Below are 221,419 nucleotides of genomic sequence, written 5' to 3'. Positions count from 1 at the left end.
GGAAGGGCTGAGGACCAGAAAGGATCACTTTCAGCATTAGGGCTGAAAGAAAGAAACAATTTCAGACCCTCCTCCACCACAGTTCCAGTTATCAGAAGTCTGTCTGTCTGTAAGGATTTACATAGTAAATAACTCCTAGTTTTGTCTCTGACCATTAAGTACCAGTGTTATTGCCCTTGGGGAGCACTTAATGTTTCCATCTATTTTAATTTCATATCATTTTGCACTGGTTCTTTAGAAATGCAATTTCATGCATTGCTTTGTTTCAGTCAATACCATCTAGACAAATTGAAGTCACTACAAACACAAGCTCCTTAAAGGTAATAATGGCCTGAGATGAAAAGAAAATATTTGACTGCTTCACATGCTTGAGCAGGAAGGAATTGAAAGGACCACTACCAGCATCAGACAACTTCACCATTTAGTTTTATATTTGAAGAGTTTGATTATGTTTTGTTGTCAAACTCTTGCAGCTCAATTCAGTACAGTTTTTTACCAATATACAGTGCACTTCAAAGCTGCTGGTGCAATTGCTTCTGTTTAGATGGTGCCCTTTAATCAACACAAGATCTCACACTACAGACAGCATATGTGGAACTCACTGAAAGCCTTGCCAAATCAGAACCTTCACAGGCTCTAAAAGAACAGGCTTCCCCGTGACTGGAAAATAATAGAAATCATAAAGCTTCCTTAATTAGTGCATTCAGTTTTGGTGCCATCTAAAGACTGAAGCATGTAAGTCTCCATGTTTAAAATTAGTTCTACAAGACAGAGAGGAATCACTGTAGTGCAAAAGCAGAACTAGGAAAGATGAGACAGGAGGAAATGGAACAGCAAAAACGACCATGGCACTAATGATTATGGCTAATAACAAGATGTTGCAAGAGCTAAATTGTCCAGAGAGAGAAACTCTGTGTGTGTGTGTGTGTGTGTGTGTGTGTATGTATGAGAGGGCATGGGACTAGAATCAAAAGGGTGAACTAAATCTCAGTGATGCTGAGCAAGGTTTTTAATATAAATAACTTCTTAAATGAAGTTTGTCTTATAGTCTGTTTAGTCATTACGATATGTCTGTTCACAAGTTTGAGATTTTTTTCTTAAATTAATTCACCATTTGAAATTGTATCTGAAAATTTGTTAATTAGTTCAAGTGATCTACAGTTCATTCATAAGCTGTTTTTTGGAAAAATTCAGTACCTAAAATTGTGCTGGTTTTGTATCGATTTTTAGATAGGTTAATATGCTTTTCTCTCCCTAGATGCTGTGCCTCATTAATTGCTAACACTGGTTTTCAAAGGCAGAATCTATAAAAAATTTAAAATTCACTGTCTGGGGGAAAAAAAAATCACACTCCAGCTAAAATTCATGATAAAATGTAAAGAATGAAATTTTTCCTTTTACCAAGATTTCTGTGGGCACATATGCTCCTGGGAACTCTGGCCTCCAGCTTCCCTCAGGATAACATGGCAAGGGACAATGACAACAACATCCTAAAAGAACAGAGGGCTTGCAAACATCAGAGAAAAGGACTAGAGAAATCAAAATGAAGGATACATGTGTGGGAAAAGCAGCAGTTTGAGCCTATATCCCTTGACATGACAGATATTTCAGACGGATATTTTGCATTAATTGAAGAGATATCCCAAGCAAGGACAATCCCAGAAAATTAATTTGAAATCCCAAATGTTGACAGCAAGTTGACTAAAGAATCCCTTAAATGTTTGATATTGCTATGGTGTTAATGAGTGGAGGTATCTTTAGTTTAGATGGTGCATTTCTTTGCACAAAAGAAGGATGGACCATCCTGCTAATGTGGTAAATCTCTAAATCCCACAATATTTGGGATAATGAGAACTACACAGATACTACAGCACGTGACTGCAGCTGCTGCTGTTGCATTTTATTGAGTAATATCTAAGGAGGACAAATTAACTTCCTGCACATATTTGAAGATCAGAGTTGAAAAAGGACAGGGTAAATGGTATCTAAATATAACATGTCTGTATGGTGCTAAGCTAAGTGAGTCAGAGAATCCAACTGCAACACAGTGAGGACTCACACATGCCATACATCTTAAATACATAACAGGTCAGTTCCCTGATCAAGCTGCTCAGATGGATCTAAAATGTGAAGTATAATTTTAAAAATTAGTTTCTAATTGTGGAATCTGCCAAGCCAAAGGACAGAATTGCCAGTAAAGGAGCAGAACCCACAATTTTGAGATACAGCCATTCAGTTTGATAGTTGCTCTGCACAGAGCAGCTACAGTGAAGGTGATTTGGTCTTTTCCATGTAGAAATATGATTTTCTATCTGCCAGTGTTAGGGAAAAAAAGAAACTTCTGTTTTCCTAATAATAATCCACTCTTTCAAATTCTATTTCTATAGCAACATTTATGACTCCCAGAGAATGCGACAGCATCTCCACTCCACTTTGTGCCTCTTCTTCAAACAACACTTCCTCTGCTTGGCAACTCTTTCTAAAACTTATTGCTTCCTTATCAATGGTAAATCCAGATCCATCACTGCTGCTGTAGGTTATGGCAGCAGTGGACTATGGCAGCATCAGGCTGGACTCTGAAATCCATGGAGGCAGGACTAACAACAGGCAATAATTTAAATTAATTGAGATTTCCCTCCTCATCTGGAAACAACTCAGGGAAAACATAAACCTTGTCATGTTTGAAGGACGGCTTAATACTACACTCCTAAATGAGACATGACTGAGTCTTAATCCCACTGAGTGAAACTTGACCTGTTTGTATTAATGGTTTAATATTATCTTTAATATTTCCCCCACTCCAAATCCTATGTGCATCATTTACATGGGATTTTTAAATGGCAAAGCAAAATCCATTTGGAGAGACATTTTCCCATTTTAATAACATTTTCACAGCTAAGTCAGTCACTGCTGCAAGCTCAGCCTCCCTTTTCTGCAGTGATCAAAATTAAATGCCAGCTGATGTCCTGGGAGGTTACAGACCGAGCCAAGCACAGCAAGATGCTGTGGTAGGTATTGATGCTCTCAGTGAATCCCATCACTACTTATTCATGTGCTTTGCTGTAATTCAACACCATGTTCTTACAGAAATTACAGGATCCTAGTCCAGCAATTTTTCCTGAGGGAGTTTCTTTATACTTGAAGACCAGGCTTCAATCCACCTCACTTCAGCCTCTCCATTTCTCAGTGCCAAGTTAGAGCCTGCCTCTGCAGTGGGTCAGGTGAAGAAGTGACCCTGAAGTTAACACAGGAACTTAGAGGTAAAGATGGGCATTCTTTCCTGTCAGGAACCTAAAAAGCAGATGTCAAATTCAGGCTTTGCTGTTGTTTGGACAAACTCAATTATAAAACTTCTGTTTTTCAAGAAGGAGCAGAATGTAACTTCCTTTATTTCTCCTCCCCACAGAACAGGTCTCTACCTGTCTCTGCTGTAAGGAGCTGAAAGGAGAACCAGAAACACCAGAGTGCAATCTCCCTAAGTCATGTTCAGCACTGCCTGGCTTAACCACAGCTGGCCAGGATTCATCCAAATAACCACTGGGGACTCTTAGCACCAGCCATGTCTTTTTACAGGTAAGGTCCTTCTTCCTAAATGCTGTGATCAAATACATTATGCTCATTTCCTAAGGATAATAGCCCACAACACCAAACAATTCAGGAACCCGTGCCATCAAGACCTATGGACTTGGATTGGCAGACAGTATACACATGTTCTTCTGAGGATGCCAGAGGAAAACAGCCTCACTTGCAGAAGCAGGAAATACTCTCATTTCAGGGGTTGTTCCACAGCTACTATCTCCTCTCCACCCACAAGAATATCTGTCTTCTTAAAAATCTGAGCCTCAGCCTCTACACCTCTATAAAAGAGAGTGGTGGCTGTGAGAGTAATGTTTAAGTGAGAGTCACCCACAGTGTTTTACGGGACTATAAACCATTAAAAAAAAACAAAACAAAACAAAACAACACAAATGTGCAGGATCACTGTATAATAAAAGACCTTTCATTCTGTCTGAGGTATGAAATGGATCAGAGGTCACAAGTGTTTTAATTGTGAGGGCATACAGAATCCTTTGTCATCCATTCTGTGCTGCAGTTATAGGTGATCACAGGACAACCAAAAATAATTGAGGGCGCAAAGTGGCAATGTTATAATTCCTACTTAGGCTCAGATTTTGAAACAATAAATTTTGTTGGCAGGTTGCAAGTGGACAAAGTTATGGGAAGTGATATTTTATATCTAGTAGCTTTCTAAGTTTATGCCAATTTTATTGGGTGATGATTGGGCTCAGTCTCAGTAACCCTGTCTTCAGACAAGAGGCAGAAGAACTAAGGAAATGTGCTACCATGTTTTAGCATTTGCTAGTAACATTCTGTGATTGGGACTATTATAGGATCTGAACTAGTCTTGCTTTGCACCTTGCACAAGGCATTCATGCTTGAACAAAGAACATACAAAATGCTACTCTTTGGATTTGGCAGCATGTTATAGGCATTTGGCACAAACATAAATTTCAGTGTAAAGTGCAAGGCAGCAAAGAATCCAATCTCATTCACTCCACAACGAAAAGAGGGGGAAAAAAGAAGAGTGTTTTGCACTTACTTAATGATAAAATTTGCCAGGTCTGAAGAATCTTTTTTTTTTTTTCAACTTTCCTATCAGCCTTGCTTTTAAAATTGAAAGAATGGTACCTGAAGGCAGCTAATAGCTAACAGGGTCAATCTCAGCAGTAGTATTTGAATGAGGAGATGAAAGAAGTCTAAAGGGAATGAAATCTCCAGACACAGAACCGTGATCCTTTTGGGAATCATTCCCATAGGGCCACTTAGCAACAGGCCACCATCCAAGCACAACACCCTTGAGAGCAGAAGAAAAACTTTCTGCTTTGTATCTTGCCCTCTCTGTTGAAAATACTGTTTTCAGCTTATACCCTGGGGAGTCAGAGCCTCATCAGGAAGAAATAAAGCTGGTCAGTCTGGGAGTGATTGTGTCTCATGTTCTGCAAAGGCACACATTTCTCTTATCCCCAGGAAGAAAATTGCCTCATTTTATATTCAGATTCAAATGTACTGAAATTATAAGCAGTTGAATAATTGCGTTCAACATGACGCACTAGGTCTGACCTTAATAAGACAGCCTGGTGTCCTTAACTGTTATGGGGCTGGCTCCTTCCATTTGAGGACCTGGGGATCATTTCCACATTCTCCCTCCAGTAAAAATAAGTTATGTGCTTCTTGCATCATGTCCATGTGCTCTGCGTTACCCAGGGGCTAAAGCAGTAACTCATTCAGTTCTGTTGTGTTTGGGTGCTGGCTTGGCCAGTGCCACTAACATAGGTACAAGGAAAGTAAACATTTACTTAGAGGGAGGAATAGACACAGCTGTGGTGTTATTTTTAACCTTTAATATTTTGGTACTGAATGTTAGCAATTCTAGAAGAAGCTGTGTCTCCTCTGATGCAATCAATTGGCTGTGAATGTTGATGACTCCACTGAAGTAAGGACATACCTCTTTGACAAAGGTATTTGGTATCAAAACCTGTCACAGACCAAAATCTACCAGCTTCTTCACTTCTGACCTCCAGGTCACATTGGTATTCCAGTGCTACCCCCACATATCTCTACCAGTGCTGCTCAGTCATGACCTACAGCCCCTACTATTGTAGCACCAAGCACCCCACATGATGCAGACAACTCATTTTTCTGATGGGATTGGTGTAACAGAAAACCATTACACAAGTTGGAATCGCTTGCCCTTGTTCGCAAACCTCCCTGTACTTAGAAGGTGGAAAGCTGCAGGATGGGAGGGAGTGGGAGGAACAGATCTGTCCAGGACATATCCTTTGTAACCTGCAGATGTGGTTTTTAATCCCTCTTTTCCTTGGGGATCAGTTAATCAAAAGTACATAAGAGATGAATATCAACATCTCAGCTTTCTGCTCAGTAACAGGAGCAGCTGGAGAGAAATGTGTGGATATAACTTCGATCTAATGACTATGTGCCAATTCTGCTCCCCAGAGAGGTGCATACATGAAAGCTTGGTTGAGAGCTTGCCCCCCATCCCCTCACACCCCCTTTCCTTTTACAGACAAGGAATTAAAGTTTTTGCAACTAAATATTGAAAAACAGGTTATTACAGTGCTTTCTTCCAGAACTTATGCAAACATTGCTTATTTACCATTTCAGCTTTCCATATAATCTTGGATTTCTTCAAACCAAAGGCATGAGATATGCCTTAAAACCCAAATTTCTACTTGTTAGGTCTAAAAGGAGGCACTCTAGCATTTCCTTCACAGGAAGGATAACATTGCAAATGCTTGAAAGGTGCTCAGAGGATGTGGTTATAGATGTTGTTCAGTATGAGGAGATGCAAAAGGAACTGACTCGTGTCTTTATTGAGAAATTGCATGTGTATGCGTCAGACCAGGAGATTTGGAGAAAATAATTCTGTGCTGTTTTCTCAAGTCTGTCCTTGGTCTTTTAGGTGATGGTGGAAAAAGCATTTTTCTTCTCTGTATATCCATTTCTCCAGCCATAGGATGGGAACAATGCTACTGACCTTAGGGCTAAGGAGATTGGGAAAGCTGAATTCACTCTCGTGTAGAATGCTTCACAATTTGCATCACAGATCATGGGTTAGAATTAACATTGTGTCATTGTCCTGGTGCAACCCCATTGCAGCTGATTTTGAGCCTCTCATATTCCAGTGTTAAAGCAAGAACAGCAAAAGTCAGTCTTGCTTTAACCAGCCTTGAGCAAACTCTGCCTGCACTTTCTGGTATACACACCTTGGAAAAGGATGACATGGCTCACTGGAGCCCTAGTGTCAAGGACAACCACACAACACAGGGTTGCCTCTGCAACAGTGACAAGCTGTAGCACCTTTTGCATGAAGCCCAATCCCTGCTCGGTGAGCTCTACAAAACAAACTGCAAACAAAAACAAAGGCTACAAGAGAACCCAAAACCTCTGTCATACCTTTGTCCTCCAGAGCTTCCCTGGGTCACCTAGCAGAAGTCCCTCAGTGCCTACGATCTGCCTTGGAGAGCCTGGCAGGATGGCAGACACCTCATGGCAGTGTTGCAGGTCAGGGACTTGTGTTCCCTTCCCTGTAGAAAGCCTCTGGCAGTAATTTTCCAAGCTTTAGTGTATTCTTTGTCTCTGAGGAAGATCCATAGTCTGAAGTTGGAGAAGGTCTCCTACACGGCAGGAATTGGTCAGTGCCCTGCTGCTTCCCAGTGACAGGGAATTTGCTCCTTGTCCTATTTTGCATGGCCTCAGCATTTATAGTCTGTAGCCTGCTCTTTACAGTGCCACCATGAAAATGTCTGTATAAATGTGAATTTCAATAGCCATTATACTCCCAGCAGCAGCAATCGCGTTCGGTGCCTCAGAGCCTGCTAATCTGTAGTAGTCATGAGGTTACTTATCTCCTGCTCTTTTCAAATATCTCGGCAGTGGATACAAAAGGGAAATGGCAGGAGCTATTCTTCTCTGGAGTCTGAGAGGGGTTTTTTTTCCTTTTTTTTTTTTAATGCTGTACTGTTTCTACATTACCAAGCATCACATTCAAAACCAAAGTTTGCAAGAGAGATAAGAGATGGAAATCTCCCAAGTTTCTGCTGGTGTAAAGCTCTCAGCCCACAAGGGCAGAAAGCTGCAGGTTCCAGACTGCTTAGCTGTCTATTAACTAATTAAAGCATGGTGATCTGAGAGCTTTGAAAGATTTAGTTCAGGTCCTCCTTGGGGTCATTTTTAGCTCCACTACCTATTTGCTGCTGAATCCTCAGCTCCAGCCTACAGGTGTTGAGCTACAAAAGGATGCTTGGAGAGGGGTGCTCTTAGCCATGGACTTAGGCATTGTTAAAAGGAAAAGAGAGATGTGGCTCCACAGAAACTTCTAGTGAGGATATTGAGAGCTAAAAATGTGCAAAAAAAAAAAAAAGATGAAAAAAATTTATCATTTGGATTGGATTTAGAATGCTGTCGCTATGCCTCTTGTGGTGAAAAATTTGGGATGCTGATTCACTTAACGTCTACCACTGCTGACAACGTTGAAGCCATTTCAGCAACCAAAAACTAGGCAAGAGCTGTCCCTTAGAGCCAGTCCTCATCCTTTTTTATGTCCCTATATGGAGCGTCACAGGGTAATAGAGCACTGGGAGATCTCACTGTGTGGCCAACTGTGACTAAAACAATGCCACAAAAAAAGAATTAAGGCACAAGCTCCATGATTAACCAGCTAGGCTGGACACACTGTTTAATAGAAACTGAGGAAAATTCTCTAATGTAGGATGAAGTGTCCCAGACAAGATCAGAGGTCTGCCAGGTGGAAATCCAGCTGTCGAGCTGGGTCTACAAAAACAAAGGAAGGTGCTGGACTTGCACTTCCAAGCACATCTGAGTAGAGCTGGGTCCTGCAAATGAAGAACAATTGAATCAACTAAGGTAAGATATAAAGTATAGCAGCTGTGAAGCAATGAGGAGGGTGCTGAAGGTGCTCAGCAAAGAGCCTCAAAAGATGGGGATGATCTGGTCCTCCTGAGGAGATGGTAATAATACAACTTTATTTTCTGCATATAGCAATTAAGATACTTAACAGTTCTTTCCATTCAACTTTAATAATTTTGTAAACAACCGACCCTTAATCAATTCACAATAATGAAATCTTCATATTTGTTGTCCATCACTCAGGCTTTGTAACAAAGGGATAGAACAGGATTTTCTTCTTTCCTGCTGCCCAGAGCCCCAGAAAATTCAGTAAAGGACAATATTGAGCTCTTTGGGAGGTATCTTTATTTCCTGCTGGATTTCTGCAGGCACAGTCATATAAAAAAATAATCAAGACAAGGCAAAATAAAAGTAAAGAACAAGGCCTGGCAATCTAAGATAAACTGTGCTCTTTTTGCCATTGATCACCTCAATTCCATGCTTTTATTCCTAGTCAAATTGAAGAAAGAAATAGCTTAAGGATTTCAGAGAAAATAAACTAAATATTGTATACTTGAAAAAAAAAAACTATCTCAAAAGCCATGGGCCAGGATCAGAGAAATTAAGTTGAATTAAAATCTGGCTTTCTTCTCTCCTCTTCCACTCCCCCACTGAACTGAAAATCTTCTGCCATCACCTGCTCATGGAAAGGCAAAGGCTTCAGGCACCTGTCTTTTTCTGTGCCAGAATCATTGTAATTACATGAGCAACCACCATTATAGTAAAGAAGTCTTTTTCTTCAATGAGTCTGCCTGTTGGTCCAGCCTGGAAGGAGCATACTTTTGGTGTCTTTCCTTGAGGATCCACACACATGGCCCACTGCAACTTGGCTGCTAGTAGCTTTTCCTGCCTCATAGGGATAGATATCCAGGCGGAAGAAAGTAAATGAGAGAGTGCCCAAGGTGCCCCATAACATGATTAGGTTTGCCTTCTGAATTATTGCTGCCACAAGCTAATGAACATTGCTCCCCCAAGTTTCTCTCACAAAGACAGAAAACTCACTTAGTTTAACAGGATTTTCCACATGCCTGTTGTTATGGGTACAGGCTATGCAAGTCAAAAATGAAAAATATTTTCATGGTTTGAAGCAGCTGCACAAAAGTAATTAAAAAAAAAAAAGAGAGAAGCTGTTACAGAAAACAGGAGATGCAATGAATGAGCTCAGATTTGCATTCAGACTTTACCTCAGATCCTCAAAGGCACAGAAATTCTAGGTGATCTTTGCAGCAGGATTCCTTGACATCTTCTGGAGGTTCAAGTGCATGAATACGATTTTGTGGTATATATGTATGAGTATGTATATGTGGTAGGAATGTGTATTTATGTGCTCATTATTTATGTGAACTCTGGCAGGGGTGTGTGTACATATATTCAGGGCTTACTCTTTGAGCTGGGGTTGTTTAGCCTGGAGAGAAGGAGGCTCAGGGGTGAACTTACTGCTTTTACAGCTACCTGACAGGAGGCTGTAGAAAAGAGGGGATTGGCTTCTTCTTTAAGGTAACAAGTGACAGGATGAGAGAAAATGGCCTGAAGTTGCACTAGAGAAGGTTTAGATTGGATATGAAAAAATTTCTTCATCGAACAGGTTGTCAAGCTTCAGAACAGGCTCTCCAGGGATGGAGGTTCGAGTCACCATCCTTGGAAGTATTTAAAAGTCATGTAGATGTGGCACTTAGGGACATGGCTTAGTGATAGACTTTGCAGTGCTGGGTTAATGGCTAGACTCAAAGATCTTAAAGCTCTTTTCACATCTAAATGATTCCATGACTCTGTGATTCTAAACCCATTTTCTGGTGTTTACTTAAGCAAATAATAATCCAGTTGTACTTACAGCACTTTGCAGCCAGAACACTTGGGGCACTGCAGAACAACAATAGAAATGCCTCAGAACACAATACAAACACAGTATTAAAAACATCTTATAATTCAAATAAAGCATGCTGAGTTCCTGAGAGGCAAAGCCATGGAGATGTCAGAAGGGAATAAATATGTGGTTACAATGGTTTTGTTTCAAAGCACACTGTGAGAGAATGTGGTTTAGATGGATTTAGCAGAGAAGTGGTGGTGGGGTGAATTCCTTGCACCAGAGTCCTCTCTGACAAAGACTGACTTTAAAAGCTGAGCTGTGTCTGGTGCTGACACAAAGTCAAATTAAGCTTGAAGGAAGCAAGCCTGAGTTATTGCAAGGATCAGCGCTGTAAAGGGCTTTCAATGAGCAGTATCAGCATGTGACAGTCACTCTGCTCCAGAGGAAGCAGCCATGGTGCTGAACACAGGGCATGTGAAATTTAATCTTTGCAGTCTTCACCTACTAGTGCAGATTGAGGGACTGACCTCCTAACCGATGTGGGAGCCATGTGAAGAAACAAGGAATGACACTGTGACCCCAAAGGTGAGGGCTGCTAAATAAACAGCAAAACCTGTGTTTTGTACCTGTGGCCCATTCCAGGTACAAAATAAAACCCCCCACCCTTCTCTTTTATTTCCCTCCCATAGATTACACAGAGAAACACAGGTCAGCCCACAGGGAGCACCATCTTCCCTGCTCAGCTGTCAAGGAGACCCAGCAAATACCAGCAGAGCAGTTGTTTTTCCTCCCATGCAATATCTCTGAACACAGCACAGAGATACAAAGGCAGCAGAAGTCTTGCAAACAAGAACCTCATGATTTGTTGAGAGCCTTTTCCAAGGCTAGTACTATGCAATGGGAGCTGCATCTGGTGATAAGCTCCTGCCTCCAAGGCTACTGAAAGCTAAATAAGCCCATGTTTGTTTGTTGTGCAGCAAGCAGAGCTCTAAGCTGGATGCTGCCCAGTGCTTTCCCCATTTAAATCGGGGAGTTCCTGCTCAGATGCCAAATGTTAGAGCTGCCTTTGAGTGCTTGACATTGATTTCAATGGGATACAATTGCTGAAGCTTGATTCTCACTGAACAAAATGAAGGACCTCAAGCAAAGTTGTGCCTGGTGGAGCCGAGCTTGGTGTAGCAAGAGAAAGGAGGAACACTGCCCTCTGGCTTTTCACCTCTTTGGAATAGGCATTTTTCATGCCCAGACTCCCATAGTATTCCAGGAAAAATGCCAGGAAGCTCTCAAAGGAGCTTAGAGTCAGGGCTGAGCCCTGCTGGGGGTGTGCACAGTAAACTAGAAATAGTGCTGGGAGGCAAGAGTACTTGAGAGGGGAAACATGGTAACCAGGAAAGCACCAACACTGCAGTGGAGCAGAGCTCAAGGAGGTGGCAGGAGTCCATGGATCATGTTGGTTGTCTCAACTGTTATTGCAGCAAAAGATCCCATGACCATCTTTCTGACTGTCTTGACAAGTGTCTGCCAGAGGCCCACCCTGTCAGAGACCTGATGCAGTGTAAAAATAAACCCTGTGCTTTTATTTAATCCTACTGACATAAACACAATCACGAATTTCACATGGCAATTCAATCACAAATGTGACATCCATATTTTCACTCTAATTTAAAGAACATTGAATGATCTTGGCCCAAGCTTGAATTTAATATAAGTAGGTAGGAAAGGAGCCTTCAGTGTATAAACAAAATTACTTGTTTGCTTTATCAGAATAGCACAGAATACAAATTAGTTACCAATATTTGTACACACTTAGACAATGAGTGCTTGGGCTCTTGGAGTCTCCTCCCAAGAAAAGGAGAAAAAAGACACTGTTCTACCACCTTTGTGTTCCCTCCAGCAGCTGTCCCTGTGTGATGGCTAGGAGGTGGGTCTGGCTGGGATAGGCCATACTGGAATTTTTTCTCTTTTACAATGACACCACCTGCAATGTCTAATTGTTACCTGAAATGTAGGGTGTTGTGTATCTCAGGTGCAGTGCTCAGTCTGCACTCTCAATGAAGTCATTGGGGGCTAAGAGGATGAGAGCTTTAGGTAATATTGAATCAAGAATCAGAGTCATTACTGATTTTCTTCAGTCTGTGCCTTATCTGGAGAAGTTCCTTTGGCAATAAATCCAGCATCCCTGCAAGACTTGGAGCCAGAGATTTCAAGCTGACCCACCCAAATCTAAATTTATTAAGCAGGACCATGTAAGAACAGCCACAGCAGCTCTGTCATTGTAAGGTTAAACGTTTGAAATCTAATATATGAAAGAAGGTGAAACACCAGGATGTATTGGGCCAAATGGTATAATTAACCCCCAAAGGAGGACTGAATTCCACATGTCCAGAATCTCTTAAGTGCTACTTTTCTCTCCAGAGACCTCCCATTATGCTGCCTCATGTATTATTAGTGACATTAGACCTATATCTATGGCCTCTCTCCCTGTCACAGTCCCTACACATCACACAGACATTGTCCTTTCCTCCTTCATAAGGAATGACATTTTTGACATCACCCTATGAGCAAGGAGTAAAGAAACAACAAAGCAGCAAGCTATTGCAGGATGAAAATGCACAGATCCACCTAGTTAGCGATCTGAGAGTTTTACAGGCAGGCAATGTAGGTTTCTTCTTCAGATGAAAGGAAAAAGGATACATGTAAGAAAGAGTCTCTCCCAGTCCAGGGTACCTGGTGAGAAAGCGACTGAGTGTTCAGAAACTTCCAAAGTTCATTTCATTCCTTTAGGGCACAGTTACACTTTTGGGTGTTTGAATTAAAAAACCTCCTGGGGCTTCCTTGTTCATTTTGAGAAACTCCTTTCTTATGTGGAACACTTCCCTTGGACGTATGGGTATGAGGAAGTGTAGAAAATGTGCAGCCTAGGAGAAAAGTCTGGAAAGGCCAGCTATTCTAGGCATAGGTTTGAAGATGCTGAAAGAGACACTGAGGCCACATCTGCCTTCCTGTTCTATTATTCTCTTTTTTCCCCTTCATTTTTGCCTGAAAAGTACTTGAGGATAATAATCAGCAGTAACACAAATAGCAGAAAATGACAGATACCTAGACACTAATAAAGGAGATGCTTTTCTGGGTTTGGTCTGGGATCCATAACAGTGTTGGAAGGTACTGAAGAACCTGACTGCCACATTGGTCCGATCTCTGTGTTAGTTTCTCCCTTTAGTTTTCCTTGGTGCCAGCACTATGTCTTTACAGCAATGTTATATGTAAAGGAACAAAAAAAGCATCTAGTGGCTGCCCAATTTTGTGAGGTTCTAGCTCAGTTTTAAATCAGTCTTTCCTCAAGCTCCTTCTGGAGAAAGAGCTGAATGATGATTAAATAAGGGGCACGTACAAAGGAAATTGATAGAATATGAAATATTTCTCCTGGAATTTTGTTCATTCTTCACCCATTACCCTCTATTTATGTACAAACAGGTGAAAGGATGCTACAAATATGTTCCAACCTAGACAAAGTAAAATTGATGGAGACTACAGATGCCAGAGCAAATGAGTTCTCTGAGGGCTCAGAAACAAACTCTCTGACATATCCACTCAATATTCATTGAAATGAGCTCAGGAAACTTTGCTCAGTTAAAGACTGGCTGCGGGGGAAAGCAGATCCAAGCTGAACTCTGCATAAGTGTTTTTCTGGATGCCTAAGATCTAAGTCAAAAGAGACATTATTGTGCAAGGGATGCAATACATTATAATGACATCTTCCAGAAGTGATGTTCTGAAGCTCTCTGGATTAATAATGCTCATCTTTCACAGTTATACCTGTGCAGTGTTAACATCTGTACAGCTGGCTGAGTAGCAGAGCTGTACCTGGAAATGCGGATTCCCATGGAGAAAGAAGACTTTTGACCCTGTGAGTCAGTGAATAACGATTAGGACACATTCTCTTCCTAGTGACATTAAATCTGGAATAAATCCATGGAATTCATTGAAACTTCAGTTTTACAGTAGTATAGACTATTTTAGCTTATTTAGTTGTGATACTGTAGACTTACATTGACAAAATCATATATCTTGTGTCCATTTCATTTGGATAGAGGAAACTACAGATGACTAGAGTCAGCACTTCTCATCACTTCCTCAGACTCCTCATAAAAGCTCCAGAACAGGCATGACTTGACCAGGTTAAGCAAACCTGCATTGTCATACTAAACAATGCCTTCCCACACAGTACCGAGTCATATTGATGGTACCACTGCAATAACACCTTACATTTCTGTAGTACCTTTCATCCCAAAGGAGCCAGTGAGGGAACCGGTTTACATGTTTTGGTGGAATGCTTTGACTCTCCTTTGTTGCCTATGAGCTTATTAATTAAAGATATTTTCATAACCAGCACTTGCAGCCTGTTCTGCTTCCCACTGCTGCAAAGTCTTTTTCTGAAGCCTACGCAGCTCAGCCTGAAGCTCTGGAAGGCCACATCACCCTCTGACCACCCAGCAAACAAGTCCAACTGAAGCTGTGAATGAATGTGAAAGGCTGTCAAAGAGCCTCACTTTGCAGGTGAAAATCAGCAAAATCTCACTGCCCTATATAGTGAGGCATGAGGTGGTTCATAAATCTTACAACAACGGATAAATGGCAAGGCCTATTGAATGCAAAACTGGATGAAGCACACACAGAGACTTATCAGCCTTAAGAGAGAATCTAGGTCAGATGGGCACCAAGCAAAAGCTGAGCATTATTGTCATGTTGCATTCTCAGGTTATGCCATGAATATTTAACACAGAGAGGAAAATCTCTCCTTTACCTCTGCTTTTGGTAATAGCTCTCATGACACTGAAGGCAAAACATCGTTTAAGTGAATTTGATAACTAACTCTGGAAATAAGGGAATTAGAGCCATTAGTAAATCTTTTCACCTCAGAATCTAAACAAACAGGATCAAATTGCTATCTGGTGTGATGTAATTGAATTCCATGGATTTACAACCACTGATGAATTTTAGCCAATAAAGAGAAGAATGTAAATATTTTATTCTGATACTTGTGACATCATAAAGCTAATATAGCTATGCAATGAAGGAAGATTTCTAAGCACATTTGTCTAATTTAGTTCTCACTTATAATGGAAAGTAATTAAATACATTCCATGGAATTGGAAAAAAACAGAAAAGAGTGCTGAAGAATGTCACTTCATTCGTGGGACTGAGACATATTTTGTTGTTTCCTACTGTTTATCTTTAATTCTGCAAGCAGGAGTTCACATTTATGTTCAGCTATCAGCTGCCAACCTGCAGCCCATTGGAAGATGTATGTCACTTCCAGAAGGATCTTAATAAACACCACCAGTGGAGAGGCATTTCACACTTGGCAGTTCTTCTGTCAGAGCAAGACATAACTTCAAATTATTTCCATGTCCATTCTGCAAGTATTTGTGGAAGACAACTAACACCCAGAAGATAATACTTAGGGAAGACACAAGTTGGAGAGGACTCATTGGTTTCATTCGGGGAGAGCACACCTCAGCAAGCTCAGGGGTGACACTTGTCTGACCATAGCTATGCTATACCATAAAATGGAAATTTCCTTGCAATGAAGAGCTCAGTGCTGCTATCAGCATTCCATGGCCCTGGGGTGCCAATGCCAAACCTCTCTCAACCACATCATGGTGGGCAGAGCATCTGCAGGGAGAGACAGGGCCCAGACATGTGCTTACATTGCATAGAGAGGTTAAAGGCACATCCGTCAGCCTCCATAGGAGCCTGCTTCTGTAACAGTGTAGGTGATAGTCTTCTGTTTCCCTAGGAAACTCTGCAAGTTGCCAGAGATACTCCAGCTTAAGAATAAGGCCATAAAGCTCATACAGGAATCAAGTGGAGGAAAGTGGTAGCACTCACCTGAGTGCTACCTGCATCCCTTTGGGCTGTGGTCCCACTGCCTTGTTTATCTGGCAATGTTCCTCTCTCCCCAGTTTCTCATCTCTTTATCACCTTCCTCTACTTCTTGGACACGAGGGAGAATGGGATGATAGCAAACAGAGAAAACAGGATGCCTGACTCACAAGCAGGCAGCAGAAACTGAGGTAAGTATGGGTGTTTGCATTCCCTCCCCAATGGAGTGGCAAAGGCACAAGGAAAGGTGTGCATCCACAGAATCTCAGGAAAGGTGTGCATACAAGCAGTGCTTTTAAGGGAAGGTATGACTGAGAATGTGTCCCCACAGTACCACAAGGTTGTAGCAGGTCCTGAGAAATAGGAGCTCTGCAATTCTGGACATGTATCCCAGAGGGTTTTTTTCCTTTTCTGCTTGTCGCCATGGATATCACTACATCAGTACACTGCAAGTTCACTGCTCCCAGCTACTGCCAGCTGGTAACTACCAAGTTTGGGGACACACTCACACTCACACTTACACTCTCTCTCTCTCGCTCTTTCTCTCTCTTTCTCTGAGAGTGTGTAGCTCCTATCACTCCCAACAACACAACAACACTTTGACAATAAGGGTGTTGTGATTTTTTCCTGTTCTAAGAAAATCTATCCATTGGCTTCCCCAGCTCATGAGACATTTTTCCAGAGCACTTCTACAAGGAGTGCTCCATTCTATCAAGAGTTAACATGGAATGCCTATTTTATATATATATTTGAAAGGCTGACGAAGGCATGACAAAGCTGGAGGCTACTGAGCAATATCTGTTCCTGTGAAGTGTGAACCTACTGTATTTTTTTGCCCCATAGCTTAACCTAGTTCTGAGCCTCACTGGCTGGTGGAAAGGTGAAGTGCAGGGTCTTTGGACATGGTAAGATCAGCAAATTTCAGAAAGTCATGGCTCAAAGGTGTGGGTGGTTTTGCATTTCTTCTTTAAGCCCAGATGCTAACCATGCTAAAATGCAAGTTTATTATGCAGCCTGGCAAGATTTCAGCGATTTTATTGAAAGGGCATTTTGTTATGTTTATTAGATTTGTCAAAAAGGCATTTTATGGTGTTTATGAGATAGCATATAAATTTATGAAACTGTAACATTTTTGTCAAAAATAGCCTTTCCTGGAAATCAAATAATACAAGTAGTAAAACCTCCCATCAGAAAAATCCAGGCAAAATTTTCCATCAGGCAAGTTACAGACTCAACCACAGAACAATCTGTGAAATTCTGTCAATAAAATCCATGCTGTAAAGCAGTAGAAAAGATGCTGGGTGCATGCAGGAAGGCTGCAATGCTCCCAACTGGGTGCAGATGTGGCCATTCTGTCTGATGTCCTTGCCTGACTACAAGTGAGGGGCCATATGCTGGTTTTGCTGCCCTAGCTTTTGCAGAGGGAAGGAACAAGCTTCTGGCTTGTGTTTGGCTTTGAGTTGTGTACTGCTGTCCATAATAATCAGTTGTCCCTCTGCTTTCCAGTACATGGCTGGCTGGAGTTGATATAGAGCACAGGAATGACCCTGAAGCTCATGCTCCACCAGCTCTCTGCTCTGTCTTCACTCCAGAAGCCCCTTCTGCAGGGTTTTTTTTTCTTTGCTGCTGTTGCTTTTCATTTACCACTGCTCATTTCTGTCTCCCTGCCACACCCCTTTCAAGTAAAAAGCTGTCTTGTCTTTCTGCTCAGAGAGCTCCCTTCTGCTACTCATTTTTTTCTTTTGTTCATCTGCAATACCATCAAGATGATGTGAAACGCTTGATCTCTTCCCTTTTCTTTCTTATTTAGGAGGTCAATTTGGCACTCTGCAACTGATGCTCTCCCCTTTCTTGGAGACTGTGATGTGGCAGCAGCACAGGCTGAGAAACAGATTAAGCCCTTACTGTGTCAGCTGGGATCTTGATCACAGCCATGACAACTTTTCCAAAATGACGATTTTGGAATGCCATTCCTAAGTCTCTCTCCCAGGCAGGGGAAGGTGTAGCAACAAAAAAAATTCAATTTTTCCAAGGAACCCTAAAAAGTTGGAAAGGTGGTGGGGATGACAGGCGTTGGGAAGTTAGGCAGAAGAAATCCATGCACTAAAGAGCTGAAAGAGTAGGGATGGGGAGGGAATGAAGTCAGTCCTTCCTATGTGTCAAGGCACACTGTTCTTATGCTGGAGAAGTTCATCCTGCCATGAATCATAGAATCATAGCATTTTTGAGCTTGGAAAAGACCTTTAAGAGTCCAACTGTTAACCTAGTACTGCCAAATCCACTGCTAAAACACATCCCTAGTTCTGCACTTACATTTACAGCTTGCTCCATGATATATCAAAATGAAACAGACCTAATACTCATACAGACTTAATATCTAATAACCACTACTAGAATACTGGAAGAAATAAAAAACTAAATGCAATGAAAGCTTGCAATTTCTAGCTTGTACTTTTTGCACTGTTTTTATGTATTCTAATTTACACAGTGAAAATGCTGTAAATGTACTATTCCTAGAGTGACTGTTGTCTTTTAAACAGTTGCTTTTCAAAACACACATGAAATTTTGGTATTGGAAAAGCAAAAAGAGTGTTGCAACTACAGTATTTCAATTTCACTTTAAAAAAAAATATTATTAAATAAGACCTTGGAGGGCATAGAAGGGACGTATTTGAAAGCAGAACACAGACAAGGGAGATGTGACCACTTTGTATAGCCAAAGAGTCCTGTCACAGGTGTGGCATCACTTCATCAATCACCCTTGGGGATCTGCTTTGTCTTGCGCTCTTGGTGAGGAGCTGCAGCACCGCCTTGCTTGCTGTTCTCCCTCATTCCACTAGGCGACACGTTCAAAGCACAATGCCAAGTTGGGTTCTGCAATAACCTTACTAGACCTAAACTCTGATGATGCCAAGAGTGTGACTGTGACTGTGACCAGCCAAAGGGTATTTAATCTCCTTCCATTTCCACACATCCTGCTTTGGGAAATATACCTCATAAAATGCCATTGGAGCAGAAAGCTGACAGTGTCCATCAAATAGCAAAGTGTGTTGTTTATTGCCCAAGCTCTCCCCAGCTGAAGTATCAGTAGACTTGGATGCCCCCATTAAGTATTTATTCATCTGAAAGTGCTGCACTGTCATTAGTTTGATGGAGGTGGAGGCATATGTCACAGTGATTGGCCTAGAAAGTATGAAAATGCAAAAGGCTGGGAGAATGGGGATGGTAAGTAAGTGACAGTGTGCAATTACTATGCAAATTTGAGAGGAATGATCATCACCAAACAAAACTTGCTTGGTCTGGATGCTGCTTTCAGCAGAGTTAGAATCCACAACCCAATTTGACTGAAGAAACTGCCTAATTCTATTGGCCTAAAATAACATCTACTGCAGGGCTCTCAGAACACATTTGTGTCACTTCCCTCATCCCTCCCTCTGTAATCCCAAGATACACCTGAACACAAAGCCTACCACCACCGTATTGAGAACTCTCTTACTGTAGCTGTATGGCAAACTTATGCTGTGTTTAAGGAGCATCCTTGTCCTGGTCTGTCCTGGGATTTTGTTTTGGGTTTTTTTCCACAGCAAAAAAGTCCTAGATTTACAGGAATTTTACAGTTTTGTAGTCTTTATAGTTAGGATAAGAGTCCTCTCTTCCACCAGCATGGGTTACATCAGACCAGCTTCTGTGCCAAATATTAGACACAAAACCTTGGGGAAGAATTTGGTACATGAGACATTGATAGAGACCTTGTTTACAGACTCAGAGTTTTTCTCCCATTTTTGCCAGTTTTATACTATCCTTGTTGCAATGATCTATATCCTAAGCACATCCTTCTCCATCATTTTGGTATATACTTCTCTGTCTCCAGGTCACACTAGGCATGTCTGATCAGCCTGCTTTTCCTGGGTGTATGAGGACCTATGAATCCTGGATGACTCCTCATGTGCTGTGGAAGGAGATTGTGAGATGTCAAATAGTATATGAGATTTTGAGTATGTATTCACAGGCTATACTTTTGGGTACATGCACCATTAGCTGAATCCCATTATCTTGGTCCTTGATCCAGCAAGAGCCTACAGGTAAGCAGATGAATCAACCCCAGCATGAAGCAATATCATATGTGATATCAGCAAGAGGCCAGGTAGAAAAGTTCAAAGTATAGATATGTCCACACAAAACTTAATACACCAGAGCTCATCCAAAGATTTTTGCACAAGCCACTTTTTAAATAAATCCAGTGTATCAAAAGTGAACATTGACTTGCTGTAGTTCACTGTGTGAATTCAAAGTGTTTCAGGTTTGTAAGAAGAGGGTAGTACAAAAGCACAAATAGAATAAGCTGGCCATTAGGTAGCATTTGTCGTGTGGCTGTGAATAACTGAGGAAAGCACGTGAGCAGCACATACGAGAGAGACACAAAAGAAAGGAGGATCAGAGGGAATGTTAGAGCTTCTTCCTCTTCAGAATTTATTTAACCCCCTGACTGCTCATCTGTTTAATTTTCAAAAAAGAGATTACTGAAAGACCTCCATGGTTCTTGGATGATACATTAAGGATACCTTAACTCAGCACTTTGGGCTGGTACCCTTTGGACAGAATATGGCCTTGGCATAATCCCAGTGCCTTCCACCAAGATGCCCCACATTACAACAGTGCTGACTTTGCCCTCTCTTCCTCAGGCCACATAACCCCGCTTGGTAGCTATGAAAGGAATGTATGAAGCAGAAATGAAATAGAAGGAACGGTATGACTGCAGCTTCATGAATTTTAGTCCAGTCCAAATCAACTTGGAAAGATTTCTAGGCAAGCTTTTTAAGTCAGGGAATATTAAGGCATCAGGTTTTTAAAGTCTATCAGCACTGACACTGATTTAGTATTTTCTGTATCACTTTAAACACCAGGATTCACAGACAATCTGTCAGGATTTTCAGAGGAGCCTGTCCAAGCACTTTGAGGTCACAGATGCCTTTGAAACCAGATGTCCTTAATATCTGAATGTTGTTAGCAGGTCAGAAGAGTTTCTTGTCCACTGGCAACCTCACTTTGCCTCCAGTAACCTGATATGGATTACTTGACGAAGGAGAAGTTGCTTTTTACATGGAGGCAGCTATTGCCGTGCCTGGTGCAGACCTGAGATCGCCCGAGGTTTGGAGCATTGTTTACTGTGGGAACAACTCTACTGCACTGTTCATTAAGGCCTTTGGAAACAAACAAATGGGTGAAAAAAAAAGGATGGCTCTGAGGGGCTCGATCACCCCTCCCCAGTGCAGTTTGCATGCCTCATGATGGGATGGGAGTGAGTATCTGTCAGCTGAGTCCCACTTTCCTTTTCCTTCCACCTGTTCTGCCCCAGATGGGTTTGCATACTTTCTCTGAGTCTGTGGAATCCCCTGTCTGCACACCACGAAGCCCTTGATGCTCCTCTAAGATAAGCAGAGCGGCTATGTGAGAGACTGGATGGGTTCCAAACTACTCCCTGGGCAGCCCAGAGCAGATCAGCTTGTGGCTGAGCAGCTGGCAGCATTCAAAATACCTGGGCTCCCCCAAGCCAGGGCCTTGAGTTCCAGCAGGGCCAATTCAGCCAGCTATTCCCAGTTACCCAACTGCACTCCACGCACCTTCCTGTCTCTGATGTTTTAGATAAGCCATCACATCCCGAGGCTCTGCCTGCTTAGTATGCCTGCAACACTTTTTGTAGCACTCTTGGTGAAAGCTGGGTTTTCCCCAATGATTCTGGGTAATGTTTGCACCAGGAATTATCCAAATACCTAGCTGACAGGAATCCTGGACCTTCTGGGGAGTAAATTTTCTGGGGAGGTATTCAATAGATAAGATATTCTGCTATGTATATATCAATATTTACAATTTCTCGGACCAAATCTGGAGTCTCACTGAATAATTGGAAGAAAACACACATATTTTGACAGTGCTATGTAAGCACTTTGGGCCTCATTTCTAATTTATAATGTGCTTTGGGATTAAAGGTGTCCTATAAATGTAAGATAATTATTAGCAACAGTATCTCTGCAAGTCCCAAAACAGTCAGCTAGGAACAGATACAGGGTATTCTGCATGTTTGTCAAACCAAACATAACCACTGTAGGAGAGTATTTCTTGTCTTTTATTAGAATGAAGCTGAGAAACCATATGAACAAACATGATTAAAAACACCTTCTGGATTACATGTACCCCTGATTGCTCTTGCAAGCCAGATATCAAATTTTGCATTGTTTTCTAGGGGTTGATTTTTACTCTATAGTCTTGATCTGATTTTACAGTCAGCATTACTTCAAGCTTATTACATTTGTAACACAATACAAATACAACACCATTAATTTAATTTTATTTACATTTCAGAGTTATTCAGCTGGAATAAATTGAGAACAATTTGATTGAAGCTGTCCTGCAGGACTGACTTTAGGCACATTCAGCAGGAGTGCTTTATAAATAATGGCAGCATTTAGTACACAAAAGACACTCTCTTGAACTGGAGGATTTGCAGGAGTCATTATCCAATGAGGGAAAAGCAACATTGCCTCAGAACAGAGCTAAGCTGAACACTTCTCTGGAGCGCACTTTTCATGCATGTGCCTTCAGAAGAGACCATGGGTGGAGAGCATGATGACCACATACACATAACTCCTACAAAAAGCAGTTCCTAGCTTTTGTGTTTCACTGACACAGAAGCATCAGGACTCAGCTAAACTGTTTAAGTGATGGCAAAGGAATAAGGAAATCAAAGTTTGTTTTGTAGTGCCCCTTAGAAGTCCCAGTCAATGATGGGGAAGCTGCTGTAAAGACACTTTGCAGAACCAAAAGACCATCCCTACCTTCCAGGTGTATGTAAAGGGCGGCATGTGCATCTGGGCAGATAGGGCAGAGGGTGGTTTGATCTGAGTCCTCTTTGTCAGTGTGATGGAGAGTGGCCACACCACTGGCAAGCTTCTCATAGGCAGCATAGTAAAGAGGGGTTTTCAGCTGAGATTTGGAAAGATAATGAGGGTATTTTACTGCTGTTTACCAAGATTCCTCCCAATAGCAGCAAGGAAAAATGTCCAGAAGTTGTTCCTATAAAAATGTTAACAAGTGAGAAATAGAGACTGACAGAATGATGAGAAGGAGATGACATTGTCATAGAAAAGGAGAGCTCTTTGGCAGGGTGGGAAGGGGCTTGACAGGAAAGATAAATAGCTTGTGTTTGATGGAGTAAAGAAGAGGACTGTAGTAGTGAGGAACAAAGAATGTGTAAAATCCTCAAACTGATGGATCAGGAAGATGATCTTTATAGCAGTATTTTGCAGGGATGTGCACAGACTGAAAATACACTTGGCAAGACCAAAGAGAAGGACAAAATGCAAGACAATTGAATTTTAGCCAGGTTCGGTAAGGCCATCTGAAGATTTTTAATGGGAAGACTAGACTACTAGTAGCATCTGTCTTATCTTGCCTGGAAGTGAAAGGAAGAGTTTTGAAACAATTTTTCCTTCTGATTATCACTGGGTTTTGTTCCAACTTCCAAAAGCCTGCAGCATCCATGAGACACTCCCATCACATCTGTGGGTCGACACAGAATCACAGAATTGTTCAGGTTGGAAAATACCTTCAAGATCATGCATCAAGTCCAGCCATTAACCTAACACTGTGAAGTCTAACACTAAAGCATGTCCTTAAGTGCCACATCTACACATCTTTCAAGTAAGTTTGGGGATGATGATTCCATCACTTCTCCGGGCAGCCTGTTCCAATTCTTGACAACCCACTTGGTGAAGGTTGTAGGATCATTGGTGTCCTGCTACCTCTCTTGTTGATCTCATGTAAGCCCTGAATGAGAGTTGGAAGATATTACAGTTAGAACAGGTAAGTGAGATTTGTTGGTGTTGATTTGTTGGTGTCTAATAGGTGGGCGCTCAAGGTCAATCCTCTTATGGAACTAGCAGAAGAAAAAAGGGATTTTGTTTCAGACCACTGAGATTTTTGTGAACTGTCAGTGAGACATCTGATTATGAAGAAACAGAATTGCCATGCTATACCAAATAAATGGACCATACACTTTAATAATCCTGCTGTGCTAGTGCCTATAGAAACAATTCAGATTAAGTTCAAGGAACCTAACAGAGAGCAAGTAGGGAATGACTTGCCAAAAGGGGAAGTTTCTTTTTAATTCTTATCAGTTAGAAACTAGCCTCGGCCCTGAAGCAAGAGGGCTTATATCCTGCCATAACAAAAGAAAATGTGTATTCTATTTAATGAGAACATCCCCAATTACATTATCCATATAAATGTCTAATCCCTTTATTTAAATCCTACTAATCTCTTAGGCTTAATGTTATCTTATGGGAATGAGCTAATTAGGCATTGTATAAAATGTATTTCCTTTTAACAGTTTTATATTTGCTGCCTTAAATTTCCATTGAATGGTCTCTTGTCCTTGTATTCTGGGAGCATGGACAGGAGCATCTTCTTTTCCTTCTTTCTACCACCCACATTTTTCACATCCCAGTCAGGGACCTCCTCTCTGATGTACAACTTCCACTGTCTCCAGACATTCCCCAGTCAAACACCATATTCAGCTTGTTTTGCAGTTTCTGCCACTTGTATCTGAGAGCCTTATTCAGTATCTTTACCAAACAGAAACCAGAGCAGGGCAAGGGGATTGTGCCATTGACCCAACCAAGAGCATTACCATGTTTGCAGGCTGGTTTGGCCCATACTCTGAATAGACTGATATTCTCTGCATATTTGAACACCCCACTATGCCTTGAGCAGGAGAACCCACTGCACCCTCCCTTGTTGTATCCCAGTTCCTTTTCTGAGGCATTTTCTGGGTGCTCTCCACCACTCCTTCCAGAGGCACTGTCCTATGTCTGCTCATGCAGGGTGCCTCTGCCATTGCTCCAGTCTCCTCAATATGTGAGGAGGCTCCATGGCAGTGTCCAATCCACCCCTAAAATCTCACTTTGCCTTCCCTTTTCCAAACAGTTAAATACTAGCCATGGCAGGGATTGAGGAGGTGCCTTGCTGCCAAACTTTACCAACTTTAAAATGGAACGCTTATTCCTATGCTTTGTTTCCAGCCCTTTTGCAGGTGTTTGATGCTTCCTGCTCTCACCTTTACCCACCTTGCCTTTTTAACAGCATCTTTGGGGGAAGGGGGTTGATACATGTTTTTAAATGACGGAATAAAATCTGACAATTTGTTCACACCCTGTACAACCCTGCAGTGGTAGTGGAGCCATGATAGTAAAGCTTAGTTGTTGCTAGACTATAAAGAGCCAGCAAGGAGCAAAATATAGAAATTGTGAAAGATTTCTATATTCTGGATTCAGTACAATATTTCTTCTGGCACTCATCCAAGCTTCTCCACATTGATTTTTTTTTTTTTTTAGAGCTTATACAGGAAGCCAAAAAACCTTTACTTTGAACGCAGAAGTAAACTGATCACAAGCCAAAGATGAGTCTTCTCTCTGCAGCTATCTGAACCATTATACCAGCATTTATTAAGTGCCTTTATTTTTCTGGTTTTAATCTGCAGTGTGCTGACAGCTTCAGAAAGATCTTTCCTAATGGACTTTAATAGTGATGCAGCGCTAAACTTATATAGCACCTGCCACACCAAGGCATCCCAGTAGACTTCCCAAATAATAGAGTTTAAAGCTTCTGCTTTCACAAGCCAAAGGCAAGGCTCAAGAGAACAAAATTAAGTTTAGCTTTTAAAATATTGACAAACTTGACATTATTAATTTCAAGAGGTGAATTCATCACTGTTGGAATCGATTGCAAGGGAGAAACCAGGGGAGGATCAGCAGAGACAGTATTGGTCAGCTCACAACCACACACCAGCGTGGGAACCCAGGAATGAAAACCTTCTTTCAGTGTGCAACAATTGCATGTTTACAGCTGTTTAGCCCACTGCAATTAAAATCAGTCATCCACAAAAGCAACAAGAAATCTGGAGTTGGACTTGCTCTATGTCTTTTCGAGCTTTCATGCAGCACCTTCTATACAATGGTCTCAGAGCATCATACAACTATTAAGAGGTTACACCTCCCTGAGAGGAAAACCATTATAAGTATTGCAAACCAAGACACATACAGATCAAGCGATCTGTGCAAATTAATTCATAGTAGTACTAATAGCAGAAAAGCAGGAACTCAGGTTCTCAGATTCCCCATCTACCCCTTAGTCAACAATGCTTCCTGAAACTCCAAGAGACTGGTGTGTTCCATGAAGGACTTCCCTTTCACTTTGATCCTAATCCAAAGAATGGCTGTTTAGGTGCTATTAAGGCTAAGATAATGTTAATAATTGTAGCTTTTAACTGGTAAAAAGCAGATGTCATTTCCTTTCTTCAATAGGATCTCATGCTTTGAAAGTCAAGAAAGCAGTAGAAGAATCAGACCTTGTGTTTTCTGAGCAGACCTGTCTTTCAGGAACAAATGAAACAAGTTGGAAACATTTTGCAGACCACCTGAAGAAAGAATACAAGGAGATGCTGAAATGTTTAGAACATTTATGAACACATTTGAACAGATCCTGGTAAGAGATTTTACCTCATTTCAACAGAATAGGAAAACTATTTCCTAGCTGTCGGCATGAGCTAATGAAAACTGCTTCTGAACTCTAACTGCAAAGTTCAACACAGGTCACACTTTCAGGTAGGAAATAGGGCACATGCTTACTTAGCATTACAACTAATATATACTTACTTTTTGGTTCCATATCTTTCAACGTTAAATGTATCTTCAAATGATTACACTTACTTTCTTATTCTTAAGTTACTTACATGTCTAATAAATCTGAGCACCAATCAGTGCATCAAGTTACAAGTTTCCATTTGAAACTCCTGAAATATTTTTTTTATAATGGCAATAATTGTTTTTGATTCAGACAGCATAAGTAACCGCATCTAATAGATATTATGCAGAACTGAGCTTGGAATAAGGCATTTTTATTTTTCTACTGTAAGAATGTCCTCTGATTTTCAAACCATTCTCAGTGATGTTGCTGCCAGGCAAGAGGTGACATGTAAAATCAGCCACTGGAAGGAAATGGTATGACTGGGCAAAAAGTATGCACAAAAAAAGGCAAAAAGAGCTCTTTTCTGAAAGAGAAAGCTTATAACCAAACTCAATGGGAAAAAAAGAATGGTCTGGGGATTCAAACTATTCCTATCATCCCGTATGGGAATTCCACCCTTCTCCAAGGTCATTCTCACTTTCTGCCTCCTATGAAGTCCATTTACAATCATTTTTTGAGTGTTTATTAAAGGTGTGAAAAGGGGAAATATCTCTGACTGAGCTATGTCTATCTAGGAACCGATTTGCACCTTGCACCTAATTCACAAATCTGCAGCATCACTTCTTTACACCTATGAGCAGAGCATCTGACTGGAAACCAAAATGCTAACCTGGTGCCCTTGGTCTCTCCTACATTTTTTTTGGTGTTGGGAGAGTACAGCTGGGTAAGTCAGATAACAAATATCAAAGGCCCAGTTCTGTCACTTAGGAAAATAGGGAAGTACTGTCAGTGCTATCCAATGAAGAAGGTACATCTTTGGGTTAAACAGATCCAAAATATGAAGTATTAGTGGATTTGGATGAGAAAATGATGAAGAGATCTATTATCCCAAATGCCTAAGCCCCACAAAGCCACAGCATAAAACATGAAGCACAATGCACAGCCAAGCTCCCCTTGGTTCATGCATTAGCCTGCACGAGCTGGGAAAGAGGCAGAATAAGAAAAGAAAGTGTATGCTACCTTTCATATCCAAAGCTGGGGCAAATAGTTATCAAGAAGCAGTTGATGCTATAACTGATAAAGGAGGAGATCAGTCTAGGATGGGTCATGGAGCAAAGGATCAGAGAGCAGAGGGGAGAAAGGATATCTAGAGGTATTATATGGGACTGCCATGTCTAATTGGGTGGGCCTTCGTGAGAGATGCTCCCCCCAGGCAGGGAGTTTGGTGGGGGACTCAGAAGCAGCTTTAGCATCTTGCAGGGAGAAAAATGGATGATCACAGCTTTTTGCTTGGTTTTATGCAGGGTTGGCATGGCATGGGACAACAACAGAGGGGAGAGGAAGTTTAGTAAGTGGGTACTTCAGCCTGGGGCTTTTAGGGGTTTTGTACCTGTGGAGGATCTTATGTGTTTCATTCAGGAGCCCAGTACTGCTGGGCACTGTCACAACATAAACGACAAAGGCAGTTCTGCCTTGATAAAGTTACCAACCAGGAACAGGGAGCCCAGACCAGATCAATATATAATGTGGGAGTCATCGGAAAACCAGCTGCTTAACCAATGTCTAACAGCCTGTCACCAGAAATAGAATACAGGAGACTAATACGGGTGGAAGAGATTCTGCAGTAAATAATTATGGATTAAGCTACAACTAAATGCTTGTAGTTTGCCTCTCATCCATTTTTGTACTACCTTACCTATGGCTGCAGTCTTCATGCATTTTATTTCAGCCTCCAGAAAAAAAGAAAGCTAGCCATAGACCTTCTTGTAGGGGTATAAATTAGAGCCTAGGTTTCAGTGTAAGATGAACCCAAACTGGACACAGCTGAAACCTAGACAGCAGAGTTTAATTTTAGTAGTCCTTCAATGCCATCACATCTCCTAAGCCTGTATTTTCCAGACTCTCTATGGCCCCTCCTTTTCCTCCAGCTTACTAGAAGCTGCCGGCTTGTTTCTAGCAAAGCTCAAACCCAAAATATCACAACATTCTCCATTGCTTCACTGCTCAGGTGTCTTCAACAGCCTGAAAAGATGAATGGACTGCTTGCTGGGCTCAGTCCTGGGTGCTCACTGGTGACAGAGGGGGAAAGAATGTGATTTGGGTAAGCACAGACTGACACTTTCATGAAACAAACATGGGAAGATGGCAAAGGAAAGGCTTGGGCAGATGTATGTCTTGCTTTGGGGCAGGTTAAATACAAATAGACCATCTCACTATCTGCTTTACAAGGCAATGTACTGCAACAGCAAGAGCTGCCATGAGGCTTTCCCAGAGCAAGGTGACTGACAAGGCACATGGACAAGTGTTGATACAGGATCAAAGCAGAGAGAGCAGAGTCCTTGTGAGAGCCCTTGGCAACAGGAGAACCAAAAAAACAAGAATAGACCTTGGGAGAGATTGTGTGATTAAGTGGAGCTGGACATAATTGTGTTTTAAAGATCTCCTGGGGAATGGGCTCAGAATAAACACAGAAGCAGAGTTGGATCTGTAGTACTGTATAAAGCAACTGATGCATTTTTTAGCATAAGACAGGAAATGGAGGACCATAGTCTACATGAGTAAATTTCTTTATAGCAGGTCAGTGTGCTGTTAGCCAGATGTGCTGATACCAGTGGTGCAACATTGTCCCACACAGGCCCTTGCAAGTCCCAGAGCTACACTGAATGAAAAAATTGACAGGAATACTAGTCTCCAAAGGTTATTGTTCACAGCCTGCTATTTGGGAATAATGCAGAAAGCTGGAGAAGAAATAATTTTTTAATAATTTCCTGGTTCTTGGTTTCAACACTACGTGGATATTGACCCCAGTTATTCCTTATTCTCCTTATTCTCCTTATTCTTGACTGGATGCTTACCTTTTTTTTTTTTTTTTTACAGAGGACAGACTTCAACAGCTGCCAGCTAGCTCTCCCTATTCATTCATATGATGATCAGTCAACAGGTGCTGAAATCTGCTGCCCATGCATGTGTGCAAACTAGCAAAGCTTTGAACCCCTTGCTTGAGAAGTCTCCTGATCTTCTCACAGATGTTGTGCAGATGCACTGTGCTACAGTAAAGATAAGCTGCATCCAGTGGGATTTGCTAGTAGCATGGCCATGCCTTCAGTGCACCAGATGTGTGCACTGGCAGCAGCTCAGAATATATAAACCACCTGCTCCAAGGTACTTCGATTTCAGCATTTAACTTCTGGGACCAGAGCAATTCAGTCTGATTTTCTTTAAAATGTGATACGCAGCTTGCAGTTTCAGCAGTACAGAGTCCCTTGCCCGGTTGTTGTAGCGCTTTTCCCCAGTGCAGCCAATGGCCAGGTGAAAGACCCTGAGTGTGAGAGCAGCTATCTCCCTCTCTGCAGTAAATCAGCATTGCCAGAAAGTGCTGGAATACAAGTGAGAGGGTCACAGTGTGTGGCCTTCTGGAAGTAGGCAGGTGATGGGCCCATCCCAGAAATGCAGGGAGGCACCACTGAGAATGAGTAATGGCTGTCAACACCTATTCCCAATCATGCTCCTGAAGGACTTGAGCCACCTTCTGATCCCAGAAGTGAATAACCTTACTTGATAACAAAAGAAGGTAACAACACTACTTCACTAACAGGCACAGGCAGCTCACACCTCAGAACTGTTGTCTATAAATTGCCATCAAAAGGTGGTAGAAATTCCTGAATAGGGTTTTTCAAGATTTTCTTTTACCAGGAAAGCAGAAAGCTTTCTTCCCTAGTGAACTGATTAGGCCTGCACTGACACAGTCTTAATCCAGCCTTGACTATGAATAACAGAATCAGAAAACAAAGGAGTTTGTCCCAGATCCCATTTTGAGGTGTTGAACTGTCACATTTTTTCAGAAACTGAAGTCATTACAGACAAAGCTACTGTGCCAGCTTTTCCCTTGGTCTTATTAAACCTCTCATGTTAACCACTGCTGGGGGGTTAATAAAGAAATGAGTAAGCTCAGCAGGTAACACAAGTGACAGTCCCAGCAACACAGACAAGCTTCAGGAGGCTAATTATGACAGTAAGGTCTTAAGGATCCCTGCTCAGAAGTCTCTCTGTTCTTGTATTGGCTCCTAAGAGCTCTGTGATAACTTCCCTTTTCCTATCCTCCTGTTACTCTTTTTTCCATTGCTATGGTTTCTGCCTGTGGTATTTCACTGAACTATTTTAAGCTTGTTAACCATTGACCTGCCCCATGTTCCACCTCTTCCCATCAGCAGCCTTCAAGACGTACCCTGTAAGCTGTCCTTCTGTTGAAAAGTTGTCTGCAAAATGCACAATGCAATAATCCTCCTGAAACCCATATGTAAACCCCAACAGTGATTTATTCTCTCTCTCCCACATGCATAGGGCTAGTCCAGATATACATGCTCACCCAGTGTTTCATTCCTGTGCCAGCGCTCAGCTCCACATCCGAGTGTAGGTATTTGCACTGATCTTCTAACCAGACTCTTACTCCACTAACATCCTCAGTGTCCTACAAATCTACATATTTGGAGCTCATACCGGCCAGACTTGCTGCTGAAGTTGAAGATGCGTTTGGGAAACTAGAAGGGCAAGTGGACCTTCAGAAAGTGAAGAAGCTGCAGTGAGTCCATTTCCATCTCCTCTCCCTGCTCCAAGACCTTTACCTCCCTCACCCACACACAAACACTGACAGCCACTTTCCCTGCCACCTGCTTGTAAGAAGTCCTCTCTCTCGCAGGAGCTGTGTGACTCTGGGACCATCTATGTACTTGGTGTGTTACAGGCTATGCAATCTGGGATGGAGAGCCTCAAAGACTTTGGGATAAGGCTTGCCATGCCTGCTGCTGTGGGTAGGAAAAGGATGGCTACTCCTTGTGTTATGGAGAGATACCATCTCTTGTCCCTCCACCCAGCAGTAGCCCCACACTGTACAGCCCATCCCTCCTTCTGCACATCAACAGAGCTGTGCAGGAGCAAAGTAAGGAGTTTCACAGCTGCCCACAGAGGGGTTTGTGGTCATGAAGTTCAGGTCCTGCAGCTTGTCTCTCATCCAGTCTGCTCTCCACTTTCTGTCCCAGCTACAACGTTGTTGCACAGATCAATTTCTCTCTCTTGCAGCTGGGCCAAGGTTTCTCACCATGGCTGGTATCTTGTCAGAAGCATCTGCCTAACTACTGCTTCACTTCCAAATTCTGAATCCTAACTCCCCCAGTTCCCTGGAAACCATTCTTTCATGGCTTGCTGCTCTGATTTCTTACCTGTTGCTTTGCTGTCTAGGTTCTCCTCAAATTTCTTGCCTCACTGAAACAAAATGTGGTATCCTGGCTCTAGCAGTAGCCTGTTGGAGTGAAATGCTTTACAGCTTGACGGAGGATGGTTCAGAAATCCCCTGTTGAGTTGCTAAGGAAAATTCAAAGCCTCAGCATTCTCCTTACTCACCTTCAACGAGTACTGTTTCCTCACTCTCTGGCAAATACACCAGCTCCTCCAAACTGGAGTAGCAGTTCTCCCTGTCAGGTAAAAGACCCTTTCAGATCTCAGTGTTTTCAGCCTAGGGAGAGGAGAGCAGAGCACATTGCCCCAGGCGTGTTACTGAAAGAGGAGGACAGGATTCTCCAGCAACTCCTCACCAATTTGCCTCCTCTTCAGCATCTGTCTGAAACCAGAGGCTGCTGTCCTGGTCTGTGGAGGACTAAGCTGCTCAGGGCCACTACCTCCTCCAACTTTTCCTGCTTGCATTCTGACATCACCTTGATGTGACAGGCAGAGTGGGAAACACTTGGGGCTCTCTGCAGGTGTGACTCCCAGCCTTGGGTCAGAAGGTGGCACATATTTAACAGGGTTTAACAGAAGGTTTGAGGACCACCACAAGCACTGGTCAGCCCAGCAGATGCTGCTGCATAGCATGATAGTTGTGGTTGGCTGCAGAGTGTTCCTGCCCACCAGCCTGCAAGTCCACCTGGAGTCTGCCAAGTCACTTACAGCCCACAGCTGGGGAAATGCATCTCCGAGGAAAGGCAAGGGAACTGAGCACAAATGTGGTAGCTCAGTTATACAGCATAAAGGAAAGCTGCCAGTGTGCACACAGCAGGAGAAACTGTGCCATGGGTACAACTGTTAACACTTTAAACTTGTTTTATAACAGCATCAGACAAATTTGAAACAGCTGCTCTGTATGCTCTTCATTTCCAGTGGCAATGTGGTTTGGTTTTTTTACTTGCTGTAAAAGAAATTGGTGCTGCTGCTGTTTACAAAATTACCCGAGCTGCACTTATGACTTCTAACTTCTGATCTTGCTGTGATCACATGGATACCATAAACGGCAGGATCAGGATTTGCTCTGCTAACACTGGTGCCACAGCCCTGAAAAAGCTAAATGCTGGATACATTATGGAGGGGAGCAGGCAGGGGCAGCAAGGGGGAACTGTGGGCTCTCATTTCACATTCTCTAAGACCTTTTGTCATTGAACTACCAAACACTTTCTCATGCCGCCAAGCAATTAAGCCTCCCTGACACTGGAGTGTTTATGAGGGAATTACTGCTCATCTCAGCCATGCTCAGAAACACCAGGTCAGAAGTCAGAGAATTAATAAACCTATTGAGGTGCCAAGAAATACGTTCAGCTGCCGAGTCCCTGGGGCTGACATCTTCAGAGCAGTGGAGGAAAGAGCAGAAATAGCTTGTATTCAAACAGATTATCAGGGGCAGCCACCTTCCAATCTAATGAAGGGTGCACTATTTCATATTTATACAAGAGTTTTATAATCTTCTTTATCTGCGCTGTAGTAGGACCCAGAAGACCTAGGTGCAGACAAGATCCCTTTGCACAAGGCATTATGAAAATGCTGAAGACCGGTAAAGAAAACAGAAGAAAAATATAAATACTACTAACATTCTACCTTTCCATTTCACCATATTCTTTTGGCCTAAGCTGCTTTTTCAAATGCAAGGACATGTATAGTGCTTCACTTATTTTTATCCATGTAATTTATAAACCAAGCAGCTGCAGCAAGGATGATTTGGGATACCACTGTTAAGCAAACCTGGACACTGTGGCAGAGGAAGCAGGTCCTGGCAGGTGCTTCTAGGAGCACCCAAGGCATGAGTTCTGCAAGATAGCACAGACTCTGCATCGGTTGCTATATTGGGAGTTGAGTAATGTAAATGCTCTGACTAGATCTGCAGGTGTTTTTTTGTGTGACCCAAGGCAGCTTGTTTCGCTTTCCAAAGCTGCTTTCCTTCTGGTAAAATTGCTGTAACAATGCTTACTTTTTTTTTCTTTTTTTCTTTTTTTTTTTTTTAAGTACTGCACATCATTTGCTAAAAAGAACATTCAAAGGCTAAGAATGGTCTTCGCTGAGTCTGACATCCAGCACCAGGAAATGCCTACTACAAATTCAGTGTCATTACAGATTCATGAGTCTCATGGTTTCTAATAATAATGAAAGTCTCACTCATATAGAACATAGAACCATTGCATCACTTAGGTTGGAAAAGACCTTTAAGATCATTGTGTTCACTGTTAGCCCAGCACTGCTGCTAAGCCGTGTCCCAAAGTGCCACATCTACATGTCTTTTAACATCTGCAGGTTTATTTTTCAGTGATTTCAGTATTAGTTGCTGTCACCCCACTGTGTGAGGTCACTACTCACTTTTGTTTTCTAGGCATCTTCACTCCTTTTACTAAATCATGTCTAATATTCTGATTTTTTTTTTATTTGAAGTATTTTATCTGGCATTTTTAGACTAGCCTAGAATGTTTGTTTAATTGCACTCCAATTTTTCCATTTGTGCTTTTTTCAAAGTGCCCTGGATTACATAAGGGACAGGAAGGGGAAGTAATACATGTGTGAAAAAAATAAAAGTATTATTAATTGCCTCTGTGTTAGTCATAATAATGCAAATTGCAACTGGTTAAGAATTTTCTCTTTGACCTTGGACCCTCCATCCAGCCATTAATTGCAAAGAAATGGCACTCTCTCAGTGACAGTAATAGCAATAGCAGCAATTTTTCATTTCTAAAAACACCATCCAATAAAGATTCCTCTACCAGAGTGCCCATGAGATTATTGTTTCCATTTGAGAAAATGAAACTGAAGCACAGACAGACTTAAAATAACCAGAAGAATGTCAACGTCCCGACTCCAAATTCTGTGCTGTAACTATTTAAACTTGTCCTTTAGTTTTCAAGCTTATGTTTTATGTTTTAAAAAGACCCAGCTCCAAAAACCTTCTAATATGCATGACTCATAAATTGTTAATTCATGAATTTATGGCTGTAATTAAGTTTTCTTTTTTTTTCTTTTCTTTGTCAACACAAGCAATGTTGAGACCCCAGATGAGCTCAGCTTGCCTTCTTTAATCCGGAGACTTCCTTCAAGCAGCCAAGAAAACTGAGTTGGATTCACTGAGGCTCAAGCCAGAGGCTAAGGTGCGGGCACTTCTCTCTTCAGACAGCTTGCACTGACACCTAACTTAAACTAAATGAATAAGCAAATGTTGAGGCATTCAGCTGGATCACACCCTGCTAGGCCAGGTGCATACAAAACTCAAGGTATGCACTTCAAATGGAGAAAATGAGATGAGCTATGCAGCGAAGAGCAGGCATTTGAAAGCCTGGCAGCCTCAGTCCTGATTCAGCCAGCCTTTGGCACAGTTCAGTCACCTTTTCTGGGGTCAGATCTATGTTGCTAACTTGCTGCAGGTTAATGCCTTCATGGTCTGTAGCCCATGCCCTGGGTTCTAGTGAATCATCATAATGGTTCACTTTTATCGTTTGCTATGGCTAGAGCTCAGATATGTCCTCTTCACTGCCCTTTCTCACATGCTCATTTTATGTCTCAGCTTCAGTACAGGTTTGAACAAGAATGATCTTCCAAAAGAAAAGATTTCACTAAGAATATCTGCTTACTGAAGGGGAATAAAACATGGTGATTATTTCAATCAGTTCAAGAGTCTCTCAAACAGACTGGCATCACGAGTCACTTTTATCATTTTATGGTAATTTAGATCTTAAGATGAGAAGGAAGATGTACAATACTTGTGACACTCTCCACCTGCTCCACTTTATGGTTGTGCATATGTATCTCAGTCAGGCAATCATGTTTATACTAAAATAAACCACCCCCAAATGTTCTGATTATGTACAGGTACAACCTTTTCTAGAATACTGAAAAAGGAATAAAAAGGGAGCACTTGAGAAACAATGGTATTTAACTGATGCTTCTAAATTTGGTGGAGTTTTGCCTCCTGATTCTGTGAGGTCTATTACCTCATCTAATTCTGCAATGGGGCCTTGCTGAGAATGAGATAGAAGCACCCTCAGTGAGAGGTTAAAATCAGACTTTACCATGAGAACATTTTCTGCTTATGTCCTAAGCATTTCTGTCCTTAGAGACGTCTCTTTGAATTTTTTACTAAATTCCGTGTGTCCTGATAGCAAATACCTTCTATTTTTGTTGACAATTTTAAACAAGAATGTATGGTTATAATCTCTCCCCCAATGGCCAGACAGTAAATATTAGATTTTTCAAGTATTTCAGTGTCTGCAGCCTGTATTTTGGCTGCTTTTCTCCGTATTCTCTGAATTGTCTGTAAAAATATGCCTGGAGAATAGCTGCAGGGTCACTAGAGTTTCATTAAAAAGGATTAGCACCTTTCCAATCCCTTTCATGCATTCAGATACACAGAAGTAAATTTGTACGAGCTGTTTGTCTTGCTATGTATGTAGAGTGTTGCTCACTACTCCTGGCATCACTCTTCTCCAAATTACATTCCCATCACTCAGTAGGTTTTTCCCCCCACCTAAAGCACGTTTACAATGCATATTTGCTTCCAAAGGCTGAAACATGACTTGCTGTATCTGGACCATTTGATGGCTTTCTGCATAGAAACATTCCCAACCCTGTCCAACTAAAATGCTGCATATCTCTCCAAATGTTTCCTAAGCACTGTTGTCCGTGGGTGCTTGTACATTGTTGAGAAAGCATCCAGGGCTCTGGATAAAAAACGCCAGAGAAAATGTCAGCACTGAAACTCCTCAGGGGCCAGAGGCCTGGCTCAAGAGATCTGTTGAGGGAGACCCTGCACACTGAATGGAGATTGCAATGCCCTGTTCATGACTGCATTAATTTAAAATCAGCTGAACCAGTTTTCTCCCTGCCAGCCTCTAAAGAAGCATTGCTTCAGCTGTACTTCCCCTTGCTGCCACATTTCAACACAAAAACAGACTTTCTGGTGGTTCCAAATGGATGGATATGATTAGCAGACACATGACACAAATCGAAACATTAAAGAGTTTAGAAAATTAGGTACAGATTAACACACTGGATTTTCAGGAAACAACACTGAACTAATACCTTGGTAATTTTCTGTTATTTAAACAAAGAAGGAAATAACCGCAAATACACAAAACCAGTGCTGCAGAAGTCATATTAAAAAAACCCCAAAACTGGCCAAATACATTATTACAAGCATAGCATGAAATTAAAGCACATGGTCCCCTCTTCTCTGTTCCACAGTATTTAACTGCACTATACTCCTGAAGTCTATCATGTATGTGGGTCCCTGAGATAATTCTTCCTTAGAGCATTAGTAGTAGCCAGAGTTAGTTGTCTGTGTATCTTCATTGGCATCACACTTAATTTATGTTTCCTTCATGTAATAACGTTGTCCCTGAATTCATGCTTTTCTTGTACTTAACTTCGGAGTGAATTACCACACCTTGCAGGATTTTTAATGATCTGAGCAGCTTGGAAAACTGGAATTTAGACATTACCCTAATATAACTTTACAAAATCATAAAATCATAGAATGGCCTGGATTGGAAGGGACCTTAAAGATAGGTCACCTAATTCCAATCCCCCTGCCATGGGCAGGGACACTTTTCACTACACCAAATTGCTCCAAGCTCCATCCAAGCTGGCCTTTAACACTCCCAGGGATGGAGCATCCAGGGTTTGGGCAACCTGTTCCTGGGCCTCACTACTCTCACAGCTGAAAATTTTTTCCTATTATCTAATCTAAATCTACTCTCTGTCAGTTTAAAGTCATTCCCCCTTGTCCTTTCACTACATGCCCATATAAACAGACTCTCTTCATCTTTCTTGTAAGCTCCCTTCACGTACTGAAAGGCAAGGTTTATTTGAAATTACACAAGAGCATGGAGGAGAGAGAACGCTTCTCTATGGCATTTGTAATAGTTGAAAGCTAACTCAGTATGAGCTTACCTCAATAGCAATTACAGACATAAAGCCTATTAGGTCATCTTTAAAAAGCTACTCCTTATCTGAGGGGAGTTTACAGCCTCTGGTAGTAGTACATGTAGCCAGCACGTAAGAGACCATTTCAGTTTCCAGCTGACTTAGTGGCTTAAAGGGCTGAGTTAACAAGGCCAGGGCTGGTTTTCTGAAAATCCTCACTTCTCTTGGTACCCTCAGCAGGGTTGCCTCAGCAGCTCAGCTTTGTCCTCAGAGAGCTTTGCCAAGAGGCAGCTGGGCTGCTTCAGTGCACAGGGTGGTCTGCAGCCACAGACACTCTAGAGAGGGCACAGAGTTACATCAGTGGGGAGTCAGACAACCCCAGACTAGAATGGTTTGGTAAAATCACCATCACTGGTAAACTGTCACAAACCAGCCTCTTCACAAGATGTCTGTTTACATGATTTCAGTTAAATCCCAAGTTTTTCATAAAAGGTTTTAAACGTATGTATATGTATTTTGTTATTGCTTGTCTTCTGTCATGAATTAATTTGACAGAAAATGCTTTAGGAAGCTTAATACTATAGTTAACATATCTTTAACAGAATCAATTATTGTTCACAAAGATCCACATACTCTGAACTTTGTTAAGAATGTTTATTATTTTGAAAGATTAATAATCTTGGGTTTAAGAGCAAAGCAAAAATCAAAGTATGAGATGGGCAACAGCAGTCAGGAGTAGATCAAAATTCCACCTTCATTAATGCCACTCCAGTATTTTTCCACTCAACATTTTCCACTCAGATCCGAAATTTCAAATGGGGGATCAGCAGTATTTCCATTTCATAGACAAAACCAAAGTACAGGGAGTGCAAGGCTGTAATTTGCTCAACACTATTGGCTAAACCAGTACCAGAAGTACAATCCCCATTACTCAGCCCCCAGCTCCAGATGCTGGAAAATCCACTCTCCTTTCCTGTCCGTCAAAGGGCGCCAGCCAGTCATGACTGTGCCCGCTGCGCTCTTCCCTCCCTGCCCTAACTTACCTCTCGCAGGTGCCAGAGAATGGGGCCAGAGCAGCCTGCCTTCTCCCGGCTCCAGCCAGCCCACAGCTCCGTGTTTACCACAGGCGAGGAGACCCCCGCGACAGGCACCTACAGGGCTTTATTTCGGACACAGGGAAACCGAGGACGAACATCTACAGAACAAGAAGGCAAACAGAAGGCCAGACGTGCCCCGCGGGGCCCTCCAGAGCTCCCTCCAAACAGAGCGCAGAGGAAGCAAGTCCCTGTCCTCCCCCTGCACCGCACCGAACCCCCAGAGCCGCCCAGCCGCCGGGGAGAGCTCCTGAGCGCGCACAGCCGGCCCAGCCCGGCACACGGCACTGGCAGCGACCAGCACCAGTGAAAGATATCGCTATCCCCCCCGGCGGAGCAGCCCCGGCACAGCGGGAGCCCGGCCCGGGCGGCGGTAGCTCGGGACGCTGCCGGCCCGATCCCCCGGGACTCGCTCCCTCCGACCCACTTCCGCGTCGGAGCGCCCTCTGCGCATGTGCGAGCGGCACCGGCACCCCTACCCCGCCGGCCGGCCTTGCCCGTACCACTGTGCATCCAACGGATGGGTAGAGGCAAAAGAGGGCAGCAGCTCCGGGCAGCTCTGCGGGCCTCATCTCTGCCTGAGACTCCTCACTGAGAATCCTGTTCTCTTCTTAAGCCTATGGGTGCCCTCCAAACCCGCTTCTCACCCAGTTCCCGCACTCGATCTACCCCAACTTCCCCCGGGAATGTGCTGTGGTACATGCCGCTCCCAGCTGATTCGGTGGCTTGACGAAACCATCGCGCTCAGGACGGGGGGAGCCGCGGTGCCAGAGGGGGACACGCATTGTTGCGCCAGGGGCCGAACGGCGCTCCGGGGAGGGGAGCGCGCGCCGCTGCGGCACCGGGGCGGTCACCGGCACGGGCGGGCGGGCGCCGCCGCCGCACGGAGCTCCGCGTCCCCGTGTCGCCGCGTCTCCGCTCCCCTCCCACCGGCAGGGCGCGGCCAGGCCCCCCCGCGCCCTCCCCTCCGCCGCCTCCCCGGTGGTGCCGCCCGGCTCCAGCTGACCGGCCTGGAATCCCGGCCGGGAGCCGCGCGCCCCCCGCCCGCCGCCGCCCCGCGCCCCGGCCCCACCATGGGAGACGCCGGCAGCGAGCGCAGCAAGGCGCCCAGCCTGCCCCCGCGCTGCCCCTGCGGCTTCTGGGGGTGAGCCGGGCCCGGGGCTGGGCTGGGGCGGACGGGGACGGAGGGGGGCGGGCGGCCGGCCAGGCGAAGGGCGAGGCGGCGGGGGGCCGCGGCCGGGCGGGGGGGACGGGCCGGGTCTGACCCCCGGCTCGGGCCCGGCTCGGGGGTCGAGCCCGCAGCTCGCCGCGGGGTGGGGGCGGCTGCGAGCCCCTGCCGGGTGGGCCGCTGGGGTTCCCCCCCTCGGAAGAGGGATGTTCCCCTGGCTGTGGGTGCCGTGTCCCGGGGGCCTGGGCCGCGGTGTCGGCGGCGTCTCCCGGCTTCAGGCAGCGAGTGCCCCGCGGGGAGGTGGCTGCGGGGGGGAGGGGGTGCCGAGGCCGCCCATGGCCCCCCCGCCGCCCGGGCACCGCGGCCTTCCCGGCAGCCCGGCGGGGGAGGCCCGAGCGCTTCCCCAGGCGCGCAGGGTTCCCGGAGAGGCCGCCCCTCCGCTGGGGCTGCGGGCTGCGCTCCGGGGCCGGCCTCCAGCTCCTCCGAGGCGCAGTGAGCAATGCGGGCCCCGGGTGCCCCGCCGGCTGTCCCTGACACATCCTGCCCTGTGCCCGGGAACGGCGAGCTGGCGCTGCAATTCACACAGGGCAGCGCAACTATTGAAGGAAAAAGGCGAAGGACAAAAACATACTGCTTTCTCCACCTTATGAAAGCGAGGTGGTTCATAATAGATAAGGCCCTTGTTAGCTGTTGGCTGATACCCTTTTAGGAAGAAGGAAGTAGGGGTCATTCCTGTTTGCTAAAGGTGAAAAAAAAGAGTAAACCTGTTCGTTCGTAAACTACTACTTCTGGGGTCGTGTCTGTTGAAGATATTTCTGTTACTGATTTATTTTTAAAATCAGATGTACCATGGGAGATGTCATTCTGGCAGATACACGTCGTCGTAAAGTGTCTTTAGTGTCGATCACAGCAACGTTAGTCCCTAATGTTCTTATTTATGGAAAATTCAAAGAATATGTGACTAAATAGACTTTTGAGGGCCCACCGGAGATTTACACTTGTCTGTGATTGTACCTTCTTGGGATTTATGTCATGCAGTTTAAGGTACTCTGGGGAAGTGGAGGCTGAGAGAAAAGAGATGCAATAAGAGTGATTTAGTGATGTCACTGTACATTTGGTTGGTTTATTGAAGTGGCAGGATTTTAAATGAAATCCCATTTTTGAGTTATAAAAGAAGCCTGAATTGCAACAAATGTCATGGCCCTGTTGGGAGTGATCTTGCAGGACATTATAAATACATAGTAAATTATTTTGCTTATTTTTGTTTTGTTAGGCTTCCATATTTGGGTCTCATATGTTTTGTAAAGTAATGGAGAACAAGTTTTGCTATCTCTAATACAGTGCACTGACTTCTGTAATGTGATACTTATGGGAGAATTGTAGAAAGTTGGAAGTGAACTTTTTCTTTGGGCTCAATTTCTTGGCTAGTTCAGTGTGTTTTGATAATGAGAAGAAAATCTGGTGCTTTGTGTTCAAGGATCTGCTTAATGGTTACAGGAGGCTCTCAAGAAAACCCATTGCTTTTAAAGCTCATTTTTTTTAACATTCTGCTATTGCACAAGCAGGTACCAAATAGTATTTTTTTGCCCTCCCCTTTTTTTTTCCCTTCAGAGTGCCATCCATGCAGGGGTATTTTTGCATGATAACTTTAAAAGACAGCACTGTGGAACAAAACCTTTGCTTTTTCCACCAATACCGTGAATGAATTAGTCTGTTTTTCAGTCTCTTTAAGTGTCTGCCAGGTGCATTTCTATACACAGTGGCAAACTACATATCTATTTTTGCACTTTAAAAAACTGTGCTGTCAGTTTCCAGAGTTGATTGCTGTACTTCTCAGTCCTGAAAAAGCTTAAGTGTCTACATGACCTTATTTACCTAGGCCTTGCAAGTGCTTGAACAGATTGTCTGGTAAATCAGTGCAGATGTGCCTTTCCATTGAAGTTGCATTGTCAGGAGTTCCTAAGGGGTTACAGTTTTATGCCAGCTTTCTGAAGAAAGTAAGTCATGATAGTAAAAAGACTTACCTTTGTCTGAAGTTGAAATTCTGCTGCTCTAGTTGTCAGCTAGGGTTATGACCAGCAACGTGTCTTAAGACAGCACCTTATCTGTGACTTTAATGCCATCTTATGTCTGTCAGGTCACGTTTTGGAACAACAGGGCCAGGACATTTAAAGCTATGAAATGTTTTGAAACTTGTAATTTAATGTAGTAGTTTTCATTAAATTTGTAAATAATGTAGAGGAACAGTATTGCTTTATGTTTCCTGCTCTCTATCAATGCAATGGTTGAGAACCCTTTCACAGTTCTTCTTGAGTGAGCCCAAGCCATGTAGGCAGCATAACAATTCTGTGTCTGGGGGTCACACAATGAGGTCTAGATTTTATAAAGTATAAAAGATCATGATTTTTAAAAAAATCTGCTTAGCCAGAACTGTTTGTAGTAAGATGCATACTTTTTGCAGTAAACCGCAATGACAGGAAACATTAAGGAAAATCCAGAAAGAAGTATTAAAATTGAAGTAAGCTGTGGGTGACTGTGCTGAAGCTTGCCTATTGGTTGAACAGGGATAGAAGTAGCTACAGGGACACATGTTGATAGTGGTGGCATGCAAAGAGATTACAGGAGCAGACAAGTGTGTGCTGTTGCACTGAAGTTGGAGGGGTTCTTTTTTTAAAAGACTTGGGTTTATAGTAGAAATTCAGATCCTCTAGGTTTCAAGAATCTCTAGAGACTGGAAAACTTCTAAACTCTTGATGTTTCAAGATCTAAGAGACTGAAAAATGAACAGCTGAAAGAAGAGACTTCTGAATGAGGCTGTTAAAGAGCTTCTGAAATACCTGCTTCAGGTCAACAGCTAACATTTGCTTCAGCCTTTTGTTGAAGATCATGGAATCCATCCTTAAATCTGCTGACTTGCCCTTCTTTTTAGAATCTCCAGTCTGTCATTTCTGCTCAAATGAAGTTTAAATGGAGTACTGAAATTATCTTTGTATTTTATAAAATAATTTCAGTTACCCAGATAATCTCAATTGAGAAAGATCATCAATATTCATGTCATTTATGAAAAATTCACACAACTTAGTGTTTGGAAATATTTTGCTCTCCTTTCTCCCTATTTTCATATCTTCAACTTCAGTCGGTAGCAGCTATCTCACTATTTATTGGAATAGTTTTAGTGTACAAAGATTGGAAAGAGTTCAGTACACACATTTTTATTTTAGGTTACTTCATCTAAAGTGTGCTGTACTTCTGATTATTATGACCTGGAAAAATTCTTTCTTATTTTCCTGGTTAACAGACCCAAGAATCATACAATCATGTAATGTTTCTTTTTTCTTAGACTACTGGATTTCAGAAGCCTTTCACTTATGTTACATATGAGCTCGAGGTTGAAGATTTTATAAATATATGAAAATATTACTGGAGGTATTATATTCCAGTTAAGCCTTTTTGCTTATTGTAGATGAGGCTGATTCTTTAATGACCTATATGTTGGCAATTTCTCTTTGGCTTTTAAAGGACTCTGTGAAGGTTTCATTTGTGTGTAGCTCATCAGAGGGCTGGGGATACTTCTGTTAAATGGTTATATGCATAGAAGAGGCTTGTAAGCTGATGGAAGCACCTACTGTCAAAGGAATATGTCAGAGACGGTAGTACTTTAATAATTCTGTTTGCACTGTAGTGACTGCTGCTTATCTTACTTATTGTCCAGACTGATACCATACCACTGCATTTAGCGCCTTAGAAAAGAAGGGAATATGTTAATAGATGTAAAACAAATTAATTCCATTCTTGAAATGGTGGCAGCCAGCAGGAAGTTGATTGAAAACACAGTGTGATTAGTTTCATCTCATCTTAGTTCTGGCAACTCTTTGGTACTGTAGTCAGCTAAAACTGATGGCAATATTATTTGAGAATATGCCAGCAGGGGTTTTGCAGGATGTTACCATTTGCTCTGCCTTTTTCTGACACTGCATGCATCGTGTGTGATGAGACATTGTGCCCCAAGCATTCTGTGCAGGTCCAATTTTTGAGTCTGGATTTTCCAGTCACTTATGTATCATCAGGTCCTTGCCATGCCAATCTGCCTCTTTTCTCAGTTTTGTTTGCTAAAATTAAACATTTGATCAAACGGTGAATCATTTAACATAAGCATGATGAGTTTGTGACTGTATGTCACCAAAGCTTGCTTTTAGCTTCTAAACAAACAATGGTTATATATATTCCATTTAGAAGCATCTTCTCTGGGTAGTCTTATCTTAACTTTTTTTTTTTTTTTTTTTGGTGATTACAGCTGTTCTTTCCATAGGAACTCTCAATATTCCTCTTTAATAAACACTGTCCTTTTAATAAACACTGTCTAATCTCATAGGCAGTGTAGGTCATCATAAATGCATAATATCTCCCTAAACCTAATTTTGCCTTAATCATTGTTGCAACCTCACATGGATGTTCCTAACTGAGGCTTGAGTAAACTGTTGAAATACGTACCTTTCCCTCTGAGAATTTGTTTTCACTGGGCTTATATCAGGCTGTGCTTCAGCCAGGCTTTCACCGACTGGCACTTTGGATCAGTTGTGGGAGTAAGCAATGAATTTGTCAGTTTATGTGAGACAACATACTCTATTTTGCTCTTAGGTTAAGACTAAAAATATTTGAACATTGTATTTTTTTAATATTATGCATGAAATTATTTAATGCTCCATCACATACTTGAGGTAAAATAACTTGAAGCAGTTTATGTTTAAGGCCAGCGTTAACTGCCGTAATAATGCGTCTACTGGTGTGTTGCACAAAGAGAAATGACAAATTATTTAACTGAGAAACAAGGAGTCTGATGAGAATCTGATTTATTTACAACTTTGCTGTGAAGTGCTACAGAGTATGTTAAGGGGTATTGGAGAGACACTGAAATGATTGGCTTGGATCTTAATTTTAGACGATGTTCAGAATTACGAGACGTAGAGAAACTTCTTTCTGAAGAGAGAGTGGTGGTGAGGAATTGAGCTTTTTCATGTTCCCTGTTGGAATAAAAATAAGCAGGATAAAGAATGGTAAATTGTGATTTCCCTCAGTCATAATGTAACTAGAAGGACATTAAACTAAAGTCAAAAGAAAAAAATTTTTTCCACCTTTTGGTACAGTGAGGGCTGGCTTCTTGGAACTGCAGTTGCAAGGTACCACATTTTTGCTAAGTTTTCCATTTGCTGTAGAAGCTTACCTTGTGAAGTGGGGGTTATTGGCACTCGAAGTAAAAGCAGATGAACTGGATTTAATACTTTAACTGTAATAAGCTCTTTTCTAGGAATGTGAAAACAATGCTTTCTTTTGCAGTACTTAATAGAATAGACAAAACAGAAAGGAGATTTTGTTATTTAATGAAAACCAGCTGTTCTGGATCAGACCAAAGATACATCCAGCCCTGTTTCTGATTTGGGTGATAAGTGATGCTGAGAGAATAAGCATAAGGACAGAGCAAGCATGCAGTGATGCTTATCTTGGTATACCTCCTTTGCTTCTGGCAGTCTGACATAAGGTTGTCCTCTGTTTTATAGATTTATAGCTTAGTAGGTCTTACCTATTTTTCAGTAAGTTTGCATAATGAATTGGTGAGGCCATATGTACTCTTGACCCTTACAGTGTCCTGCAGGAAGACGTTCCATAATTTAACCATCTCTCTGTGGGAAAAAAAAAATTAATTGATTTTGTTTCTTTTAAACTTGCTGTGTGATAATTCTAAGGATTGAATAAACTCAAACAGCTGGTGTATGAGGGCGTTTTATTTAAGAAGATCCAAAAGTAGGCCTGCTTGATTAAAAATGTCTGTTAACTTAGTGCAGCCAGAATTTGAGGAAAAAGCTCTCTTTGCTTAAACCATGGATTTATTCAAAATCTGTATATAAAATGTTTTGTAAATATTTTCTAATTTTAAATGGGTGCTGTGTTAATTGTAGACAGGTGTATCCAGCACCTTTTAATCTAAATGTAACTTCCTCATCACTCAGAATCACATTCACTGTCGTAGCTGCTGTTCTTACAAGTGGAACAAACAAGGGAGAAGTAGATTGTCCTCCTTTTTGAAACTTGGAGGTGTTAAAAATTACTGTGTCTAGGTAACCTTCCAGATTTCTGTCTTCCTGTGTGACATAACCTTCTTCATAAATTCTATAAACTGATTAGTCAAAGCTATTACAATTTGGGCAGTGCTGACAATTATTCCACATTTAGTACTATGAAGTATCTGTCTTAATGCTAATTAGTGAAATGTTCAAATGTTGTATGGCACCAGAGATGTGTTTTGTATAATGCTTCATTTTGCTGAAGATGCTTTGGGTTCTCAGAAGTTTCTAATTGTAAGCCCAGTCAGTTAGAGGATTATAAGTATCAGTTTGGGGAAAATGGTGCTGCTGATTTTAATTCCATTAATCTCAAACCATTTACCACTTCTGTGGAAATTTGGTGTTAATGTTGTTGCTGCATGTTGGACAGCTGTTGGAAGTCTCAAATTGGTGGAAGCCTCATGACTCAGTATTTCTTTTAAGGTGTTGAAATCAGTGATGCAAAACATTAATGAGAGAGAATGGTCCTTGACTGATGTATTTATTGGAGATGCCTGGTTTTGACTTGAATGTTTTCACTAACATGCTATGCCATTACTGGGTTTTAATTTTTTTTTTTTTTAATTAGAAGCTACTGTATATAAAGAGACACAGGCTTTCTTTAGAGCCAGTTGGTAAAAATAATGAATGTGATATACTTTCTCAGCCAATTAGTGCTTATATTCTTTGAAGTTAAAAATGTAATTGTGTTCATGTGTCTCCTCAAATATGCAACCTTGATTGACATAATTAACATTGAACTTCAAAAGTTAGGACAAATGTCTTGTGAATGTTGTTGGACAGTATTTGATCTTGATTATGTTGAAACCCTTATTTGGGTTAAGATAAACTTCATATTTTTTGCTTTAGGCTGGTAAATTGTGTTGATATTTTCTCCCTTTTTCCTCCTTTTTTAACTAAAATGGTAGAAATCTTTCCTTTCTGTTTTGTACATGCAGGGCTCACTAGGATGGGGGTCCCTTCTTTTGGAAGAAGAATTGAAAATAGGCAGTAGCTGCAGCATGAATCAACTTCTCTCGATGACAGATCTGTGAAGAAATGTAGAGTAGCTGCAGATATTAAAATGGCATCTCCTCAGGACACTGAGAAGGCTACATAACAAAATACTGTTGAGGACACCATATGCAGTGAATAATAAATGGTTCTGAAAAACGAAACCTTTGTGTGAATGACCACAATGGTTTCAGGCTGTGGAGATGACATTAATGTACAGAAGTAGTGTGTTGGTATTTTTAGGTTCTGCAAAAATGCTCAACTATTATCTTCTAATTCAAGATTTTGATGTAAAGCTATTTTTGTAGTAGAGATTGATCTTTTGTTTGAATTGATGAAAAATTTATGTGCTCAATGAGTGTGGGGGTTAAACTTCTATTCTTTTTTTAACACTTTTCTTTTAAATCTTGAAAATCAAACAGTGTATGGTAATGCATAGCGCCATTAACTCTAAGTTATTCCTTACCTGTACTCAGGAAAACATCGTAGTTGAAGAGTTGCAGTATTCCATGAGTTGGAGAGGGAAGATGTTTGCAGTTGTGTGTTCAGTTTGTGTTTATAGCATCTGACTAGTAACATTGTGCTAAGTGCAGTACTTGCCTGCACAGAGAAGTTGTATTAGAAAATTGCTGATGGATTTTTACACTTAATCTGTCATCTGGAGTCTTCCCTGCAGCAGAGAATGCTCCTCCACGTTCTTTATGAAAGACTTGTAGTATCCTGTTCAATTCCATCTGTTTAATCTGGTCGCCATATGCAAGCTCTGAACTTGAAAAATGTAAGTCAATGCAAGGAAGATAAATTTCAGTTTCTAAATATTGTAGTATTTTTATTAGTGTTTCAAGGAAATTTATTTCTAATATTACTTTCATCAGCGTAATGTCCTTTAATAAATGTACTTTGGCTAGTGTTGGATTTCCAGTGTTTGTATGGTGTAAATTAGAGACTAACTGGAAGTAATGAAAAATTTTGAATGCAGATAAAAACTGGTTTTCCTAAAATAATTTTAATAAGCAGTCAAACAGAGAAAAATAGTTCAATTGATGATTACTGTCTTTAGTTTTTGGCTCTTTAGATTATATAGTGTCTCATGTTGGGTGAGTTGTTTATTTGAAGGCCTGTGTTAGTAATGTATATATTTAACTTCTGCTTTGTTGAATCTACTATTTAAGTTGAAAGTCCTATTTAAATCCTAACCATCTAGGGAAGGGGGAGGACAAAGGAGCACAATACTAGATTTGAAGCAGTGTTTAAAAATACGAAAAGCAGGCTGGTTTTGTGATAACCACCTAATTGTGCCCTTGGAAAAGCAGAATCCAAAGTCATGTCCTCATTGACTTCATTGCTAAAACACAACCGTCCTTCACAATATGACTGTGATGGGCATTAACTCTGTCACCAGAACAGCAGCATTTTTATTTTTAATTATATATTTAGAGGTGTCTCAGAGGAAGTTGCATATATAAAACAGGCAAAATGCTGTCATTTAGCAAGAGTCCCGCAGTATTGGAAATTGTATTGTCCTCTAACTATTGATTAGATGCTATTTTGGTCCAAGATAATGTCAATATTAAGGAGTCTGGCTTTTTGATAACTCAGTTAACTGTTTTTGAAACTTTTCTTTAACAAATATCTGCTGTTACTCAGTGGAATGCTGTTTTGAGCTGAAGGAAGAAGAGTTTTAGGTTGGGTATTGCTGACACCAGTTTGCTGGCCGAGGCATTAGTAATGCTTGTTCATTGCTTAATGTCCTAGTGTTACCTTTTCCTTAGTAATCTCCTTCAGTGAGCTAATGGATTGGTAATGGTTTTCAAAATTGTCCAGGTGTTAACAAATGCTTGCTTATTCATGCAGACAGGTTTCAAATGCTCCCCTGAATTGTTAACATGTTCATCAATTTAAAATCTATTAATTTCTATTTTTAGAATAAACTTCTGACTGTGCACTTCTGTGAAGGAATTAAAGCATTTCTCGTATAGCATGTTTCTATAATGAAGGTTCTGTTCAATTTTAATATGCAAGCATGTTAGTGTAATTATTCCATTTTTAATGGGAAAAATATGGAAAGCATCATAATTTAAATTTTTTAAATGCCCAGAATTTTACAAAATTTAAAATACATTTAAAATTATTTGGAAAAGCTGAAATCTTGGGGTTTTTTGGGGGTTTTTTTGTTTGTTTTTTTAATTACAGGGATGTATGGATGAACCATCATTTGTGCTATAACTTTAACAGAGCTTTCAGGAGATATACTCATTACCTTCCCTAGGTGTTGGCTCATTTTTTAACTTTTGAAAGAAAGCAATTAACAATAATATTTGAACAGTTCAAATGTATTTTTCTTGGCATTGAGGCTTTGTGATTAATACTTCTTGGCAAAGTAATTGAAATTAAACTTGCTTTGGAAATAATAATTAAGATGGAGCAAGTTGACTCATTTAAGAAAGTGGACTGACTCTGCTGTTTGTAACTCCTGGTGTTGTCAAATACATGGAGTGTTTGTGATACTTTAATATATCTATATAAGAGTATAATCTTTTCCAGAATTGGTTAGATGTTAGAATGCCACTGTATGTAGTGTTGAATGTCACTATATATTCTTCTCTTATTTTGACTGCAGTTGGTTAGCAGTGGTTTTATTTTGGACACTGAATGTGTTCCTGTTTAACTTTCTCTTGGGTACTGCAATTACGAATACTTAGACATTGTGCTCTAATGCTGATTTTTTTTTTTTTTTTAATAAATCTAACATTTATTACGAGACTTTAGAGACTATAAACCCATAAAGATATGGGTAGTAGCATGTTCCCTGTTTAATAAAAGTCCTCTTCTTGGCATTTAAGTTTGGAAAGCATTTTTTGCTACTTCTGCTGCTGATACACTGTGTGACAGTCAGTTCGTGCTTTTCTCTGCCTGTTTTCATTCGTGAATCATATATTCCTTTTCATTTAATTCTGCAGTGCTTTAGGAACCTTGAATGAAAGACTTTTTAGCAAGGAGTATTTAGGGCTTTTCATTTCGAAACAGGTGTTTGCTTTAAATCAGAACTTGCTCTAGGACAATATTGACCCATTGACATGTTGTTTCCCAGGTGGTTCGTCTAGAAGGAAGTGTTTGTGGTGGGTGGAGGAAATCTCTTTCAATCAGAAGAGTTGCTATGCAATTAGAAGAGCAAGAACTGCCTGCATTACACATCTGCGAGTCTCAGGTGGTTTTGCAGCACTCTCTTGATGAAGATAGGACCCCATTATTATCCATTATTCTGTGATGCAGTCTCTCCTTTGACTATTAATGTTCTTGTGTGACTAATTCAGGAAAGACCAGAAATCTTTCTGGTGAATAATTAACACTTCCTGTTCTGCTCAAGTGACTTGCAAAGGCAGATTCAAAAGGTAAAAACAAAACTACAGTGATCTGTATTACAGTGATGTATGTTATTATATAGTAAATTGATGCATTGTATCATACTGAAAATTCCATCACTCAGTGGTATTACAGGTTAGAATTCAGTTACCTGAGCTGAAGTGCAACCAAAATTCAGATAACAGAAAGTACTGCTTGGTTTTGAAGCTGCTGTAATTGAAATCCCAAAGTAAACAGAACTAGACCAGTGCTTTGAGAAAATTAGGTCTGCAGCTTTCAGAGGTTATAATTTTAAAATTTTTTTTGGTTGCTTTCTGTGTTCCCCCCCACCCTTCTGATCAAGTTTCCATTACACTTCTAGATGCCATTGAGACAGAAAGTGATTTAGCTGCTTTCTCATTAGCATTCTTTTTGAACTTATTATTTCAGTTTGCTGATTCAGTAGTGGCTTTCTGACTTCTGCTAGCAAGGTGGTTGTTGCAAACATGTATACAGAAGAGATGTTCTTTTTTTTTTTTAGTATTTTTGAGAGCTATTTAGAAAATGGACAGATTTAAGGAATCTGACACAAATGGAAGCTTCAAGGCATTGTATTCTTTGAGTGTCGATGAAGGCAATTACAGAAGAGGGCATGGGAAATGCTGATCATGATCCTCATCTTGGTATTATTAGCTGGTTAATCAGTGGTGCTTTACTTTCTTTTGCTTAGTTTTCTTGTCCCTCTTCATTATGCAGGACAAATTCTGAAGGTAAATGTTACATTTTTAGTAGCACAGCCAGTGCTTAATTTGGTGAAAGTAAACCAGCTTTGGAGGCACCGGCTTTTCTTCAATGTATGGGAAAGCCAATCTACTTTCCCTGAGTAGAATATACTTACATATACATACATATTACCTCTGTCCCCAAAATCAATCTTGCCCATACCCTTAGGTCATCATGGTTGCAGCAATGACATGAAAGACAAGTGTCTTCTACCAGCCAGGACAGGTGGTCTGATTTAATGTTTCTGTATTATTTTTCTGCTCTTTATGTGTGGATGTTGTTCCCTGTTTCTGTTGAACCCCTGTTTCTGGCATGATACATAGCAAACACTGAATGTGGTATTCTCCTTACCACAAAAGATTGAACTGTTCAGTTTGTACCACCTAGAGAAAACTAGAGGTTTTTAAATCACTTTGAATCTAGTTGAATTAGGCAAGTGTAAACATTTTCTTTGAATGGGTATAGCTAGCATTTTACTTTCCCAAAACAGAGCAAAATCATCTCCTTGAATTGACTGGAGAAAAATGATGCTTAGCTGAAAATCCAAAATTGTCATCTGCTAGTCTACTGTTTGCCGGGGGTAGGATGTTGAGTAAAAGTTTCGGGAAGTAAGAGGGCAAGAAAACAATGTACATGAAATTAATAATTTACATAATCGCTATTCATTGCTTTAATAGTTGAAGACACTTTTTTTTTTTTAAGTTCTATTGCCAGTCACTAAGTTTCCCAGAATTCTGTCATGCATTAGTGTAAATGGAGAGTGAAAAAAGATTGTGGGCTCCTTTCCGAAGGGGTCTTCCATGTATAAAGGATGCAGCTGAAGAAAGTGCGCAATTTTGTGATTATAAGCTTGAAGTTAGGCAGAGTCATGGAAACATTGATTTTTATTTTACTTGTAGACTGGATGATTGAATTATGGGCTGATACTCCTGCTTGCCTAATTTTTAAAATGCATTTTAACTCCTGCTTGATTTAGGATTCAGCCTTAGTTTGACGTAGTTAATGAAGCAGTAGAGTTGCAGTTTGCAGGTGCAGCCTGTCACAGTGGTTAGGTGGTTAAAACTTGCTTGTTGCTCTTGTGTACTGAGAAGGTTACGCATAGCTTGGACGAGAGTTCAGGATGAGGTAAGGTTTCTGGGCTCATTTGCGTTACTTGTTGTTAATGATCACTCTGCTTGCTTACTGTGCTTTTGCCTGAGATTACCTTCAGAGATGCCTAAATAGCTGCTCTAACGAAAGAGCCTTTGCTGTTTGCATGCATGCAAATAAAATATTTAACTTGGCCCCGATTTCCCACTGTCAGAATTAGATGAAGTGTACTGATTGTGATTTATTCCCTCAGTCTCCATTATTAGAGGAAAATAAGAAGTTGAGGCTTGTTCCCGCACTTTCTCCATGTTATCCAAAATAGGAAAATGATGAGACTAGTATAATGGTTTCTGTGAGTGCTGTGATACCCTTGTTTTTGTTCATGTAAATAAATCTAGCTTGTCTACTTTAAACACTTAGAAAGTAGTAAAAGCTACCTTGTGAAAATGACAGCTGTGAAGATTAGAGTTTACATTTACATTTATCTGGATCACTGAAGATGGAAAAGCCAAAATACCACTCTGTGTAAAGGTTTCCTTCCCCTGTCATAGGATGAAAGATGTGGGATGAAGAAGGATTTTTTTTTTTTTTTGCACTAGATGTTTGAAACCCTTGAACTTTAAAGCAAAATGTGCATTCTCAATTCTTTTTACCCTGGTAATTGAAATGCATTTGCCTGAGACCTGGGAAGTGTGGTGTGTGAAATAGGAGAAAGGCACAATGCATTAAATAGGGGGTCTCATCCCACCTTCACATCTGACTGACTCCCTTTCTAGAAAGTGCTGTTCCCTGACCTGTCAGCCACTGAAGGGCACATGCAGCATCTCATTTCTTCCATTTCCCATGGAGAGATGACCAGTGCAAACCCAGTGAAGGAGAGTGAGGTGCCTGTACCGCTGGTCTGTGCTGCCTTCTGTAGTAGCTGAGATCTTACCTGGAGGGCTTTCACCTGAATGGCAGTGGAATAAGAGCTCCTGACTCAGCTTCCAAGGCACAGTGTGAGAAAGCCTGTTCTGTTCTCAGTCATCTACACACAAGAATAAATTTAGGCTGGCAAAACTTTAAAGGAGATAGGAAGGGGGGAGGGTAAAGAATGATCACATTCTGATTATTCCTTTAGTTCCCTTGTTGCCTTTAAATCTGCCAGATGCAAAAGAAAACCTAGGTATTTTTATTTTTGTGAACGAAAGAATATAATAGTTTTGGGTGACCTTGTTCTGTCTGTCCCCCAGCCATTAAATTTTAGTTCTGCTGCACTTGCATAAAGGCTTTAGTTATAAATTTATAAGGAAAATGTCAAGTGGCTAGTCACAAAATTTGATCTATCTTATGTAGACACTGCAGACTTCTCTACATACTGCTTAAAACTCTAGGAAAAAAAACTCACTGCTTATGTGCAATTGAATTATGACAGCAAGACACATTATAGAATGTGCACCAATGCATTTTATAATTTTGCTTTAGGTCTTGAGGGAGTCACTAGGACATTGGAGGGTAAGGTTTAAGGTGTTTGAGAGATCCTGATAATTTATTTACTTAAAAGAGGCTGCTGATGGGCTTTACGTAGTTTAGAAGTACTTCTCTTCAATTAATTGTATGAATTAGCAGAACTTGCATGTTTAAAACACAAAAGTGGCCTGATGCAGATCAGTCTAGTTAAATTTGGGGGTTTGGATTGGTGGGTCACTGATCAGCTCAGCAGATTTGGTTATGTCAAAGTTGTTTCCAAACGAGACTTACTGCTGTTGATAGCACATTTGATGATTGACCTAAACACTTAACTAACCCCCTCTGTGATTTAGCATGCAGAGTGCTTACTTAGTTGCATTTCTCATTAGTTAGATGCTGAGAGGAAATGAGATTAGCAGGTTTTATTTATGTTTTGGCAGATTATTGTATAACACTTTCTTGTACTGCTGCATTGCTAAGATGATAAATAGGAAACGCTGGGTTTTTCAAAAAAGAAAAGCTTCTGTTTGTTTCTTTGAACTTAATGTGATTTGTTACTCTTTGCAAGTGATAGCCATGTACATCCTGCTTCTCAGAGCTGCCACAGAGAGATTGAAATGTAAGATAAATACATTTTTCGTTAATACTTCTACTAAACCTAAACTTGGAACAGCAATAACATGACAGTAGTTACTTGTACTTTAGGGGCACAAAGGGTTCCCTAAACTGGAAAAATAATTTATCAAGTTGACATTATGCAGAATTGTCAACTGTTAATAAATCAGTGTGTTTTGCACTAGAAAAGATCAAAATCTGAAAATGGAATTGCTTTCCAAAGCAACTAAAAAAAGTGTGATACTACATCGATCAGTAAGTACCTTGGCTAATAGAGATACAAATGAGTTCAGCTACAAAAGCATAAAGTTGGGAAAAATGCAGAGGAGATTGCAAGTGAAATTGTTATCCTACTGCAAACATTAAGGGAGATTTGTGAATAGAAGGGTGTATGAGTAAGGCAGTATGATCTCTACTGGGTATGTCACTTGGTACTTACAGAATCAAAATTTGCATGATGACTGTGTAAGTGCAGAGGTTAGGGTTGCTTGCACATTGTACAATCTGTGAGTAGTCATTTGTGCTCAGTTTCAGAGAAAGCACAGAATTTTTTGTTGCAGTGGATGGGTACTATCAAACTCCATGTTTGGGAGACAAACAGTAAGAAAGAACTCAAACTTTTATTTTCCCTCTCATGTCATTAAGAGGAGTGAGGATAGTGCTGAAGGGCATAAGGTTGAAAGAGATTTGTGAGAAAAACGGCTAAAATTTCTCTCTGCACCTTGGAGCATGAAAATGGAAAAATTACTTTACACTGATAGAAATCATGAATCAGTGGGTATTTTCATTCTAGAGAGTGTTACAGTCTCATCTTCTGGGTTTCTTTTGCTTAGGTTGTTTTTGTACACTTTCAGATATTGAAAAGCTTAAGACTGATGTAAACACAGTTGAATTCTGATATAGAATCATAGGGTCTGTTGTATTTTTTTTCCTTGTGAAACTTGAGTTTTGATTGTTTTCCTGGGAGGGCCTTTTCTGTACTTAGAAATGTCCTGAAACATGATAAAACAAAAAAGAACTCATTATCTTTCATGAGTAACAAAGCATAGTTCTTGTAACTGAGTGTCCTTCACTGAAAATCTAAATATAATAAATGATTTCAAAGCATTTAAATGACTTGTGTGTTAAAGGCACTCAGGAGCCTTTAAAAATGTTGCATTACCATCTATACTTACGTAATGTGATCAAACAGTGATTGTAGGTTTGTAGGACTGAATCCAGAGCCAGAACTGTGGTGGAAATCTTAGTGGGGTGATTTAGTTCAGTAGCAGAGTCAGTGTTTGATAGGCTTAGGTATGATTTGGTTAGGTAAGTTCATTTAAAATGTAGTTGTGCAGTCCATTTCTTCTAGAAAACGTGTAAGTTTAATATTGAACCAACTTTTAACAACTCTGAAAGGAGTTACGTGTTGGAATAAATAACACAGTTTTACATTTTAATCTTTTCCCCAGCTGGCAATGCAACAGAGCAAAAATGGTTGTATATGCAATCTGTAGTTCACATTCAGTTTTGTACTAAAATTCAGAACATTTAAATGAAGGAATGCCATGAAATAAGGTAACTAACCATAGCTCTGTCCCTAGTTTGTACATCTGAAAATAAGTAATAAGTACATGGTGACATTAATACCTTTGAGTATCAATGTGAAATGTTTTTCTACGGCTATGGACAGGAGTGTGGTTATTTTCATTGTAGTTTCACAATAACTATTTAGTAATTTTGGAATGCAGGGTTTTTTACTTCTTACTGGTTACTCTTTTATGTATTTAATTATTGGCAGAAATTGTCTTGTGTGTGTACAGAGATATAAATGTTTTCCCCATTAATAAGATGCATCACTCCACAGTAACTTACTATTGTTTCTGATCACAAACTGTTTTGGAAGAAGTATTTTATCAGCATTATGTTCACATTCTATTTATGACTATTTTGTTTGACAGACCTCGTAGCAGTGTACCAAAGTTTTGAATCATTTGACCTATTTACAGTTTTGAGTTGGAAATTACTTCAGGTATTTTTTGTGCTTCAGAAAGATACAGTAATTTTTCTTTGCAGAAGTTGCAGATTTATTGCATGAGTATGTTTAGAACCTGCAAGATTGTCCACAAGTTTGAGGGAAAAATTTGGAAATCCTAAATGTAGTAGGTCCATTCTCCTATTTCATTTTAACTCCTGCACAAGTTTCTCTGCAGTCTCATTGAGCAATATGTTTAAGTAACTCATGGAATCTGGCAGCCCTGGTAGCAATAGGATTTTTCCCAAACAGAGCAATCAAATAGATTGTCTGAAGTAGGAGACAAGATGGGATTACTCAACACATTGACTAGTGTAGGGGGAACAATTTAGATGATGGTAATGGAAAAAACAGCATTTAAAATATACTTAAGTTCAGGTATCCTGATCATCACGTCTTCAAATTCCTATACTTCCTTGTAAATTCAGAGGAGAGATGGCAGGGCAAAGAGACAAGGACAATAGCTGTCATTAGTCTGCATGTTTAACATTCAATCCTGTGAACTTAAAAGGTGTTCGGAATATTTTTGCTTTTACCAACAGTGTTTGCCCTAATACATGCACCTAAAGAATCCCCTCTAGTTTCAGTGAGATGTGTGTGGATACCTGCACTGGGTAAGAAATAGTCCCTGAGACCAGACAAGCTGGAAGCTCTGACATTCCAGGGTGTGGTGTTTAATTCAGTACTGTTTCAAAGCTTCAATAACTTGTAAGATGACTAGCAATGAAAAAAAACTGCATTACTCCATCCACACAAATTCTGCTTTTGTAATTGCATAATATAAAGCTTTCATACAACATAGCTTTTATGGAGAAGGCTAGTGTTTTTGGAAGTGTTCTGCCTTCTCCTAACCAGCCTCTGAATTATTTGAGACATTTCTATAAAATCAAACAGCTTTTTTTTCTTATTATGCTATAAATGCCAGAAGTACAGCTGCACTGACCTTCAGCAGTATAATGGTAAGATAAAATTTTTCAAAACCTTTGGGCCTCATATGTAAGTGCATTGCTTTGTACATCAGGGAAACTTCACTGAAGAGTGAAGACCAGAGTACTCAACTGAGTATTCCAATTCACAGGATTTTGGTTTTTTTAAAGCTTAGATTTAATATTTCTATTCCAACTGAAAGTGATGATTCAAAATAAGATGCTTACTTTTAGTGAACAAAAAGCAGAACAAGGAAAGACAGATATGACAGTCTGTCCCATTGGCAGCTAAGAAGTAAGAGGCAGGTAGTTCAAAAACTTTTTTTTTTCTTTGGACCATTTTGTCACTATTATTGAGGAGGCTTCTGGATGTTGTGCTCTGGGCTGAAATGTTCACCCTGTATTACAGGAACAAATCCTGCCCCATTTGCGTGACCAGTTTTAGTATAGGTGTTATAAAGGAAAAATGAAACCTGCAGTGCAGTTGTGGTTCTCTTGTACAGTAGCAAAAATACAAAACTGAATATAACTTTTATTCTTCTGAAACCACAAGCAGTGATGGTTGTTGTGTCTGATGGGTCAACTATGAAAGTGAATTAGTTAAATGCAAGCTAGAATTGTATTTGCATCTTGAAGCTTTAGGAAAGTGTAAGTCACTGATTCACAGATAGTAATAAAATGTAAGTTTCATAGCAAAAATAGCATAAGCTAGCTGGGGAAATGGGAGGATCTGTGGATTTTTTGGTACCTTTTTTGGGTGGTTGTTTTTGATTTCTTTTCCCTGTTTTTTCCCCCTCAGAATAAGTATTGTAACAGGGAAGAACGTTGTTTCATAATTTTAAGGCATTTTATTTCAAATTTGACGGTTTGAAGAACCCTGTGGTTTTTGATGTATGTTTAGAAAGTTGTCTAGTGAAAGTTATTTCCAAGCAATGTATCTTTATATTATTTTGTACTCTTACATTGTGAAAATCAAGAGTGCTTGAGCTTACTGTTTCTAGTCAATTTAGTGTTTCCAGACAGCACATGTCACAAGCCATAAACTGACAACATTAACAGTATACTAATACAAATAAACTTCTTGTTTTTTATCTATCTATCTATCTATCTATAGATACGTAGTTCCATCTCAGTTGGAGTATGGTGCTAGTAATGCCAACATAGTGGATTCAATCCCCATATGGGCCATTCACTTGCAGTTGGACTTGGTGATCCTTGTGGTTTCCTTCCAATTCAGACTATTCTGTGATTCTGTGATGTACATATATATATATATCTATATATATGTATCTGTATCTATCTTGCAAATATTGAAGCTATAGACCTTAGTGCTTTCTTATTAACTTGAACATTTAATCTGTTGTATCTGACTTTAGCAAAGAAGCTCTGATATCTTTATTTAAACTTTGAGATAGGGGGAAACAAAATTCCTTGTGTGATGCATAGAAAATCAAAAGCTTTATCAATGTTAAGAAAGCCTGATAATCACAGTTCTCAGATGACCTGCAAGGGAAATTTGTAGGAAAATAAAATTCTGGAGCCTGAAGCCCCAGCAATTTGTAAATACTAAGCCACTTACATTTTTAAAAAGGGATTACTGAAAGCAAGTGTCCCACTTGCTTTTTTTCTGTTACTGTTTTAACCTTTATAGAGACACTTAAAGACTTTGAAATTTATCAGTAGAACTGGTGGGAGTGTCAGACTACTTTGTTTTTTCTGCTGAAGTTACTAAAGTCTCAAGAGCAGAAGTGGTCTGCAAACCTTTACTGAGGGAGCAGGAAGTGAGTTGAAATTATAATTTTATTCACTTTGGCATTGCTCAAGCATTTTGTGAATTACTCTCTTATTCTATTTAAATATAGTAAATATTCAGATTTGTTTTTATGTATTCTTTCCTTGGTGATAATATCTCCCAATGTGTTCATTCTCTCACCTTCTGATTTGCTAGTTTTATTGTGCCAAACAGAGAAGCAGGAAAAAATAGACCAGGATTCTTGCAATACATTGTAAAAAGGAGGCAAACAGGTAAATTTTTGTGTAATTGCTCATATTTTCTATACTGGGTAAATTTTCTGGGTTTTGCATATGTGATACTGGATCGTGTAATATGGTAAGTTGTAGAATTTGTCCTGTTTCCTTTAATATAGTATTCAGCATTTTCCCTTTTAATAACACAAAAGACTACCATATCAATAAATGAATTTGACTAGTGAATCCTAATTTTAATGAGTGGTATTTCTTCGCTGTAGATTTGTTTGCAGACATTGGCATTTGCTGTCTAAATTATCATATAGTAGTGCCCACTGCAGATGGCATTCACTGCAGCCTTGCAATACAAGTGTAAGCAGGTTGTAACTTGGATTTTGTAGAGCTGATTTTCTTGAACTTGCTCTAAGTCCTGTTGTGACTCACCCATTGGTACTGAAGTGTGGTAGCCTGCTTCTGTAATACATTTCCTTTATACATTAAATTCTCTTTAGTGTTTCTAGCAGTTCAGCTGATGCAGTGTTTACAACAGCAGAAACCCTTGTGTGTTGATAGTTTGAGTTGTAAAATGTTTCACAGATGTTAGAGTACCTAGAGAATTATAAACGTTCAGTGCAAACTAGCAGAGACCCAGAGTGTGGATTTTGTAACACAGCAGACAAGGCACTATGCTAACTGCTGCCTGTGTGGGTACTTTTCTGTGATGCCACATCATTTTAGGGGTGCTGGGTACAACACATGGATGTTGGACTGTGGTATATTTGAAAGTATATAGAGTCATAATATTTTTTTTTAATAAATAGTAAATTTGATTTTCTGACCTTGGTTATGTGTGAAGGCTAAGGGGAAGTGAGCCTCATCTAAAAGATGAGCAGTCTCTCTCCAACTTCCTTTGCTGTTTTTCTTTTGCCATGTCTGATCTTTTTCATTTTTTTTTTTTTAATTTCTCCAGGCTTTTTAAGCCAAGAGCTAAACTGAGATTTGGAGTCCGGTCCACTTTCCCTTAGTAGGTCAATTAGATACATTGGAACAATTTGCCAGTTCTTCATAGGATGTGCTCAAGAAAAGACAGGTGGAATATTTACTATTAAATAATAGCATGTTTTAGTGAACACTGTGGGATGCAGCTGGTCTTCCTTAGACATGCTTTCAACTTAACCCATACCTAGCTCATACCATAAATGTCTCTCAGGAAAGTGATTTTAAGAACGCTTAAGAATTATATTTACAAGGTATTTTCTAAGTTGTCTGTAGTTACATAGGTATCACAACATCTGTGTTATTTCTTTTTCTTCCAATTCATCCTAATACCTTTAAGAAAATAAAGATTTAACTTCTGATTAGAGAGTATTGTTGTTGTAGATCCGACTGGCTTCTCAGGTGGTAGTCAAGTACATAAGTAATAGAGTTTGATGTTCTTCCTACTGGTTTTAGTTTAACAAATCCTAGGAGTCTCCAGGTTTTATGGGTGGTAGCTGGAAGTTAGCCCATGTGTAAGTGACTGGAATATCCTTGTAGTAGATTGTGAGCAGTGCAAATTGACAGCATAAGGAATGATTTGTTCTGTGTCAGGGATAACAGCAGCAGCATTTGCAGTGATGAGTGTGAGTTAAAATTATTTTCAAATAGTGAGTCCTTTAAGCCTGAGATGATAGGCTGCATGGGGAAAGATATCTGAAAGGTATCTGTGAATCTGTTCTTTTCCCCTGATGCTTTCTCTACTTCTGTGAGTACAGATGCTCATACTGGAAAACAGGGGATTGATTTGCAGGCATGCTGCAGTTAAACATGCAGAGAGAACAGTTCTTGGTCACAGAAACAAAACAACTGAGGACTCTGACAACATCCCCAGCACTTGGATATTTTTAGTAAGAATGTTTTATTGGGATAGCTATGTTAACTACCCAGTATGAAAACTGGGAAACACACTGCTGTTGCTTCCTTTTATGTAATATTTTGAAAATGTATAAAAAATTGAGATGTGAAAATAGGAAACTCAGAATAATCTATCATAAAAATGCCAGTGTTGCATTAGGACATTGTGACACTTGTCTGACAGGTCCAATTTGGCATGAGTGGTTTTGGTCTGGGTTGGTTTTTGTGTACTGTGCTCATTCTGTTTCAGTTCTTACGGATGGTACCTCATGGTGTTGACTTCCTCATCAATGCCATGGCAGTAGAAGTGACCATAAAGCTGCAAAAGAGAATGGAAAGATTATATTAGTGTGTTTAAAAGAAAAACGGAAAAACATCTGTGTAATTATTGACATTTACATATTAAGACTCAAAATACTTGAAATGTATACTTTTGATGGTTTCATTATTTACAGAGAAAGTTAAATGTGCAAACATTTGTGCAGTAAGCTTTCCTATTACAGAGTTCTCCTTTATGGGGTGTTTGTTTGAAGAGTTTGTTTTCTCTGTGGAAGAAATTAATAAACATAGGCTGGCAATATGCCAGCTTTATGCAGTCAGGTTCATGATAACTTGAATTAATATGTCATAAAAGAAAATAGCGAAGACTGGAATACTGTCCACTAAAAGAATGCGTATGGTGCTGTTCATCCCTGTTTTGAAAAAGATTTACTACAGTAACTTAGTAAACTTAGTTTTTCTGTAGTAGAACCAAATTGTATTGCTGCAATTACAGAAAGACCAGTAGCCAGACCTATAAGGTAACTGTAATTAATAAGAAGATTTAATATAATTATAATTCAGTATTTGCTCTTATATCAGAGATAGGCAGGTTTTAAATCTGTATTTAGCAAGAAAATTCTTTTTTCCTCTCTCTAGAATTGTAGTGGAGTATTTAAGATGCTTTTTTTTTTGCCTGATGAATCTCGGAGTACAATTTCTTTTGTAATTCTCTTGGAAATCAGGCATTTGCAATTAGAATGCTGAAACAAGCAAGACATGGACACTGTGGTGCATTATATTATTTTAAATTTGGGTCCTGTTTCTTTCAGCCACAAATTCTGGACACTATGGCTCAAGTGATTTGAGCTCAGGATGTTTATTACAATCCATATTTTAATGTGTAGTTCTTTAGCCCAGTTAAATTTATTTTAAGTATTTTTCTATTCAAAGTAAATTTGAGAAGAGTTTTAAAATAACATAGCTGGATAAAGTAGAGTTTAGGCAGCTGTTCCTCCTGGGCACATGAATAATAGGATTTGAGCAAAGGAGCACATTTGCTTGCAGTTCAGCTGGTGAACTCTACCACTTTGTTGACTCATTAACTTTCAAAAATCCCTTACTTGAAAAAAAAAAATGGCTTTGAGCAGCATTCCCTGGGTCAAGCTCTGGTCTTGGAAATTGCGTTGAAAATGTAGGGAGCAGCTGAGATTTTCAGACATTAAAATATCTACCATGTTCAGTGTTTTAATTACAGCTTAAAAAACCCTCAAAACCGACCGACCAAACCCCCCAAAATAATGCTCCCCTCCACAACCTATTCGGTCTTTCAAGCACTTCCATTTCATTCTGGATTTCTTAATTGTGTGGATTTCCATACCCCCTTACCCCCCACTTTGGAATTTATTATTTAAGGGACTGATTTGGAATGTTTCATAGAGCATACACTGTTCATAACAAGTGAAGGGTCTTGGGGCTGGAGGCAGTTTCCATGGCCAACATCCACTGTTTCTTAGAAACTCCCGAGAAGGCAACTTTGCACTGAGCACTGGGGGCACATGTGGGAAATGCACGCTGCTTCTATGTTCAGATTCATGTATTGCTTTGTGTAAGTCTTCATTATTATCAGCCTGATTCTTGCTTATAGTGTTTTGGGGTTTTTTTAAAGGCTTGTTTGATTTTTGAAGTGGTGTTGCCAAACATGTTTGTATTGGTTTGTTCCTTAACTCTTCGGTGTTCTAAATTTTACCTGATTTATTTAGGCTTTTTCAGACACTTCAGAAGTTGAATGTTTAACACAGAAGCATCATGAAGGAATTATTTATAAGCAGTTTTATGCTGGTTAGAAATGCTGTAATTGTTGAAATTATGCTGAACTCTGACTTTGTTAGAAAACTCCGAAGTTACATATGAGAGGATATCTCTTCTCAAGGTTCAATATCCAAAGTGTTGCTCTGAGCCAAGACTTTGTATAAAAGTTTTGGTGAAAATACTAGTTGGTAACATTTCTGCAGTATAGCAAGAGGGTTGCTCTCTATTTCTTTACTCTGGGATGGTACTTTTGAGGGTGGGAGCCTCTGTTCATTGCCTGATAGATGCAAAATCTGGTATAGGCTTCCACCTGAGAGCTGTTAGGAAATTAGCCAAAATTTTGGGGTGACCAAGATGAACATTCAAACCTGCTTGTTCTAAGAGTAAGGTACTCCTGGGTGGTTCATTCCACTTTTAAAAGTGACTTTTTATGTGGGTTTTTTTCCTACTTTATTTCTCTTATTTTTCTTCTATTGTAACAGCAGGGCAGTATTGTTTTCTGATAGGTAAATCTGCTTTCAGGAATATTTTGTTCAGTTAAGTGGCAAATTGCTCCTAGTGTAGGCACAATCTTAATACAATTCATTTCAAATTCCCAAGGAGGAGCTGAAGTACTCTTAATTTCTAAAACAGGATCATGAGACATGGCTATATTTTCACACCTGAGAACTGAAAATGTCTGCATGTGGTAAATCAGGTGTAGAGACAGCACTGACCAGAGTAAGAGCCACGTTGCTTCTTGACTATACAATTGGGTATGAGACAGGCTAGGGTGGAAGAAAGTAAATTTCCCATAGTGAACATCCATCTAAACTTTTGGGGACTAATGAAACTCGTTTTAAATGGGGAGAAGGAAAAATGCCCATTAACTTCCATACTGGTAGCTTCTTTCAGACATGTTAATGATCAATGTAATAAGATAGGATTGCAGGCACCTTGTCAAAATGTTAAGCTGCTTTTCAAGAAGTGCCACAATTCTGCCGTGGCATGCAGTTCTAGAAGGGCTTGATAACCAAGAGCTGGGAAGGACCGTAAAAGGGGGTTTGTCACTCATTCACAAAATATTGCAGCTTTTTCAGGTTGTCTAGGCAAGTGAGTTATCCTCCTGGACAACCAGCTCATTAGCAAATAGGACATAGCTCTTTACTCATGTCAGAATAGTAATGCTCTCTTGCTTTCTCAGAGGGATACTCCTTCCTCTTTGTTTTGGCTGCTTTATTTCTGAGCCTAGCTCCCTGTGCTTTTTAACTTACAGAAATGAATAGTCAAAATAATAATTGGGTCTCTGACTCATCCTGTCAGATCTTTTGCATATAGTGCTGCTTCAAGTGCCTTCTCTTATGTTTGGGATGGTCAACACTTGAAACTCCTTTTTGCTTGAGTAATGTTTGACACAAAATGTAGAGATCTGCAACAAAGTACTTTATTTTAAAGTTCTGTTGTTCTGCTAGCTTTTAGGAGAATACATATGGCACAATACTTTGACCAGACTTTATTAGTGTGATTTGTTTGTACTAATGCACAGCAGCATTTTTAGACCAGTTTACATAACTTGTCCTTTTAAACATTACTTGACATGAACACTGCAGTTTTGGAAATACTTCACAAATCTGTTCCACTTTCCCCCCCACCAAGCATTCAAAAGTTTTAACCATTGTAAGCCATTATAATGGCAGGCATTTTAAAGTATACTTCTGCCATAGAAAAATAACTTTGATTAAAAAAATGTAATGCTGCTCTATGGATTTGTGTAGAGAAGAGACATACTGGGCTTAAAATGAGCAAAAATCAAACATTTTCCTACTTTCTATGCTAAATCTGGCAGTTCAGGTCAGGAAGTATTTTAGGAGGGTTTCCTGGCAACATTTGATATGTAATTAGCCATACCATTAAGTCAGGGGACAAAACAGTTTTTTTGTTGAGGTTTCTTCCAGCTGCTTTTGTTTTCTAAAAATGTTTTACTATTTAGTATCTATTTACTGATCCTGTGGTAAAAGAAATAATAGAAATGGAATAAATTTTTGAGTGTTGCTTATCAGCAGAGCATTTATTGGAGTGTCTGATCTGAAGGAAGAGATAAAGTTAATATCTCATATTGTAAACCTCAGGAGGATGATTGTGTTGTCATAGGGCAATGTTAGTTATTATCTGCAATATACAGAAAAATAATATCCTTGAGAAATTGGTGGAAGGTGGGTAGATCACAACTTCCAAGTTTTATTCCTACTTCATTAAAGGTCTCTTCAGCTTTCTTAGAATCCCAACCTTTTAATTATCCTTTAAATAGTAGGCTGCACTTCTTCTTGAAAAAGATTTGTCTGAGGAATGTTTGGTATATGATTTAGCTGCTGAGATTTTTTTTTTAAGCATAGAGTTTTATATTTGTGGGAATGTGAACCACTTAGCTTTAACCGGAGGGCAACAACATTTTAAGATCAGTTAGAAACCCAGATGAATCATCTAAGTTCTCACAACCTGTCTTAGCTAGTTTAGATGCACTGGATTCTTTTGCAGTTTATTTTAAGAATTGTTGGAGAAGGCTTTCAGTGAAAACTCTTATCAGTGTTTTTGTGTGTTTTGTGAGACTAAGCTGCTTTACTGTGTATTTTCCACATTCTCCTTTCTTACACTTGTGTATTTGTGCTCTTTTCCAGACTAATTGTCAACTGAGCACTTCAATGTCTTTATATATTTAAAACATAAAAAGTCTTTCAGTCATAGAGTTTTAAAAAGATGCTTTAGTGTACCCATTGGAAATAATATTTTAGGATCCAGCTACTTCATTGGGCTACATCAGCATATCTTTTAAGTGTGGAAAGGTGCCAGAAGGGCATTGCACTAGCACACTGTAATGTTCAGAAAGTTTGCCCTCCCTTTCATTTCCAATTGAGGTAAGAACATGTGGCTCACTAATTGAAGCATCATTTTCAGCAGGTTACCAAAAATCTGTAGATGATAAGCAACATTTAAATTGTTTGTGGTGCAAATAAGTTATCCAAAGCCAGAATACTGATGTTTTTAAAAGAAAACCTCCTATAGTAGTTGTAATAATAAAAAATGTTATTGATAACACTTTTCTAATTGAACTAGAATTCTTAACAGTGAGCATATAGAACAGCTAATGAAGTAGAAGATATTGAATGCATTTTTGGGATATTTAATTTCAGATTTTAGTTCACTTAAAATTCTGTTTCTGAATGCATGTGACTGTTGTTGCCAAGTTCTCTGTAGGTCCACCTGCATTTGCCATGCTCCACTGCTGCTCTTTTATTTGAAAGGAATTTAGCATACATGATTCATGAAGAATAATTTAACTACTTCAGTTTGAAAATATGAATAATTGTTTAAACTGCCAAAAAAACTTGCCTGTATTCTCTTAACAAGATCATAAATTACAGAGGACCTATAAATATCAAATATGCAGCTTATATGAAATCAGTGCGGTGACTTCTGATATAGACAAGTAAAATTTCTTTCTTCAGAAACTAGTGTACAGGATATATAGAACTTTCAAAGGACAACTGAGGATCTTATTAACACAGCCTAATTAACCTCCCTCCTATACAAGGTAAAGTGTTAGATGCTCTAAATGAATGATGAAAAGTGTCAGGGAAATACAGAATTGGATCGATTTTCTTTTAATAATAAATAATCCTTCTAATTTATTTGGATGAAAGTAAATGTGAGTGCTATGGTTTTGCCAGGATTCGGTTCAGAGTGAATTCTTAGCAGAGTTCTAAGGCTTTGAAAATTGCTTTCTAATGGAAATGGTGACAGATCATTAACTACAGTAGTATAAATGCATTGATTTAACATATGTATAGCCATCCTAAGTTGCAAAATGGATGACATTGTATGTGCTGAGTATGTAGGGAGTATCTTTGTAGTTTTATTTAATTAATTACATGATTCATACTATGTTAATCTTTCTCAAACATACAGCCCCTGACAGTGTTGGACAGGTATCATTCAGGGGCTGAGATACATGTCTACTGTAGTGACACTGTGATCCCACTGTAATTGCTGTACTGGAAGGGGACCAAGAAGTGTTTAACATGTTGCATTTAATCACCAGTGCTATTACAGTGACACTGAAGTAGATACATTTTCCTGCTACCAAGTCATAGCAACTTCTGAATCATAACAAACCATTACTAGATATGCTGGAAGGCCTTGTTTCCAGTAAAAATGCAGAACCTGGGATTTTTTAGTCATACTTAATTAGCATCCGTGGCTTTCATATCTTTAAAAATAAACCTCTAATGCATACATGCTATATGGAAGCATTTTTTCTCCAAAATCCTTTTTCTTCCATCATCAAAAGACAGATGAACAAAAATTAGTTTCAAAAGTTATGATTATTCTAGTGTTGGTTTTCAAGCATTGAGAATACATACCTGTAGTAGAATCTTTATTTATTTTTATTCTGCAGCTGCACAATTCTTGTCTTTGATGAGCATCTAATACTACTAGTTCACCATTACCTTAAGAAGTCTAGGTGGCGTGCTAATACAGGTGAAACTGATATTTTGTATTGCCCTTTGGCACTTTTGTAGAGTAAAGCTAGTATTAGCTTTTAGTGTTTCTGGTCTGCTTTTGATTTGTCATCTTAAAGATGGGATGGCGAAGCTATGAAGCACCTGACCATCTGCCGGAAAATGGAGGATTTTGTTACAAAACCTTCATTATTTATTAGGTGTGCTTACCTAAGTGTCTTGGCAGAAGGTTGTTTTTGGAGTCAGAGTATCTTTAGTATCAGTCAAATTTTGGTATGTGTCTTTTTAACTCTGACTGTACAAAATTTCCACATGTAACTTGTCCTTGAATCTTCAGATTGAGAGTGTCTCTTGATTCTGTTTATTGTGATCAGCTACTGTGCATCTAACAGTTGTGTCTTTGAGATTTATGGCAAGAATTCAGTTGCATTCTCTGAACATGGTTTTGTATTGATAGTCATTTACTGGGAGAGGGGGAAGGAAAACCAAACTTCCGGTGAAGACAGAATAGAATGTACTTTGATTTGGATGGTACCTCACAATGATATACAGTAAAATTATAGGGAATAAAAGGAATAATTAGTAGTTTAGAGCAGAAAATTAAGTTTATGAGATCAAGTGCTCTTAGTGGAGCAGATAAGGCCACTCCACACCTTAGCAAGAATGTACTGGCAGTACCATATGAAAATGGAATCAGGGAAGCAATCTCTTCAGTTTTCTTAGTTACATATTGATTGTAGTACAGGATATGAGCATGTATAGGATCTGAAGTGTTTGATTTTTGCTATTTAATGCCTCTTGCTGAGTCTCAGTTTGTATTATGCACCTTTAACTGGAGATGTAGATGTGCATCTCACTGAGGTTGGGACCTTATGGTGGTCTGTCTGCCTGTCTGTCTGCATGCTCAAATAGTTCCCTTTGCTGGGGCTATTTGTGGGCACAATAGCACAAGGGATGATGGTGTGGAGAACCTCAAATGTGCATTTTATTTTTACCCTTACATATGATTTATTTCCTGCCTAAAGTATAAATATTTTAGAACTTCCAGGATTTCCCATTTCTGTATATGTCTTACTCTTTCAAAGTCCCTATGTCATTGCTACTGTTTTCATGGCCATGTTGTTAAGGGATTTTTTTCTTTGGCAGCAGAGGCAGTTTTAATGCCCACACCTTTACTGAACCCTGCAGAACTGTTGCATGCAATCATTCTGTAGCCTCTGGGGTGTTCCAGCTGGCATGAAGTATCCTCTGCCTTTAACTTAGTCTGCCACTTAACCTTCTGAGCTTGCTTCACCTTGTGGTTTCCAATCTACATAACAATTTCGTGTCACTCTTTAGTTAAATGGTTTCTTTTTGACAGATGGAAGTACCTTCAAAAAGAGTTTAACTTTTTATTCTGCCTCAGCGATAATGCCATTCTGTTTGACTTGATTTATCTATAAATATGAATGTCTTTCTGAGCACCATCTTAAATTATGTACAAGTGGAGATTATAAATTACCAGTATAAAACTGACTTTTTAGGGATATTGTACATATAAAATGTATACTGTGAGTAATTCTGGATTAGGTGCTGTTCAGCATGAAGCTGACTTTCATAAAGGGAAATCTAGGAATTACTATAATATGTGCAGTTAAAAACCATGGTGATTTGATATCTGATTCAAAAGCATATCCCAAACCAGCTGTGTCAAAAGGGTGTAGGAGTGTTGGGTGTCAGCCTAAAGACTTAGAGTCTAAAATATGCAATTCTCATTGCCAGGACTAACTTTGAATTCTAGCTTTGCTGTCCCTTATTCACCATTACAGTCATGATTTTGCTATGTGTTCCTAGAAACAGGAATTATGCCTTCCCTTAAAGTCATCTATGACCATCTTTTTCCTACGAAGTGGAAACAGAGGGCTAGCTATGTCGTGATCTGGGCTGTTTGATATTTCAGAACTAAGAGTGTTTCAAATAAAATTATCTCTAGAAATAACAGGTATTGCAGGTGTATGATATATTTGAGATGGCTGTCAGGAACAAAGGACTTTTTCCATTTTCATGTTCCTCCCTGATAGCCTTAGCTTCCAGTGAATTCTGGAGTTGCTGAGAAATAATTAATGTAAACCAGTGATTTGGTTAACAAGATGTGCTTCATGAGAGAACAGCAACATGCAGGTTTGCTTGATTTTAAATCTGGTGAGTGAACCCTTGCCTGCTGAAAAGAAGAGATCCTAGCAATGAGAGGAGGGATTTGCAGTGTAGCAAAAAGCTGTCAAACATTTTACTTGACAGACAGTGACATGACTTTTGGATAATACCTAATAAATTTGATGTATATAAACTGCCTAATGCATTTTCTTTTTAAAACTTTTGCTCTAATTAAGTATTGCATTTTCAAAAAGAAGCTGATTGTTAATCAATGCTGTTACTCTGTCTCTGCTGTTTTCTTAGTTCTAGTTTAATATTGATGTACCTGCACTCAAGTGACTGTGCAAAAGAAACTGAGAAAAATACCGCTCAAGGTTCAGGTTCTCATCAAATGTAGCAGCCTTCAGACTGACTTGGATGCCTTGAAAAGGCGTATACAAGGATGTATGAGAAAGTAATCCTTGAAACTGCAACAGTGTTACTTGGCTTACAAGGTCACTTGTCCAATAGTGCTGTCCTTTCAGTAAATTTGAGGGGATTTTGCGTGTTAGAAGTACACGACAGCCTTTTTTTGTCTTTTTCACAGAGCTCTATGTTGTGTTTGCTTCTGTGTTTTCCATCGTTGGTGTGCTGATAAGTAAATAGTATATGAGGCTTTGGATTGATATGTAACAGCTGAGATGGTCGATTATGCCACTGAAAACATTTGTCATTGCCCGTTCCAATACCATCAATATGAACCAGCTGAACTCTGCCTTTCTTTTTCTTTGCTGCCCCTGTGGTTTAATGGCTTTGCAGAGAAGGTCCTGCCTGGCATATTGAGCTGCTCCAGAAGGTCTAACCCATAAGCAGTGAGTACTGAACTGCAGCACACTGATGCTGTAGGTGTTTACTCACCATGCTGGTTTTAATTGCAGTTCTCTTGAAGGTAGATAATCTGTGCAGAGCATCAACATAGATACTGAATCTTTGGGTATCTACCAATCTGATGATATATTGGTATGGCTCCAAGTGCTGTTCTGCTTTTCTTTTCCTGGGAATTAACTTTTCTCCTGTGCACATACTGTTTGCATTTAAATGTAGCTTTCATGTGTCCATGGCTCTTGCTATAGCTGGCAAATGCTTTTGTCTCAAATCTGCAGTGATATGTGTTCTTATAGAATTTTTGAGCCTGACGTGAACTAGCTTTCAGATGTGCTTGAATTGAAAAGCAGCTGTAATGTTTTGAAGTGACTTTGTGACTTATACTAAGATGTGGTTGACCAAGCCTGGATTTACTTCGTTACTTGAAAGTCATTCAAAGTAACCATCTGCAAACTCATGGAAGGGGGAAAAAAATCTATAATTCTGATACATGTTCATTTGTGATATAATTGCTTTGAAAATATTGTTAAATTTTTTGTCTCAAGATAACAAGAAGTTTTTAATAATTTATGTGTTATTAGACACAGATCTCGTCTCAAAATTCCATTCCTGTTTGGCTGGAGATAGAAAACAACTGTTTTGGTAGTCTTAGTTGTTTCTGTGTATGCATATTTCTAAAGATAAAAGTGCAGCTAATTTGGCTAAATTATGTGTTCCAGGTGGAGGCTGCCCTGAGGAGGTAAAAAAGGTCTTATGGGCATGGACAGTTATGATACAACTGTGCCTGTTAATAGGTACTTTCAGACCTGTCCAGGATGGCGTTAATGCCTGTAAATAATGGCAGAGCTGATTCAGGAATGCTGAAGAAATCAAATATTGGGCAGTGTGCACAGAAACTGCATTGTTCTTACCTAAAGATACTGTAACATATAGAGAACTTTTGAGAATATTCTCCAGGTTACTTTGTAAAGAAGTTGTGATTTTAGAAGAGAACTTTCTGTAAACTGGGGGAAACATAGTATATTGCTTTGGGTATTTTCATGGGAGCTCTAGAGAGGTCTATAACCCTAATTTTTTTCTTTTTTTCCTTTTTTTCTTTCCTTTTTTTTTTTTTTTTTTCCTCCATGAGGCAGCTGAATTTCTGAGATTTGAACTCTTGTGGCATAATTGCATAAACACCTTGTAGACATCTGGGAGGCATAAGATATTGCTCCTGTTCTCCTGCTGCTTTTCTCCCAGCTGAAGGTTGCTGCTCTCAAAGCTGAGCTCCCCTTGTGGATCATATGAACCATCCTAGCCCATGTCAGTGCAAAGTCAGTCAGGCTATTTTAAATTACTGCTGGATGCAGCTGAGGGTAGTAATGAACAGCTTGAGGTAATAACTACTTAAGCCATTCCAGCTAGACTTCCAAGAGCACATCTGTCTGTGTTCTTATAAGTACAATACTTTAATCTCTCCATTGCTGTATTGTATTCGGGATTTGTCAGGACTGCAGAACTGTTGCCAAGAGGAGTCTAATATTCAAGTGGAATGTATTGGTGCTTCCTGTCTATCATTATTATCACATTGCAGTAGAAAGATTTGAATGATGAAAGTGTAACATATACATTGAATGGTAAAGTAAATTTATTTTCATATGTGAGGTAAACGTGTGGAAGTCATGTTTTGATAACTCTTGGAAAGAGATTACCATATAAAGTCTTTTCCCATACTCTGATTCTAGTTCAGCCACTTCCAGCCGCTTACATTTGATTCCTAGCTGTTTAAGTTCTTACCTTTTCTGTGCCCTTGCTTCATTCCCCCAAAAACTTCTCTGTATTGATTAGATATATAATAAATTTTTTAGCTCTATTTTTTTTTATTTTTTGCCCCAGGTCCAGCAAGACTATGAATCTCTGTTCCAAATGCTTTGCTGGTAAGTGCAGTAAAAGGTTTTGTGTTTCCGTTAGATTATTGAAACCACATTGTTGGCATCTCCGTTCAGATTTTTGCATGGATATCTCTTCCTTCAGTGTGTATATGTAATCAGATTTTCCTCTCTTTGGTGCTTAATTTAGTTGCTAATCAAGCACCTCTTGTGTAAATGTACCCATCAAACCTTGTTCTTGAAGTTCAAGGTAAATCCTTGAACTGCAGAGCTCCATTGCCAGCACAGCTTCTGTAGAGATGAGGTGGTTTCCACAGTGAATAAGTCTGAATTGCAATTTGGATTTTTGTGGGATTTATTTTATAGTAACCTCTGATATATAGAATTGATAAAAAGATTAAAAATCGGTATAGAACACCTTGTTCCATTTCTTTTAACTTTCCACCCTTAAAAATTAAATCATCTGTAACTCATCAGTAGGCTGTTCTAATTACTGCGTATTATTTTCTTATTGTAAGGTCATTGCTATTGTGTAAAATCTTAGGAATTGTTATTGACCTTTTTCTGTTAGCAGCTTCTAGCTTCACCTTTATGAATTAATTTTTTGGGTATTATTTATTATTTTAAACTTAATTGTAATTAAAGTCCTGTCATAGGTCATGATTTTTAGTTGCTTTAGGGCAACAGATAAAATTATAAAAGGTTCAGCATTTTTTTTAAACTTTAAGGCTTTGTTTAGAATTTTTAAAACAAAAAATGAATTTTGACTTTTAGATATCAGATACTGGGTTCAGCATCACTTCATTAAACATGCACATGAGAAATAAAGATTGTCAAAAGGTTGTTTAGTAAAATGTATTTCTCTGGCTGTTTTCCAAAGCCATGGGTCACTGGAAAGGGTATATTGAAGAACTTGTAAGTAATTTCTTGTACTCTTTCCCTACTGACCACAGTTACAAACAGGTCTTTGATTTGACTCAGTATGACTGTTATGTTCATATTAGTACTGTAAACAACTTGTGTTTGTGTACTCAGCAATGCAGGCATTCTGATTCTGAGACATCAAAACAGCCCATCCCTCATTTGCTGAGTTTAGCAGAGTACCCAACACTTCACAGCCAGCAGACCATTTTGGTTTTTACTGGTTTGCATTTTGTTCGTTTGTATGTTTGTAATTTTGTTTCTTTTTGACAAGAAGAAAAGTTCTTGGCTTCTATTCTGTAATTCTTCTGGAATGCCATTACTTATGATAAAGTTAATTTTTCTCTGTTGTAAAATTACGAGACTTCATGTGATTGGCGGGGTGGGGATGGAAGAGCTTATGTTTTTAAATTTTCAAGGTGTTCTTTAGAGCCTGTTTATTTTAATGACATAAATCTTTGGAAGAGTTTAGTGACTTCAAAAGCTACTACTGGTTGGAATAAAACAAGGTACTATAGAAAAAGACATTTAGATCTTAACTAGGGTTCCTTCGGCAAGTACTGTTGAAATAACCAGTTGTGTTGGAGTCATAACTCAAAACATCTCAGTGTTTTAATTTCAACATAAAAGTGTTTTTCTATTTTTTCTTTTTTTTTTCCTGATGTTACTGAAATATTTTTAGCGTATTTTTTTATACTGGGTTTCTAGCTACTTATTGATACAGAAAGTTGTATACTCTTTTTTCTGTGAATTTAACCACCACAGCAAGATTTTAGGCAAGTAAGGTGTTGAAATACGTTTCTCACTATTTCAGGCACTCCAGAGAAAGGATGTGACAAAAGGTTCCTCTTTGTTCTCTTTTAATATGGCAGGTTATTTATGCAAATGTATTGAAGCAGAGGGAAGATTTCAAAATATTATTTCTCTTGACCATTATTTCCTTTTTCTTTTATTTCAGAAAAAAGAAATCCACACAACGAAAAAGGTTAGTAACACTTTAAATTACTTTTTTGTTACCTTTTTCTTTTTTTTTTTTTTTACTTTTTTCCAGAGGGAACACCTAGAATCCAGTCTTCTTTAAAAAAAAAAAAAAATTTGAGACACACACAGCAGGAAAGACCCTTACATTTGTGCAAGCATTCCTTTTTTATGCATATCAGGGGAGAAGGGCAACAAGTCAGCAAGGGATGAAACTGTTGTGTTTACAGTGCAGTATGAGTTATTCATGGAGCCTTCCTATCTTAGCAGGTTTTTTCAGACTTTCTGAACTACCTACAAGTTTGTAAATTCATGATCATGAAGTCTTTGCTTCTGCATTTCCTGGCTTCCCCATTGTTCTGGTTCTTCCAGGACAGGGTTAATTTTTGCAGTCGCCAAGAGCAGGCCTGGCTAGGACACAGAGGTTATTCTGTACCTCCTCTCCTCATTGCCAGGGGTAAGGGACGGGAACACTTTTCCAGGGAGAAGGGGTTGCTTTCCAGTCAGGAACACTTGGCAGAGGGAGTGGTTGGATAATGCCAGTTCTGAGCATTCTGCATGTAAACCACTTACCTCTCTCGTCACATTTTTGTTATTAATATTGTTGCTGTTACTGTTAGTTTTGTTATCTCATTGCTGTTTCCAATAAATTGTTATTATCTCAACCCACGATCTTTACATGTTGTACCTCCAGTTCTCCTGTCCAGCCTGCCACAAGGGGAGGGGGAAGTGAGGAAGTGGCTTGTGGTTTGGAGTTTCAGTGGGACACTAAATTCAGGAATACCATTCCTAAACCAACACCCATCCCTTGGTGGAAAAATGGTCATAGTCTGACATCCATCATATTAATTAGCAAATAATTGCATCAAAGGGTAATGTCAGTTTGCCTTATTGTTTGACCAAATGCTTCTGATTTCTATATTTATTATCAAAATTAATGCACTGAATTTTCACTCACATTTGTCCAAAGATGAGACAAACAGCAAAAGTAACCAGATTATATAGCAGGGAGACTGTCATTCCTTGTTTTGGCTATCTTTTTTTACTTTTTTTTACATTAAACATGGGAATACTGATTACAAGTTACTGCAGAGATGAAGTTGTTCATTTTCTATGGCAAGAATGAGCTGGGTGCTGCACAGATACATGCAACCCTTTGCCTGTAAGTGCCCAATGTTTTCACCTAGATCCAAAAAGTTCACTAAGCTCTTCTGTACAACTACAAAATTAGTGTTCATTTGCCACAAACTCGTTCTTAGCTTGCACATAAGGGTTGATAAATTCTGTAGAAGAGCTTGAAGTTAGCTACCCTCTTCAGCTGTCTTTGCATCCTCTTCGCACCATCTGCCTGTTCCAAGAAGGAATACCTGACTTGTTTTACATAAACCCTGTGGAAATGTTCAAGGGCTTCTCTGAAATAATTGCAAGTTAATTGTACTTCTGCAAAGTACTTCACAACATTGTCTCCAATTCAGTGCTGACCATGTGTTATCAATGCCTCAAAGTCTCCAGATATTGTACAAGTGTAACCCTGCATATTGAAGTGCTTCAAATAAATATGCTCTTTAGATGGTTAAGACATAGTTGCTTCAGACTTCCCATGCATCCAGAACACAAATGCAGTAAAGTGGTGTGGGTTTGGGAGTTTTTTTTGGGAGTTGTTTTCTGGTCAGAATATAGGCTGGTAAATAAAAAAAATACAAATTTATGGCTAGAGTATCTCTCTTAGTGACACCACATCTTCCACTAATGCTGCAGCCTTCTTTCAATATGGTGATCTGTGAATTCTGAATGATTAAAATACAGGACAGTGATGAGAGAAAATTTTCAAAGGTACTCTTTATTAACCTTTCTTTGCTCCCATTAGGTTTATGGAAGTTTTAATATCAATTTCAGGTAGGGACCTTGTTTGAGTACTTTTGAAATGCCACTTTATAAAATAGGATCTTTCAGGCAGGAATTCTGCATTCATGGAAACAACACCTGGTACCTCAAGAATTCAGTTTTAATTGGAACCTCTGGGAACAGTTACAGAACAAACTATTACAGAGTAAGAACAAAAATTTTAAGAGAAAATATGGTAAAACTGTGTTTTCTACTTACCTCACCCCCCAAAAATGCAGTCTGCCTTCAATCCATTCGATTGTGAGCCTAGAAGGCTTAATTTGTATTATGTTCCTATCAGCATTGGAAAGAGAGGTACAGAAGTGGATTTCAGCTTGTTCAATAGTGTGTGAAGCTGAAGGTAAGTGCAGCATTGGATGGTTTGGTGGAGAGATGCAATTGGAAAACAGGAAGACTATAAAATATGATTGGAGTATCCATGAATTTGTGAATCAAAATCATAGGCATTCTGTCTGAAAGTGTAATTGAAACTTCTAGAGGTGGGTGTTCATCTCTTAATCTAGCTGTGCAGTATTTATATTCATATTGTGTGAAGTACTAGATCAGCATCACTGAAATTGAGAAGATAACTCAACCATATGACCCAAGAATTGTCTGACTTTTAGGGGTTTCAATTCATAGTTCGGTCTTCTTTCTGGATTGAAATAAAACACACTTTTTTTATATACTGTATTCTTGATGAGTAAAAAATTACAGATTTTAAATCTTCATTATACAAGCAGAAAATCAGTATTGCTGGAACCGCATATGTATTTTCAATACATATGCTTAACTCCATGCTAGGTTATTATGAATTTTTTTAACTTTGATAGTATCTTTTGTGTTCCTGAATTGAAAAGATCTAATAAGAGGTGAAAAAGAAAAATAGGCATTAATATGTACTGTATATTGTCTGACTCTAGAAGTATCAGGTTATTCACCTATTGCCTGAACTCAGATGACTGACTATAGAGTTATTTCATATTTTTGCATATCTTAACCTTCCTGCATTGTTGAGCAGACCTTTATTTTGTCATACTTAAATCACACACAGTTTTTGGAGCTTACAGAATAGGGAGTTTTTTGTGTCTCAGAGTTATTGAATAGTACAATTTTCTTTTCTCAGTTTTTGTGAATCTTGGGAGCTCTTTAGAACTTGTCTGTTACTGCTGCCACGTCTGGCAGTAATAACTCCTATTGTAAGCATAAGCTGGCAAAAATAGCGTTGCTGCCTAAATGGATTTTGCTGTTAATTAACTGCTCATTTGTTCCTTCATCAAGCTTTCAGTTTTCTTACTGGAAACCCTTCAAGCAGGTGCATCGTGCACATTGCTAGTTCAAATTATGCTTTTTCTGCTGTACCCTATTGTATGATAAATGATAAATTATGCTTCATTCAGCCCTTCTGCTCATAAAGTTTTCAGTCCTAAAAGAATGATGACAAATCTGTTATGTTTGTATTTTTCATATGCTTGTAGTTTCCAATGTGAGTCCACAAGTTTTAGTACTTTTTTAGAAAAGCAGCAAGAAATGTTTCCAGAAGTTTGAAAATGTCTCTAAGAACTAGTTTTCTTTACCACTACACAAGACTTTTTTTTTTCAGTATGGTATTCCCTTTGTTGGCTCCTAATAGAAGCCAGTGTCTCAATATGTTGCTTTCATTAGGTTAGAGTTTGCTGCTGTATTCATGTCTCTCGTTGTATTTGCGAGTACATGGACTGCTTGCAGTAAAAAATGGCTCTCTCTGGCTAGAGCTTGAAAGTAGTCAAGCTTCATCTTTAACTTTTATTACACAGTCAGGCTTGCAGCTAAATATTTCTTTAGAAGACTGTATGGCTTCTACAGTGGCAACAAAAATGCTTGTAACGTCTAGAGTTCCTACTAGTAGAGAACTGTAACATTTCAGATATAACCATAGATACTGTTTGGCATACATTCAATTTCTTTATACACAAAGAATTTCTAAATGGGTAAGCTTGGTAGAAAAAAGATGTCTTAGCATAATTAGTAAACTTGAAACATGAGATGCATGCTAAGCTTGAAAAAGGGACTCACCATGAAATGGAATTAAGAAAAAAATTGGACAAACTACTTCAGTTGTTTATAAGCTTGATTTGCACTGCTGACCCCAATCATTCCTTTTAGTCTGTTAGTATGCAATATTCTTTGGCTTTAAAAAAATGTAAAAATCTGAGTAGTAGCTCTGTTTGGATTGTTAGAACAGGGCAATATTTTGTGGAAGAGTTGGGAAGGGTTTTCAGTTGACTCCTATTACCCTAACCTTTATTAAAGCTTCAGAGGAGAGATAGAAATTAATAGAAAATTAATTTATTCAAGTACAGTTGTATGATGTGAGCTTAGGACTAATCATTTTACCTTTGTTTAAAGTAAACATCAACCAAATCATCCAGCATATTTGTACTACACCTTCCTAGGTCTCAGTATATACAGGAGAATTGGAAATTTGGGAGAGAGGGATCCCTGAAACTTTCTAGTCTTGTTGGAGTTAAGTACAGATCACATGTTGAATGAAGTTTGTAAAACATTACTCGAGGGGTCCATGTCTACACTGTCATGGCATGGAAGCTGCAGAGTGCAGTGCTCCTATGTTGCTTTGTGTCAGTCCTGATATGATTTGGTTATGCATTATGTAAGAAGGTGTTAAAGATGCTGTGTGGAAGGCACAACCTTAATTTTCCTGGGACCTGGCTGTGTGAAGGCATTGTGTGCACAGCAGTGCAGTGAAGGGTGTCAACAGAGCCAGTGGCTCAGCTGCTGGTTTGGTGTGCTCAATTATTTTTTCCTTTTTCATCCTCCTTTATCTTGCCCTGTATGAAATAGTGGGAAGGGGCAAGCACTGATGGAGGACAGAGCCATGAAGTTTCTGTGCAATTGTTAGTGGAAGAAAGAGAAATTCTTTCAGAGCTGTCACTCAAATATTGTGCATTGAGGTAGGACAGATTTTTCTTTTTCTCTTTTCTTCTTTCTGTCTACTTTAAGTTAGTGGGGCATTATCCCATCACACAACTGTGTCTTTTCACTAACACAGTCTAGTAAAATTGAATGCCTTTTAATTAATAACTATTATCATTTTACAGTAAATCAATCTTATCAGCAAACTACCCTGTAGGACATTAGTGGCTGTTGGATTGTGTCTTGCAAAATTTAGTCTAGTCGGCTAGGGCTCATTTGTTAAAAATATAAATTACACTCAAGCAAAAATACGACCTTTTCTCAGTACAGGCTACCCGAAAAGACTACCAAATAGTCCTAATTGACTATTTTCTCTGTCTTGACAAGACATCACTGATATTTTTTCACGTGTTTTCTTCGGGGATCGCCAGTCCCATTTTATAGATTGATCTACAAGCAAGGAAAAGAGCTCAAACCCTTTTTTTTCTCAGATTTGTATTTTAGTTTTTCATAGGTCTGTTTTCTACTATTTTTTTCTTTATGGTAAAGCCAGTTTCTTTCTCTTTTCTTAGTATCTTGTTCCCCTTAAACTCATAACTTCCAAATGACTCAAAACGCCAGCTGTAATTTGGTCTCTTGTGTATGTGTTCTCTGTTGATGTAAAAAAAATATTTAGAAATATGACTTAATTCCCATGATGCTTGCACTTTGCCAGCATGAAAGTGGGGTTACCTATTGTGGATGTGCAAGCTATGGGTTTAATTTATTTAACTTTTTTATTACTCCGTTCTCTTATATATGTGAGCATAAGATAGAAGATGGAATGCTTTCCCTTTTTTTTTTTTTTCCCCTAATTTAGCCATTTGCTTGATTTATGGAAAAGTCTGTGCTCTGTTTTGTGTATTTTCTCGTTTGGAACCCTTCTACAATTTATAGAGACACTAGTGATTTGTTCCTTAGCCTCCCTGTGGAGTTTGTTCCATATTACAATCTAATTCCATGTCCGTGTCGTGCACTCCTGAGCTGTTAATTTGTACATTTCGATGCAGTTTGTTTCATCGTGTTTTTGTAATCCAAACTGAATCTAACGAGCTATGTGCTTTGGGGACCCAGCCTTGCCTTGCCAATTAGAACAAGTGGTTACTGAGAGAGAGCATGTTTTAAATAAAACATGGCACCTCTTCGTGGGACCAGCAGCCCTCAGGGAATAAAAAGAGGATATTTAACTCTTTCTGTCTGAGAAGAGAGGGCAGTATCAGTGAGTGCATTTTAGAAACATTTCATTCATTCCTTGGAGAAGTATTATGCAGATTCATGTTTTGTCTTTTAAATAAAATGTAGTTTGCCATTGGAGATGTGTTAGGCGCTACTGCCTGCAGAGTATTTAGGAATGCACAAGGATATCTGTTTGAGCTGACTGCGTGTTTTCTAGAATTCTAATTGCTAGCGCTACATCAGAATTGTACAGGACTACCAGCTAACCTTTCTCTTTCCCCTTGTACTGCTACACAAGAGGCTGAGGTAGAACAGGAGGAGTGCCAGATGGTAAAAGAGCTGATTTCAAAGGGTATTTTACAACAGAAGGAATCTAGAAATAACATTTATTTAATTAGGGTGCTAAGGTTATGTGCGAGGTGACCAAGAGGAGGTTACCAGTTTGAGGTAACAGAGAAGATACGTGTTTATGATCGATATTTAGGATCACTGAAGAAATTTCCTAGCATTCTACTGATCTGCAGGCTAACTAAACTTCCTGGTGAATTCAAGCAAGACACAACAATGATTTTGGAAGTTAACTCTAATTTACAATTCTTTCTTGCATTCCACCCCAGCATTTCCTTTTCTCTCTTACTACAATTAATTTGTACATCTACATGCATGAGCATCTCCAAATGGAGGTAGTTACTGTCCAACAGCAAGTCTTAGCTAAGGACAGTGAGAGAGAATGCAGGTGAACAGTCATGCTGTTTAATTCAGACAACATTTCAGCAGTCCTTGCATACACAAGCAAGGCAAGACCAAGAAAGACCTCCCTTGTGAAAACCTTTTTGTTCAGCTAGTTGTAAGGGAAGTACAACTTCCCTTTTTTGCTAAGGTGATTTAAGCTGTTAGGGAAGCAGGTGTATGGGACAAATGTGATCTGGATAATAGAACAAAATGTAAGTGATGACTTTTAATTTCTTTATCCATTTCATATAAAAGAAATGTGATCTAGCAGCTAGACAGGTAGCTATGCTCCTGACTTGATTTCCTTTTCACAATCAATGAGGATTTCTTTGTGATGCTAGACAAGTTGGGTTTTTTTTGTCTTGCAGTTCTGTTCCTCATCAGTCACTGAGAGATTATAGTATTTCCTGCTCATTTTGGACAACCTGATTTTGGACTTTTCCTTTTATACCCTTGAGGAATGTGTGCAGTTAGGGACCTTTTGTTCTTTTATTTTGTCTTAGCCTGCAGAAGTCTTAAGCAAAATTCTGGTATTTCAGTTCTTTTCTGTATCTGTCTTTTCTGCAGTTGCATTTCTGTTCTTCATCTTCTTGACTCTTTATCTTCAGTCCAGTTTGTTTCTCCTCTTAAAATAAATGAAATCATATTGTGCTGCTACAATTAATGCATACCATTTCTTTTAAAACTTTTAATGCTTTTTCTTATGGAGCTTGCAAACATGGCAGTCATTGTTTATTCATACCAGTCTTCTCATATGTATTGCAAAACTTGTATGTTCTCACAAAGTTAGTCACCAGAGGGCAAACTGCTCATGCAGATTTAGTCAATACAACTATAACTTTGTGCTTTTGTTAGAAAAACCAAACCATCTGTGACTGAGTTTACATGTAGTATTAATTAAATGGAAAATATAATGACTGTTGTCTTTAGAGATACAGAAGTTAGAATTTTATGTTGAATGAGATGGAATTTTTAAAAGGTAAAATTTAAACTGTTGGGCTAATTTTCAAATATTGGGAGAAAAAGCACCCTTCTAAATAATCCTTTTCCTTCACATTAAGTATCCCTTACTAAATAAGTGATTAAATAGCAGTTAACTGTTAGTCCAGGAGAAAATAGTAGCTTAAAACAGTTTTCAGCAGGAATGTCTCTATCATTAATTTTCAGTAGATGAATCTCTATTATGGGGGCAGGTGTGCATGTGTAATCTTATGCTGGAGATCCAGATAAGGCCTTTCTTGAAGAGTTAGCTGAAAAACTGCATCTGTAGGACGTAAACCTACAAGGTTTTGTTCCTTTCCTTTACAGAAAGTGTGGGCGGTTGACTGAATCTGGCACTGAAGAGTTAAGGAATAACAATACAGGTTATGGTGCTGGAATAATTAATCCAATCTGTATGTATGCATTGTAACTCTCTGTTAATCATGATGAAGGGATCAGGGTCCAGGAAAGCACAAGATTACTGGCCTAATCTCCTGGTTTAAATCACAAGTCAGTAAATATCATCTAGGTAAGCTCTGTGTGCTGAAAATTTCTCCTTTAAACAGCTTCTCTTTCTTGATGTGAGGATGCTGGGGGGTTCTGAATGCACCATGGTCACTAGTATTTCTAAAGAATAGTCCCCCTTACTATTAAGTAATACTAAGGTATGCCTTCTTAATTGCACCATTATAGGGATGACATTTGCACATTGAGCTGAATAGAGAATAATTATTTTCTTTAGAGAATTTCTATAAAGAACTCATTAGCCCCCTAGTGCTTCAAGAAAACAAGTAATTTACCATCTTGACATTTGTGTGAGTCAGAGGTGGTGATATTCTTGTTCACTATACATAGATAAGAATCTAAAGCACAAATGTCAAACATCTACAGATATTGGATATCAGCTTTGAGAAGTCTTGGAACTGCAGTCCTTTCTTAATCTCCCTTCCCCAAGACATAAAATTTTTGATGCTTTAAGCATTAAAATACACATCTCCCTACCTCTGTGGAACTACAAGGATATTTAATGCTTCTTCTAGTGAACCTAAGAATAACTTTGAACATCCTGAAAATAAACACGAGGAACTTTAAAAAGTCATGTCTAAATTCTGTAGCAGAGAAAGTAGGTAGAATTTTTTTTTCTTTGATTTTTCTTTGGAATTTTCCTTGGGGTTAGAAAAAAGTTAAGTGCAGAAAGGATCTTTGCTTTCTGTAAAATTCCAATTGCACGTTTTGCATTGTCTTCCATTCTATCCAGTAAGCAAGTTAAGGGTCCTCTAAAAGAGAAGTTCTTTGACTGCATGCATTGTGAAAATAATTTAAAATAAATAAAGAGGTCAGATCACAAGTGTAAAAAATTGATTAGATCAGGCACTTCCTTTTTTCAGACTGCTTAACTTTTCAAGCTTAGTGTAGGATTTTGCCACCCTGTAATGCCACCCCCAATCTTCTAGTATAAATAAATGCAGTTATGTGGAACTGTTGACTATTACTGGGCCAAAGTATTTGGAAACCATGAATCAGGAGCGTTGATTCTGAGCTGTTGGGCCACAATCAGGTTGGACCCAAATGCTGTGTCTCAGCTGATCAGAAATGCTGAAGCTGAACAAGCAACCTAACTGTAGTCTTCTATAGAGTCCATCTTCCGAGATTGCTCTTTTCTTGCTGCAACAAAAACAGCTCTAGTAATAGTCTTCAGAACATAATGCAAGATTTTTTTCTCTCCTCTATGCATTAAGGTTTCTCATCAGACAAATGTGGAGGGAGGCTCTGGTTTGTATATTTTTAACTACTAATGTTATCCACACCATAGCTGTTTATTACTTGAATAAGTGAAAACATGAATTTCATGATGTGCAAGGTTAATGATCTCAGTGTATTAGGAGGAACCTTGGAGCTTTCTAAACTTTTATTTTGTGTTTATGTACATTTATCTACATTACTGGTTCAGCAACATTGGTAGCATTTTTGTTTGGTTTCAGCTTCTAAATAACTAGAGGTTTTGTATTTTGGGATTGGGGCATTTCTGCCCCACTCTGTGGAGATGTAAATGGAGAGCAAATTATGAGCAGACAGTAGATGTCTTGGGGGATTGGTAAGCATTAGACATGACCACAAGTAAAGTTATGCATCTCAAATACTTTAGTGTTGCTTGAAGTGGACATGGTATTCACTGGAAGTTGTTTGCGGTGAGCTCAATTAGCAATAAAGGACTCATTTCTTTGTAGGTAATTCTGTAAGTTATAGGCTTTGTTCTTTTAACAGAAGGCTGTGGGATTTTGCCTTCTGTTTTGTGTTTTGCTTCAGAATAGGAAAAAAAAACAACTTTCAACACTTTAGAGGGTGTCTGTGGAGGTAAATACCAGTCTGGCTCATTTCCAGGCTGAGAAGGTTATATATTGTGCTATTTACCATTGTGTTCCAGCAATGTTTAGTATAGTATTACTGCCCTTCGTAGGCAAGCTTTCGTTCTTCTCTGTTGACATGTCCTGCCCTGCAATATGTGAAGAAATAGGAAGTTGATCCCAGTGTAGGTGAATGCAGTCTTTTACCATGACATTTTCTGTGCCTCAGCAAAGCCTCTGCACAGCTTCAAGTGCTCAGCAGAACTGCTGAAACGCTTTGAGCAGCAATTTGAAAACTAGATTTTTGACAATACTGGCTTCCTTTTTTTTTCTTGATACTGACTAATACCTAGAGAAAACTGGGATAGGTGTAAATAATCCTAACAATTCAGAAGCATGTAATGAGTGTTGACATGTACTCAATTGACAGAGATAAGTTAATGTTTAGAAATAGCTCAAACATTATTCTTCATTCTGCCCTGCTTCTGTTAGTATCCATAATTATTATTTTTAAAGAGTGAAAATTATTGTATAACTGGAAACTTTTGATTGTAAAGGTTTAATTTAAGATAGACATAGGAGTCACTTGTTTTGATAATTAGCACATGAAAATCATAGTTCATATGTGACTGCAGCTAGTTGGAGGTAACTGGATGAGTTCCAGTATATTTTCTTTTTTTTCCTAAATGAACTCTCGAATCTCTGCACAACTGAATTGCAAAAAAGAGAATTTCCTAATCTAAAATCAAGATTCCTGGTAATGTTCTCAAAATCAATATATCTAATAGCTGTGGATAGCAGTAGGTCTCCAGTGCATTTCAGTCCTTTTCCGCCCCCCTCATTCCCTTTTTTTTTTTTTTTTTACCTTTCTTTGAAAGAGCCCCGGTGTGCTTTAGTTGAGGAAAAATATATAGGAATATTCATGGAGTAGATTTAGAAATGCAGAGTGCTGAAAGCTTTTGTAACAGAACCTGTTTTTCTTGGTAGTCACTAAATGAACTTTTCTTCATGTAAAGGTCAGATTTCATGTATTTGTTCCTACTTGAGCTCATTTTTGACAGAATGAAAGCTATTTTTCTCCTGATTTATAAGATATTTACTGTGAGTTAGTACTGCATAAATGTCTGACATTGTGAGCAGCACTGTGTACTGCTGACCATGCCGTGGTGAAAGAAATTTTAAGATACTCGTGGCCTTTTCTGTGGGTACTGTAACAAAGCAGAGAATGTCCATTTACAGGGAAGCAGAAGTAATTACTTCAACTTGAAACTGTTTTCCCTTTCACATAGCAAGCTGCAGTAACTCCCTGCAGATAGAATGGTCACTTGTGACTCCATCCACACACCTGGGCCTGAGAAATTAGTTGTTCCGTGGGTTACAAGGAATGAAAACTTATGGCTTACTCATTTTCAGCTTCTGAAAATGATGTTGTCAGTAGGACTTTAGAGTGTATCTTCATTTAGGAGACTTCAGAAAATAATTAAAGTGCTAAACTTTGTATACTATTATTGCAACTTGTTCTTTAGTTAGACTTAGCAAGGTATTCAAATACCAGTCTAGCTACTTTATATTAAAAAAGAAAAGCTAAGCAGATAATTGTATTGATGTGATGACACAATATATAAAAATTGAAGACGATTTCTGTGAAGAAGTTTTTACTAACATTTTATTATCATAAAAGCAGTCATTTTTACTAACAATAGTAGTGCCTCTAAATAAATACAAAGCATTTGAGGTAACTTGTTACTCAACTAAGTATTCAATTTTAAGTTCCTGTATTTGTGAACTTTCTATGAAATTCAGTTTGCTGTATTGCTAAACTATGAACAGATAAATGAGCTAGAAAACAGGAAGTGTCCAACAAGCAGGACAAATACTAAGCTTAATTATTTTGTAAATATGTGTAGATAGCCCTTAGTTTTTATAGTTAACAAAAATAAGTTCTAAATTTCATTATTAAATGTGAATATTATTAAATGTGTTTGAAGAATCAGTCTTTAAACATGTTCACCAATTTATAAAACATTTTGGTTAAAATCAGTCCCTTGTAAACCAGAATTAGAATAACAGTTTCTAAGTTTAAAATCTGACAACTTTCTAGTGCTGCCAGGTTAGGACCTATTTCTTCCATTTCTCCTTTCTTAGTGAAACTCAAAGGAATTAAGGCCCTGAAAATTGAAGAAAATTATAAGCTACTGTGCGATTGTGTTCCTGAGCAGGTGAAGAAATCCCATGTTCTGTGTTCTCCTTCAGGTTTGAGGCTGAGTAGCTGTAGAACCTGTGTAAGCAACTAACTGCAGGGGTTGAGATGTTTGCTGGTTTCTACCCAGCCTTTCTTTTTGCTTAGCCACGAGGATGCTTTGGCTTCTAGACTGTCAGTGGAAGCCCTTTAGCTTGGCATATGTCTGGGCCACGTTCTTCCCTCTCTGGTTCCCCATTCTCCGAAAGACTTGGGTGGACTGAGAAGTTTCAGTGGCATGGCATTTACTGTGTCCAAACCAGACATTTTTTGTCCCCTCCTTGTGTTAGAGAATTCTTCTTTCCTTTTATATTGTGCCTTATAATTGCATTCAGCAAGGTACTGTATTAGAGTAAGGACACAGGCACCTTTACAAAACACTTGATTCATGCATAACTGGCTTATTGAAGATAGTTTCCTGAGTTTTGACTGTACTTGCAGGTTCCAGTTGTTTGAGTAAAATTAGTATCAAAATACTGTTGTGGCTTTTTTGGACTCTCCTGTTTTGGCTCTCTAGGTGCACAGCTTTCTTCACTGAAACATTTCAATTGTAGTATTTAGTATCACTTATTAAACAGAGGCTTAATATGGAGTTGCATTCCATGGTTAACTGCAATTCATTTTCTGCCTTTTACTCAAGGGAAAGCAAGTAGGAGACTTCCTGCCTCTTTCCCCAATTTTACTGCTGGTTAGGGAAACAGAAACTATAAAAGCTTCTTTTTCCACTATGTAAGTTTGTGCAGCAAGGTATTAACAATTTTTCAGTTGTGCCTTGGCCTATTAGCAGGAATATACAGTGGTACAATTTGTTGAAAATTTTATGCCTTCATGATCTACTGTAGAATAGTATCCTTCTGCAGTGTTATTAAGTCATTTTTCATCTCCTCTTAAATTAATGTTGACATTCTATTACTGGATTTGTTCTTGTCTTCAGTTTGGAACATAACGGAAAAAATCTTACTGCTGGTACATTAAAATTAATTGTTTAAGTACTTTGCTTGAAGTAGAACTCAGCTAGAAAGATTATAATGTAAAATCAATGTGTGATTTAGTTTTGCTTTCATGTATGAAAAAATGCTTTTAAAGCATTGAGGGCATCAGGAGAATGAAGAAGATAAGGATGAGAGGAAATCACAGTGAGGAAAGGACAAACTGTGGAAGAGGAGATGCTTGTGTCCATCCATGGCAGTATTACAAAGCATAACAACTCTTCAGAGTTCTGCCTTTAGTGAGCATTGTAATGCCTCTTCAATAACTGCTTTGTGAAGCTGTTTGGTGATGTGAATTTCGTGCAATATATGGAGAGGTGGGAAAGCTGTTTGAAATTAAATGTCAGTCCTAGTGGTTAGGTTTGGTTTGTTTGCTTTGAACAGAGCTTTTTTGCAAAACTGGGTGCAGGTTTGGAGCTGGCATTTTGCAAGTGCTTTCACTATAGATTTTTGCTCTGATGCAGCTCAGGTCAGCCTTAACTAGAAGTTATTGATAAGGAATTTCTGTTTGCCTGTGGAAGATAAACAGGCTTTATAATCCCTTTTCTATTGAATACTTCGTAAAATTTCAGAATACTTCAGATGACGCATTTGCTTTTAACTTCATCAAAGAGATAGATCCATATAGATAGAGCTGGAGTGCTCAGCATAACCAAAAAGAGGTTGGTGATGTGGAAAGAAATTCTTTGTTTTGCTTATAAGATAATTTAGCCATCCTACTTGAAGGCTTACAGTCCACAGACAAAGCTTAGACATAAATGTAGATGAGCTGGTATTTGACAAGGGTGGAGTACAAACTTCTGCCTAGAGGGGTGATGGGTACAAGGAAACCACTCAACAGTTTTACAACAGCAAAGAGTGAGTGGCAAATAATTCACCAATTAACAGCCCTAGACAAAAACATTCAATTTTCTGATACTTTTTAAGCTGGGCATTTCAGAATGTGCTGCATTCCTTAGGCGCAAATGGTGATTTACTCCTAGTGTTTTGTACTTGTGGTGTTTTGTCCTAGTGGGATGGCCACCACGTGGCAGCTAGGAAGAAGAAAATAGTCTTTGGTTTGTTCTGTGAGACAGTTGTGGTTTTCCAGGAGTTTTTCTAGTGTCCTACTTGATCTTTTGTAGAGTGACACTAGAGTCATGTAAGGTGTATTCTTTTGATACTTTTGGTTAATGTCTTCAAGTTATATTCAACTGGCTGAGTTATAAAATGAAATTTTCTTTACATTGTATTTAATAGTTTTGTGCCTAAGACCTTTTATAACTGGTGCAAACTGCTGGTTTTAACCATGAGTTAGAAGTAGAGTCATGCAATGGATGGAATGGTAGGTTGAGATAGAAAATTTAGAATTAGAGTTAGTTTTTTTTTTGGCTGATGCTCCTGAAATTTAGATCATGAAAGCAGTAGTTGGAAACTTTTCTACTGAAAGCCCAAGTTGTGTGTCTCATCTGGTGGGACTGACTCTTGCTGTAATGATACTTACGAAAATAAAATAGGGAAGTAAAATCAGTTTGATCACCTAGTCCATCTGCTGATGATACAGGGTTTCTGGTATACTTTCTTGGCACATGATGTGGGCTAGAGAAATTGTTTTGAGGATTAAAGGCAAATATGTTCAAGGAATTGTTTCATCTTTTCAAAGAACAAAGAGAAAATGCTCATTTCACTGATGTCTACTGAATGAAATACCAAAAGGAATTGAAATACATATACTTGAAATCTGAGTATTGCTCTGCAAATACAAAAAAAAAAAAAAATGTGGTCAAACAGTATGTTTTTGCTGTTGAGCTAGATTTTCTCCTAGGGGATTTTATAAAGGTTTTAAAATAAAAAGGTTTGTCAATATGTTAGTGTAGCAATAATGCACAAAACACAAGTTTCTAGGGTTAAAATAAGTTAGAGGTAACACTGATTTTTATTTTTTATATTTTTCCTTTTAATCATCCTCCTTCCTTCTGAGAAGCGAGACTTTCACGGAATGTCAGGTGTAGCTTGGCACCCAATAGACATGAAGAATCTGATGCATGTACCTTACTTTGGACTTGTCTTCTTTCAAAAATTCTTACAATGCTGGCAGTCTAACTTAGCTTTTTCTAACTTGGCCTCATAGGCTATGGGTCCTGCCTTAAAAGGTACTCATGACTAATCCCAACTTAGAATGTATCATCATTACCTTCATATTTTTTTAAAGGTTTGTATGAGAGTTCGTATTATTCTGTTTGATCTACAGAAATACACAAAGGAAAATGGAGAATCTGAACAGAAAAATCTTCATCTAATGAGGGACTGGGCTTGGGACCTCTGTGTTCCAGACAGCAATAGTCTGTACTGCCAGGTCTGCAGTTGTCTGCTGGAAACAGATCCCTTAAACTAGACAGTTCTTTGTCATGTCCCTCCACCTTTTTTGTTTTCTGGTTTAATTCAGAAGATGACACATCTGTGAGTGTGGAAATACCTTACAGAATGCAGTACAAAGTGGTTAAAGGGAAGCATCTGTATCTCTGATAGCTTTCTGAGAAGCAGTTTTAATCCCTAGGGTGCAATACATTGCCTGTCTTGTATGATCCGTGGAAAGTGTTCCTTTCACATCAGGCATTCTCTGGTAACCTTTCTAAATTCTTGAAATCGAACCCATGGTGTTCAAGAATTGTAAAACCAATATTATGAAGGTTCTTTGAGAGGCAGATGTGCATTAACATTTTAAGCAGTGTGCACCTACTGTTTTTCACTGAGAGAAAATAAGGGAAACCTTAACAATTTTTATACTTTGTTAATGTGGTAAGTCATTTGTGATAATGCTTCCCCATCATCCTTTTCCACGTAGATATAAATGGTAAATGTGAACTGCATTTTTGAAGAATTTTTCTGCATCTGTGCTGTCTGGTGTTTAAATTGTTTGGGCCTTTTCTTTTAACTCTTGTAATGAGATTTCAAAACTGTTTTAGTTTCTGACCGAGGCTTTCAGATATGTTCACGCTTGAAATGTACTGAGCTATGAGTAAATATTTTTTTTTCTATGTGTATGCTTATTACTTTTCCAAAGAAACTGAAAATTATTCTTAACTCTAACCTGGCAATTGTATTGTGTGCATGATATGTGACTGCTTCGTGATTAAAAATTCAGAGTAAGGTTAATTTACTAGGTACTGACAGACAAATTGTGAAAGGTATAGTAGCTAACTGGAAAAGAATCTGTAGAGAAACTGTGCTCCCTTTTGAAAATCTTTAATATTTAATTTTAATTTTACTTCAATAGCTTGTATCTATCTCCCCTGGACATTCCGGGGGAATTGCAGCTGTAGCTTATCTTCTGCCAGTAGCCAGCAAAGTGAATCTACAGAGCTCTATCCACAGGACTAAGGAGATGAGAGAATTGTGTAAAATAAAGATAAAAGTTTAAGAATTTATATTGAATCTTAGGATTCAATATAAACATATTGACAAAAATTTCAGTTTGTTTATTTTTATCAGGCCAGTATTTCACACCATTCCTGTCAAATTTCTCAGAAGCATTAAACAATAGTACTGTATTCACTTACACTGGGTTGGCAGCTGGGTTGGAGACTCACACTACTCTCTTGGAGCCTAGCAAGGCTATGCAGTAATTAGTAAATTTAAAAACAGTTGAGTCTGCATGAGTTGGTGGTGCCATGTGATACCACTGGTGATGAAAAGTTATTACAAAGCCTGAAAAAATTCTTTACTCCCTAGTGCTCTAGTCACTATAATAAATGTTCTAGGTCATCTTCATTAAAATGAAAAAGAATGGATGCAAATTTCAATTTTGTTTTACCATGGCAGTAGTGTTTATGGAATTTCATTGTGTGGATGTTTTAATATTTAGGCAATTGGTTATGTAATTTCTGTGTGCTTCAGTCAAAGATAGAGCTGTGTACTGTATGAATAAAAGCGAGGCACAGAGTAGACTTCTTTAACATTGAAAGGGGGAGAGAGGACAGGTGCTTCATCCAGCTCAGTCTGAGTCACCCTGCTTACAGACCATTCTTTTACTGGCATAGTTCCTTGAGGATTCGTCTTATCTGAGGTTGTGATCCTCAGCAAGTAGTATAGAAAAGGGAAATACATAGCTGAATAGACTGTATGGAAAAAGTAGAAGATTCCTTTTTGAAAGGATGAGTTCTGATTCCTCTTCTCACCATAAGCCCATGTGGGCTTTTAAGGGGAGTTTCTTGCATGATGTTGGGGAGCGAGACAAGTTTTGATGACAAATGTGTGTTTGGTTTGAAATACCACCTTACAAAGAACTGCCTCTTTATGCCTGGATGTAGAATTTTCTCTCTTCCTTTTTAACTTCTGGTGTCACAGAGAGGAACAAATGTGAACACATTTATGACAAAATGTGAATACAGGTTACAGCAGGGCTCAGAACTTGTTGAAGTTTTTTACTCATGAGGTAAAACCTGGAATGGTGTGAGTAAAAGTGTTCAGCTAATGCTCCTGAAGTATAAGCATGTACACATCAGGTTTTTTCTTTCTCTTGATCAGCTGGCCCTATATATAGCATATTTTGGATTTGTTGTAAGCTGCTTTAAAAAGGATTGTTCGTTCTTTCTGAGCAGAAGCTCCTTTAGTAAGTGTTCAGTTTTTCTTGCATTCATCAAAGCAAGACGGGGAATTCCCAGAGAGGTGGAAGTGCAGAACTCAGTCTGGGTGGCACTGGGGAGGGAAGGGTTTTCTGCCTGAGACTGTAAAAGGCATGCTTGTCCTGTAAAACCATGTAGGGTGTAATAGCTTCTGGAGATGGTGGCAAACCATTGAAACTGTTGCTGGGTTTTCTTCTTAGGGCAAAATGTATTGGTTTTTAACTCTGAGAGCAACTTCTTTCCGAAGACTTTTCATTTGTCATGATTTGATGAAATAGATTTTTTTCAGGTTTCCAGATTAGATTATATGATTGTGGCTGTCATAGGAGAGACAAGGAAGACTATATGCCTGTGTGCACAGCCATTTATTTATATTAGTATCCTTTATAGTTACATAAGTTTCTCAGACACTGAGAGCCCTCTGTTTTGGCTGTTTCCATAGAAATAAGTGACAATTATCCCAATCTCAATAGAAAGAGGATGTAGTCCTCGTTTCAAGTTTCATTCCTTTCTAGGAGTAACTACTGGAACATTTTGTTCTTGTTACCTATCATTGTCCTCTGCAGTAATGAGAATGTTTTATCAGAAAAATACCTTTTAATCTACTTTATAACTCATTTCTACCAACGTATATGAAACACTTGACAGAATAACACATGTTCACCTCTTACTGGACAGACTTTTGCAAGAGGACATTCTCTACTTTATGCATATTCTGTGCATAGTTTATTTTATTTCCCTGGTAGAATGCTCATTAAATATGTAAGGACGTAATGCATCTGTTTAAAAAGGGAGGGGAAAATACGTTCAGCATGGCTTGAAATGTGCCCTCTGCTGCCTCAATAGTTCTCAATAAAAAATTTTCTATTGCTGATAGTGAGATAAGAATTGATCAGCTGTGTTATGTTTGATAGTGAATGAATGGGAGAGCGAGAGGTGAAAACCGAAAAGGGAAGATGGAGGCACCATAATGCTGGAGACGTTACTAAAATAATACTGGTTCTATTGATGCACTGTCCTGTGTTGGGGCCACAGTGGAAGCTATTGACTCTTGCAGAGATTCCATTAACCAAATTTTTCTCAATTTAGGAAGCTTCTTAGTAGAAATTTAGTTTGTTAACCTGACACAGACTTTTTCCTTTGCCTTTATTGCATTGGTTTAGAAAAATTAATTTGTATCAGATTCTTTATTCTGAGTTTTAGTTCAAGTTCTTAGAAATAAATCTTTATTTCCATAGCTTTAGACAAATTAAACTAGAAATTTCCTCAGTGAGTTTTGTTTGGTGCTGTCTCTAGCATGCATTATTCTGCTGTGTGTGAATGTACATCTGTGCTGCTAACAGGTTTTCCCTTCTGGAAGGTGTAATTCAGATGTGGAATATAGAAAACGTATATTATAAAAGTGTTAAGTTAAACAGTAAAGGGAAGAAAAAGCAATTCTCGTTTGCTTAAGAACATCAACATACAGTAAAGTTGGACTTTCATTCTCTCTATGAAAGTCTTCTATCTGCAGATGTAGAAAGGCACAGTTTAAAGCAGTTTTCCCATTTATAATGATAATTTCATTAAAATTATACATTTTACTTTTTGGTTTTAATAGCAGACTACAATTGCACTAAATTGCACTACTTTGATAGCTTTTAAATGTATTTCATAGTATTTAAATATTCTAATATACATGGTTTCCATTTGGTTTTTTCCATTCTCCTTTTACACGGCCCTGAATTTCTAATTTAAATTATTCCTAAATTTTTTTTTCTTCATTTCATATATGGTACTTGTCTTTGCTGTATTGATTGCACAATACAAAAATTTCAGCAGATAAGAATTGCTATAAGAAGTTAAGAATTACCAGAACTTTATGGTTATAAAATTCTGTTTCAAAAGTAAAATTTTCATTAGTTGAAAGATGAGAATAGCGATGGAAAAGAGGATATCAGTCACTGTCACCACAAATGCAATAAATCTCAAAGCAAGACGGTAGCTCTGGAGAGTAATAATAATGAAGCTATGCCTTCCATTTACTAATCTAAACAAAACTAATGTATGGTTAGTATTAATTACATCTATGCAATATTTTCTATGTGAGGAGAAGAAAACAAATGTTTTATAAATACACTTCCTTTAATTTATCAGTTGCCATACCGTAGTATTGAGTGTAGAATATGGGCTAGTATACATTTGGTCCCAAAGTGTAAACACACATAAATACTTGCATTGGCGAAAGGCTTCAATCTTACACTTATACTGCATTGGTGAAAGGCTTCAATCTTACACTTATACTCCATATACTTTTAATATTTGTCATTATTAACAAAACAAAAATGAGAGTTAGTTTTCAGTTTCATGGATGTGAAACAAAATTCCACATAAAATTAATTTTTAAAGGAAAATGTTTGTAAACAAAAGGGTAACGTGTTAAAATTAATGAGAAATTAAATAATATTACATGGTGTCATTAAGAAAAATCCAGAGATATTGTCTGTTAATACTAAAGTCATCTTTATTACGGAATGTTGTAGGGATTGCAAAAACCTATGCCCAGTGTGTTTAATGTATGTCTATTTGTATTTAAATAGCTACAGAATAATGCTTCCAAGCTGTTGGCAGCTCTTCATGTTAATGTTTTACTCAGCAAGAGCTCAGGCATTCTCTTAATTCTCTGTGGCATTGTATGATCTTCTAGTGGATACTGTGTTCCAGCCCAGCTACTTGTCTGCTCTAAATACAGTGTTTTCACAGTGTCCTTGAATGCTGATTGTATTGGCTCAATTGAGACATTTTCTAATGAATTTACCTTCTTAGTGTGGGTTATTGTTTTGTATATAGTTTTCCTTATTGTAATGCCTGAGATTAAGCAAGCAATCTGATTAGCATCTGCTAAAGGTGGTTTGTTCTTTCTTTCCCCAAGGTAATTCCTGTAGGCTTGTTACTAAATATGTTCCTTTATTCTCTGCTCTATATTCATGTCGGTGAAAGCTACATCACCAGAATGTACCTTGCCTTCAGAGAAGATACTGATAACATTTGCAGTGGGTTAATTTCTGTAAGAATCCATTACACAGATTTGAATTGACCATGGGGAAATCTGTGCTATGCAGGTGAGCTTCACCCTTGCTTTAGGCAATTTGTGGTATGTTCTGCATGGTTCTCTTCAGATGTCTTCTAGTAACATGTTGGCAGATAACTCTTATCACAAAGATAAGATCTGACGTCTCACCTGAAATTCCTCTCTGAGAAGCCAGGATAAAGGTTTGGACAGGTTCCATGTCCTACTAGCTGTATGATGATGATGACTGCTATATTCAGCACTAGTTGTAGTTCCCTGAGGGTTTGGACTATCAGCATTGCTGTAGAGCATCCAGGGTAGGACAAAGCTGAATGTAATTCATGCTAGATCATCACCATCAGCTGGGCTGCAGCTTCCCTTACAGCAACCATTTCTTAGAGATCTCTATCTTAGAGATCATAGTTAGCTGTAGGTTATGGGTATTTATAGGCAGTTGTCTCCTGTGATTTTTACATTGATTTGATGTTCCATATGTCATCCAAGTCTTTTGTTTGTTTCTGTTCTCAAACAGTAGCATCAGGAATACAGTCTTAGTACTGCAGATAACACTATCTGCAATTAATAAGCATTGCTTTATATTGAGAGGGATTCTTGTCGTTGGTCAGACTTCTGTGTATTTCACAGAATTACAGAATGCTTGAGGTCAGAAGGGACCACTGGAGGTCATCTGATCCAAGCTCCCAGCTCAAGCAGGGCCACCTACAGCTGCTTGCCCAGAACCATGTTCTGATGGTTTTGAACAGCTCCAAGGATGGGGACTCTGCAGCCTGCCTGGGCAACCTGTGCCAGTGTTCAGTCATTGTCATAGTGATAGGTATTCACAAGATCACAGGATATATGGATTTGGAAGAGACCCACAAGGATCACTGAGTCCAACTCCTGGCCCTGCAAAGGACAATCCACAAGAATCACACCATGCGCCCAAGAGTATTGTCCAAATGTTTCTTGAACTGTCAGGCAGCTGCTGTGACCACTTCTAGGAAGCCTGTTTCATTGCCCAGCCAACCCCTGGGTGAAGAACCTTTTTTTAATATCCAGCCTAAACCTCCCCTGACATAACTTCAGGCCATTTCCTCAGGTCCTGTGTTTCTTCATATTTGGATAGAGGCTCCTGTGTTTCAGTTTGTGCCCATTGCCCATATTTGAAAGAATGTAGTTGTCAGGGAAGGAGCAAGATGAGCAAGTAGTCTAATACCCTTGCCATTCCAAAGTAAATATTTGTGAAGAAGGAAGGAAAATATAATTAGATTTTTAATAGTTCAGATTGCTTCAAGGAATATTTATTGCTTCCTTGGGCTACTGTGTGTTGAAGTCATTATATGGGAAGAATATGTTTAGAAGTTCTGTTTGCTTTGACACGGTCATGTATCTAAATGCATAATGGTATTACTGGCTGAATAGATCTTTGAATTCCTATTCTATGCTGCATAACAGTATTCCATTTCGCTTAACTTTTGTGTCTTAAAGTTCAGTCAAGAACAGGTGTAATTCCTGAAAATGATGAATGCAGTTTGTTGTTTCTTTACAGTCCAGGTGTTAAATGTCACATTATAGGAAGCACAGGAGAATTTTTGCTTCTCACCTCCCAAAATTTGAAGCAGGAGTAGTTTTAATGAGAACAAACAACTTTTCATCCTGTATGCTGTTTACAAGGATCGTAATACATTAATTAAAGTAACTAGGTTAGCTGTAATGATGGATTTCAGAAATCATCTTAATTTGCATACAATTATTATTATATACAAAGTAAAGAATTTGTAGTTTGTCATGTGGCAAGCAATTGCTTTGGGTAAAATCAGTATTCAGTCAAGTTCTATTTTATTTTTTCCTGGCAGAGAATTAAAAACAGTGTCCTAGTGTTATGTATTGTCATATCCAGGAGCTATTGAAGCAATTTAATAAGAATAGGTGAAAGTTGTTTAATATAAATTGCATACAACAGGCACAGATACCAACCATGTGAAACAGTACTTCAGTCTTTTTGTCTCCTTCTTGGGCTGACCAGGATTCTCAGTTCATGGGTTCTCATAACTGTTTAATAGCACCTTAATCTGTGTGCTTTTTTTTTTCCCCTAGTATCCATTAATTCCATGGTGTTTGTCATAAAGGAACAGTAAGGTAGATGACTGACCCTCCAAGTAAGTGATGCTCCAAGTCACTTATAAAAGATGTAACTCTAAAATTTTACACTAGAAGAGCAGCTAAAATAATTTTAGGTTTGTATTTGAGTGAATTTGAAAGGTAAGGTTAATCCTCAGCATTGTGGATACCAAGTACTTTATACCGTGTTTCCAGTAGAGAAGAGTTTAATGAACCTTCAGGTAGTATTTAATAACTGAGAATGTAAGTTAAATTGACCAGCTGTTACATGTCTTTGCATTTGCTGCAGTGGCATGTGGGATGGTGGGGAAATTTCACACTCATTTTGTTTCAGATTGTTCTAATTGTTTCTTTTTCATGCAAAGCATGAAAAGGCTCTCACAATTAAGAGAATGCCCTCTCTAAATTAAATGTAAACCCAGAGGTTTAATCAAACTAAGTCCCAAAATACATTCACTTGTCTTCATTGTGATGCCTTGGAGGGCTGGCATATTACTGCATAACAGATTTGAAACAGAACTTCATTGCAAATGATGCCTGAGGGGCCTACTGAGTTGCCTTTGTCTCATTCCTTGACTGATTGGCTCTGGTTAGAAGATTGCAGAGATTGCAGTTTGTTCTGGATTGCCTGCCATGGGGTAGTTGAATAATAAACTGCCCAGTTCTTAAAAATCCTGGTAATTTGCTTTTAAATGTGTTTTCTGGAGGTGTTTGAGGTCACAGGACTAACTAGAGACTCTCAGGAAGAAATCAACAGCAAATGGTATGCAGAAGAGTTTTGTCCATGTAAAAAATATGGGGATGAAGGTGTTAATTTCAGAGTCTCTAAATAATTACAAAGTGGTCCCATCCCTTGGCAGCTCTTGTATTCTTCGATGGACAGCAGAAAGGTTGCACCATATGCTAACGGAATAAATAGCACTTCCTCATTATGGGAAGCTGTAGCATCTCAGTGTCGGCTGATTTGAAAAATGTCCAGAATGAAGTCACGTACCATAAATGAGGGTCCTCTTGAGTAGCTGATTACTAACTGTTATTCAGGAACACTTTCTAAAATCAAAGTTGCTTCAGGGATTAACGTGTTAGTTGAAGAGTGCCCTCAAGCTGATATATATTGGAGGGAAAAATCAATGTTCTAGCTACAAAGTCTCTTTGGAAGTGTTATAATGAAAATGGTGTTCACTTCTTCCCTGTACCTGGAATTAAATGGAAACCTGTCCATATAGGGATGTGTGTGTATATATATATTTATATATATAAACACTGTGAGCATAGTTTATCTTATCCCATATTAAACTTGAGTTACTAATCATACAAATGCATGCAATTGAACTATATAAGGGACTGATGTCTACAGAATCTAGCCTTGGCAAAAATGGAATTTTAATTTTCAGTAGTTTCTCTTCCTTAAAAATCATCTGTATGGTTTTGATTGCTTTATAATTGAGAGAATACTGTTTTTTTGGGAACTAAGCATTTATTTTCTGTTTTTCTGTATCAAATAATTAAAAGGAGTAAGACAGCAGTAAAAACAAAGCCCACATTCTTGGTAAAGTATTAAATAATTCTTGGGAACTGTTTTAAACTAGTGATTTTGGTCAGATAATTGGCTGTATGATATAGTAAAATAATCCTAAAATAATTGTCATCTGTATTTGGTTCAGAAACACTGAAGCTGCTACAAGGAAAAGCATGTTACTGGTTTTCGGTGGGAAAAAAAAATTATCCTTCATTTAAGAATGTCAATTACTACATGTGTTTACCTAAGCATAATTTTATTGCTGTAATCTCTTCCCTGACCTCCACCACAGTGTATCCACATGATCTATGAGTGACTTGTTACATAGCTTTAAAAATATTAAATTCTGGCCCTGTGTGTTCCCTGTGGGCATGTACTCCAAGCAGTGCAGGGTAGCACTGCCACTAGGTAAGCACTGATGGTGGGTGCTGTGAAGTGTTAATCGCTGTCTGATTCTAAAGGAGAGCTGATGATTGTATTAACCATAATAAAATTATTTCCTTCCTGAATGAGGAATAGAAGGTGTTTCTGCAGGGTCAAGGTGTGTGCAAGTTCTACAAGTAGGGAAGACCATGCTACATTTCTTAAGCTGGGCCCTGATATTGCAGTTGTTCCATTACCTATTTTATCTTCTGCCTAGGCAGAATTTTGGTGTAAAAGTACCTTGGATTTATTGTACTTAAATTTTTTAAATGAACAAAAATATCAATTACCAAGGAATACCAAAAATTATCAAGGACCTGAGATAACATCTGTCAGTCCTTTATTTTAAATTCTCTTTTGATGGAAAGTGATAGGAATAAACTATCAGGTTTGTCTGCTTTTTTTTCCCCCTGATAGAAGACATTTTAGTGCTCCAAGATCTGCCTTTTAGGGGTTTCTATTAGAACAAAGCATTGCTTATACTGCTTGTCAGTGCCTTAAGGTAAATTGCCATTGATTGTTTCTCACTTGTTATTGAACGTTTCCTTTACTGTACATTAATGTCATAGTAATAGAAATGAGTGGGAAAGCAGCTGCATCATGTGCCTTCCAACACAATGAACAAACATCATTGGTAAAAGCTGTGTTTATTTTAATGTCTTTTTTGTCATGCAATGGGGAAAATACTTGCTTATGTCCAGTGTACAAATGACAGAAGCAGTGTCCTATATATTCACTTTTGCACACACTAGTATTTGTTAGTTATAGATGATATTTCACAGTCTGTCTCTGTGGTGTAGTATCTCTTCCAAAACACAGCCTTACATCTGCTGAGAGCAGGACTTGTCTCGCAGCTCACCAAATGCAGCTCAAAATATGCTGCTGTTGATAATAACAGGTGGAACAGTTTAACACTTTTAAATCTCTATTTTACATCTGTTGGTTTTGCAGCAGCCTGCCAAAGCAGGTTTCTGTGCTTTGAGACCTCTGTCATGGTCCTGTAAATTCATTATTCCATTTAGGAAATTTCAGCTTCCTCATCTGTCCCCAGGCTTCCTATTACTAATGTGATAAATATTTGGGTGATTAACAAAAGCTTGTAAACTCTTCTGCTTCCCTTACTTGAATTTTCAATTTTGCATTATGCTGGTTGCCAATACATTTCACCAACTATGAAGAATAACAAATTCTAAAATTTCTGTCTCTGCTAAAGAAAATGTGTCCTGCATGCTTTCTATTCCAAAGTTTTTTCCCAGGAGACAGAATTTCTAATTAGAGTGACAGCCAGCACTGGACTTACTGCTAGTATGGTAATGAATATGCATGTGTTCAAGAGATTATTGTTTTCACTCACTACTAGCTTCTAATTCTCTTGCTTCCCATGTGTATCCTTTTGGCTTGGACAGTACAAAGTTTTTGAGAGCAGGAATGACTTTACAGTTGAGGAACTGAGATGTTTATCTTGGGTTCTGCTGTAAACTTCAGAGTGTTGCATCTCTTAATTTCCATCTCTAAACTGTTCAAAATGCTTTTTGTTGACTGTATCTATTGGACTTTGCATTGATACCTGGGACACACATTTTGAATCTTTCCATTCTGACTTCCATCACCTAACGTATCAACGTTTGTTGAGCTCAGATGAGTAAAACAGTTGTAGTAACGGAAGTACTGTACCATACCCTGTGAGAAGATTCTTGGGTATCCCAGGCTGACAATTAAATGAGGACATCTGTGGTTTGTAACTCCTGTGGACATGGAAAAAACGAGTGGGGAAGTCATTCTCACTGTTCTGGATATAAGGATAATAAAACGCCAATGTTTGCAACAGTTCTCCTAAACATAAAAAAATATGTTGTATCCAGATTCAGAATAGTTAGAAAATTGTGACTTCATTTTCACAACAGTAAGTAACACTTCCAAAATCAACCAAAACGACAGGGTACTTCTGAGAAATAAAACCCAAGCCATGAGTGTTATACACATAATAGTTCTGAAGTTCCACTTACACAAGTTTGTGTACATTAGTTTTCAGTATGTAAAATAAATAGTGGGCTAATATTGATGACTTTTATTATGGGTTTTGTGGACAAGGAAATAGGAGTAATGGAAAAATAAGCTGGTTTTCCTGCATGGCTTTTATTTAGTTAGGCTGTCTTTCCATTACAGAGCTCCTTCAGCTGGTGTTTGAAGTTGTTTATTAGTGTGCCCAGCCAGCCATGGATTCAGTGCTTTAAAAATACAGTCTGAGAGCTTGATCTGCTTAGTTCCACTATATCAATGTTCCTGTTTTTGAGAACACTTTATTGCCTCTTTTCACTTTGTGCATACAGGGATTCAAGATAAATTCTGAAATGTATATTTATCCTTTTTCTACCATCTCCTGACAATGCAGAAGTAATAGGAGGAAAACAAAATTCCACATCTTTGTAAGAATTGCCTAATCTGAAAGCAAGAGCAGAAAATCACATGACTTCTCAGAAGCTGTGGAGCTCACTGCTGAAATTTCTCCTAGTGTTGTTCTTGGGGTTGAACAGATGACAGGGTACAGGTTTCTCAGCAGACTGTGAAGTGACACTATGATGTGTTCAATTCTTTTTTTTATATCAAAGATAAAACCGTCCTCTAGAGACATCATGTAATGTTCCCAGTTACTACTTTTTCTGTATATCCCTTTTAGAAGGCTTATACTGTCTACTGACTTAATAGCTTCTTTTATTTAGTATCTTTTGCACTCTAAACGTAATTTTTTCAGATTTTGCTTTGGACATCATCTTATAGGTCATATAGAATTAGACACATGGTATAAATTGCTTTATTAGAATTTATGTATTCCTTTCCACATTCTTGCCTGTCAGACAGTAACCATGCTCTCAAAGAAGTGCTTCAGTTACTGAGTTGTCCAGTTCGCTCTGTAGAGTTCTCAGCCTTGTTTTTATTTTGTTAAGTTTGTCTATATTTGCACCAGTCTGACACCCCTCTCAGTGGCAGGTTCCAGGCTCAGTTTGGAAGTTTCATCTGAAGCTGTATGTGATCAAGCTTTCTGTGTTTAGATGATTGAAGTCATGGTAGCTGAAATTAAACTCACTTCATAGAGATTCAATATGGACTGGTTTGGGTAAACTGAATTAGAAAGCCTCATTTGATATTTCCCTCTCTGGATGTGGTGGTTTTGGCCATGCAATGGAATGAAGTAGGGGCAAGATAACCCATCAAATGCAAACATCTGGATGAGTTCTGTATTTCAGTATATTTCACCACCTCACAAATAGCTTTGAGACCTCGAGGGAGGGAGTAATTACACATAGGTTAGCATAGATGGGTATAGGAAATTAATAAACTAATCACAAACTAAGGATATATTGTGAAATTGTCTGACAGTCAATTTAGGAATAACTAGAGATGTCTTGATTTTGTCATCTCTGTGTCCTAGAAAAAGGGAATCAGTGCTAATGGCATGATTTTACATATTTTTGACAGGGCAATGCTTAGAGGTGCTTCCAACTGAAGTAATGTGGTAGTGAAAGCTGAAAGATAAAAATAATTTTTTAAATTTATTAATTGCCAAGAAAAGTCCAGGAATATAATGGAAATGACACTGAGTTGCATTGCATTCAGAATCTTGTCTGGAGTGGGAGGTCTGCAGGACTTTTACTAAGAAAAATAGCAAAAAAATTATCTAGAACACAAAATGCACAACTGTCTAGTAGCTGATAACAAAGGGAGACTTATTTTTGACCCTTGTTGGTAACTGATCTGCCTTGAGCTGGAAGATTTAATTTATAATATATTTGTTCTTTCAGATGAAAGCATTGTCATTGTTCCCTCTTCTAAATCTGTCCAAAACGTTAGCTCCCACGATACCTCTAGTAAAGACGCACCTGACTACAAAGAAAAGAATTCTGTTCTTTAGCTAAAAAAATGGAAGAAGGAACAATTGTGGAAGATGTGTGGTTGCATTTAGTATGTTTATTACAAATGCTTGACTGTGTCAGACAGACAGTAGTATTTGCTGATGGTTTGGAGAGTTACTTCTAAATGACAATATATTGAAAATCTTATTTGAGATTGTTATAACAAAAGATAAGAGGTATTCAAAAGTTTTGCTGTTAGGAAGTTGATAGAGCTGCATGGAGGGGAGGGGAAAAAGTCTAGGGTGTTGGCATACTAACTCCTAGTGTGGAACCATTCGTTGATATTGAAATATATATGCCTCTATGGGTTGAGGGTATAAGAAGTTGCCCGCAAAGCTGCTGAAGCAAAGGTAACTACATTACTTGATTTTGGAGCCATTTTCAGATACTGAGAGCACAACTGCTCTGAAAATTTATCACTGCTTACTCTACAGATACATGAAACTAAAGCCAGGGTTTCAAGTACATTTCTTCTGTGATTGATACAGTTTCAAGGACTCTGTTGTTTGTTTCCTCCTCACTCACCCCCAGTTCTTCTGTGTAAATTGGGGTGGAAACTAAGTGGTGCTGATGAGAATAAAAACAAAATTGCAACAAAAATGTGCAGCTCTTTGAGATGAGAGGAGGTGTTGTATTTTTCCCACATTCTTTAATTTCTGGTGCGGTTTATCACACTGGTGTAGCACAGTTGCCTGAGGAACATGCAGGGGAAAGCTGCTTAAACTGCCACAGCTGTTGAAAGAAATGTTTTCTGAACTTTGGCATGTTTATCTCTTCAAAATGAAATTTTTAAATGATGCCGTCATCTCGTTTTAGATACAATTTGGTTGGAAACTAATTAGGGTATTTTTGCATTGGACAGAATTTCAGACTTCTGGCTCACGCAGATAATAGGGTGGGATAGGTTTAGGAATTTTTTTTCCTGTTTGAGGAATAAAATCATCCTCAACTAGAGATTAGATGAACTGTCTTAGAAAAATTACTTTTTAAAAGTGAAGGGAGTTCTATTTTTGCTAAGCACAAAACTCTTTTTCTTATTGCAGCATTATATGCTGTTTAGTTTTGTTTTTTTTAAATTTTACATAAGGGAGTATGACAAGGCTTTCCATTAGCTGTATAATTCTAAAACTTAAGGAAATACTGTTAAAATATTCGGGTGCTTGTAGCTTTTGGTGTACAGATGGCTCAAAGACAAGATCTGGAGGAAGAGAGTTGTGGATTTACAGGTCACTTCAGATTTGTGTTGGGAAATGTCATATCCCAGAAAACAGACAGCCGGATATTTTCCTTATTTTTGTTATTGCAAGGAAGTCATGCACTTGAAATTTCATTGCTCTGCAGTAAGAAGTATGCTCTCATTGCCACAGAAAGTTGCTTAAAAATACTAATGAAGAGGAGGATTGCCCTTTATCCTAGATCATAAAATAGTTTAGTTTGATCTTTTACTCACCATAAAGATGGAATCCCAAAGAAATGTTACAGAAGACTGAATTTGTGATTTCATTATGGTATTTGAAGTCTTCTGTAATTCTCATTTTATACACTTTTCATACACTTTTCTGCACTCTTGGCTTTGTGTGTTCTCTTTTGTTTACAACCTGCCTTGTATGGTAGAACAGCAGCCTTGACTTGTTTGAGCAGCTGTTTATTACTGCAATATGAATAGATAAACAATTGGGTGGGGTTTTTTTGTATTTAAGCATATAGAAAGGTTTCGTGGTGTTTGGGGTTTTTTAATTTGTGTTTTGAGATTTTTTTTTAATCATTGTTTGTAGGTTTTCCTCTTTTATTTTCCAATGCCAGTAATTGGTATAATTCAATATGCTGGTTTGCTTTTCTGTCAGTAATAGGTCTGACAGTGGCTGAGGTTTGCTTTTTGAAATGGTCACAATGTGCGAGAGAGACTATGATTTCTATTACAGCCACGTTCTGAAGTGTCTGAAGGAAACATGATGTGGTGGCAGTGTTATTAACATGAAAACCTCCTTTTAACTCAAGCAATTCTGTGACATGCTCTGTCCCGGCAACTTAGAGGTTTGTACAAAAGCATTTGCTTTGCAAAGCAGAGGCAATGGTTTCTGCACTGAAGCAACTAGGCTAAATAAAATGACTTGTGAAATTAAAGACTGCCATCTCCTTTAAGAAATGCATCTTCTCGTTTTCCTTCTTCCAACCCTTATACAGCCTTATATTGTCCAGATTGCTGTGGGTCCCTTTGTTAAATGAGCTTTGCATCTCAGTTAATTTTCTGCCAGTATCACTTTAGGCTGACGACTGTGGGTGTTTGTGTATCCATTAAGCACACTGCCAGGACATGTCCACCACTTGCCACCTCTCCCATTAAATGGCTGTCAGCAGGTCTACAGAGCTGCTTTCTTGCTTTGCATTAATTGCTGCAACTCAGTAGATGCAGTGAAAAGCACCTATAAACAAAGAGCACAATTCATCTTGAATTTTTAAAAAGTAAATAGAAATGCCATGAGCAGTTAAGTCATATTTCATATATAGTCATATCAATATGATTAGCAGGAAAGAAGTGTCACTTCTTTTCAAATTTTCTTTTTTCAACTAACCTTTCTCCTTGAGCTCCGACCTCCAGAAGGAAAATACTGCAAATCTAAACAAGTGTATGTCAGCAGATTCTTGCATAAGACTGTCTTGTTGAAGTTGTATATAATCCCATGCTGAGATTTATAATGGGTTCTGAAATGAAAATCTGTTAGAATTAGATCAAACATTATCCCACCTGAGATAAGCAGTGCGGGGAAGTTTAATGACTTTCCCATGAAAGTCAGTATATAGATGGTCTATTGGTATAAGGCTTTTCAAGAAATGTACTAAAATGCAGAAGGTGTGCTAGCTTAATTTAATGGGCTGCAGCTAGTTTGCTGCATATTAATATAGGGTATTTTTTTTTTAGACTAAGAAATTCTGATTCTAGTTCTTAAGACAAAGAATCCTTTTTTGGGTGTAAATTCCTTTGTACTACTTGAAGCAGTAAAAACAACAGTAAATAATTAAGGAGTGAAGCAGTAATTTTGTATATCCAAGCTCTTATTAAAATATTACTTTGGAAATCTACTGCTGAATGTGTGTGGGAGGCCAGTGCAAGATGTGGGAAAACTGAAGTGTATTGACTGGAGGTGTGAAGTTGAATCTCGAGATTATCTCTGAGAAAAATTTATGTGAGGCTTTACTATGCTTAGCCCTGTGCTCAGAGGCTTCAGACGTAAATTAATTTTAATTTAAGATTCTGGAGCATCCTTTTTATATTAATTTTGAGAACAAATCATTGTGTTGATGAGTTTACAAGCTAATGTGACATAATCAGCATATGGAAGAAACTGAAAGAAGTTAGTGACTTGTGCAACATCACCCAGAACACCAGTGTTGGAGAGCTGAGTAGCTCCCAAGTGCTTTGATACAAATAAATATCCTCCATGCTGGGTGGCACAGTCTTCTAAAAATTACTAAAAGTTTTTCGTTCAGCTTTCTGTGTCTTCTCACACTGTGCAGGACTGTGAATTTTTCACCCAATGATGTTCTCTTCAGAATCTTTGTGTTTTATACATTTGGCTGAGTATTGTTGAATTGGTCTTTTGGGGATTGTTCAGTGCAGCTTTTCAAGCAGCCAGCTCAGGGAACTATTGGTTGATCAGCCTTACCTCTCCTGACAAACCTGTTGGTGGTAAGCTGCCCACTTGCATGGGTCACAGAGTATTGGTGAAATAAGCATTTTTAAACATTTTTAGATCTCATTTAATAATTGAGATCTTCAGTACCTTCTCTCATAGAAATTTATGTTCTCTGTTTTATCCCTATGCCATATTTCTTTTTACCAAACATCCCTGTGCTCTGTACAAACAGAGATCTATAAATCTAATCCTGATACAGGAATAAAATCAACATTGTCAGCAGATACTTTCTATTCCAAGTAGTTTCTAGGCCATTTGAAGGCAGCAGTATAAAATAATGGTCAGCATCTGATTTAAATACTTTGAGTTCCTTTCTGCTCTTTAGTAATCATTGAATTGTTGCTGATAAAATGCTGATGATTATGAAAATTCAAAAAACAAATCAACAGCCAAAAACAAAATACAGAAAAAATGCTTCTTGAAATGCTTATGTTCAACTTTCCTGTTTTGTGCTTCAAATTTTCTTGTAAACTCTAAACTTTTTTGTGGTTTGTTACTGCCTCTCAAAAATATTTGGAGTGCCTACTGCTCCATCCTGCCCAGCATTAGTTAAAATTAAATCAGCTCTAAGGCATGACTGTATAACATTTTATGCAGGATTCTTTACCGTGTGTCACTGTATATTTTGATCATTTTCTCACTGCTGGAAAAGTATGATATTTTCATACTGACAGTTCCCTTGTTCTTTTGCCAGGGGTAAAATCTTGCACAGGCTATGGAAGTGATTTTTTGTTTGAAAGGTTTTGGGGAAGGGATGGGACTATGCAGGTAGAAGTGTGTATATGTTGCATGTTAGGACAACACATAAAAAACATACTTGGCATATGCAGAGAAATTAATTGAGCTGTTAGTGGTTCATTGTCCTGAGGGAGCTCGTTGCAGATTTTAGTGAACAATTTGCCTCCTCCATTTCACCTATCTGATTTTTCTAGTAAAAATAAAGTAGTCTGTTACTCCAGAGATGTCAGCCACTATGTCAGTGCCCTCTCTAGCAGAACACTTTTAAACCTGGGTATTTTGAATATGATCCCAACAATTTTGGGACCCATATGAAAAGTAAAGACCTATTTAATCTCACAACACCCTCTGGGTTTTAAGCAGATGTGCCTATGTGTATCCACAGCTGTGTTTCAGTGTATACTTAGAAAACATTCACAAAATCAAACCAGGATTATCTGCCACTGAGATGGGAAAAATTCCTTCAGCCAGGAGAAAATAACAGCAGTAACTATTGTTTCCCATTGATGAAGTCCATTGGAGGTGAAAGCAGAACTCTTTAAGTGCAATCAAATTGTCCATTAGGAATGAAAAAGTCACATTTTCAAAAGCAACTTTTAGATTTCTTTACACGGAAAATGGTAGAATGCAGTTTTGTGAGGACTATTAGACGAGTAGTCATTTAGGGTCTCATATTTTTTATTTACTTTTAATGTGGTGATATATAGGTGTAGATGTAGGTATGTGCACCCACTAATTATCTAAGAAACTAAGTCTGTAAAGTAATATTAAAAAGTAAGAAATGCAAGTAGGAAAAGAAAAGGATCTAAAGATGTGGGATAAGTTCGGAATTTCCCAAATGAAATGACTTTACTACCCTAAACAAAATTATTTAATTTTCCTTCCATGTCTGATTTGTAAAATGTGTGTTTACGAGGAATCAGTAACATTTAAATTTCTGAGATAAAAATTCAGGTCAGAGTACCGTGTAAACACAAATAGTGATCCTTGCACTAAATAATAAACCATCTCAACAAGCAGCAAAAAATAGTTTTAATATTTTCTTTTATTCCAGACTTTTACCCCTGACCCTGTAAGCTGAGGCCTGATACATATTCAGGGCTATGTAGTGATTACATATGTTCAGAATTTCATGGGGGCTTGAAAGAAGTTTTGAACTCTGGAAGATTTGAGCAAGAAAAATTAAGACTTTAACACTTAACATAGAAATAGCAAACCGTAAAATTACAAATGTGTTAATCAAAGATTTTTGAGACTCTAGTACTGGGAAGCAAACTACTTCACAAGAACAAGGATTTGTTCCATGTTGAAAAGGTACTAATTCAAGTTAAACCTTTCTTTGGTTAGATACTCGTAAAGGGATTCTGATGAGTGTTTAAATGGTGCCTGACACAGATCCCTTTATTTACTGCTTATAACTTGGAAATTGGTGGTCAAATCTTAAAGTATTGACGTCAAATGTCAGACACATTTAGTAAGTTGTTTGCTCCGAGAATTTTATCAGTAGAATAGCAATCCTTGTGTGTTTTCCAGACTGCTTTTCTTCCCCTTTCCACCTTTTTCATCAGACAATAACTCAGCAAGTGCTGTGAACCTGTTATGGCTGTTGTTAAATGTAAATGTCAAAAGATGTTCTGAAGAGTTATGTTGCTCTCAAATTCCGGAAATCTGCAGGTGAACAGTGTAAGTCATGAGACAGTGAATGGCAAATGGGAAGTTACTGTATTCTTTTGAGTCTGGTGCAATAAAGAGAACAGAAATAAAATGCATTTTGGAGGTGTGGTTTTCTTCAACTTTCTTAAAGTTCCATTATAGAGTTCTTTGCCACATAATGTCCTAAAGCATAATTTTTGTATATAAAACGCTTTGAAAGTGTATATTCTTTTAATTAAATCAATAAAATATCAATGAACATACCAGGGATTAAAATCTTGGTGGAATTCTATAACTACCTCAATTTATATTATAATGGGTGAAGTCACAGAAAATCAATATGAAGTTCTAAAGAAGAAAATTTTTCACAGCTGTCTGCTTTTGTAATATTTATACAAAAGACTGCTGTTAGTGGAGACTATACAAGTAATAGAAAATACTGAAGGAAAAGGTTTGTTAATCAGCAAAAAGTAAGATGACATGAAGTCAGCAAAAATAATTAAAGTAGCAGAAGTTTCTGAAACCAAATGCAAGTTGTCTCTCACTTCTTCATTGCTCTTGCTTCTTTTCACTTCTGAGAAAATTCAAGTATTGCATTTGAATATGGATTTGTATTTTTGAAAGGGCAGAGTAGCATCACTTGTAATTCTAGCTGATGTATTTACTAAGAATGTGGTTTGACAGTATGCTGTGTATCAGAGTCTCTGATAATAACTGCCTGTCATGGCATTCGATTAAAATAGCGTGATGTTTCTTGATTTTCAGGATTTTTTTTTTTGTCATTGTCTTGTCTTTTTACAACATGTTGCTTAGAAGAAGCAGTGTTGTGCTGGCTAGGGAGCACAGTAATTGTTACCTTCTTGCTCAGTAAAGCCCTAATTAGTGTGAATGAGCATGAAAAATAGATACTAAAATACAGTAGATAAAGGTAATACTGTGCCACAAGAGAAAAGCTTTCTTCATTCTAACCAAATTCTGGCATATTTAAAGTATTAAGAGGATTAAAGGGGTGAATTAAACAGTTGTGCTCTCACACAGTATTTGCATTTGAAAAGAGGGACTATGTGGTAGAGTTTAGACAAGGAAATGGGTCCCAGCCTGCTCAAGGTCTCTGCAGGGACAATAGAAATGATAATGGACCTACTGGGTTTCCTCACAAAAGTTTTTCTTACCACATCATTTTTAGGAGAGCAGCAGTAATGGATAAACATCATTAGATTTAAGATAGATTTATTGATGTATTTTGTTACAAAGTGAACTAACCAAACTAAATTACTTACTAAAATAATTTAGTGAGTGTTTGGTGTATATATATATATTTCTGTAACAATTTTGAATCTTGATTAACATAGAACTATTGAGTGCTTTCTTACAGATGACAAATTATTGGTTTTTAAAAATGCAGTATGTAAATTGCATGCTCTTACTGCAATATCTCTTTTTTATTTTTATTTTCTGATAAAATTACTTTCTGATGCATGATACCTAAGAAGTGTCTTTTCTGTCATGGTATAGCTAATCAATCTCTGGTTATTCTCTTTTCTCACATTATATTTAGTTGCTGAATGGAATCTCAAATAAATATATTTTGGTTGCACTTACAGTTTTAATTGGACAAAATATGCTATCATCTCTGCTGCTTTTTCATTTATATTTACAGATTTCTAATCACTCCATAATTCAATTATTCATCTGTCTGTTGTGTTTTTAAGCAAACCTCATAAGTTGTTGTTATATACTCTGGACATTTTCAAGAAACAGCAACTGATCTTATTTGGATAAATATATATTCTAGTGTTCTTTACTCTTCTGATGCGAGTTCTAGTTCTTTATATTAGGTATTATTTCCAGAAATACGTTGCTTGCATATTGGATATTGTTTTTTTCCTAAACAAGTCATGTAACCTCTCATTTAAAACTTTCAGAAATTCATAGCTGTGGACTTTACATGTCTGACTCCTTCTGGAAAACTGAGCAAGTGTAGGTCCCAAGAAACTTCCAGACATCAATGATAGATCCATGACATAATACACTGTAGAGAGTTTATCTCTTCTTGTGAAAAATTCTAAAACTTTGTAAGCAAGACAAAAGTCAGCAGAGTAGTTTTAGCTTGGCACTTCTGGATCACTCTCATTTGAACTTCAATTAGGCAGTAATTTTGTATTAATGTAGAGAGGCTGTGCTACCAACCTCTATTTTTAAAAGCAGACATCTTTGAAGATATTTTAGTAATAATCAGGCATCCAGGTGGAAAGCTACAGCCTTCTGTTCACCACATGAGATTTGATGAAAGCCTTTCATTCTGCTGTCATTGAACAGGTAAAGAAGATAATAGAAACTTTCCTTCTCGGCATTGGACTAGCAGGCTGAGCTTTGTTTCCCTAAAGAAACTATGAAAATGAGTTGAGAATAGCAGAAGGATAGCTCTGTACCTTTACTTAACTTTCAGATCTTCTTAAACATGATACTTCTGGCATGCTCTGCTTTGACAGGATTCAGCTACATTGGAACTGCTTTGCATTTGCCTGGCGTTAGCATGTTTTGTGCAAGCAGCAGGTTAAGAATAAAGTCACTCTAACTTGCTTCTAGCTGTGGGGTTTTTTTCCCTTGTGCTTGATAACAGAAGTAAGAGAATGGCTGAAGAAAGTAGAATTATGCTCACATGAAAAAATAATGCAAATATGACCTACAATGGTTGTAACTTCCTTTCTGTATAATGTCTTTAAGATATCATTTTCTTGGGGACGTTATCAAAAAGGAGGAAAAGGAAAATGTGGGAAGTGTCCATCAGTGTAACATCTGATACTTCTCCCTGAAAATAAGTGTTAAAAGGAAGACATGTATCACTAAGATGAAATACCTTTTACATCACTGCAAGAAGCCTGGAAGGCAGCTAATGCAGAAAATCATAAGCTTGAGTCTTGGGTTTAGAAGCTGGTGACAACGTCATTCCTGGGCATGTACAATTACCACTTTCCACTGGCCAATGTCTGCCTCAGTCTTTAGCATGACTGAAACAGAAAGCTTGAGAATCCAGCATTGCAATAATTTGACAGGCAAGCCTGTTTCTAGCTGTCTTTGTGGCTGTAAGGCTTTTTAGAAAGTCATTACTCTTCTGCTACTTAATCTTGATGTGAAAACTAGTCTGAAAATACTTAAGATCAGTGCCATGTCTTCAACATGAGGGACTGCTGCAGATTTTCAGACTGATGCAGTTAATTCTCATGGCATTGCAAATCAATGCAATTGTGTGGTTTTCTTGTAAAGCAAGTTCGATGGGAAATACTGACTGTGTAGATCATCTTTAAATTGACCAGAGAGCATAAGAGTCACGTTTCTAAAAGTCCTTTTTTGAGGGAGTTCGGAGAAGGAAAGAGATTTCAGGTTTGATTAAAAAAAAAAAGAGTGAGAGAAAGTAACTTGAGAATCAGACAGTGGTGATTTTTCCATACATTATAATGAGCTGCTTCAGGATCCTCTGGAAAAGGAGAGCAAAAGTCAGAGACTGAAAAGCTCTTCATGTCATCTGTGGCATTACATCATTTAAAGTTATGTTAGTCACTTTGCTGTTTGCAAAATAACAAGCTACTTAAGTAATGTGTAATGTTTTTAAAGATGTTTTAAGTGCTGTTTCTTTTCAGAAGGACTGGGTGATCTCCTTTCCAAAAATAGTTTTTAAAAACAGGTTTGTTTGTCTAGAAGGGTTAAGATGATTAAGTAAGATAAAGTGGCAAGCCTTACAATTTGCAAGCAAAATTACCATTTTCAGAATTTTCGTATTAATCGATTTGTGGCATTGAGTTGTTCACACAGTATACAATTAGGAACTGTGTTATTTCCTTGCTAATTTCTGTTGGTCTTTCCTCAGCTTCATTTTTGCTACAACATTGCTTGCTCTCTTCAAACTGTTTCCTGTGCACAAGTGAGCAATTCCTAAATAATTAATCAATTTGAATTAAAGGATGTTTGCACAGGGCCAGCCCAAGCTATGACTAGTCAGCACCCTATCATCAGTAGTGACCACAGTGCCAGGCTAAGCAAATAGGGCAAACTGTTCTCAAAATTTCTAAAAATACTCACTAAAGAAATCCTTCCTAAATTTGAAAGGAATGTTGGCTTCCTGACTTTGTCATGCATCTCCAGCATGAAATTGGGCTAGTAACTTAATTTTCCTCATACACAGCTTTTCTCTATCTCTAAAGACAGTTGGATACCCTTAGAAAATGGTTATGAAAATGTAGCTAACAACACTGAAAGTGTGTTTGATAATGCTGAAAAGATCTCTCAACAGTAAGTGCAAATTTAAGCTTCAGTCAGATAGCATGGGACATTGTTCACTCTAAATGATGTGCAGTTCAATGTAAAGCAGCTTGAAATAATCCAGTTGAACATATTACAGGAGCTTGGGTTTCATCTGCCTCCTCTTCCACTGTGGTCTCTTCTGGACTACTAATTTATTTGTCTCTGTTTCTAAAAAATGCTTTTAAATGTGCAAATTTGAATCTTCTAACTTAAGTAACATCACAATGAGAACTCAATTTGGTGATAATCTAATAAAGCAGAATTCAACTTGGGACAGACCAGGCAAAGCAGAAGTAGTACAGCTGTTATTGTAAATGTCTGTAAAACATAAAAATTAGTGTTCTTGCTTAACTTAAATATGAGGTCTTGAAATCTTGTAATTGCAAGTTCAGCTTCTGTAATCACACTGTTTATCTCCGATGCAGCTGACACATTCTAATATAGCCTGGGGAATTTGGAAATGAAGGAATAAGCAGGAAGCCACACCAGTGTTGCAGTCAGGATTGAGTTATGTTCTGAACTGGAAACGGGAGGAGATTAGAGATTGGAGTCCCAGAGTGTGTTGTAGAGGTCACAAATTAATTAGCAAGGGAGTATGTTGATGGAATTGAATATATGGGTTTCATATCAGAGGGTTTGTAGTGCTAATGTGTTCTTAGTCATTGCTGAATTTGGCAGGAAGAAGATAGGGCATAACCAGCAGCTCTCTTGAGTCTGTGAAATCGCGTGTAGGAGATTTGCAGATGATTTGCCTTTATGAAACAAGATTTAAGATTCAGACTTTGAGTTCCTGTGGAATATCAGTGCAGTTAGCATGCAGGTCTACAAATTAATTTTGTAATTAAAAGTCATGATGGAGAAAACATGCATTAACTTTGAATTTAGTTCTAGGAAAAGAAAAATGCAAAATTTAGGCTGTGGATTGATGTAATTACCTGAAATCCGTTCATTTTGCTTCTGCTTTCAGTTGAGCTGCCACTATTATTTGCTGTGAATATTAATATATTAATGTTTACAGAAACCTTGGACAACTAATAGACAGATGTTCCCTGAAGTTGTCTTCCAGAATATCTAGTGTAGTCTATTTTTTATTTGAATAAACATATAAAACATCTTTTTGTGTTTGTAACTATAGTGTTTCTAGAAATAACCCAAGCCTATAGAATGAATAAAATTAATGGTTCCATTCTTCCTGTCCCATGTAGAAAAAGAATTTCTTTTTTTCATTTTTACCTATGCTAAATTTATTTAGCATATATTTTTATATATAGGCATAAAAATATATTTGGTCTTATATCTGTCACTGTGGTCCTAATATATGATTGTGAGATTAAAATCTGTCCTTCAGAAGAGTAACTTCTGAAGTTGTTTGCCTCAGATATTTTAATGTACAAACAATTAGGGAGCATTGAAATGTTACCTTACAGCAGTTTAGATGAGAAAGAACACTGGAACATCAGCCACAGAGTATTACAAGTTAGATTTACTATCACTGTTCCCAGGCAAAGTCCATTTGATGGGTAAAACTTTGCTCCCCGTTTTTTCTTAGATACTTTTCTGTTTCTCCAGCAAGATCAGATTTAACACTGGAGGTTCTCCTGATAAGAGTTACCATCTAGTGTTCATTTATTGTAGAACTTGCAGACTTCCATTAGAAATAGTCAATGCAAAGGATGATAAATTTCTTTTCCTGAAGACTGGATTTGGTGTACCCTGTATTTGAATTGATAAACGCAGGACATCCTAGTTCTCTATTTTTCATCTACATTTCTATTTGCTGGGTTTGAGTGTTGCAAGTATTAGAAGTTCAGCTCCATAGGAAACACAAAACTCGTCTTGTGTTTTGTTTCCCAGACACAAGGTGTTTGTTTTTATTACTAAGGCAGATTAGGTGAAACCATTGGAAAGCAAGATGGCTGGGTTGTGGGATCAAATTTTTTTTTTTTTCTGTGCGTAGCTGAGTTGGTCACTGTAGTCAGAAGCAGCAGGTATTTCAAGAGAGCAGTTTAAGTACTGTGTATGGCAGTAGGTTTTTTTCCTAGTGTGGGCACTCTGAATCTTTTTACAGAGGTGTTTGCCTCAGTCTACACAAGCTTGCCCCAGAATTAAATTCTTGCAATTAGACATTGTTGGTACCACTCCTTTGTTTCTAAGAAAGCTCCATTACTGGTTATTCCCACAGATTTATACAGCAGAATATACAAAAATGAAGTTAAATCAGTCTTGCTTCTGCAACTACATCTCTTTTTCACCTACTTAATTTAACATTTATCTTTCAAGTTTGATAATGGGCTGCACTGATTCTGTGGAAGATAGCAAGGTGTATTACTTCTCTTTGTTTTTTGGTTGGTTTTTTGTTAGTGTTTTTTTTTTTTTTTTGTTTGGCTGGGTTTTGTTGATGTTTTGTTTGTTTATTTTTGGTTTTTTGTTGGTTGGTTTTTTTCTTCCCACTGAAGAAAGTAGAAGTAGTTTCAGTTTTGGAAGAAAATTCTGTACTGCTCCCCAGTCATATGGGAGGTATGCATTTCTGTTGTCTTTGTGTTATGGGTCAGAAGGAGGGTCAAGGGCAAGGGTTTTGTTGATTGAGATGGAAACAATGGATTTAGTTACCAAGTTGCTTCTGTTAAACAGATAGTCAAATTTGCCACAGCAAATAGTATTTGGTCTAAAATTGATATACATAACAAGAGACTCTTCAAAGTGTCTTTACAGAAATAAGGAAGCTTTTTCCTAGTGGAGGTGATTAGAATAGAAATCAGTGTGCAGGAAAGTAAAGTTTTGGGAAATGCAGCCTAGTAGAACACCTCCCTCTGGTGGTAGACATCACATAGTTAAGTCTGCTGTGTCCCAGTGAACTGGAACCTTCATGGCAGGGAATGCCTCTGCCACCGAAGAGCTAGGAGAATGTTTTAAAAAGGTCGTTGAATTGCATATATGGTTTCCTGCCACTGTAGCTCTTTGGGTATGATGGGGGAGATTTGGGCTGCTTGACTCTGTTTATTCTGAGTTAGTTAATTCATGTTTTCTCCTCCCCTCTTGCTGCTGGGATCAGTTGCATTGTACCATTTTTGCTGAGCTATATAAATAGGCTCTATGGATGTTGGTGCTTTAAGCAGGTAATCAAAGTAGCATGCACAAAACAACTCACACCTTCTAGCAATCCTTTGGCTCCTTCTGAAAATTTAATTAATCTTTTAGTTTATTCATATTTAGCTGTTTGGTCTGAATTTTATGTGCCAGCCCTCAGTTAGTTTCCAAAGTAATGTCTCTAATTACTTGTACTTGAAACACAATTAGCCACTCTAACTGGAGGAGAAGAGTCGCTCTTAGCTGTTATTTTGTAGGGTATTAATGCCAAGAAACAGATTATTTCAAAGATTTTTTTTTTTTTATAAGCTGTTCAGGGATGGGTTCAGTCTTTCAGTCAGTGACGTGTGCTCCCAAAGAGGCTGTAGAATTGTTATTTCTAGCTCTGTTTAGGCATAACAAGAATGCTTTAAAAGGCATCTTGAAGGCATGTTTTAGTTCCTTGCTTTTCACACCCATTACACTTCAGAAAGTGTAGCAAATTAGCTGAATGTATGAGAATAACATTTTCCATCCTTGTTTTCCTTTCTGTGTAGTAAGCATTTTATGATGATTTTTCCTGTTGTTCTTTAACAGCATAGTAAAAACTTCTCTTATCCCCTCCATCCAAGCTGAACAGTCAAAATGGTTTTAGCTTTGTTTTATATGTCATTAATAGAAGAACCTGTGAAACCTTGTAAATCTTCTCCAAGGCTCCAGCTGAAAAGCTAAAAATCTGGGGCCTTTCCATAACTGTGATGCTGTTAATCTCGTAGAAACAGAACTTTGAACATGGAGGAGCTACAGAAGCTTGTTTTTATGTGCAGGATCCCAACATTACCAGCATTTAATGAATGTATTGTTCAAGGTCAGCATGTCACTGCTCTGATGTGCAGTTTTATACTTTGCTATTGAAGACTCCCCTTTAAGGGATTCCACACCTATTGTGCCAAATAACAATCATTTGAAAGCCAGAGCTCTGGAAACACCACTGATGCAAGGCTACTTTTCCATATCTCCATTAACTTGCAAGTGATAGCTCAGGAAGTCAGATCACACCAAATGACAAATCATGGATATGAAAAGCAAAAGGATTATTTTCTTACACCTCTTTTCATTGAACTTTGTCTTAATATGGAGATAAAGACAGACAAGAGTGGGTGTTTTAGGCAATTTCAGCAATGATCCTTCAGCACTGACAGGCAGAAGGATCACTTCATCATCATAAGAGATGCTTTTTAGTTCTCATGTCTTTGTTATATAAAAATAAGGTGAATTAAGGAGAAGTGTATTTATCTGTGTTTTCCACTGGAGGGACAGGAATGCAACATTCTGAGGAGAGCCATTTTTCCTTTCCTTTTCCACACTTCTCTGGTTTCTTTGCATTAAAAGAAGCATTAATATTGAAATAGTCAGCATTTATAAGAAAAAAACACTTAAAAATCCATGAACTTAGATATTAACTCAATAGATTACATGTTTTTGCGGACGTCTGGTACCGATTTCAAGTGTTCAGATGTGCTCCAGCTATTTTCTTTGGGACTAATTGGCTAATAATGAAAATAGATGTTGTCTTTGACTTGAATTCAATGTTTCTAATGCCTTCTTCTAAAAGACAATTTTAATAAGAAAAAAAAAGAAGCTTTTATTAACTCAAAACTTCAGCATGCTTTGTTGCTCACAGAGAGGCCTAAGCAATTTTTATTTTATGTAGGCATTTGGCGCCTGCACATATTCATGTTTTTGTTCCCGAAGGACTGGAAAAGAAATATATATATTTAAACTTTACTGAAAACAAGCATGATATGCTTAAGTTTGGGTTTGGTTTCTGAGCCATGGTGTTCCATAGTCAAAACGTAATGTAACACAGTGGTTTGTGACAACCACAGCTAGGGAGAGTTTGCAGTGTTTGAGGTTTTGGATTCATAAACCTAAATCAGCTTTTCTTTTCTTGGTCCTTGAACTCCTGCTTTTTTGTTTGTTTGTTGGGTTTTTTTGTTATTGGCAGGTTGAACACTACTCTTCTGCATTTCTATATATATTGTAAGAGTTTTAGTATTGGTAGTTATTAGGGTACCTTGACTGAAGACTGAAGGGAGGGAACTGATGAGTGATTTACTGTTAAGAAAGGTATAATCTGCTGCAGAGGCCTTTTGTCCCTTGTGAAAATCCTGACAATTTATGGCATAGTCAAACATTTGGGAGTGCTTGAACCATAAATGTGACTATTATTGACAGAAAATGAGGCAAATGTACACTTTAATTGGAACCACATAAATTAGACTGGAGGAATTAATTAAAAAATAATAGACATGTGTCTTGAAATTTGAAGGTTCTCTCTAGATATTGGAAAGGGCATGGTAAGGTGACTTGAAAGATAGCTCCAGTACAAGAAAAGCTAATTGAAACATTTCTTTTATTAAAATAATAGTTTCCATGTGTCCAGAATAAGTATGAGTTGTATTTAAATTCTATCAGTTAACAATTCAATTTTCAAGATCTCTCATTTATTATAAACGCACCTTGAGAAGTTCACTTCATTAGTTTGTTTCACAGGACTCACTGCGGTTGCAAAGTGCTTGGTTTATGGGTTCATGGATCAGTTTCCTCCCCTAGAACAAATGTTTCTCTCCCTTTAGGAGCATAAATTTTGATGTCTCATCACTCTGAATTTAGTTCAAGTTTGGACATTTACTAATCTGTTTCATTTCATAAAAGGATACTAATACTAAAAGAATTCTAGTGATAAAGATATGGAAGTTTAAGGGAATAATAGAGCTGCATTTTTATAGGTTGTATGCCGCTATTAGTCAGTTTTAAGCTTACAATTTTGAGCATTTTCTAGAACTGGCTGTTGTAAAATGCCCATGTCATACGTTTTCCAAGTTGTCTTTGAGAGTAAATTCTATAGATCACAGCTTTTGGATGTTTTCCCCAGTACTGTTTTTAAAAGTACCGTAGGAAAATTTTTATATATTTAATTCTTTTATATCTCCACTGTATTACCCTCAGATCATGTTAAATGTTTGTTCATCTTAAGTACCAGATGGATCTTCAAATGGCTGTAGCATTTTACTTTTCCTGGCTGTTAAATGGTGGAATTTCTTGTCGTGTTTCTTGGAGTTGGTAGAATTGTTGTGATTGCCGCCTTTAGCAGAGGAGCATGTAAGAGTCATCAGCAAGCTGCCCACTCGGTGTCTTACTACTACTCCATTCTGGTGTATGTCCTTCCTAATGAATACCCACTCTACACATCATTGGAAAAGAATATATTTCTTGCAGTCATGATGGAGTGGTTGCTTTGTCTTCCACAGTTACTTGAATTTCATGCTTTACCCTTGCATTAGACTGTTACCAATACCCTTTGATAGAGATTCAAGAATCCATAGATGGTCAATTAGTTGGGTATTAAATTGTCTTCATGTCATAGTTTTACCAGGTGCAGGTAGCTCTCGATTGGTTTTAGGTATTGCAATGTAACAGTACCTTCATGTAGTGCTTTCTCACTGTATGTATGAAAATTATCACTGAAATTTATCTGTAATAAATTAAAGTATCGGTGCTAACTATGGACCTCTGAGGGATTCTCCAACAGGAAATATAAAGTGGATTGTTAAAATAGAAGTTTACTCTTTATGGCTTCAGCACTTCAGATCTTGCAACGACAGTCAATAATATTTATTCTTTTTTATGGTGGTGAATTTTATGGAATCATGAAATTTTAGTTGAAATAATGTAAGCTTGCTGCTTTAAGTAACAATGGGAAACGTGACACAAGGGTATAGAAGCTTTCAGTGACCTTGTTCCTGGTCTGTACTGAAATAGCTACAGTATGCAAATTGTTATTATCAGGCAGAGCAAGGAGTGTTTATTCTGTGGGGAAGCCACTCTCAGGGGATACTTTCTAGATGATAATGAAATTCCTATTTCATCAATTTAGGATTTCACAACTGCTTTGGAAATGGTAGGATCATATGCTGTAAAAATGGCAATTTTTTTCATGTCTGTCATGCCATATATTATAAGCCTGCTTTAGATTCTTTAGTTGCTTTAGATTCTTTTATACAAATCTTCATTTTCTTTCCTTAAAAACATGTCTGCATATGTATTAATGACCTGGATCTTAAGTTGGAGGTCATCTGTAACAATGTTATGCTTGTTGTCTTGCTAGTCTTCATTTATTAGCTATTCATGAATTTTCTTAATAAATAATAGGCAAAATCTGGTAGTCAAATCTAGAGCTTCCTGTGTAGCTTTGGGGAAGAATCATTTTATTGAGCCAAGGGAAATAAGGTCTGTTATGGAATGTCATCTTTCAGCAAGGAGTGTCTTTTCTTGGAGAGAAAACTGGCTCAAAACACATTGTCATCAGATGTCCTAGGGAGAGCCCCCCCACCTCCCACCCCTCAAAAACTCAACCAACCAAAACAAAAAAACCCACAACAAAAAAACACCAAACTAAAACTCAAAAATATTGATGCATCTGAAAAGTTTTACAAATAAGGTGTTGTTACATAACTTGATACTAAATTCCTGAGTGATAAATACATGTATTTGCACCTGTTTTCTCACTGTTTGCTACTCTTGCAGATGCATCCTTTTTATTTCACCATTTTTAGTACTTGTCTGCTTATTTAAAAAGACAATGAAATGCTTGTGAAAAACTCAGTGTATGCAATATGCAAAGCTCAGTGTTATTTGAAACTCTTACTAATGATGTGTTGCAGTTTTTAACACATCAGTATAGCAGTATAGCAATCATAAAGGATAACTAAGCATAAAGAATTCATTTCAGTTTTTCTTTGTGAAGAAAAGCTGAAAAAAAGGAAAAATGTTGTATTTATGAATAAAACCCCTAAGAGCTTAATAGCTTTCCTCCACCATATGTGCTCATAATTCTAAATAAAGTTCATTTTTATAGCAAATCACCTTTCTAGTATTTTTGCTGTTTGTTAATTCTCTCAGTACTTTGTACTGTGGAAGTGATGAGGTCTGCTGATAGCTCATATGAAAATATACTGCAATTGTTATTTTGTACTCTCCAGCCTAATATATTTTATTTATATATTTAGAAATATAAATTAGTACAATTATTTCTTACCTCTGATTTCTTTTTATGACTTTGTTTGTCATCTTTTTATGCAAATGCTTGTGCACATCCTACGGTGCATTCCCCTAATAGTAGGATATCTGTGTTTATTCTGTAAGTGGGCTAATGCATCTTTCTGTCTGTGTGTTATTTAAAAAGCAAAAACCTAAAAACTCTAAGTGGAGTTTTATTGCCAATCCATTATTAGAGCTCTAGATTGCATTCAAGTATGTACTGAAAGTGAAGGTTTTATCCATTTCACCTTAATTTATTATGCAAAAAGTAGTTATGTATGAATGACACTTGAAATGCCTTCAGTAAGCTATGAACCAGAGAAGTCAGTGAAGAGTTCTCAATAAATAAATAAAATCTTCAGGACTTCTAGTACTACTCCCTGGCCATATGTGAACCATTTCTCCAGACACATGAAGAAAAAAAAAAAAAAAAGATGCGGTAACTTAAAGATTTCACAGTAGCAGTTTCAATGTCATAACATTTGTGTTACTTCCCATAGAGTACTCTCAGAAAGCAGTTTCTTTTAAGTGTGGAGCTGTTTTCTGAGTAGGCTGCAGCAAGTCTGTTACGTGCATTGGGATCCTAATGGACTAGAGACATTTGATGTTATATTAACATTAATTTATGCTCTGTAAAAGAACAAGGTGCTCTGGGAATAAAAAACAATGCAGATTGTACATTTAATGCAGTGTAAGGAGCAAACACTGTCCAAATAACCTTTCTGCTAGTTCACATTGCTAATTTATGGGAACTGTAGGATGGAAGAGTAAGGAAGTGTAATATTTCCTATCAGTCAAAGTAATTACTTTAAAGACTCTGATTTTCTCCACTTAGCATGCTGTTTACTCTGACACCTCTTCTATAATATATTTTAATGAACTTACTTCTTTTTAATGAAAACATCTGTTATAGGTCAGGAACAGTTTGTAATTTAAACACTTAAAATAACCCAAAGAGAGATTTTTTGAGATGGTGCGATTTCTTATACCATAGCATGAGTGCAAATGAGGAAACAATCTGGCTTAGTATTAAGTCATTTCATGTAATATTTTGACATGACTGTCTTTTTCAGAAGAAATGCTTTGTGACATTTGGCTGATATTGTTCATTGTCACCTTTACCTTAAGTTTCAACTGATCGTAATCACAGAAGTTACCAGAAGCTGTGATGGGTCCTTTCCTGCATAGTCACAGAGTCCTCAGTTAAGCAAAAGTTGAGGACTCAAGAATTTCTTAGGTATTTTGTTGGATATTGATGGCTATAGAAGTTAGCTAAGTACTGGAATTGGGACTGTCTGATTTTTTGTGTCACAGAATTGGGTATTTTAGGTGCTGGAAGGGTTTGGGTGTTCTGAATATTTGTTCTTCAGGCAATGGGTGAAACGAACATGCTGGGAAGAGGGGCTCTTTTGGATTGCTTACCCTAACCTGGTAACAGTAACTGGACAAGTGAACTTGGAATTTTTAGGGCTGTGCAGAAGGTATGATTTTGTGTGGCAACTCTGGTTTTATGGGTTAGAGTCAGAAGGTGTAAAGGTAGTGGCTTTTATTATTAATATTATTTTATTAATAAAAATGGGCAAAAGGTTGTCCTGCAAAAGAACTTCCTACCTGAAGTCTGGAAACAAATGCAGCTTCTTGCCTTTCTTTTAGTCTAAGCTATTAGAATCCAATGTATATGTAGAATATGAAGTGTTTGTATGTCTGTCTATTCACATAGTAGTTGTTTTGTTTACAAAGGAATACTAAGCAACAAAACAAAAGTAACACTCTTAGTATTAACATCCAGTGCATGAGAGCTCTGACTGAGATATTCTGTTCTTGCTCAACAATTTGAGATACTGGGTGTAGCCCTTCAACTCAACAAAGAAAAAGGATTTTGGAGCTTCAAGACTGACAGCTACTTATTCCTGGCAGCTTCTCTGCCATGCAGTAATAGCTTATTGAATGCACTTTGTGCATTTTAGTGATAGACCTTTCCTTCTACTATTCCCCCATGCAGGAAATTGCAAATTTTCATGTCTTATTTTGATGCTGACTCCACCATATAGTTAACAAGGGGATACTTTGCAGTTTAACAAAAAAAACCCAAAACACCCACCAGAGACACCTCAAAAAACCCCAAACCAACCAACCAGAATCCAAAAACCAAAATCACCAAACCTGAATGCAGTGGAGAAAGGGAGACAATGTGAAGAAGAGAAAGAAAACATCTCTTCTGACAAATGGAGAAGGTTTCTTTTAGAAGTCGCAAAGATGCATTTCATAAACTAGGAAAGGACAATGTGGGTTTTATGGATTTTTGGTCACCCTTGTTCATTTTGGCACAGATTTTGCTAGTATAGTGAAAGTCTCAGTAAAAATGAAAAAAAAAAATTAAAGTGTTTCTCATGCCTTTCCAATTAAATTGGAACTTCTGCAAATGGTGATTAGTGTCTTGCCAACTCATTCTGGTTTTTCCTTGTTGAGATTATTAGGCGAGGTCATTGTTCTGTCAACAGAATTTCATTCTGATTTTAATCGGAATAAAACTTGCCTTTCAAAACTTGCCAGGGTCTTGCCTGTATCATGTGTGTGTTTTTGTTTTATTTGTTAAGCAGTTAAGGCTTAGCTGGATTTATTCAGGCACAGCTCTCCTGGAAATATTGCCAACTTTTATGGTGCCTGCAGGGAGAGCAAGGTGATCTGCAAGTTATTTGTGTTAATGAGAGTCCTGGCTGACAGAAGCCAAATGCCCTCCCTAATACCTGCAAGAAATACAAGGCAGCTTCAGTTACAGTTCTTGTGTTTCGGGTACTTGGGATCATCAGTCTTAAGACTTTTCTCAAGTACTCTTGTCTGTAATGAAGTTGTTAAAACAGGGGCAGGAGTTGTTCTTGGGTTCCACTCAACTGAGCTGGCTAAAACTTTTTTGAAAGTAAATTGATCTGCAATCTGAGTAAAAGTTCTGAACAGGAGGTTGTGGGTTCGTGGAGGCAAAGAGCATTTCACTGCCATGGTGGATTTTGCTGCTGTGGCAGCTCTGAACTGTTAAAATTGCTGCAGCTGCCTGATCGTGGCTGGTGCAAAAGAGTATTTGAAGCTTTCTTGTTTGTACAAACACATAAATGAAATCCAGAAGCCAGATTTGGTTTAAACTTCGTTAATAACCAGTGAGACCTGAGTAGCACATTTTCCTAAGTCCTCTAACTGTTCATCCCTGACAAAAAGCATCCCACTGGTTTTTCAGAGCTAAATTGTGGAGGATGATTTCCTGTCTGCCACCTCCTTCCTCCTCCTCCTCCCTGGCTTTGAGCTTGTTCCTCTCCAATATGGACTTCTGGCTGACTCTTCCACAGCAGAAGTTAAGGCTTAATTTTTCTGGCAAATCACTTAAATCCTAAATCAGCATTAGGGACTGTTTGACTGTAGTGCTTCCCAATCCCAGTGAGTCATGTTGGCAACCTGTGTTTCTAACACATCATCATCTGTAATTATTTATAGACTCCTCTGTTTTCTTCTCTGTCATGACATAATAGTGAGCAACCAAATATTGATTTATCTATGTATTTGTGTACTGAATAAATTCTACAAGTGTATGTAATTTTTAAAAAATGTACTTAGATACCAAGTGGTGGTGCACTTCATCTTCAACTGTCTCTTTATGAGGAAGAAGTGAGACAGATAGATGTTAAGCAAACCAAAACCCACTTGGCTGGGAGGTATGCTTCCCAGAGGCAGAGTGTGCCAGACTGAAATTCAGTGGTGCCGCTAGTAGGAAGCAAGACTAATGCTATAATCAGGTATCAGGACTGCAGACTGGGGAAGAACCTTTCTGTGGGGAAATTTGCGCTTGAAAATATTTCCCCTCAATCCTGAATGTGGTTTGGAGGCAAGGTAAGCCTGAGGGTGGCATCTGTCAAATACATGGCATTTGGGCAATGGGGGCTGTTTGGAGACAAGTGTGACTTGGCACTTACTGACACAAAAAAAGGGAAAAAAAAATCTTTGAAGCCAAGTCATTTGTATATTTAATGTATTTTTTATTATTGTAATATTAAATGTATATTAGTGACTTACTTTCCATACCTAGTTCTCTGCTCTTATATCAATGGGCAACTTTTAGTACCAATGTTGGAGTAAGTGAAGGGAGGAGAAAACACCCCAACAATTCCCCCTGCACACACATAAAAACATTCTCTCTCTCAAGTCCCCGTCAAACCAGTGGTGCAAAGGCAATCCCTCACCGGCTCCCCATGCTAACCTGGAACTGTAGCTGTCTACACTGGCTTTGCCAGAACTGTTACTAGTGGGATTTTATGTAATGGCAGGGAGAAGTGTGACGTTTCCATTGTGCTGTATTACATGCCTTGGTTCTTGCCTTGCTGGATGTTTACTCCTTTATGTTTCTGTACATGCTTTGTATGAACCCTTTTAAAAATTATATCATGTGCTGTGGTAAGCTTTGAATGCTGTTGGATGGCTGGGGAAACAAGACCTTCGTGAGGTTCTGAAAAGGTTTTTTTCTCCAACAAATAATTTTTAAGGTATTTTAAGTCTGAAGTAAAATTTGGAGGCTGCTGTTTGTGTTTATCAAAATGATGATACCTCTGACAGTGTTTTGGGCTTATTTTTATTACGTAGGGTTTTTTACATAAAATTTGCTAATTAGACTGAACAAGTGTGATGACATAAAAAATCTTGGTTTTAATAGATTTCCAGAAGAAACAGCCAGACGATGACTCTACTCCCAGCACAAGCAACAGCCAGTCAGATTTGTTCTCTGGGGAAACAAACAGTGACAACAGCAATACCTCTCTAACCACGCAGGCCGCTAACTCCAACCAGCAACTTTTGACAGAACTGAATGTAACTTCACCGAGCAAAGAGGAATGTAAGTGCACGAGTCCTAAGTAAAAGCAAAGGAGGCATAAACATTTTGCTTTGTTCTCAGGCTTATGTTTCACTGATTCCCTCTGGAAATAAATGGCCTGGCTTTTGAGGTGAAGGGAAAGTTTAGAAGCTACTCATAAAATAGACATTGATAACTTTCACTGAAGAACAAATAGGAGTTTTAAACTAACTTTGCAGCTATTTGAACTGCAGGAAACAATTTAATTGTGAGAAACTCCTCACATTAGTGGTAAATTTGTATGTATATTCTAGCATCAACACCAATATCTTGCGGAATTTGCCTTTTAAACATGTTGATTTTTAATTACTGCAGTTGCACATAACCCTGACTGTAGCGCACGTTTGTCTAGACTGCTGCTTGCATAAAACTTCTCACGTGTGGTAATTCATCTATTCTTTCATGACCTATCTTTTGTCTATATTGAACAGTCAGGCAAAAATGCTCCCTGAAGGTAAGTTAGAATGCTTAGCAGACACAGTGAGATAAAATTGGTTTTTAAATTATTTTAAACCTCTACTGAGTTTTAAATTCTGCATTCTACAAACTAAGTTCCGATGTGTAATTTGTAGTTTCGTTTTTCTCCAATTGTAGCTTTATTTTAGAAGGTACTCTACGGAGAGAAACCCTCTTGAGCTGAGATTACTTTAGGTAGTGACCAGTAAATAGATCTATGTGACCAGCACAGGTCTTTCTCGTGAGAACATTTTGCTGTGCTTTATAAACAAAGATAAAGTTTGAATGTTTTTGCAAACAGGGTCTCGAGACTTGGGCAGTTCAGGCCTGGCCAATTAGGCCTGGGGGGAGGTTTTTGACTGACCAGTCTGGGTCACCTGTGAGAAGTCTATATATATGGAAATCAAAATAATAAATTTTTCTTTTTCTTGCCCGAGAACCTGGGTTTCTACTTCTTTGCTAGCGGCTCAACAGCGACAGATCTACATATTGCAGAAAAATGTTTGTTTATCAGTAGAAAATTTGCAAGAGCTACTCTGGTTTTTTAACATTTAAACAACCTTTGGAAATAATGATGTTGACAAAGCACTAGTACTAAAAGATCTTGCTTTCAGTTGTGTTAACTATTTGCATAGGATGGTTTTGCTGAGTTGCCAGAGTATTTATTCGGTTTAGAGGTGTGAAGAGTTTTCAATTGTACAGATTGGCTGTGGACAAAGCATAAAATACCATTTTAGGATTCTGGTAGCTTATTAGACTAACTTACGTAAAACGTTTAAACTATGGTGTTTTTATCTACCTGAGAATATTGTCAGAAATACAAGTGTTCGAATGGGAATGTTCTGTAACAAGTTCTGGTAATAACACTAAACTTGGCACATAACTCTTGTCACTGCTTCGTATACACAGTTGCTGCTGACCACCCTACCATCTCTTCCTTCCTCTGTTCAGTGCTTCTTCAGGGGAAACCTGTAGCCTGCTGTAAAAACAAGGCCTTAAAACAAGCTTCCTGGGGAATTCAGAAAAACACATTATACTTCAGCAGCACATTTGGGCCTTCACAGTGCAGGGGACTTCTATACCCCTGCTTGTTTATTAGCCAGCATTAGGGGTGCTTCTGTAGTGCTTACTGGGTCAGCTATTCTGAAAATTTGTTCAGGTAGAAATGAAATTGTGTTATGACAAAGTGTTTCTTTTGTGGCTGAGAAAGATTTGATAAGTGGGAAGGTGATTACAGGGATGGGAAAGAAATTAAATAGTGTCCTTCATCCTGAATTGCTGCGAGCTTGTGAACATACACTGAATGTGATGGATATTGGACAGCACAGCCTGCAGAGCATTTGAAAATACTGCCTATTAAAAAAATATCTTTTTATGACTTCCTGCTGGGGTGTTTTTAAGTGAAATACAGTGGAGAGATTTATTTACAGCTCTGCTTTCTCTCACATCCCCACTACCTCTTGAATGAAGCTTAATATCATTTATCAGAAATAATTATATTCAGATGGAGATTTTCTGATGGATAATGACCTCATTGTGCAAGGTTCTTTCCTTTAATGAAGAATGCCCAAACTTAAACATCTTTCTTATTTCAGTTCGAGGGTGTCTTTTTCTGTGCAATATTTATTTATTTTGCAGCATATTCTGTAAAGCATGCACTGCTCTTAGTACAGCTGCATTCTTCAAAGACTGGTATTTTTCACTGCCATGTGATGACGTACAGCTATGTTCTGTTCTGAATAGAACTGTGGTAATTCACCAGAAATCAATTGTATAGGATCACTGTGGTAATCCCTATCCGAGTATGGAAAAATTTTTCTAATCAGGAAGGATCCTCATGTTTCATTCTACTCACCTCTCTTTCCTTTCAAGATTTTGAGGAGAGTCCTTCATCAAGGCATTTGCTGCAGAATTTGAGTCCACAGGGTAAACAGAGGGGACAAAATTGAAGCAAGTCATTTAGCCAGTTAAAGTCATTCATGTTACAACAACTGAGGAAAACCATAGAAATCTCATGTGGTAAGATTAATATTCTGTATCAGAGAAAGTGTAGGGGTTTTGTACTTATTTTTAAATACCCATTTCCTCTTTTAACACAGAATGAATGATATAGGAGAAAAGTTCCTTAGACTGTATTTTGCAGGAGTTCAGTTTGACAGTATACAAGTATTCATGTGGTTTTGTGTTACTGTTTGTTTATTTGGTTGGTTGGTTTGTTTAATTTTATGTGAGAGTTGCATTTGCATTCCTGAGTGTCTTACAGACACAACCAGGTTGCAGTGACTTTCCATCTCCTGCCACCCTCAGTTCTGCAGAGCTACCTACCACAGTGGCTGCTTTGCATATTAATATCTCTCCCTCTTGTAGGTAAAGGGTAGTTCTCAATATTGTATTTACAGTCAATGAAAATGTGTTAAAGATTTATACCCAGAAACAGTGACAGAACATCAGTACTTTTTTCCCCCCCTTTCACATGTGTTTGATTTTTTTAATGAAATATTACTGGTCACTGATTTTTAAAAAATACGGTTGAAAATGGCAGGGGGGGAATTATATGGAATTCTTTTTTTTTTTTTTTCCCTCCACATATGCTTCTTAAGTTGCCTGTTTCTAACCAAAACCTTTAGGTCTCAGTTGCGGTAAATTTTCTGAAATGAACATGCAGACAAAGAGTAATACTGATGTTGATATAGCTCTACTTAGTCTAGATATGCACAGATTTTACTGATCCATTTCTTACCAGGTAGCTAAATCAGTCTAACTTTTGTTCTGCTGCTGCTTTATGTGCAGATAAGTTTCATCTGTTCTCATTTTTCCTTCCATCTCGTCCTTTCATTTAGGAGCTCCTAATGGTAGTTATTTCAGCATCAGTCACTATATCAGCCAGTTGCTCTATCAAAGATTTCCTTTTCATATTGGGTGGGCAAGGTTTTTGAGTTTTTTTAGCAGACAAGAAAAAAATGGATTTGACAATGGCCCTCACTTCTCTCTGTCCCTACCTTCAGCCACCAACATTCTTAAAAAAAAAAAAAGCTTATTAAGCGAGGTTCTATGTATTTTGATAATGAAAAGGTCACACTGCACATGGAATAATTTTGCTTAGTTTCAGGCCTTCAGTGCTTTCTTTGGGGCTGTCACATTTTTCTGTCACTGTATGAGCAGAGCTGAAGCTGCTTCTGTGCAGGTTTGAAATTAACTGTGCTGTTACGTGACAGGAGAAATGTCAATGTGAAGAACACTGACTCTGGCAGCTTGATCAGATTTGGTATTTCAATAGTTTCTAGCTTAGGTTGACAGGATTTTATTTTAATTGTGTACTTAACTTTTTTTGGCCTTCTTGAATAGCAAGAACTACAGTTGAAAAAGGACAAAAGGAATATCTGATGATTCTAGAAGAGTTAAATGCTCTTCGTTCCTACGTTGAAGAATTTATAAGAAGATAAACAAAGATCTGAGCTACTGCTGTGAATGTCAGAAAAGACACTGGAGATTTCAGCCCAGAAAGATGGTGATGATCACTGACCACACCTTACCTCTCTGTGTGCTGAATTTTAGATGCCCAAATACAAAGGTATTTCAAAACTGGATGTCTGTAAATTTTGGCTAGTTTTTGTATACCCTTCAGAGTTTGAGCCATTGCACATCAAACTGAGTGTTTAAAACATCTTTATCTCATACACTTAAATTTGCAGGATAAGGTTAGAAGAATGCTTTATAACATTGTTTATTTTATTAAGCATTTGTGTGCACTGGAAGCACTGAAATACCCCCAGTTATGAAGTAATTCTGGTGAAGTTAATGTACATTAAGTGTACTAGTCCTGAGACAAAGATGCAGTAGGCTTCTAGAAAAGATACCTGGCAGAAAGGTGAGAGATTGTTTTTCCTACTGTACCTATTGGATTTTTATACTCTGAATTTCATTGCTTGTTGAAGCATGACTGTGTAAAAAGCCACATAGGCTATAGCACTCAAAAAGTAATGGTGTTTTTTCTCTTTGGAATAAAATAAAAATATATGTCATTTTTTTCAACATTTTATGAAAAATGGATAAACAAGTGCATTCTTTCTTTGCATCTTTCTTGTTGAATGGCCTTTTCTCTGACACTGTGCAAAAGGTTTCTACCAATTTATAACGGCTTCATGGTTTTTGCATTTTGCCTGGGTTTGAGTACAGTCCTAGATGACAGCTTTTCTATGTATGCTCTGAAAATACTTCATATTTTGAATTATTATGATGATATCCTTAAGTGCAATTTGTGCTTTTTAAGTAAGGACAGTGATTTTTAAAATGACAGTTGTTCTTGGATGTTATTCATTGCGTACTTTTGTAAATGCGCTGACTTTGAGAATTCAGCTGCTTGTTGCAGTAGGAGTCAGTTTTGTACATCCTGTCTTGGTTTGTTTTGGTTTTGGTTTGAATTTTTGGGGGGAGGGTGGGGGTGGGGGCTGTATTTTTGTTTTGTTTTGGGTTTGGTTTGGTTTTTTCCTGATTTAGTCATTGGGGAACTTTTTTTTCTGCCTCATCCCTGACTGAAAGCTGCATGCATACCCACTTCTCTTAAGTATTAAATGTATTAACAGACCAAGCTAGCTGCCTGGTTTTGTCTTGCTTATCACAATTGATTGTAGAAAGTAATTTGCTTTATTGTTGATAACCTGATTTATTCTCATACCAATTTCAACATTTTTCTCTGATTCAAAAGACTGCAGTAACTGGTAAAATAGTGCTGGGCTACAGCGAAGCCTACCTGACCCACATGACTCAGAATTAAACTTGTACCCAAACGTAACTGAAAAGACCTGCAGCTGGGTGATGGTGAATAATTCTAATTTGCTTTATCTACTCACAAGATTGTCATGTGTTCTTTCTCATTGTGATCAATTTTGTGTCTTGTATCTAAGCAAGAGGGGACACACCTCTAATACAGACTATGCACCTGGCTGTTTCTTGATGTTATAGGCATCTTTGGGTTTCTGTGCCACAGAATAAGTGCTATTTTCTAAGGCTTTTGCTTTTATTAAATTAGATAGTAGTAAAAGTTGTTTTTCATCATAAGGGATTTTTTATTTTTAGCCTTGTTTTCATTAGAAGCTATTTACACGTAGTGTTTTGGTACTGTTTTTAATGTTAATTTTAACTAACTCAGTTTTTTGATTGGATTATCATTAATCTGGTTTTTTTAAGGTTTATCACAAAATACATATATTTTAGTATCAATGCACTTTTTTTCTGGGAATTTGTAAGAATGCTTTCAAATATAAAACCATATTGAGTTGTGGGCTATTTGAGTTGGCTTTTGAGAAATGCCACTAGTATTAGGTGCCAGTACAGGACATAAATGCAGCTAGAAATTTGAATAAAACAGTGTCTAGAAGTGTCATCTTCATAATTTTTTCTTCAATTAAAATATTTCTCTAAGTTTGATCTATTCCCTAAAGTCTCAGTTTCATATAAAGAACATATCTGCATTTTCTAACAGCTTAAGCAAAGACCTGGTACATAGATTTATGAAATGAACACTTCTTTCCACATCTGTGGCATGATAATTTTGAAACATAATGAAGACCAGGGAAGTAATACCACTGTTAATTGTTCCTTCTGATTTATAGTCGCTTCACATTGCAGAGTAGACAGTGTAGCCTAGGGTCCCATTTATTAGAGTGAAAGGACCCCATGGAACTCGAAACAGAAACACAGTCACATAAGAAAAATGTGGGTTAGAGCTGCACAGCTATTGAGGTTAAATAAAATTGTTTATAAAAATGTAATTTAACTGCTGGTTTCAAAAGCACATTTTACAGTTCAACTTACACCTATAAAGTAGGGGAATATCACATGTGTTACTGAGGAAAAACAGATAACAAAGTGAGACAATAGTAGGGTAGAAGATGGAATCTGAATCCTGCCTCCCTTTACTTCATTATAGTTGTAAACTTTGCTATGCATTCTGCAACAAAGCAGTCCAGGTTTCATTTCCTTCTCTGAAAGCTTCATGTAGACAAAAATCCACAAAAGTACCCAAAAGCATATTTGTAAAACTAGATTTTAAAAGGGTTTGTTGGTTTTTTTTTTTTTGTGATATAATCCTCTTACATGTTTAGTAATCATATCACTTAAAAGATCATGCGTCTTGCCCATTCTGCAGTGAATAAGTAGTGCTTAGGTGTTGTAAAGTTCTTTTGCCTTTTTTTCTTAAAGGTAACATATTCTGTTTATGCAGAGTGAGCGTAGAGATTTATGTTCCCATTTGTTTATGAATTAGTTCTCATAATCAGTGACTGTCTTCAAACTCAGTTGTGTAGATTAATTAGATTATGTCACTCCCAATTCAGGAAATGTACAACTAGGGTACAGGTTTGGACAGGTTTCCCAAGGTGGCTTCTTTCCTGTATTGCAAATAGCCATGACATTTTTCCTGTCCTGGCTAGAGCGCTGCTGTCCAAGGAAATTCAGCTCTTACTTATTACCCTCTTCCAGCCTGTTGCATTTAAGGGATCAGTGTGGCTTATCTGGGAAGGAATCATCACAGTACCAAAACCCCAAAATGGAGTTCCTCGGTCCTTATGTTGCTGTGATCAAATGTTACTGAGTTTTCAGGCTCCTGCCCTTGTTTTTCATGTTTGTTTGTTATCTGGCTTGCAGTTTTTGTGGTACCTGAAATTGTTTCAATGTATTACCGTAATTTAGACTTTTTACTCATGTGCTAACTTAGTTTTGCTCCATTCTGCATCTCTTTCTCTGCTCAGTAAGTGCTTACAAGTGCTGTCCAAATCCACCTGATGTATGTACTCTGGGCACAAACTTAGTGCTTTGTCAAGCAGCAAGAAGAGGGGTTTAAACATACTAATATTTAACTTTTTACCTGCACAGGAGGTTCTGACTGAGTGGAGTCACTTCACTTTATAGACTGCAGGAAGGGGAAACAAGTTGCCCTGACTCAGGGATGTCCTCAGAACAAATGCTGCTTGGCAGCAGTTATTGTAGCTCAGGAAGGGAGGTGGACAGTGCAGAAGAGAATTCTAAAAGACAGTTTAATCACAGAGAATGTAGAATAGTCTACAATAGTAATACTAGAAATATTAATGTATCCATAGAAATATAAGCAATATGTAGAATTTTACTACTTTGGATAGTTAATAGAGAAATTGGGTTTGAACCTGTTTTTCCAAATTGATGTATTTCAATACCATTAACAGCAAGTTACAGAAAGCTATGGATGTCAGAAGCCAAAAATGTTTCAACGCCATTAGCAAGACCATTTGTATCAATATGTGATAAGGTTTGAGTTAAAGGATCTTGTCTTGTCCTTTATTAATTCTATATTTAAATTTGCACACTTGGGGATTCTCAAAATTCTCACAATTCTAGTTTCTTCAGTATTTTTAGTATTTTTGCATTTACAGTTTTCTTCTCTCGGGTTTACCTTATCTCAGGGCAGTGGCTGCCTTTGTTTGAAAGAGGAGTTGCAAATGTCAGAAACCATACACTGGAAAAAATAGGAGCTGAAGCTGTTGTTAAATCTGTTAATTGGATATAGAGCAGAAAGATATTTCTGTTCTTCCATTTTAATGTCTTGTTTGTGCTATGCAGAAAGAGGTCTTGTGGGTTATGTCAGAAGCTAGATGTGTGGCCTTTCACTGTGCACTGAAGTGTTTTATGTAGCACAGTTAAATAAGCTTGAAAAACTTACTTTTTTTGCAATGAAATGCAGGTATATCCTGGATCATGCAAAGTTATAAGCCTTTCTTTGTGAATAGCCAAGATGGACTGGTGTTCTATTGTTATCTGACTTCCCTTTACTTTCTCACACACAGAATTTTTATCAAAGCTGTGAGAAATACACTGTCCTGTTTCAAACAGTACAAAGATGCCTGAATTAGCAGTTATGTATACCAAAAGATTCCACGTAATGACTTCCACATAGAACTGCACAGTCAAGCCCATAGTACTGAATTATGCATGACATTTTTAATGGTGGAACAAAAAGAGTAGCAGAAGGAAATGCTGCAAAGTACATGCTGCTTTCACTGGTTATTAGGCACTAGTGTACATGCATGCAAATCCCAAGATACTCTTTATTGAAACTCTGGTGCTGTGCTATACAAATCAAAGCTGTATGAAAGCCATACCTAATGAGGGAAGAATAAATAACAGAAAAACTCTGACACAGGGAAGTGCAAAATGAATACCAACTTACTGTACTTTAGAGAGGGAGAAATAAAGTTCTTATATTTGGCTGGATGCTGAAAGTATCAGCTAGTGTAAATATTTACTGTACAATAATTGAAAGGATTAGTCTTATTTGTTAGTCCACAATGATGATGCCTCTAACTGTCTATTCAGTGAAAACTGGGAGAATGTAACTAAAATTATTTACAGAAGAGCTGCTGCATTTTAAGAGGCAGCTGCGTCTAAAGTCAGTTCATTGAAATTCCATATCCTGTTGAATTTACTGCTTACACAAATTCAATATTGAAACTAAATAACTTGGTGTCTGAAAGTCGAGACTGAATTAACAGACCTGCACTGTAGTTTTTTTGAATATCCAGAAGGTTTCACTAGAAAACTTGGTAAGGATTCTGTTTCAGGATTGATTTGATTCTCAAATGCACCAAACCCTAGACTAGGCAATTTTTGAACCTTTTACAATAATAGATCAAGATAACTTTTCCTAGGGCAGAATATAAAAAAATTAAAAATACTGTGTTGTAAAAAATTCTTGCTGCTTACTTGACCATTTCTGGTTGTTGTGAAGAGGTTGTTGCTTGCCAGTGCTGTCAGGCCTGAAGCCAACACCACCTTGGTGATACCAGGATACTTGATCCATCCATCCAGGATGCTTTATTGTTGGCTAGGAAAAGACCCACCCCAGGACTCTCAGTCCTCCTCCCAGCAAAAGCAAGCTTGTCTCTCTCACACATGCAGACTTGACCCTGCAGAGAGGTCTCGGTCACTCCCCTCCACACCTCTGGAGTTCAGCCGTTTCTCACCAGCTCCCTCCTTACCAAGGTTCAGAATCCACCAGAGCATTGCAACACTGTCTGTAACATCTGCCACCTGCTTATGCTGTTGCCTGTCTCAAACAGCAATGTCTTGTGTCATGGTTGGTAGTTTCCCATGTCCTGATGCTTTGCTTAACCTCAGACCAGGCCCTAATGAGGAACTTCGGTGTTTGCCTGCAGGCCAAGAACTGACTCCTTGGCCCTTTTAACCACCCCGTAAAAGATTACCTGGAGGGACTTCTTGGGAGAATTAAAAACTCAAGAAGTTTATTGCTCATTCTCTGGAAAACTGGGAATGTAAAACTCTGTTCCCAAGTGGAGTTTACTAAAATCAAATGCCTCTCACATCTTTTGCCCCTCAGCTGCAGGTTTTTTTTTCAGTGTTACAGTGCTATGAGTTTTGCAGGGTAGACAAAGTTGCCTGAGACCTGATACTTAGTGGAAAAGAGAAATGAAGGAAAACTTTAGGGGGAGCATTCCAGAGAGAAGCAAAAAGAAACAATTTACTAACAGGCCAGGCTTGAAAATACATGAAAAGATAAAAACGTTGTCATAGTCACAGTGCTGCTCTCCAGATACTCAAAGACTGGGAAAAAAAAAAAAAAAAGGAAAAAGTATTTTTCAGTGCATGAAGACTTTTTGGTAAAGGTTATCCTGTTACACTAAGCTCTGTTGTATTGCCAGCAAAGTATTACTGTATCACCAGCAGCTTAGCACGAACTTGATTGTTGGTATTTTGATAGCCAAACTCTAGTAGGTCTAACTCAACTTCAGGCTCTCTAACATCTTCCCATTTATAATATCCAATTTTCAAAGCTATGATGTGTTATTACCACTGGTAATGCTACTGTCAATTCGTCTTGGCTTCCTTGCACAATTTCTTTTATTTATTTATTTTTACTGCAAGTCACTGAGTACACTGAATTGGTTGCTATTTTAACAAGATCTCTGGAGAACTCCTCAATGATAATGCATGTTAAGAAAAAAAGCCAGAATGCAATTTAATACCAAGCAGATACCAGATGTGTGGGCAAGAGTCCAGAGCTAAAAAACCTTAAAAACATGGAAAGAGTTTGTTAGCATATGCTTGTGCCACACTTTGAGCACATAATGAGAACAAGATAAGAGGCAAAGTCATTATCTCACTGGAGTCAGTAACCAGGTTTGGTATCAGAGAAGTGATCACTTCGTCCCTTGTGTTACTTGTCGGTTACTTGGATACATTTGTAGCATTGCAATTTCACTGTGTGTTTTCCTAAAAATGCCTCTTGAAATATTTATAAAGTATATTTTAATAGTATAACTTTGTCCCAACTTTTCATCTATTTTTTTGCCACCAGTCATATTCAGATTCATCTGGGAAAGAAATAGTGAGAGTAGTAGACTATTTCCATATATGCTGTCCAAAGACAAGTGCTCCTCAGTGTTTTATGTTCCTAAGTATAATCTTGATGTGGTTGTAAATGTTAAATATATGTGGTATTTTGAGACATACAATCTTATCTGTTTCCAGGTGGGCCATGCACAGGTACAGCTCATGCCTCGTTAACCACACCAACCAAAAGATCTTGCGACTCAGGTATGTGTTTTTTGGGATCAAGAAATTAGGTTTTGCATTATATTTAGCAGTTACAGTTTAATAGTAAAGGCTAATAACGATACCTGGTAAATGACAAATGAAAATAAATATTGTTGCTTCGCTGACAGAAATGTATATGTAAAAGGATTAGTGTGGCTGATAGTTCATCTGAGAATCCTGTTAAACATAATTCTATTAATACACTCTGTTTTCAGTTAATCTTTGTAAAAACAAGACATACAGGAATAATCAGTATAAGTCTAATGATTTTGACAGTGTTCTGGAAATCCTGCCCTTGAAATGCAAACTATTGAGTAGAAAACTCTGTTCAAAGTACATTGACTTTCCCTGATTGAAGATGCAGTGAAAACAGCTGATGTTTGCATTGAGACTAAATTTCACCTGCTTTGGGTCCTTCTGATGCCTTTATTTCTACATGCAGGAAATAGATGGATAATGTCTCACAGTGCTGGTATTAGTTGTGACTTATTAGGTCATTGCCAGGCTGAAGTCACTGCTTCTGCATCAGATTTGTCCTGAAGAATGGTGTGTGCACTCATTCAGTCAGGCAGCCAAGTTACCTGCATTGGCTCAGGTCTTCTTCAGGCTTTGGTTTTGTGTGGCTTAAGGAGAATTCACACGATCCTTTGCACTGCTAGAATGCGTAACCTCCTGTGGAGTGGTGGGTGTGTAGGTAGTGGTAATATTCTAGCAGTCTGTGTTTCCAAAATAATTTTTGCCTATATTTGCTTTTATGTGCAGGTATTCCTGTTTGAGTAAGGGTCCTTGCTCTTTAATGAGTTCAAGGGAAATTTCCTCTGAAGTCATTCTTTCAAAAAGTTGTCAACAAGCTGAACTATAGTTATTTCATAGGTGGGTGTTGTTAGCTTGCAGCAGATGTGTGAAGATACAAGTTGGTTTGTTCTGCCATGAAGAAGGTTACAGGGAAGCTGCATTACCTTGCACTTGGTACAGGTGCAGACTGCTAAAGTAACACATGGTAATCTGTGACAATGCTGTGAGTGTTGTTTGCCAAAGAACTCTCTAAGTTTGGAAATAGGAGATAGTTCTCCAGAACAGGAAGATTGGGTTTTCTTTTCTGTGTAGCCATGAAGGTGTACTTAAACAAGATGGAATGTTTGCCACTATATCCCTTGCAAACTAGTCTGCTTTGCTCATGGAATTACTAAATTGTGTTTTCTTTATAGGCTAGCTGTTGTAATGTTTAACTGGTTTTCATGGCAGAGTAATTTAAAAGCTTTCTATGGTGCTACAGATACAGTAAACTGAGAGTACTGTTGGAAAATTTTTGTGTGTGTGCTTAGCAAAAAGAAATGCAGGTTCATTATTTGGAGTGTCAAATGGCAACAGTAAAAGCTCCTTGGAGTAAAGCAGATGAAGCTATGAGACATACTGAAAAATGGTTGACTAACTTTACTTAGTAGTTCTCTTATTTTTGATTTGTGCTCTTGTACATGCTTGTATGTGTTTTATTTAGTGTGTTTTGCAAGAAAATGAGGAGATGACCTTAATTTGATACCACAACTTTATTCTTCAGTGAACTAAATCTACTGATTTTGTATTACCTCAGTTTCTCCTGAGGTTCTTATATTATTTGCTCAGTAATCTACATATTATCTTTATAGTCCCTTTCACGAATAAACCTGTTACCAGGAGTTAGTTTTCTTCTCCAGATCTTGAATTTTCAGCAAACTTTCATTTTTTAAATAAATTACCATGTTGTCAAGGAATTTATAAGAAAACACTAGCTACAAAATATTACCCAGAAGTGCTGTGGCATCTTCAGGCATGAGCAGCATACCATGTAGGTGAACATTTGTCATGGTTTAACCACAAGGCCAAAACATAGCCTCGTTAGCTACTGTGAAGAAAATCAACTCTATCCTGGCCAAAACCAGCACATTCTTTCACACTGGAACCACTTCAGCTAGGAAGCTACTTAAGTGGTGCAAGCAATGTTTGTCAACACTACACATTGCACATAAGTCTATTTTCTGTAAGCATTCTACATTCCTTCTGCTTTGAAGAGCTTTGAGGAAAGAATTTTGCGTTTTATCTGTATAACTTCACCCTTCAAGCGTAGTTTTTCCCTAAAGTTCCCTAAGTCAGCGTTTGAGAAAATTAGAAATTCGACCTACTTATCTTATATGTAAGTTGCCATCAGGATATTAAGGAAGACACAAACCTTTCATATTTTATCAGCATGAATGTAACAATTGAAGAAAGATCAAAACAATAAATCTGCCAAGGCACAGGAAAAGTTCTCTTGCAGAAGAAGGTTTTACCTAATGCATTTGTCAACCTGCATGCTGTAGGAGCTGTTTTGATAAAAAATAGTATTATGACAGCAAATAGTGGGGTTTTTCCTCCTGTTCACCAGAATCTTCAATGTGGTAAAAAGTATTTCTATTCCTGTGTACCCACAGGGCAAGGATTATAATGAAAAGAATGAATAAAGCCTTGCAATCATTAGTTGGATGATGCCTCAAAGGCTTTTGAGAGCTGGCAGTCTGAAGATTTTGCAGGAAGAAAGATGGGACTTCATGGCCCAGTGTATAGGTTCTTATGTATTTTGATTTGTTTCTTAATGGTTGGGTAATGTGATGATTGATGGCAGGTACTGCAAGGCTTGCTCTCATCTGCAGGGCATCCACATCCCATTTGTATCAGGTACCTGTGTTGGGAAAGTGCAGTACCAAGTGGCATATTACTCTTGTTTTTCTGCTCTACAACTTTAATGATGATTTACTACACAACTCTAAACAGCCAGATTTTATAACATTTTCATGCAGCTTAAAGAAACCTGGGGAAAAAATCAATGGAACTCTGAGTACGCTCAGTTAATTTTTAATTGTGCAGTAGAGGAGGTGGTAGAAACAGGCAGATAAAAATGTGGTGATGATACAATCAATTCATACATTATATCCATAAAGTTGGTGAGGTTTTAAGTATTTTATTTCTCAGTAACAGTTCATGAGAAATGTGCGTCTGTCATATTTTGTGTAGTTACATGTGTAGATAGCTCACATTTTAGGAGAATATCTGTCATAGATTGATGTGGTAGTGTTTATATTGTACAAGATGAGTATCTGTCTCTTTGCTCTATGTGTTTTCTAGTTTAAAATTTGGGTCTAAAAGATGGAAATAATTCTTTCACTGGTTCAGTAGAGTGATTAAGCAGGGCTGTGGTCCTTTTTGGAGTTTCGAATTTACTGATGTTCTTCCACTAAGACGCTTGTTTGTAACAGTGCCAGGAGTCCAAACGCTTTGAGGCTGAACCTGCACAATTGAGAGGACAACCTTTGAGGAGTTATAGGAAGGTCAAGTTGTGGAAATAGAAGTACACAGATTTTCAGCCAGAGCCAAAACCACGAAATCATTGCATTGATATGATCATTTTTTTAATTAACTCTATGTGTTGAGTAAGGACAAAAGGACCTCATACACCACTAATTAGATTTGCTTTTTTAATTGCTCTAAAAGTGTTAAGCTCCTGAGCAAAAAATACACAAAAGATTATTGAAGGAGGTTTTATAGCATTATATGCTTTATAGCATTAAACCAACTTTGAGGTATGTTTTTCATTGGTGTTCCAAGGGACTATTAAGGTGTTCTTTCGTATTTGACTTCTGGAGGGCATTGTGTTGAAATTCAGCTTTCTTGGAGCTCTCTCACCAACAGGAAAGTGATGATAGAACAGCCTTTGAGCGGCATAATAAATCACCCAGCCCTAGCAATAATAGTGCCCGTTAGGGATGCTCTTCCTCCCCCCTCCACTCAGTTTCCAGCTGTACTAATAGAACAGCACATCAAGCAAGGCTGTAAATAAAAGTTACAACCTAATAGGTGAGTGCTGAAGTGGAACGGACGGGAGCTGAGGCATGGAGGCCTTATTGCTGCTCATCAGCAATTACAAACAGGATGAAGTGTCTGGGACTGGCACTGATGCGGCAGGAGCTGATAGAGGCTGGGAGATGACACTGTACCATGATCAGATGATGTATGTTGATGGGTTTTTACTGCCTCAGCTTATTGCCTATTTCTGTGACATGCTGGATTATCTGTTCCGTGCTCCCATATCTATCTGGATGGATTGGTTTCTTCTCCTGGTTATCTAAGAGCCTGCTCAAAGTGTTATGATTATTGTAGATTAAAATTCTCCTAATGGTAAGGATCATAATAGTCATAGCTGTAAACAAAATTAAGGACTTGCTCTAATTGTATGATTTATTTCTGCTGTACCTTTCTCAGCTTTAAGAAGCTACCCTTGTTCATTAAAAATAGTGGATATGGTTCACCTGAACATTCTTTTACACTGAAGGCATCCCATGCATTTTAGACTAATTGAGTTAGTTGGAGAATCCAAAGTGATGGGTTTGGGGTCAATACATCAAAACGTTTGTTAAAAGTCAGCTACAGCTGTGATGATCCTTGCCTCTGAGTTCAAAAACTTCAGCTATTCCTGGAAGGTTTATAAGAGCTTGTTAACACACAATAATTGGTAAGATTTTTTGTTGCTGTTAAAATGTCTTTCTTGATTTTTATCTATCACAGTCTAGCACTTTTCTGTGCTAGACATCTAAATCATCTCTTCACTAAACTGCAGTGAAAAAAAGCCTTGAATTTTAGTCCATATTTGCTTTGATCTAAAGAAAAGTTTTGCAAGCATCTTTATAGTTCATACATTAATCACTCATGCTGTTTACTTTTGAAGAGAATTTTCTTCCAAGTAGTGGAAAAAACACAGCATTGAGAAATGAAAAGGCGTGCAGCAGCAAGGCAGAATATGAAAACGGTGACTCCTATCCCTGTCTATTCAGTACAGCCAGGATAAAATAAATGGATTATTTTTCTATAATCTTACAGTATTAGGACAAGAATACTTTTATCTACCTGTGTTAAAAGACACTAAACTGAGATGAACAGAAACTTTCAACAGTATTACTTTGAAATTAACTTTCATATTTAGTGGCTTCTAGGTGTAGCATTTTTTTACATTGATCACCAAGTGAGGATCTAGATAGCTGAAGTGGCCAAAGAGATGGAAAAATGTATCATGGCTGTGAGAACCCTCTTTCACATGCTGAATTCCAGATACCTAAGAGGTAGTGTTTTAAAGATGTTTGTAAAACATGCCAGTAATTCTTATGTAAGATTAACTCATTCTTTTTTTCAGTCTGTTGAAGTCATTCTTGAAAGGACTGTTGGCCTTAAGAAATAAAATAACCGTTGTGGAATAAGAGAAATAGATGAGCATGCTTAATAATGTTTCCCATTTTGTAACAATGTATTTGCCAAAACCACACTAACTCAGATCAGTTCTCTTAAAAGCATGTAAGGCAGTCAAACATGATCTCCAAGAAGGAAAACCCCTGGGTTTAAGAACAGCTTTAATAATTAATAATAAATGGTAATAAAAGGAAAATAGCAAAAAGGAGAGAGAAATAAAACCCAAGAAAAACAAGTGATGCAAATGAAAAACAACTTCTTGCCACCAGCTTTTGCCAGCCAGTTCCTGAGCAGCAGCCCCTGGCCAGCTTTCCCCCCAGTTCATGTGCTGATCATGACATCATAAGATATGGAATGTCCCTTTGAACAGTGGGTTAGCTGTGCGGGCTGTGTCCCCTCCCAGCTTCTTGTGCTCTCCAGCCCTTCTCACTGGTGTGGTGAGGTGAGAGGCTGAAAAGCCCTTTACTCTGTGTTTGTTCTGCCTAGCAACATCTAAAACATCACTGTGTTATTAACGTTATTCTCATCCCAGAGTCAATGCACAGCACTGTACTAGCTGCTAGGAAGAAAATTATTCTAGTGGAAACCAGGACACTACTTTGTGCAGAAAGTGTGATTCGGTGTATGTTGGTGTGAGTGGCAGAAATGTGCAGTAATTCAGGTAGATTTTGGTTATTCAGAGGTTCGTAGGTTATAAGAACCAACCATTTTTTCCCTTGTGGGGAGGAAAAAGCCCCAGCCCAGTGAAATAAAAGTAAAAAGCAATAATCAAAATCTATCTGAGGATGGGGAATAAGGGCCTCCTGGCCCATATGACCTCCCAGCAGGTGCTGACACACACCTCTGTGTACCTCATAGTACTCGCAGCTGTCTGAGGTAAGTTCAAGTTCAACATCCTAACAGAGAGAATGTCCTCCAAATACTTAAAACTGTTATTCCCACTGTCTTTATTTATCCTCTCAAATCACCCAAATTCATCTTCTTTTATCGTTTGTGCAGTTCAGATAAGCCCTTGAAACTTCCTTTTTCTTTCTTCACCAAATAACCCCTTTAAGACTTTCTGGTTTTGTGTAAATCCATTCCTCAGCTTTCACTTGTCTTTATCTCTTTTTGCTGCTATTAATTCAAATTTTTCATCTGTTTTCATTTCCATATTCTGAATCCCATCATGAAAAATAACAACTTTGAAGAAAATGTACTTAGGTCAATAGGACAGGATGATCTCTTGAGAGGAGTTCACATTGAATTGTCAGCCAATAGGAAAATAATTTTGAATGTCAAACTAAAGGTAGTAGATGATAGGAGTAAACACTGTCTGGATTAACTGTGTTAGGAACAGTATAGTTGGCTGATTAAGGGCAGAGATTTTTCCTCTCTAGCTGGCACTGGAACAGGTACTCACAAAGGCTGTGAAGTCTTAATCTTTGAAAATTTCTGAAAAATGGGCTGGACCAGGCTCTGAGCAGCCTGATCCAGCTTCTTTGATGTTTTACTCTGCATCAAGCAGGAGGCTGGACTACATGACTTCCAGAAATCCGTTCCAACCTAATTTTTTCAGTGACAGTAAGGGAAAAAAAAATATGATCTGAGTGATTAGAGATATTTAGTCTAACCTCAGTAGCATTCATAGCACTTAATGAGAACTGAGGTCTGGAAGTACCAGCAAGCATTTAGTGCCTCAGGCACTGCAGAGAAGAGCCAGGAGAGAGGGAGACTCTTGGGTGAGGGAGTTGGTCAGTGCAAAGTGAAGAGCTGGAACAACAGTCCATACAGCAGTGTTGGGCCATGAGCAGGACAAAAGACCTCTGCTTTGGTAAATTAGACTGTCCTGTCCTGAAAATCAGGTGCTGCTGCCCTCAACATTTTCTCACCACATTTTCTCTATGGGCTGATGTTTTTCAGTCTGGTTGGTGAAATTGTTGCCAAATACAAAACTATGCATTTAAAAGGTCATTGTCTTTTAAAATTCAGATACTACCATATCTTTTTACCAAAGTCTTAGGGAATTAGGACAAAGGATTTGTGATCGATTTGTTGAAACAGAAGAGTAAATACTTTGTTCTTTATGTATATTTTGCTTAAAATGAAACAACTTTACTGTGATTGTTTTCTAATTGTTTCATGCCATGTATAGTTTTCAGAACTCTCAGTTGTGGTCAGAACACAGACCACTCTGTAGTCAATTAAGTGACCTTTGACAGTAGGTACATAGTTACTATTGAAGAATATACATTTATTACTCTTACTTAACATTATGCTCCCAACAGCTTTCAATTCCTTGTTTTATTACCAGAGACTGCTGAAAGAATTGCATCTCATAACTTTAAACAAAGCACATCTCCATTAATTTTAAGGGTAAAAAAATCACAATTGTGCGTCTTGCATTTCTCACCTGTGCTCTGCTGGAACAGGATCTGGTGAGCCTAGGGTTTGCTTTAGTTTTGACAGTGTGGAGAATGTCATGAAGAATAGTTGAGATAATTAACTTTGAAGACCTGACTCCTGTCAGGCTGAAGAATTGAATTGATTTTACCTCAGCATTCAGCACCCTGATCTGATCTGTACAGATCAGGTAGCTTCCTTACAGGTATGCTTTAGCAAATGAGACACATAATATTAAATTTATAATTTTAAATCTGTACTTTATTGCTCTGGAGATTTTTTTAAATGAAGTTAAGCGTTAAATAACTGGAAATGTATTTGAAACAAATAGCCACTTACATTTATATTTGTTTGTTTGTTTACTATTTTAAAACACATGTAAGCTGCAGGGAGCTAATTCATGATCCAGTTCCTGCTGTACTTTTTGATGTGAGGGCAGTGCCCCAAAAATTTCATCTGACTGTTGGTGAAGGTCTCTGTTCTGACTAATTCTTTCAGTGAGCATCAGACAGCTTCTAATTACAAGTTTTCAGTATTTTTATTTAGATGATTGTTTTCATAAGGACTTTAAAGATGTATGAAGGTAATTTTAGAGTCTTTTGGAAGTATTCTTTAGTCTGTTGAAAATACACAGGGGAAAGTGTATCTTCCTACAAAGTGTGGAATTTATTGGCATGATAGTTCAGGGAACATAGAAGTTACGCCTTTTCCCTATTTCTGTTCCAAATTATTTCCATAACATGAAATTTGAGGAATAACTAATGAGACCAACATATTGGAGCAAAAGAGGATTGAAAATGAGGTGGCTGTAAGATACAAGACAGTGCATGTCCTGTTCCATCCTCCAAGTTTCATTGATCTATTCTGCCTCTCCTTGGTCTTTGGTTCAGGCTAGTGTAGAAGCTTCCCAAACATCTTTCCAAAGAGTAAGAAGTGACTAGTAAACCAACCTGACTTCTGATGGATTGTAGGCACCAATCAGGTCTACAGGAATTGCGTCCTATGCCAGGGCTGGTTGTTTCCCCCCACCCCCAAAAAATTGCTAGAAAAAGTAACACACTCAAAATACAAACCAATGCTTAAGCTTTATTTAAAATAATGGAATTAAAACCAAGTGTACTTCGAAGATGGATTAGTTGTACATTTCAGTACCTACTCACAATACATTCAGGAAAAGTTTTATCAAAATACATGGGCTCTAAGGGTTTTTTCCTTGACATTAATCAGGTACAATCCTTGGTAATGTAGTCTCTCATTGCAAGATTTCTGTTGCTAATGACATCACTGAGGTACTGCGGTTAAAGACAAATCAGTTTTTTGAAAGATAAATATTGATAAGTATTTTTTTCACTGCTAGAAGGCAAGAGTTCTTTACAATTCCTCTTCTGAATATGTCTATTAGCCTTGGAAGACCCTCATTATACCAATGGGGGAAGGGTCTACTAAGGAAAACTCAGTGTATGAGTGAAAAATAAGAGCAAATATTTTCTATATAGAACTGGTTTTAGGCTATTAGTTTGAAGAATTACCTTCCTGAATACTGTATACCATCTGATTGATGAAGACATAGCTGGAGTATACCACTAGGATTTGGAAGCAGAGCAGCGCCACTTATTTATGCACTCTGGAGCTGACTTGCAAATATGAAATATTTATAGCATTATCTATTCTTGTTAATCCAATTTTAGAGAATTTCACAAAAAATAAGAAGATTCTCATTAAAGTCGGCAAAACCAAAACTATGATATTGCTGAATGCCTTTGAATTTCCCATTTTATCAGAACCAATGTGAGCTTATTTGTGTATATTTCTACATATATATTCATATATTTCTACATATATATTCATATATTTAAATATGCATATTTGAGTATTACTGTGTAGTCTTCAGTTGCTGTGGAATGGCCAGGATGTTCATGATTTGTCTTCATAGCTTCCTCATCATGTATATTCTTGTGTTATGGCTTTTTTCTTCATTCTTACGTCCTTCCATTTAGCTATTAATATGTGTGCATTATTCCTTCACTTAATCATCCTGTTCTGATTATTCAGGCTACTTAGGATGTCATTTGTTCTCCAAATCAGATTCTGTCACCAGAATCACCCTTTGTCCCCCTCCCAGCCCTAACCCTGTGCTGCTAAAACACATAATTTAACAATTCGAAAAGAAGTTCAAATTGACGCCATAGAATAATTTTTTGTAATTGTTTTTGAGTTTAGTGTTGTGGCCCTTTTTCTCTTCTGTCCTTTTCAAGGTTGATTCTTTATAATAGCCTGAATATACGAAGGGCTTGAGATGCAGGTTGTGAGCTATTAAAAAAACCAAAAAAACAACAACAACCTAAACCAGCTTCCCTTAACATCCTTAGAACTGTATCATGCTTCTACCCTGTATCAATTGCACCCAGTTATCAGGGCACTGGGAATCCAACCTGGTGCCTGTACACAGCAGCAGTCACTGTGTATGTATGATGTTGCTGTCAGCAGCTGTTTTTAAGCATGTTCCTCAGGTGTTTACCCATGGAGCTTGAGATGAACAGTGGGCCAGGACTGTCCAACCTGTTCTCTCTTCACAAGCTCATCTGTTGTTGTGGCTCTGGAGGTTTACAGACTTCTCCCGTGGGTGTAATTCTGGAAAGGAACCCCATTCATGTAGTTTTGTAAACAAACAAAATCCTTCTGTCAGTCAGCAGCCGTAGAGATGACTAGTGCCTTAGGGAAATGTTCTAATTGAAATGCCCGAAGTTAATCCATCAAAGGAACTCTACAGTACAGGTACCTGAATGCATTTAAATATGTGCTTGTTTGAATCAAGCTGGTGTATCAGTAAAAATGTTTGAGAAATAAATTAACATTTCTATTAACTGAAGACATGCTGACATCAGAGAATATGGGGGAAGTAATGCAAAAACTTAAATACAAAACAAATGCAGTATAGGAGCCTAAATATGAGATGAAAACTAATTGGCTTTTCACTTAATTTAACAATTGTGAATTTTATTGACAGGAAAGAGTAATAGCCATTTTCACACTTTTTCTAATTATAGCTTAGCTAAAATGCATGCAGGAGCCTATGTAGTTCACTATTTGTCATACCATTTTCAACATGCATTAGATTAGTCTCTTCTGTTTTGTTAGAGTTGGTAATTAATTATCTCATTAGGTTATACTAGAGTACAGTACACTTCCTTTTTGACAGGTAATAATACTGACAGTACACGTTTAGAGAACAAAAAATGCGAATGGAGGGAAGGAATTGTAAATAATTTTTAAATTTTATTTTCCTATCAATGAATCTCAGAATTACAGAAAGGCTGAGAGTGGGAGAGAGCTCAGGGGACAGATCCAACCTCCTTACTCAGAGCAGAGATACCTAGAGCAGGCTGGGGCCTCTGTCCAGTCAGGTTTTGAGTGCCTTCAAGGACAGAGCTTCCACAAACCCACCTGGGCAACTTGTGCCAGTGTCAGGTCTCCCCTACAGTAAAATAGCATTTTCTTCAGTCACATACATACATACAAACATACCTACATACATGTATACATATATCTGCTTTCCTAGCAACACATGATGTGTGCTAGCTCATTTTGGCGATATGAAGCCACAATATTGTTGAACTCAAAAATACCGCTTACACTCAAAGCAGTATTCATGCTAAGTTCTGGTTTGCTTTTTTCCGTTTTTTTGGGTTTTTTTTTTAATTCATTAAATAAAATCCAACACTTCAAGTCATTGTTTGTAATGGAATCCTTTTTCTTGGCTCCATTGCAAAAGGGAAGGTGAATTTTTCTGTCAAGTTTGAGGCACATCTGTAATGTTTCACATTTGGAACATCTTGCAGCGTTCTTCCAGTTATGTGTCTCAAACAGCTAGGCTGAAAGCTGTGGGGTTTTTTTACTGGTTGTTTTTACTCATTAGAGCTGGAAACAACTACTGTTGCATGGTTGTGGTGATGGATGAGAAATAATAACTTATGTAATGCAACTTGTGGGTGTTATTTATAGTCTCCAGTGTGATTTCATGGAGAGCCTCCTGAGGCAAAGAAGCAACTGATGGGATGTGAGTTCTGTAGAGACGGTTCCCATGTGGTCTCTCTATTCCACACTGTTTAGGGACATTGAGTTTTAGTGCAGTTGCTTTTAAACTCTATGGAGGGGAAAAAAATAAATTAGTGAAATGGTGATGTTAAGGGCCCTGCAATGATACTAGAAAAGAGATTGTGTGGTTAAATATTATCAAAGGGCTTATGGAAGATATTTTGGAGACATCTGTCTGTAGTGTTTTAAGAAAAACTGAGGTGAATTCACAAAAAAAATACATTTCTTATGAGCATGAGTGCTTCTGAAGAGATCTGCAGCCTTGAGATGCAGTCATGATTGTGTGAGAAGACAAGATAAGATGTTAATTTCAATGAAATATCAGAGTTTCAGAATAACATTTTCTACAACAATAGGGAGGGATTGAGGTGGTCACAGTTGTCAAATTTGGCTTATGAGGTGTTAATCTTGAATTTCTGTCTCTTCATTAATAGTCAACAAGCAAATGGGTTTTGGAACAACTGTGTTAATTTTAGATTCATTTGAACTAGAGAGATTATTTTAAATTATGATTCTGGTAAATGTGATAGGAAAGATTTGTTTAGAGGCAGTTTTCTCGAGATGAAATTTGTTATGCATAATCAACATGCAAGGGAGTTAAGTAATCCCTCATCTAAGAATAGAATAATGGATAAAAAAACCCCAAAAAAGTAGAAATTGGCAACAAGCTGTTGCTCAAATTTTAGTTAATCCCCGTTATTGTCTGTCACCATGCAAGTTTCTTCATGGACATGCTTAAGCATTTTCTAAAATAGTTTCAGAGAAGATGGCAGTAATGTTTGAAGGTTCATTAAAGACTGCTTGTTCTGGTGTTTGCACAGACAGCTGAGATCATAAATGTCAGTCTGTGTGATGGGTACTTTATGATAAGAAAAGAAAACCTGACTGTCTCAAAAGCTGTCATGAAACCAGAGATTAAACAAGATTCATCTTGTTGAACCAAGCAGCAGCAAGATCCTCTTTTTCTTACTATTCTCCCATCTCTTCCATCCTTCCTCCTTTCCTGTTAAGTTTTCTCATCCCACGTTTCTGTCGGGCCTAGAGCATCCCACCTTCCCCCAAATGCCATGGAAGAGCCATCATAAATGTTAGTGGCATGCAGTCTGCAAACTCCTCCAAAGCAGGAGAGGAAGGGAGTGGAATTCAGCTCAGACACCATTTATTTGAAAAATTTTGAGAAGAGAACATGAGTAATGAAGATGAGAACAGTGACAGTGGGGAACAAATGTGAGTCTCTGTCCATGACATAATAGTTTTAAGAACACTGCTCCGTTTATTGATTCCAGACAAGCCTCCAGTTTCAGCCTTGCTCAACTGAACTTCTTCATTCTCTCATTTCAAATGGGAGTTTGATACACAATTAGAAGGATCTCCATCATCAGATATCAGAAGAACCCTTGTTTCTTAACTTTGAATTAAAATTGCAGTGGGAGAGGGCCAATGGATGTTACTCTGCTGAGCAGTTTCTTTCTGAAATATTGGGGATTTCTCATCCTTATTGTTCATTTTACAGAGTTTTATGATTCTTTTTTTTTCTCTCAGACTGGGTATTTGTTGGTTTAGGTGCAATGCTAAAATGCAGGTTGAGCATGGAAAATGTCTCTTAGAAGTAATTATTGTTGAACGAACCACCCTTCTGAGGAAAGCCACTGTCAGTCACTGGCTGAGAGAATCCTCTTCTCTGTAACCTATTTTGGTTGTTTAAAGGTTCATACTGAGAGTTTACCCTTGATTCTAGTTGCAGCATTTTAGCCTCTTCCTGGGGGGTTTTTTTCAGCTGCACTCCAGGTAGTAAAGCTATGTATGACAATTTCATTTTGATATCCAATCTTTGAACTTTAATGTTGTAAGATTCCAGGTGCTGGATGATCTGTTTTGTGTCCTGTGTCACTTGTGTCAGTAATGTGAAAAGCAACGTGATCTGGAAGAAATGCACACAGGACTGAATCTAAAAGGTCTAATTTCTGCTCTGTGCTTTCTCCTGGCTCATTGTTCTCACCCATGGAAGATGGAAAGGCACGCACCGTCTGGTTTGTGATGAGTATTAGCTTGGGCTCACGTGTGTGAGGTGCTGGGCAGTCAGTGATCAGAGAGATGGTGCTGTCTCTGGGAGCCACGCTGAGTTCATCTCAGTGCTAAGTGGTGTAGTTTACGGCAGAAAGATACACATTGTAAAAAATGAGATATCTGTAATTTCTATGATATTGACCAACTCATGTTAATATTCAGTTAGTCATAACCAATTAACAGGAAGTGTGTAATTAAATATTTTTATTTGTAGGACTACTAGCCTCACTTGAGGTAACTATTTTTCTCTTTAAGGCATATGGTTGCATTAACTTAGACATTGGTTTACTCATACCATGCATCCCTTATTTGGCCTTCAGAATCAGCAGACCACTGCAGTTTCCCTTGGCTTAATTCAGAATACCAGATTTGCTTCTGAGAACTACCAGAATGGCATATGTTTCCAGAAGCAAAGATGTGTGGGAGGCAGCTGTTCCATAATGGCAGTGTATCTGTTTCTTTGAGTAATGGATAAACTGCAAATGATGTAGATCTCCATCTTGGGCAGCAAGGTGGGCTGAGCAGGTTTTACTGAATGCTGAGTCAGCCAGGTCACAGTACAGAATCTGCCTGTTGCAGGAGGCATCCTTATACATTCAAGGTGAGCCTGGTGTTCTGGGCACTTTGAAAACAGTTGTCCATGGGATAGGACTGGTGGCCTTGGAGTATGAGTTGGGATCTCTCTCAACGAGTCAGGCAGTCTGTTCAGAGGATCTTCCCCTTAAATCATTTTCTCCAGAGATTTAATTTAAGACAGGACTAGTTGTTCCATAACTGTATTCATGCATTATGCACTACTTTCTTTTCCTTGTCAAGGCTCCTGCACGGCCAAGCTTGCAGAGGTGGAGTATGTTATGTGCTGAACGTTAGTTTAGGCCTAATATATGTATTTTGTAAGGTGTAAATTGTAATCTGTGACACTGATCAAAAAGGTGGCTGTCTTGAGGTACACATCAGATAAAATCATTGCAGCTTAATAAAAACTTATCACCTGTATACTGTGCAGAAAGCAGTTCACTCTTCTATGAAATGTGAGATACAGAGGCTTTGTACTTGTTACAAAGCCAGGCACATTTTCAGCATATCTTACGAGCAGTTTGACAGAAATAAAGTAGGCCCCAGTGAGGCAAGGTGTATATTTGTAAGGGCTACAACCCTGGAGTACAATTGGAAAAACACTGTGACACAAAGGCTGCAACACGGGTACAAAAAGTGAATTAGTCTGTATTGCATGTCAGGAGCCAGGGGAAGTTAACAGAGCATTCTCAAAGAGAGAAACTACCAGGTAATCCTAGTTTGACTTCTTTAGGTATTTACTCAAAGAAAGTCAGGATGTTAAAAAGCAGTGGCTCAGGTAAGATAGCTGACGTAACAAGGTTATGGACAGTGTTGTATCCATGGCAGTTACTTTTTCCTGCCTAATCCAGGACAGCACAAGCAGACATAAGCAATGGAATCTTAGAATAATGGTACATACATGTTCAATAGGTTACCATCCTGCCAAAAAGATAGATTTAGCTTGTTATTTGTTGGATTAATGTTGTTTCAAAAGGAATTTAACTCAGCTAATGGGTTTTTTCCTTGCTTGCCATCATGCAGCAGAATACTGACTGATTGCAGTAATGTTTTTCAGCAGCTCCTTGCAGCACTACAGCAAACAATTTAATTTTTAGTACAGTTGGGATTAGATTTATTTGCAGCTCCTATTACAAAGAAATCAGTGCTGATTCTGCTGTGCACAGGTCTGGGAAGGCAAAATGTCTTTTCTAGGCTGACCTGACTTGGATTGCAGAGCAGCAGATCCGCTGAAATGTTGTGCCTCTGACATGCCACAAAAACAAGGCTTAGGCATCTCACATTCCAGTCAGTAACATGCATTCCATGTGCTACTGTAGAACCAATCACTCAATACACTCTCCATTGTAAAAAAAGAAGAGACTTAAAAAACCAAAAAAAAGCACTACACTACCTGAAGTAAGACTGTTGTAAACTTTAATTTCTAAAGGCTTTCCACACACTATTTTCTTATAAACTGAGATTTATGAAGTTATTAATGCAAGTAATATTCTGACTAATATTTAAAAATAGCTGAGCATTTGGAATTTATAGGATGTATGTACAGATTGCACTTACTTTGTTTGGGGTTGTATTGTTGGTGTACACTAATTTACATTTAAATTGTTATCCATGTGGAAAGAGAGGGAAGCACGGTATGGTGCTTTCATGTACCGCCTTCAGTCATGAGAAATACAATTTACATGCTGTGCCATAAAAATCCCTCTCCTGCCCAGGGAGGAAATAGGTCAAACCTGTGCTCAGTTGTTTTTCATCACTTCAGTCAGTTTGTGTGGGGACACCAAAGAAGGCACACAGGAGAAGCTAAATAAGATGACAGATGAAGCCTGCAATTGTTTAGGATGGTGTGTGCTCTACATGCATCTCTATATGACCATGGCTGGAAGGAAGCTAATCAGTTCATTTTATATTCAGTATTGACAGCAGGAGAGGTTCTTATATGGAACAGAGATAATTTGTCCTTTACTCAATGCTTATTTTGGTTGTTAAGAAAACGTGTGTAAGCAATAGAATGGGAAGTATCACACTGCTTGGTGGTAACCCCAGTTGAAAGCAGTATACCTTCAATCTGCCTAAAGGGATGCCTCAGCAAGGAAGTTCTAATCCTTTTCCTAAAATATTTGTTGTGAATACAACAGATTCACAGTCGGAGAGTGAGGCTTCTCCTGTGAAACGGCCACGGCTACTGGATGACAGTAATGACAGGCCTGAAGAAACCAGTCGATCCAAACAGAAGAGTAGACGTCGATGCTTCCAGTGCCAAACAAAACTGGAACTAGTACAGCAGGAACTGGGATCATGTCGCTGTGGTGAGTACTGTTTGCCAGTAGCATCCAGCTTTCTAATGCAACTGTGCTCAGATGTGTGTCAGACATGGAAGTACAGAGAACACTTGTGTTTTTCACCTTGCAAAGATGCTTTAAGCAGAAGCTATAGCTTCCACTGGTAGAAAAAAGTTATAATTAGTTCTTGTCTAACTCCCCCTTTAAAACTTTGGCCTTCATGTACTGCCTTGTCTCAAGAGATCTCAGATATTAATGAATTTAGCTTCAGAAGTCCCTGTAAGGCAGGAAGGGCATCATACCCACTTGACAGGAGAAGAAACAGAAAGCACATCAGTAAATATGCAAAGATGAGAAGGTTTCTGTAGGGTGTAAAGGAGCATAGGTCAGTATGTGCGTTCTGCATGTTATAATTACATTAACATCAAAAACTTAAACCAAAAAACCCCTCTAACTGAAAATATTTTCATTCTCACAGTTAGTTTGTGGGGGGGGAAGACTTATTGGTCACCACACACTTAAAATCATCTAACTTGGCTTTTCCAAAGCTGATGACACTGTTCAGGTAATTAAATTGAGTACAATAATCCCATGCAGACAACTAATCTGGGGTTTCATAATAAATGCAAATAAACTTTCTGAAATAATAATTAATGTGACTAGATTCCAAAGGAGATGCTCTCTCCTTCATGGAACAATTGCATTCTTAACTGGTTTAAATGTGCTCATTAGACCCAGGGATAATGCATGTGGTAATTTTGCCTGCTAATTATTTTTTCACATAATCATGTATTGAAGGTTGCATTGAACTCTCTTGGCAATGCTTGTATTGATACATTTGGAGAAGTTTGTTTTAGTTACTCCATTGTCTCAGCTGGGGGACAATATCCAAAGGAGCTGCACAGATGATAGGTGCAATTCACGTTGCACCTGTGAAATACAAAATATGGTGATAAAACCGTTTACTGGAGAGAATGTGTGTCCTTCTGAGCAGCAGTGTGGAGAGGAAGGGTGGGCTAAGCCAGTTACAAAGACACAGTTAATCCTATGCTGAATACCAAATACCAAGTGAAGAGAAGTGATAGAAAGCTGCAAAGATTTCATGTTATCCTTTGTTCTCTTCTTCAGCATCTGTCTGTCTTCAGCCTATAGAGATTACTGTTGTGTTTGGCTCTTTTGGACATGAGATAGGCTTTGTTTCAGATATTGGAGCACTGCCACAGAACTAACATACATTATCTGTGAAGCCACCAAACATGAAATCAAAAGCTATAATGTTGAAATTCTTGTTATGGAAATCATGTGTCAGGATACTTTGAAGTGTCTGCTAACATTTTTATCAAACCAAAGAAATTCAGGGCTATCAGTGACACAGTTTGGTATGGCTCTTTCTGCTCAGCATGGTAGAGGCAGGATTTTCTGGTCTTGGTCTGCTGCTGTGATGTATACAATGACTCAGGCTACTCACAGGGACTTGACTGGAATAGCAGAATCCTCCCTAATATTGGGAGCAAGAGAGTTAGAATTTTGGGGAGGATTGGATAAATGATTGCTTAACCATTATGTAAGATCATCAGTCTTTCCTGCATTCTGCAATATTGGAGCTATGTAAGAGCAATGAAGTTGTAAGCAACTTTTAAAAAGCTCTTCTATTGATCAGTAATGTTTTTTAAACTATAAAAAAATACCTACCTTTTTTTTTCTGTAAACTTGATTACAAATATCCTTGGTTGGTTTCTCTCAAGTTTTCTTGAAATGGTTCCATAATTCAATATTGTTGCAATGTAGCTGTTGTAGGAATTATTCTTTAAATTGTTTCTACTGGATATATAAAACTTTATGGAAATATTTCTGTTAAAGTTCATAAAAGGTGTTAATACAGCATGGATATGAAAAAAAATTCTGAGTTCCTCAGCAATAAGTGGAGATAAAAAATTGCATTCCTGTATTACATCCTATTCAGTTTATAATTTGTATTATAAACATTTCTAGTCCATACAATTGAGAGAATAGAAGACAGAAGTCTATTTCCATGTTTACAACAGGGCTGAAAAAAACTGGAGATGTTTGGTTACTGTGCAGTTAAAATGTTTCATTAATACTGCATTCAGTAAAGGTGTATTATCTGTGCTCTCATGTGATGTGAATGTGGGCATACTCTGTGCTACTTACATTTAATTGTCAGATTAATAAGAAGCAAACAAAACACTACCACTAAGCAACACAAGTCACCTCAGCTTCACATCACCCAAACTGCTTTACCAATAATCAGCAGCATGTGGCTCTGGTCAGTTTTAAAGATGTTGTCTTAGAAACCAATCTCACTAACTTGCCTTGCTGTCTGTAAAATTAGGTTGCTTTAGGTCATTCATGACAAGCCCAATCAAAAACCCTGTGAAGAGGTGATGGCAAATGCAGTAGAACAAATACACTAAATTCTCATTCATTTAAAATATTTCCTAAATCCACACATGATCAGGTTATCCTTTTGCATCCTAATGTGAAGCACAGGTAATGATGCATGTTCAGGTGGAGGTGGTGAGATAGAATCAACTGGTGTAAAATGAGCATGTTCACTCTTAAAATCAATGGTCAAGGTAGGACACTGTTTGACCTGAGTTTTGAATCACTTCTATTAAATTCTTGGCATCTTAATCCTGAACTGAAGGGAACTGGGGAAAAATGGAAGAAACCCTCCTCAGTTTTAAACATTAAGAGAAAATGGGGATACCAGGATCAATAAAAAGGCAGACGCCATCTTCATGGCAAATGCATGGGCTTGCTTGGATGTAAGGACAAAGGATTTAAAGCATAAAAATGTTGATCCAAAGCTTTGTCTGAAACAGTCTTGTTAAAATCCAAGTTAACTCCACAGAAGAACAATTTGTTTGCTGTTGCACATCTTCTTGTCCTAATGTTAAAAGTACTGGAAATCACTTATTTTTTGATGATTTGTCCTAGTGAGTCCTTCAGTGAGATTTTTAGTGAGACATAGTGGAAAGGAAAATAAGTACATACTGAACAGTGTTTTAATGTAGATATATCTGCAAAAACTGCTCCAGTTAACTGGGACTTGTCCAAAAAGACACAGCTTTTTTTGGAAGGGGGACAAAAGAGAGTGGGTGGTGCTTTTACATCAACTCAGAGATTTTTGGGAGGCTGCTGTGTTGGCTCTCCTGTCTCCTGTTAGCCCTGTCCAGAGAGGTGATGCTGCTGGGCTTGTTCCCTTGACACTACATGGAATTTTAGACAGATTTGACAGTGCTGCAGGGCTTTGCTATGAAGAACTACAATTCACTACTGAGAAGGGAGTTCTAGCAATTCAAACACAACATTTTTCAGATGTGGAAAGATTTGTTTGTTTTCATACACACATACTCAAGATCTTTTTTCATTCTTCTTCCGCTCTGTTCAAGTTATTAACTGCTGACAAGAAATTCACATCTCATAAATAATGCTTAAGAGCCATTGCTATATAAATTGAATGTGTTATGAATTGTGATGGGCCTTTTTGTAGCATTCCATGCCTGGAGCAGGAAGAACAGAGGATGTCATTTTCATTAATTTCTAATGAGGTGCCAATTAAAGCTAAGGAAGGAACTCAGGAGGGAAGAGTCACAGAGCTCCCCTGAATCCTGTGCCCTGGGGCTGTCAAACGAGTGTGCTGCCAAGCCTCCTCTGAAAGTTCCAGTAAATTACAAACTCATCCAGAGCACACACAAGACAAATTCGGCTTCCCTTTGATCTTCAAAAGAGCAATTTGTAAGATGAGTTCTGAGCTTTTTCACACAGCAAACTGGGAGAAGTGATAGGAATTGTTAATTGGTGATGCACTTTGCAATCTTCAGTGAGAAAGAGAAATTTTAAAATGAATTCTCATTTGAGCCTCTGACGGGATAACCTTTATATCAACAGCACTAAAACAAAATCAGCTTCCTGTGAACTGTTTGTAGGTGACAGTAGGCAAGTCCTGCAGACAACAGTGTTCTCTAGTTTGGGCTGGATGGACCTTGCAATAGTTCAGTGTCCTATGATGGATAATGATTGTACTGAAATAATGTTTTTATTTGATATTAGAGTTAGGAGGCAGTTTTATCATCAAAGAATTGCAGGAATCATATTCTGCAAGTTACACTCTGTTACAGTGTTTCTGTAAGCAGTCTGAAATCAATTCCCTGTGATCCTTGATCTAAAAAGGAAATTGTTGTCTCAGTGGTGTCATGAACTGGGTGGTTACCACAGAATTGCTTCCAAACTAGGGGCAGTGAATGTGTGAGTGGAAGTAGCTATAAAACACTGAGTTCTGAAAATGTGTTGTAAAAAAGGCAGGTTGATTAGTTGCAAATTACACTATAAATTTCTAGGCCCACTCTTAACTGCTTGACTGGATGTATATTGCTATTAAATAAAGTTGTGCACAGTTTTTAAAGACACTGAGCTGTAAACTTTTAGCCTATAGAAATTATTTGCACAGAAAGCAAAGCTTAATTTTATGGAAGAGACTTAGAATTTTACAGTAAAATGTAGTTGTGGTATCACTTGATGTGTGAAGCCAAGATACAGAAGTCTGCAGTGATCTTTTTGCTGGAATTTCATGAGAGAGGTGAAGATAAGGTAGATGATCAGTAAAGGAATTTCACATCTGTTGTGTTAGATCCACTTCTAGTCAACAATTAAAGAAAAATGAGTGTAGTGTGCCAGCTCTGCAGTAGGTTTTGTGTAGAATGGTTTGCTGTTTGCAGGTCACATCTCATGGCTTGTCTGTACCTCAGGCTCCACCTGTCTCCTGGCAGGCAGTGGAGTGACCAAGATAATGGGCCCTGGAAAGTAAGCCTGGCTTTAGCTTCCAGCAGCAGTGCCATAGAGAGAACTTGCCCATTTGTTTGTGTGCTTCTCAGATAGGAATCGTAATGTTTTCCATCGTTTTGGTCCACAGTAGATACCTCAGAGGGTGGGAAGATGTTGAAACCTTCTGGCTTGATCACACTTCAGAAATAATTGCTCAGTCATGTTGCATTCTGATCAAACACTTGTTAGCCATATTTCTTGCCTGTGTGGACAGGAAAGATTTTCTTGGAATTTTACTGGCCTAGGTTATGTCGTAAGAAGCTACAATTTCCTGGAATGAAGACTGGCTTGGCAGCTGTGCACTCGCTGCTGCTCTTTGGGGAGATTGCTGTGAGCACTAACCTCGGACAGAGGTGAAGGCAGAACGTGGTGGTTTGCAATTTTAATCTGGGAGATGTTGGCAAGCACTGATGTTTGTCTGGTTTTTGATTTGAAGGGATGCAGTTCACAAGTGGCCTCTACAGCAGTAAGAGTTCGAGCCAGGAAACAAGAATCAAAGTTTGCCAGTCAGCCAGAGAGGTGCCTTCGGGTGCTGAGCACCTGGAATTGAGGATGGAGCACATGGCCCACCACAGACTGCTCCTTTAGAAGGGCATAAATTTCCTTCCTAGTTACTGTGCTTATTTTTCCACATCCCTGGTTTTAGTTTAGTTTTGTATAAATCTATGATAATCTGTTGAAATACTTTTCTTGGTGTTACTGTCGGTTTATTTTGTTTTGGCCTAAGCACAGGGACAAGAGGGAGAAAAAAACAGACTCCTATCAAGCACCAGCAGAAACAAAATATTTTCACACAGCAGAGACTGTACCTATTTCACAGATAAAATGGCTGCAAGTCTCACTGTGATTGAGTAATCAAAAAGTGGAAGAAAAATAGCTGCAGATTCTTAACTTGGATAACAGAACTGCTGATCCATAAACACAGGGGATGAAGCATTTGTTTGGATTGTGCCAAAATAAATTTGGAATTATTTTATTTACTCTGTTAATTTAGAAATAATCTTCAGAAAGACAGGAAGAAAGAAACAAACTTGAATAGATAGGCTGCTCCATCTTTATACAAAGTTGTCCAACATGTATTGAAACTAATGGTTCTCTTAAAACTTGGTAAAATATTAAATCAAAGTTCCATTTCCGTAGAACCTATTTCTGTTGAGGAGAATTTGTAATGGTGCTGGTAAATTCACTTTCTAGATGGATAAGGTTTATCTGGTACAAACCAAAATGTCTTCAGGGCATGATTATGTCTTGGTATAACAGATGTACTTCCATTGATTAAGATGAAATATGCACAGTGCTTCTGGAGAGTATGAGTCAGCCAGTTCAGTAAGAAGTGTTAAAATAAATCTTATTAGTAACTGGTTACATAGTACAGTTCTGGCAAGTCTTACTGTCAGCATGTAAGATGTACCATATTCAGCTGTCTTGTGTTGGCTGTTCTCCTAAGAGAGTTGCTCCCAGAACAGTTCTTTTGCTTCAGCTGTTTCAGGAATGCCCAGCATCTTACCTTATATTGTTGCCAGTATTTAAAAAATACCCAACAAAACACAAAGCCTATTGAAGTTTGAATTTGAACTCAAGGGGGGGTGTGTTTTGTTGTATTTTATGAAGATGTTATCCCAAGACTCCAATTTAATTGATAGGGAGTAGGAACTGTTAACTTATGTTAGTCTTTCTGAGTAATACATATTCTGAAGGTACTGGAAATAGAGAAATAGTTGATTAATTGGTGCATCATAGGTTCCAAGTGTAGGACCCAGAAAATGGGTTTAGTGTCTAGGTTTCAGAAAAGCTCTCCACAGCTTTAAAAGTGTAAATGGAGTTCATGCTCCTAATGATTAGGAATCATGAAATACTGTTTGAAGAGGCTCTGGTATATTCCTCCAGTTTGTTCAATTAATGTGAGTTTCTTACAGGATGTGTTGAATTTGATTTCTTCCATTGTGCTAACTTAAGTTCAGCAATGTTGATTTAGTAAAGTGTACTGAACCTGTTACTTACCTTCCAGTAGTCCCAATCAGTCCATGTAATTGAAATGAGCTGCTCAGTCTCTGAAGTTCCCAGGTTCTCCTTAGGTAAAACAGGTTAGGATGTTCCTTTTAAAAACAACACAAAAAACAGTTTTATTTTGACACTACTGATATAGTAAGGCCTTCAGTATATAACCTCCAGGAGCTTTTCAAATGGAAACTGCAGTATTGGGTGAAACATCAGCATTTTGTAGGTGTGCCACAGTAAGTCTCTTGTTCCCTACATACCTGTACTGTGGTTATCCATAAAGTGAAAGGTGATGCCATTTTTAATTGTCTTGTATGCACAAGAGACACGTGGCCTAGTGAACTTGAACATAAGAACCTATCTGACACTACCTTATTTCCAATACTATCACTTCCAGTACCTTTAGGGAAGCAATTTGCTCAGTCTCTTGAGTAGTTTATTTTTTTAATCAGAAAAGGACAGATATGTCCCCCTCAAAGTGAATCAAACATGTTTGTCCATATGTTAACCAACAGCTATGTACAGAAGTACTGATTCTATTAATGTGCTTGATATTTGAAGTAGACACTGAAGGCCCAAGAATATGCCATAATAATCTGACAAATCCTGAAGGAACATTACCAGCTACTTAACTGACCAAGAGGTAAGGCTCAGGGAGGGAGGAATGATGCCTGGTGAATTTTGTTGTTCTAAGTCTAAATTCTTCACAGGAAGAAGTGGGGAAAGAATATAGCCATAACTGCATCAGAACTGGGAGGAGAAAAAGAATATTGAAAAGAATTGTCAACATTTCCTTAAGAAGTCAGGATTCTTTAGTTTAGAGTGGACTATTTTTCCACTCTAAACTAACTAAATAAAATCTTATCTAGAGGAAAATGCCACCTGTGGCCCTAAATTATATAATTCAGTTATTAGGAAGTGTATCTCTGGATATTATGATCACTTATTAGTAGATTACTTATTCGGTAAGTTTTTTAAAGTAATATATTTATTTAGCTGTGTCTTTATATGTATTGAAATGACAGTGCTGACTTACAGAGGTGTTCACATCTGTTAAACATTCCTGAGTTGCTGGAAGTTTTGCAAATATAGGCACAAGTCATATGTGGGGGTCCTGCCATATTCTGAACAAGCAGGAACAGGAATGTTTTGTAAGTCTACACTGAAATAAAAGGGAAGAGTGGAAGTTGCTCTAAGCATTTGTTTTCCTTTGTGGTATGAATAGGGCTTCTGAATGGAGCTCTATTTTCCTGTGATTAGAAGAGTTACCCTTGACATAGATTGCAAGAGGCTGCAGTAATAAAAGACTTTTGTGGAGCAGAAGGTGTAATCTAAGAGACCCTGGACATAAGGTGTAAATAGGGAATGAAGACATAAAACACATTTTAATTAGATTTAAAAGAAGTAGAGCTGCATCTCTCTTGTGTGGCCAGCAAGCCTAGCTGCTGTCAGACTGTAGATCAACATGGTGCAACCTCTAGGAAGCTACTGGAACCCCAGGCATAAATAATACAACTCAGGAAATACACTGAAAGTCAAGCCTGGAATCATATTCAGTGTATGATGAAGTCAAAATACATGCAGTATCCAGGAGAACTGTGAGAATTAATGCAACACGTACTGGATGTTGGTACAGACCCTTTCATTATTCATTCAGTTCTTTATTAGTAGCCATATCTTCCCTGCATTTTCATTGGCCTAAACAAAATTACACACATACATTATTGAATCACTAGGTATTGCTTGCTATTTTAATTAACTTTCTGGGTACACTTCAGCTTTTAATTAAATCTCAGCTTCTGGAAGAAGTGTATTAGCTCAGGTGGGCTCAGTGTAGAGAATTCTAGAAGTATTAGTCCTCATGTAGCTCTTTTTAAAGTGTTATATAGTGCACAAGTCCCTGCTCTGACCCAGGGATAGCCCTGTCATCCACCTGCCATTTCTCAGGACACTAATTAAGGTTTCATACTACTCAAATCTAGAGAATCTACACTACCCAAATCTAAATATGTTGAGTAGGAAACAAATGCCTCTTGATAATGCTGATATAACCTATGGAGAATCTAATTTTATAGGACTACTAAGATTTGCAATAGTGTAACTGATTAGTATGAGTTACCTCAACTGTATTAGCTGTCTGCTCTTTGACATTAGGAGGCCTTTTTGGCATAATTCTGCTTTTTTTACTGTACATTCTGTTCTTTGAATTAATTTTCCTGCATACTACAGAATATAACCTTGTGAAACTAGGAATGATTTGGGAGGTACAGTATTATTTCCTTGTGCTCTTGGTCCTGCAAACATGGCAATGAATGTTCCTTTTACTAGTGTAGCAGTGATACTAATGGTCCTCTTGAACACATCATTGCAAAATCACACAGTTACTCAAATAGGAAACTTTTCACCTACCTAAAGTCTAAACTTTTAATTTTGAACTTTGCTTTTCCTCTCCCTCAAATAAGTTGGTCATTGGTGTTCACTGTCTGATACTTATCTTGATGCTGTATGTTGTTGGGAGCAAAATGGTTTCTCAAAAATTCTCTTGTTTAATTAAAGTTTAACCAGTTCTGGTTGGTTGAGGATTTTTTCCCAGCCTCTGTGTTTCAACAATTGCACAAGCCTTTGGTGGAAAATGTTTCTTTCAGTTATATCAACAGATTACATGACAAATTAAAATGTTCGTTTCTGGGCAGTTGCATCCGTTATCACAGATGAACTGGGACTAGAGCCTGGTTCTGCAGACATTTCACAAGAGCAGTAACCCAGCAGCTGTGGTGGTTGGAGAGTCAGCCTGTGCTGTAACAGCTGCTGCTTGTGTCTGACTGCTGTGGGTGGCAACTGAGACCAAAAATCAGGGACAGTGTGTAAGGTCAGAAGGGAAGCCTACAGATGGCATTGTCACCACTGTGTTGAGTCAGTGACCTCTGAGGTATGAAGCAGTTTAGAAGTGAGTACTGATTGCATGGTGTATCTGGGGGGGTAATGCTGGACCTAAGCTGCTCTGTTAGTCTGTCCCCGATAGATGTTTGCCTTAACTCACAAATCTATAGTGGGTGATTAAGTTGTGATAGAGAAGTGTTTACTCTCACAGGCATGAGTTCTGTACAGCAAGAAAAATACCTGGTCCAAATCAAAAGATTTAACTACCATCTTGTTCTGGTACATGATGGAACTGAGACACAATCCTGACTGAGACCTGCAGTACTTAGTCAGACCTGACCCACAGCAAACATTTTTTTAATGGCACTTTACTATTACAAAGTAGATGTGCTGTATTTATGACTGATTCATTAGGGATTCTTTGAAATGCAGAAATAAATTCCTAAAAACCTCAGTTCTGCTCCTAAACATGCTCCCTCCTTCTGTGAGGTAAATATTCACTAGAGCAAAAGTAAGAATTGAGTCTAGAAGAGAGCCATATCTTAATTTTTCCTACTCCACATACACTGTCTTCAAAGAAACAGGAGGAAACTTTCTTTTTGAGTTCTTCTGCTTAGTTCCAAACTCAAGGAATAGTGTCTTACGTAGAACCTCCTCAAGAATTGTTGATTAAAACAAAAACCCTAAAAATCAGCATGTGCTCTGTCTTCAAGTGTTATAAATTCTCTGTTCAAAATTTATGTCACATTTAATGTACGTAAAAATAGCTTGACAGCTTTCTGTGCAAGTAGTAGGATAAATAAGAAAGTGTATTTGAAATGAGCATGAATTGGCATAAAACGTAGTTTGTTTGCAGGGTCTCCACAGTGCCACACTGCATCTCTTGCACACTCCCTAAAGCAGCTTCCCCAGCTTATGATCTTAAAGAAAATAGACAGAAGACAACCTTGAAACACAGCTTATACGTGACTAAACTTGGAAATACTAAGTCTTTTCCTCGCAGTCTAAAGAATTCTTGCAGAATCTTTTACCATACCTGTCCAGTGGCTGTTACAGTTATTATGTCCTCTTTCTTTTGTATACAACTTCTTCCATTCGTTTCTTGGGCAGTCCTTTCCACAAATGCCTTTTCAGTCCCTAATGCAGATGCATACACATTGCTTTACCATCTTTGTAGCACACTGCAAAATAGAGGGGGGAAAATGTCTTTGTTCCCTTCTTTTCTCCTAAGCAAAAACCTATAGTAGAAATACAAAATGAATCTGTAATATCTCCTGAGTGCTCTGAGTCTCAGATATAAAATTTTAGATAGCACCAGAGATATCACAGAGCTGTGTGCTTCCAGCATGAAACCTGAGATTATCACTGACTGAGAGCAGGATGGAAGTCCCAGGGTGCCTGTCCAGTCCTGGGGACAGATTGGCAGAGTAAAAGAAACATTCTATGGTGTCTTACACAGCCTCTTTCCTTTTCCTCTCTTTCATTCGGCTATTGATCATTTTGGTAGTTGTGAGTAAGTTTCAGCAACCTATATAAAGAAGAAAATACTGAAAGCTAAGTTGCAGTGATCTTAGCAAATTGTTAGAAAAATAAGTCAGTAGGAAAACTACACTTCCTCCTACCGTATGTTTTGTGAAACTTTAGCAGCTGTGCTGTTTGGGAAGGATCATGGAGCTGAACTGCCTCAAGAGGGTAATGCTTAAGACAATGTGAATTTATATTTAGAGACTTCTAACTTGGAGCACCTAGAGGTTGACTTTCCCCATCCTCTCAGTTTGAAGTGGAAATGATAGAAAGGATTGCTTCAATTTTGTGGAGTTTTAATAAACACATCCATCTGGATAAAAAGCTTCATCATACTGTGACTTGTTCCCACTTTGTGGAACATTGTGGAAATGAATGACAAGATTCCCAACCAAGTTCTTCTGAGCTACTTATCACTTAAGCAAAGTCCATGACAACTTGAAAAGCTGGGAAAGGGTAACAGGACTAGAGTTTAGTTCACTCATTTCCAAAATCTTATTATTTAGCTTGGTGGGATTTGGTTTGGTTATATAGAAAATGTCAGTAAAACTCAAGTTTCCTCGAGTTGTGTAATGAAAGCTGACAGTGCTAGTGCAGAGCATTTCCCACAGAAGAGAGAGGAGAGATAATTAGAGTATATGCAAGAATGGATCTGTCTAAAAGAGAATAATACAGGGTACCAGCAGACTAGAATATATTTGTATTGCCGAACAGCAGTGCATACAAGCTGGAATCTTTGCCTGGCTGGATTGTAGTGCATGTTCCCATCCTTCCATGACCAGAACCCAGGGGAACAAACTGGATCATACTGCAATGCTCAGGTACTCAAGCTTTTACTTGCCTTGTATCTTGGTAGCTATTTGTTCTGCTCTTCCACTCATTTCTTACCTATTTCATGTCTTTAAAAACCAAAACAAAATTTCTTTCGCACACTTATTTATAAATAGTTTTATTGTTAGTATAATTTGCGACACATTAAATCATCTTTCCAATTGGAAGGGGTGGGGAAAATGCATAAATGTTGTTTTGGGGATTGTTAGACACTTTCAGTGGATAGTGTGCAGTTGTTCTGAACAGTGCTGCAGGAACATGAGCTGATCTCTGCTAGTTCATCTGCCTGGTTTGGCTGTGCTGTGTGATAGCCTGCAGATATGTTCATTGTTTAAAGAGATGTTAAAATCTGTTCTTGCACAGAAATCTGCTTATAGATTCACAAATACCCTGTTAGATAATACACCTTTGGTAGAGAATTTTTGCAGCATCTTCAACTCTTAAATCACAAGGTATTTTTAAATTCTGTTTGAACATCTGTTGATTAGAATTTCAAATATGCAAGAGAGGTAAAATATCTTGTGAAGAATGTGAAAAAGTCAAAGCACACGGCACAGAATTCTGCACAGGATTATGTCTATGTCATTACTAGGACTACTTTTGAATAGGCTTTGTAGAGCCTATACAGACATACTTCGTTTATTAAATAAAATTTAGAAATGGCGTAAGCTGGAAGTTCTGACAGTTCTGAACTTTTGCCTGTTGACTTGGGAATGAAAATGATAAATACCAATCCTAGTGGGCAGGTAAGATGATTTTTAAGTATCAGAAGCTCAGGTTTTTACGGTAATGTTGACTTCACTTTCTTTTACTTACCAGTGGGAATTTCTTTGAATTAATCAAAAGAGGTCACTGTAGTATAGAAAGCTAAACCTTCAGAGCAGTTGGTGCCTGCAGTGAATGCATAAATGTTTAGAGTGAACAATTAAGATGATTGATGGCACTTGGTAATGAAGGGCTTTGTCTTTCCATGTCAGCAGTGATACTTGAATGGCTAAGCTTTCAGAAACACAAATGTCATGTACCAGTGCTCTTGAGTGTAGCAATGAAGAAAATGCAATTGTTTTTCATTACCCATACAGAGCAAACTGTAGATCTGTGATACTCTCTGGTCTGGAATATGGAAGCCTATTTTGTTTTCTGTTCTTTCCAATATCCCTTTCCCATCAGGTTCCTCAGAAATGATGAAAGTAGCTTCATAGTTGCTGGTGTGCAGTCTCGGGCGTCCTTTGAGTGACTAATCTGTTGGGCAGGGATGGTGCTCTGCTTTATGGCTTTAGCCATTTTTGCTCTGGCGATGAAATGGAAGTGAATTTTTTATGATGTATTGTGGAGAAGTTTCTGGGGTGCTCAGAGGAGCTCAAATGTTTTGAGGCACTACATAATGTTTTTCCAAGATGTTTGCATTAGAGACCTGAGGAGTGGGTGATTCATAGTTTACCTCTAACATCAGAAAACAACAATTGCAGTGCTGTGAGATGTATTATTACATTTACTAGATTGAAATCTTCTGTGCTGGGAGTGGAAGTCTGGCATCTTCTAGGTTGATGACTAGGGTAAACGAACTTTAGTTGGCAGATGGATTCCCTTCTCCAATGCTCTTTCCCTTAGCAGAAAGTTATTTATTTTGTCTTGTAGTTATAGTGTGCTAGAAGAAGCATTTCTGCAGTAAATTCCTTTAGGGGAGACAACCTGTATTTGATACCATCCCATAATGAACTTAACAGCAAATACACTGCAGGAGTTCATTTATCTAACTTACTTCATAACCATAAAAGCAGAGTTCTTGTGAGAAAAGGTTTCACCTCTAAGTATGGATTGGCTTTAAGGATCAAAATACAGGTACAGCTATTGGCCTTCTGCCCCAGCACACACAATTTAATAATGGAACTGCTGTAAAATCCGATGGCCTTGATATAACATCAGGCACTTGTGCACATGCAGACCACGGGATGTCCATTCTGATTGTCTACCACTGAAGAAGCAAGGAGTGACTATAGCAGTAATAACTTAATTGAATATATCCGCTCTGAACTAATGAAAAAATGTTCAGAACTACTGTCACTCAATTAGCTGCTATATTGCAGTGTTTAAAAGGCCTTTAAATTTTAAATAAAACCTACAAAAACACAATATTTAAAGTGACTTAGACATTTGTAGCAATGAGACTAAAGATCTGAATTCTCTTTTTGGAAGTGGAACTTCCAGGAGATTTGCATTGCTAATTCAACCAGAATAAACCCCCTTCCATAAATCAGCCAATATATGCAAAGCTATTTTAGTAACATTGAAAATGAGCTTGGGTATTCTTTCATTAGATACTGTCTGTTCTAATTAGCAGTATATATTTAAATATATATATATATATATATATATATATATATAATATATAAAAATAACAGGTTTAGATCATTTAGTTGCTGAAATTAGAAATACTGTTTCCCATACTCTGGGAAAATTAAAATCACCTGCCATTCTTTTGTGGACAATCACTGAAATTCTGTTCAAGAGTGCATTAAGAAGTCTGTGACAAACAGAAAAGAAAAATAATGTGTTGTGAAATAGATATACAGTACAGATTTTCCTGCATGAAAACAGGTGCTCTATAAAGAAATAAGAAGTGTTCAAAAATGAAATAGAGATAGGACAAAGCACAGGACAGATTGTGTTAGGGGTGGCAGGGTAGAAAAGAACATCACGAAGCTGTGCTGGTCTGCATGAGGCTTTATAGATGGTGAAGAGATGGGGCAGTTGAAAGGTCATGTACAAAAGTGATAAATCATGTTGTATATGTACTTTCTTACTAGATTTACAGAATTGTCAAAATGCTTTTGCTGAAGCAGTACAGAAGATTGTATACATTTTCAAGATATTTTTTCCAATAACATTAGATAGCATTTCTACATATGCTTGTTAAACATTTGGAAAGGATCTGTAAAACCATCAGAATTTAAAGCCAGTTTTTACCTAGAAGGGACTGAGACATCTCCTGCCCAGTTCACATCTTCAGGTTGTCTTGCATCTGCTTGTTACACATTCATTGCAGATAAGATGATGAACTTGATTTTTGAGCTCATACAGTCAGGTACTTATATATTCTTGTACCTGCAGTGGACATTGGTTCAGCAATTTGAAATCTTATTTCAAGAAATAAGGGAAGCCTTCAGACCCTACTTTCTGTGAGAAAGAATTGAGTGAAATGCCTGTTCAGTATTGACACTATAGTCCAGGGATGTTTTCATTTTAACAATCAGACCTTGAATCTTTGGCACCTCAGGAAAGATATTTGTCACATTTGAGTGCAGTATGACCCAGATTGAGATTGAAGTGGAGGCAATGATCACAAGGGGTGAGATACATATCAATTCAATCTGCAAGTTTCCATCCGTATTTCTGAATCTTATCTACCAATACAGAAAACTTGTCTTTTCTGCTTTGTTCCTAGAACTGGGTTTCAAAGCTGGCCACAGATAATAGCCATGTCTTTTCATAGCCTGGTGCTACTGAAACAAAGAGCAAATATAAATCACTTTTTCTTCACTTTCTTTTAATAATTCCATGTGTGAAACTTTTTCCCTCCCTGTTTTCTTAACAATCACCCTAATACAAAGGTAGCATGTTGTTCTCTCCTGCAATTGATGTTTTATAGTCCAGGAACTTAAATTACTTCACACACATATTCTCATATATATGTGTGTGTGTATATATGCACAAAACACTCTTAAGTCATTCACTCATTCATTTTTTTCCTTTCCAACTCTCATATATCATATTTTTGTGTGTTTAATATCTTTTGAGCATCCGAAGAGCAGCAGTAATGTAAAGCATTCAAGTAAAAGGCAGAGTGTTACTCTTGGCACCATCAGGCAGGAAAAATATCCCAGCACAGGCAATACTATATGAACCATACTTGGTTTTGCATAGAGTGGACTGGTGAGCCCTGTAACTGTGTGACTTTACCTTCTTACAGCATCTTAATGCTACTTGTTGCTATTTAACATTCATTTTGGGGGTGGGAAATTTGAGGCAGTTTCTTTACTTTTACAAAGTGTTAGGGATAAAGAAGAAAAAAGCTGATTTCCTTTTTAGACTAGAAAGTGGCGGCTGTGGCAGATGCCCTCCTCACCTGCAGGGAAAGTATTGACACGTTTCTAAGTCACGTGCTCCCTGGACAGCTGAATAACATGGAGTAGCTTTAGACAAAGAGGCAATAACCTCATCTTCTCAGCTACAGAGCAAAATGATGTGGCATGACATGTCCCTGTGTCAAATGCCTGTTCCCCCCTGTGGTTAGTGTCAGAATGGCTCACGGAGAGAACCTTCTGAGGACTGGAATAGTGAAGGAGCAGTGAACTCTCCTGCAGTCACTGCCAAAGCTGGCAGTGAGGAGGAAGAAAGGTGCTTAAATGTAACAGTTCTGACTTGAATATTTGCCTGGGAGCTCGCCCTAGAGTACCATAGGCATGAATTTCAGAAATTACAACAAAGTCCTCTTTAAAGTAGGAGAAATTTCAGTAAAGGTGATTAAAACCCAAAAGCATTAGCTTTGTTGCTATCTGGACATACCTAGCTTAGATGATTTTGGAGGTTTCCTGTATAAGATGGGAGGATGGCAAAAAAACCCACAACTCTTGTATGACTTGAGCTTTGGTACTGTGTTGATAAATTCTCGACAAAATGCAGTAAATGATCAAATAGCTGTTACCCTGTAAGGAAGATAAATAAGAACTTTAAACTGGCATTCATTTTTGAGAACTGAGTACTCCCCCGGCGGGTGGGGATCCCTCACCTCTGTTTCAGGGGAGATGCCACGTCTCCAAGCAGTCCCTAACTGTGTCTCTTGTCTCCCTTGCGGCAGGTTACGTGTTCTGCATGTTGCACCGCCTGCCCGAACAGCACGACTGCACGTTTGACCACATGGGCCGCGGGCGCGAGGAGGCCATCATGAAAATGGTGAAACTGGATCGGAAAGTAGGGAGATCTTGCCAACGCATTGGCGAAGGATGTTCCTGAGTGCAAGACTGCAACCAAATGCTGTTCTCTTAGTTCACTAATGTTAGCCTTATTTAGGACAAAGTCAGCCAGACACCTTGTACTAGGCAAGTTTCAGACTACAGCCAATCAGTTTCCTTTCTTTAGCCAACCGTCCTGGTACTGTAGTTTAGGGGTTGATGGTGGTTGAAATTGATCTCTGGCTGGTTACTATGGTGCCTGCTAGCCACCGTATAATAATAAAACATGAAGAAATATTATTTTTGAGTATGGCTAGTGGATTTAAACAAAGCAAGAAAAATCCAAAGGCTTCTGTTATTGCTGGAGTCACTCTAAAAGCCTTATGCTGGAAACATTCCAGCTGCAGAGTTAAAACAAATAGTTGTATAGAAGCTGGTGTAAAAGTTTGCTATGCACATGGCTTTTGGACAAACTGTTTAATGTGCAGCCTTTCACCTCTTCACTGCTACTGAATCCTGAGGAGGTGAAATACTACTTGGAGCAGCAGCCGCAGCTGCTTAAGCCCAGAAAACCTGACTGGTCACTCGTGCCTTCATCGCGTGTGGCTTTTGAGTTAGGCAGTGTCACCAGCATCAGGGATTCTGTTGGGGTAGGAACACCTTTCTGGTTCTTCCCAGGAAGCCAAAAAGAAAGGGGGACAGAGATTCTTATGAAAAATTTTTATATGTATCTTACTATAAAGAACCTATCAGGGTTTTTTTGTTTGGTTTTTGGGGTTTTTTGTTTTGTTTTGCTTTGGTCTTTTTCTTTCTTCTCTGTTAAATTATGATATCTCTTTAAAGCCAACTCCATCCTGGAGCAGTAAATGGTGCATACTTTTTACATGGCATCCACTGAGATTCTACACATTGTGTGAACAGATTCCACGTACCTTGAGCAGTGCAGCCATTCCCACCGGCCGAAACCTGATTGGCTCTTGTTTGCCTTTTGCTAAGTGCAGGTATCTGATAATTGATCAAATAAGGCTAATTCACAGCACAGTAGCCATGGCTGGATTCTACAGACTGACTTTCTGTAGCTAGACTTACATATTGGGGAAAAAAGGACATTTTGTAGCAAACTGAATTCAGTAACAGTATTGGGGAACAACCTGTAAAACAAACACCCTTTGTCAGAATGAGTTTGTGTTCCTCACGTTCAGAGTGTCAATGAGATAATCATAGGGGCTCCACCAGCCCTCCTTCTATGCAGCTGAACGCGCCCACGAAAATCCCTGCCCGCAAAGCAAGTATAGCAAGTGGATGTGAAAAGCATTGCCTGGATAGAACGTTCTGGATCCGGTTAGACCCGCGGTTCTGTGCTATGGTTGTGTCACGCTGAGCTGAGCCGAACTGCACCAGCTTTGCCAGTTTGGAAACATAAAAGCAGACATCATAATCGGGCTGTCTCCTGCTGCACACAGGGCTTACGCAGGTAAAAAGGATTCCTACCGATGTCACCCAGCTTAATCCCGAATGAGTTTAACTTCTCAGTCTATTAGTAAGTTATTAACAAGTGGGTAAATTTGTAAGAAAACCTGAGGGAGGGACAGACTTTGTCTCATCTTCAAATACTGGGCAGGTCTGAAACATCAGAGGGGTGAAGTAACTTGTCACTTGAAAAACCCCAACTTGTATGAGTTATCCTCCATTCTACTTGTTACAGGTAATTAACTCCTTATAGGCCAAATTATATTGTTACTTTGGTAGCCAGTTAGGAACATTTAACAAGGAGACAACTAATTTAAAAAAGAATACATATATATATATATGTCTCTCTACACACACACTCAGCATCTGACTGTATTAGCATTAATTAACCATGAAGCAAATCAGAAGTGTCCCATCATTATAAATGCAAGCTGTCCGGAAGGCAAGCTGTTTTTTTTTCCCTGTTATTCAAGAATATGAAACCAGCAGCAAAAGCTTCTGTAATGGGCTGCATTTTCAGGAAATGGTCCTGGTGAGAGGGACTGTCCAAGGATATTATTTACATTTGCCGTGAGGAGTTTAAAAAAGACATGGATTTTGACGGCTGCTGTGATACGCACTTTCTTTTTCTACAAAATCCTATCCTAGCATTTGATGGGCATTCTGATTGATACACAAGACTTTTCTGCATTAATATTGAGGATGCTATTTTGTTCCTCCTTAATAGTCTCTTTAATCTCGTTACAAGTGCACAGACGGTTTCAAGGTGGCTCTTGAGAGGACACTACTTAAAGTTCATGTGAATTATGGACAATGTTCACTTTAAACAAAAAGTTGGGGAGGGGGTTGTTCCTTTGCAGTATCTGTTCTGTGAAGTTTGTTAAACGTAAAGAAAGCTTAAGTTCTTGTATCTTAAAAGAAGATCTTATTTAACCCTTTTGTGTTCTAGATTTACTTACACATGTAGCCTAGAGCTCAGTTTTAGTTTAACATTGTGAAAATATTAAAAGAATCTTGTAACTTTATTCTTTTTCCTCATGCTAAAAAAAATTAAACCAATCAGATTAAAGTTTGAATTCCTTTCTGCCTATTCCAACAGGTCTTGCTATTTTGCACCATTTCTACTGTAAATTCATGTAAGAAATATGAATGGGGAAAAGACCAAGGTTAGGTCAGTAACTTCAAGCTGAATTTACAATTCGTGAAGGGTGGACAGGCTCTCTTGCAGGTTTGGAAGGGAATGACTATTTCTGCTGGGTTTGAATTTAGGGATTTGTTTTGTAAGCCAATCTACTGTAGCCAGTTTGGTCCACTTAACTTTGAGGTTAGATACAGTAATCAAATTAATAAGTTGTGCATAGTCTTCAAGTCAAATGCATACTGTACGCTCTATCACTGGCATTAAAATATCTGAAATGTTCTTTCATGCACTTGGACAGCTTCACCTAGAGTAGCTGTGTTCCAAATCCAAATGGGCTATATGGATATAATGGATAAACAGAGAAATAACTATTGTTTCATAATTGTTTAGATGCTAAAAACACAAGGCTCATTAAAAACTCCACAATCTACTGTTAGAGGGAGACAGAAAGTAAAACTAATAATTTAAAAACAATTTTGAAAATGGTTTGGAATTGAAATTGTTCCTGATTCAGGGGACACATACACCCATTTTTTCCCCTCAAATTCATATGGTACTTTGAATTATAAAACTCTACCTGATCCTTGAACAAGATGGCTGTATTCTAGTACAGGTAAGTTACATAAAACAGTTCTGCCTTTTCACCCAGTTTCAAACCTATGACCAGGTGTGACCAGGAAAAATTGCCTGTGAATGTTGCTGTGCATCTGTTTGTCTTTCGAAGCAGCTCCGTGTCTTGGCAGAGCAGCAGCACATCTGTAACCTGAGGTACCTGAGAACATGAACTGCTCTTCAATGGTGCACAGGCAACACCCTGAAAAGAGTCCTGGTGCAATTCCTGCAGTCCAAAAGTGGTATTAGCTGCTTTTATCTACTCAATGGCAGGTGATAAATATATTAAAAACTTGAATTTTGCATTACTTGTCTTTTGGACAAATTGTAATCCCCTGGCCTAGTGAATACAATGTCCTCTTTATATTTAGCTTTGTAGTCACTGTGGTGTTCAGTTCATTCTGTAATCAGCAGTTCCTTCTGTGATTATGCTACAACTAAGACATAAATCTCTAGAGGATAAAAGCATTTTTTTAATCTTACAATGATTATTTCAGTACAAAGACTCACCAGGGAGGAAAACGGATATTAACTGTGTCATAAAAATACAGATTTTATAATAGACTCCAGAAAATGTGCCAGTGAAATACCTGACAGCACCTGTCCTCACAGTTGATGTGTAGACAGTTAAGTGCCCTGACAAATTGTAGTAACACTCTCTTTGTTGTATTGTAGTTACTGATATTGTCAGTCATCAGAGGAACAGCCAAGTGAAGGTCTAAGCAAAGTAATCCCTTAATGTAACAATGAGCTTGTAGCCACTTCATGCTGGAAATAAATTCATAGTCTCCTGGAAACTTTTATGTCTAGAAAACCAATGGAAACATTTAAAACTGCACTATTTAAAATGAACTGTATTTATTGGCACCAGATATTTATCTCATTACTCAGATACCCGATTAGAATTCTGCATACAGAACAAAAATAATATGTGTGGTTCAGCACAAAAGCTGTGGTAGCAGGAGCTGCTGTGTAAGGATACAGTTTCAGTGTAACCAGTTCATAAGGTTATGCTTAGTTAAAACTGTGCCTGCACATACCTTACTGCACAAAGGACCACAGTGGAAAAAGAGTGCATAAGATTAAACTGTTCAAAAGTATTTGCAGTGCACGTTTTACATGGTGAACTGGTGCAATAGTGAGTTTTATTTCTCACTATCAGCAGCTGTTTTGGGAGAGCAAACTTTACTGCTGCTGGAAAGAACCACTCTTAAATAAGGGTCCTGAAATACCTGGATAACAGTGAGAAGGACTCTTCATCATCTTCATTCATTTTTCCTTTTTGTTGAGGCAGTCAGCATATGCAGCATGGGCATTTGAAAGTAGTTCTGCTTGAATGTTCCTCTTTTTGTCTTTTCAGTACTTTCCACAGGGAAGAAAAAAAAAAAAGGCATCAACTTTGTTGTTCTTGCAAATCCCTGCACATTAGTTCAAATTAAAATATGGATGCTGGTCTACAGAAGTGATGACCTCCTTGTATTTTACTGCAGTGACAGGCTATTTCTTCAGTTAACTGAAACAATGCAGACATGATTTACCTGTTCTGGATGTTAGGCTGTGTGGTTTTTGGACTTCAGTTCTATGATTCTGAACACACACCTTCCCATAAACTCTGCATGCCTCATCTTCCACACTGGAGCTGAGTCAGGATGAAAGAAGGCATGAAAACAGGAGGCAGAGGATGCAAAGTGACAAGTGCTTAGTGTTCACATCCGCCTTTGTCTTCAAGTCAGATCAGATCATGGAATAGTAAAGAGGCAGATACTTATTTGCCAAACAGCACCGACTTTTTTGACTTGGTACTACAGAAAACCATTTTGCTTTATCTTTGTGACTATACCTGAGTAGAGTGTCTGAGTCAATTATGCAACAGACATTATATGCCAAGAAATGAAATGGGACCATCATCATAAGAAAACTTTTTTGATGGATTATTTAGTAATAACTACATATTTTGCTACTGGACCTTCCTATTTTGCAATATGCTGCTATTTTCTTTGGAAGAAAAACAAGCAGAACTTTATAAGACTAACTGTAAATTATTTCAAATTCAATTGTGCATCTGAAGCATTAGGAAGAGATTACTGAAATTATGTCTAGTTTTTTAAGATGATCATGACTGCATCCTCTAACAAAAAGGTTTTGTTCTTCACATAGTAGGAAGCGTTGATGGCAATGGTTTAACCACAAGCAGAATGTTCCTTTCTGCTAGATTTGGGCAAAGCCAATACAATGCAGTAGGATGCTGTGAGCTAATACCTTGTAGCACGGTGCAGTGACTGTGTAAGTAATGAGAATAAAATTACAGAGACCTACTCCTGTCTGTGGCTCTCCCTTCACACAAAAGGACAGGTAACACCCATTGTTTCCTTGTTGCTTAGTCCCCTTTATTATTTTCTGAGTTGCAGAAGCCACTTTCCTTCCCTCTACCAGCATGCTCAAGGAGGTTGGAAAACCAAATTTTAACTAAAGGATTTTTAGAAAAGAAAAATTGACATCTCTGAAGGCAAAGTATTGAAGTCATCCTCTGTATCAGAGATGCAACTCCAGAAGGAGCTCTCCTTAGGGTTCTTAGAAGGAAGACTTGAAAATTTTGGCATGTTTTTTCCATCTTAGATTGTTTAGGATCTCGTTGAAGTTGGGAGATAATCCTTAAAAAGTCCTAAAAAATAAAGAAAAGCACAGCATTGTGTCTTTTTCTGAAAGGGGCCTGCATGATCAGCACTGCTGCTTTAAGCCAGCTCAATGAAAGGTTCACTGTTGACTCCTGAAACACTCAGGAGTGTTTCATCTCTCTGCCTTTCAAAGGAGCAAATAAATTGCAAGATTTAGAGGAGGGAGGAGAGTCTGAACTAAAGCTACGCTAAATTCATTCTTCATTCTAGCAATAATTTGTTGGTTTTTCCCCCACCTTCTCCTCCTGCAGTGTTTATACTGCATTTGCTTTGGATTCCTGAAAGCTTTGGCTACAGCAGTTTCTGGAGAGGTCTCTTAACACACTGCATTTAGCAGCAGCGTGGGGACGACGATGAGCTCCAATAGGTTAAAATGAAAATTAATCACTCTTAGCCAGCACAACTCTTGTCCACGCTAGAGTGTTAAAAGGATGACTACCTAAAACTGTTCTGGCTGACCCAGCTGTATCAGCTTTGCATGAATCCTGCTCATTTGGGTAGTCTGTCAAGTGCACAGCAGCCAGAGGTGTGACCTTCGTCTTGTCTGCAAGCAGACTTTGCCCTTTGTTACACACACTCACCCCAGCATTCCTATAGATTGAAATACTCACCAGGTAAGCTGCAGTTAGTTACAAATTCTGCAGCTACACACCTATTTTCAAGTCACTCTGCATACCCCTTGTTTCCTCCTTTTGACTGCTTGGTCTCAGGTCTTGTCAAAAATAATGGTTTCACATGTATTTCCTGTACATGTGAATCTCCTGGACATCAAATGGCAGTAGCAGAATTATGCTACTGGCATAAGCCAGCTTTCACTTCCTGCACACCCATATGTGTATTATCAGTCCTTGTCTGGCTTGTTTTCTGGGGAGATGTAGCTTGTCCCCACATCTCAGTTTGCCTGTTTAATAGTAGCTGTAGTTTAATCATTATCCACTATGACAGACTTGGTCCTGGAACCACCATGATGTTCATTTGCAATTCCACCAAAAACACTCCCCCCGAGCAGGTGGGAGGTTTGAGTGGCTGTCAGCAGTTCTGCTCTTTCTCCATAGTGTGTGTCCTGCTGTCCTGGTGCACAGAGCTCTGAGGGATGGAGGGAGTGTGCAGGATCAGCAAGGGGATGCTGATTGCATTCCAGCTGCCACCTAAACAGCAATACTTAGCCTCTGAGGCAGCAACTCCTGCTGAATTAGTGGGAGCAGGTAACAATGTGCTATTTGAGACTTACTGTCCAATACACTTACCAGCCTGTTTCAGCACCCCTGCCAGCCTTCATTTCTTTACTTGCTGTGATTTCCACAGGCTTTTCTCCATCATCCCTTTTGCAAATTCTCCCTCATCAGCTACAATACCCACTCCTACATCAAATTGTCATGTTGAGAGACAGGGTCTGTGTGAAGCCAGTGTAACAGTATAGATGATCACATATCTAATGGTACTAGGGCTTGTCTTGCCGTCTGTAATGAAAACATTACTTACGAAATATTAAATTGCTGCTGTGCAGTATATGAAACTGTCTTAATACACTGTAGCAAGTAACATTAAGGCTGTGTGCTACTTTCGATTTAAACCCCTTCTTCCTTGCTCTTAACTCTGGACTTTCTCAATATGAGGAACCTCAGTGCTTGATACTTCAGCCACTGGAAACAGGCAGACAGTGTTTAATTATAGCCCCTCTGCAAGTACCAAATACCCATCCAGACCACGAATAAAAAATTCTTTGTTTTCCTTTCTACTGTTAACCCAATATTGCTATTCTGTGGATAAAATACAAAGCTATCACTCATTTGCCAAGTAATGCTAAACATTTACCAATCCCAGGGGTTGATTGAAGATGTTTTAACATAAAGTTGATAACAGTGGGTTTGTTTGCTTTCTTTATACCAAGCTTCATGAAGACAGTACTCAAGTGTTAACAGCTGCTGAAACAGGCAGATCTGATTGACATAGAAACCACAGGTCAAGTAGACCCAAATCAAGACTTCTTAACATCAATCAGAACCAGTTCCTTGCCTTTGCTGTTCTCTCGGTGGAGAATAAAGTTAAAGCCAGTTCTGCTGCCTCAGCTGCATTACCTGTACCAGTTTTCCACTGGCTCAGCAGCTGGAGGGGAGCTCTGAGCTGCCATCCCAGGCCCTAAAAGAACTCAGGAGTCACAGAACCTATCACCCATGAGTCCCTGAAGGCACTCAAGCTGTACATTGCATCTCCTCTTTCTAACCATGTTTGTTCTGCGAAACAATAAAATCGTTTATGAAGAGATGTGATGTATTAAACAAGAGAGTGCTGACCTGTGATTGAATTATGCATTCTGGGGTGACTTTCTCTTACCAGTCTTTGGTTGGTAGCAGTAAGGTAGGTAAGGAAAGTCAACAAGCCTATGAAACTTAAATCACTCCACAGTAACTGAAACCAATGTTAGGCTCTATGCAGTCTGCATACATCCAGCAAGGCAGAAAGATTAATGCTTTTATTTCACACCAGCCCTGCTTCGGTCACTTAACATCAACACAGATCAGTTTCCTTCAGCCAACATTCAGCATCTTTCTAGAGTAAAGGTAAGGAGGATCAATCATTTTGAGAGCAATCTGCAGATAATACATATCAGAGTTAAATATCTACTATATGGATTACACAGTTTTGTGTAAAATGTACCAGAATAGAATTCTAATACTGAAATGCATTTCAAATACAACACTACATTTCTGATTTCTCAAGGCTCCATGGGAGCCGATATTGGGGCATTAACAGCAGAAAAAAACAAAAGGCAATAGGCTTCCCACACTATATAATTCTTCACGGTAAGACAGTCTGACCCTTGCTGTTCTTACTGTTTATGGATTTCTTGGTGTAATTTTCTGTTTGAGGGAGCTTAACTGTGAGCTACAGTTTGTGGGTACTGTGTAATTCCATTGCTAGATAACTGCTACTCTGAAGTGTGTGAGAAGACTGAAAGCATTAAGTCTTAAAATGTCCAGCTTTTATCCTTTATTTTAGGGCACATGGCTAAGGGGTTGATCCCCTAAATATAGAAAAAAAGAGGCAAATTTAAAGTAGAAAATTTTTCCAAGGAACCTCCGTAAACTTCTCACAGAATTCATCAGCATTTTAATTGAAAGCTGCCAGGTAAACAGTCTTCAGTTTAAAAAGAGCCTCAGTGATAAAGTGACTCGCTCACTCTAGCCAGAGGCACATTCCTCATGCCATGCTTCTGTTCCATACGAATTATCTGTGGCTGCTGGGGCCCTGTCTGTGCCAGCACAGCCACACTAATAAAAGTACAAGCTTTGCACGCCAACTCTCACAGTCCATGAAAGCAGCTGAACTTCAAAGGTTTGCAACAAATAACTGGTTTGCACGATGCTGTTCTAACCATCTTTTGTTTTACTTCTCTGCTGGCACGTAGGTCTTAGGGAGAAGCGTAGCAAATGCCTTTGTTTTGGTAAAGTGCCAAGCCAACTAAGACTTAAACACTGCACATAACCATCCCCAAAACAAAAAGCATCTTTCCTTCCCGAGAATATGAAACCCAGTCACATTCCCGGAGTTGTGATGGGCCTACAACACTCTCAGGGGAGTCTCACACAGGCCTTTTTTCATCAGAGATGACAGACTGTGCAACCTTCACCTGCAGGCAGTTCAGCTATTAGTTCACGTAATTTGGCAAGGAGAGAGAAGAAATATAGGGTATTATCTAAAGTATCCATTTGTCTCATATTTAGATGAATGTGGTAGCCAGCTCTGATACTGAGTTACAGTCCACACCAACTCACATAAAAGAATCAAGCTCTGTTTCTGTGCTTGCCCATACTGACTATGCCAAACCAGTAAAAGATCCCTGGTCTGATCATCATACAAGCCCCTCATCACTCCGAAGTCACAGGCAGCATCGAGGAGCTCAGATTGGCCAAACCAGGCTGAGACCTGTGCAGCAGCCTCTGTGCAGAGAAAAGGGTACAACCCCCTGCTACTGTGGAGAGAAGTCACTGTGACATCTCCTGCAGACTTTGGTAGACAGGCAGGACAGAAGGGCAGCCATGTGTAAGATACTGTCAGGACAGTGACTGTGCAGTGCTGGAGCTCACTAGGCACCTCCTGTAGGAGCTCCATGCTCTGCCCCTGCATCACTTGGCCATGACTTGCCTGTACCCTGCAGACCTCCTCCAGCAGTAGAAAGAGCTTAAGACCTCCTCTGCAAATAACATCCAGCCAAGTTCTCACCTCAGACAAGTGGCAGGTCAACACTATGGCAAATGCTTGACCAAAAGACCTCAAAGAGGAAGGAAAAAGAGCAGAACTCCCTGCGTCACTTTGGACTGTTGAAGGACATTTTGAAACCTTTCATCTCCTCATTCTCCAAATTTTTTTCAGGTCCTGAATATCTATCAAGCAAAAGTCAGTGAAGGGACACACATGCTCCACACAAGCCCCCTTCCTACATCCCACCAACTCCTGTCCAAAGCTGCAGTGGTGGCTTGGTGGTACTGTAAAGTTTGGTGGGGGTAGCATGGGATGCAAAATTTGGGTAGAATGTCCTGGCATGCAAAAAGGGAAGTTGCTTTGCTGGGTTTTTACTTGGCACAAACCAGTTTCTGTTTAGTGAGCTGACAGTGCCCATTTTATCATTTTGGACACAGAGCTCTCTGCAGAAGCAAGTTTTAGTCAGTGACCCAACCTCTGGGTACAAGACTGTTCTTCAGGAACAGAAACAGTAAATCTCTGCCACAGTTTCATTCTCTGCTCAAGCTGAGCCCTGCATCAGTGACTGCACAATGTCAAGGTATGACATAAAATATCTGCCTCCATGCTGAACTAATGTTTTGACTCAGTATTTCATTTTCACAAGAAATGAAAAATAAATAGACATGGAAAATTACTGAAAGGACAGGTCACTAGCCAGGGTGACTGGGCTCTACATTACACTGACTTCTTACAAGCCATTCAAGTTTCCTAAGGTTAGCTGGAGTACTATTCTCCTCTTTCTCATGCTAAGAGGGTGTTTGATTTTGCTTGCGGTGTTGTAAATGTGTCAGTTTCCTCCCAGAGGTATTTGCCCTTTGGGAAAGGGATCAAAGTGTGCAATCCTATTTGTAAAGCACTGAAATACTTGCAAAAAAGTGCTACATACAGGCTATTAAGAGGCTGTCTGTCAGTATTCCTTTCAGAATAGCCTGTGTGTAGGAGAAAGCAAAATAAGTGTGTGACCCTAAATATAAATAAAGTCAGTATGTGGCTCCTGAAAAAGAATGTGAACATAGTTAACCCATAGAACCTGAAGGGTAGGGTTTAAAGGACTTTCCTTTCATTTTTGTTTTAGCAGTCTTGAAAGTAGAAATTCTCCCCATCTCACATGGCTACCTCTCCCACAGATCAGGTCTTTGGTAGCACTCTAATAAGCAGACAAAATTTATTGAACTGCCAGATTTCGCAGCTGGGAATTAAAGCTGAGAATTAAGAGATCAAATAACTATGAAAACTTCTGGTATCTGGCTGAAATGAAACTAGTTCATAGATAAACCAGCAGTTCCTGATTATTATCCTGACCATTACGATTCCTCCCTCTTCCACTGGTATTTAAAGAAAGCCTCTCTGGGAATGCTGCAACATCACAGAAATTGCACAAGGTTTCTGTAACTTTCTGGGCTAACAGAACTTTAAAAAACCCCAACAAATATCAAGTGCCATGAAAATGCATTTGCTGCCATCTCTTTAGGCAGCAAAGACTAAGTGACACAATGTCACCTTTCATAGAGAGTTCTAGTTTGGTACTGCTAAGAGCAATTTCAATTCTTTGGACTGAAACCAAATGCACAGCATTGGCAGATGTGTTACAACACCACAGTATATGGAACTCTGCTCAAGTGCTGTGGGAAATGAAGTGAGCAAAAGAAGAAACTTCTCACTTCTTTATAGCATGACGGGGATCTGATGCCAGGAGAGAGGCAGCTACCTGAGGGCACAGCAAACAGCTGCGTGGCTGTGGTGGCACTGACCAGCCCTCCTCTCCACATAGATGCAAAAGCAGTTCTGAACTTCCCTGGGCATTGCTCAGTGTGCAGTGCTTGCCTTGCAAAGGCATTGCTCAGGATGGCTAGCAAACCTGGCCAGCAGTGTTAGAGGTGTCCTTGTCTACATCAAGTCTGCTTAAATCCTTGCCACCCATCTAAATCTGTGGGTCTTGGTCACGTCCAGTGCTGAGATCTCCTGACTGCAGATTTAATATCCATACAGGGCTCAACATCCCAGTATCAACACACTGCTGCCACAATGCCACAAAGACATTGCAGCAGCAATGACCAGACTTCAGCAAAACCTTCTGTTGTTTCCTGTATTTGACATAATTGTCGTTTATCAGCTAAACCATGCCCAGCTTTGCCCCACTGAACCTCATGGCCCTTCCCTGGTCTCAGCAGAGCTGGTGCTTTGGCATAAAGGCCCTTTCCTGTTGAAAACTGGACAAGATCTCTCCTGCTCCAAGATCACCAGGCCACACTGATCGCCAGCTGCTGAGCTCTGTTGTTGTCTTTGCTTTTAAAGCACTCTGGACAACCACAATGCTGCACAAAACATACTCATTTATTAAGCCAAATGACATTAGCTCTGCCTATTACATTGATGCAGCCAAACTGACATTTTTATTGATCCAGGTAGCCTGTTCTGTGTACCTTCTTCATTATTTTCCATTTGTCCAATTAAAGTAAAAGGAGAGAAGAAAAATAGGCTGTGACAGAACCCTGAAACAGCTTGAGTATTCATGTGGAACAACTCCCCACCTTTTCTTTCAAATAATCACATCAAAGTATACCAAGAAGCTCTCAATCTCTAGACCAGGAGATGTTCTAGTTTATTAGGCTCTAAAATAAGACCTCCCTTCAAAAAGATAAAAAACTGAGATTTGCTTGGTAAGGCAGTCAATAAAAGAGTTTCAGAGCACATTCTCCCTTTCTCATCACCCTGTCCTTATGGAAAAGGAGAGGGACTCTGTCTCTTCTGTTGGAGTTTCCCTACCCACGTTGCTGATCTTTCCTGCAACATGGGTAGGGAAGGGTTTTCTAGGTGAGAAGAACGACTTTTCCCTGTGCCACTCCCAAGAGAGAGTCCAAGTATTTCCAACAGTATTTCACCCTCATGTAGCAGCTGCAAGACACACAGGCAGCTCTTCCTCACTGCTACTCCACTACAGCATTTCTCATGAGAAACAAAGGGAACAAATTAAGCAGCTGCACCCTTTGCTGCACAAGCCCTACATCTGGTACCTGCATCTGCTAAACAAATCAAAAAACAAATCTTGTGTACAGGAACTAGGACAGCTCAACTGAAGTGCCCGACCTGAATTACTGCAGTACACCCAAGATAATGAATTTCCTGCAACCAAGAGTAACTAATAAGTCATTTAGCATAAACAGAAGAGCTGGGGAAAATTAGCTTGCTAAATTTAATTCAGAGTATTAAACCTGGATTTTTGTTGTCAGATTTGGTGGACAACTTGAAAATATGCCACGAAGAGCTATGAAGACAATATTCTTCCTTTTACAAAGAAAAAGCCAGACAGAAGGCAGCTGCCAATAAGGTAGCAGTTGTTTTAGTCACGTAAATAATATCTTCCATAACCTCCATGTCTTGATGTCAACAAATGACAGTAATAGAGAAACTGAGATAACAGCAGGTCTGCATGAGCCCAGAGGTAACTCTGGGTCTCCAGTGATGGGCAGCTGAGCACTGTTTGACAGATGGCCTGAAGAACCTGTGCAGTGGCTCAGCTCACTCTGAATGGCTGCTCTTTACTGTAGAACGTAAAGGGCAAGTGTTGACTACACTGTGCAGGAATCAGAGGGACGTGGTTTGCATAACAGCTCTATTGTTATGTTTGTTTGTTTGTTTTTAAATGAGATGTGTGAACCTGTAATCCTGAAATCTCCTTTTTCACAGCCTCCTTTCCCAGCTGCCAACATGTTTTATATCTACATGCTTTGAGAATTTTCATAGCTGTTACATGCAATGGCTTCAGCAGCAATTGTGGTATTGTTCAATTAGATATATTCAATTAATTAACATGGGGAAGGGTATGATTCCTAATTTGTTCCATTTGTGTCTTCTCCAATACATTTCCACTGACATCAGAATTCCAGAAGTCTAGAGTCAAACTGCACAAGCCAGGCAATGTCAGATACTGAACCTAAGTGCTCTCTGAATAGCAAAAATAGATTTTTTGTAAAAATTTGTTACGGCTAGGGAGCACCCCTCTATCTTTCTTATCTCACCACCAACCAAAAAAGACATCTGAGATGGCATATGTTGGCTAGAATCTTTTCTCTCATTTGGAATCTTTTAATTGCTTTGTAAAACAGGCACCCAGCAGGCAAAAAAATTACCCAGAATGTTTTCCATTCAAAGGCAAGTTTGGTTACAATGGTTAATCTTGGGCCCCCCACCCTCTGTCTCTCAAGCAATTCTGTCATTCAAGATGCAGGTGAGAAATCAGTGTAATTAGTACATATTTCTCAGTGGTAGCTGAGCTGACCTACCTTGTACATGCCATTTTTCCTTCTTGATGCAAGAGCATAGCAGCATTTTAACTTCAGCAGCATAAAGGGAAGATCAAGTCAATTAGTGGCAAGAGGAAAAAAGAGCAGTTTCTCTTGCATGTAAGAAAGAGAGAGCAAGTACTGCACAGATTAGGTGGCTCATTACATTCTTTTTCATCTTAGATTTTAAAAGGCAGCAAAAATGCTAATTTATCATCAGAAGTATTTGCTAGGAGTTTCTGCAGTCAAGCCAAAGTCTAAATGCAACAAAGAAGTATTAGACATCCCACGCAAAGCCTTGGTGCCAAACAATTCCTGATCAGAGCACTGAAATGCTTCACGTGGCATTTAGAATGCCACAAGCATCAGAGATGTGCCCTTTGGAGATGATATAAGGCATCAGAACATCTCATTATCCTTTACACTAGAAAAATTCAAACATTCACTCTACTACTGAAATTTTACTGCTAGATGTAGCCCCAATTGCAAACAATTTGTTCTTTCAAAAAAGAAAAACTCTAATATGAAGAGCACTCTTCTCCTGCTGAGTTGCCTACACAGAGGTAAACAAAGCCCAATCCTTTTCGCACAGGAAAATCATCAAATGTGTGGATTAAACAGAGATTCATCACTATCCCTCTGAGCATGCTGGCAACACTGCACATATTTTTGGCATGGAAAAACCCAATAATTTTCAAGTGAGATTGCTGTCTCCCTCCCGAATGGAGCTGCAAGTGATTGAGTTACTGTAGTGTACAGTGGGTCAGAGCTTGTCCATTGAGCAAGGCCACGTGTGCCCTAACCCATTGGAAATGCAAAGTAAAACCACTTCCACTTGGCCTAGCTTAAAATCTCTCCTACTAAGTTACCATCTATCACCAGCACTTCAGTAATACTTCACATGCCTTCTCCTTCTCTTGCAAACACAGTCCTTCACACACAGTACCTCAAACATTTGTTATCATAGGAATGTAGATTTAGGAAGGCAGCACTGAAGTTGTTTACATGGAAATTTGAACAGGCCATGCAGAATAAGAATCTCACTGCCTTGGGAAGTTTTTAAGTGCAGCATAAACCAGATGCAATTTTCATGTAGTGCATGAATGATGGCACTTCCAGAAGGACAACATCCCCTGTTATCATAGCAAAGTGCTGTCTGCCCTTGAAGAGAGAGGAATGCTGGCTCCTCCATCAAAGAACTACACTCCTTGCAGCACAAGCTTTTCCCTTAGCATTCTCCTACCTAAGAGCTCACAAAAGTTAGCATTGTCTCCCAAAAGTTAGCAGAATCACAGCCTGTGGCAGATGGCCAGCATGCCAAGCAAAGTGCTGCTCTGATCTGCGCAGTCAGAGTGTCTTTTTTTACAGCCTTGACTGATTGCCTTTGAGCTGGATCCTCAACTCCAGTGATGCCTTCAAAGGGACCAACAGCTGCAAGATATTGCACTGCTCATGACAACAACCTGACACTAAAGTGGCTGTGAAATCCCACTGCATCAGAGCAGGACACAGATATTACAGCCCAACAGGGAGATGTGTACTGGAATGGGAAAACTAGACACACAAAAGGGACACCACATTTACTGATGTTAAAGGACAGTCACCTGAAGGGTCATCCCTCTTTTCCTTCACCTGTGCAAATCCCAGACTGATCAAATAGCTTTCTGGAAGGTCACTAGTCAAGAAGAGAAGGACCCAACAGCCACCATTTCCAAGTCAGCGTGACTTAAGACACACAAGGACAGCCTCAGGTTTATATTGTGGTCCATCATCCCTGTTGGAAGACATCTCCCTAGACCACAGTGTCTTTGGGATTCTAGATTAAAGCCAGGGATAACATGGCAGAATGCAAGGAGAACAAACTTCACAAGAGGAATTTCTTGAGCACACACATTTTACACAATAGATGCAGACATTCACTGCCCAGGATCCATGAACCCCAGCCCACTGATGATACAGAGGAAGAGTACAAAGACCTGCACAAAGATTTCAGCAGGTTCATGTTGCCCACCTCACTGGCTGCAGGCATTGAGGCAGAACTCAGCAGCAAGGTTTGCCAGCAGGAATGGTGTGGAATGGCAAAGGGGCCCAGGCTAACCAACCTGGGCTAACAAGCTGTCCCTGGCACTGTGGGAGCACAAGCTGCAGTCATGGCACAAAAGGAAGCCTGAGGCAGTCCTGGGTGATGTGGAGATGGGAGAAGCAGTGTGCACCTAAAGAGTACCTGGCATCCCACAGTCTGGTTGGCAGAAGCAGCTTGAGGGCTCTGAGGGTTCTCTGGGTTTGTTGCTGGCAGAGGTGCTTATATTCTACTGACAGCTGTCCTGCCAGTGGTACAGGTTTCTGCACATCTGTACTCTTCCATCAGGGATGACCTGGACCTGTCTGAACTGCTGAAAGGAGACAGACAGTAGACACAATCTACTCAAAAAACTGATTGCCGTCTAGACTTGCACTGTGAAGCAAATTCTGCTTCAGCTTTACCAAGAACACCCAGGTGATCAGAAAACAAATGAGAAAAACAGAGTTGGGTCACAGGGTGAAACTAAGCAAGGAGTGGTCCAATCCAACAGCAGCTGCACAGAGCAATCACAAATGCTCTCCTATCCCAGGTGTTTTCTGTGCTCAACAGCTGGGAGCAGTCAGAGGTGTGATCTCTGCCCTTGGTAAGAACTGGGCATGAGCATCTCCGAAGTGGGAGAACACATCCCAGGGTAAACAGAATAACTTTGCTGTAGATGCTCCTCCTCAGATTCTGTATCTTGAGAGACCCAAGATATAAGTATCAGCCCCCCATTAGCTCTGCAGTAGTGGAGCTGTAAATTGAGAGACATTCAGCATATTTTTAACAGCTTAGCAATAAAGAAATCATGCCATGGATGGTTTAGATGCACTTCACCCCCTTAGCTGTCCATGTAGGGAGTGCTCTGAGCTAAACACTCCCTGCAGTCCCAGGCGTTAACTGGCACCAGGCTAGGAGGAAATCCCAGAGAGAAGTTCTTCCTTCCCCCAAAAGACTAGTGAAAGCCCCACTTGCTAGACTACAGAAAGAATGCACGGGTCATTCTGAGTGACACGGAATCACTGTACAGCATCAACATGCCAGAGATTGCTTCCTAAAACTGCTTCTTCAGTTGTAAAATCAACAGAAGAGCTCACTCTGCACCTGCTGGGGTTTAATTGGTTTGGCCACAGGTGGCCAGGCTGCACAATATAATATCCTTTGTGTTCTGGTACAGTCTTTGTGCTTTCCTTTTGCAGCTGCAAATTCCTCATTAAGCATGTGTGGACACAGAAATACAAAGCAGAGATTATCACAAGGTGTTGGGACAGTGAGGTCTATCCACATTCCAGTTGTCAGCTCTGTTAGGGCAAGGCCCTGGCCACTATTCTCCTCTTTCCCTCAGCCCACTGGTTCCATCTACATTACTGCCTCACATAATGCAACAGCCTTTACTGGTTCACAGTTCAGTTACCTCCACTCTACAGATTTTTGCCCTAATGTTGAGGCAAACTTAATTGCTCAAATGAAGTGTGCTTCAGGCCCTTCCTGTGCTGCCTTTTAAACGCAAAAGCAGTCCCACAGTAAAATCTACAGAATCATTGAAATAATTCTTCAGGTCTCATCTTCAGTGCATTGCCCACAAGATATATGACAATGGTGGGATGGATCATGCTGTTCTAACACTGGTCACTCCCCAAGTTGCAATTTTTTTTTTTCCCTTCTACTGTTATACTGCATTATTCTGGCCTCTATCCCTCTATTTTTTAGTAATTGTTCAAAGGTCTTTGGGACAGGCCTTAACTTTTCATTACATACAGTCTTGAGTCTGATTGGGATCCTTAGAAGCAATAATACAGAATCATAATAATAGCTGCAGAGCAGTGGTAATACTCTCCAGTTGTAATGGGCATGCTGGAAAGATTACTTGATGTTTATAAAGCTTTTTCAGACTCTTAGATAAAAGTCAAGCTAGTGATGCACAGGATTTATTATTCTATTCAGCACTTCAGTATCCAAGGCTAGCATCTATTCCAGTTGAAAAAGATTTTTACTGTATTGTAAAATGGAAACAAAATGAAATATATGCAGTGCATGGTGCTTTATATATAACACACAGGCAGCACAGGAACAGAATTTCGTTATTGAAATGGATGTGGCTGAAGCTGTTACACACAGTAGGTAAAAGACCAGATTCAATGACCTCTTATTCCATTTAATCAAAATTGTTAGTATATGGTTTTCCAAAGGCCAAAGAAAATTTCTGGGTTTTTTTTTTTTTTCTTCTTCTCTTTGTTACATATTTCATCACTTTGTAATAAACCTTTGTAGCTCCTTATGATGTGAATCTCGAGCAGCCTTGACCAGCAAAGAAAAGAAAATAAAGCGTATGCAGGCTTAGCAAACAAAGCCACAGTTCTCCTGTAATACCCTGTACATTTAACCACCAGATCACAACCATGTGAGGAGGCTGCACTCTCTCTTCCTCATCACAAGTTTCTGCTCATTTCACAGCATCCCCCACTGCTCTATTTAGATGCAAGTTCCCCCCTCCTCCTGCTTTGCACTTGCTGAGCACAGAGGGAAGGCGATGCTGTTTTAATGGTGCTGGTTATGCTATACGTGGTCTTGCTGTTTCTAGGAATAGACATGCTCCGACATCAATTAACATCTAATTGCAGGAATTAATCTTGTTCCTCTGTCTCAGACACCACAGAGATCAAACCAAGCCCATTTGCAGCTCTATTTTTAATTTAGTGGAATTACAGTTTTTTTCCATCCAGTGAAAAATAATTAAGTGACACGCTGTCCAGAGAATACTCAGTTCAGGGATCTGGGTGTTTATGAAGAAGTGAACCAAGCAGGAAAAGATCATAACTGTTCGTGCCAAAGCATCTTTGTTCCTGCAAGTCTTTCCTCTCTTCACACCTTCTCACCACTACTTCTCTTCACACCTTCCTGCTTGAGTGATCCTTAGAGGGACAGTGAGAATTATGAGAGTGGCTTGGGAAAGAGCTGAATTTACCACCCTAGCAGATAATCCCTAATTCTCAGGGTCATCCTGTGCATAAGGGCAAAACAAGTGTGGAAGGAAGATAAAACAAGAAAGTGGAGGGAAAGGATTTAAGAACAACCACCACCATTAAGAAACCAACCAACCAAAAATCAAGCAAAATGTTTTTATGGCTTTCCCTTAAAGCAGTTGCCCATCTTCTTACTTCCTGAACACAGACATTGCAGGCCACAGACAAGGCTTTGTACTGTATTTTGCAATTTTTTGTACCAAATGAAGCAAAGCAGCTTTCAGCAGAGAGATTCCAGTTTTAAGATCCTGCCCCAGTTTCCTGCACAAGTGAGCAAGGATCGCTTGAGTGTGGCCAGTGAAGTTAGGGTGGAAACAGATTGGATTATTTAGCCAGAAAAGAACAGAATCCTACACAATAAGAATGCACCTGCAACTATCAGAAAGCAGAGCTGTAAAGGGCTGTGTGACATAACTCAGACAGGAGACTGCACTCTGGGACTGGGTCACAACACCTTCTGTACCAAACCTAAAGCAGCTGAAGGAGGCATTATGTCCATGTACAATGCAGACTGCTGATCTATATTTATGGAAAGCTCTTTGATGGCTCCTTTGGTTTTCAGAAAGAGCTGAACCCCTCTTCCTCATTCCTAGGTTAAATTGGCAATGTCCTAGGTTAAATTCCAAGGTCAATTGGCATGACATGTAGCATCATTCATTTTTACTGCCTGTGTCAATCCAATTACTCTTTTAGCTCGTCAGCACCACAGACCTGAGCTGATTTCACCTAAGGCTGTCACCCCTTTTCTTCCTTTTTCTGTCATTTGCCAAATACAACATGCCCAGTGATAAATAACACTGGACCACTCCTCCTGCTTCCTCTTGCTAAAGGAGAAAGTGGAATATTCCCATTTCATACCAAGAAATGCAGTTTAAGAAAAAGGTGCATCTGTGAAGCTTTCTGGCACCTTTACTGAAGGTCACTCCCTGTGTGAGGAGCCCATTTGGAGGTGATGAACATCAGTCAGCTCCACACACAGGGACACTTCCAAATTTAAAAAAAAAAAAATGGTGTAGAGGAGCACCACCATTCCATTTGCTCTCATAGGTTTTCAAAAATCCCACCTTCTTACTTTCAAAAAGAAGAATGGTTCCCAGAGCTTTGGCAACCAGACTCATGATCCCCACACTGCACTGTAGTCATAAACATGACAAGTGTTGGTGGAGATCTGCCATCTCATGCCTGACTGGAGGAACTTCTGGCTCCTTTAGAAGGGCAAGATGCTCAAAAACAGGACTCAGTTTGGTGATAGTTTTCCAGGAAAAGGTCAAATTTACACATGCTTATGTGTCAGTGAAGGGCAGAGGCAGGCTGTGAGTAGCAATCTGTGCTAAGTAAGACAAAAAAAACCCAAAAAGCATTTATTCAATGCACATCATTAGTTACTTAATTTACATTCCTACCAAGCAGCAATAAACATCCTTCTGCTGCTTCCCATTTCCCCTCCCCCCAGCTTTTCCATTAGGAGCTCAGCTGGAGGCAAGGAAGGAATGGGAGAGGAGGGAAACAGAGAACCTAATTCTATATATCTAGTTCTCAAAATACTGATACATAATTCTGCCAAATGCATGTTTCCTTGGCTCATGACCTTTGTGCCCCCAGCAGTCCTTACTCAGTGGTGACAGCAGAGCTCCCAGCTACTAACCACATCTCAACAGCAATTTGATTCACTTGGCACTTCTTCCACTACCTTATTTCTGGAGTTTGCCCCTCTTCCTCCTAATTGCATCCCCCCAAACCACCAATAATCCATACCATTGCAAACCAGTAATTTTACCCAGCAAGAGAAAGTAATGCAATCAGCACAAGAGCTGAAAGAATCCATCCTCTACTGTCTCATCCTATCCTACAGTAAACATACTTCCTTAGGAGATGGACATTGTAATGAAGCAAGAACATGAAGAAGAGCAAACCATTCCCAGCATAAAGGTCTTAATTCTCTGTTCAGGTGAAACTCTACAAAACACATAAAGCAAGGACCATTCAATTTGGATGGTATTTTCCTCGCTTGGAAATCACACAGAATTTTTTGGTATGAAAAAGCACTTGCTATCAAGTACTAAATATATCCTAGGGTATGGAAGAAAAGAAAGAATACAGAGTTAAAACTCTCAGATAAAGAAAATAACCTTAATGTAAACGCTATGCACAAAACCAGTATTTTAAAAAGTGAGCCATGCTCAAACAAAAACATTTTCACATTCAGAGACCTTTCTTTCTTTCTTTTTTCACAGACCTCAAAGGCACAGACAGAGACACCCTGATCGCAGAGCAATCAGGTTACTTCTTCAGAGGAACAGATACACACCTGAACTCAAGAGTAACAAACAAGTACAGTTAAAGTGGGGCAAACAAGAGAAAAGAAATCAAGTAGCTAAACACAAGACTGGCTTGGGGAACACGCCCCAGGCATGGATACTATGCTGACTCACACCAGCACTTTACATGGTTTTTGTAAAGAGAAGACAAGGTTTTATTGAGTAGGAGAAAAGGGTGTTTAGATTAAAAACTGTAGTATCCCATTTCTGACTTAAACTGCAAAGCAAATCAAAGTGTGACTACCTCAGTTTTCCATTTATATAATCATGATACTAACATTCAGACACCTTTTAAAAATATTTTACTATCTTTGTTTGACAAATGCAACATTAATTAAGTTTATTCATGCTAGTCACTTCCATCATACTCATTAGCTCTACTTGAAGACATCACAGCTTTATTAGAGACACCAAAACTGCTTCATAAATTTCAATTACCTAGTACAAATCATTATTACTATTATTTTATTAACTCGTGTAATTGCCTATTGTGCATACAATCACAAAGTTAATATATGCAAATACTTCAGAAGTTCTTTCTGTAACTTTTATCTCTGTATTTGGCATCTGTGTACGCTTATGTAATTTTGTCATTAGTTTTAAAATCTCCATCCTGAACTTGTCACTGTGCTCACACACTAGTGTGATTTAGACATTAAAACACAAACTTTTAAATGGTCTTATTATTTCCAAAGCAGCTATTTGTATCACTGAAAAAAAAAAAATCATCTTACCATTCAGATGTATGCAGACATATCCATATTTATAAGAAATCTTGAAAAAGAGGCTCAGATCATTATTTCTTTGACTAGTTTTTAAAAAAAGAAAACAAAGACAGACACCTAGCTGGTTCTTGGGCATAATGTAGCAAGAACCCAAATTACTAACCCACAGCTTTCACTCAGCTGTTGCCTATTGATGGTAATGGTCTGCTTTTACAGCACACCTGAGGACTTAAAAGATGCACCTGAGAGAAGGCAGCACTCAGTTTTGAGCATTAGTCTAGGGACCACTATTAATTGGTAAAATAATTACGTGTTCCCTGAGGCAGAGATCAGAACCCTGGTCACCCAGGTAACTGAAGTAATTCACATGGGAGCCAAATTTTCTTTACTATATATTATTTTCTGGATGATGGCTTAGCTTCAATAACACAGGTAACAAGTACTGTGCATCTCTGCCAGCAAACTGCAGGCTTAAGAGTATTTCTGGGAGCAGAGAGAGATGTGACTTTGAAAGTTGTGAGGTTGCAAAGAGAACAATCTTTCACTTGCTGCACAGTTTCTCTGACAAGGTGTTGTATACCAAGATGACACCTTCATCTCTTCTCCTACAATGAGGATGCATTAAGGAAGAAATAAAAGCTCTCTTTTCTTTGTAGGCATCTCTGCTCAGTAAGGAATTCCAGACAATATCCCAAATGTTTCCTAATTAACACTTGAGCTCTAAAAAGAGACAAGATGGATGAAGAACCCTTCCACTCAAAATTTCCTGCTGGTTAGATCTGTGTTGTGGATCACTGTTCTGGAAACACTGTTCTGGCAGTCATGTTGATATACTTAGCTACAGCACATTCAAGAAGCACAAGTGGGATTTGATACAGGTTTCAGACTCAGCTCCAGAGAGAAGCCATTAAAAAATAAAACATTGTGGCATTTAAAGCGCTGTACTTCATTGTGCTGAATTGGTTTTGGTATCCAGCTCCCAGAAACTGACATAATGAAGCTGTACTGACTTGCTTTCCTTGAACTAAACGAGCATCTGCAAGTAAACAAAGCAAGTTGTTTTCAAAAGAAAAAAAAGGGGTGGACGGGTGGGGGAAATGTACAAAACTAAATTGATGGAAAGCCGAAAGCGCCTGCAATATTACAATGAAACAAGAAATTTCAGGTACGACTGTGGTGGTTTTACCCAGGCAAGGATGAGCAGGGCTGCACAGACCCAAACCCTGCTGGGACACACAGCAGCGGCTGCCAGCCGGGGAGCCGCGATGCGCCGCAGCCCCAAGAACCGCATGGGAAAGAATGGAACCGCGACTGGGAAAGGCAGGAGAACAACAGGCAGAAACAGAACGAATCGCAGGGCATCTCTTGTAAATAAACATAACAACGATGGAATTACTGTAAAATCAAATTATACGAATTACAGACGGCAAGCTGCAGAGCAGCCTGATTGCTCACTGCGGGCGGAGCGGGCGGAGGACACCGCCGGCATTGCCAGCAGCTCCTCACCCGCACCGGGATGCAGGGTTACTAAATACATGTTTAACACACCTGGGGCTTGAGCCCGGGGCGCTGGCGGGACGAGGGAAAGCCAAGCCGCTCGTTGTGCCCGGAGAGAGGACAGCAGGCCCGGGGAGCCGCGGCGCAGCCTGCTCGGCCCGGCGGTCTGCGGCTCCCTCTGCCGGGGCTGCGCCATGGCTGCCGCGCTGTGCTGCCTCTCGGCGGGTGTAAGCCTGGCACAGCCTGCCCTGTCCCTCAGCGCCCGGCCGTGCTGCCTCTCGGCGGGTACAGCCCTGTCACAGCCTTTCCTGTCCCTCAGCGCCCGGCTGGCTGAGGGAGAGGCGGCGAGGAGCCGGGCACGGCCCCGGGAGCCCCTCCGAGGGGAAGCGGCCGGGCCGGGGAAACTTTCCCTCGGGGTGCGGCCGCTGGCAGAGGCGCGGGGCCTGCAGCCTGGGAGCAGAGAGAAGCCGGGGGCGGTGGTGGAAGCGCGGCGGGAGGCGGTCGGGCCCTGGTGTGGAGCCCAGAGCGGGGAGCGGGGCAGGGCAGGGCTGTGCTGGCTCCTCGCCGTGAGGGAAGGGCGGGAATGCCGGCCGTGCGCCTTGAGGAGCCCCGGGAGAGCTGCTGCAGTGCTCTGCCTTTCACCTGCTATCTCATCTCAGCAAGGTGCCTCTCCCCGGCAGGGATACACCGCCTTTGCTGTAACAAGCATTCTCCTTTCCAATTTGAATGGTGTCCTTCAATAAAATGAGTTGTTTTTGTCGTTTATTCTGTCTGTACAAAACTCACCAGATTTGTTGCTGGAGATAAAGGTATAGCAAAGGACAGTGTTTAACAAAGATATCAAAGGGTTTCTCACAAAGCGATGCTCAATGCACACTTCACTTTATTGATACTAAGGAAATAAATAGATGGCAATTGCAGATTATCCCTCTCTACAGAGAAAAGAACTTTCCCCGGCAGTTTTTAATGTAAAATTACACCTGACGTCCAAAACGCCCAGATCGGTTCTTTCAGCTGTGTTTCACTAAGGATCCTAGAACAAAATAGTAAACCTTTAAATACATGATTGCATTCAGCTCACAATGTCAACCTCAATATGTCACTGTTGCCCTTCTGGCTGGTGGATATCAGCCAGCATTATGTGGATTTCAGAAAGCATTAAATAGTTATTAGGTTGCTTTCCCTTCAATCTTTCCTTGCCCAGCAGTTAGGTTGGGCATTCCAACCATTTGCTTGGGATACTCTGCAAGAAATGATGTAAAAGAAACAAAACCAAATATTGCCTCAGCTTCTGTAATAGTGTGAATCTCATACTGTAGCTCAGGTAAATCTTCCTTTGAGGTCTTGTTCCCACAAACTGCTACTTAACCCACCTACCTTTATTTTTTAATAAAATTGTCTTTAAAATGTATGTGGAACATTGGAGGGGACAAGGTATACAAGGACAGAAAGTGCACTGTCAGCCAAATAAGCAGCTAAATGCAATAAATAAGTAATGAGAGGAAGCAGAAGGCCCTGAAACATGGGCCCATAAAAATGTGGGAATGCCCAGGAGAGCAGTCTTGTAAAAGAGCAAACACTACAGCTTTGCTTCCAGACAGCCACCCAGCACAGAGGATGTGGAAGAGAAAGCTACCCCTGATGAGGACAGATGCAGTAAGGCTCCAAATGCAGGCACAGGCACTTCCAGGGATAGAAATATTAATGCTTCACACAGGAGTCAGAGAGATGCTAATTGCAGATCCCAGGGGAAAGGAGAATCAGTTCCTGCTTGCAATGATGAGCTCTGTGCGTCTGTCCTAGAAGGATCAGGCAGGCTGCCATTTCAGGTCACTGAAAATCTGTGGTGTTGCTCAGAAATGACTAAAGCCAATTCAGGGAAATCGGGAATTGTCACCTCTTTTTCCTTCCCTTTTTCCAAGATGAGAAGGGCAATACTCACCTTTCCCTAATGCCACGTGTCCAACATTTGTTGGAAAGTGACACTGTCATGAAGCCGATAAATCCAAGTTGATACCATTATTCCCAAGAGTTTCATTGATTTGTTATATAGCAAGGAACATTATTAACTGCCCAGATCACTGTGTGCCCTTGGCTTCACAGTTTTCCATTTAAATAGATGGAGACTGGGGGAGATATTTTCAAAGATAGGAGCTGTAAATTTAAGCACTATTTGATTTTCAGAGAGCTGAGATTTCTTAACTACCAGTGAAATGAATCGGAGGTGAATTTGCTCAGCACTGCTGAAAATTAGGATGGTTTTATTCAGGAATTGCATCAATTTGAAAAGAAAAGCCCAGTTTATGCACCCAGATTGAAGATTTTGGCCACAATTTTTAGCAAGAGTCAGTCTAAGGCTGAGTGCACAATCCATGTGGTGCATGGAAAAAAATCCTCATTTCATTCGTCTCAAATGATAAGAACAGCATTTTTGACTCAGCTTTTCTTTCTCAGTAGCACATAGTGTTCTGGAGATTACTGAGCCTGCTCTGTTCTGTTCATACTTAGATGCTCATTAAGAGAATTGTCCCCTCTGGGGAGAGGGGTGGGGGAGAGAGGCCTGGGGATTGATAGCTGAAATACTGATACTGGCTGTGGAAAGCCCATAAGAGGAATAAACCTATAAAAAGATGATTTTTTTTTACCATAAAGATGCAAAAGGGCCCGTGGTACATTAATTTTTCATATGGAAAAGATAGAAACAGGTTGCAAGTTTAAATAATTTACTTAGAAGAGTTAACACACTCTCTTTTATCGCTAACTCATTCATTTTTCAAATACAGATATTTCTGAAGAGCAGACTACTGCTGGCTCCTAAACAAGTTTGCAGTGGGTGTGGTTTTACTGGCTCAGTGGAAACTCCAGGTGGTAAGCCAACCCCTAATGCCAGCTCATCCCACCACAGCAGGAGCAGGTGCATGGCAGGGTGAGGGAGAAGAAAGGTCCCATTTGTCAAAACTTCTGTAGGAAAATGCACAGGTGAAACTCAATAGAATTTCCCTTAAAATGGCTATCACATCCTTATGTGATACCCTTATGAATTTAGTCTCAAAGCATCTGCAATTGATATTATTCCTGCACTCCCATCTATAAGGATTTCTGGGACACTCTTTCACACTGTAATTATTAGGTGAACAGCAAGCTTTGCTGTGCTTTAGTCATCCTGCTCCTTGCTGGGTTAAGCTGTGTATAAGGAAGAGGAACATCTTCCAAACCTTTTCCTACTACATAGTGCAGTATTGTTTAATTTGATAATTATAATTAATAGTATGCAGAAGGTTATGAATGCAACTGTTCTAAACAGAGAATAAGAACAGAAAATGTTTAAAATGCACCAAAAACGTTAAAAATACTTTGCAACAGCAGAAAATTGGGGTCTGTCTATTTACAAGCAGTCCCATCTTTCAGAAATCTCCATCTGAGTATCAATGTTAGAAGCCTTTCTTTCCCAAGAATTCACAATAATTAGAGATTGTATCAGAAAACAAAATCTCCAGCTGCTTTCAACATCTTCCCCCACAAGAGAGAGCATTATATGTATAACAATAAAGTGTATTTTTTAAGGCACTGCTGTCATGCTATGAAAAGCAGCTTTGGAAATGCCACCACCTTGAGCCTCCTACCGTTTTGGGAACAGCATTAATGAAGAAGCTGGCAGAAGAAGATTGTCTTAATCTCTGCTGAGTGGTATTGGGGTGTAGCCACTAACAAGGGTCTTTCTACTAGGCAAGACCTACTAACACGGATTTAGATTAATGTCTCTCATCTCTCACTACAGATCAGCCTTTTAAAAAGGTAAGTGTAGAAAAATAATTGTTTTCAAATTTCCACATTACAAAACCACCTGACAGATGGCAGCTGACAGTGAATGTGGCTGTTTTGACCTAACTTACACATCTGAGGAGCAAAGAGTATTATGCATTTAGAATGGATAGTTAAATCATGCTGATATTATTTGCTAATGATTAGTCTGTGAGAGATGAATATATTAGACATGAGCTATTTTCCAACAGCTGTATGACCTCATGGAACAAGCCTATATCAATCTGATTTTAGATTGCAAATATTATAGTGCCAAACACTGATGGCTATCAATACAGTCCCTCTGTTAAATTGTCTTTACTCAAAATACTCAGTGAGTAGCTCTGGGTGAGAAACAGTTCTCTGTTCAGAAACAAAATTCAAACTCAGTGGGTAAATAATTTGTTGCAGATAGCTCAAATAGATTAACAGTGCCAGGCTGGGCACTCTGTCACTGTTCTCCTCTGTACCCACAAAAAAATAGACTTGTAAGGGTGCATGCTGCAGATCAGCATAAAGGACAAGCAGAACATCAAGCATTTTCTTTATGGAAAAACTGAACATGATACTTTTGTCAGCTGCTTCCAGTAGACAACATGAAGCTGTGGGCAGGAAATAGGAAGCTCTAATAGAACAAAGCTTTTCTAAAGGGCAAGTCAAGCAAATGCTCTATAAAATTTCCAAAGAACAAGCACACTTTTTGCAGTCAAATCCGCTGTCCAACTGGATCTGTTTACCACCTGCCTTATCTCAGAGGCACAGCTGAAATAATAACAGGGATTTTGATGCTGGTGAATTGCTTAAATGTGGCTCATTAAAACCCAGAGTGACTTGTGAACGTGAAGGTGAAGTATTTTCTCTAAGACACAGTAATGTCAGTATCAGGGACTGACATGCACGAATGCCCTCCTGGCTAGCCATAAGGTGGCCAACAATGAGGGCTTTCTGCTTGAGGGGTTTGGAATATGATTTGTTTTTACTCTGAGAAAGGGGCTTGAGTGGGAAAAGGGGGAAAAGGTCAATATATATAAATCAGAGAAGCTGCAGATGGACAACCTAGTCTGTGTCTATATCAGTGTCACTGTCACATCAGATTGCAGCCAAGACTTACTCTTCCAGAGCTTTTATAAGGAGCTGAAGCTTCCAAGCAAGCTAGAGAGAGAACTGCTATGGGTAAAACATGATGCTTTTCCTATTAAAGAAACAGGATCAGCCTATTGCTTACTGTACCTCTTAACCTTGGTGATTTGAAACCTGTTTCATGCTGACCATGGCTGGCTATGATCCCATAGCACAGAACCTTGCTGTGAAGGCAGTTGTCTACCCAGGAGGGATGATTAGTGACTCCCCTCATCATCATCACACAGACTAGGAAAATAACATTTATTTGACCTCTCCAGAAAACCTGAAGCCTCCAGAAGCCTTGGCAGCAAGATGAAGTAGACACTGATCAGGAGGAAACTTGCAACTAGTATCTCTAGTCCAATCCTGCCAGCCCTCAGAACATACTTGACTTTTGCACCCTTTAAGGAATACTCATACTTTTCTATCAGTTCCTGAGTCATCTTTTTGTTGTGATGAGCATAACAAAGGAAATAAGTATTCAATGAATCTGGGGACTTTTAACCAGAACTTTTCCATAACATTCATTCTGAATCTGTATCCACAAATGTGAAATGTTGGGCTCATATTGCTTATTGCTTCATGTTAAGTAGAACAATTGATTCTTCATGGAAGGGAAGTACTGGCACAGAGGTATCAATCAAAATTCTAGTCTCTAAGCCTCAACTGTGTTAGCACATGGGAACCAGGAGAATGTGTCAAAATAATCAATGTGCTTTTACCCTTCATTATATAGCAAAAAAGAAGAATTTCTGAATCTGTATTTGACTTGCTCTTCTCCCTTTTGTCTCCCCAAAACAGAGCAACAGAATATATACACACTGATTTACACAAACCCACTGTTTAGGACAGCAGAAAGCTGATTATACTACTATGCTCTGTCAGCTCTCCAGAGATCTTATAAGAGTTCATAATTGTTAATTCAGGCTCAGAAACCCTGGTGAGATAGACTGGAGCCAGTATTTTCATTTTTAAATACAAGTAAACCGAGACAGAGTGAGAGGTTATGGCTCATGGAGTTTTGCTTTGTGAAGACATCTTGGAAACGTGGCACTGCTGCATTAGAGCAGACTGGTTAATGAAGGTTCATGCCCCATTCTCACTGAACTCCAGAACAGTGTGCCTGCTGAGCTTTATGGTCCTGTCACACATGGGCAGTTGCCACCACCAGATAATTCAGAGGAAGGTATAAAATACCTTTGGCATAAATTCACATCGTTCCCAGGGCATACATTAGTCACTTCTATTAAAAACACTGTCTCACTCTTGCTTAATTGCATTAAAATCTTTCTTTCTTCAGGATCTGTCCTTTCTTCAGAATATCAAAAGGATAAAAAAAGAAATACGTAATTCTGGGGGCAGGAATGCTTGTGTTCAAGTATCCTTTACCCATTAGAGAACCAGGATAATCTATTAATGCTGTCACAGTGAAAATGCAGCTCTCCTTTAAACTCTTTAGAATTACAAAAGAGCTGATTTTAGTGGTTGGTTACATATTCATTTTATTGGAATTTTCCTTTTTCCCTTGTTAGCCAAGAAGGGGAGGGTTTCAGATTACTGCTATCCCCTGCAGTTTTCCATGTTCTCCCAGGGAGGTGACTATGTCCAGGAGGCAAATGAAACCTGCTTTGGTTCTCTCTAAATATTTGAGTACCCGGGATTCCCTTCAAGGGGTTTTTCATTTAGCTGCCTCTCCTGCATATACATTTCAGCTGATTTAAGAGGCTCATCCTACTTTCCCCCTGAGAATACTCACAGTCAAGTATCTGATTTATCATGACAGTGTAGAAGACAAGCACTTTTCCATGTTCAGTTCAAGACACATTTGCAGTCTTTCTACTCCTGCACCTCCACACTCATCCTAGCTTTGCAAAACTGTAATGTGGAGAAACTAATACCATGAACATGACTATGCAGTCACCTCTCCATGTTCTGGGACTGGATTATTCAGACTGGTTTTTCTCTGGTATGGCTGCAGAGAGAGTTGGCTCTGATACACTTTGTATTATTGCTTAGGTGGAGAACATGGACACACCACTTAGAGACTTGGAAATCAGAGAGCTAATCTGTGTTGCATGGAGATAATAAACAACTATAAACCTTCGATTTAAAGTCCCTCAGTGCCTGTGCTACACGGGCAGGACCAGGTGGGCTGTCAGGAACAACTTCCAGAGCCACAAGCAGTGAGGCTGAGTGCAGCTGTGCACAGCAGCTCTGTGCAAGCTGGATCTGAGCTAATGCTGTGCAGAACCACTGCCTGTGCACTGCAGCTCCCTTCCTGGTTCCAGTGCTTGTTTGTTCAAGCCATGGTGCAGCTGCAGACCCAGATCCAGGTTGGCACTGCGCTGGATTAGTGAAGCCCCTCTGGAAGACTAGGGAATGCTAGTGTGACAGCAGAGCCAGCCTAGCTCTGATACAGCCAGATACCAGGCCTCACTGAATTCAGCCCTGCACTGCACACAGACATTGTGTTTATTAAACTGTGCTCCCAGGTGCACTCAGCAGCACATGTACAGGTTTATCATCTTACAGATTTACCCACTGCCTTGGATAATGGAGATTCTACCATAGGGTCTCTGTGCCATCTCTCATCCAATTGTGTTTATGGATATGGGAAGAACAAATGTGGCTGAGATTTGCAAATTGCCAAACACTGTGACTGCAGCAGCTCAGTGTCCACATTTCCATTCTTAGCTGAGCACATTTTGCAAGAGAGTCTAAAGATGCACAGGTACAACTTTATCAAACACAGCTTCATTCTTGGCTCATTTGTTGCCTCTGATGTTTTACTTATTTACACACAGATTAAGATCAACAGATTCAACCTGGAGTAGCACCTGTCCTACATTTCCAAGAGGCTAGGGAATGCCCAGGCAGCATGCCAAGACTGAGTATGCTACTGAAGAGGCCACCTGACAGAGGAAAATGGACTGGTTTCTCTGGCAGAGGTGCTAAATTAATTAACTATGGTTTGTAATAAATCCAATATGCTTTGGGCCTTTAATGTTCAAGAAAAACAGCACTTTGGAGGGAAATCACAGTAAATAATTGTTTGGACTAGCTGATTATGACTACCATATCTCCACTTCTAGCTCTATTCCCAAGTCTTTGGCTGTCATCTTTGCACCATTGGCGTGTGTGATTTGCTTCAGGCTGATTTAATAGAAAGCATATTTGCCCCTTTCATTTCACTTCAGTTTATCCTAAACTAAGTTTCTTTCAGACTTTTGGGTTCCTGTACCTGATTTTTGCCACAGCTTCTAATGTTTCTCTTTGTTTTGGCTGAGATACAAAAATGGAGATTCTGAGCAACTTTGCTTATTGAGGTTCCATTTTTTGAAAGAACCAGGAAGTAACTCAGTATTCTTCATGGAAAATTCTATTGGCTGTTTTCCTTTCTAATACCTCTTCCATCTTTTTCTTAAGGATCTGTATTGCTCTTTTTATTTGTTCTAGTTCTCCACATCTCTTTTTTTCCCCTTCTCTTTTTCCTTACTTTCCCCTTCTCTAACCTTTAATTTTTTCTTTCTTTCCAGCTTCTCTACACTGTGGAGCACAAATGCCTGTTCCCTGCACTCCTGCAGGGTTTTGCTCTTGCCATGCTTTGTATGAAAAGCCTTCCACCTTAAAAATGGCTTCCACCTTTACAGTACAAAAGTCTTCCTTAGTGTTAGCCTTAATCTTTGAACATAGCATGGGGTTTTGAATGTTATATTTCAATTTGACTATTCTCTGCGCTGTCTCTTCTTTCTGCATGTCATTCTCCAGTACTGTCCTAAATTCCTAAGCTGTGAGGATGCATGTTTATTCAGAAGTTTCACTTGAGAGGTGAAGTCAATGTCATGGTTTGCTGAGGCTTATAGGAAGTTTTGAAGTGGTTATTAGCTGATTAATGATTACAGGAGAATTAATCATGTTCATAAACAAGTCACTGCCCTGCCAGTAGGATCTGACAGGCTGAGAAGCCCATTTGAATGCAGAGGTATGTACTGAGATTCACCAAAAAGGGCATTTCAGGAGGGATGTTTAAAATGAGAACTACGTTTTGGCAAATAAAACTCATATCAGTAAAATGTAAGCCTGTAACTTTCCATCTGCAGTCAAATTACAGTCATACAAGATCCTCTACATGCCTGCAGGGACCTGTTTGGTAGTCAGAAATGCAAGTTTGAGTTTCACTCTTGAATCTATAAAATGAGGCACAGCTTTACCATTTTTTAGCTTGTATCCTACAGAGAATTTAAACTGTCTTATAGTTATGGATTGTAAATCCCTGACCTGACATGGCAGTGAGTGATACTTGTTTGCTCCTTCCCTGCTACAACCATTAGAGAAGTGCTTTCTCTTGATCAGAGGCCACGAAATGAATTCCTACAGATCTCAGGCTAGCTGGTGGGTTATTTAGCCTCTTCTCTCTCTGTCATTAAAAGAACTGCACAGAATGAGCAAAAAGAGGCTGTGAACATGGAGAACGGCACAGTTATTTCAAATTCATTTTTACCAGCTGTTAATCATGCCAGCAGTTTCCTCACACTCTGCTTCATGTGCTGAGGCTCCTCATTTCCTTTAATCATTAATTAGAGTGCTTGTCAAGCAGAAAGATTCTCACTAAGTCCAAGGTTCCTCTGAATTTACTGATTGTCAACCCTGTCAGCCTTTCAGCGAGGTTTATTGGTTATGTTTTATCAACTCCATTCCCACTAAAACAGTTTGTCACTGTATTGATCCTGGCTGGTTATATTGCAGGATAGCCACTTTCCTGACACTTGCTAGTGCCAAAGGGACACTTGCACCAAATACATGCCGTAAAGTGAATGCCCAAAAGAGCAATAGCAAGAACCAGAAAGGAGGAGACAAAAATGGGCAGAGCTTAGGGTTTATTAATTTAAGATCCCCTGTTTCACTTGTTGCTTTCTCCTCCCTCTCTCAGCAGGTTTTCCCTTAACATAGATAAGGGAAAACCCTGCCCACGTAAATTGTAAATCTGACTTCCCAGACTGAATTTAGTTGTGCTGTTTAGCAGAAACACACCAGGCTGAGCATCTCTTTAAATACAGAGACTTCTGTAAGTGTTGGAAAACGCAGTTTTCCAGCAAAACTTATGCTAACTGAGCAGGCCTGAGCAAGGCTTCAGCATGGTCAGGCCTCAGTAAAATCCTGACAAGTTGTTTTGAAGAGCTGACGCCTGAGAACCACAATCTGTTTCTGAGCTGTGGGAAGAATGTCATGAGAAAGATTAGGGAGTCAGAAGTGTTATGAGAAAGAAAAAGGGAGTCACCGGGAGACCCAAAAACAACCAAACAAAAAACCAACAAAAACCAAAAAAAACACAACCAAAACCCACCCCCCCAACAAAATCTTGATTTTTTTGCAGTGAAGCCATAAGCCTTGTTTGGTAATCTAAATGCTGCTAAAGGGAAATTTAAACAAAACAGTAATCGAAACACAGATGTATAATGGTGAAATGTGAAAGACAGCTGTTACAATCTCTTTTGCCTCAAGGTATGAATGAAAAAAAATCCTGACATCCCAAGTTAAATTTCTTATGTTGTAGGATAGTTGCAGGAAATTTTGAGGAAAGGCCTCCTGGGACGGAGTATACTAGCAGCTTTCTCTAAATATAAAACTAAAATGAAAACAAAATCTGTCTTCTACTGAGAGAGCACTGTTCTGTGGTTTCTATTTTCATATAATAGACATTTGGAAAAGTCTCTTTAGATCCATAATCCACCCTCTGGGTATAAAATACCAACTTATTTTCATTTAGAATCACAGAACCATTCAGGTTGGAAAGGAAACTCTAAGATCATTGAGTCCAACCATTAACCCAGCACTGCTGTGTTCACCACTGAGCCATGTCCCTGGGTGCCACATCCAGGGATGGTGGCTCCACCACTTCCCTGAGCAGCCTATTGCAATGCTGGACAACCCTTTTGGCGAAGGAATTTTCCCAATGTCTAAAATAAACTTGCACTGGAGCAATTTGAGACCATTTCCTCTCTTCCTATCACTTGTTACTTGGGAAAAGAGACTGACTCCCACCTTGCTTTCCTTTCTCACTTTCACCTCACATCTCCTTTCAGGTGCAAGAAATTTGCTTACACAGACTGAAGTGCTTTGCCACAGACAAGTCTATTTTTTGGTGACTTTACCTATTGTTTTGTGATTGAAATTAGATTTCAAGTTTCTTGAGACAGGAGTCTCATATTTGGCAACATAGATGTCTTTAAAATACAACGAGGTGACTTTAAAAACAGATTAAAAAGAAGAAAACATAACATGGCAATACGGCAATGCTTCTGAATTTCAGGGACCTCCATTATTGCACACCTCCACCAGCTTTTACTTCTCATACAAATGATTTTGTATTAGATTTGGATTAAAGATTGCAAGTGGGGAAATGGAGAGCAAAGGCTATATGCAGAATGTTTTTACAACCTTTTAGTTACACAGACCTGCTGTCACCCATATAAGTAAAGACAAATCTACCCACCTAGCTAACTGATCAGGAGATGTTTTCACCACAGGCATCACTGAAGTCATTTGCTCAGGAAGCTTTTTATAGTGTTTCTTGCTTATTTAAAGATCCCTTTGTCTCGCGAAAATACCAGCTCTTTGGGGAAGGGTTGCCTTCACGCCATTCCACAGACACATAACTGTGCTGTTGCTGGGACACTGATAGCTCCTTCTGCATTTCCACAGGGCCTTTACATTCCAAGCTTTTTCTGTTCTTCTGCATTACAGAAACTAATATTGATTCAGCCACAGAGTTTAATGTTACAATCTAAACTAACTAGGCATGGGTGGTGCTCATGGCTATGGTACCTGAGGCCCAGACAGACAAAAACTCAACAACAGTTTTATTGAAGAGTACTAGAGTAAACCAGACAATAGTGCAGTTTTGAGGTCAGAAGCATCTCTCAAATGTGAGCAGCATCTGCACTGGCTTTGCCACTCTGTTGATTGTCCTTACCAGAGTTCATTTTCCAGGTGACATGTGACAGGAAAAAAGCAGAAAGAATTTCTGAAAAATCATTGCATTCTTGGTCTCTGGGCAATGATGACAGCAGCCCAAATGGACCTTATCTATCACTGATGAACACTCCACATAAATACAAGCAATTCAGGAAAGCAGCTGATATTGCAGCTTCTTTGGCAAAACTCTGTGATTCAGTGTGTAATACACAGCATTTACTGTGTAACTTCACTACAGAACTCCAGGATTTACAGCAGTTCAAACTATGCAAGAACATTGCCAAACACAGTGACTTGGGTGAGGCAGAATTGGAAGAGTAGAAACTGTGGATAAATATATGACATTTCATAACTTCTTTTAGCTACTCTGTTAGCACTTTGATATGTATTTGCCAGTTAGCTGAGACTTGGGGAGCTGGATCAAAGAAAGCTCTTGTGTGTGTGTGTGTCTGTGTGCATCTGCATTTTTTTTGTGCATACACATGCATAGATTCATACATCTGTAACCTTATCAGTATAGAAAAGTGGGTGAAGAGTCTTCTACTCCATCTAGACTTACATGGTGGTAGTAGTACAATCAATGTCTATCACCAGTTGATTAATCTCAGAAAAATACCCTGGAGGTTTTTTAAAAAAATTGTTCTTATTACTCTACTATTCCTATTTTTGTCATCTTAATGCTGCTGTATACTTGACACTTTAAGGGTGTGAAGTTCTAATAGAGTATAGGGAATACCTAAAAATACTACACATGCTACATACCTTGGACCATACCTGTCCTGATTTACAGCCCTTAAGTACACACCGTCTGCCTGATTTTGACTAACAAGGGGAGGGAGAGAGGAAGAAGAGTGGACTTGGAGGTTGAAGGGCAGAACATGACAATTGTTTATATGTTTTCTGTTTTGAAAACAAAGGCAAAGTAATAAAATTCTCAGACTTACGCCGTTTGTTACTGTTAATTAATCTTGATGATGTGCACACGCTGTATCTCTCAAAATCACAGTGACATCTTTCACAGTGCTGCTTTCCAGCATCTGATACCATTGCAATAAGACAATATATGAAACTCCTTCATTACTATGGCTAAAAATAAAAACTTCTAGCAGACGTCTGAATGACAAATACGTAATTCAATAAATCATACTATGCTGTGCACTGATGTGTCTATTGGGAACTGGAAAAGTCAGCATCTACTTTGGTCTGGGTTTATTTTTCCACTGTGGTTCCAGCACTGGAAACCATTGCATAGGAGCAGCGTGTTGCTCATATCCTGAAGAGTCCCACCTAGTCTGCATTTCTTTGGACTCTCAGGATTTTTTAGGATGGCTTGGTGACTTCACTGACTCCTGTTGCCCTCTACAAGGTGAGCCTTAAGCAAGCTGATACACTTGTTGTCTCCCAGAATCACTACTCACTAACATGGACATGCCCCCAGTGTGATGCTGTGAAAAGTCATGGTCTTCATGATAAGGTGAGACAGCAGGGAAAATGCTTTATTATGAACTACAGGGTTTTGATTTTTTATTGTCATTTTTTTAAAAACCTTCTGAGCACCTAGATAGATTTCACTTGCCGGTATCAGTAAGAAACTCTCATATTTTGATATTGCATGGGTGGAACTACGATGCAGTACTACATTATGGTAATAGCTCAGCAAAGATCCTTGAGCATGTTGCATGTTGTGAATTTGCTGTAATGGGAGAAAATATTTCTGGTCACTTCAGGAGAAGGGGATATCTCTTCACTAGGATTCCCTAAGCTTTGCCATGAAAATCAAGGCATAGTCAGCTGTAGGCAGTAGGAAGTCAAAGCTGATTGAACACTAATATATGATGCCTTCTGTTCACTTTTCAGTGTTTCTACAGCTTTCAGTATTCAGATATTCAGCTTTAAAAGCCTTCCCTAATTTAACACAGAGCCCCTGATGCATCCCTAACTAGGGAGGATGATGAGATGAGCCAGGCACACAGCGCTGTTCCGCTAAGGATAGCCTCTGTGGCAAATCTTTGAAAAGCAAAAGAGAAACTCCCACTGGAATACACAAAGAAGCAATAACCATATGGGGATTGTGATGTTGAATATATCAGAGAAATCAAGAAAAAATATATCTCAGGGTAAGTCACCATATGGCAGGCATCAACAGGGCTTAGATATTTTCCTCAGCTTGGGCTGTTTCTTACACAGGTCACAGAAAAAAGAAATGCTAATACCAGAAAAAAAATATGAAAGATCAAAGTCTACACATGAGTTAAAAGCATCTCAACATGTGGGCACAGCATGTAATCCATGGAGTAAAGTAAGTGTAATACATTGCCAGCTGACGCTTCCAACACCTGATTGCACACAGGGGTGCAGCCATCTCCATTCCTCAGCCTGCAGCCTGGTCTTCTCACCACCAGCATGTGAATCATGGAGAAAAAAGGTAATCAGACCTCACATTGCAGGTCAAAGAGTCATCACACGAGGAGGTAATTAGAATGTCTCTTTGCCTGAATCTTATACCATGCTTATTACCATGGTTTCTGAAAATGCACTTTAAACAAAAATTAAACTTGTTTTTTCTCTCTCCCTCGCCCTGCATGACTTCTCAGGAATTGCTTCCTATCTTCAGCCCAAGACCACTCAACAGGTCATGTATCTTTTAGAGAATGTTTCCCTTCAACTGAAGCGTGGGACAAGTCCTTTCCAACAGCAGGGGAACTGATTTGACAAAGCAGATGTGTGACAGCATCTCTGCCAGGAATAGTTTCCTCCCTTTCTGGAGGCAGATCCTACATTCACAAACTGGTCAAATTGGTTTTGTAGTGCACTGGTCTATCGCTTAGGGAAAGTGAGTTAGCAATTTCCACGGTAATTCCCCTATTTTCCTGCCAGGAAGTTCTGCCAGGAGACTACAGGGAAATAATCATTAGGCAAACATCTGTGTACTTCCTATCTGTCAACATCTCAACAGCTCCAGAAGTGGGGACTGACATGAAGGACCTGCCAGCTTTACCAGAGCCCAGATTCTGAGGCTGCTGAGATTAGCAGAAACTCTGTCTCAACAGTGATAAAGACCCAGGGAGATACTTAACTGCACAAAGTAGAAAATTGCTGTTTTCCTAAATGTATTTTGTTCGCCTTGGTACAATATATGTCAATTTTTACAATAAAAATCTCCCTTGAGAATCTGCTGCAGGATTAGCATTGTCATCTGTCTGGTGATGATACATCGTACTGTCAACTTGTCAATATGACTAAGTGAACTTAAAAGCTAAATTTTTAGCACTTTCTTGATAAATTAAATGCAGAAGGGGTTCTTTCTGTTTGTCAGCATCTGTTACGTTTTAAAAATTTGGCTCTGACGGTGGAGGGAAAAGGAAAAACACAACGGGGAGAAAGACAGGTAAGGAAACCCATTAATCTTGAGAAAAACAAGACTATGATCTGCCCATCAACCTTGAGATTAAAATCACTCAAAAAACAATGGGCAATTTTATTTTCACTTAAGATGAAAATGTGAAAGCAACTTGCTACTTCACATTCTCAGAAGTACCATCTACAAAACACCTGCTACCTAATAGTTTCTAGAATATTTCCAGGGGAACAGAATATGTTAGTTATCTTCCTTGCCACAAAATGGGCCAGCCAACACTTACAAACTATGCCTGAAATAACACTTTTACACAGCACCTAGCAGAGAATATCTTCTTCAGTTAGATGACTAGCAAAATGGTGATCTTATGTCACCAGGGAGGTGCTGCAAGTGCTATTAAGTGACAGAGACTGTACTGTAGTTAACTTGATACAAAGTCGTAATCAAGTTGAAAACGTTTAGTATTTCGGATATAGGTATTATAGAATCTTAATGGAATAAAATAATGCATCTTAATGGAATAAAAATCAACCACTGCATTTGATGCAGGACTGCTACAGGCAACCATGGGCACTCTCTGTGGTGTATTACCAGAAGGTGAGTAAATCTATGTCTTGCCCAACAGCATGGTTGATTTGGCCTGCCCATTACTGCAATCAGTGGACACAATTAGAGATCATATTCAATACACACTATAGAGGTACCTGCCAAATTAAAAAATCAGCCTACTTTCAGCTGACTACATAGAGAGCCAGGATTTCACAGCGTTGGAAAGCAGATGATCTAACCTATTTTGTCATCTCATGACCTTATAAATGGTTACAGGTAGACACCAGCCTCACTTGTAGGTCAACTGGTTGTTGTGGCACTGAATATTCATGTTTTGTCAGCTCCTACCTCCTTCAGAGAGGAAAAAATCCTTGCAATGTTTACAAGAGCATCTCCTGGACTATGGATCATATGATAGCCTACAGTGAAGTGCCAGGCCCTCTCATGAGCTGTTTCATATACATAATCCTGGCTAAAGGATCATTTTCTGAAGATGAATAATAAACCTTCTTCCTGTTTTCTTATCCCACTGAGAGAATATCTGAAATGTAAAAGAGTTAAGCTTAGAAATCATAGCATTTAAGTTATTGGGACAGTCATTTCCCTAAACAGCTACCACTGGGAGCAGTTCAGAGTTAATGCTTGGAAAAGAAGAAAGAAAATGCCCTGGAGTATCAGTAAACTTGTGGCTTGTGCTTCTGAGGCTGCCAGAATTAACAATGACATGAAGGGAGAACAGCATCCTTTTTGAGATGTTTTATTCACCCTGGTCATGCACTAGAACCCCCACATGCTGGCCCATCACCCAGACAGCTGTGTGCCAGTGTGAGGGACAGGGAAACACATCATCAGTCAGGCCTGAATCTGGCAAATGCTAGAAGATCACAGAATTTCTTGCTGTAAGTTATGGGGCCTAGTCTAGTTGGCAACAAAAAGACAGGTCAGTTTAATGGGGAATTCAGATCTCATAAAATATGCAGGATAACATATGTGTGCTTATACTATTGTTCCTAGATCCAGAAAAGTAGAAAAAAATACTGGAGCTTGCTGGCTGTTCTAACCAGGGGCTAATACTAAATCACCATTGTGCCAAAACATTCCCCAGTTAGTTTTCAAGACTTCGAAAGTACCAATCCTGTATTCAGTGTTCTCTGCCCAAATACTGCCCCAGCTCTGCAGCTGGGAGTGATGCTTTTGACAAGGGAGCTGCCTGCACTTCCCTCCATTTAAATAAACCTTTGTACCAAGCCTGTATGACAACGTGGACAAAGAAAATGTCTATGTGGCAATTTTAAATCCTTTATTCCCCTTTCAGCAGATGGAGCTCGAGAGGTGGAGAACAGATCTGTAACTGGCAGAAAGCCCTCCACACTGGGGTTACAAAAGAGGATGAAAAATGCCAGGAGCAGGACAAGAAAGCAGGACCATTAAACAGATGGGAAAAGAGTTAACTGTACACATCAGCTGAAAGCTGTTGACTGGGAATATTTGTACACCTCTACTGTTATCTCCTGTGTTTTTGCTGAATACCACATTTCTTCTAACAACCTCAATTGCAAAGCAGTGCTTTTTTATCCCCCTACTAGGTTTTAACCAACAGTACTATGATAGCATCAAAACCACAGGTAATTCCTTTCCTTCCTCCATTCACATCCAAAGGTAGCAATTTCCATCTGGTATTGTCATTAATAACCAGATAAATCAAAATACAGCTATAATGTGAGTTTATATATTGGCAGCAAACTTCTACTAACCCTGTATAGCTTAGAACATGGCTAGAGGATCATTGTGACATATATTCCATTTATATTAATAAACCCCCATTTATCTGTTTATTAATTTTGGAGCTTTAGCTTAGAAATACATCTATAAAATAAAGCATCACCTCCATTATGTGATACTGAAGTCTGAGCAGCATAAGTAGCAATAAAACCATCCTATGTCAGCACCTTGGCAAAAATATCTTTTCACCCAGCAGTTGATAACAAAATGTGATAATGTCACATCTGAATTAAAACAACAAGGATATTTATGTAGAGGTTTAGCACCGAGCATTCAGCATAAAGAATACACCTGACAGAAACAGATCTATTTATTCCACATTCTCCTTTCTTAAAATACACATTGTAAGTGTTCATTTCATTAGCCTGCTGGAAAGCAAGACCTTTTCAGATCCTTATAGTGGCATCAGTTTAACACATTGCAATGATGGCAATTGATAGTAATTTGCCTTGTAAACAGAATGCACTTACAGAACTGCACCAGGCAGCCTCAGCTGTGCCTTAAGCAAATTTCTAATACTCTTACCATGCCCTTCATTGATATATGCAAGTACATTTGTTTGTGCACAACCTCCTCATACATGTTGTGCCTAATGAAACCATTAAATCAAGCTGCAAAATGACTATTTATCAAAAAGTAAATACCTCTGAATAGTGCTCAGACTTGGTCTCATGCATCTCCAAGGCAAGGGCAATTAGGAGTAATTGTTGCTAGAATCACTTTCACATGGTTTTTAAGCAGCAATCCTGGAACCTGTAACAAAGCTTACTACCTAAGGATACAACAGCTCATATTTTCAAAGCTCACAAATTCTCTGTATCGAATTTGGGATCACTCATTAGCACAGCGTGTGCATGAGCACAGCTGATTTGCTTGTGGCCATTTTCATACATCAGGTGAGCAGAATTATGTGTGAGCATGCAGAACCTACTGGGCAAAGAGCTCTCGGTATTAAATAAGCACAGCTGCGTCTCTGTGTCTGCTCTTGCCTGACGTACAAACTCCAGGCAGTAGATCCATTTGAGAGTAACCAAGGCACAAGGCAGTAGCTAAGGGTGGATCAGGGAGGAGGCACTGAAGAGCAGTTATCTCTCCATGAGAATTTTAGCCTGGAGAAAAGGAGGCTCAGGGGGTGACTTTATCGCTCTCTACAACTCCCTGAAAGGATGTTGTACCCAGCTGGGCTTGGCCTCTTCTCCCAGGCAACCAGGAACAGGACAGGAGGACACAGCCTCAGGCTGCACCAAGGGAGGTTCAGGTTGGGCATCAGAAGGAAGCTATCCACAGAAAAGGTGATTAGACATTGGAATGAACAACCCAGAGAGGTGGTGGAGTCGCCATCCCTGAAGGTGTTTGAGAAATGAATGGAAATGGCATTTAATGCCATCATCTATTTGACATGGTGGTGTTCAATCAAAGATTGGATCTCAGAGGTCTTTTCCAATCTAATTGATTCTGTGATTCTGATGATGAGCAAAGCCCTTGGCTATTCTATAGCTGTGCTTCCCTGGCTGGGGCAGGTTCATTATATACATACAGCACATGCAGATGAACAATGTTCAAATGCTGGGACACAAAATTTATATTATAATAGTATCTCCCTCTTGCCAACTGGATTTTTTTCCAGAGATGGTGATATTTCAGTGTTAAGAAAGTGCTATTTCCCTTATACACATGCTGTGAACACTCACATCCAAAAACAGAGAGGTGTTTGATCAAACAGAGCTACAGATGGGTTTCCATGAACACATCAAGAACAACCAGCCTGTGCTCTCTCTGCAAGCCAGAAGGGTTCCTGTGCAGCAATCAGACACTTTGTTGTGGGGAAAATGAAGATTTGTGAATATTTCAGTTTCTCTCCAAGTCATGCAGTCTTCAAGGAAAAATACTTAGCAATTTAAACCTCAACCTTCAAGTTAATGTTTACCATTGTAGAAAGCAGACAACAAAGTCATTCATAAATAGGACTAAAGTTGGCACTGCACAGACAAGGCACTTCCCAATGACTCAACTGCAACAAGGAATATTTTTGTGATGCATCTACTCTTATTAAATTGGGTATGCTTTTATCCCTCTACCTCAGTTCTTGCTTTTGAGGCAAAAGCCACACACCTTTCCAGCTACAGCAGGTCAGCATATTACTGGATGACAAAAAGGGAAAGACAATGGCAAAGCATGGAAATACAGACTCAAATAAGATCTTACATGATCATTTCTTTTTTGCCTTGAGCTATAAGGCAACCATTGCCTGCTTTCCAAGATGTTTAGTTTAATTAACACAGCCTACAAAGATATTTAAGCAGCAGTTAATAGAGGGTAAAATACAAAATGAACAAGCAACAAAACTATCCTGCTTATGTGCATTTTACTTTGTATTGTAAAGATAAAATGATTGTGATTTGATCTGTATCTGCTCTTTCCAGTTCATACTGAAATAATGTGTCATGGTGTTTTAAGCTTCAATTGCCACTGCTCATTAACAAGCAAGCCCATCACTTAGAATTAGAAACAACTTTGAAATAAATCCTCAGGCTGTAGCTCTGACAGTGCTGACTGCACTGCACAGTTTGGAAAGGCAGCTGTAATTCCACTTCAGTCTGCCTCCCTTCTTGAGTATTCCCTGCTGATGATTTTACCCAAGCACAAAGATAAACTGGACCCTTACCAGAGCAAGGAGAAAGAATATTTCTTCTTAGCTTTGTTCTCATCCAACTTCTTTTTCTCCTTTATATGCTTTACTGTGTTTTTACTCCTAGTTGAATATATCCAGCACTTGCTACAAATTGCATTATCTTGAACACAATCCAAATTTTGCTGAGGGCTGCAATGAAAGTTACCGAAAGGCCTCAAGAGGCCTTTGATTTGTCAAGCCAGCAAAAATCATTGACTCTCTTTTTAATTTGGACACATGGCCTGGGAATGAAGATGGCTCTATCATGAGCTTCTTCTCATTGACTGGATTATACCACTTTCTGGCTTACTTTCAGCCCTATTATGCACACATAATTTCAAAAGTAAGGCTTCCTTGCCTCAGTATTTCCACATGTTGTGTCACAATTTAGTAAGTGAGCTGAGTGGCAGCTTATGCTTCAGAATCTACACATCTGCTTCTTAAAATGAGCAGGAGGATCTGACACTTAAAAAATCTCATTTTTATTCTCAAAATCTAATAATAACTGTCAAATATTTACTACAGAATGACTAATCAAGACACAAAAGAAATTAGATTACATTACATTACGGCAGTGTATGGTTTGCTGTGGTACCTCAGCTTGATCTTACAACTTAGCATCATCTTTTCTTGAGTCTGACCTCTCCACTTTCTAGGTAACAAAGGTTATGTACTTTTACAAAGGAAATATCATGACACATCTACAAATATATAAAAGATTACATGATAGAGGAATGTAGCATTGTTAATGGAGAACAGTCACTGATTTAGAGCATTAAGTTCTAAAATCCAGGTAAGGCTTACAAGAATTCTGTTCAGTATGTGAGGCTGATAAGCCAGGAAGATAAACATCTAATATTTATGAATCAAACATTCAGTGCTCCCACCTTTCATGGTAGTCTGATGGAAATCAAGGGGTTTATCAGTTACAAACCTCTGAAAAATCAAGCCTTTTTTTGGTTTGTTTTTTGAAAACAGAATCCCAAGTCTCACAATATTTGCCCATGTTTTTTATGAAATAAAGGGAAATATTCATAAACTCCATCCAGAGTACAGCAGCACATCCTGGTAGCAACTACCTGCAGTTGTTGGTCCAAACATTTGCAGAAGCTTCATAGATGCCCAGTGGCTTGAAAGTCACTGTGAAAATCACCAGCACTTTCTATGTTGATATTAAGACTGTGTCACTCATTATGAGTTAATATATCAATGATGAGGTTATTAACTTCCTTGCTGTGATGGGAAATCAATGCAGTTCTGCCCAAACTCTTCTATTCACACATGCAGTAGGTGAGCAGCATCAGACAGGTGCTAACATTATGTTAACAAAACTACAGACAAGCAGTTAAGCACAAAAGATCACTTTATTTTTCAAATCACACCCCTCTCATTCTTGAAAAGGTGTATTTCTAATTGTTACTATTTTAAATATACTCTATATTTTCCTGTGAAGTTAAATACTTTGAAGAAGAATCCCCAAAGAAATAAATACAAAGCACAACAGTTTCACTTTATCATTTGCTTTGAGCATTGTCTGGTCCTGCATCCACTCTGGCACTCTGCTGTTCTTTGAAACTCTAAAATCCACAGCCAGACTTCCTTGTTTGCCACAGCCCTTTGCTTATCAGCTGTTAATACAAACTGTTAATACAATGCCAGAGCATGCACAAAATAGCTTACAGCAGTTTAATGATTCTAAAACTTTCATTACAAATACACACGTTGCTACTAAGGAAATAAATGGGATGCTTCTTTTTCCGGATGCTCATAGAAAATTCCATGTTATAAAATGCTTGTTTGATGACGTGCATGTCTGCTGGTGAAAAGGGAATCAGTACTAACAAGGTTTGCTGGGTTGTTTAATGGATAACTTACAAAACCAGACAATTCCCAAAGTTATCAACTGGATCACTGCAGCACAATCTGCAACCACCATTTTACCTGAAACCCAATTAGCCCAAAGCGTTGGTAATGCATATCTGCTGCAGTATAAAATGACAACAAAATGACACCAAGGTCATCAGAACACGCCATGTGGGGTTTGTTCTCATATGATGAGCACAGTCCAATGCAATAGCATGGATCCTGCAGCCAGCAATGGAGGCCTGGTGATGCAGTTTTATGATGCTTGTCAGGATAATGGAGAGGTGGAAGTTGTCCAGTGCAGGCAGCATCATGTCCCTTCAAAGAGAAAGTTGAAGCGCTTCCCATAACAGAAGTTGCGCTCCTGAAAAGCTTTTCTTGAAAGAGGTGTCAGCGAGAGCCTGAACAGGTGTGGCTGAGAATTCATCCCAATTACATGTGTCACTTGGGACAGTATTCCTGAAAATGCAATCAGGGTCTGGCAGGCTGATTTTGCTACATACACATGCACTTAAAGAACATTCAAAGGCTATGAGAAAGTCTAAAAACTGTAGCTGAAACACGTACCTGTTCACAACAAAGTCTGAGGTAGTTTAGAACCACTCTACGAGAAAGAAGGGATTTAATGCACAAAAATTTCAAGATACAATTCTAACTGCTACAGAGAAGGGGAGCATAACAGTGTAAAATGGATTTAAATTACTGTCTGTCAAGAAAGAGGAGCTACTAACAGAAAATGAGTGAAAAAGTTCACTAAAAGCTAAACTTTTATTTAGCCTGGCTCTGAACATTAACATTCACTTTAAACAGAAAACCAAAGACAATAGTGAAATTGAGCAAAGCAGAAAGGAAAGAACATTTTACAAGAGACTGGACAAGGTTAACAGACATGAGGTCCAAACTGTGAAGTAACGCTGCACTTCACAAAATGAATCCATGTGCTCAGTGTGATGTTTGGATCCCTGGACAGCTGAAATACCTTCACACAGGGACACTGAAGAGCTATGGATTCTTTCAAGGTTCGCTCTTGATGATGCAGTTTATTTCGAAAAGAACATTTATGTACAACGAATGCCCTGGACAATGCACAACTAGCAAACTGAGCACATATCTGGTGTATCATGATGAGAAGGAAATATTTAAATTTGTATTTAAACTTAGGTTAGATAAGCCAGCACAAAACCTGACCTAGTTCCTAAGTCAACAGTAAACTTCTTACTGATTTTCCTCTTAAGGGTAACTGACTGTAAACAGATTGTGGAAGTACAAGGTCCAAAAGGGCTAGTATTTCACATACCCATAGACAGCCAAATTCAAATGTTGCTCACTAGCACTTGACAGCCTAGTGATAGTTGCCTTTAGCATCTGATGTCAATGAAAGGGGATGATGATATTTTATTCAGCATATGACAAAAATGTAAAAATAGATAGTTTAAAAAAAATTCCTTAATATATCACAATACAGAGGAAAGTTAAAGGGAACACCGCAGCAACAGTGATATGATGCCATGTAGGGAGGAAAAGAAAAAGAGTAACAAGCAGGCTGGGCAAAGTATGTAGGAAAAAGTAAGAGCTGGGGAGATTGGAGACAAACAGAACTAGCTCAGATCATGAGATTTGTATCTTTGTGTTGCTCTTCCCAAAAAAACTACTAAAGCCTCACTTCCTATGTTCTCTTTTAGCACTCAAAAACAGACGAATGATAGATTCCTTAACAAAATTCCATAATTTAACAAAAAAAGGCCATGTAGAAACACATCTTTGCAAATAGTCACTTCAACTTGCCAAACACATACATTTCCATTGCTATATACACACAGATGCAGCCATGTAATTCCATAGGAGTCTTTCCCCTGAACTGATCCTTGCAACTCCACCTCTCGCTCTAAGTGATGTTTCTAACCTAATCATCCAAGCCTCATGAGCATTAGTGCATAAAAACATTCACTTAAGTATTTACCTCTCAAAATGAATAACTGACATAACTTCTGAAACAGATCCAAATCACGCAACACTGCTACCCTTGTTATTAAAAATAGCAAAAAAACCCTTACAGAATAACCCAGTCAGGATACTGGCCTGCAGAAGCAGAAGAAACCCGGCCCTCTTCTCCAGCAATGAACCTGCCCTGATAGTTTCCAAAGCCATTTCTCAGCATGACAAATCTCTATGAAATTTCTATGAGGAATCTTACCATCTTTTAGCAACTGAAGATAACTCAAAAATCCAACACACAGCTACAGAAGATGCCTGAAAGCCAATTCTGACCAAGCCTGACCATGTTTCAAAAGCACAAGCTAAAATTTTTGTGTAAAGACAAAAATTTCTTGACATCTGCTCAACAATGCAAACATTTATTGGATTCTAGGTATTAACCACAAATCTCACCACCTAGCGACTACAGCTCAGGAGTACAGAGACAACAGATAGCTGATGTAGACCAGAAGTTACATGAATGAAGGAAAGGTTGAATTGGGATTGCTCAGACTGGAAAAGAGAAGGCTTTGGGATGACCTGACTGTGGCCTTCCAGTACTTAAAGGAAGCCTACAAGAAGGACAGAGAGGGATGTTTTACAAGGACATGTAGTGACAGGACAAGGGAGAATGGCTTCAATCTGACAGACAGTAGGTTCAGATGAGATATGAGGAGGAAACTTTACTGTGAGGGTGGAGAGGCACTGGAACAGGCTGCCCAGGGAAGTTGTGGATGCCCCATCCCTGGAAGTGTTCAAGACCAGGCAGGATGGGGCTCTGAGAAACTTGGGTCTAGTAAAACGTGTCCCTGTCCTGGCAGGGAGGTGGGAACTCGATAATCTTTGAGGTGCCTTCAAAACCCAGTCATTCTATGATTCTCTAATTCCTCTACAGAGAGAAGCTGTGATAACTACCATTCACTTGGACTACATGGCACATAGTTTAGACACAAACCCCCATTTGAGCAGTAATAATTTCCAACGTACTTGCTTTTTCAGGACTCAGCTGGTACTTTTCAGACACATTGGATTTGGGGTAAAAAACCATATAGATTCATTTTGTAAATTCCTCAGACTGAAGTTGTTGATGTATATCTGCCAGTTTTCAGGAGTCAGAGGATAATTCTAAAAATTATTGAGAAACCTGTTCTAACTGAGCAGCTGCACAAAGAGAATAGATGTGCCAAGATGATAAATATAAAAAGAGTAAGTAAAAGTTCATTGTACTGATAGTCCAGCTTTCCTCCTCTGTGATAGCCCAGGGCCTAAAGCAGTATTTAGGCACTGCAGAGGCATGTTTACACCTGTGCAG

At 38.9% G+C, this 221,419-nt stretch overlaps 1 protein-coding gene across 2 annotated transcripts; it reads left to right on the top strand.

Moving 5' to 3' along the window:
• Window positions 1-39,953: 39,953 nt before the first annotated feature.
• ZFAND3 (zinc finger AN1-type containing 3) lies at window positions 39,954-174,527 on the top strand. Of its 2 annotated transcripts, none has more exons than XM_085055090.1 (7): window positions 39,954-40,318; window positions 72,972-73,012; window positions 74,844-74,870; window positions 127,039-127,218; window positions 138,211-138,276; window positions 154,785-154,955; window positions 169,817-169,941. In XM_085055090.1, the coding sequence occupies exons 1-7, from the start codon at window positions 40,248-40,250 to the stop codon at window positions 169,924-169,926; spliced, it is 666 nt and encodes a 221-aa protein (XP_084911216.1). In that variant the 5' UTR covers window positions 39,954-40,247; the 3' UTR covers window positions 169,927-169,941. The 2 variants fall into 2 exon arrangements, with proteins under 2 accessions (XP_084911216.1, XP_084911215.1); XM_085055089.1 differs by lacking the exon at window positions 169,817-169,941 and adding an exon at window positions 171,868-174,527 and having other exon boundaries at window positions 39,981-40,318.
• The last annotated feature ends 46,892 nt before the right edge of the window (window positions 174,528-221,419 follow it).

Source organism: Lichenostomus cassidix, chromosome 3 (genome assembly GCF_008360975.1).
Source record: "Lichenostomus cassidix isolate B80296 chromosome 3, HeHo_3.0, whole genome shotgun sequence".
NCBI lineage: Eukaryota > Metazoa > Chordata > Aves > Passeriformes > Meliphagidae > Lichenostomus > Lichenostomus cassidix.
Note: the sequence above shows the minus strand (reverse complement) of the source record. Positions and strands in the feature narration are given on the sequence as shown.

What these genes read in the sequence shown, in the direction of transcription:
- ZFAND3 (XM_085055089.1), top strand. Translation starts at nt 40,248, where the DNA reads ATGGGAGACGCCGGCAGCGAGCGCAGCAAGGCGCCCAGCCTGCCCCCG. An exon ending in TGCCCCTGCGGCTTCTGGGG is followed by an intron (nt 40,319 to 72,971) that starts GTGAGCCGGGCC and finishes TTTTTGCCCCAG; the next exon opens with GTCCAGCAAGACTATGAATC. An exon ending in CTGTTCCAAATGCTTTGCTG is followed by an intron (nt 73,013 to 74,843) that starts GTAAGTGCAGTA and finishes CTTTTATTTCAG; the next exon opens with AAAAAAGAAATCCACACAAC.